This window comes from Toxotes jaculatrix, chromosome 18 (assembly GCF_017976425.1).
Source record: "Toxotes jaculatrix isolate fToxJac2 chromosome 18, fToxJac2.pri, whole genome shotgun sequence".
In the NCBI taxonomy this organism is placed as follows: Eukaryota; Metazoa; Chordata; class Actinopteri; family Toxotidae; genus Toxotes; species Toxotes jaculatrix.
Window position 1 is genome coordinate 10,775,854 of NC_054411.1, and position 275,505 is coordinate 11,051,358.

Here is a 275,505-nt window from a genome sequence, read left to right on the forward strand (position 1 = left end):
TAATTTTACAGGTTAAGGTTTTATGCACAAATCCTGTAGTCGTTTTTTGAAACATTATACATTATTATACACTTTGACCAACTACAACATTAAAATACTGCTTACAGTGCATTAATAATTAGAATAATAATCCACAGTATAATGAATATAACATTTTAACATAATATTTTAATAATATCACTTGGAACAGTATTTCTTCTTCTACACCTGTCTGTAATAAGGGACTTCATGGTGTAGGATGTCTTTTGTATGCAGAAATGTAAAGTGGTGGATAAAGGTGCTCAGAACTTTTACTTAAGTAAAATTACAGTAGTATTAGCATCAAAATATGCTCATAGTAGCACAGGTAAAAGTACTTGTAGTGCAAACTGTATGTTACATTATTTGATTATAATTACTGATGTATAAGTATGTAAAGATCATTGTAATGTTGCAGATAGTAAAGGTAAAAGTAAATTATATAAATAATTAAGTCAAAAGTCGATTAAGTCAGTCTAAACTGCACCACAAATGTATTCCGAAATAATTCTGTGTAGTTTATTTCTATATTTTCCTGCAGCAGTACAGCTTCAAACGAGTAACCGGCAGCAATGAATTCTTGAAGGGTATAGCCAAATGTCACAGGAAAAATAAACTACGTCGAATAATCGATACTAATATTATAGATCTGTTTGTTGGGTATAATCTCACTTTTGCCTGGAGTCACGTGAGTGCTGAGCAGCGATCAGTGCTGCTGCGCGGCGGAGCAGGGATGGGATTAACAACTAGCGTCAAGTTACGCAAACATATTACAAGTATTTCCTGTTTTTGGTTCCAAAATAAAAGAAACCGCGTGGTGAACAAGGTGTCACCCATTTGAGTTAGCGAGACTGTTTTATTTTGAAGAGAAAAGTACCCCACATGCCGACTCCCTCTTGTTCGTGTGTTGGCCAACTTGACGCAGCCTTGTCAACTACTCTCCCGACACTAGTGGAGTGAAGGCGTATTTGGAGGGATAACGACAACGCACCCGGTCACTGTGGGCAAAAAGACACCACCGCTGCTGCTGCTGCTGCTACAGAGACACACCGCGCACTGACTGACTGACTGATTGACTGACGGGAACCGGAGCGCTGCCTCTCGACTGTGAGGCTTAAATGGCCACAACGTTTCCTAAAAAGAAGACGCTGCCTGTGAGACAACCTGTGTACCAAATGCGTCCTGGAAATTAGGTTTTACGCGCATTTGCCGTAAATTAAACGTTTTTCGCGCAGCGGAAGTTTCTGTAACCGATTTTTTTTTTGGGAGGGGGATCTTGATTTATCGGCTGCAGACATGGACGAGGACAACCAAGGTATGAATCAGTCAGTGCCTTTCAAATCGCTGATTTGTAGCTATTTCAGCACCAACTGTCAGGAGAAATGTGCCTCCTTAGTCTGCCGCCTGAGTGTTTCGCAATATAATAATAATAATAATGATCATAATAATAACAATAATGAAATGGATAGTGTCTTTGGCCTATAATTTCCGTCATTCTAGACTTGACACACAGTTAGTTTTATGCCAAACCACTGATCTCTCCCACATCAGCATTTTCTGGTGCTGACATGAAGACCCCCCTCACTCAGGCTATGTTATGATGGTTTCAAGAGGAGTTATGTGCTACCTGTGTTTAAGGCTGAAAGACTGACCTGCATTGAGGATGATGATGATTAAGAGGCAACAAGGTTATCAGACTTGAGTGGATAAGCACGCATGACTGACAAGGCATCAGTGTCATCAGTGCTGTAGCCAGGAGACTTGTGTTTATCTGAGCCTTTGTCAGCTGTAGGCTGGTGCCACTCTGGCCCAGCATATCCTCTCACGGTCAACCAAGCATAGCCACGACACATAGATTCATTTATTGACTCATGACAAAGGCTGGGCTTGTTTTTATAATGTGTTGGCACGGACGCATCAGTGCAACAAGAACCTGCAAGAGACTACATCCACCCACAGATCAGCACATGGGTGGGTTCAGAAACTTTTGAATGGAGAGCTCAGACTTGGGCACAACTTTAAAGAAGGAGCTAAAATGTCTTGAGGCTCAGATTTTAAGCCCCTACATCACTGATAGTTATGTTGTTTCTTCAGTGCAATAAATGAATGTGGAGCAACTTAAAATATTAAATTATGACACTATATCATTGAAGAGCTGCTATCTGTAACTCCAGACAACCTAAAGCCATGAACATCATTTTGTGTTTCTTTATGATAGTTTTGTGCCATTTTGCAACTCTTTGTGTTTGTTCTAAATCTCTTGTTGGTCATTTTGTGTGTCTTTGTGGTTGTTTGACTTTCCAATAAGAAATGGTTACAATCACTACATACAGAGGGTCTGGTCCAGGGGCCCTGGGCCTGTATCCAGTGGACCTGTTCATGATACTAACAAGCCAACTACTAAGACAACTACATCTGCTAGGCCGAGCACCTGGGCACCCGCTGGCCCAGCCCCTGGATCAGTAAATTCTGCAAAGCTTGTTAATTAACTGCACAAATTCACATCCTTAAAGTTCATTAGGATTTAACCCAGCAGGAGAGAAACCATCACTGCTGTTGTCTCACTTGTGTAAGCCAGCGGTGTTCGGTTCCACATGTTCACCGCTTGCAGAGCTGCAGGATGTGACTATTGGCTAGAGTATTGCATGCATGGCATAAAGCTGTCATTGTGCTGTGTGCGTGGCCGGCCTGGCCTCCAGCAGTGGCACACGTCAGCACAGCCCCACAGACAGACATATGGTGCCGTGATGCCAACCAGGGATAGCTGACAACAGCCAGGAGCACTGAAACACACACACACTTTGACTCACACACATTCATAGCTGCACGCTGACACACTGACACCTACTCAAATTAAATTTCTCCTTTTTCCCTTATGGCGCTGTTTGCAGTGAAGATAGATGGACAGATAGATCATGACCTAGAATGATAAGTGTGTGTATGTGCATGTGAGCAAGTGTGAGTGCGTGCGTGATTTATGCCACACTCTGTCTTCTCATCTGGAATAAATAGTGTCCTGTATGCCGCAGGAAAGAAAGGCTACGGAGCTCCTGTTTTTCCTTTTTTTTTTCTTTGTTTAGTTTTATGTTGTGAACATTATCTTCAAATTGCCTCTTTCTGTTAGAACAGGTTAGCACTTACACACACACATAGGCTCCCAGCAGAGTTTGGCGCTCTGGGGGTGGCAATACGAAGTAGGGGATGAGCGATCGTGCTGGTTGGGATTACAGGCATGAATCTAGTCAGCTTGATGTGGCGGACAGGTGGGTTCAGTAACTGACAGTCATTCCCTACAAAGGTACACGCACTCAGACATTGCCAGGCCACAGGTCGAGTGTGATGGAGGACAGAAAGTGGCGGGCAGAATGAAATACACAGGTGTTAGGGGGAGCACAGGCGGCGAGAAAGGTGTGAGGATGCAAAGAACGTGTGACCACAAAGAGAGAGCGTGAGACACAGTCGTAGTAGCAGCAATGGTGAGATGTCTGAGAGGGAATGAGAGACAGAGACAGGAGATGTGTGTGCGTGGAGGGGATAAGGGGGGAGGCGGAGTGAAGTGCCAGAGCAAAGTTGGAAAATGGCCAAAAAGGTATGGAATGCTGCCAGTGAACAACACAGAGGGAGAGTGGTGGTGGACTAGATAGTCTTACTGAATCAATTCTCCAGCGTATTACAGGAGTTTCGCTCAGTAAAAGTTCTTCTGTTCAGTCACAATCAACCCACTGAACAGCGGGTGGTCTGCTTACAGGCATTCATGGTCCCCAGAGGAAGAAGCCTTGTGACTTTGGTGATCACTGAGCTTTTCCTGCGTTTTTGTCTTGTTTCATTTTCACCTGCTTGAAATCTTCTCTATGTTGTCAAAAAGGGACTTAATTAAGTATTAGTATGCAAGTCTTTCTTTTTTTGCCTTCTTTCTGTTAGTGGATTCCTAATTTTCCATTATCTATTGTTGTTTTTTTCCCCCATATTGCTTTTCTGCAGCCTCATCCAGGAATGTAGGGACATTTGGCCTTACTGTACAAGGCTTAGAGAGAACGGGTCCATAGTAATCCATCTGACACGCATGGCAGTCAACAATACAATGCCTTCTGCCACAATACACGCTCAGTGGACAATGGGCCAACAAGAGTCCACAAAGCGTTGCTACAGTGAAGCCCGTCAGACAGAGCAGACTGAGCGTAGCTTACTGTAACACATTCTTGTTCTGCATGACTGACTCTGACACTCCATCAGATGTACACCTACAGTATTTCTGATTCCTCTTTGGTGTGGAGTGTAATTGTCAGTCGGTGAGTTGTATACACTCTGTTCAATACAGATTACATGAGTGATGCCCATATGGTATGAATCAGAGCATTTATACTAGACACCAGCTTCACAGCACGCATTGTGACAACCGGCGGGTTTGGATACAGACAGATCTATTTACACACTTTGAAAACCAGCCATTTAAACTTGGCAGTTCAGTGTGTGAGTGTGTGTGTCAGTGTGTGGTCTGTGGGGTTATGGCACACTGCAGCCCAACTCAGGCGAGCACAGGCGCACACGATGCGTTGAGCTTTGAGATCTCAGAGCCATTAGTCTGCCGGCCACAGGACAACGCCAACAGCTTCCTGCTATGTTCAGGATCTGTGTTTTTGTCTTTGGAGTAGATTTGCAGCTGCTGTCTTTTCCCCACAGCCCACACACTGTCAAGTGGCTAAGAGAGCAGCGTCATGGAGCATAGGAACAAATCATGCCTTAATAGTACACACCTCTTTGTGGTATCCAGACTGAATACCTTCGCTTTCTGATGGGACTTTTTTGAGAGGGGCCACCTGGTTCACCTATACTGCATATATCTACAGAAAATTGTGGCTCTCAGAAAACTGGTAGGCTGTGGATGTTTACTTCAAGCCTGAGGAGGCTCGGGCAGGTACTGAGGGTCTGTATGCAGCCTGTGTGACGGTGAAGAACCTGAGGGCCTTATAGGATGTCAGGGGCCGGCAGAGGGACGGTTCAATAGAGGCCCAGATCTCTATGAGTGAAGTAGTGAGTTCTGAGTTCTATATATAATTGTAGAATTCTGCATGGACCTAAAACTGAGACCTGAACCTGGTCGTGCCCATATCTTTAAAACCTGGCTCGCCTGAACCTGACCGGTACTGCCAAATTTGACAGCCAAACCTAACCTGAGACCTATTTTTGCATAATTTTACATTTTATTGATGGAAAATTAAATGATCCAACGATTTAAATATCAGATTGTTTATGTAAGTTATGTCATGTACAGATGCCAAACATTTGCTGGTCCCCGTTTTCTTAAATGTGAGGATTTGCTGCTTTTTTCTTTCTTCTTTTGAAAATTGGATATTTGATTTGGGTTTTGGACTTTTGGGTTCACCTTTGGCTGTGCAACAAGTAATTCATTCATAAATAAAGAAAGAGGTAACCTACTTAACTACCAGACTTTTGATAACAATTTTCAGAGCTGAATACAGGTACTACTGCTTAAAGGAATAGTTCAACATTTTTTCAACTCAGTTCAACATTTAGTCAACTCCCTTTAAAAGCATCACTTGTCCATTTTCACACTTTTTTCTCTTTTTTTTTTTTGAGTGATTAAATAAACAAGATGTTCATCTGTGTGTGTTTGTATGTTAAGCTTGTGTGTTGTTTTTTCCTGCATTTTAAGATAACGTATTAAAGGAAGAAATTCTCAGACTCATTCACTCCCACCATTGTGACTCATCTCTGTTAAAGAGTGTGTGTTTCCTCTGGTTGCTGTGCACTCTCACTACTCTCACTGCTCTCACACACTGGCGGTCACACACAAGAGGTCCAGCTCACCACGGCTCAGTAACTGCTTTGAGAGGTCGATGTAGAGATAGAGGAAACTTCTGGCTTCTGTATGTGGCTTGACGTTACTGTATAAGCTAAAGTCTGTCTGCGTATTTCATCTTTGACAAAAAAGGTCAGGGAACACAGAGGGCCCTTGTGTTTGGCCTCCCAGAATATCAGATAGCACATTTCCTTTACTCATGACATCCCCACGGTGGTTTAAGTTGGACTCTACGTATATTATACCAGACTGACCCATATGGAAGTCAGCTTTCTGGATTTGGATTGCTTCTGTGCATGATCTACTTGCATCAATAAGAGCTAAGTTTCAAGTGAACATGAGTCATGTGTATAAATCCTCTTGGACCTCCACTTTGTGTTTTTTCTGCCTTAAAAAAATACAGGTTTGAAGTTGTTTCATAAGTGGCTGCGACGCTGATGGCGAGACTTAATTTTTGTCTGGAGCAGAGGAGGAAAAGCACACATGCAGGGGCTTTTCAAGAAAGTATCCAGTTTCCTCTTCATCTAACAGACAGCGCTGTGCAGGTCTGCTGCTCGGCAGAGTCACAGATTGGGATCTGTCTTTACAGCATTAAGACCATCAAGGGGCTCGTGGACTGGGAGACGTGAGGCAAATCGAGCTATTTTTCTCCTCTTTGGAAAGAAAAATCAGAGCATGCCGAGGGTCCCAGGAGTCTGAAGCCATGTGCTGAAGTGAATTTCAGGCAGAGAACGTCCTGCTCCACTTGGGCCTTTGTGGGAGTCTGGGTTCAAGGCTTCTATTAAAGTGTGTGTGTGTGTGTGTGTGTGTGTGTGTGTGTGTGTGTGTGTGTGTGTGTGTGTGTGTGTGTGTGTGTGTGTGTGTGTGTGTGAGGGCGGGGGGGGGGGGGTCAGGTCTGTTGGAAAGAGACGAGAAGGCTGAGCAGAGTGGACAGGAAAAGGGAGGGTTGGAACAATTATGTAAGCGCACAAAGATTGTTTAACCTGCTGAAGATGCAGGAAAAAGGTGTATCCCCCTCTGACTGCCAGCACATCCAGTGTTTCTCATACTCTTCAATGGCCTGTAGTTTTCTGTCCTAAAATACAACGTGCAACTGTGAGTTTTTACACAGACGCACAGATTGCAGTATTTATTCAGTAGATGCTGCAAATGTCTTGGAGAAAAGTTCAACCATTTTATTATCACCCTGCAAATCTCCATCACACGACAAGCACATGACAACATAAAATAAAAGAGTGCCCCCCCCAGCCCAAAAAGGCTGATATGCTACAAAACATTTTCTCTAGTGCACATTTGTATTCAGCTCTGTAGTCTGTACTCTTGAACGTTCAGCTGTGATGGTTAAGGTAAGAGTAAGGGGCTAGAGAATGTGTTATATTGATGACAGGTCCCTGTGAATGTAGTAATATCGAGGGTGTGTGCGTAAGTCTGTGAAGAGCATGTGGCCAGCCTCCAGACTCTTACAGCCCTCTTGTCTCGCTCCTGGGGCTCGTGGCACTGCCACTCCAATGCCAGCCTAGCTTTTAAGAAAGGATTTGTAACACTCAGTGACTCACTCAGGGGGGTCACTGTGTCAGTAAACTACTACTGCACATTCTCAGTCTTTTCTTTCTTTTTTTTTTGCAAAATAAGCATGTTTCCAACCCCTACCCACGCTCCATTTTTTCTGTAAGATGCTGCTGCATCATGCAAAATTCATTCTTCTTTCATAGGGAGAGAGGATGAGCTGTGGCTGCACTACTGGTGCCGTGAAGAAGGCTGAGGTTGTTGCAGTCGTGTAGTCTTTCCTTCCACGTCTCCCGTCATCGGCTCTGTGCAGTTCAGAATGGCAGCTGTGCTCTGTCTGTCACTGAGAAATGCTACAAAGAGCACAGCGGGGTGGCCATGTGTCACACAGGCTCTCGAGCTACCTGTCAGTGTGTATATACACGTGTATGTGTGTGTGACGGTGTGTTGGTACAGTGAGTTGGTTTGTATATGTTTAGGATGAGAGAGGTGGAGATGGAGACATGCAGCAGTGGCACAGTTTCAGAGTGAGACTGATAGGGAAGCGGATGCTGCAGTCGCACAGTGTGTAGAGTCAGATGCTTAAAGTAGGTTAGTGGTGCAAGGCTCAGCCCAGCTGTGTATACCTCATCCTTCTGTACTTCCACTATTTCACTTGTGGAGGCATGTGAGTGTGTATATAAATGTGTGCGGATGTGACTGCGAGTGTGCGTATCTCTTTATATGGTGTGTATGCATGCTCACACAGAGGATTAGTGTGGGCTGCGAGCCCTCTCCATGCGTAGACAAATGGAGGAGATCAAGTTGGGGGGGATATGGATGACAGTTAGTGGATTATAGGTCAGGGGCTTCGGCTGCTTGCTGTCACTTCCCTACTGGAGTGCTGGAAAACACACATACACACACTCTTATACAGTACGTACTATATAAACAGGATTCAACCATGACAAAAAAAGGCAGCCCTGCAAAAAAAAAAAAGGAGAGTGGAAAAAGAGAGATGCCTTCCCTTGTGTTTTCTATTCCTGACACAGTCTGTCATGTGATTTATAGTGTGGTGTGTCACTAGGATTTTCTGCTCCTCACTCCTCATTTTTAGGGTCTTTTCCTTTGCTCTGACCCTTGAATTGTTCAGTTGTTTTCAGAGATAGGATGGCTATTGTTGCTTTAGTGAGGACTGTGAAATATAAAATGAATGGCTTTGACAGAGCAGGTCAGGGTGACAGGATCCAGAATAGTCCACAAGGGCATCCATAACCGTGTCATTCTACAGGGCACAATGATAGCTCAACACATGGCTGTACTTGAGGTGCTTCCACCCACTCCGTACTGCTGTAAACACACACACACTCACACACACACACAGACACTTTCTCTCCCTGTGCCCATTCTCACATGCACAACACATAACTCATGATGAATCAATGTCAGTGCTCCCATAGATGATTGATAATTTGGTGTGGCTTTGAGTGGGTCATGACCACTGTAGCCCTGAGGGTTTATCAGAAGGTGAGTGATTTACAGCAGCTCTCAGGCACAGGTTCTTTCACGCGTGCATTTAATCTCTTTGTTGACCTCTGTCATGTTGAATATCTGGCATCATCAGCTAGTACATGCACTACAGCTAACCTTGAAAAAAAGCTTATTTTTTTGTATTCTTTGTAGTTGTCCCTTGACAATGTAATGTGGCCAGAGGAACATGATGCAAATGCTCCGTCATTAATCTCTTCATAAATGGACCCAGTCGATACCTAAACTGAAGCAATAATGAGTAATTATTGTTCCTCCCTCAGGGAAATGTCAGTCAGTGATACTGAAAACATCAGCAGCTCTCATTTGTAGTTGTCATACATGCCTGCAAGCTGTCAGGAGGCCATACATGTGCTTAGTTTCATGGTAAAACACTGAATTTCCAGCACTTCTGACTCTCTGTTGGTGTCTTAAAGGAAGAGGAAACCAACCTGGTTTTCAGAGAGATGAGAACAGTTGATATTCAAATATATGACACGGAAAACCCTGTTAAATTTTTAGGCAATTGTATGTGAAGAGGAAGTACAGGATACTAATCCTGTATTCTGGCCAGCCATGTTGTGTCTGCCCAGTCGCTATTTTCATATCTGTTTCACGTCATATTTTCCTCTTGCACACTCCCTGTATGGCTTCTGTTCACTGGCTGTAAGTACAGGGTATTAAGTGAAGAATTTCATGTAATTCCTAATGAAATAATGAATAGACCTACTACCCACTTAAAAACCTTTTGGCAAAGTATTTATTATTAGAAGAATTTAGTAACAAGAGTGTTTTCAGGTTTTAATATTTCTTGCACTCATAATGAAGTCTTTCTTTTGCAAAAAACTTTGGTTAAGCTGTATTTCCACCTACTTTTATGGGGTAGTTAAAAGTAGAGGGAAATATTGTCTTTGTAGTTTATTGGTACCTTAAACCTACAACGGTTAGTTCATTAGTTAACACTTGCTTACTTACACATCCAGCAGATATAGAGCAACATTATCATTCATTGGGAGTCACGTTTCTGGTCACCTGGAAATGTAAATCCAATCTCTCGCTCTCTTGTAGCTCAGTTTTTGGCCTCCACCAGCTCCTACTAGGACCAGCTCATCAGTAACTGTGTCTGTTTGCCATTTGGTACTGAGCAGGTAAAGGTGATGAATTTCTGTAGGTTCATCAATTCCTTTCACATTCAAGGAACTATTGAATCATGTTCAAAAATATTGATTATAGCACTTAAAGGGGGTTGACGACTATGCCAAACTGATTGGCATGGTCCACTTGACTGACTCAAGCAAGTTAAAACAAATTCTAAAATAATTGGTTATTGACTCAGTATTGGTGCAGCGCCATTCATATTTCAGTGGGGAAAGTTCATCAAACATTGACCAAAGCGCTTTGGGATATAGGATGTGAACCCCCGATGTCAGGTGTCAAAGCCTTCAATTTGTACGCCCACCCTGACCCCCTCTGTACAGCTTCTGTATGGTAAGTAGGCTGGAAAAAATATTGCAGGTGAACACAATCCACACAGCTATTACATTTCCTCCAAACCATATTTGGCAAAACCATTTAGAAGAATATAAAGTTTTAGGAGACATGGATGAATGAATTTGACTATGTGATGCTACGGCCAAATGGGCTGTGCTATCAAGGTCATCCTAGTTATTTTTATCTGACTTCTGTAGGAGAAACAGAAGTCAGTCTTCTCCTCAGAGATGATGCAAGAGTCTGAACTGTTTACTTCTAATAAACTAGTGAGATTTAAGATAAGAGGCTAAAGAAAGAGCTCCTGTGCAGATTCACATAATCTGGAAATCCCTTTTACACAGAACCTGGGAAAGAGTGATGGTCTGACCTGAACCACCCACATATTTTGTGTAATAAAGAAATCCTGGCTCAGGTTTTAACTCTGTTATGAACTCTTTTTCTCTTTCCTCCTCCTCCTCATCCGCCTCTTCTCCTTCCTGCTGTCTTGGAACAACAAAAGTAGAAGTGCAGTCCTACTTGGCAGCTGGAGCATCCCTTCATCGTCCTGCCTCCTTCTCTTTTTCTCTATCATGTATCTGTGCACTACTTTTTTTTCCAGATTTAAGGCCTGAGCCCAACATAAACAGCCTGTGCTGCTGCCTCCTCCGTACTGTTAGTCTTTCAGTCACGTGCAAATTCTGCTTGTCTGCTCAGAGCATCCATATCAGACTGTGGGTGGAAGAACTATTTCCGGAGTGAAATAGGACTGTAGGGGTCAGACAGAGAACCTGCTAAAAGTTTCTGGACACCTTTTATGTGCTTTTATGTGCTGCACAGCTGAGTAGCCTGGTTTACTCCCAACCAGATGTATTTTAAAAATTAGGGCAACTGTTCGACATGCATGTGGTTAAAATGAAACTGCATTCTTTAAAAATGTATTTTGGAGAAATGAACACAATTATAAAACTTTGATTTTGAACCCTTTTGGTTTTGAACCTATCCATTACAGGAATTTTATAGTGTTGTAAATTGCGTTATGCAGCGGTCAGGCTGTCCTGTGATTAGTCTTGCATGCTGGAAGGGTAAAGGGACATGATGTGGAGAGTGCTGAGATTAGCTTTGCTGCCATCTCAACTGTCTGTTGAGATGGCAGCCTGTCTGTCTGTCTTTACACCTAGTGAACATAAAATTGTTCAGGGCTTAGTCTGGCCCCACACATGCAGGCTTCTTGTGATCAGAGAAGGTAGTGTTGTGTAACAGTTGAGTCCTTGATCTATTAGGAAAGGGCTTGTCTAGACAGTGTGAGATTATAAAGCACATTACTGTATGTAAAACAGGTTGAGACAAAACAAAGCTTTACTACCACTGTCAACCTACAGATCACATGGGTTAAATGGCATGGCTGTCAAGATCACCATCTTCCTTTCATATTTTGTTGCTCTCTCTTTGGGAGAATAACAAAAGTCTGAGCAGGATGGAGACTGTTTGATATGATAAGAAAAGGTCTCGGTTTCTGCAGTTGACAGATGGCAGACAGACTGATGGCCTGATCGTTTATTCGTTGCACAGCATGCCAAACAGTGTAAGAAATCAGTAAAAAAGTATTTTGTTGTAGAGGAAATGACGCGTGAGGTAAGATCAACAGTCATAATGAAAGACCATCTCCATTCGCAATCATGCTTGTAATTGATCAAAGATAAAAAAAAACAAAACAAGGGATCCTGCTGCCAAAATTACTAAACTAATTTGTCTGATGATTGTAACATATGATGGCCCAAAAATAAACCTATCAGAGGCTGTTTTTCAAATCCAAAGAAAAACAATTCTTAAAATTTCTTTAAGAGTGAAATTTGGCAAACACAGCTCTTGACTTCATGAATAAGTGACTGTGACTAGTGTGTTCTGTGAAGAGGCTGTCTTGCTTCAAGCGATTGTGCTATAGAGTCTTTGAAGCTTTCAAGATTCAAACAGCTGTGTTTGATGCAACCTCTGATTTCTGTTGTAATTTTCATAAAGGGAATGTTGTTGATGTCTCTTCTGAGATGAGAGCTAACAACAAGTGACTGTGGCAGACTTTGAAAACATTCAGTAATTTCTTTGAGGCAAACAAACAGCTAAACGAGGGCAATTTAAATGCATCTGACACCTTTCTGGGACACTGGCTGATAAGTTTATATACTAAAAAAACTTTAATACAAACATGAAATTTCAGATAGTTTTTAAAATATTTTTTCCACATTCATCAAGAATAAAGTATTGCTGTTTCATGCACTCCAGGTGTATTATATCAGATATTTAACACCTGTTGCATCCAAGGACAACACCATGGTTTTCACATCAGATGTGTTTACAAAGCTGAAAGACCTAGCAGTTTTAGTCCTTCCTGAAAAGATGTGGGAGGTTGTTGTCTCTATTTCTCCTGATGATGGCGAAACTTTTCAAACTGCTGGTGTTTTAAACACTACCAACATCTAGTTCTTTGGTTATTCTCAACATCTATTGGATGGATTGGCAATCTTAATAACTTTGGTGGGCTTTTCCTTTAGTGTAACCATGAAGTTCACACTTGCGGTTTTCAGCAAAATGTGTCCACAATTATGGGACAGAAAATTTGGTAGAGACATGCATGTTCACCTCAAGATGATTTTTAAACTCTTTAATGCCCCTTGGATTTTTTAATCTAGCATCATCGGGTCAAAATGTGTCTAATACCTTTTGTCATTTTTTTGACCAAATACCTGCAAATGACAAACAGTTATGGTTAGGGTTAGCCTCAGAGAGCTGCAAGCATGACTGTTAACTCATAAACTTGCTTTACTGATCTTTATTCCTCTGTAATTACCATTTTTCATTGACAGTGGAGCAAAAGACTTTAAGTGGCCTCTGGAAAAGTGGAATAGCAAGAGAATGGCGAGTCCAAGACTTTAATTTGGGAGTGAACTGAAACATGCCGTTGTTTGGTTTGGCTGGACGTGAAATTGTGGACTTTTGCTTTCCTGAAGATGTAAATCACAATTTTTTATACGTGTTTGAAATCAGCATGATTAAAGCCAGTATCATGAGGCGAATGGGGAAACCACCCAAATCTCGTTAGTCTTTATTAATGAGAAGGGAGAACTGAAGATAGTGACCACTATGAATAAGAAGATTTTGTCCCAACTGTGTTTCTTTCATACTAGAGGTGAAACAGCAAATGTCTTACTTGTATTAGTGGACATTCTTGAGTCACTTCTTTATGAAGTAAAATGGCACTGTCATAGATGCAAATCTAATGTTTGCAACAGTGAGGAAGAAACTTCAGGGTAATGTTGGTAGTAAAGTGGACAGTGTAGATTTGCTGCTTCTCCAGCCTCATAAAAGTGGCAGCTGATGCTCTTAAGGTGAGTGGACTGTATTTAAGACCTGTGCACTCTGTTGCACCTTCCTTACTGCTCATCTGATGTGAAATGCAGGCCAGAACCCCGTTGTCTCTATACATATCCAGAAATCTTCACAAAATAAAGATGGTTTGATAGTTAGATAGATTCCTTTATTAGGAGGGCAAATGTTTGGGTTTAGAGTTCTCCAGGTGAAATGTGGAAAGAAGTTGATGTCTATGTGAAAGAGAGGGAGTTGAAGCAGAAGAGCAGAGTGTAAGTGTTAAAAGAAAATGTGGGGAAATGGACAAAAAGAGGTGATGAGACAAGAGGAGGTGTCTAGAGAGCTGGTTGGACCAGAATGGGCGGTTGCAGTAGGAGGAATGTGGGCTATTTCCATACCAGTACTGTCATCTGTCAAGAGGCAGAAACTGTCAAAGAGGCTGTCAGTGTGTGTGTGTATGCTTGAAAGCTGTGAGTAGGAGTAACGCCGTGGGGAAAAACAATTACTACACACCTACCAGCCACAATTGCAGCTTACATGAGCGGGAAACAGGCTGCTAAAAACTGTGTAATTGTGAAGCTCTTACAGCAGGCAGCTACAGTACTGATACTTGCAGTACTTAGAGGACACAGATAGCTCTGCTGATGGCATGTCAGTCATCATAGGAACTGGAGACAAGAAGAGGAGAATGGGTATGTATTGTATTCAGGAAGTAGAGTTTATTTTGTGAAAGGATTGTGTTGGATCAGATGTGGATGTCTTATTTTCACCTACGGTACATCATGGTGTTGTATGGACAGAGTTTATACTCTGAAATGAATGTAAACACGAGTCCTTTAGGCGTTTATTTGTCAGTGTGTCATCGGCTCTGACACACTTACCCGCTTTCTTGCATCACTCTTAACTCAGCTGGGTTGCACATATTTGCAGCAGCCTCGCCACAATCTACTGTTGGCTGTGCTGTGAACTTGTGTAAGTGCTCCCTAATTAGCCCGTGGTGGGAACGGCTTCAACCTGTTTACGTGGTTGCTGTTGTTACGGGAAGACCAGCCCTGCGGTCCTAATCACAGCAGACATCCCCCTCCATTGTCCCACTGGAAGCCTGGTGAAAGTCAGGAAGTGTTTCACTCGCTCTGATGATTCTGTTTTGTTGAGCAACATTTTTAGCCAGGGTTTGAAAAGAAATGTGTCATTCGTTTGGTTTAATTAACAAGTTCTTAGATTCATTCATTTAGATTCATTAGCTTGGATGATGCTGATTTGACTGCATGTCTGCATGGAATAAAAATTGATTTGTCAAAGTTATTTTAATACCAGAAATCCTGGTGTGGTGTTTGCCTATTGTTTGTCTTCTGGTTTTGATTTCATAGAGCACTGGTTAGACACGATGAATTAAGCCAGATTCTTAAAGTTAAATTGGTTGTTTCCAACTAATTTTAGAATAAGGACTCCAGATTTGCTGTAATTTAACATTCAGGGAAACAATCTGGGTGTTTGGCAGGCAATGAGATGCACTGTAAACAGAAAAGATTAATCTTAAAGTGTTGTGAGCTTGTTTAAATGATGTTAACGTACTATTTTATGTGTTGTGGCTAAATCTGTAGTCTTGCCTGAGACAGACCATATTATCTTCATCTTCTCAGTGGTACATACCCAATTGATTTTAAATGCTAAGCTAACCCAACATTTGGACTTTTAGTCAGGGGATAGCAGGTGAGCTGAGCACAAATGTGAAACAAGCCTACGAACAGGCATGTGATTCATCATGAATAAAGGATGAAGTTTCCAATAATAAATGGATAACATAAATATTTACTGGAGCAATTTCTTTAACAGAAATTTCTCTGGATATCAATAATAAACTTTGTCTCTATTCTTCCTGTAAGTAGTACGAAGCTAGATGATTCTTTCCAAGAAACTTTCAAGAAAGTATTGGAAAATAACAGACCTGTAAAATAAAGTCTTAGCAAATCTGACACGAGTATGTTTTGAATGCATCACCAGTGAGAGCTTTCAAGTCAGAGCTCACAGCTGGATTCAAACGCGACAATTAGAACTTAATCAGAAACTGGTTAAGGACGGCTAAAAAAAAAAACACTCTTACAGGCAACATGCAAGATCTCTTTCTGGTTCCAAGACTCTCCAAGCTGACTGTTCAACAAACATCACCCAGTAAAATAGGGGGGGATCAGTATGCAAGTCCATCTTCTCTGCTGCCCTTGGTGCAAAGGACACTGGAAAGGCATGACTGTCAAAGGCGTTTAATCATTTAACTTTGTGATCTGCCAATTAAGGCCAGTCGGTCACATGAATCTGATCCCAATCTGTTCCATATCTCCACTAGCGTCAGACAGTCAACTGTCTCAGGACTGAGGTCTTCCTGCCTAGATACCCATACTAACTGGAATGAGGAGCACAGCAGTAATGTATTATTCAAAACCCTGAGTGGTTTTCAGCTATCAGTTGATTGGATGTATGTGTAAATACAGCTCGAACAGCAGCTCTAACATGTGGGTCAGCGCTGTTCCTGACGCCAAAAAATATGAATTCATAGTTAATAGTTATTAATTGTTATTAACAAATATTAAATCACATTTGTATATTTGAGCTGTACTTGGTGTACACATACGTCCAGTTGATAGCTTAAATGGGCTTATTTACAGTAAGCGAGACTGGGATCACTGGCTCCAACAAAGACCATCATTGAGGTTATATAAGTGTAAGAGCGCATCATGAGTGGACGTGAAACACAGCCTCTGTTATTAGTGGCATGAATAATTTGCTTGTGATCTCTGTTTTCCTTTTTATGACCCCTGTGACTGTCTAGAGCAGGGCAAGTAATAAGTTAGATTTATTATGGAGTCATAAGATTTTGCCACAAATGATAGCTAATTATAGTGTATACCAACTGTGACCAGATCTGACAATGACCTAAATTGTATGAGATGAAAGAATGATTTGGTGATTCGCCTACTTTGTGAAAGTCTTTCACGTTTCAGACACGCTGTCACAGTGTTTTAACAAGGAAGAAAGTCACACCCGGCTGTGATCAGATCTTAGGCAGATCTCATATGATGCACAGAGTTTTTCACACAAAAGGATGGTGGTGTTTTGCAGGTGTGCAACCTGTCGCCTGCAGCTTCTTATCTCACGGCTCAGCGTGGCTTTTCCCTCGTCTTCTGTTCCCTCCTTGAAATATTAAAAACTGATCCCCTTGCCCTTTTACCAAAAACTGCCAAAAATTATTAGGTCTCCTTTTACAGGCGCATGGGCAAAAACCCTGGCAACAAATACACTGCATTTTTCTGTGGCAGCTTCACGATAAACTACAACATAGAGGCCATTGCGGAATGTAAATACACCGCTCTGACCTTTTCCCTGACCCCTGAAGATCATGTTGACCCGGCTAGTTACAGTTCTGCAGGAGTAGAGAGATAAAAGTGATGAAGTTAGATTTGAAAGGGGAAGACACAAACTCAGTGATCTCTTTGAAAAAAAATGTGTCTGTCTGAAAAAACTTTGGCACCGTGGCAGTTACTCATCCATGAATGCTTGAAGACCAGTGGGGGAAAAAGCCTTTATCGTGATTTATTGATTATAACTGGACCAGCAGCTCCCTAAGTCATCATATGAAAAGGCTGAGTGGTGTTGCATTGGTAACATGTGTGGCTGTGCCTGGGGTTAAGCATGGAGAGTTTGTATCACGTAATATGGATTTTTTTTTTTCAGAAAGGCTGCTCTCTATGGAAATTCACATAAACATATACTCTCAGATTCTCAGACTTTCATGTATAATGCATGAGATGTCCAGTCTCGGCTGTACAGTAGTAGCTGCCCTCACAATGAAATCAGATTACTCTGCGTTTTCCACATTGCTGCAGAAAATACACAGCGGGGGAATTGTTATCCAAAACAGATTCTGTCTCCTCAGACAATTTGTCCCATTCTCCGGTCCAGCCAAGCTCTTTCATCCAGAGTAGGAGGGATGGAGGAGTGTTTTGCGCATTACAGACGTAGGTTGCCTGCAGGGTCTCTTTGCTCCACAATTACTGCTTTATGAGGCTGCTTAACTGAAGCCAGGAAAAGAGAGCAAAAGAGGCAAAGAGTGTGAAGATGTCTGGTGGGCTGGTATCTGTTCCTACACCACTCTCAAGTCTTATCCTTTCTTTGCTCTTTGGCATTGAGATCATCCCTTTGTGTCCTTGTTTTATGCCTCAGTGCTTGCTACAGAGACTGACCAGAGACATAATGTTTTCAGTTTGTGGTTGACCATCATACGTTTGTCTGTTCATCCTTCCCATTCTTGTGAACATGATATATCAGGAACTCCTTGAGGGAATTTCCTCAAATTTAGCACAAATATTCACTGGGACTCGAGGGTGAACTGATTTGAATTTTATGGTCAGAGGTCACTATGAATATCTTTCAGGGCATGCAGAAGTTACAATGTCACAACCGGGCAGCCATGAACACGAGGGAAGAGAGCACCCAAATGCAAAAACCCCAGGACAGGCGATGAGTAACCTACAAGTCTTTTAATAAGCTGAAATTGACTGGAACAGTCCAGGGCCAGAGAACAAAACTTAAACAACTAAAAATCATCCATGAGGGAGGGAAAAAGGCTGGAAACATAAAACACAAAGAACACTCCAAAAGCCCTTATTAGTAATCAAAAGGCAACCAAGGTAAAGTGAGGGGCAAAACGCAAGGCTAAGGTACAGGAACGAACACAGGGAATGAACATGGGGAACCAACACAGGTAGAGACACAGGTGCACTCAGGTACAGACAAAGGCAAACTGGACCCAGGGCAACAACAAGACTTATATATATGAGGTAATAGGCAACAGGTGAAACCAATTAGGTCGGGACAGACAATCACAAATGGAGGGAAACCAGACAAAGACAGGAAATCAACAAGATCTGATACACAAGGGACAAAACTTCACAATAAAACAAGAACAAAACAAAAGGGTTGAGAAAACAGTCTCCTTAGGGGCTGTCGCAGCCGGCTTTTCAATCTGCCTTCAAGTGTTTGGAACAGCTATAAACACTTTTGATTTCCAACATGGCTGGACAGCACATTGTACAACCTAGTTCTGATAAGGTATAACCCAGCCCTTAGGCTATCAGTCTTCTCATCTAACTCTTCTTCAGACAGCAAATAAGCACATTTCCAAAGCTGAATGAAGAAAAGCTCTAAAACAGCTTCCAGATGGACTTTATAGTGGGATTGTTTTATCAGCAACAGTTTCCAAGGTCCAACATAAATCTTTAAAACCTTTAAATCGTTTTTTTTTTTCACCTTTCACTGGAATGACAAAAGAATAGTATGTGTCTACTGACTTACAAACAAATCCAAAGTTGGGAAAGATGATTTTAAAAAAAAGAATAAAAAGAAAAGAAAACACACAATGAAAGTAATGCCTTTTGCAGACATCCAATTCATCCACCCACACACTCCCATCCATCCCTCTTGCCACTTGCCAAGTAATTACAAAAATGTAGCTTTACCGTTTAACAATATAACACTTACAGTTACACAGTTTACAGAAAATATAGGATTTAATTAAATCAGTTGCTGCTGTGTTAATGGCAGCCTTTCCATGCCATTAAGAGCATTTACAATTGACATTTTACATCACGAAGAAACTGTGAAATAAGCACACCTTGACACACTGTTTTTTTATACTGGCTATGTGGGGGTGTCCATCTTGAAATTGCAGTCATGCCAGTAAAAACACCTACTTTTAATATCTTGACAAATTAAGGGTGAGTCATCATTCAGCCTCACAGTGCTTGGCAGACATGGTATCGATACCCCATCAGTATCTATTCCACTTGATTGCACCTTTGTATGATCATTTAAAAAAGTTGTTTTCTCTTTTTGAGTTTGATATGTATATATTTTTATTTTTCACACACTGACTCCTTTCTCTCTTTTCTTTAATTCTTTATTTCTTCTTGTAATTACTCTTAGTCTGTAGATCATCTTTCTCTCACCCACACTGATGCTCCCACGGTTTAAAAAAGCCATCTACACCCATCTGGATCCCTGCTCTCTTGACTCGTCTGCCTGTGATGACACGAGCTCCATGCCCTCAGACCGTATTAACCTAATAGTCCATGCTGCTTCTGTCACTTTGTCTCGTAGAGCAAGACGGGGGAGAGGGATTGATTCAGACAGTGTGTGAGAGAGTGATACAGCAGATAGATAAAGATGAGAAGAAATAACTTTACTTTTCTGTTTCCATTATTTACAGTCGGGGGAGAGAAAATTATGTCTGAATTGCAAAGCTGCTTAGTGGTATGATTCAGTTGGGGGATTTGGATCTGCTCTCACCCCCACTTCAAGCACTGGGGTGGAGGCGGACAAAGAGAGAGATAGAGGGGGAGTGTGCTCATGTGTGTGTGTGTGTGAGAGAGAGACAGTGTAGGAGAAGCACAATCTGGTATAGCTCCATGTGAAAATGACCTACTTCCTGTCAGCTCGCTCTCAAATGGATTGCTGTTTTCTGATGTGTGGAGGAAAGAGGGGGAGGTCCTCCGAGGGGTCTGAGGGAAGGTTGACGTGGCATGGGTAAATGAAGGATAAGTAGGTGGCTCTGGGGACCCTCTGTGTAAAATAAAATAAATGTGGGTGAAGCGTAAGTTTTGTATGCACATACAGTGTATAGTGTGTACTCACCTGTGTATACAGTGTTTGTGAGCTCATGCAGTAAAACATACATGTTGCATGATGTGCCGCCCTCTCTCTCTCTCTCTGTGCAGTGTTAATTACCCCAAATGAGGGCTCGACGAGAGCTGACTATCAGAAAGCCAATATTTGAGGGGGCAGGCTTCGCCAGATGTTCAGTGGTTTCTTGTGTGTGTGTGTGTGTGTCAGACACACAGGATGTTATTTATGGAAGTCATCTGCTTTTCAACAAGGAAGTTTCTGTGGTTATAATTTGGTCTGAAAGAAAATTCTCATGAGAAGCCTCTTTCTCATTTGTGGCTTTTGTGTAATCTGCTTTCTAACACCTGCTGTATATTTTATGCACATAACACTGTGCACTCTCAGTGGATACTTTATTAGGACACACCTGTATAATCTAATGCACTCCAATACAACTGTTCTGCCATAAAATCTACTTTTATGATACCTACAATGGTCTTTTTTGTTTTTTTTTGAGGTCATAGTTAGGGACAGCGTTTCCTCTTGTATGTATACAAGCAACTTCACCTCCAAATTTTTGGAAATTTTTTTTTTCTCTTCTTACCTTGTAAGAAGAGAAGTTAGCTATATTCTTCTCCTCAGTGATGTATAAGCTGCCGTATTCCACAGGTTAAACTAGATATGCAAAGGATGTAGAATAAAAGGCCTCAGGATTCCCTGTCTCCTTGTAACGTACTGTATTTAAGCTTAGGTTTCAAAATGAAATGGCACCTCTGTCTGTCTGTCTGTGTATTAATTTAGGTCATGAGTAATGTCTTTGGAATGGATTCATTGAACAGGTATGCACTGTCAAGCTTAATCCCTGTGACTCTGACTGGCTGGTCGGAAGGTGAATTAATTTAATCCATCCTCCCAACCCTGCTCCTCTCTCTCTCTCTCTCTCTCTCTCTCTCTCTCTCTCTCTCTCTCTCTCTCTCTCTCTCTCTCTCTCTCTCACGTTCTTTCTTTCATTTTCCCTTCTCTCTGTATTTTCCAGTACCTGAGGACCTGTCTTTGGAGGAAAGAGATGAGCTGTCAAACATACGACGCAGGAAAAAAGAACTTCTGGATGATATTGAAGTGAGTAACAATCCACTAATGATATTTTAGTTGTTATTCTGGGCAAACTGTAAATCAATACAACAAGTGTTTTGTGGTTCTGGTGTAATTCTGAACATATTTGCTTTTAACATTAATTTGGTTAATCTGGTTCTCTGAGTAATTTCTTTTTCAGAAAGTTAGAATATTGTAATATGTCTAAATTACTCCTAATAAGCGTTTCAAAGTGTAGCTGTAAGGAAACCGTCAGTATGCTCTTTGTTATTAATTCTCAAGTAGCCATCAAATTAGGATCCTCCTAGGCATTATTTACTTGTTACTTCAGAGCTGCAGCTGGATCCACATTGTCCTCCCTTGTCTGTCTTTTTATTAGAAGTAATAACGCAAATTCTAGTAAATCAAATAAGGGACCGAGTCATTTTGCTACTTTCTTCTCTGCAGCGGCTGAAGTTTGAGATTGCGGAGGTAATGACTGAGATCGAGCAGCTAACCTGTGTGGGGGAGAGGTGAGTTTCTTTAGGTTTCACTGCCTTTAAATTTCTCTCTGTGCTGTCTTTTTTCTGTGTCCGTTAAGAAAAAAGCTAAATATAAAATTTTAGGCAAAGATATTTAGTTTTCAAATATTTGGTGTTTTTTGATTTATAAATGACTTAAACAATTAATGCATTATCTAAATTGTTGTTGATTTTGTCAACTGACAAATCAATTAATCGACTCGTTTCAGGTCTAGTTCATTCTTTATTTTTCCTCCTCAGACGTATGGTTGCTTCCGCTGTGAGCCTCACACCTGTCGTTTTGTGTCCAGCGTTTGTGTGTGTGCATGTGTGTGTGTGTTAATCCCCTTTTGTTTGAGGAGTGAAGCGAACGTTAGCCAAACAGTCCGTATTCAGAGGCTTTCATACGATTGGTTGATGAGGTGGAGTGAGACTGTGTGTCAGGCTTTGTGTGTGTGTGTGTCTCAGGTGCAGCTGGCAAAGGGGCTCGGGCTATTTTGGGCACACAGGAAGCTCAGGGAGCAGGCACAGACACACAGAGGTGGAGATTTCCCTGTGGGGCACATGCAAAATGTGTTTTGAAGTGAGAGTTACATTAAAATGGGTTAAAATCAAGTGCTCATGCAGACCAGTTGATACAAAATCACGATTGCTCACGCTTAAGGTATTTCCAGTTTTTTCAGTTTAATCCCACTGTACACTCATTACAAAGTAGTAAATAAACAAAGTCATGCCTCATACAGGGCAAACCCATCATAAACTGACCTATTGAACAAACAGCGGCAGCCTGGGGACAACACCACACCCTTAACTGTGATGTGATGGATGTCCCTTTTTTTTTTTTTTACTGCAGCAAAACCACGCAAAGAAACAAACAGATCGCCATGGGGAGGAAGAAGTTCAACATGGACCCTAAAAAGGTCAGGCCATGTCCTGAACTGATCATTTCCCAGAATATGTAAAACTGTGGCTGTTGAATTGTGCTTTTATGATTTGACTGGGGCATTAAAATATCTGCAATTTGTGTTTTTAAACAGGGAATTCAGTTTCTTTTGGAGAATGATCTTCTCCAGAACACCCCAGAAGACATTGCACAGTTCCTCTACAAAGGCGAGGGGCTCAACAAAACAGTCATCGGGGACTACTTAGGAGAACGGTGAGCTCTCCAGTTTTCCCTCTCTTATCCTTCCACCTTTCCTTTTTCCCCTCCCCATCTCTATGTCAGATGTGCAATGCATGTGCTCAGACGTGGGCACAAAGCCCCAGGAAATTGGTGGTCTGGATTTATGGAGCAGATCAGCGATGGGAGACAGTCCCAGTAAAATAACGGGCATGTGGTTCTTATCGAAGGAAAATCAATGGGGACTGGACTGTCAAAACAACTGGGATTTCATGCTGCCTGGCTCAACTGACACAGTGGCTGTCTGTCTGAAACTGGTACTGTGACATGGCTACAGGATTTTAGTTTCCAACCTGACTCCCAAAAAATGTGAATTTCCTGCAGGGTATTTCCATTTGATTTGTCTTTTTCCGTTGGGAAAGGGTGTAAATAGTTAAACGTGTGGCCTGTGTCCCTCCTTTCCTCCAGGGATGACTTTAACATCAAGGTCCTCCAGGCGTTTGTGGAGCTTCATGAGTTTGCGGACCTCAACCTTGTACAAGCCTTAAGGTGAGCTAACAACAAAAACAGCACTGTGTGGACATGTTCCTGCAGGTACTGCTGAGAACATGAAACACAGTCCAGAACGTCCAGTTTGAGTAGTGCAAGTGTGACAGTCATGTTAGTGTGAACACAGCTTTAGGCTAGAACTTGCAAAGATACATGCAAACATGTCTGTGAGTCTATGTAGAGGAGGGTGTTATGGCAAAGGGCAGGTTACAGAGACTGGCTGACAATCCAGTCTGCACACCTCCTAAATTTCAACGATCTGTTATGCAAACCTGCATGTCATGCCATTGGTTTGTTCTTCTCTTAATATAAAAACACCAGCCTAGGCATGTAGTAGGGTTTGTAATTTACAATGAATATCTATATACTGTAACATGCATTTGCATCATTTTTTCACGTCTTTACATTTGTTCCCTCTCTTTCTGCTGTTGCAGGCAGTTCCTGTGGAGTTTCAGACTTCCTGGCGAAGCCCAGAAGATTGATCGTATGATGGAGGCGTTTGCCTCCAGGTACTGCCAATGCAATCCCGGCGTCTTCCAGTCCACAGGTACTACACAGACACACACACACACTCTACACACATTTACTGCAGCAGATGAATGAGTCAGACTGAGCCAGACAGTCCAGGACAGATAATGTGGGCCAGCCAGGCCACCTCAGCCTCAGATCAATGCTGCTGACTGTCTGTCTTCCCTCATTAGACAGCTGGACCTGTTTGGGCTGTATAAATCTTTTGCATGTGGCCACAACTCTGGAGAATATGAACATAGTCTGACTATATAGAGACCCACTTTCAGTGAATCATTCTGAGGTTTATTCTCGTATTCTCAGTCTGAACCTGACGGGACCAACAGTCCATTTTCTTCTCCACTTTCCACAGCTTGCCCACTAATCACTCTGTAATCAGTATTCGTGTCTCCACCGGTGTTAATGAAATTGATCACCGGTCAATAGCACACGTTAGCGTAGTCTTGACCTGTCGCGCATTTTCTGCTGTTCCTGTGTTAACCGAGCGCAGGTCGAGGACACAGGTGACAGCACGGGTCATGAATATTGATGTGGTGCAGTAGAGTCACACCCAGACTAAGTTATGGGTCATCCCTCAGAGCTGGTGCTCAGGGTCATAAATTACAGTGAAGAGGATGTTGAATGGGGCAGTTAGTGTGTGGATGGATGAGGTGGAGGATGGTTCCCAGGAGTTATGATGTGGAGTCACATGAGCGGTGGATCATGGATTTTGTGTGTGTATGTGTGTGTATGTGTGTGTGTGTTCATTACTGCAGGAACACTCTGACTTGAATACAACATGGCCTTGGAGTGTGCTTGTGGAGTGTGCATGTGTTTGTGTGTGTGTATCCCAGAATTTGGGGCTTTTTGTTGATTAAATTCTGTTTTTTATTAGACAGAGTCCTAAATTTGGTGGTGAGAAAATCTGTTAATCAATTGCTGTCTAATTAATCCCAAATCGCTGGTACTGTCATATCAATACCATCATTGACAGCCTCTGCTTGTTTGGAAAAAATATGCTCTCACATTTTGGATTTCATTTGGATTTGAGGAGGAAATTTCATTGTTTAGAATTTTCTTTTTTAATTCTGTAAAAGTTCTTACACGCACACAGATATGGGCCTGTCCTGTATTTTATGATTCTCAGTTACATCCTGTGTAATTACCTCCACAGACACCTGCTATGTCCTTTCGTTTGCCATCATTATGCTGAACACCAGCCTGCACAATCCCAACGTCAGAGACAAGCCCCCCGTGGAGCGCTTCATCTCCATGAACAGAGGGATCAATGAGGGGGGAGATCTCCCAGAGGAGCTACTCAGGGTGAGAGCTTTGACTTTATTAGTTCGTTAGGTTTGATAAATGTATCCGATGAAGTGTAGGTTTCAAACATTGTGTTGGTAAAACATATGTAAATGCCACATTGACAATTAAAAGTGTAAAGGATGGCTGTTTTTATGATTTAGCCCATGAAAGAGACACCAATTTTTCTTCTCTACGCAACCCAGGGAGACGCGCTTCTTTAATTGAGACATTGCAGCTCAGTAGAATGAGATCTGCCCTCTGATGCTGATGCTAATGATCTTTCGTGATCTCTCAAAGGCATAAAAACAAGTTGATCAACCCGCATACTGTAGGCTGACATCTGTACCAAAGTGCCCTTGGCTTCATTTAAAAACTTTGTTAAAGACTCTCCCAGCTCCCGGAGTTGTTGAGGTGTGATTCATTGTCTCTCACTTTCCGACACTGAAATAGAACCTGTCAATGCCGTGTTTAATGCACCGTTAATCTGAGGACAGGATTGGATGTTTGGAAATGGAGGGAGAAGCGTGTGCGCTCATCTGGAGTTGTGTTAATGTGAAACAATTCCTTTTCTGTTCAACAGTGCTTTCCCTCTTTTATTTCTCTTTCTGCAGAATCTATACGACAGCATCAAGAGCGAACCCTTTAAGATCCCAGAGGATGATGGGAATGACCTGACGCACACGTTCTTCAACCCAGACAGAGAGGGCTGGCTGCTCAAATTAGGTTAGTGTGTGTCTCTGCACATTCCCCTGCAGAGGGAATGCAAGACATCCTGTGTGACTTTATTTGGTTACTCGTGCATTTTTCCCTCTACAACTGTGGCTTTATTCTCACAGCCAAGCGAGGACTTAAATTGCAGGGGAGAGTTTAAGGACAGTGGTCACTCATGCTCTGTCTCACACACATTGGTTCTGTTTCATAAAGGAATGACACACGCCTGATTTTCACTCCCACAGTTATCCATAAATGGATATGGATGCGCCCTTAATCACATCTGTCTGTATTAATGCCTGTCTGCTCCATCAGTCTTTAAACATGTTAATAAAAGAGAACAACAAAAAAGACCAAAGAGACTTTAACTGACTATTTGCCAAAACATCTGTCATTACACATAACTAAATCACATATAGATGAGCAGGTTTAGATAAAAGATGAATAGACATAAGTTTCATTTCCACACACGACTTGCCCCGGCAAACCATGTGTATGCGTTGTCTTTAGTATTTGCATTGCATTGCAGAAACACACACCTGAATCATTTCTTCTGTGTGAGCTTGTGTGTGTGGGCATGTGTGTGAAGGGGATTTGTAGTGTATGCTTTCCCAGTGAGGTAATACAGTTATTGGTCTTGTTTCTGCTCTGTTTTACCACATGTTTCTGTTTGTTTACACGTGTTTTTGATTTGGACCTTGCTCCACTGCTCCGTTGTTCACACCACATAAAAGACATTTTTTCCTGCTGCTCCAACAGTCTTTACCAACGCAGCATCTCAGTCTCAGTCATCTTTTGATTTAATTATTTATTAGGTTTTTTTTATGATTCAGCATAAAGCTGTTTAGTATACTGGATACTGTTTGTCAAAGGTTAACGGGCAAATTCACCGGAGGTGATTAATTTTATTGCTACGTTTACACACACATGCACACAAACACCCACCTGGCTTTGACCTGCACATTCCTCTAACTCTGTGTAATGTCTCTGTAGTCTCATCAAACCACTGAGTACGAATGCAAATAGCCCCATTGTGGCTCACAGACCTAACATGATTACATTTTAGTACGGTTCTTCCCTGGAGCCATTTCCCGCACCAGTTCTCACTATAATATTTCTAATTTGACTCTCTAAAAATAAACCCTGGAGGATGTGATGGAATAAATGCCTTTTTTTAGCAAATCTCTCTCTATGTTGAGCGGAAATTTGGCCAAGCTAATTCAATAGCCAGAGTCTATTGAAATGTAAGGAAACCCGGAGCTTTCGTAATTATGTGTGGCCCATATAGGCCCATGTGAGGCGCCAGGAAAACAGGAAGGAAATGCTGCAGTGAAAAGTGTTGTGACCGTAAGGGATGCTTAGTATAGAGAGGAACTAATCAGGAGTGTCAGGTCAAAGCACACACATATACACACAGACAAGTGAGAAGTCATCAGAAATTGCTTGTGCATGTTCATGTGCACGTCTTGTTTTATTTTCCAGTTTTCATTTATGTTTGGGCTCTGCATGTGCATAGTTGTACTTGTGTAAGCATTGAAGTGTGCATTCCTCACAGCCTGCACACACACACACACACACACACACACACACACACACACACACACACACACACACACACGTCTCACACCAGGAGAGCTTCCTCAGTGTCCCCGCTTTACATCTGTGAAGCAAGAAGTGTTTTCCTCCAACACGAGGCTCTGCAGTCACTGCCAGAGGCTGAATTCTGCTTCAAACCAACATGTTGGACATTTGAGCTCGTGCTGCCTTTGCTTTTTTTTGGGGGGGGGATGCAGTTTGCACAAGTTAACACGTGAGGTGGTGAACTTGCTGTGGGGTTTGGTGTGTGTGTCAGTTTTTGTGCTTATTTATGTGTGCATGTGCATGTGTTTCTTCAAGGGTGCTTTAAGTGCCACATTAGGTTCATATCAAGAACAGTTTGCGCCCCTCTCCTGAGAGCCAATGAGGTTTTATCCCATTGCCTTTAACAGGGAAGAAGAGGCACCATCCATAATTATTTATCAGGTCTATGAGTAGGGAGAGATAGTGGTGATTGTAATCACATTTTGGGCTTACTTCAGTTTCATTTTGACTAGCTCACCTGCATTTTTCAGAAAGTGAATTTCTCTTTACTTTTCTCTTTGTTTACATTTGAACCACAGCAGTAGCAATACAGCACATTAAACCACAATATCAAGTTTAGCTCAACTGTAAATGATATGATGAAATGATCTGATCTGATCTGATCTAATCTTGGTGTTGTGAAATACAAGAACACAGTATATCATTAATTTCAAACTTACTTTACGTTTGGCACTGAAAACTAGATGGACTCATACACCTAAAATCAGACAAAGAAACTGGCTGCATGTACTGAATTGTGTCTAATTGTCACATGATGTTATCATGTGGTTGATGACTAGCAGCCTTTCTTACATAGGAAATTAAATTACAGCTGTAAACAAACAGATCTCTAGATAATGTATTATGGGTTCTGACTTCGCAGCAAATATTCATACAGCACAACTATATAAAAGCACTGTAATTTTTAAAGTAGACAAGAGTAAAAAAAAAAAAAAACACGGTGGATGTGGGTGGGCGTCATTAATGGGTGTAACATCCCTGCTATTTTTCCTGATGGGAGACAGCCGGTCTGTCACTGTGGCCTTTGTGTCACTTCCTTTCTCCTCTTTCTCTTCCTGTCAGGGGGCCGAGTGAAAACCTGGAAGAGAAGGTGGTTCATTCTGACGGACAACTGCCTCTACTACTTTGAATACACAACAGTGAGTCTCATACCGAGATGATGTTTGACGATGAAGTGTATCTTTGCAAGTATGTCTGCTGGTTTCAGTGTGTGCAGTGAGCTCCTCAGCCAATAAACAGAATGAAAAAATAGTCCCTGTTTATTTTAATGTAATTTACAAATACAGTCATTGAATATCATTTGAATGGGAATCCATCTGGAAGGAGAGTGAGGACTTTGGCGATGTCATAACAAACTCTGACAAATAAAAGTTTTTGTTTGAGGGTGATACAAAAACAAAATTAGAGTATAGACCTTAAATATGTAATAGTCTGTATAGTTTTATGTACTTTTTTATTTGCACTTCCCAGCAAAAGAAATTAAACTGTGCTGAACAGATGTTACTTAACACAGTAACAAAGTAAAACCCCAAGAAACCTTGGGTCGGCCCCAAATGCTTATTCATCTTATTTGATTCCAAATGATTGTGAGAGCCCATATGTGTGCGCTTGAGTTTGTCCATCTTTGCCTCTTACTGTAAATCTACACTTATTTGTGCACCCTCATAGATTTTTATCAGTGCCTCTGTGTCCCTGATAGCTGCTACATCAGCACTGTCCTCTCCCTACCCTGGTATTATCCTTGAGGACAGTATCATTATGTCTTGTCCTCTGGTCTGACCGCGCCACACACACTATCTGCTTTGTTAAAGAGCAGTGAGGATGAGAGGAGGGACAAGGAACCAAGGTTGATTTCCATGCAATTGCAAAACATGTCACAGTGGATTTTATCCTCTCTACTGTCTCTCTTTCTAAATGTTTCCTCCCCTTCTCTCTTTTCTTGTTCCTCCCTCTTCCCTCTTCCTGCCTATTTCTATGCCTTTTCTACATCTCTGATCTATTGAATATTCTTTCTCGTTTGCTTGTTTTTCACTTTCTTATCAATCCTGTATTGAAAGTTGTATGTTTTTCGTCTTCTCATGTTTCTCGTTCTCATCCCTCTCTCCTTTAGGACAAGGAGCCTCGTGGGATTATCCCGCTGGAGAATCTCAGCATCAGGGAGGTGGAGGAGCCCAGGAAACCTGTGAGTGTTGCTTCATTTGGGACCTCACTCTCAGATCATATGTCAAGAATCTTTCCCCCCCACGGTTACTGTGTTTTTTACATGTTCCCTTTGTAAATACATTTCTTGGTCGAGGCTAATTATCTGACAGCTGCACATCACTGCTCTTTGTCCCTTTTCTAGAACTGTTTTGAGCTCTACAACCCCAATCACAAGGGCCAGGTGATCAAAGCCTGCAAGACAGAGGCGGATGGGCGTGTTGTTGAGGGCAACCATGTGGTGTACAGGATATCAGCACCCACGCCGGAGGAGAAGGAGGAGTGGATTAAGTCCATCAAGTAAGACTCTGCTCGATAATAAAGGCGCGTTTCTACACTGAAAAATTTTTTTTGTTGAATTTACTCAATTTTAATGTTGAAAGTGGTTGCACGCAATACATTCATCTAAATCTAGACATGTTTTTTAAGTTGGCTGTACTTAATATTTTGGAGTAATTTCAAATAAATTATGTAAGTAGTTTCAACAGAAAAATTCTGAGTATTTGTTACTCTGATTTCCTTAGTAATTCTAACTAAGCCCATGTTTCATTTACTTAAATTCATTATGTAATTAATATGTTGTGGTTAGGTAATTTGTTGTTGTGCTTTAAATTAAATTGTTTCATTCAACATATGTAAAATATTTTGATTCAATTCATAATTTTATTTAAAACAATCAAAATGCATATGTAGATGTGGGGGTGGCCGAGAAACCCTGTATACAACAATGAGTTGTGGCAGTGTGGAACAATTCCCAATTCCATTTTATTTGAAAACAAAATGGAGTCTTGTTCAAAAACTCCACAGTAAAAAATGCACATTGGGCCAACCAGAAAGATAAAAGTAAGCAAAAAAGGGAGGGGGGATTCTCAAGAGCACTTCTCAAGAAGAATCAAAATAATACAGAACAAAAGAATTTGCTCTAAACTGCCTTTCTGGTTGTACCCTTAAAGTTTGGGCCCATGGCAGGAGCTATAATCTGGAGCTGTGTTCAGGAGCTGTGCTTCTCTCCTTTAGGCTCCGGCCACCACAGCCTCCTCACTTTTATACTGGTGGACTGCACCAAGAAATCAATATCAATTATCTCTTCCAGCACACTTACAATAATCCCAATACTAAATAACATATTATCAAATAGAAGTTCAGTTAAACTTACTTTAAAAACACATTTTTTTTTAAACAAGATACTTATAAAGGTAATTTCACCACAAAAGACAAAACACCCCTCCCACTCTACCACACTTGGTTTCTTCCCCTGTGAACCCCCCTATTTAACCAAATGGACCGCTCCAGCTCAGGTTTGGCTGTTCCTGGTCTGACAGGAGAAGAAGTGCAACAAAGGAGACAGGTCAACAAAATTTAAATTCAGTAAATCAAATACACAATCACAGTGTGACTTCTCTCCTTCACCCCCTCCTCCAAATGTTCATACCACACACATCACCACCAGCACTTCACACCAGGATCAACATTCTGATAAAGTCTACCTGAGAAAGAGCACATGTAAGGCACATGTGTAGCACATGTGCCTTACTTGAGTGCACGGGGTCTCCCTGTGACAGTAGCATAAAACAATTTAATTATTTTGATTCTTCTTGAGAAGTGCTCTTGAGAATTTTTTAAATTAAATTAAAACATGGGTTTAGTTAGAATTACCAAGGAAATACAAAAAAGTAACAAATACTCAGAATTTTCGTGCCGAAAGTGCTTATATAATTTATTTGAAATTATTAGTACAGTCAACTTAAAAAATATGTCTAGATTTAGATGAATGTATTGCATGCAACCACTTTCAACATTAAAATTGAGTAAATTCAATGAAACATTTTTTTCAGTGTACATCAAACAAAACGTGGACAAGAAGAACAAGGCTGATGCAGAAGAGACCCAGAAAATATACTGAAATGGGTTTTAAACACATTTAAATCTATACTGAGAGTGTGACTATGATGACAGTAATACAGACAACAAAGGTGTTTTTTTTTCCATCACATACCATACATAGCTCTCACAGTAATAATAACGTTGCTGTTAGTGACCTAAATGTTGGATGCTCTGTATTCGGCTGCATAGAAGATGGTGCAATGTCAAAGAGAGTTGGCTCAGCAGAACAGTACACTTGTATACTGTAATATAGTGCAGTGCCCCCTCCTCCTCCCCCCTCTTTCAAAGAGTATTCCCTGGGGAAATGATGTGGGATTAGTCACCGCTTATGGCACCCCAGGGGTGAGCCAGTAAACCCAGCAAACCTATCCAGGAGAGGCAGCTCCAAACTGGGATGATGCATTCGCAGCCACAGAGGCTAACAAGCCACAGCTTGCGCTTCACCAGAGGGGTCCAAGAGGACTCTGGGTCTGGGGAGATAAAAGGCTTTTTATGGAAATGATGATTTGCCCCCTCTTCTTTTGTGGAGATGATCAGTGAAGAACCGTTGTATCTGCTCATCTCGAGTCAGAAACACACAGACCCAGATGATGCTGGACCAACTGGGTCACTGGAGAAAGTGTGCTGTTTTCTCTGAATGGTTGAATTAATGCAATGTATTTTTTAAATACTTTCCATTCCATTAAATATATTAGGTTTTTACATATTTTTAAGGACAGAAATGGAGGAAATGAAATATCATATTAGTCACGGCAGCCTTGCCTGGATTTGATCACTACACAGTGGAGTTTTTGTTTCATGAAATTGGGTTGTTGAAAATGACAATAAGCAGTATGAAAGAGGGGGATAGTCATCGTATACAGACTCATTCTTTAGCGCGTGGCGTTGTAAAGGGAATCAGAGATATCCGCAGTGGGGGATTGAGCCTCTTCTTGCTTTGTGCTGGTGCTAACAGGATTTAGCAGCCGTGAAACTGGGCACCTCAGTAGCGCCCAAATGGCTGCCTGAGTCACTCGCTCTCATTGTACGCTGCCTTTCCATCGCTCTAAAAAAAAAACACAGGAGCGGCGAATGCAGAAGAGTCAGTAATCTTAAGCACCATTGTTCGCCCTACTTCAGACCGATAAACCTGCAGAATAGCGAGAGGGAGAGCGCGTGATTGTGTGTTTTACTACGAATTTGGCAGAGTTCTGGAGGAGAGGATCGGTGAAAGGTTCGATCAGACCAGAGCACCAAGAAAAAACTTGGGGAGGGAGGGGGGGTGTCCTCTTCAGAAACCATGGAAACCGAACTAGGTCATTGCACAAACTTTTTTCTTTTTTTTTTGATCTAGTTAAGGCAGGGGTTTGTATAAATGTGCCTACATTTCCATATCAAAGATACTGGAGACCCTCCTCTCATGTGGCGTTATTATTTATTTCATTGCTGTTCTTTGACTGGCTTCTTCTCCAGGGCCAGCATTAGCAGAGACCCTTTCTACGACATGCTCGCCACCAGGAAGAGACGCATTGCTAACAAGAAGTGAAGAGGGACAATCTTCTCAACCTCCAGCCCCCCGCCCATCTTTTGCTCCTTCTGTTCATGAACACATCAACCACACACTGCAAAGCTGGTTCACCACAGACGTGACTGCCAACCTCAGAAAAGACTTTGACCCCGAGGACAAACCTTGGTTTCTCTCCTGGACTGTCCACAAGTCTGTGCACTTGTTGGGGAGACATCACACACTACTGAGGGGAAAGCAGAGCTCCAGGAAACTCAGATATGTGGACTTGACTCTTGCATGGAGCAACACATGAGCGACCAACCAATCAGTTTGTTTCTCCTCCATCTCATACACAGCCCCCTACCTCCCCCTCTCATGGTCATAACATGTTTCTGTGTCTCCCTAAAGCACAACTGCCATGTTTCAGGTGCACATGCATGCATGTGGGTTATTATAGACCAATATGTTTGTGTCTGTGCGTGCGTGTGTGTGTGTGTATGCAGCAGTGTGCATGTTATCAGTGCACACAGCTTCTGCAGTGTGGGTGCATAAGCGATACAAGTGTTCCCTCCACTGTGCTTTATGAAAAAGTTGTAGTAATTCAAAATCAGAGTTCAGATGTGTGGTCAGCTACATGGGGCACGACTGTCGAGATGTAAGGAAGGAGGGAGGAAGACGCAGACGGACGGAGAGGAGAGGTGTTTTGGAGGCGAATCAGTGCAGTATAGCCTCACCTGAACCATGTCGTCATCTCACTCTGGTGCTGAATTCTTCTCTCCAGGTGCCATGGCTGAAGCCCTGCTCAGAGTAACCTCAGAAAATAGCGCTGGCTTACATTTAGGTTCCTAATGAAGCATTATAGTCTTGAGTCAGCTGGGCTGATTTCGTTTTTTCTTTGTGTGTGTGGAGCAGAGAGTTTAGAACTGTGCATACTTTTTTATTTTAGTTGAGTAGTAAAGGCTCTTTTGCCGATGCTTGAGATGAAACTTAGTCTTCGGACTATGAAGTTGTAATCCTTGAGATTTTCAGTCCTGGTCTACACCCGTGTTCACTTGGGGTGACAGCGAGTGTGGTTTAATACTATAGCAAACACTCGCTGAGCATCTGCTTATCTACTTTATCTGTTTACATTGCAACCGCATAAACTTGCCTTTTAACAAACAAATTAGATCTGATTTTATACTACATGTGGCTCACATGGTGGAGTCCACACAACAGCATGAGTAACTGGAGTAGGTTACCTTGCTGAGAAGTGAGCTGATCATTATTGTTCCACTACACTCTTGCAAAAATTAAAAAAGATCCGCTGACAATAAAAAAAAAATTTGGTAACCAATCACTGTCAGCACTAATCTCTGTGACGAATACAATACGTGTTCACACTTGTGAATGTGAAGCAGCAGCAGTAGGGGACGTTGGATTTACATCGGCAGTAACTTAATATACCTGTGAGTTAAAATTAAAACCAGCAAAGGTACAGTCACATTGCATTTCCACTCAACAAAATATCTCTCGGGTAATGAATAAATATTGATCCGAGCAATCACAGACTATAAACACTATGAGAGCAACTGTTTGTAGTCTGATTGTGTAAAATAATAAGTTCTCTATTCCCACACACAGTGCATCAGTGTTTCTAGTTTGGCCGATTGTGTATTTCCACGTGGTCAGAGATGAACTCTGACCTGCAAATTTGCTGGAGCCTGACAAAGATCTGCACCAAAACAAGAAACACATGCATGAATTAGTCTGGCATATGGGCTTCAATAGAAGTTAATTGGAAATGGAGCGAACATTCATAGGATGGTGGTACAATGTGACCATACCTTGACAATGGGTTACAGAAATCTGTTGTTTCTTGTGAATCCCCTGTGCCTGTGAGGGCAATTCAAATCCAGTGGAATGGCAGAGTCCACCACTACCAATGAGCACTAATATTTTGAGAGGTAGCTTCAGAATGTAAATACTTGCAATTGCCGACCATAAATAACACCAAAATGGTGTTTGATTTCCTGAAAATCTTAAGGATTGTAACTTTAAAAGCACTTTCATTTGTGAAAGTCTTTTCAGTCTAATGGGTAAGCTTTATTTATGGCTGTGCAATGGCCCTATAGGGTACCAGTCTGATTAAGCTTTTTTTTTTTTTTTGGTTTGTTTCTTTCTTGTCTATGGCCTATGTCAGTGAAGGTCAGTGTATTATTGTGATCCTGTTTGCATTTGGTTTGTAATCCTAAAGATACTAGCTTGCTTTTGTGTTCCTCTCTAAAAATATCTAAATATAATAACCACCTATCATTTTGTATTTATTTTCATTTGTGAAATGGTTTCAGTACTACCTGTAAATGTTAAACAACGTATCCTTAAGTTATGTTTGTATATATAATGTATAGGTTTCTGGTCTCTTTGTTGTAGTATGCACACTCTGTGTAACATTGCTTGAGCCGAGTGGCAGAAATTTGCATCAGCTGAAGTTTGGGGTCTTCTTTACAAAAAGCCTTAAACATTATCATAAGAAAATATATAATAATGGTGACGAGGAGAATATTGGTCAGTAACTGTGACGATTGCTGTTAAAAAGCCATGCCTGATGAGTGAGGAAGATGGTTGTATTTATGATGATGATGATGACGGTGATAAAGATTTCAGTGAAAATGTTTGAATTTAATAATGATGATTCTAGTAAAGTGATATTAGTGATGATGATGATGATAATATCATTGATGATGATGTCAAAAACTATAAACACCAGTAGTTTTCTATGTGATTGTAAAATAAAATGAAAGCCTTGTGGTCAGGGCAGAATATTATCTTCTACCGCCCTGTGTGGGCTTATAGTTACATTAACTTTTATATTCTCTGTAAAAGCTATTGGTCACGTTGTACATTACGTGTATCTACATAAAGTATACATAAAGCTTACAGCGGATGTACCATTCATTATTCATACTGGTCTCTACATATTTGCATAAGTAGTTAGCTATCATTAATGAATTATGGAGACTGTGACAGGCTTTTTGAACACATATCATGTCGTCCTTCATCATACAGACACATAGTATATAAGTCTACCTGGTCAAATACATGGTAAAGTAACAGGAAGTGAAGTAGAGCAGAAAAGGTAAAGGAAAACAGTTTGGGTCCCTGAGAGTAATCTGACTCATGAGAGAGGAGCTGGAGCTAGACTGGCTAAGGAGAGAGCACCCTCTGCTGGCTATTGTGACAAGTATCTGCAAGGAATAAAGTAAGGGCTATGGCAGTGGTAAAAAAAAAAACTTAAGCAACTTTTATATTTTTCTGATTAATACCAGATCACTTAAATGTATGTAACATTTATGTCTGGAAGGTCATGACAATAATTTGCATTTGAGGATGTAGGCTATACAATGAGCATGTGGCCAGACATGTCTGAGATCAACAGTTTATTAGAAAAGCAGTGAATCCTTCTCATTTATAAACAACGCAAACACATCACTGAATCAATTAAATGTATACATATACATTTGAATTCTCTGAAGTTTAAGACTTGTCACTTTAAATAAAATAAAATACTGCCTCCCAGTGGGTGAATGTAGCATCACAGTTGTAAAATCACTATGTGGGGGACAGGGAAAAAAAAGTGTGGTTTCAGACATTTAATTTACAGATGAATTCTCCAGCAGACACTGTACCTAACAATTTGTATGCTATAGCACAGTGTAGGTATGTCATGAACACCACTCAGAATAACAGCACTTGATATGCTCCAGCATCTTTACATCAACTCCACTCAACCAATAATTCATATAATGTCCAACAACTGTACACACATATATATAGATATATAGATGTATTTTTAAGAAATTCTCTATAAAATAATTCTGTATGAGCTTAGCTGGTTCAGTCTGGATGTATTAGCATATCTGGGTCTTTTGCACATGAAAATTATATTTTCATCATGATTAACTTTAGTGACCACCATGGAGAAACTCTCCTCTAGTCTGTCAGGAGGGTGGTGGGAGACTTCAGCAGGGTGGATGTTTGTTGAAAGAACACCATAACCATGTACTGACCCCCCCTCCAAAGCCTTAGACTATGCCTCCAGCTATAGTAAATGTAGCTATATAGCTCCAGCTATAGTTCTGCTGCAACAACAAATTCCCTATTCCCTAAAAAAAGAAACAACCAGTTCTTAGGCCACAAACCTGCAATTTTTTTCCTCCTTTAAAAAAAAAAAAAAAAAAAAAACTCACAATTTATACCCAAGTTGTATATTTTCCTTTTCTTCTCACCTGGCCTTTTGACTCTGTGTGATCTTCCACGACCCTTAAGTGACCTTTAGGTGGCCTCTGGTGTGATGGCAGACGCCTCAACAGGGTGAAGAGGAGACCTGATCATAGTCGGGGCATTTGAGGAGAGCAGGGTAGCTGGCGCTCATCTGGAGTGAAGCTTCACTGGAGATGTCTGAGGGACTTCGTCCACGTGACCAAGCCTCTGGGTGGAGGAACTGGCCTGAGTGGTCGGAGCAGTTGCTGAGACGAGGGCGGTAGAAACTGGGGTGGCGAGGCTGGTAGATCTCCTCTGCTGTGTAGCGCTTCATGAACAGGTACACAGACATGACTCCTGCACTCTGTGGTGAAGAAGGACCCAGTATATTGAAATAAAGTCAGCTTAGCAAAATGCAAAGAAAATATCATTTGATTATTTCTATCTGATTGTCATTTTATTTTGAAAGTATTCACTGGAAGTTTTAGTGTAAAATCATTTCTGTATCTCCAGCGCTTAGACTCCTCACCACACAAATAACTGTTACTAAAACATCTTTGTCAGTTATATTATGATTAATAAGGATCTCACTGATGTTGTTTGTAACAAGACTAGCAACCTAACTATGAGCTGCACATAAAAATTATACAGATGTCAACGGTAACAATTTTATTTTGTGTTGCAGTTCCACACTATGGCCACAAGAGGGAATTGAATACCCATGACTCTAAATGTAGTCTGGTCAGCTGAACTTCCACCAAGTGTCAAAAAGTTCTAAAGTTAAACCTTGATTAACGTTGGATTAATGTCTGCTTATTGTGCCTTTACCTGTTGGTTGAAAAAAAAAAAACTAAACATAAAAAACAGTTATGTTAATCTCTTGTGGACTAAGTGTAAAACAGGATGCACATCTTTAACTGTAAAAGAAATTTTGTTATTCAAATATCAGAAGCTTCTGCTCCATCGAAAATATATATTTTTTTCTTTGGGGGGGGCGGTGTTGCTGAAATAAAGTATTTTCAACAATCAACTCAAACTTGTTTGCTCACTGGATTGAGTCTAGGGCTGCAAGTAATTATTTTCATCACTGATTATTTTTCTGAGTCCTGTTTTAATTCCCTAGAGCTCAAGGTGACATCTTCAAAGGTCTTGTTTTGTCTGATCAACAAACCCAAAGATATTCAGTTTACTATTATGTGAAGAGACAGAAAAGCATTCAATTCTCACACTTGAGAAGCTGCAATCAGCAATTATTTGGCATTTTTGCAATTTTTTGATTTTCAAATAGCTGTTTAACTGTCTGCCTATCAGCTAAAAGATTGTCTAATTGTTGCAGCTCTAATTGAGTCTGTTATTTTTAGTTGATAGTAAATTTTAGTTCTGGAAGATGTTAAGTGAAACATTTTGAGCCTTTACTGCAGCAGTACCAAACAGCTGCCATTCAATGGTGTGTTGCTCACCTCAGTTAGCAGGAAGGAGATGGCAGCAAAAGCAAAGGACCAGCCGTACTTATAGGTAAAATAGGCCTCGCTGCTTTTAGTCCTGTTCAGCATTTCATCATTTATACTGGAAATATAGAGTACCAGGCCCACCACCAGAGCCAGGCCTGAGACACAGGGAGAAGAGAGGAAAAAAAGATCTGGGTTTGACAAAAACAGAAGAAGAGAGAAGACAAAAACATGTTTGGAGATAAGAGCGGGAGGGCGATCATTGTACCTGAGAGGATGAAGAAGATTCCAGAGACAAAGGCCAGGATGGTGCGGTGTGGCCGAATGTGCCCGATGTTGCTGAGGACAAAACCGATGAACAGAAAGAAAAGGCTGACCAGAGGGAACGGAGTGGCTGAGCGGATCATCTCTGAAGAGGAGGACACAGCAGAGAGTGAAAGCCGTTAACTGTTTAACCCTGAGATATGTCACAAAAATGTCAATGTGATGTTTCTGGTCACATTTCAGCAGAATAAAATGACTACATACAATTCATAAAAAGGCTCAAAGATAAGGGTGCAAAACTGAAGTAGGAAGATGATGGACAGATGAGCTTTGTAACATTTAATTTAATCTCAAAGTGAAGCTGTTTTAATTTGTCATTCGTCATGTCAAGAAAAGTCTTTATTTAAATCTCCTGAAGTCTGTTCAATCTAGTGAAGGCGGTCAAACGGTGAATCTTGAAATAAAGATCAAACGTAGACACTTGATCGTCGTCTGTGGATTGACCCTTCAGTAAAGCTTTGACATTGAGTGACACTGAAGGACTTGTGAGGCGATTTGTTTGTGAAGAGGCAATAAGTATTCTGTAGAGCAGCAGGGCAGAGACACGGAGGCTCGGATGACTCAGACTTATCTGTCTGGCTGCACTCAGATGATACATAGATTTCTGAGCACAACCTTATTGGAATGATAAGATTTTGGATAAAAATACCTCTGCTGTTTAAGCAGCTGTTACTCACTGAGCACGTTTACTGTGGACTCTGACGTCAGCTGGACGTTCATGGGCATGATGTACTCAATGGTAAAGCACCGACCAGACTCTTCACCTGAAGAACAAAGAGTCGGAAATGTAGGGACAAATTTAGAGACAAGGTGAAGAAAATATTAAGGATAGAAACATGAAGAAACACGAAAAAACCCAGAGGAATCACAGAGCGAGAGTTGTGCAGCTTCCCTTTTCATCTCTGTCCACAACACAGTTTATTTCCCTATATTTTGTCATTCAAACAAGCCAAAACAGGAACACAGAGAGTTCAAAATGCCTGCCAAAAAGGTAGACAGTGGGTCATTACTGGGCAGATGAAAGTGGCACAATAGACGAAGCAGCAGGTCACACTGGATAAAGGCCAGGTGTGTGCACTTTGAAGCTGACGAGGGAATTGGGAGCAGGTGTCGGGGTCAGGCAGTGGTAAAAGGTGGGAACTCAGTGAGGTACAAGAGATAATAGTGACTCACAGACTGACAGTAGGAAAGGTCTGTCGCCATGACAATAAACACTTATCACTGTTTGTGTACATAAGCCAGAATTCAGCATGTCAAAAAAAAAAAAAAAGATTATCATGTCAATAAAAGAGATGTAAAGAAACAGCTTTGGAAGGTTTGATGCTTTGTGAAGTGCTTATTTGGTTTTTTATTTTTTTTTGCTGAGGGTTAGATGAGAAGATTGATACCACTTGTATGTAACTTACATTATGTAGCCGCAGGCAAATAAACATATTTCCCAAAATGTCAAATTATTTCTTGGAATGAGGATGTGGATTAATATTTCTTTGGAAGCTTTGAGCTTTCAAAGGCTCTTTTACTATGATTTTTAAAAATTCTAGATAGTACTTTTGACAGATTTCCCCCCACAAATAGAAAATAATGTGTTTTTTTACCCTATATATTAACATATATTTGATGTAAAGTGTGTTTCCTCTATTTGAAATGAGCCTGGATTCACAGACATATTGAGGGTGGATTTCCCTCTTGATGCCTAATCTCCTTATATTTAGTCATCAACTTCTGTTAACATAAGTGTGAGTTACATCACGTCCTGCAAATAAAGCTACACAGCTGTTATTATCACTTCATCATCCCACAAGCACACTGCCGCATACAGACAGCAGCTGGCATCATTCACCAGCTAACGTACAATGACGTGACATCTGTCTCTGAAGACTTGTAGGTGCAAGTGTATGTCTGTGTGTGTGTGTGTGTGTGTGTGTGTGTGTGTGTGTGTGTGGTGTGACTGTATGTGTGTGTATAATTATACTGCAGGACTGATTGTTCTTGGAATGCATCTTGTTTTACAGTGTGTGATTGCAGCAGGGAAGAATTACAGACTCATTTTCTATCTTTCTGCTGCTCTTTCTCTCACTCTGCCTCTTGTATCCCACACTTACAGCCTCACACACACACACACACACACACACACACACACACACACACACACACACACACACACACACACACACACACACACACACACACACACACACACACACAATGTTGAAGTAATTGTGAATGTCATTCTGTGTGAATGTCAAATCTGGCTGATGATATGTCAGTCTGTGACAGCATCAGCTCCCTGCCGCTGCCACATTTAGATGCTGCACAAAACAAACGAAGGTCTTTGAATATGATCACTCCACTGTAAAAATTTAACACCACTGTCTGAGCCACAATCCTGACTAACACATGATTATATGATTAGCTGTCAAACTGCAGGACCACTGAGAAATAAATCCCAAATCTTACATACCGGCCAGGAAGCAGACTCTCCAGAGGCCCGAGTGCAGCGAGGTCTTGATGTCTGTGCTCTGGTTCAGAGGCACGATGACGCCCTCCTCCAGGTACAACCAGTAGTCGGTGCTGACTGCCACTCCCAGCAGCCCCAGGCCACTGATTGCAAAGACGCTGCTCAGCAACGTCAGGGCCTTCCTGCTGCACGCGCTCATGGCCACAGTGGGGGGAGCTTCCTGCAATCTGTGGTTAAAATAAAGAGAAGTCCCAGGAACAGTCTGGAGGAGGAAAGGGAAAAGGAGGTAGACAAAAAATGAAAGGAAGCTGAACATAGAGACTCAAAATGTTCAATAAACACATACTTAAGATATAAAATAAATAAGTATTTCAATGTATAAAGTCATAAATGTGTAAAACTGAACATGAAACTATAAAATACTATATAAACAGTATGCTGTGCCAAACTCAGTTTGCTACTTTCTATTTATCCTGCTTCTTTTCACAATAATATGCTGGTCATTTATATCATTCCAGCAATTTTTATTTCAAGATGTCCTTTTCTCTCTTCGCTCTTCAAATTAGCATGAGAAACTCTCAGGGTTGTGCACATTCATTATATAAACAAAACCTCAACAATGTCAGAGTGTTTTACGCAATCATCTCACCACGGAGACTCTCAGGGCCTCAGGTGTGTTTATGTGTGTGTGTGCAGGTGCTTTGTGAGCTCGACTGAGGAAAAGGGAGAAGAGGGGAGGTATGTCAGGGAGAGGATGACGAGGGACTGAGCTCCATCTCCTGTCCACAAAACGTTTCCGAGTGCTTTCCGATATTTAGGAAGTCAGATCTTCTCGTCATGATGAGCAGCTTATGAAATGTCAGAGCAGCCAGGTAACTAGACAAATCAATAATGTCTTTGCTTGGTTGTCTCACAGGTAAATCCAATCCAAATAATTCTATGTTTGACTGAATTACAAACTGCTCTGCATGTCTTATTTTCAGTTTAGGTTTTTGACTCAGACAAAGAATGGCCAACTGTCCGTGTAAATTTGTTTGAGTGTTTTGTCTTGTTTTTTTTTTAATCTTCGACCTTCTCTGAAATGTCCAACCAGCTATGAAAAAGAAAAATGAAGCTTGAGTCAATAATAAATCCATTTGAGTCTCCAGACTGAGCAGCATCAAACAAGTTGCTGCACCACTACAGTGAATACAAATGCTCACATTATTAGAAATCCAAGACTGGGTTTTTGACATTTTATAGCCTTGAATCCAGCAGCCTTGAAGAAAAGATTGGACATTCATAAAAGCATTCATGAGTCAGAGTGTGGATTCGGGAGACTGATCACATAGTAAGACATCTGCTGCAGTGACAGGGTGATGATTTAGATCCCAATCGGGACACATGTGAATGATCTATAGACTGTGACAGTGGGAGAAACCAGCTAGAGGACAGATTGTAGGGGAGAGGCTCACTGGGAGCTGATGATTGGCTCATTTTGTAAGAGCTGAACTATAATTAATTAGGGTTAGTTCTAGTTCTGTTTCTTGTGGGTTTTATTGTGCATTTGTGCACCTGAAAATGGGCATTTTTTTTTCTCTACCAACATGTATCCCAAACAGGATGAAGTCTTTCTCTATTGCTCTTTTAACAACTTGCATTTAACCTGCTTGGAAGTGGTGGAAGGGGGTAGAATATTGCTCACATCTTCTAAAAAAAATCAGCTTGCCCCTTGTCCAGGAAGATCACCTCTCTGACTTTGAAGACATCTGTATGTCCAAGACGTGTCAAAACTCAAACTTTGTTTTCATGTTTAGTTCCTTGTTATCAGTCATTAGTCATTTAGCGGTATTATTTTTTTGGACTCAAACTGGGAATATTGGTCACTGTCTTGAACCTCCAGGCCACCAGGGTGACCCCTCCATCAGTTTTATTATTATAACTGAACACTAAAAATCACGTGATGATTTCATGTAATCCTGGAAATGTTCAAAAATGTGCAGATGGCTGCAGCTCTCAGTCATCACAATCAAGTAAATGTTAATGTAGAAACCCAGTGAGCACTGATGCGCAGGTAAAAAGACAAACTGGGCTATCACATGACTTTAAACACAGGTATCAATGTAATTAAACGGTCATGACTTAGTCTTGTCTCATACAAATCACCACAGCAGATACCCACATTATATACAGGGTCCAGGAGCTGCTGTGAACACACGATGTTTATAGTAAAGAGGGGAACTGCGACCAAATAAAAAGCTTTTCAATCTCAACGAGCATCATCCTGATCAGGGATTATGTGAAACCCATCCAGGAAAATAGAAGATGGACTTTAAAAAAAAATAAATAAATAAAAAAAAAAAAAAAAAAAAAAAAAAAAAAAATATATATATATATATATATATATATATATATATATATATATATATATATATAACATGCAAATAAACTCATTCAAACACTTAATTTCAAAATAAGGACACTGGCTCCACCACAAGCTGTTTTTTCTTCACCTGTTCGTTACGTGTCCTGCCTCAGCTCAGCGCCGCGTTGCCTTGCACCTGCAGCAAAGATCGTGCTGAAAGTTGTGGATGTAATAATCTCCTGCCCGCGGTGAGAGAAAGACTGTTTGTCTGGTAAGAGTCGATCTGGAGGCTGCAATGAGCGTCAGCCACAGATTCCCCGCAAACAAAATACTGTAAAGTGAAGTCCAAGACGTGAGGTCGGTTCCACGCTCCAGCGGAACAAACAGAGTCAGACGCCTGGTCCCGCTCTGCTGCCTGATTGCAAATACTGAGAGAGAGAGAGAGAGAGAGAGAGAGAGAGAGAGAGGGAGGGATGGCGTGTGTGTGTGTGTGTGTGCGTGTGTGTGTGTGTGTGTGAGAATGAGTGAGTGAAGTGTTTCAGGACCAAGGACAGCTCCACTCAGCTCTGACAGGAACTGAGACAGCTGCCTGTTGAGGTGATGGACTTCACTTATGCAGGAGACAGAAAATACAAGACATAGGCTACCTGTGGGCCACACACACACACACACACACACACACACACGCACACGCACTGAACGCTTGTACTGTGTGAGTGTGAGTATTTTGTTCTAAAAGCAACATAAACATGAGAGAGAGGCACCTAGAGGGCACCTTCACAGGATTTATTTTCGAGACTGCAAAAGATCTGGGTGCTTTTTTTTCCCAATAGGGCACACTGCAGGGAAGAATCCATTTGGCTGGTGTGTATTGTAATGTAGCATTTCTTGCTTTGTCTGAAATTTACTAAGAAAGACCCCCTACGATCAGTGGTGGAGGTAGAACAGATCATTTACTTAGGTAAAAGTGCCAATACAAGGATGTAAAAAAAACTCCATTACGAGTAAAAGAAGTAAAAGTATTATCAGAAAAAATGACTTAAAATGATGAGAAGTAAATCAATATGTTTGTAGATAAGCAGCCTTTGATTTGCTGTAGCTGGTCATGGTGCAGCTGGTTTGTCTTCTTTATGTACAGTTGTACATAAAAATGACAAATGCATTAATGTCTGATCATTTGGAAAGCAACGCATATAACGGTTACTTTACACTGAACACTTCCTCCCAAAATAGAACAGAGCAGATGAGTATTTTTCATACTTTATTTATACACAGTATCCGTCATACCACAATGAACAGAGGAACAAGAAGAATCAGGTTAACAAAAGCAGGGGCAGTGTAGGGAAACGCATACAAACATCCCTGTGGCTCTAATTGTAGCCTTTAGTGGTGCTGTACCCTGATCGGCCTAACGTTTCATTATCTCTGTCATGGGTCCAAAGGTTAATGTTTTTTTTATTATTATTTTTTTCTCTCTTCTGATACAGATTCTCAATGTGAGACATGTAAACATTCAGTTTTCTCTTAACCTTTAAAATAAATCTCATTTTGGTCCAGACGCGACAGCAGTGCAGTCTATATGTTAAATAAGTAATTCAGACGTTAAGAGCTGTGGTACAGCAGATAGCTTTTCTAAATTTGGCAGTTTTACAAAACCTCACTGTTGTAGCTTTGTGTGCCGCAGTAGTAGCTTCTCAAAAAGAAAAGAAAAAAAAACAAACAAAAAAAACAAAAACTGCTGGACAAATCTGACTGGAAACAAAAAGACTCAGTTTGGCACCATGAAACAAAAAAAGCCAACAGAAACATTTCACACATATTTGTCTGTTTAAAATTCAGCTTTTTAGCCAAACAGGTTGGGCTACATGACAGCGAGTGGGAAGAGACGATGAGCAGAAAAGCGAACGATGCTCGTTGGACTGGTTTGTCTCACTCTGTGCAACAAGATGGGGAAAACTCCATGCTCCACAGCGGGGATCTCTGTATCATGCAGGGGTCTTTCTCATGCTTAGATCAGGCCTCGCCTGAGGCATGCACACGATATATAAAGAAAAGACGTTTTTTTCTGAAATCCTCACACCATTAACTTGGTTTTGAATTCAGTTTGTTACAGAAGGAGTCAGCCCTGAGACGACCAAGGCAAGAGGGCATTCAACCGTTTCACGCACAGGAGGTGCTGCATATTCTCTATATGACACTGAGTAGTAGAAAACAATGGATAAATAGTGGAAATACATATAACAAGGTTTGCTGATACCAAAGCTACCAAAGATTCAGCCAAACGTTATATATCTCTTCTTAGGAGTAATCTAAACATAGAAATGTTCAAACGGTCTACGGTAATAAAAGCACATTCAGTTCATAGTATAAAATCTGCAAGTAACTTCTCTTTTTGAAACATCTCGTTTGAAACATATTTACAAAAAAAAAAGAAAAAAGAAAAGGTTGACATACAATAGGACGTAAAAGTTAAGCCGAACATAAAACAGGAACAAAACCTTTCGCCTTAACAATTAGAAACTTCTTCTTCAGAATGAGACTCTGCAAAACATACAACAATTATATATTAACATAGTTTATATCATAATACTAAACTTTACAATGATACCAGACGTGTACTGCATCCTATAGTCTACTGCTCATACAGAGTCAGAAAATAAGCATGCAACAGAGATCTGCTTTGTGCATATGGAAATAGCATCTTTATACTTTAAAATACTGTCTCTTTGATCCACAGTTTTCTGACCCTATATCCTGCATTCACCCACCATAGGCAACATCCACAGCATTGAAAAGGCCTAGACAGCTTGTAACTGTAAGCAGAATGTGCTTCTGTTTCTCCATGTTGAGTTGGATCTACCGTAGTTCCACGTCCTACAAAACGACAGATATAAACAGTCCCTGTGTATGGGACATATTGTGTTGACACTGTTGGGAAGGCCAGGGGGGCTGGGGGGAGACATTACAAGGACTTGAAGAACTGCAATAGAAATGTTTTTTTTCCACTTCTACTTTGGCACTCATGTAACAGTATAATACCTCTTTTTTTTTGGAGTATATATAAATATAATATACACACTTAGCAGTTCAGAAGTAGATAAAGCCGGGACAGAGCAGAAAAATATGTTCTGTTCTTGTCGTGCATTGCAGCTTGTTGCGTAGTCAGATGGGGAACATAAGTGGGATGAGAAGGATCTTGCATGTTTAATACATAATGGGATAGTGACTGATACTGAGACACGTTCATACACGAGAAAAAGGGCTGCAGCTTTTTGAGAAACACAGATATAGATTCAGAATAAAGAACGCATCGTGAGATGTTTGGGGAAATGATGCAGAAGTATCAGTGCCGTGTAGTTTTTCGCTCACTTCAGATTGTACTTAACATCGTTTTAACACTTAGCTCCCCTCTCCTCAGTCGTTTCTGTACACAGATATTGATAACTAGTAGACAGAACACTTTAGAGGATGGTATGAGTCTGTTGACAGCGGGATGTTTGTTGGAGTTTGGAAGGGTTCTGTATTCAGTGACAGTCCACGCTTTTTCACTTTCTGCACCCTCCTCATACCACGCTGTGCAGGGATGGATGGATGAACTGAGGGTTGATGTAGGAGAAGCCGGCAAACTCGCTCTGGTCGATGTTGGCGATGACCAGCTGGTCGGGAGGGGTCAGCACGGGCTGGGTACGCGTGAAAAACTTGTCGAAGTTTTCTGCCCCTTTGCCGCACTGAAAGAGATTAAAAGACTGTTAGATGTGTGAAAGGATCGATCGTTATTTTGATCTCTGGACTTTAAAAGACCAGAAAAAGAAGTTTGGTTAACAGTAACAGGATTGTGGGTTCATGATTAAAAGGCTTTTCCTCATGAGTCTTTTATTAGAAAGCTTCCCCGTGGTCCCAGGGGGAAGGTGGTGCAGGAAAATGTCAAAGCCTGATGTGTAGCTGGGCAGAAGTTGTAACTAGATTAGAAGCTAACCGTAAGCATCCACAGTGGAGGTCATCAGCATCAGCGTGCAGCTTCACTCGGGGCTATCATGTGTCTCATCCGGCTGAATATGAATATATATATATATATATTTGGGTGTGTGTGTGTGTGTGTGTGTGTGTGTGTGTGTGTGTATGTGTATATATATGGTTATTGCTGTGCACTACCACAGTCATGACACTTTTACAAGCAAAATAGACAAATTCCTTCAGAATGGTTATCACACAACAAAAACAAATCTGTAATTTACCGTGGATATCAGCACCTGTTGTTAGCAACGCATTTTCTCAGGAAACATATCAGCAAGTCAGGCATTTGCAGCTGCTCTGTAGTATTACAGAAGCCAAGCCGTAAACCTTTTTGTTTTGCAAGTCCCTTCGGTGCTATTAATGACGCAGTGTATGAGCTCACAACTGTGAGACACCACACAAAGCCCCCTGAATGGATGGATCCACTTTTAGCAAATGTTTTTTTCCCCTCTCTGTGAGTGGAGACAGATACATCCGCTGTGTAACCCTGCATTTACTGTGGCCCTTGTGTGGAAGTAAAGGGAACTCTGCTCTTAGAGAGCTATTTTTAATCCTCGGTGGCAGCGCTTGTGTTGCTTCGGGTGCTGCGGACAGCGAGAGGATGGAGGATGCGGGGGTCTGCAAACAGAGAAGGAGCGTTTGTGGTGACAGGAGGAGGTTTAGGTGTCGGGAGGGAGGGAGGGGCAGGTGTCAGTGGTAGAGGGGCGGGTGGCTACAGCTGGGATCCAGCCTCAAGCTCCGCTGGGCACATATAGGCCATTATGCTGGGTAAAAATGAATGGGAACACAGACATTCAATGTGCAGCCCTTGATGTATATGCACTTAAAGACTCTCTGAGGAAGTATCTGAATTGTTCGACAGTGATTCATTCAAGAATGAGACTGCTCTTATTTTTTCTGGTGATTTTCCATTTTTACACACACTCTGAATGACAGAAGGCAGGAATAAAAAAAAAAAAGAAAGAAATAAAACACACTTCTGGATGTTTTATGGTCATTTTCTGATATTGTTGTGCCCATTATTTTCTGTGATCATCTATCATCTCTTTCTGCATTTGGAAATACTTACCTGTTTTATATATTTCATGAACTGCACATATGAACCTGAATGACGTAAACAGCGTGGTGAATGAATAATACTCTACTGCAGCCTGCTCTCTTATTTTCTTCTTGTTCCTAGCATTAACATGAATGTATTGCTGCCAATGACTCTTACAAAAAACATTCATATAATAAAAAGCAGCGAAGGATGAAAGGCTTTTTTTTGACTCCCCCAGGAGTCGAACCTGCCACTTAGGACCCATGTGGTATGAGCCCTAACCACGTGGCTATCGGTCCTTGGTGCTCTTTTCTTGAATAATCTTGCTGTTAAATAACATTGCTGCCTTCGCAGAACTGTGCACACACTCACCACTTTGGGTTTAAATGGCGGTTGGATCTCTCTGTTGGCCAGGCGCTCCCAGTCGATGCGTCTGAAGAAGGCTTGCTCTCTGATGTCCCTCTCCCCCTCTGGGCCACAGCCCAGACGCTTTGACGGGTGTTTGGTCATCAGCTGGTGACAAACACAAGAAGGATTAGAAGATGTGACAGGGGCAGTTTGGTGCTAGAGGGAAAGAAAAGGTAAAAAATAGTGGTGAGAAAGAGAAAGAGTAAAACGCTGTCCTTGAAGCAAGCATATATATAAACGGTCCACTCTTTAATGCGTTATATTTTATTATCACGCCAGCAAAGTTAAGCAGAATCAGACCGACACTCCTACTGTGGCCACTCAACCAGCTTTAAAATAGTTGCAGGAAATTGCGCTGCCTTTTCTTGGCTCAATTTTTTTTCCATTCAGCAGCCACTTTTAATTTCAACCATCATTTTTTTTTGTAAATGAGATCTGAAGCAAACAATGAGGAGGGGTCAGGATAATCTCTTCTGTCACCAGCTCTGAGGTGGAGTATGTTATTAAAGACTTGATTGGACTGGGCCTGAATCTTAATTGAATCTTCTCTGGCGGCAACCATGACGCCGCTTCAGTGCAACGATGTCAGAAAAGTGATGCCCAGGTGTGACCAGAGACGGTGGTTGCTAAGTAAAGGACCATTTCTGAAAGCCATGGAGATCTGTGACTCGACTGTACCGACTGTGCTGAGGGAAAAACTAATTTCAAAATGACTTGAGAGATGATTAAACAGAAAACTAAAGCCACCTTTAGTGTCACAAAAATCTAACAATACAGCTAAAATGGATGCTATCACACCTACGACAAACAAAAATCTGAACCATCATATTACTGGTTTAGCAAGTTTTCTCCAAGCAAGAACCCACTGAGTGTTTGACCTCTCTCTCTCACAAGTCCCCAAACAATATTAAGGTGCAATGCTAAATCATCATGCCCCTTTAATTTCCAACAGTTCAGGCAATCATTAGTTTCATTTCTGTATTAAAGTATGAGAGCCACCTGTCAAACAGCTGCCTTTTTAATTGCCAAATTCCCTGTTATCCTTTTCACAGACTTCATGTTTCCAGCTTTAATTACTTTGATGAACAACAATAACAGCATGGCATCTGATGGCAATGCTTTTCAGTAGCTGACACCTAACTCTTGCATGTCAAAGCTTTTCAAAACAGGCACTGCTCTCTCTCTCTCTCTCTCTCTCTCTCTCTCTCTCTGACAAGGCAGCATAAACTTAACTTAGACAAAAATATAAAATGACTGATGGATTATGGAAGAAGTATCTGCATCTACATCAGAATTTAACTGAAAGCTGAGGTACAAATTGCTTTTTAAAATACGGTATTGTCCTTTAAACATGACTCACTCCCTTGCAGATGGACACAGCTTCTTTCGACATGGACTTGGGGTAGGACACATTGTGCTCCATGATGGACTGGAAGAGCTCATCCTCATCTTCTCCATCAAATGGAGGCTGAAGAGGACAAACACAGAGTCACAGAGCTTTGAGCGATTTCTGTACAAATGACATTTGCATTCATTGTCTTACAGCTGAAAAATGAACAACTAATCCTGTTGTATTTATTATTTTGTGCGTGTTTATGTGCGTGATCTATCATCAGTAGGAAACATATCTCACTAAACTGTTGCCTGGAAACTGGAAATCTTAACAAAACCAACTTTTCTCTTACTGTATGTGCCATTATTCAGTTTTTTTTGTCCCAAGGACAAAGCATGCTTTGTTGTTTTTCTCCTTTAAAATTAAATCAGCACAAAACCTGGAAAATGTAGTAAAAGCCAAACTCTCTATTACTGACTTCCTTCCTAAAATGGCTAGTCTCTGTCATTACCATGGGCAGGCTCCTTCATTTCTCAAAGAGCTGATAGTACCATATTATCCCAACAGATTGCTTCGTTCCCAGAATGCAGGTTTGCTTATGGTTCCCAAAATCTCTAAAAGTAGAATGGGAGGCCGAGCCTTTAGCTATCAGGCCACTCTCCTGCGGAACCAACTGCCAGTTTGGGTTCGGGAAGCAGACACCCTCTCTAATTTTAAAATTAAGCTTAAAACCTTTTTGTTTGACAAAGCTTAAAATGAGTTGTAGTTACAGTCCTAGTTATTTATTAAACTTATAGTTAGTCACAATTATCTCTATAGACACTGTTACAGTTAAGGATATAGCCCTTAGTAGGGCTGGCTCAGGCAACTGAACCATCCCCTAGTTATGCTGCTACAGGCCTAGGCTGCTGGGGGACATCCCATGATCTACTGCGCACTTCTTCTTCTTTCTCTCCTCAGACCCACTCTCAAATTTATTAGCCTTTATTCCATGTCATTAACTCTGTGTCCTCTCTGTCCCGTAGTCCTGTGTTTGTTTCTCTCTGGTCTCTCTGTCTCTCTACCTTTCTGCAGGTATCTCTGGCTCCAGAGCTGCATGTTCTGTGGTCCTGGCTCCACCCACCTGCTGCTGTTTATTGTTTACAATGATCCATTTCTAACACGTTTAATGTTCCATTCTGCTACAGATAAATATTGGATTAATATTCTTTGCAGGCTGTAATGTAAATAATTACCAGTCATGACAGCTTTTTGCCTCTGTGCTCTGTTTCCTATCATAACTGTAATCTGCTGAGCACACATTATCCACTAACTGTTCACTAACTGTAATGTAAATGCTGACCCTCTAACATCGTCCATTGTCTGTATTATGCTGCATGTCCTTCTCCCCCTCTCCTCCATTCCTAGCTGTCCTATCTTCCTCCTTTTCCTCCTTTCACCCAGCCCGGCCATCGGCAGGAGGGTCCCCCATCTGAGCCAGGTTCTGCTCAAGGTTTCTTCCTGTTAAAAGGGAGTTTTTCCTTGCCACTGTCGCCTTAAGTGCTTGCTCTGGGGTCAGGCATTGGGTCTCTGTAAAGCGCTTTGAGACAATTTTGATTGTGGAAGGCACTATATAAATAAAAGTGAATTGAATTGAATTGAAATTGAATTGAACATAGCTGCAGCTAGAAATTATTATTTTGCAATTAATCGATTAATCATTTGGTCTAAAATATCAGAGAACAGAGAAGAGCTTAAGATGACATCTACAAATTCCTTGTTTCATCCGACCAACAGTCTAAAATTCAATTTACAGTGACACAAAAAAGAGTTTTTTCTTGATAAATGACTTAAATCAGTCATTGAAATGGTTGTTGTTACAGCACAGTTTGAAGGTATACACACCACTAAATGTATGCCGCTAACTGGGGGATCATATAAAAACCATTATAGACCAGAACTGGTGCAGTAAACGTGAACATATTACCTGTCCTGCCAGCATCTCATACAGAAGAACTCCATAAGCCCACCAGTCAACTGATTTTCCATAGGGCTGATAAGCTATAATCTGACAGAGACAAAAAGTAAAAAAACTTGGAATTATCACAGATACACACAGACTACCATTTTCAGGAATGCAGGAAAGTGTAATTATTAACAGCTTCAGTGATAAAAGAAGAAGCTTTATCTCCGCTGCTCCAACCTGTCTCCATCCCCTCAATAGTGTTTGATTACTGGCAGGTAAAGATGAATGCTGCAGCGTCACACACGGCCCCAAAAGTGCAACAGAACAGACATCATAGTCGCACTGAAAGTAGCATTTCTCTCATCTAAACTCTAACCAATTCAACCACCATTAAATACAGTCAGCTATTTTGAGCTGCCATAACAAAGGCGCTTTCTCCTACCATCCAATTTGCCATCCTACACCTCCCTCCCACACACAGTCTACGCACAGACACACTCACACTCACACACACACACACACACACACACACACACACACAGACACACACACACACACACACACACACACACACACACACCATAATAATCAAGCAGAGGGCTAAAATCACAGCTGCACTCGCTTTTAACGGAGAGCAAGCAGCAATTTATACAGTTCACAAAGTTACAATCTGTGGTTCAGCTTTCATGAAAAAAAAAAAAATACACCCACATCCACACATCTTCTGCAAGTGTTTACAACATAGTCAATCAGAAAATATGACGATGTCTGCATCCTGTCAGAGGTTACTTCTTGGGATTAAAATTATAGGCCATAAATGGAAAATGTAAGAGGTTTCAGAAAGGCAAAGAGATGGCTCTGTAAGTCATTATAAAGTCATTAATGTCTTGGAAAAAAAATGCCTGTTGAGTAGCCGTGACTTATTAACACCATGAGGGATGGAAAGCCTGGGAGGTCCTGAAAACGGTTCCTATGAGAAACCAGGAGTAAGGGCTTCCCTCACCTCCCACCTGTGAGACACCGACACTCCCCCATGAGTCAGTACAGGGAAATGGGAGTGGACAGAAACAATCCCATTTCTCTGCACTGACTCATGTTCTTTACCTTACAATGAGAAAAAACTTAAAATCAGACTTATTTCATCCCAATATGAGCCTGTTTGGTTGTCTAACTTAGGCTACTTGGCTAGTTGGTTGTTTTTCTTTTTTATTTTTTTTTAATAACATTACTACTCCAGCTAGGGCATGCTAACAATTGCAACTTAGAGCAGATAAAGCTTGTAGTTGAGAAGAAAGGTCCCAAAAAAAAAATGCTGAATGATCCTTTGGTTTTTATTGAACTGTCCTTGTTGTTTCCCCAACACAGATATCTCACCTCCGGTGCAATGTAGTCCGGAGTGCCGCAGAAGGTGCGTGTGGTCATGCCCTCATACATGTTCTCCTTACACATGCCAAAGTCCGCTATCTTGATGTGACCCTCGGAGTCCAGCATCACGTTGTCAAGCTTCAGATCCCTGCAGCCGAGACAGGTTGAGAGCATTTACGTCTTTTTTTCTGTGTTGTTGTCATTCGCTGGGTAACAAACCAAAATTTGTTGGCTTGGAATCAATTTTCCTTTATCCTGCTTCCTCTCTGCCTTTTGCTCTTACACTTCTGCCTGTTTCATGTCGCAATTCTTCATTTTCTTCCCCTCAGTCACCACTTCAGTTGCCAAAAAACAAGGCTGGTGGGATCTGAGTTCGTAGTGTAAGGACCGAAGAGGAACAGGGTGACCTTAGTCTCGGTCAAGCACTTCATTCTGTTCTTTCTCTTTTTGCTTTTTGCATCAGGGTGATTAGTATGGATTTAAATTCTACTTTCTAAGAGCATCCAAGCTCTGCAGTTTAATCACAGACAAACCAGCAAGGTTAAATCTACAAATTCGTTTTTAATCTCTTTCTCTTACTCATGTTCTCTCTCCGAACCTGCTTACTTCTCCTCCCCTCTTCTTTCTCATTCTTTACATCTTTCCATTATCTCCTGATTCTCTTGTTTTTTGTCCACTTTTCTCTGCCCATCCATCTCTGTGTCCACACCACTTTATCATGTCTAGCTTTATCAAGTCCCCTGTGGCTCTGCATATCCTCACCTTCACCTTGTCTACCTTGTTTTTCTCCAATTTTCACCTCTTACGCTGCCTCAAAACTGTTTTCTGTGGGTTTCTTTTTTTCATATTTCTTCTGTCTCAGTTTTCAGTGACTCACACTCTGGTCCTTTGAATTTCAATACAAAGTCTTCACTTCAAGGAAACATCAAGTCTCTGTTCTTACCTTGTCTATCTTTTAAAGTAACCTCTATACTGATACATTCTTCTCTGCAATTGCTTGAAATAGAGTTTTATGCAATTCCATGTAATAAAACATGTTCATCTAAAAATCTGAGACGAATGTGATGCCTCATTAGTGTAAACCTGGCTTCCCCCCCGAGTCACTCACCTGTAGATGATTCCCTTTCGGTGCAGGAAAAACAAACCGACGGCAATCTCTGCGGCGTAAAACCTGCAAAATTCAAAAAAAGAAAGACATCTTCACAAAAGAAATTCATTCGTCACTGAATGATTCTACTGATTACAAGAAAAGCAATACCCTCACACGAGCCCTAAATATTAAATATTAATAAATCTTGTGACTTGGTGGACTGTTCATATCTGGATGGGGACCTTTGTTGCATGTCATTCCCCATCTCTCCTCTCCTTTAATTTCCTGTCGTCTCTCAACTACTGTCATCTAATAAGGGGATCAAATATCATTTATGGAATACCATAAATGTATGCACAAAAAATATCTTAAGTAATATATAGTATGAACTTGACGTGGCTATAAGGCATTTAATCTGCCTGCAGCATATCTTCATTATCCTTAAAACATTCAGTATGTCTCTGTGCGAACTATAGTGTCCTTACACTGCCTGTGGCTCCTTGAACTTGCCCATACGTTGGATATGATACATGAGGTCTCCTCCATTAATGTACTCCATCACAAAGTACAGCCGATCCTGCAAAAGAAAAAAAAAAAGGTTAGTCCAAAGAGCAGCTCTAAATAGATGACACCACAAAGAAAAGTACAGTAGACTTCAAAAAGAGCACTGCATTATGCCGAATGATCTTCAGGAAAAAAAATAGCACGTAAATACTAGACAATTACCCTGCGGAAAACCGTGAGAGTGGTGCAGTGTGCTGTGCCCCATGACGAAAAAACTAATATTCTGGAGAATAAAATACAAGCACACCGAGTCTGATTGAGCCGCATGTTTTGATGTATAATTTGAAAGGTGTGGGGCGAGTTAGCCACCGAAAATCAACACGGAAGAAGAAGAAGAAAACTGGCAATAACAACAGTGTGCTGTGCATAGCACAGCACCACTAAATCAGAATGAGAATCAGAAACACTTTATCGCCAGGTATGTTACAAAGATTTTGACATGGAGTTGTTGGTGCAAACAGAAGACTTGGACTGACATGTCCCATAACAAACGCAGCAAAACATACTAAATAAAAAAGAAAGAATGTAAAAAAAATAAAGTACTGAGAGAAGGAAAAAAGCAGAGCATAGCGGTCAATAGTGTGTGCATCATCTGTGTGTGTCTGGTTGTGTCTGTGTGCGTCTGTGTGTGTTTGTGTGAGTCTGTGTGTGTCTGTGTGAGTCTGTGTGTGTCTGTGTGCGTCTGTGTGTGTTTGTGTGTGTCTGTGTGAGTCTGTGTGTGTCTGTGTGCGTCTGTGTCAATAGTGTGTGCATCTATGTGTGTCTGTGTGAGTGTGTGTGTGTGTCAATAGTGTGTCTGTGTCAGCAGTGTGCAGTGCTTTGCACAGCACACTGTTGACCCCTATAGCTTTGCTATATTGGTCAATAGGGGTCAAATTTTTTGTTGCGAAAAATTAATAGAAGAAGAAAACTGGCAACTGGCAACTGGCATTGCATAGCACTGCACCACTAATAATGTGGACATTATATTCAGACACGATCTTGTCTAATAGTCTATAGTCGTATATCTTGCAGTAAGACATGGTTCACTTTCAGAAACATTAAAATGCCAAACATGATGCAGTCTTTCAGTATAGCAGCTTGGTCAGGTTATATACCTGTATTATAAGTCAGGAAGCTTTGATCAGTAAATGTAGTTTTTATTGAAGACTCCTTGAGTCACCCTGTCTACGCACAGAGTTGACGTCATACTGGAGACTTCGTATTCAAGGGTGGTCTCAGCTCAGTATCAATTTTCCCTGCAGGGGCACCGGCAAAAAAGTGCGAATAAATGTAAGTAGGAACGGCAAATACAGATGTAGTGATAGACAGACAAACACAAAAGGACACTCACATCAGTTTAAAATGCCAGGGATTATAGATAGATGTCTGATGAAAGAGTGATGAGGGAACACAATGGCACCCTTTAAATAAAGTAAAAAGACATTTTTTTGTGCATGTGTGCGTCCACGCATTTCGGCAGCATGTAGGAAGTATGCCTTAGAAATCGTTTTTTACACACCACAGTCTGGAAGCAGGAGTGGAGCTGTGTGAGAAAGGGTGGTTTGTCTCTCTGGGCCAAGACTCTCTTCTCCACCATCGTACATTCAACATCATCATCCTGGATCACAACATCTTTCTTCAGGATCTTGATGGCGTACAGCTCCTCTGTTGACTTCATCTCTGCCAACATTACCTACAGTCGTACAGAGACACCAAGGTCAAAATCAACTGAAGAGATTCTGAATTTTAATACACCAGACAAATGCTGGCATGGAAGAACTATCGGGCATATCAGCGTTACAATCATTGTATTTACATATTTACTGTGTTCGTGGCTCTCACCTTGCCAAAGCTGCCTTTGCCCAGCAGGGCCAGGAAGTTGAAGTCATTGAGTCGGACTCGGTCCATGTTACCTGAAGGCAGGCTGAACCGCCGGTGGTCTGAAGGTGTAATCACTTTCTTGCCGTGGCCCAGCTTGGCTTTCTGTGGTTTACAACACACACACACACATACAGTAAAATGGCATTGAAATAAAGAGAGAGTACATTCAATATTTTGTTTACTGCTGTGGGTTCTCACATAGTGAGAAGTTTCAAACGTAGCTTGAGCTTGAGCTTAGTCAGTCGCCATGCTGGTAACAGCTGTTCTGGAGTCAGAGACACGTAAACAACTGGTAATGTAATGACCACAATATTAAAATGTAATAAAAATATCTCTCTAAATGGGTTGAAAATGCAAGGATGAGGTGCAACATGTATTTTCTAATCAGAAATAACGGTACTGTGTTAATTAAAGTTATCTCCTGGATTAAGCCTATTTTGAAGCAATTATTGGTTAAATATTATAAATTGACATTACTATTACATTTTCAGTCCCATTCAAGATATTTTTACTGAGGTTTGCATGCTGGCCATTACATTCTAATACATAATGATACGTTCTGTAATTGTTTAGCAGTTATTACATTATTATTTGCTTCAAGGTGTAACGATGGACTCACTATCATCCCTCACCGTCATCACAGGCAACTGGTTAGCTACATATCAGCAATACAGGCTTCTCTGTTGAGTCTCTATTTCTATGCAGGAACATAGTGATCTTTTTTTTCCACTGACATGCCACTTTCTTTGCTGTATTCAGACATTCAGCAGGATCTCACTACTGGTGCATTTTGGGGAAATTGTGAGGTGGGCAGTCAACATGGGAGTGCCAGTGTTGCAAGGTTCCCCGTTGTTATAATGACTGGTCTGCCAAGTGTCTTTGAACAAAAAGGGCAATTAGGACCCTGCCAGCTCCCATCATGGCTCCAGCAGTTGTCTGTTTCTGTCAGATAGAGCGGAGAAAACAGGCGGCCGGTGGGGCACAGAGAGGTTGTTGCCAGGCCAACCATTTCTCTGCTCTTGACTGGCAATAAACATAATGACTGTCACACATTCATTTGACTCAGGTGAAGTGACTCGACATGTTCACATGGTAGGGTTGATTAACCGCAGATTAACATTAGTACTAACTAGGTGTGTCAGTTAATTGAGTTCAAGAGGAGGCAGCTGGAAAAAAAATCAGCAGGTTCCAGACACACAGATGTGGCGTGAACTGAGTGTCACAACAAGGTGACAAATTCGAACTTGTGGTTCCAAACTCGTGGTTCAAGATCCAGCAAAGGATCCCAGCAATAAATCTGAGAGGCCCCAAAAATATGAAAAGGAAAAAAGAAAGTCTTACTTTTTTCTGGCTTTTTGCTTATTTTTCATGATAAATCCTGGATATTTTCACCTTTTCATCTTTATATGTCTAGACATCATATGTCATTACTTCACTGTTGTTGCTTTTATCATGCAGAAAAGTCAGCAGGAAACATTTCAATTATGTGTTGATCCTGTGTTCACTTTGCGTACTGTAGCTTGCAATAGTTGCTCTATCATCACCCTTAACACTTCAGAGACATCCAGTGGTCCTTTTTAAACATGGACCAACTTCACGTTATACAAACAGTTCACAAAACCACTTCAACCTGCTTCAACACAAACAAAAGCTGAAATATTTCTGTCAAAAAGGCCACCCAAGAGTTGTGTTCAAACACATTCAGTGCAGACACACATCAGTCTTAAAATAAATATAACACTGCCACCGTGTGGAGAGATATGGCATGCACACCGAGAACCTGTGTGTGCATTAATTCATTCATACAGTTACCGTGAACAAGTGAGTCCATGCTTCATGTCCTAACAGCCTTCTATAGTCCAGAACAGACTAGTAGAGGGCGGGTTGTGGACCACACTGGCAGCCAATGGGAGAGCAGGAGGGAAGCTCTCTTGTCCAGTGGCACCACCAGATGTCTGAATGGTCCACAAATTTACTAACAATAATGCTGTTTTGGTGTTTGTGTGTAAGATAGGGAGTACATATCTTGAAGTTTATATATGTAGCACTGTTTGAATTTTATATTTATATTAATAGTGAATGGCTGCAAATGTCATATATTTCTAGATGTGACCATTGCAGCAGAATTGTATGTTTAGACATAATTTTACTGTATGTGTGTGATTAAGATGTGAAAGACCGAGACGGACAACAGGAGAAAGTATTGAGCTGGTTCAGTTATATGCTGTTGAGCGGAGCCTTTTGTTAGTAAATCTGATTAATTTGTGGAAGCTCTGGCAGAGATCCACAAACAATCCTTATACAGTGGGTAAAGTGAGTGTGATACAAGCAGGGAGTGAAAGAAATAGAGATGGAGCAGGCAGAAGAGCTACCTTGAGATAGTGGATATTTAACTGGCAGGCCTAGAAGAAAGAAGAAACTCAATTATTAGAGTGGTCAAAAGGTTAGTTGATGTTTGGATGAGTGTCTTGCTGTAAAAGGAAAAAAAGAAAAGAAAATACAACACGTGGAGAAATGGTGAGCCATTGTTTAGATCTGTTTCGATCACCTGTAGACAAACAAGAACAAATGGATCACGACTAGAACACAGAATAAATCCCTTTCTGTCACATCTGGCGGCATATCTGCAGCTCGCACCAGTTTCCACGGCAACTGCACAGTTGTGTGAAGACGGCAGCCTCGGAGGAAAGCCAAGGTCAGTGTTGTACAGTATGACGAGAGGCGGAAAATTAAAAACAAGCCTCAGTGTCTTGAGAACTGCTGTAAGTAGATGACATTTACTCTCAGTATTAAAACGCCTGTATGCACACATGGAGCTGCACTTTAATAAAACTGGACCCGCTCCTTTTTCTTTACTGAGATCCCACGTTTTTCCACTTGTTTACATTGCGCTGGTTAATATAGCAGCCACCCTCTACCTGACTGTTATTACTATGGGAGTGAAGAGCTTATGAGTTTTATTTTAGGTGTGGACTCTGGAATGTGTTGCAGTAAATTTGTGTTGTAATAGAAACCTGCAGAAACCTGGACAGAAACCTGCAGTTAACAGACTGGCCACTAGAGAGTGAGCGTTAGTTGCCATAAATGTTTCCTTAGAATTGATTAAAGGACCATTGCAGAGTTTTTGCATGCTGATTTACAAGAAATCATGTAAACAAATAAACAACTTGCAAAGCAGTGATTCCATCACAATAAACCTCATGTTTGCTTCATCGTAGCAAAAAAACAAACAAACAAAAAACCAATAAAGGGAAGAAATCAGAAATAATATGGAGGTTAAGGTCCAGTTAACTGTAGCACATAAGTATTCCTGATGTGTGTACGGTTTTATAAAAAGTGGTCTGAATTAGATAACAAAGTCAGATATATATCATGTTGTTTTGAGTAATGCACCTATGGGTAACATATTGCATGTAAAGACAAAAACAAACGTGCGTTGGTCCTGTTCAAGACACAGGTCACCCAGTGTAACACTGTGGCTCACTGTAGACTTTTTCAAAAAACAGTATGTGTTAATAATAAGTAAAAGATCAAACTCTGCCACGTGCCTTTAGCTTACCTTGTCAATGTAGCAGCTGCAGACACATGTGCTCTACTGGAAACAGCTTACACTGGAGTCCAACGAGGCCAAGGAATTACAGTAAGAGCCTTAAAGCTGCTCTTTTGACATCCATGAAAACCCCTGCTGGTCTTCATTTAGACAGTCACCGACATTATTCCTCTGTCTGTATGACTACTGAAACGTGTTTCCTAAGTCATGTCCAACTCTAAACATGAAGCAATGCACAAGATTTAATGTTAGGCCATTTTCATCTATTTGCAGGTCGAACCTAGAAGTGACTCTACAGTGAAAGTGACAATTCTGATCAATTATTTAAGCAATAACCTTTTTTAAGACCTTCAAATAAGCGCTCATGTCTGAAATTAGAAATAAATAAATAAATTAGAGGTGAGTTTTAAGAGTATTATGAATAATTATGTGAAACTGTACTCGCACTTCTTTCATATGGCTCTCTGGGACTTGTTGTTTTCTCTGCCTGTATTACTGGTGCGGTCTGTGTTGTACTTTTTACCACTTTTTATGGAACTGTGAGCTCGTACTGTACCATATATGAGATTTTCCTTAAAAATCAAGAGTATTCACTTTAATGCCAGGAGAAAGTGATCTCCCTCTCCGGCACACAGGGTGAAAAGCACAAGCGGGAACAGGACAGGGTTACCATGGTGACTGGCAAGAGGAACACATTTTGTGTGAAAAAGGAAATCTACTTACGCTCTTATTGAACGTTACCAATTCACAATCTGACTCAACCCCTCTCACTGCTGCTCACCTCAAACTTCTGTCGGAGCTCCAGGTTGACGTCATCCACCTCGGGGATGGGAACATTGTAGTACTCTCCCTCCTCCTGGTTCAGCAACTTGTACCTGAGGGACACAAAATGATAGAGAAAAGTGAGCTGATTGTTATTTCCTTTCCTCATAGGGATGTAAATCGATGCTTTTCCAGTTTACTATTAATCCATTAGCCATGCATTTCTTCCTCTGTCCACCCACACAGCTATAAATCTTTGTAATTCTGCACCACTTCAATCATAAGTAGCCGCTGATTCCCCATCTCTGAGTGTCTGCTCTCTGTCAGCAGTGCCAGCTTGACTCCACTTCCTCTCTAATGTACACATCCTCTGGCCACTTGTCTAATGACCTGGGATATACAGTTACAATACGCAGATCAACACGCATAGACAAACTGTAGTGGTTTTTCCAAGCCGCCTGTGCCAGGCGTTCTTACGCACAGGTATTTCCTGGAGCTTCTGACTGTAATTGCAGCAGCAGTCGATCAGGCTCAGTTTAGGCTAGGTTGCGGCAGGTATGCTAACATGGACGAGTGACTGTAACATCTCTATGAGTGTGTGTTTGTCAGGGTGAGACAAAGCAGGAAGACAAAGACAGAGAGGTGAGGAAATGACGCCAGCAGGTGCAGTTTGTCAGAGTGAATGGAGCTGGCTTCAGCCACCAGTCTTTGAGACTGTTTCAGGCGTGACACGCTGCTGTTTTGAAGTGAAGTTGGTCACAGTCGCTGGGGTCAGTGTAAGTATCAAGTTAACAAGTTGGCGGACAAGTTTGAGAAATGACCTGCAAGGAAACAGGCTCTCTCCCTGTATTCAAAACAAAGCAGTGGAATTTCTTTGCCCTTAAAAACTTTGATTTATTCACTGTAATTCCTGTTGTTGAAAGAATCTGACCTTTAAAGAGCTGTAGTTATGATATGATCAGAACTGCTTACACTGCATGTTCCCTAGGTCAGATCTAAACTCAGAACAACGGTGGAACAATTTACAACAATGCAATCCACAGTACATTTTTTATTATTATTTTATTTCTGTTTTGTATTATTGTTCTTTTCTGCTTTTACTACATTCTGCTGTATATTATAGTTCCTCTGCATCCTGTATTATTTCTGTATTCCTGTACTCAGGTTTCCTTTAAAAAAAAAGGGCCAATCTCAATCTCAATGAGACTTGACCTGATTAAATAAAGGTTATATAACCATTAATAGCAGGGCTGAGATCAACTCACTTTACATGCTACCAGAATATTAAAGGAAAGTTTTTTTTTTTTCCACAAACTGAGTCTGGACGTGTGGATGTGTCAGCTTTGTCACACCAGCTCACGTTCAGCAGGATCTGAAACTTTTAAACGTCCACTTTCTGAACTGTCGAGATGAATGGAAACGAATGGGACACAGAGGAACAACTGACCATCCACACGTGGGAGCTTTGATAAGCTCGGACACTCCAAACGACATTGAGCCCATGAAGTCATTCCTGGTGGTCCGGTCCCAGTCCCACACCTCAATGGACAGACGGCGGTCCTTATCTGATGCTTTCAGTTTACTGAGCACACACACATAGAGCGGGAAAAATTGACAACGTGTGTGGAAGAGACTACAAGAAGAAAATTCCTTCTTCTTTTAAATTTGTTAACTATAAATACAAATTATTTCTGTTATTTGAATTGAATATACACATAGGCACAACAGCAGACACACACACAGACACACAGACTTGACTCACAAGGTGAAGGACTCGTTCCAACAGGGGTTAAGAGAGGAACGGATGGTCCTGGTCTTCTGTTTGGTCTCGTTCTTTGGGTCTGGGATGAGCTTGAGTTTAACATACGGGTCTGATAAACCATTCGGATCCATAGGAATCAGGTTCCTGGCTTCACCCACTAGAAGAATAGAAGAAGACACAGACACAGAAGAACACTGAAAAAAAACGATCTTGACCCCTAGTTCCTTCCACACGTGGTTTGAGTGAAATAGGAATGATGGCTATCGGCTGTGTGCTCTGATACGTTAATGTTCGCTAACTTAGCTTAACTTAAATGTGACTAACTTCAAATGAATCATACACTGAAAAAAGTGTTTTGTTGAATTTACTCAATTTTAATGTTGAAAGTGGTTGCATGCAATACAGTCATCTAAATCTAGACATATTTTTTAAGTTGACTGTACTTAATATTTGAGTAATTTCAAATAAATTATATAAGCTGCAGCACAAAAATTCTGAATATTTGTTACTGATTTCCTTTGCAATTCTAACTAAACCCATGTTTAATTTACTTAAATTCATTATGTAATTCATATGTTGTGGTTAAAAAATATGTCTAGATTTAGATGAGTGTATTGCGTGCAGCCACTTTCAATATAATATTAAAATTGAGTAAATTCAACAAAACACTTTTTTCAGTGAAGACGTGCATGCGTGTGTGTGTGTGTGTGTGTGTGTTTGAGTCCTCAGCCAGATTCAGAGACTCCGTGACTCCACATTGACTCAGGGGTTAAGATGGACAGAGATGGAAGAGTGGTGAGTCATTGCAAGTCACTCCAAGGCCAAACAAAAATGATCTGAGCTGCAGGCCCACCAAAATTAACTCTCTGTACTACACATGTGGACTTAATTTTACGCTACTTGCTAATTACTAATCTTACACAAGTTTTTCTGCAGTAAGATCTTTTATCCATACTACTGAAAAATGAAAACAAAGGATGCCTGAGAAGTATAGTGGGAACAACAAGTCTAAGTCATACTTCAGATCATCAGCAGTGAGGCTTGGTCAGGTTTGTTGTCTTGTTTACAGATATCTATAGATTTCAATCATAATTATACCAATTTTATTTAGGTAAAATTCAGCTTTAGACATAATGTTTAGACATAATTTAACACATGAGGGTTAGGGTTAGGGGTTAAGGTTAGGATTAGTCTGGTTACCTGTTTTCTTGATAGAAGAAAAGGCAGTGTAGAAAAATGTGTTTTTCTTTATGTTTCTCAAAAGTACAGTTTTGGCGTTGAGCCTAAACTCAGGTGTTGTGTCAGTATCTCAAAATATCAAATAACACATGACTCTAGTCAGCAGTGAATGACATTTATATGGCGATTTGCCATCAAGCATGAACGATCACCTGTATGGTCCTTTAATGCAAAAAGGGGGAAAGAGAAACATACAGTGACAGAGAAGATACAAAAAAAAGATAGATAGGTAGGTAGATAGATAGATAGAAAGATATATAATCAGTCCCCAGTTACTCAGCTCATGGCTCAACAAGTCGGGCACCACATACGCTGATAGCAGGTGCTGCGAAGCAAAACATACTGTCAAAATTCACTTGAAGTTGACAGTGTGAAACAACACCAACAGGATTATAACACTGGTGGGTGTTGGGGCGCACGCACACGTAAAATCGACAAAAACAAGAAAAACTGAAAAGAATAACTCGACTAAAAGTGTGTTTCACACGCTCTGTTTTAAATCAAGTAAATAAGACAGGTGATAACCAGGGACGGGAGTGAATAGGTCTCTCAGAGTGTGCTCTCTCATGGTTAGGCAATAGGTGAGCAGATAATGTGAGGGAGGAGTGACATTTCCTTGTGTCATAACTGACAAATGGATAAGGAAAAAAAAAACCTGTAACATAGCAACAAGAGTAGGGGGACAGGGTGGCGTGAGCATGCCACCTTCACCATGGCGACAACATCTACTGTAAGTGGCCAATGGGCCGACTCCGCCACTGCCCCACTTAGCAGCATTGTGTGAACACACTAACAAATGGCAGCTATAGGACAGTCACATACAGCATGAATTAAACAATGCGTAATAACTGAGGAGAGACATGAAGGATCTCTCCAGTGTTTGTAGCTGTCAAAGACAAAACAAAGACTGTGAAGACACTAGCAAACAACAAAACTATAACAGATGGAGAGAAGAAACAGGATCACACTGATCCTCTAAAACTGTGTTTATCAGCTCCAGCCTCCCCACTCTGTATATTTAAATGTAATCAGACACTGCAGGAGAAATAGGCTGCAGAGCTGAATGTTTCAAAGAGTCAGTGTGAACTTTCACACAAGGACACATTTGCTGAGATTCTTCATTAAAACAGCGGTAATGTATTTTAGCTCTGAAGCACAAGATATTCCAGGGCTGAATACAAAGCATGCAGAAACTTCAGAGAAATGTCATGTGGAGTCACCGCAGCTCTTTCTTTGTGAAATTTAACCAGATTTATTTTTACATTTAGCTGTTTTTCATCACTAGGTGTGACAATAAGGTTTGTAAGGCAACATGCCTAAGGGGATTAAGGGATTGAGAGTTTTGTAGTTTAAGAAAAAATTAAACAGCAACTATTTTGATCATCGAAGGGAAAAATAATTAAATTTTATTCAAGTTATTTTAATAATAGTGCTAATAAAAAACAAACTAAAGGGCAGTCAACAATCTGTGAGCAGGAAAAGAATATAACAGGGTTTTTACAGTCATAACATGACATTAAAATCACAAAGGACAATACAACAAATTGCTCACAGCTATATTATAACTTTTTACGTAAACGTCACATTTTCTTTTCATGCCCTTCCAGTTTCATGCAGTAGAGGGCAGTGTAGGTCTCTCATTCAGATTTGCATATGTGGGGAGAAGAAATTCAGTGTCAGAAGCTTTTACCTTGTTCATGAATGTGTTGCTTCAGCCTCATAGTTCACTCAGTATCCAAAACAAATTCTCAGCTTATCCCTCCTCCTGTCTTTTTGTCTCTCTCTTTCTGTCTCACGCTCGCCCACAAGCCCACACACACACACATGCACTGATAATGTTACACAAAGTCACACACACACACACACACACACACACAATGAAGTACAAGCAGCAGAGGGAAAATCTCAGCATCCCACGTTCTCATCTAAATCCTCCCCTCTGCTGGCTGTGGCAGCATTATAGGCATCAGTCGCTTCCATGGCAACGCTGGCGCCAAACAACGCCAAAGCAACTTCAACAAGCCTGAAAACACACTAATGAGGCAACACACACACACAGAGGCATCTAAAGAAACATGTATAGAACAGACGACAGTGAACAGATAATGTATGTCACTGAAGTGTGTATGCAAGTTACAGACATAGTCAGTTTATATGTGCACTATATGTGTTCTCTCTCTCTCTCTCACGCACGCACACACACACATGTGTGTATACACACATACAGACATACAATGAAAGATCATCATCATCATCATCAGTGATCAAGGACCATCTCTGCTGTCTGTTGTTGCTTAGATACAAGAGCTGCTTGCCTTCTGTATCCTCCCCTCTCTTCACTCCTTATGAGGTAGTTACCAATAAAATTAGACTGTGTGTGTGTGTGTGCGTGCGTGCGCGTGCGTGCGTGTGCGTGTGTGCGTTTTCCTGCTCATGTGTGTTTTGCCTTAATCACTTTAAAACTGACAATACAGACAGAAAACGCAGACACTCATTATGTTTCTGTTTACTGAACCAGAGATTTCACTGATTCACTAACACTGAAACAAGGCTGTTGTTTATATTATGCACACATGCATCACAGAAGATGCTAGAATACAAACCATGCATCCACCCTGCGCTCTGCTAAGCACCCTGCACATGGAAGTGAGATGTTCTGCTTTTCCACAATTATTAAAAAAAAAACACAACTATAAAGTGCAATGACACTTTTAGAGCCTGGATCTTTTGTAGTTTAGAGATAATGAAAGACAAAGTTCAAGTCCTTTCTTCTCCAAAACAATTATTTATTGTCTTACATCTCAGGTAATTTCTCTAAAGTGCACTTAATGTTACCAGGAAAAACTGAACACATAGCTTCTCTCCAGCAGCAAGTCTGAACTTAAGCTCAAGTCTGCACACTTTAAGCTGCCAAAGACTGCAACAAATATTCTGTTAACCATTTCCAGTGATATTCTTAAATATACCATGAAACAGTCAAAGGACATGAAACACACACAAAAATATCCACGCCTCATCTCCTGTATCTGAACTGAACGCCGGCTTAATAAAAATATGCCACAGCTAAAAATGACATATCATTTGGATCCCGGAGAGGGTGTGTGCGTGGCAGCGGTGGGCCGACAGTGTAATCTCCCGAAAAGGCTTTGAAATTCAAATGTGTTGTTGCATAACAATGCCATGTGCAACCAATGAATGCCTGATAATCTGGGGGGAAAGCTGCATGGCCAAACGGGAGCTGGATGGATTCCTGCTGCGCGGTGTCAGGGATCTGAATCCAGACGTCACACACACACAGTGGAGGGAGCACGAGAACTAAAATGAACCTAAGAGTTCTATTTCTGGTTGTGGTCGTTCAAAGGAAGTGTAATTAGGAAATTCAACAGAGGCCGGGCTTCAGAAAGAAATGATACTCTTCAGTGAGACATGAGTAGTGCTTTGGGTTTCTGTAAAAATCCACCCACTCTCCACTTCCCTAAAACAAATTCATTGAGCATTTACTGATTTACTGTGAGAAAGGGTTTAAGTAAATTCTTTAAAGGTTTGAAGCATAATAAGATCAGCTACACTGACAGCCAAAAGCAGAAAAATATACCGAAATTACAGCTTATCAAACCAATGAATTTCTTCTTGTACTGGTATCATTTTTACTAAATCCCTTCCTCTGAATATGCGTGGCCTGTCCAGCTTTGTACTCACTGAACGGTGAGCATGGGGCTGTAGTAATGTGGATGGTGCTTTCCTGATTTTTTCCCACCCTCTTCAAAACCATTAACACCACAGCAAAGGTGAAAGAAACAGGTTAAACAGTGTGTTTGGCTGCTAACTAGCTTACCACCTACAGTAGTAACTCTGCATTACTTTCAAAACTGGGGATATTTTATGCTGCATTATTTTGTGGGGTTACAGGTTATGTTTACACTCCAGCAGCTCCAGCTAACGTTACCTGAGATAGCATTTTGTTCACCACACACATTGGTTAGCCCTCATCCTAAAAGCCTTTTCTTTTCCAAAGTTAAAAGTGAAACTCACTCTTTGAAAATACACAGATAATACACAGATTAACAAATCTTGTTTGCACAGGTGAACAAATCTTTATAGTGTGTCATAAAACATTTATTAGCTTTTAACACACTTGCACAAATCATGTGCAGGTGACTTTAAAACTGTTAGAAATTATATTTTGATGAAATGATAGTTTGCTTTAGAAAAATTAAGTTTTAAGTTTTCTAGAGCTTTCAGCATCAAATCATGCTCTTTGTCATGGAGAGTGAAAAACTATTTGATATATAAATAATTAATAATACAATAAATATAAATAATAGAGATTTCGTAGTTATATAAAATTGTCACTGCATTATATCACATAGTATCATTCAATAAATGTTTATACTTCAGAGGAAGTGTTATAGGTGTTGACAAATATATTAATGAACACTATAGTATTATTGTGTTAAAAACAAATATACTGAATATAAATGATAAAGGAAGCTTAAATAAAGTATTACTGATGTATGTGATAAAACAAGACTTAATCACTATTTGTGATTCTCATTTTCTTTCAGACACACCCACAGACAAAACACATGGTCCAATTAGATGTAGATGCACATAGATACTTTATAGTAACTGTATTCCTCATACTGGTGAAAAGGCTCTTAGTATAAAAAGCCTGATATTGGATATTATTGTTTGCACCACAGGCTTGACGGTGCTATGAGTTGCGTCAGTGGAGGGAAAAAAAGCATTCTTGTTCAACCGTGCTTTAAACCTGAGGCGAGCATGTCAGCAGTAGGAAATCTCACCGCTGTGTGCTCACTTTGGCCTTATCCTCGTGTGTCCTGTGTGTGTGTGCGTGTGTGTAGAAAGGTCATGGAGGGACATTTGCATGTTTGCCTTTCCTTAAAACCCCACAATAAACGTCTGCTCATGCCCATGGGTTATGTATGTCACTTTTGCTAGAAGAGACGGTGATCAGAGAGAGGAATGAGAGAAGGATGAAGGAGGTAATCAGTGGGAAAAAAGAAAGCAAGCACAGGCTAAAAGGGAGGAAAAGAAAGAGAAAGATATACTATCCAGACAAGGTAGAGGAAAAGAAAAAGAGGCCGAGGCTGCAGAGGAAAGGAATGACACATTAGAGCCAGAAGGGAAAAGGACAAGTCAGTCAACTAAGCAATGATTGCAGCTGGTTGAGAAAGAGAGGATGAAACAAAAGAGGGCAGATGTTGATGTCTTATTGAGGAAGAAAGAAAAAAGGAAATAACAGGAGTGAATGGACAAGAACTCAGCAGGTATAGACAGAAAATGGATGACCAGAGGGAGGAAGACACGCTGACATCTCGAAGGAACAGGTAGGAGAAGATAACAGGAAATGTCAATATTGGAAGAGGGAATGGAGAGCAGAGAGAGAGAGAGAGAGAGGGAGAGAGAGAGAGAGAGAGAGAGAGAGAGAGAGCCTGGGAGATGTGTCTGTTTTCTTGGCTGGAAAGATTTAATCAAGTTCACATCGGTGCGGTGAACCACAAAGGCCCGCCACTTGTCTGTGGGAGCCAGAGGGGAGCCGGAGAACAAGCTGAAGCTTCACTGTTCAGACTGCTGCCATTAGAGAGGAGAAGGGAAAAAAATAGAAAGACCAAAACAAAGCACAGCAGAACATACATTTCCTCTGCCCTCTCTCCCTCCTGTATTGTTCTCAGTATTGATCTCTATCTTCTTTTCTCTGTCAATCACAGCTGACCTTTGTCTCAACGGTTCCATCAATTTCATTCTTTTCCTTTTCTGTTCTTTTAATTTTACCTTTATCCTTGGAATTTAATGAACTAATGAATGCTAGAGTTGCTTTGTGTCTGCTGGAGATGTAAATAAGCAACTGTTTCCAAACGCGTTTGCCTTAACAATGTAATACAATTGACACACTGGCCATCACTCTGGCATCTGCTACTTTCAGCATGCATAGTAAAAACTCTGGCAGCACTTTCAGCACAGAAGAATCATACAAGGTGGAGGATCTCCACCAGAGACTTAGACATCCTTGAGTTTTTGAGCAGCAATAATATGCAAACCAGAATCAATGAGATTATTTGTTTATAGAGCAAAAAAATAAAGAAAATAGTGAGTAGGTAGCTGTGGAGTTGGCGGTTCGATCCCCCACACCTCCTGTCTACACTGTGAAGTGTCCTTGGGCAAGACAATGACACCCCAGGCCAGCACTGTGCAGCCATTTTTATGAAGATCAGATGATCCACAATTGCCAACAACTCTGAAAACAGATTTGTCATTTAAGTTGTTTATCAAGAAAAAAAAAAAGTTGAATCCAGTTTCTCGAATGTGAGCATTTGCTGCTATTCTCTATTTTATATCATTTTAAATTGCATGAATTGGAGCAATTTAAAGACGCCACCTTGGGCTCTGGGAAATCACACTGAAATCATCAGTCTATAGGATAGTAAATCATCACTTGTTGCAGCTCTGATACACAGCACGACGACACAGAAGTACAGAGTTTGTGTTTTTTCTTAAATATCAGGCGTCACATATGCCAGTGGCAGGTGCTGCAGAGCATACTGTCATACGTTCCTTGAAGCTGACACAGTGTGAAGCAGCAGCAACACTTTCATAAACACTGGAACACTGGTGGGTGTTTTGGTGCGTGTGTACGCATCATTTCGAGGACAACACGAGGGGGAGAGAGAGAGAGAGAGAGAGAGAGAGAGAGAGAGAGAGAGAGAGAGAGAGAGAGAGAGAGAGAGAGAGAGAGAGAGAAAGCACATCAACTCTCTGTGAATACAAGCCAATTCAGGTTCAGCTCTGTCCAACAGAGGTAACCATGTCGACGAGGCCGCCGCTGTCGCCACTGTCATCATCACCTCATGATGCTGCTCATCACCATCACTCACCGCCGTCAAATTCATAGACAGACTCAAAAAATAAGGACATTAAGCAGAACATATAACTGTCCTTGTGCCTCAGTAGTTCGGTCAACAGACAACAGACAACAGACAAAAGAGCTGGATGTTGTGAGTGGCAGTGCAAATAAAAAGACCCAAACATAATAAACTGAAAAGCAATGCAAGAAGAGCAAACAAATGATTTGGGTCTACTGTGCACAGCTCTCGCTCTCTCTCGCGCTCTCTCTCTCACTCCCTACATCTTTCCATCAAGATGATAAACAAACTAGTACACTTTTCTTTTTTTCTTTTTTTATGAGAGCAATATATTTCCAAGTCAATCACATCTGCCACTCCTGCTGTAGCTGCAGGTTATTCATGGTTAATCCCCACTGAGTTGGAAGCATTTTATTGGCCTCAGCAATCGTATTCCCTGACCAGCACTGTCTCGCCAATGTCCTGCGTATGTGTGTGTGTGTGTGAGTGTGAGTGTGTGCGTGCGTGTGTGACAGAGAGAGAGAGAGAGGTTGTGGAAGTGACCCAGCAGTCATTTCTCTCACTGCCAGAGGGGTTTTAACACCAGAGAGTTCTCCACTCCAGGTGCTGCTCTTGACTGACAGGATAATTTGAAGGTGTTGAAAATACACACACATGCGACACAGGTTATGAAGGCAGTTATGGCTTCATTTTTACGCTGACACATTTGGATACAATATGGTTTTTGAAACTGTCTGTTGTTTTTTCGCAAAGAAGGTTTGATTTCCCATTGTTTCAGGTAAAAGGACAGAGGCCAGTTATCTCAGAAATCAACTGATTGATCATTTTAATCTTGAATTTCCTAAAAACCAAAGAACCAAAAACCTATCTAGCTAGATTTTCTCCTTTCACTTATATCTGCTAACAGTGTGGAGTGAAAGAATCCCAACTAATGATCACAGTTGATTACAGTCAACCAACATTAAAGCACTGACAAGAGAGTTAAACCCTGTACTGACACAGAAATAAACCCCCATAAAAAAACCCCATCCTTTCATTGTTACTGAGTAAAAGTGGTGTCTGACTACAGGCAGAATAAAAACACATTTTTTTTCCCTGAATAGTTCACTAACGAAAGGCTATGCCACTCATAGTAGCTCAAAATTATACATATGAATAAACCCAGAGATTTCTTTCAGTGGTCTGAAAATTAACCACTCAAGTCACAACAGGGAGCCGCTCGCTCACGACACTCTGAAGCCGAGCAGCCTGAAGTACAACATGCAGCCGCAGAGATACACACTGCTTGAGCTTTGAAACCAACCTGTGACGTGTAGCCTGTCCAGGCTGACCTCGATCTTGAGGAAGAGACGACCTCGACGCTCTGTGTGGTCCGTCCCACACAGGCTTGGCACGTTGACCACACACTGCTTGTGCACGTTCATGTCGCAGGCTGGAAAGAGACAGAGAACAGTGTGAAAAGAGTGCTGAATTTATATGTAGAGGACTGATTTTTTTAGGCCTGGAGTAGTGTTTGTGTCCCTTTGAAACTCCTCATGTTAGTATAGTGAAATACCCCTCAGGTTAGGACAGGTTAGGATAAGTGTGGTCGATTGCACATTTTGCTGGATTTACCAAGGTTCATGCCCTTTTGTGTGGAAAATTTTCTGCCCTTGAAGAAAATGTACAAAGAGTAGGTGTGACTTGAACTGACAGTTATTCTACAGAAGTCTCAGTGACAGCTGACACAGAGTGAGTGCACAGCAAAAATAAAACAGGGAGCTGTGCTGAATTACTATGGCTAAGAAAAGGTAGAATAAAAGATAAAATAAATAAAAACAGATTCTTAGAGAGGACAGGGAGTTGTGGTTCTGCACTCACTAAACCTTAACTTGAACCTTATATTCAATGAACTGCAAAGTTTCACCTCCACTTTCATCTGTATAAATCTTGAATAGAATTTTTTATTTCTAACATTGTACTGAAGTAAAATCTATACTGGGGTTAGCTGCAATTGTTTTTTTAGCCATGTTACTGGCAGGGCTCCAGGGATGGGAATGCTTCTTTCCAGGCTGAACTACAGTATTTCAACAACTATTGGATGCATTGGCATGGTTTTGTATTCATTCATGTCTCTTTCAGGTGGGTTAAAGCTTTTCTCAAAGCTGCTGTCCAGCACTTAAACATCAATAATCACCACGTTAACTTAGAGATGCTATAATCATTGTAAGCAGGTTAGGTTCAATGTCCAGTGGACTAGCAGCCTCCACAGTGTCACACTGGTTTGGATATTGTGGAAAAATGAGCTGAACTATGGTACAAAAAGGGAGGAAAGTGTTGTTCTTTCAGCACGTGTGGAGCCACACTGCAGGGAAGTTAGAGGAAACAATGAAATGATAATGGAAGGGTAATTTCTCTGTTCTCCTCAGTAAAGATCCAGTTTGTCTGGAAGCAAGAGGGTTTATGGGAAATGTGGTCTTAATTTTGATAAATGTTGATAAACATTACTGGATAACAATAAAGAGGCTAGTTAGCTTTTCATTTTAAAAAATTCTTTCATTTTGCTTGTGACTGTTTGGTGTACTCACTCTCTCACTCTCTCTCTCTCTTTTACACACACACACACACACACACACACATCGACAAAGCCAAACAGATGAGGGACCAGAGGGGAGAGTGAACATTTGTTCGCCTATTCCCCCTCGTTTCCTCCTCTGTCCCTTACTGCCCTCTAACTTTCTGTCTAACGTCCCCTCCCTCTCCTCCCCTCTGTATTTTCTGCCCTCCTCCTTCCTCTTTCTGTCCTCTTCCATCCAACCATCCATCTCTCCCGCTCTCTCCCCCTCTTCCTCCCTCCACTTGGCGGGCTTGTCAAGCTGACATGCTGGGAGGAGACAAGGAGAGACGAGAGATGGGGAAGCGGCTCGTAATAGCGATGGCCTCCCCGCATCAATTTGTTCTGGTGTGCTCCCATTACCATCTGCGATGAGGCCGCCACCAGAGACCCACAGATGGATAGACAGAGTAAGAGGAGGAGAGAGGGAGGGCGAGTGATGGATGGAGAAGATGTGGAATCAGGAGGGGAGAGGGGACAGAGAAGGTACAGTGAGGGATACAACAGAGGAGGACACGGCAGAAAAAATGTAAAGGGAAATAAAAATGATGATGTAGAGGGGAAAGGGAAAGGGGGGAAAGGTGGGAGTAAAGGGAAAATAATGGGTATAGCACAGAGGGAAGAAAGAGAACAGGTGGGAGGAAAAGGAGAATTAAAATGAGGAAACTCCAGTGCAGGATGGGGTCATACAGGCAAAGGAGGGAAGGGCTGATAGAGGAGTGTGGGTGGAAAGAATGGGAGCGCAGAGAGGACTCAGCAGGTGAATTCTGCCTGGGCCTCAGATGTGGCTGAGTGTAGTACAGTACCAGTCTATTCCCATCTGTTCTCATTAGGGCCGGCTCTAGGACGGAAACCAGCACAGCATATTCGACACACACACACATGCACACAGAGAGGGTGTGTACTCACTGTCACATTTCATCCCTTGGTGAATAAGCCCGTAGAGCAGTGAACCACAGTGGTCACAGAAGGTGGGACTGCCGTACGTGTGAATCTTGAACTTGTGTTTGCTTCTGGGATCCTGGGCAATGAAGGGAGACAGGAAGAAAAACCATTACATAATCACTGGACTGATGATTTTAATCCAAATTTAAACAAACAAACAAACCCAAGTCAGTTATGGTAGCACAAATACAGACAATAACAACAGGACTAAAGGTGCCAGATGTATTTGTAGAATAGCTCATTTGCTCATCTTTTCTGAAGCAAGACAAGAAGTCTTCCATTTTTTCCTCACGAGACACTTCTTTTCTTTCTCAGGAAAAGGCTTCTAACAGGCAAAAAGTAAGGCATAATTTGGCATTAAAAAGAACCTCTATTCGTTCAAATTTTACTTTACAAAAATAATTGGAATAAAAATGGTCCAAGAGTCCAGCAACATTTTTGTTAGGGAATACAAATGGATCTTTCTTGCAACATCTGTTTATCACTCTACTGCTTAATGTCTCCCTCTGTAATTAATGGAATTAATGATTTTAAAGAGCCTTAAAATCTGGCTCTTTTTTGCCTCATTAAGACACTAAACAGCACTTCACTTTAATTTCCATGTAGGGTAGCTGAGTTTTAGCTGATGATAAGGAAAAGAAAGAAAGAAAGAAAGAAAGAAAGAAAGAAAGAAAGAAAGAAAAAGAAAGAAATATCCAGATGGAAAGGATATGTCAGGTCCTTATCAGTGCGTGGGAACGTGTAAGGTTCAAGTGTTTTCGCGCTTGGTGTCAGTTCTCTCCATCTTCTTATCCTGGAAGCCTTCCCAGCATCCTCCCCATTTAAATCTTCAGATGTTGTTAAGGCACATTCAACACTGTACAGTGATCCTGTAGTGCCAGGAGCTGTTGCCCAGAACATCTGGCAGTGAGACTGAGTAAAAATTGAGCTAATGAGCAAATGGGGATTGATGCTCTGCTAGGTTTCCAAGAAAACAGGCAGGACAGTAGAAACTGGGTGATGTTATAAAAAGTCTTGTGATGTCTTCCGCAACACATATGCATGTATGGCTGGAGCATTTGTAGTGGGATCTGTTATTCTGCACAGTCAAATTTCTCTTACTGGAAATCGATTCATATGTTTTCCATTCCATATTGTGATAGCTGAGGTTAGCTAATTTCTACAATCACTACAAAACAAACATAGCTGTAATTAAAGCCCTGCAAATGAGGGTGGATAAACCCCCACAAGCGTCGCCTCCATCATGCTGAAATGTGTCAGAATGGCTGCATGTGTAATTATACAGGCCACTGACTGAGTAAGTGGGCCCACATCGTTGGAAAGTGCCCTTTTTCCACAAACACAAACACGCTAAATCAAACTGATGAAAGAAGAAGAAGGAGGAGATCGTGAAAGAGACTCTGCAACTGTGAGATGTGGAGGGAAAGTCTGTGTCTGAAGGAGGAGTGAGATGCTGGGTGGTTAGAGTGTGATTGGCAGGGGAAGCAATCAGTGGCGTGAGAGTCCCGGAGAAGTCTAATTAGCATGTTCTCCTTTTAGAAAGCTTGCCTATTTTTGCTCCTCTTCTCCGGCCTTTCTTTAGGGCTTTTTTTTTTGTTTTGAAAAAAATACAAAAATAAAAACAAAAATCAGATGCCCCTTGTGTTCTGACTGAGTATCTCCTGGGTCTCCCTCCTTCTGCAACCCATAACCCATGTTCGAATCCATACTGCGTGAACACTCATTCTGTTCAGCTTTTCAATTGTGGAAACATGGAATTTCTCTTAAAATAGGCTTTCTATCTGAACAACCAGGGACTTAGGCAGCAACAGAGGAGATAGTATCTCCCCACTCTCCATTTCTTCCTCTTTCTTTGACTTCATCAGCCTTCTTCCTCACTCCCTTCACCTCCAAATCTCTGGACAGCGAGCCCAAGATGTTTTACCCTAAAGTGTTTCAAGAGACTCAAGATAAAGGAGACAAGTTGAACCCTTTCTTTGCTTTGATTGTGTATCAAACACTTCAACTTTGTTGAAGTTGTTTGGTCAAGTGAACACACAGTTGTAGATGTTTTTGATATGTTCCAGCAGAGCCAGAGGGCCAGCGTTGCATGGTGCCTATACTGAGCGGGAGGCCTAACAGCGGTTATGATGCCATTGTCAATTTTTTTTTTTCATTTATGAAAGCTTATTAAGAATGACTGAACCCTTTGACACTGAAACAAATTGTTCACAACAGCTTCTTCACACTGAGGCCATGGCTTAGGGGCCTCTTGGACCCCTGGGCCTGGTATAAGTGTTCAGCGATCCATCCATGGGTGAAATGAATGGTTTCTGAGAGAGGACTGAAGGAAACTCATCCTTGCTTTTTTTCTTGCCACTTCACTTATACATACATACAAACACCACAGAGCTTTCCATTTATAAATGTGTTAGAAAAAGCATGAATACCTGACTCACATTCAAACATGTGAGGCCCAAAGGAGTTTAGTCACGGAGCCAAAGCACTGCCAAATACATGTTCAAATTTATAGCGATTCTCGCAAAACACATTAAATACAAACATCGTAAAGTGGAGTGTGGTAGAAGCTGAATTTCCAACCAGCTTGATAAGTCATCATTTCAGTCTGTATCTATCAAACATCCCCTCGGCCATTTAAATATTGCACATCATGCAGCGCTGGGCAAGGACCCTAGTGCACAAACTGTCGACAATAACAGACAGAGCTGCTGAGGCGAAACCAGGAGGGAAGTCGGTTGCAGTGAGGCGAGATGATACTACTGCTGAATTCCTCGGAGCGTAACGAGGGCCACATCAAGCAGAAGAAGAGGAAGACGTCGGTGATGGGAGCAGAGTGGCAATGAGTCAAACATGGGTCTTGCTAATTATAGTCAGGCATTGACAGGCACATTGCCACTGGAGGTAACAATATCTAATTACTAATTGGATATAATCACCATAAAAAGTGAAGGGGAGAGCAAAGAGGCTGATGTGATTCATGTCTGGGGTTAATTGGTTAACAGGCGACCCTTCAGAGCTGCCTTCACATATGCTCCATACAAATTGGGTTGATGATTACAAAGTGTAATTTGTGGTATAATCTCCCCTTATGATGTTTCGTAAGCAAAGGCATTTTTCAGTCTGTTATCATCGTTCTTGTTTGATTTGATATGATTATTATGAGAGGCATCCCGCCCACTGAAGTGTCCCTAGGCAGCAGCGTTGCATCTCTCCAGAGCCGATTGAAAAGGAAAAAGAAAGGAGAATTTCCCCACAGGGTCCAGTGAAATGCCACTTTAATCTGGAATCACACACACTTCCCTTAAAGCTTCCCTGTGGATTTTTCTCATAAATAAAGAAAAGTTTTGTTTACACTCAGCCGATAAACTTGACCATAGTCCGCTACTTTATCCAGGGCTAGATAAAGAATTTATAAACTTAGAGATACAGAAGAAATCAGAATAAACATACAAACAGGCTGGATAACAGATTTACTAAGTGATATGATTCAGTGAAGCTTCATGAAGGATTTTTCTACTTGTTGTTTTACCAAACTGTCAGTGGAACAATTTGTGAACAACACAAACACTCACTGGGCAATAGCAAAATGGTCCCCAGACATCACTGTGAGGAATTAAATCGTTCAAAAACAACAGCAAACAGAAAAACACTGAAACTACAATTAAATTAAAAGACCAGAATCATACCGTGAGTGTGTGCGTGTGTGCATATGTGTGTGTGTGTGCGAGGGATGAGGGGCTTGGGGGAATAAAGTGAACAACTGTACAGTTGCTATGGTGATATTTGGTTAGAGAAAATTCAGTGATAGATTGAGTCAGCGGAGAGAAAGCAAACAGAGAAGGAGGAAAAGTGGCGAGTAAATCACTCTGTGGCTTAATAAAATCAAGCGTGTGCATGTTTCTGCAGGCATGTGCATGAAAGACAACATCGCTACAAATACTAAGTGAGTCCAGATAGAAGTAAACTAGTGAAGTGAACAACATGAGTGATCTTGGAGCCAGACAAACGATGAAATGATCCCTTTCCTCAAGGCTGAAGCTCAGCTGCTCGGCTGAAAAAGAGAAACCCATGCAGGGAAGTTTTTAGCTGAGAGGATTCTCAGTTATTCTCTCCTGGTGGCATGGACCCAAAACAACTCGTGTTGTCAGGCCAGTACAAACACACACTGCCTACAGCCTTTACTGAACAGGCAACAGTCTGACCTGTAGTGGTGAAGGGCACACACTGCATACTGCACTCAATGGCAGTTTGAAATGAGTGTGTGTGTCTGTATGTATGTGTGTGTGACAAGCAAAGAGATCTGTAAAGAAAAATAAAGAAAAGAAAGATGGACAGCAACAGATCTAGAGACAAACAGGAGCCACGTGGACAGAACAGGAGATGGATGTCAGAGACAAGGCTCGGCAGTGTGTGTGTCTGTGGGTGTGCGGGTGGGTGGCATCGAAGTAACACCAAATCTCCAGGCCAAGAGTTGACACTTTGCACACTCAGCCAGCCAGCCACCGTGGGCCTCACCGAACAGGCGCGTGTCCACAACGTGGAGACAAACTGTCACTTACACAATTAAACAGAGGGAGGACTGACAGCTTCACCTAATAAACCTTCTGGCATCACTGTGTATGTGATGTTTTGCCGATAGAAAGAAAAAAAAACATCTTGAGGTACATATTTCTAATGTGTAACAACTTAACAAGGTCCTACAACTGTGTGACTAACCCCTCATGTCCACTAGATACGGATATACTGTGTCTTTGTTGTGGTTCAAATATCCACTGGGAGCGTTTCAGAAATGATCTTCTCAGAGTCTGTTCTTCAGCAGAGTCGTTTAGGAATGCAGCTAATGATTATTTTCATTTTTGATTAGTCTGCTGGTTTTCTTCTTGATTAACAAGATTAATCATTTTGATTATAAAATGCTGGACAGGAATGAAAAACGCCCTTAATAGCATGCTAGAGTCCAAAGTGATGTTGTCACATTTTATTCTTACATTAGTTATTGTATTTTCTGAATAGTGCATATTAGCCACAGTAAAAACCTTCCTTCTCCAGCTTCTGTAAAGCCAGTCAGTAAGAAATTAATTAAATCAATAAATATGAATCTCCTGTCAATTTTTACTAAATGTAGATACTTCTTTGCAGAAGTGAATTTCATGTGTCAGGGATGAGCAAGAAAACATCGGGCCTGTTTCACAAAAGGAATGAAATAGTCCTAGGGTGCTCTCGCATGCTAACATATGGTCTGCAAGCATGATGTTTGTTTGTACTAATGAAACGTGTCAAGATGAAAATGAACGGAAATTAACTCATGTTGCAAACTGCAGCTCGCATGTTGGTGAAGAGCGCCCCAGGCCTGTAATGATAGTAGAGTAATAGCAAAAAGTTGGGCTCAGGGCACAAGTGAGACTCTCCAGTCGCAACAAAATGCAAAGGATCACACAAGATGGAGCTGAAACAAGACTTTGAGATGAAACTGAACAAAAGGCAGTGGAAAACATAAATGATTATAGCCTGGACTTCAAGTAGTTCACTCTATGTGTAGAATTATAACTGAGTGCCACTTTATTATGATTAAGAAAATCCACTTATGTCACTTAGACAAATTATAATTTGCCTACAATCTCTCTCTACCTCTTCCTCTCTCACATACACTCAGACGCACACAAACACACACTCAAGTACACACTCAAGTACACACTGAGCTATTCAAATACAGACCCTGACAGCCACCCGGGTGGAGATTGGCTTCACGCGATCAATCGTGTCACTTGTGGGAACTAAACTGTCTTCTGACACTGATAAAAACAACAATGAGGCAGTGACTCAGTGGAAGAGAGAAGAAGAGGGACGACAGAGGAGGGAAAGAGCTGACATGAGATATATCAACAGCAGAAAACAGCGGAAGACAAGACACGATGAATGTGAGGAATAAGGGCAAAGCTTAGAGAAGGGACAAGGCAGACAGCTGGGAACTACTGCCGATTGAAACAGCACAATGATCAGCTCATTACCACATCATCTCTTCTATCATCTCCCTGCTGATTTTTCACACACCGGAAAAGACTATGACTGTTTGCTGTCTTTAGGTCATCTGCGTCTTCACACGATGGCTGTAAAGAGAGAAAATGGCACCTGTATTGACTATGGATCACTGATTTAATTAGCAGGATGACATCTCTCTCTCTCTCTCTCTCTCTCTCTCTTTCTCTCTCTCTCCACCTGCAGCTGCCTGTCAGTGTTTAATGGGCCGTCGCCCTCAGACTATCCAGTTGTAGCCTCATTATGTAGAAGACAGATTTATAGCCTGTAAATCAGGCAGCAAATACAAACAAGGAACTTTAAACACTGATATTAAAAGAGAAGTCATATGAAACAAGTGCTAGCCTTGAGGTTGCTTCATGCACATTAAGGCTAATACTGTGCTCACTGATGTTATATGAAGTGATGGTGTGTGTATGTGTGTGTGTGTGTGTGTGTGTGTGTGTGTGTGTGTGTGTGTGTGTGTTGGTCTGCCTCTGGCCTGCCTGCTCTTCTCTTGGCAGTAAATGCATGTCTTATATATCTGTCATTTGTTGTGTGCCTTGTTGTTGTGCCTCTGATCGTACGCCTCTCTAGTCTCGTTAGTGAATTAAACATCAAAATGCATTACACGCCACTCACATACATGCATATATGTACTGCAACATGCACTCACACACACACACACACACACATACACACACACAAGGGATATGAATGAGCTCATTAATGAGAAATGGTGCAGAGAGCAATCTCCAAGCGAGCTCACTGGATTAAGGGATACTGTGATTTTTGATGATGAGATGTGTAGTTGATTATGGATATGATGCTGTTCCATATGTACCAGTTATGAGAAGATGAGTACTTCTCTTGACTATTTTAGAGAGTGATAAGGGTTATGGCGTGGCTTGAAATACGCAGTATTATACAACAACTACAAACAAACAGAACCATCATAGTGAGAGGACGCACACCACTGGTCAAAAACGTACTCACATCCTTTCCTGAAGTTCTGTAGCACAACAATAAATATGCAATAAAAATACTCCACTATATGTAAGACTCCTGCATTCAAAATCCTATTTAAGTATTATCAGCAAAATATTTGTATGTATTTTGGTATTCGTTGCATTTCTGGATCTAGGGTGTGGTTCCCTTAAGGGTGCACTTTCTCCTTCAGCAGTGCCCTTCAGGGCCACCATATTCAACAGTTATTTTAATGAGAAGTATACAGGGAAAATGTCTCTGGTATAAGTCACAGAGATCTAATAAGGGGCCCTATTCAGACGATATTTAAGAGGTTTCAAGCCCAAAAGATTGGGATATGCTTTTAAACATTTTGCAATGTAGTGTATTTTATATATTTTTCATATGTTTTTATGTAAAATCTCTGAAATCTAATTGGTAACCAGCTGCAGTGGTACAGTATTTTCCTCTGAAAGTAAGCCAGTATAAGTACACAGTAGCATAAAATGCTAAAATATTTTCCACCACTGACAAACACACAGCATACACAGTGAAATCAAACCGAGCAGACACAGGTGTCAGGTCCTTAATCCTTCCCTGCTGCGCTCTAATTAACAGTGGAGGAGCGATCCAGTGTTCAGATGCATTTACACTGCACCTCTGAACACCACACGCCCTTTCATCAGAACCCAACTTTCATCATCAAACACAGCATTTAATTAGACTGACTAGGATATGAGGCTTGCTTTTATATGCATGTGTGTGGGCCCCCCCTCTCTGACATGAGCTGCAGCTGAACCTTTGTTGTATTCACACAGAGGCCAAGCGGGTGCTTTCAGCCTGCGAGAGTATCATCACTTCCTGGGTGCTCCGCCATCTGACTGGAGGTCTCTGTGGCTGCAGTTGTTGGCCACCATTAGGAGACACCAGCGGTGATAGCTCCATCTCTGCTCGGTGGTAATTGAGCTAAACGGTTGTGAGAGAGGCTGAGCTGTTCAGTGGATAGTTGACTTTGTCGAGAGGTGGTGGAGAATCCCACTTAGAGTAACAGGAATCTGGGCTTCGCACTGTGCCTATACCAAGCCAACACAAATGGCTACATACAGAATGTAAACACATGCAACTACTGCTCTTTACTGCACATAAAGAGCGACCTCTTGTATAAGACCCAGGAGCTAAACTTTTAAGCTTCAGAAAACAGAGTAGAATAGAAGTTTCTTGTCTTCTGTAAATAGTAACATCTGTTATAAGTTAGTTTCTTTTGTATGTGGTTGCGGTGTGTTGGGAGATGCTATACATTTCTAAACTACATACACTACATAATCTACAGTAACTGATTTCCTCCTTTAATTCCAACAGACATGAGTCAGAATTCCTTCAGCCACTGGAGGGCGCTGTCACTTGGACATGAACAAATGTTACTTTTGAGTATTTGCTGAAACAATAGATAATTCCTTCTTCCTGGGAAGTCAATCTCTTTTCACTGGACAGTATCTTGTTTATTGAAAGCTCCTGTTTTCATTACATTACAATAATATGTGAGCTGTGCTGGAGAAATGGACTTTACTGTTACCCGTTCCATCCTTGGACTGGCACAATAAATCTGGATAAGGGAAGTGCAGCCTCATATGGTGCCTTTGAGCCAGGCCTTTAACCACTTATCCCCCATCTGCTCCAGCGCTCTAGCTCAGAGCAATCAGATTAGACTGTGGCTGTACTGGGCAGCTTCCAGGTGTGAAGAAGAGAGCATTGCTCTCAGTGAAAATTACCTGGATAAATAAAGGTAAAGAGATGAGTTTCTATCGAAGGTGCCTGCATGTCTTAGCAATCCTGCAGAAGATCAGTGTCATTCCTGCTTTTTCTGTCTCATCACAGACACGTCCAATTAGGAAAACATCGCAGTCAGGAATTAACTAAATATAAAATACCACATTATGCACAAAAGGGACAAAAACAAGAAGACCTTTACCGAAGAGGTAGAGCTAAAAATAACGACTGAAGAAGCAGACATGCAGAGAATAATTGCTGGCTAAGAATATCTTTAGCGTTCTCTCTCACTTTTCCTGTTTGCTGCCGACATTTCCGTCTCGTTTCAGCGGTGAATAATTATACCCGCTGTTTCACTGCGCTTACAAAATCTGATTTTCACATGATGCAGTTTTAAAAGGATGCAAGTCAACTATTACCATGCTGTCATAAAAGTTTAAGAAAAAAAAAAAAAGGGAAACCACAAAAACTTTTCAGGTCATCTATCACCTGCCTCCCCACAGTCCCCATTTTACCCCCAGTTTCCCCTGTGTGGTTATTAAAGCTTTGACGTGAGAACCAGGCAACTGGCTGTTAACATACCTGCACGTTAATCACTGCGACATCACCACGGAAACCAAGGAGGACAGGCCCCAGGTGGCCATCTCTTTCTCTCTCTTTCTCTCTCTGACACGCACACACACATACAAACAGGACAAGGAGGTGTACTTTCATAACTACAGCTGTTACACATGCATGTGTGTGACAAACCATATATTACATGTTCCTACACTAAACTGGGGGACTTAAAGTGCTGATATTCTGCACATAGACCAGAGCTAAAAAAGACCAAAAACATTATTTACTCTGCTGTAACTAAACATAAACTGAATTTAGGGAAATGTTACTCTTACTTGTTTGTGATGAACTGAACAGTAATATAAGCATGTGTGTGCCTCGCCTTTAGCATAAAAACATCATTAAGCTCCCAATGCTTTACACATCCTTCAAATTACAATCAGCACCCACAGGATTTGATAATAATCACCTCATTGATAAATCCCTCAGTTGATGAGAACCAGGAGTGCAGCTTTACACAAGTGCTTATAGGCCGTGTGACGTCAACAAGCAAACAAACCCAGAAAATTGCAGAATGCACATCCAGCCTATGGAGCACATAAGAGAGACAGATAGCTAAAGCCCATAGCAGCATGGGACATAATTACACACGATAATCCTCTGTGGCCATCTGTGATAATAATGTGTCTGGAGGATGTATGGGATGACAAAATGCTGTTTCATAGATCAAGTTTGTCTAATTACATTTTGTGTAATCATTTGTGCCTTGATCGTAGCAATAAGTACTCTATAATATAATCACTACACTTACAATGCCAACATGATATGTTTTTGACGTAAGGAGTCAATATTAAACCCCAAGAAATGTTTGTGCAGAGAGTAGTGATATTGAAGGACAGACTCCATAAATGTTTATAACTGTGAGAGCAAGAGTGAAGCTTTAAACCAAAACGAAATTTATCTTTGGTGTTTGTTCTGACTTGTGTGCTTATTTGGTTAAAATGACCAAAAAAAGAAGAAATATTTTGTTTGTTTTTCTGCAGTGACAGCAGCACCAATGTTAGTGTTCTCCAGAGTGCATGATTAAAGTATTGGTGCAATTTCTGTATATTTGCGGTCTGCAAATGGTTCTTAATAACAATTTTTAAACAAGCACACAGGCAGTTCACCAGCTAGGGGTGGGGGGCAGTTGTTAGCCGTTGCTACGTTTCACCTCTGATTTAAACATTCCTTATGTTCTACTTCAACAGTGTACTCCCTGCTTCTCGTAAAAATCTACATCTGCTCGTATAAGTGAAGACTTTTAACATTTAATGTAAACGTATCCAAAAGACTGGGTGGGTTCTAGACTCTGGTTGGGCAACTTCTTGTCAGTCAAATCTGGCAACACGTCCTCTCTTCCCTCTCATAAGTCTGAAACTTGCAGGCGGGTTGTCATTTACATATTTAACTTGTGTGATTAGACACCAATTTCTTCTTTTGTCCATACAGCCCATGTAATTTATTTCCAGAGTGATGTTTCCACAAATCTTTTTCAACTGTAGCTCACTATAATTATATCATACTGAATAGGGAGGCAGTTGACAAGTTGACAAGTGGAATACAAACCTAACAGCATGATTCAAGAGTTCCCAAATGCTGAATGTTGTTAAGAGACAGATTTTTAAATTGTGAATGCTACAAGACCAACTCCATGTGGGAGTTTTCCCCCCTATTGTTGTATCAGGTTTATACAGGACTATGATATGCTCCGGGCAATGTCGCACCACCATGTCTCCTTGCAACGCCAGGCCCCCAAACATCAGCCCAAATATGCCCAAATGTCCACTGGTAACATTAATGAGGCTGTTAGCAGAAAGCTTAACTGTAGATTCAATATATTATATATTTCCTTACACACAAAGTGAGCAGAATCCAAATTTCAGTTTGACTTTAAGGTGTGTGTGTTATCTAAATACGTAAACAGATGTTCTGGTGTCCTCTGTCCTTCTGCTAAACGCCTCTGTGTGCGTGTACATATTGTGATGTCATGTGTCCTAAACCCTCTGACATTCAACTGTGTGTGTGTGCTTGCGTCTATCTTGCGTGCACTAACGTGTGTGTGGATTATGTCAGATGCCCTGTAGCTGGCAGAGAGACCGCTTTGGCCCCTGATGTTTCTGTCCAGCATCCAAATAGCAGACGATTACCGCTGTGCCACTTGATCGTTTGTGTGTGCGTGTATGTGTGTGTGGATGCAAACGTGTGTCCTTTACTATTTACGTCTCTGCAATTACATAAGCAACACAGCTGCTCTCTGCTTCTTTGTCTTTCCTCAGTACAAGTGCTGAATATACAGCTCTCCTCCTGCCACCAGCACAAGCTACACCGAGTTTACGAATTTACGCCTTCTATCCAACCACAAACCCCCTCAGCTGTACTGTAGCAGTTGTTGACTGAAAGCTTTCAGTTCATCTAAGAGATACGCAGCATTAAGATGAAGCGAAAAGATCAACAGCTGGCCTGTCAGTGGGCTGCTAATCCATGAGGTGTTAGTGATATGGGAACATCCTGGTATGGCTTATCCATACACTGAGGGAAATATCACTGATGATGAGATGTGTGGGTCTTAGATAAGATGAACCTCTGACCTATGGCTGTAAAATTCACTAGAGCTAAACATATATTGCTTCAGAGTGGCAATCCCTAAGCTTTAATTGTATTTTTAATCCTCCTGCATCGAGTGTGTCTGTGAATGTACACGTGACTGGTCACAGCCATAAATGGACTAAAAGTCCAATGTGCATACTGATAAGATGGAAAATCAGTATTTTAAAAGCTTAGAAAACTACATCAACTATTTTTGGAAAGAAGAAGTAATATCCAAAATGAAAAAAAAATGGAGGAGAAATTCCTCTTGTAGAGGACATGTTTTTTGTCTGCCATTTGGATTTACTGTTATTTGTTTAGACGATGACAAACAAGTACAATATCTGTGCTGAGTTTTCCTTAGGGCTCTAGCCCTAACCAATGTAATTATAATGATATTATTCATTATTTGCCTTTGTAAGTAATAATAGCAATGGGACTAAGGCAGTACAAGTGCTAAATAAATAAATAAATAAATATAAAATACTTCACATAACTTTCTCAAACTCTCCACACAAAAAAGTTAACATGTTAAAGTGCAAATGTGCCACACACTGACGAGAAAGTCACTATACAAATTCAAAATACAAATATGTCATTTCCTGAGGAGAACATGCTGAAAATCGCATGCATGAAATCTGCTTACTTTATCTGAAGACCAATTCATGCAATGACAATAAAAAGTCATTTCAAAAATCATAATCACAACATAATCTATCATTTTGCTGCCCTACTCTGCCCTGGCCTTTTATCCCCAAGAGGCTTAATGCATAGGGATATTAGACTAAAATCCTATATATATGTTTTTTTTTCCTCTGCCGCTGTCAAATCATAGTGAAGATTCCCATTAAGAATATGTACACAGTCTCGTTTGGCTGTACAACCCTGGAATGAGATGCATGAGGTGATAACCTGTCGTGACATTTACATGATAAAAAATAATGAGGACATAAGAATGTGGTAGAAATACATATCCTTACATGTGACACATGACACATAATCAACCCACTCAAGACACAAATGTTCAATTACACAGTGTGAATGTACGATGATTTCACACATCAGTTTTAATATGCTGCGGCTGAACTGATTGATCATTTGATAAGGCGGCAGCAATGTCGGTGGCGCCTCTGCTGGCTTGATTGCGTTCAAAACATTTAGAGAATATTAGAGGTTTGGGGGTTTGGGCTGATCTATTCTTGTCAGGCTGGGCGTCTCAGACAGGGCTGACTAATGATCTGACGGCCTTGGCCACGGCAGGAGGGATCAGTGACAGCTTAATGAGGCCACAGGGCTTCTGTGCTTACAGAGATAGAGGGAGAAGGAGGAGGGTGCCGTGGTGGGAGACACTGACAGGAAAAAGGAAGTCAAAAATGAGCAGAAAAGAAAACCCAGACAAGAGTAAAAGAGTATAGAGGAGAAAAGACAAAGCAAAGCAGAGGAACAAAAAAGAGAGAGATAAATGAGAGTGCAGGGAGCATGCAGTTAAAATTAATGGATGGTGTAAGGTGTCCCACTGATGTCCTCCCACTCCTGACACGCCTGAGAATCACTGTATATGTGTGTGTGTGTGCTTGTGGAGCATCCCCAACTGCTCGGTGCGTTTAATTATCAAAAAGTGACAACTCTAGCGGGAGTTTTTTTGCCTCTTATTTATCCTCCTCCTCCTCTTCCTGTGTTGGTGTGAGATGAGTCACCCGCAGTAACAGTTAGGAAGGGCCGTCCCTCCTGTCGTCGCTGCTGGAGATGGGAGCACTACAGGGTGCGAGGTAGTTAGGCCTGTATCAGCACGTTCACACCAAGTGACAGTCAGAGGAAGTTGGCAACCAACAGAACAAGTGGGAAGAGGATTTAAAAACGGAAGAGGGGTTAGGAGAGTGAGGATGGGTGAGTGATGGAAACATTAATTGATCAGATGTATTGTTCGTTTGTTTTTAAGTTTAGCTCATTCCCTTAAAATTATTATTATGCTACTGCTAAACAGGAAAGAAAAGGGGCTCTTGGGTTGGGCTGCTGTTTCCATAACCTGTGTTGTTGGATCTCTGGTAATTAGCGACTCATTTCAGGGCCATTATTTATCTTATAGTCTCACAGTAGTACTCAATTTTCAAAACTGTTCTTGAAAGTGTATTCAGAGAAATCTGACAGGTAACAAGCCGTTTGTGTTGATGGATTACCAAACTGAAGACTGAGAAAGAAAAATGACTGCTAACCATTAGCTGTTGACAATTTATCATAGTTGGTATTTTAAAATAATCAGGAGTCAGAGGGGAGAGGAGCAGTGATGTGCATGGACCTGTACCTTCTTCTTCAAGTATTTCCCTGTTCTGTTGGCACATTGTGTAGCACAGCAAATGCCACAGAGTCCACTAATTTTCTGCAGATGGAAAAGCAACAGTACAGGTCATGTAAATGTGGTCGACTCAGTTATTTCTTTCTCTAAAATGGTGCAAGTCAGTAACTGTGTATGGGAGATGTGTCACTGTTCTCTACCTGAGACTTCAAAGTAGGACGCCGACTGTGGCTGTTCTCTGGGGAGACAATCTTGAGTCATAGCGTCATATAACCCCCCCCTACCCAAATATCCTCTGGCAAAATACGGAAGGTGCACACAGAGGAGAGCTGAAGTGCACACACATTCCTGCAAACATAAATGTACACACGCATGTACCACTAACTACCTAAATACACCCAGGGGACTCAGCCACAGGCCCTGAGACATTTTTTTCCTTAAATAGAGCATTACGTAATCTGCAAGTGCTTCATGAACCAGTGAGTGAGGACACGGGGGGAAAAAGGGTGAGGAAGTAAGACGGGGAGTGGGGGAGAGAGACCTGTGAGGTGACATTCCCAGTGGAGCAGCACAAACTGAGGTGTCTTTGTTAGAGAGACAGAGGCAGACAGAGACCTCAGTGTGGCACCTCACCACTGGCGCCTCATGGAGACAACTGATTACACTGTTTAGGCTGTACATTTACCTGAGAAACATGGCTGCTTTTACAGCATTGGCCATTGGGTCGAATGCTTAAAGCAACTATGTTTACATTTACACTTCTTGTGGCAGAATAAACCATGATATTTGTCTTTCAGAAGCAAAGACAGATGTACTCTGTTAGCCTAATCTGTTGGATAAAACAATGCAGGTTTTATCTTGGGTGAAAATGATGGTATTTTAAATTTAACCAAAATTTTAATCGGTCAAATTTATTTAAAAATAGTCATGAAACTCTTTAGTGTGGGCGTGCTGGGAGGAGTTGGTCGAGGTGAATGATGCATCAATGAGCAAAAGCCTTCTACAGTAAACATGTCAACAGGTTGTGATTCACTTTCACAGAAGCAAAGCTGGTATGTGACACCTCTTAGCCGGGTTTGAATATCATCATTCACATGGGAAAGCAACGTGTATTTTTGGACTGAAATGCAGCAAAAACCTGCTACATCCATTCCTCCTCCTCCCACCTCCCCAACTCTCCTGTGGTCCCTCCCCGGTGGTGACATTAAACACTGAGATGCCTCTGCCTCCAGTCTGAGGAATAGGTCAGCTCCCTCGCTGCCGTCTGCCCGCAAACACGCACTGTTTACCAGCCTGTCTGTGATTATACACACACACACACACAAATGCAGGGGCAGGCGTGAGTATATGCAGAGGCTCGCACATGTACCAACACACATATATGATGTATGCACACACTTTGTGCACTGTAGGTTTATATATTATTCATAAAACTCTCATCAGATAAATTCAATTGAATGACTTGATTATCCTGAAGTGGTAAATAATAAATAATAAATAATAATAATCTTGCTATCTACGGGTCCAGAAGATACTAAGCAAAACCATCTTAAAACCTCAGCCTGCTGCAACTTAAAACAACCGCAGTGAGAGTGGTGTGATCCAAAACAATAAAGCTGTGGGCCGTAAAGCCAAAACAATGAGCTGAAAGATGCTAAAAAGTCCCATAGAGTTGAGGGGAACTGCAGAGTCAGGTCATAATTCTCTGTGGTTTTATCACTACAGGTGACCCATTTCACGTTGCACAGATCCATGTTCTTCACTCTTAATATAAAAATATGGAGTAAAGCAGCAGCTTTAAGCATCTGTTAGTGAATATATTGTTTCTTGCGCTGGACTGAAATGTTCGGTGAAAAGAGAAGCGCTCAGCGTGGACGTGCTGTTGCTGACCAAATACTTTTCACACACACATAAACGCCACAGACTGTAGGCGGAGAAAGATTAAGACAGGACACACCTGCACTGTATGAGTGTATGTGTGTGTGAAAAGTATTTGGTGTGTGTGTGTGTGTGTTTGTTACAAAGAGTGTTGAGAAGTGCATTTATGACAGCAAAGCAAGTCTTATGTCCCTGGTCAGTCTTTGCTGTAGCATTTGTGATGACTGAACGACAATGAAAGCAAACTGCAGAAGTTGCAGGAAAGAAGTGATGAAATTGAAGAAAATATGAAGAATGGGGGCACAGGGAAGGGAAGGGGGGAGGGAGGGAGCAATGATAATCATGACTCCACTGCTATACTTTTGCAGATTTTACAGAATTACACATACCTGACCTGACTGTTATCATTATTAGCAAATCAAACCAAAAATGAGTCATAATCTTCTCATTTATTACTGAGTCAGGCAACAAAGTGAGTCTCACTATCAATTCTGGATTCATTAAAAACAAAAAGAGCAAGAGACACAGCCGCTGCAGTGGCATTTAAATGAGAAGTGAATACATGCTAATGTTAAATCCACTTCTGTTATCCATAATCTCCATGCACTCCAAGGCATTGTTATGCACATTAATCATCAACGACAAAACCCAATTTAAGCTTTATGAAATTATGCTCAGCAGTGAGGTGTTGTTCATGAGAAGCCATTAAGTTCTTAAATCAGGTTAGGCTCTGTGGTGCGCTTCCTCATCTCAAACACTTCCCAACAGGCCCCTCCCGAGTCTTTCACCTGCTGAGGATGCATGTTTTATGACTATTCATTTTCTACACATCACCTCAGTGGGAAGCAGGATCTGGCACCATCATTAGTCTGTCTGCGCTAAATGAGCTTCCATTCATTCAGCAATTACATCCAGAGATGAGTGCCTGTGTGTCTGGAATGATTAAAGATAAAATAAGTGAAGATGTGAAGACGTGAAGACGTGAAGCGCAACATAAAAGATTCTGTTGTCGTCTCATGGAGAGTTGGATAAGGATTTCAAGTCAGGTTAGAGGACTTTTTATCGAGCGGAAGGAGCGCAGACTAGCGAGCACATAAAATAATCAGTTATAAATGAGGAAAGTCAAAGCTCTAACTGGTATGAGCCACTTAAAAAGTTTCCCAAAAGTGAGATCTGAAAAAATGGACTAAGCTCTTGAGGCAAACAGTTAGCTCAACTTAAAAGATCTCAGAATAGTTTAGTGTGAGGAGTGCAGTGGGTCATAATAACAACAGAGCATGCCGGCCCGAGAGAGGTAAACATGTCAGGGAGGCTAAACTCCTCGAGAGTCCACCTTTCTTAGCAACTCCTCTCTTCAGTAACACTGCGGCAACAAGCTCTGGCTCAGACTGACATTTCTGGGGCAGCTATCAGCGTCTGTGTGTGTCTGAAAGAGCAAGAGAGACAGTGAGTGTACCTGAACGAGTGATGTTCCTCAAGACACTAACACATTACATTGATACAAGATTTTGGCTAAAACAAGCTGACTTGAAGAGACAGGAAACAAAGCGATCATGATTATTAATAATGTGCTGAAGTCTTGATTGATTTGAAAGCCAGGAACCTTTTATATGCCTTAGCCACTGCATGTAATTTGGTACTGTTGCAAGTTGAACAACAAATGAATACATCCACCCATTTTCTCCAGCAGGGTAGTCTTCCCAAACCATGTCCTCTACCTCTTTCAGGGGGATCTTGAGGTGTTCCCCAACCAGATGGGGTATGTAATCGCTCCATTATGTTCTCGGTCTGTCCCAGGGTGTCCTCCCCAATAGGACATACCCAGAATACTTCCCCAGAAGGCATCCACGGGACATATTAATTAGACCCCCAAACCACCTCAACTGACTCCTTTTTAGTACCTTTTATGATGTTTAAGCTCTTCACCCAGTCTCTAAGGGTGAGCAGAGACAACCCTACAATCCACAATCTCCTTCTTTGTGTCTATACCAAAAGCCCATGACCGTAGCGTAGGTGAGGATTGGCACATAAATCCGCCAGAAAAACAAAAGCCGGTGCAGCGCCCAGATTACTGCCAAAGCCACACAAATCTGCCTGTCAATCTCACCCTCAGCCAGAAATTTACCAACTGACCAACTCAATATTACCTTTGAAAGCAGTCCTCTAAAGAATGACACTTGCAAAAGTATATTCTACCTCATCGCACTTTTGTTTGGCAGATAACCTCAACTAAATTATGATTTGTGGTCATACAGTCCTGCTCCACGCTGTAGGGACAAGTTACAATCGACAATCTAATGTAATAAAATGCCACAGCTTTTACATCAAAACACGATCAAACACAAATGACTGACACAAGTGATGAATAGCTGATGTCAGACAACAATGAAGAAGTGTTGTTGTTGTCTGAGTTTGCACCACAGAAGAAGAAAGAGAGGACCAAATCAAGTTCTGAAGGTCCAAATGCTCCTAAAAAAAAAGTGAGGATGCACTTGGCAAAGAGAAGGGCAAGTCGCCCACGCACACAAACACACACACATGCCATACGGCCCAGCAGGAGGTAAACACACATGCAGGACTTGGAGAACACACCAGCACTGGCAATCACAGCGCAACTCACACGTGTACATGTACATGGACAGAAGTGTGATTATGCGCTGTATTGATGCATCATCATAATACCGTCTTTACAGTAACTGCGTGTGTGTGTGTGTAGATTTTAAGACCACTCAGTCTCTTCATGCTCAGGCTCTCTGGCTACACTCATTATGCTGCATCTCCATTGTGCCCTGATTACTGCTCCTCCTCTTGTTTATCACAGCCTAGCAGGGAATGGCCTTTTGACACACACAACATACTACAAACCACACTTTCCTCCTCATCTCTCATGCATCTGATGCATCTTCACCCATTTTCTCCTCCATCTTCCCTTCGGGCAAAAAAGCCCTCCAGCTCCCAGACTTCTCTCTTTGCTCCACTTTTCCTTCCTGTGGGTTCATGCTAGGGGAAGTGACAATGTTGTAGATCTTCCCCTTCTACTCTCCCATTTTCCCATCTTTGCTCAACTTCTATTTGTTAGTTACTACTTCAAGTTTCCTACCGTCCCTCCCCCGAAAGATTTCTTCTCCTCTGACCACCCTCTCCCTTCTTTTCCGTCCTCATTACTGACTCCTCCACCCACTTTCTGCACTTCTTTTAAAGACCAGGACCTCAGGTGCAGCGGCTCTCTGTTCTTTTCCCATGGAGAAGATTCACTAAATTCCTCTTAATTTAATAAAACTTTGAAGGGAGCTCAGAGCCCACACCTCATATTCCCAACCTGGCCCTTAGCTTAATGCCTCAATTTCTCTCTTTAACTCTCTTTACACATGCTCTCGTTATCGTTTTCCTGCCCATGAATTTCTCTCTTTTTCCTGCAAGCCTTTCTTTTGCAGCCACACTTCCCTCCCATCTAAAAATGTCAGAAGAAGCACGTTTCAGCCCACTTCAATTTCCCCTTATTAAAAGCAGAAAATGAATTCTCATCCATGCATGACCCACTCCCATTAATTAACATTTCACGAGTAAGTTGGACATAATTGGCATGTTGATAAGCAAGATGAATGGCTCTATCAATGTTGAGATAGCATCTGTTTATCTTCGAGATATGATCAAACCATAATTAAGCTCCATAACTTAACGTGCCGGTCACACTAAGTTGGAAAAACTCAGGAACTATTTCTACATTAGCTCCATGACTCTTTAACCTAAACATGATTTGAAACCAAGCGTCCCGTGTGTAACGTAGCGGCAGTGTGGGCTTAAAATGAGCCCGAAGGTTTAATCATGGCAAAGTCCACTGATATTACGTTGCATTCTGCTTCGCTGATAATTTTTCATAATTTCTTAACTTTATTACCACTGGAACCGTCTGACCCAACTGTTATGCTGAAAGTCTCAAGTAACTCTTCTCCATCTTAATTGCTTCACACTCATTTCTTGTGCTCCTTTCTCTTGCTCCTTTTCCTCTCCAGGTCTTTGGGGTTTATTTAGGGAGAAGGCTTCTGTCATTGTCGGCCTGCGAGTGGATTTTAATGAGCTGCGCTGTTAATAAGCAAAAGGGAGATCCGCTCATCACGCATGCTGCGGAGTGTGCACAAATATATATGTGAACACAAACACACACACACACAATGGTATTACATAATCACTCTATTAAACATGTTTTCTTCAGGAAAGCACACAGAGGAGGGTGTAGGAGAGAGCTGGTGCTGTTTCATGCAGCTGTTAGGGCCATATTCTCTGTTTTATCTAGATTAACTGACGTATACTGGTACACAGAGAGCAAGAGTTTGCTTTGAAGTAACAGCGTGGCTTCAGTGATCAAACCCATCTTATGTGTAAGACTGTAGGGAAATGCTGCATTTCAAAATCTGCAATGATACACTTTCAGTTACACCTTGCTAAAACAAATGCAGTCTAACACTACTGCGTAATAAAGCCTCTCTTCATGAAGGTTATAATGTTCAGTGTTTATTGAAACTGTTTTAGAGAAGTTTTGATTCAACTGTATGATCATTTTGCTGTTGAATGTTATTGTATTACACAGAGCTGTTTCTGCTGTTTAGCCTTCCCTCATTGTGCTCTCCACAGTGCTCTCACAACACAGCATATGCACAATAATGGTGAGGGGGGCACACCCAAAAGCTGTTTCTCAGTGATAATGTAAATACATAACACTCTTTGCTTTCACTGTGTGTATCCTTGAGGCCTAACAAATTGTTGAATGCACTTCCTTCCTCATGAAACATTTACAAATACAGTTTTTTATGACTTTACCGTTGGCTCTGGGTAATTATGATTCTTTGGTATTTTCAGGCATTTGTACAGTCAAGTAATTGATTAATTTAAAAAAATGGACACATCACGTAAAGCTTATAAATATTGCCAGTGGCAGACCTTCCAGTAATCTAGTCTGAGGTAAGTATAATAAGCCAGCGTAGACAACAAAATTCCAGCTGTGAGAAGCAAATTGCCACTTTATTGGCCCACTGGCTCAGACCTTTTAAATTGTGCCCCACCCACTGCTGTGCAGGGCCGGGCGCTGCTGTAACAGAAGCAGGCATTTGCAGAAGTCAGCTGGCGGCTGCGCTACAGTACAGATGCCCCACTGAGTGTGTTTAGGTAAGGTGGCCATTTTCAGTCACGGGTAGAGCTGGATGATAGATAATAAGGGAAGAGAGACCCAAGGCGAGGAGAAGCAGACTGTGAGTGAGAGCCAACAGAGTGTTTTCCTTCCCTCTGCAGCACAGCCTGGGGACAGTCATGCAAACAGTGTTCTTCACACTCCAGCATTTAGAAGAGCTGCATTTAGGCAACGTGTGATGTTTTCATTTGCACACCCTATCAACAACACTAAAAAGAGATCGTCTGACACCGAGTGCATTACATCCCCGTGCACTCACACTCAAGCACAGGAAGAGGTGTAAACATGGCTGCGATAACAATAACAGGAGGTATTTACTGTAGAAGATGAGTTCAACGTGTTTCCAGTGTAATTATGTATTGGTGCTCTCGTGTTTATATGACATTCTCACATAAAAAGCCAGAGAGAATTAAGAGCCACAAATAACTTGTGAGTAGAAAAAACCTACCATACATTTTCTGTTGTTTAACATCCCGATGTGGCAGTAAAGGACAACATATCTGTTGAGAGCCATAAGTTTACTGTTTTCTGCCTTGGGAACAACAGGTGCATAACAGTGTGTCCCCAACAAGACCTAAAATTCATTAACTAACTAACTAACTAACTAACACACTGGCTTACGTAACCAGGCATGAGACCAATAACTGCAGATTGCAACTTGATATCCGTAATTAAATCAGCAGCTTATGTAATTGCTCATATTTTCCAGCTGTTCGGACATCTGAGACTTTAAAGCTTATTGATTTCTGATAATTAAAGAATGGGTTTTCATGTGCTTCATATCACATCACATGTTAAGGTTAACTAAGTGCAATACTGTAAAATATATGACTGCCTTAACCTGACTGTTATTTCTAATAATATATGAATTTGTTGCATTTACATTTACTAATTTGGCAGATATTTTTGGCCAAAGCAGTGTGTGAATGAGGTAAAATCGTAGCCACGATCAAGAAGCAGCCACTGAGAATTTGTTTCAAATTCCTAATAATAGATACAGTAATAATGAAATATTTATGACCTCCATAGTCACTGCATTTTTCTCTATAGAAAACTCAAACATTAGTATTACGGCTGAAAAATGGAAATAAATCTGCTCTTAGCCGCAACAGTGACACTTGATGACTGAATAACAACCTGAGTGAATCCAATAGTTGTAAAGTTAAAAAAACAACAAAAAAACATCTTTCCTCTTATTGAGATCAATGTGTGTGAAATTACCAGATGCTGTGTCAGTCTGGGACATCTGCTCAGCCTAAAGTAATGTTGCTTACTGCTTAACAGTCAGACAGATTGTGATTTCTGACTGAAGAGCAGCCCCATGTCCACAGCCCCTAAGTGTAGTGGTCTTACGTAATCATAACGTCTGTAATCTAAAGAGCCGATCTGTTCCTCTGGGTTAACGACACACAGACAGGCGTTCGTCTTCTAAGCTGACCTCTCGGACTTACAGTGCATATTGTACAGTTACTTCGTCATCTCTGGCCGCCCCCGGTTTGCAGTGTGTTAACGCGCTGAGCGAGGCTTGACTCTCTAAGCTGTAATCAGCTCTCTGTCCACCTCAGCATTACCATGCAGAGAGATTTGATGTTGTGTAAGCCGCTATAGCAGCCGTGTTAGTGTGCTTGCTCTCCCAGCTGTTGCTGCAGGTTAGAGCTGAGCTGCTGGGAGGGTAATGGCTCGAGACTGGCAGGCTGATGGTGCAAGACGCCACTGAAGTGTGAGATGCTAGTTTGCTAACCAGGCGAGGCGCTTGCTAAATCCATGATGTTTGTGTGTTCTGAAAGTGAGGTGAAGTTTTTTAGTCAAACAAAGCCTGGACTATATAAAAATCAACCATGGGACGATTTTAAATTGTAGGTGACCAAATAAGAAAAATAAGAGTCCTAGGAACTGCACTTGATGCCCAGCAACTGCATCAGGACAGAGGTTGCAACCTTTAAGGGTAAAAAAAAACACAAAAACAAAGAAATGCTCAATCCTCACAGCTGTCAACAGCAGGACGAGGAGAAGGAAGGAACAAGGGATTTGCCATGTTTCAGCTCACCACCTGTCAATGTGTCAAAGTCATGCAGAAACATGCAGAAACTCATCTCTTTTTCATCTGAATCACTGTGATGCTTTGACTCTCTCTTTCTCACTCTCTCCTTCTATACAGGTTGACAGTAGACAGACGACAGCTGACAGGTACTGGCACCAGATGGTAAACCAGCCAGCCACCCTGTTTTTCTACAAAAATAAGTGGAACATCAACAAAATACGAGCGCCCCTGGGGAATAGGGCGTGCTGCAGAGTGTTTGTGTCCACATAACCATGTCATCAGATTTCATATATTTAGTGTAAAGGTGTCTAAGGAAGAGCAGCAGGGAAATACTAGGGAATTTAATGTGGTCAATGATGGCAGCAAGTACAACAGGAAAAGTATATGAGTTTTATGGGTAACTTTTTGTTCGCAGAGGCTGGCAGAGGAGCTAGAATTTGCACAGATAATGTGATGCACTGTCCAAATAATAAGAACTTGTAATAATAAGTTGAGGGAAAAAAATGATTGTTAGATAAAACTAAATCAGTGCCACAGTGTGCCTCCCACCCAAGCCACTGTCTTTTCAGAGCCACACAGCCATATGTGCTGCTGGTTAATTAGCTGAAGCCACCCGCACACATGCACACCTATCCACACATATACACGCACACACAAGCTTCTCAGTGTGCTGTTATCGAGCTCATCTGTTAGAATTTATAATTCAGTTTTGGGACAAGGGAGATGTCCTAATGTCACTTTCTGACCACGTAGAGATAAACCTGTTACTCAGACTTGAACAGAGCCTCTGGTGACAACTCACTCATGGACAAACTGAATCTGAAATACAGATGACCTCATTTGGACAAAGCTGATAGTTAATTACTCAACTGGAAACAGTTCAGGCTGGTTGGTTTTTTGCTGGCAGTTTATTTCTACATTATGCCTTCTGTGTCGATGGAAAGAAAACATTCCCTCTAATTAGTAACTATTAATTCCCATGATCCATAAAGCTAAGCTTTCATTTAATGACAAAAAATAGCTTTATCCTAAGATTTTCTTTCCAGGATGAAACAACAATTTTTTTTTTTTTACACATGTACTTAGACTTATGCATGTGTAAGAAGATGTCCAATCTAAGAAATGAACCTTTGTACTTTCAGTCTAGAGATGTAACGTTGCTACTCAGCTGTCTTTTCCATGCATGTCACTGCTTACGTTCCTCTGCCCGTTTTCTCTGCAATATCCTCATTTTCATAGGAGTCAGTGGCTAATGATGCCTCTCACTCTGCTCATCACACCAATTAAGCCAACAGTGTAGGTTTCACCAGTCAGCGTGTCAACAGGCTGATGACTGCTGCAACGAGGAACAGAGGGATGGAGGGTGGTTGTACTTGGTTAATGTACAGCAGATAAATTATGTTCATGGTAAAGTGAGCTACATACATTAGATCGAGAAGCTGAACGCGTAAGCGCACTTCAAGCTGTGTACAGCACACAGCGGTGGTTGTGATTAAAAGGTGACTTAGTATCAGGCTGAAAAGCAGCGTTTCACCTGTTGTGATGCACCTTTAACCACACCCATCAGTGATGTCACTGTGTACAGACCACAACATGCAGTACACTTCTACATCACTGCAGCAGGTCATGAAATTTAACCATCAAAGCGCAGCAAAACACAAGATGTTCACCTGGAGATAAATTGTTCCTAATTTTTTTTAAGGCCTTTAATAATGAATTACATTCTGTTTTGAACTAACTGCCAGTATACCCTTGTGGCCAATAGGAGATGGTACTACAAGAAAAACTGTGGACTTGTATGTTAGACACAGCTACATGGTGTAGTGTCATTGATTAAATATTAATATTGCTATGAAATTTAGCGCAAACAGCCTATCAGGGACTCCGATTGTGGACAAACACATTAAGATCTCTGCTTATGAGTGAAACTTGTTGTTGTTTTCTGTCCAGCCGCAGCATGAATGATTCACCAACACCTATTCCTCCCCCCCTTCCCTCCCTCCCTCTCACCATCACTCCATCTACACTCCTCCATCTCTGCCCCTCAGCTTCTGAATCAGTGTGGTGTCATGACTCTATGAATCTGGCACGGGGCTCGGACACACACACACACACACACACACACACACACACACACACACACACACACACACACACACACACACACATACACACACACTTTGCCCCTTGGCACTGTGGGTTGAGAGTGACCCTTATGCCAGCCTTGGTGCATGAATGGCGTCATCTGTCCGGCAGATGCTTTGATCCACTCACAGAACGTCATGGAGAAGAGAGAGAGAGATGTTCGCATTAGCATCTGAGTGAAAAGTGCTTGCTCGCTCTCTCCCTCTACCTCCCGCCTCTCTTTCTGTTTCTCATTCAACACATTGTGAGGCGTGGGTGGTAAATAGTGCTGTATTATCAGTCAAGGATCACTCTGGAACCAGTGAATGAAGGTGACTCATCCATAGAGAAACAATATGGGTTTCACAAACAAGTTTACATGAGCATAATAGGCCTAGATCTTTGACCAGATCAAGTTCTTCTCTCTTTTTTTTCCTTTTTGGTGATATTACTTCATTTCAGTGACAGATCTGGTGTGTGACGGTGGAGATTATGCTTTACATGGGTATATTGCTGTTACTCTCCTTGGCAAATCCTCTTTCCAACCATCTGTCTTTTGCCCTGTTCATTAACAACGCTCCTGCAGAGCATTTGCATGTTTCATGTATTTTAAATGGCTTTTTTCTATCTAGTGCCATATTTTTGCTTTACTGGACCTCTGACATTTATTTTTTTTAACATATTTTTAGGAAATTGGTGTGTTGTGGACATTTATTGTGTACAATAAATTTTCCCACACTCAGTACTGCTAACGTTTTTTTTTTTTTTGTCCTGATTCAAGGCTTACTATACACACATTATCTAAACTAAAGAGACCTCTTGGATGAGAGGTGAAATGTCTTCAAGTACCTACAACCAAGTCCACCTGAACTCGATTCAACTCTTCGTGGATAACCATGACCTGGATGACTGAGAATCTTCATGGACAAATCAAGTCTCTTCAGTATTAATGCATTAACCCATTCATCCCATGTGCACCTGTCAAAGCAGCCGAGGTGAAAACGCTAACAAATATGCTTGGGAAAAGGTCAGACTGTCAATCCCAGTAGTCGAATGTGTTGGAAAATCTGTCTGTTGGTTAATCAAAAAATTGACTAAGGGTGCAACGACTGTCCTTAGCCAGACATGAGCAGGTGGTTGAGTGAGCAGTTCATTGAGCCACACCTTAAAAAATGCTGGCTTATATTTTGGGGGCATAAATAAAGATTATCAACATTTAAAGTAAAATAATAATAATAATTGTGACAACAAACTAAGGATGTTTCTTTCCTCAATAAAAGCCAAATCTGTTTTATTACAAAGTGAGAAAGTTCAGCAAACTTGTGGTCTTTAGTTGCAGAACTTTTTCAGGGCTCTCACTATACCTGTGTTGACCAAATGTCCAGTTGATCGTTCACTCATGTCATGAAATTATGTTTTTTAGAAAAACTGTTTCATATATTATAATGACGCAACAATCACTCTACACATGCTTTACAGCACATATCAGATCCATCTGGATGAATCTGATGTGTGTGACGGCATCATAGGAAAGTTGACTGTTCTCACTATACTGTATGGAAAATATTTTAATTGAGAAACGTATGAAAAACTGACCAAATTAAAGGGAAAAAAAGAGCTGCTTGTGTTTGAGCTAGTCCCATATCATTATTTGGAATTCAAAGAGGTCCATCCCCGATGGGCTCCCTATTCACTCTGTGCCAAAGCCAGTCAGTAGATAATGAGCACAAAAACAGGCAGAACACAATTCACAATGGGCACTTGAAGCCAAAAATGCAGGTGTGTATTTGTGTGTGTGAAAGAGAGAGAGAGAGAGAGAGAGAGAGAGAGAGAGAGAGAGAGAGAGAGAGAGAGAGAAAGGAGAGGAAGAGAAAGACGGACAGAAATAGTTGGGCAGGAAGATAGACAGAGCTGAGGAGAAGTATGGTTGAATAACAAAAAGGAAACCCAGGAGCGATAACAAAAATGAACAATGGGTCTCGGAAGGTGAGAGACAAGACTAATGAGTCTTTAAAAAGACAGAAAGATGAAGAGAGGACAATACAGAGCAATCGCTTTGGTAAAAGTTGATAAAACACCACGTATAAACAAAAAGTGCACTCTTGATTGCCTGGTGTGCTACAAAAGCTTCACTAAACTGCATTGATTTCTATCCTTTTTAAACTACTTTAATGACTTCTGATGTCATTTAATGAGGAGAAGCCGGAAATCACAGCGAGGAGGTGCAGAACAAACCGAGTATCGTCATTGCAGTTAATAAAGTGTATCAGACCAAGGAGACTTTAAAAACAGAGATTTTGATGTTCTCGCTCATGTAAACTTGAGAGAATATTGGTGTGGGTGTGCGTCTGCGTCTTAATTGGCTTAGCAAGGGAACATTCATTAGCAGGTCTTTCAGTCTGGCGAGGCTGAAGCGCAAGAATACAGTGTCTAATTGGCTTTTTATGTTTGCAGCTGTACAATGAAGATGCAGAAAGTACTACTGGTGGGACGGTGTGAGGGCTTCTCCTCTGCCTGTGTGTGTGTGTGTGTGCACAGTACGTTAGTAGTATGAAGCTTGTTGCTGTGCTTAACCTCCACCTCTTATCTAACCAAGGACAGAGCTTCGTTGCTGCCCAGAGGGAAGAGGAGATCGAGGTTCAACTGTTACAGCAGGGTCACACGTGCATTCTAAACTGTGCCCCAAGAAACCACAAAGGTCGGACTCCAGCCCTGATAAAACGTCACACCTGATGTGTGGATGCAAACAATTGCAGATACAGCACAACAGAGTAAATGCTTCATGTGTGATATACTGCTGATAGATGGTTGACTTTTACAGGCTGATACAGAAAAATCAATATGGTGATATATTGCACTGCCCCCTCTCATAACAATATTGTTGATAAAACTGTTTAAAGTGTTCAGTCTAAATGAATTTCCCAGCAAGACAATGAGAAAGATCCTATAATTTTTTTTAAATATAATGACTGGACCAAATTTAAATTTAAAAACACTGACAGGACAACCAAACTAAATTACTACACATCCTATAAGATCACTATAAGTCTCATTGACATAAAGCACAGGAGTGACACAACAAATATGTCTGTTGTGCCACCTGTATGGATATAAGTAACAGCCACAAAGATTTGAATCTTATAAGCACCTGAAATCCAAAACTGTGAAACTGAATCACTTAATTGCAACAAAACATTTTAATTTGAAGGCCATCTATCTAAATTTGTTCAGTCTGCATTTGGTGCAGTCTCTTTGAATCTTTTTTTTTTTTTTTTAATTTCTAATCCCAAATCATAAAATTTGTGGTCCAAAACAGTTTTCTCAGTTTCACAATTCCAGTGAAAGCTTCAGAGGCAATCTGCTGTCTCCAACTTTTATTGCCAGTCTGTTTAGCTCGCTGCACATTACACTGTAGCTGTGCACCTACGCACATAGTGAGGGCAGAAGTTTCAGAAACAGCTTTTCTGCTTTTAGCTCAGCCTTTTGGCATTTTTTTCATGTCAGTTTAACATTTGAATGATGCTCATACTGACAAAAAAAGCTCCGCTTCTGCAGTTCTTTAAAACTTTTCTCATCAGTTGGCAAAAGGTCTGTGAAACTTACACCACTTTAAAACAGACACCTTTACAAATAGCATCCTGTCCTGTGTTGTAATATATTCATTCAGTATATCACAAAACTGTTGTTATTGTGTGTATTGTTTTGTATGTTAATGGATGCACCCAGGTCATGTGTGAATTATTAACTTACGTCTGTGTCAGGGCCCTTGTCGGCTCCAGGACAGGAGAAGCTGACGAACTCATGGCAGCGTTTGTGAACCACAAAACAACACACTAAGAGGAGAGAGAGAAAGAGAGAGTGTTACATTAAAAATTTAAGACACAATATTGTGAACTATTTGTTTGTTTCATTTTTACATGTACATGCAAATCTACCAAATCTGCCTCTTAAGGGAAAAATACAAACACACAAGACAGAGATACACGCAAGAATTATGTCCTTCTTCTGTCTAGTGTCTTATGCAAGTTTTCTGACAAATGGAGAAGCTGCATGTAAGTTCTCATCAATCAACTTCAAAATGAGTTTCACAGGCCTCTCCCGTATGGACGCGCAAACAAATGCAAACAGACAAACAGACTCACATGCATGTGTGCGCCCACACTCACACCCACACAAAAAATGTCACTATGTGATCTTGTGTTCTGCTGCCGTCGGCTCTTTACAATCTGCTGGGTTGGTGGCGATTGCATCATTGTCTCCCACTGAACTGGGATCCGCCTCTACCAAAGTGTCACTCGGCGTGACACGGCTGACATGACACCTGATGCTGCTCTCACGTCAGCGACCGTGGCATTTACATTTGGATGCCGCCGCAGATTTGGAGGGAAAAGCAAAAGCGTGGACATCTGTGACAGCTAGAACACAAGCTGACTCTCTCTCTCTCTCTGACTCTCACTCTGTGTTCCCAACTGTTTTTCCCTGCCATTATTTTAAATTCCTTTTTCTTTCTTCTTTTTCATTCTCACACAATCTGTCTGCTTCGCTCATTGTCAAGCTGCCTGCTTTTTCATGTGCACTTTCGTGCTCTCCCACCATCGTATTTGTGTGGTTTTTGTCTCTAACTCTGCCAGCTAAATCGCAGTTGCCAGACAATCTGATGGCCACTGGTTAAACAAGAGAAACGAGTTTACTGAGAAGTCCAAGAAACAGCAGGGGCCTTGACTGTCCATTCAAAAGGCTGTACCGTATCATGTTGCTCAGTCAATTAGGTTTATTTCAGATAGCAAGATATACAGATAGACAGACAGATCTGTATTTTCAGCATACCGACTGTTTCCATCATCAGCCCTAATACTCATACATCATTTCTCTCTGTGTATATGTGTATCAGAGTTGGATATTCCTTTGTGCCGTGCTGAGGCAGTGGCAGCTTACAGTACAAATTCGTCTCTTTGAGTAATAAAGAGGAAACGAGGCAGAGAGAGAGAGAGACAAGGAGAAGAGGGGGGATAAAAAGCTCAGCAAAATAGTAGCCCACACTGATTTATTTGTGCTATGACGTTGTCATGTGTGCCATTTGTCATTTCCATAATGTACAGTATGCAAAAACAGGCTGGGTTCTGTGCACAGGTGTAAATGCAGATGGCGGGAATTTCTAGGACCCAGTCTGTGGGGAATTTTCAGCCACGCTTGCTGCGAGGCTCAGTGTTGGTCTGTTGATTAGTCCACCTGTTTGGTCCAGACGGAAATAGCTCAGCATTTATTACATGGACTTCCATGAAATTTTGTGCAGACATTTTGTGGCTCCCTGAGGATGATTTGTCCCCTAACCTTGGTCTTGATGGATCATACATGTATAGTCATACATGTATAGTCATATAGTAAATCGGGGATTTATCTTATCTGTTGGGTCAAATCCTGGTCATAATAGTTTACATTGACCAGCTACTGGTTCTGGTTGTGTTGGTTGGTTGTGTTCCAATAGTTTAATATATTATGATGTCGTATTTGCACCAAGGAGTTTGTAATAAATAGTTGTTAAAGTCAGAGCAGACTACAGCTGTTATTTAGATGTGTCAGATACATTCAGTATTTCATCAATGTTTCATAATCTGCTGCTGTTCTCACTTTCAGGTTGGATCTGTTACAGCCTCAGCAGCTCACAAAAATGATTACAGATTTATGATTTACAGATGTTGTAAGCTAAAACTATGTAAATTCAGTGAACCCTTACCCAAGCAGCCAGCACAACAAATCTCAGGGTCTGAAGCAAGGGAATGAAACCAGCGATGAAATCATACTTTATTTACTGAAAGTTTCTCTAAAAGGCTGATCTTCTATCTGTGACTGCTGGGTATATTAGCAATTGTTTTGGTATTGACCTCAGAACATTCATTCCCACTTCACATCTACTCCCTACTGGCCCACAAGTCAAACCGTCAGTCCCCCTGTCCCACATGCTGCCCACTCTGCTGTCAGTGACATTAAAACATTTGCTTACATGTAAATGAGGAGTACAAAACACATGAAATCTGCCCTGCCGTGTGTATTTCCATCTTCTGTGCTGTAGCTCTGCAACACACACTTCTACTCAGCAGGATTAACTCAGAGAGCCCCCATCAGGTTTCTCTTTTCCTCTCCACAGCCTAGCGTATGTGAATCACGGGTGTAATGACGTTCGTACTACTTTCTCTTCCTCCATCCATCAGTGCTGCTCACACCCTCAGTCACACACCCACTCGTCCATTGGCGCGTATGTTTAGTGCTGATCTCAGACCAGTATGAGTTTCTGTTGGTGCTGCATTGTGGAGCTAAGCAGACTTCACACTGATCTCAGTTCAGAGGTGAAGAAGGGCTGCTAATCTATGTATAGTGGAAAGGATCAGTTGTGTGTGTGTGTATGCGAGTGTGTCAGGCAAGCTTACCCAGACTTACACAAGACACAGTGTTTCACTGTGACTGTAATCCTTGGCGTTGACTTTCACACACACACACACACACACACACACACACACACAGTGATACGCACATTAATCTAAAAGCTGTCTTAAGGAAGAAGGAGCCAATGTGCTGCAATGGCTGAAACACAGAGGCACTCTGGGAGTAACATGCACCCCACCAATCAGGATGAGAGCTCTGACGACACCTCATGCACCTTACATCTACATCTGCTCGGCATTGGCTGAATCAACAAAAATGTGAATTTCTCATGACAAAAAAAGTAGAAATACATACAAATAGACCTGAAAGAGAACTTAATTAAGAGGCCTTTTTTTTTTTTTTTTGAGATTTTAATACCACTGTAATAAATCTTTTGTATGACTCAAGCGCAGGGATCTGACTGAGAAACTCAATTGTAAAAAGTGTCATTGTCTCCAGATGGTTTAGTCCTCTCGGGGGGAGCTGTGTGAAGCAGCAGGAGCAGAGGTGACACAGTGACATACTGTATCGTCAGGGATATTATGATTAATTACTATGGGCTTTGTTTCACCAGGCTAATTGCATAAGCACATAGATAAGGGGCTTTGGTATTACAAAGCAGCTTACACAACACAAACGCTTTCTTGCGAGTGTGTGTGTGTGTGTGTGTGCAGACGGTTGAAAGCGCATTACACACTACGTTTGTACGCATAATTTGAGTGTCTGCCTCCATAGGTGGGCATTTTGAGGCAGGTTTTCACACATACGATATGGTGGCATTCTTACACCTCTCCATCCACATCTGTATCTCCCCACCACTGATCCTTTAAAGTGTGGATTTAGCCCTGGTTAATCTGGTGAAATTGGTTGTCTATTGAACCACTGTTAATAGAATTATGCTGTGCTGTTGCCCAGAAGAAAAGGCTTGCAGTGGAGATAAGGGAGAGAGGGCAGGACACCTGTAGCGCCGGACCAGCTCAATACCCTCCAGACACATTCAATTGATCCGGGCCCCCAGAGTGCATCCGAACACAAAGGGAACTGAGGCTTTGATCTGAGATCCACAGGAGGAAAAGAGGGAAGAGTGCGAGAGAACGGATGAATAGGCGGAGAGGGAGGGAATAAATCCACGGGGGTCTAGGGTTCCTACGACTGTAGAGATGGATGTTCCAAAGGGAATCAGAAATGTCTTTATCTCCTCAAACAACTATTGTGCTCTCGCATCTACATACTTTTTAGTGCCACAATATTGTTGAGGTGAGGTTAGGTGACAGTTTTGTTTGAAGGGAAATAACACAAATAGTCTGGAAATTATGCATAAATTATTCATCGCACCTCTCTTTTTGCCATTATATAAACGCAGACAAAGACGAAGTTGCTCGCAACCTAACAGCTCATCATGTAAAATGCTGTGTTACCGCCTTATTATGGGTCTGTGGTCTTTCCGCAAATTGTAATTTCAGGCAAAAAATGACAGAGGTGGAGAGGAGAAGAGAGGAGAGGAGAGAGAGGAGAGGAGAGGAGAGGAGAGGGAGGAGTATTGTCCTCTCCTGGTTATTTTTAGGCTCGATTCTGGCCAGGGCTGGAACAGCATGTACAGAACCCCACCGAGGTGGAGAAGAAAAGGGAAGACATTTCCTCTACACCTGGCCAACGGACACTATAAATACACAGGCGGCGGTGCACTGATACACACATCCATGCGCAAACACACTGACATATCACAGGCCAGCGTGCATATGAGAGAACAGTGAATGATGAATGAAAAGCTATTCCTGTCACAAGCCTGTGTGAGTGCTGAATGAGAGAGAGGTGGAAAAAGCTGAAACATAGCCATAGAAAGAATCAAACAACAGGCCAATGGGAAGTGCTGTAGCCTACATACAGCGGAGAGAGGCACCCCTGGCCTGTGTCAAGTTCTCGTCAAATTTTGATAGAGTTCAAAGGTCAAAGAGAAACTAAATCCGTCTGTTGTTTACCGTCCAGATCATTTCCATTAGCCTTCTGCTCTCAAACTGAGACACACACGATTTAATCTGGACTTAAAACAGCAAATTAGTCCTGGCCATAAGCCACATTTAGTGCTGACTGAACAACCTTTAGGGAAATACAAATTGTTTTACAAACAAAAAGCAGCACATTTCATTTCTGTACACCACTTGTTTATGTCCATACTGTGAGCAGATATGATATTTGTGTGTATAAAAACGTATCAGTCCACACCATCCATGTCAGTATGACCACAGAGGCATAAACAATATTTCATACATATTTTATATCTCTTCCAGAAGTTTCTAACTTCAGTAGCATGACCTATGAACTCCTGCCACTGCAGAGAGTGACAGATCTGAGATTCCCAGAGCCCCAGGTCACGTGACCCATAACCACCAGCTCTCTCTTGAGACTGCCAGAGATGGATGGCCAGTAACCACAGATGGCCTGACACACTGACAGTGAAGACAGTCAGAGAGGCCCAGCGGTGAATAAGCCTGCATTTCTTTAAGCATAATCTTTCAGGGTCATTTACATGCTTCTCCAATATTACTTACTTACTTACTTACTTACTTACTGTCTACGGGTGCATAGAATTTACATTGGTTGATGAAATCTTCATGTTTCCATTATCTCCATTACAATAAAATACATAATAATATCTTAGATAATTTCAGAATATAGGTCGATATTGTGTTAAATACACTCTAAGTTTTTTGGTAAAGGTGGTGCAGAATGTGAAGCAAGGCAGGTCACTTTCAAATTCCCATTGCAGGAAAATCCCTATCCAAGTCACATCAGATCCATTCACAGTTACAAAGTGTTGCAACGCTGTAGCAGACCAAATTGCCTCAGTATATCACAATATAAGTCTCTGTCCTTTTTCCACCACCCTTGGGAAATGTATATGGGATATATACCGGCAAGCAGAGTTTACCTGCAGAGGGAGGAAACAAACAGAGCCACAGCTACAACAAAGGCATGGAAACTCAATTTCAGCACATACATTCAATTACGCATGGTGTAGGCACATAAAGGACAAAGACATACCATACACCCACACAGAATTAACTGTGAAAATATGACCTTGAAAGCAACAATAAAGCTGTTCACAAAGACCACTGATGGACTAAATTATTTAAAAAAAAGAGGAAAGAGAATAAGAGATGGGAATGACAGAGAAAATAGGGCGAAGATGAAGAGATAGGAAGAAATAAGACATGATGAGAACAGAAAAGGGCAGAATTCTCTTCCTCTTTGTGTCTCTTTAAGGGCAGCACACAAAATTAGTAAAACTTCCTAAGAATTCTGTTTGTATCTAGCAATTATCTCCATCACCATAATATCCTGCTATGTGAATATGCATGAGTTTGTGCGTATTTGATTGTTTATATACTGTATGTGCATATGTAAGGAATTATGCAATTTCTGCATGGGAGCAGGGAATTGCAGAGAACAGAGAGAAGAACACCTCGGGGGAGATTCAGCGCAGTAGGGATGCTGCTCAGTTTTTAACAAAGCAAAACAAAACAATGATGGAAAACTCTACTGATGTACTGTGTGTTCATATACAGTTACAGAGCAGAAAATACCTCATAGCATCTGATAGGATGATAGAAAGTGAGTTAAAGGTGAATTAAGCTGTGTCAGTTTGCATCACGGGGCTTACATGTTGTCAAAAACCCCACCCCCTCAGTCTCCTCCTACACAGCGCTGCAGGTTGGAAGGTGATGGCAGCTTTCACCTTGGCTCCCTGTCTTCTGAGATCTGTGTTTGATTATGTATGTCTGGATAGTTTGTTACGGCAGACACAGACAACAGAGGTGATGCTGTTTTTTTCTTTCTTTTTTTTGCATGTTGTTTGTATTTCTCTCTGTCTCACCACAGAAACAACACACAGCTACACACAAGGCCTGTAAAAACTCTAATACACATCAGGATTGTGCAAAATATGCTAACAGAATGGCTTTATGGATGGCAATGTAGGTCGGATGTTTCAGCCTGAATCACTGTGGTTCAGTTGAAAATATTTCAGTGGCTATTAAAATTGATTGCCATGAACTTTGTGCGGACCTTCGTGGTCCCACGAGGATGAAGTGTAATAACTCTTTTTCACCAGGTCCAAATTTTATTTTATCCAATAATTTTATTTATGAACAAATTCCTGCAAAGCCTTGCTTATATAATAATAAGTCTCCAAACTTTCAGCTTCATGTTTAGCTGCCTTACATTTCTTACATTAAATATGCAGAAAAATGGGCATATATGCATGTCAGTCAGGCGCATATATGAATACAATCATTATCGGTAATGATGCACACGGACACACATGGATGTACACATTCAGGCCGTACCCACACAAATGCACACGCACTCTTTGCAGCACTAATAGTGTTTGTATTAAGAAATAGCCACAGGGGGACTGGATCAATTATTCCAAACTACAGGTGGGAGTGTTTGGCTGCCAGACATCTCTGAGTCACACAGGGGAAATAGTGATACTGTCTCATGAATTAAATATGACTCCGAACATAGACGCAGACACACACACAAATACACAAGCTTAAGCACATACGTCCATATGTGTGGATACACGTTTATGCTTTTGAGCACACAATTTCTGTCGTGTATTTGTACCCACAGTCACATGCTTATAAATGCACACAGGTCATCATTTTTAACATGCAGACATACAAACATACACATTTAAACACATGCATTCACTGCTTTTGATTTATCACTGGCAGACAAGCAGCAAGTGCACACACAGTGTACACTTGCTACATCTGGTTCTCTTGTCTCTTCATCTTTTCAGTTACACACCCAGACACACACATAAACACGCATACACACACACACACACACACACGTCCAGCCAGTGATGTATCACCTGCAGTGGTCTGGCTCAGAGCCCCCTGTGTCCGTGTATCAGGTATCACAGTGGTAGCAATGTACTGAGTCTGGCTAGCTGTGGTCCAAACAGAGGCAGCACACAGACGGGACCAAATGAGGCTGTAAAAAGGACTGACTATCAATGGAAGGTGTGAGCGAGTGCACACATTTAAAAAAGCAAAGCACAAACCTGAACATGCGTACACGCACAAACACAGTCAGTCGCCAGAGGTAATGGCTTTCTTTACCATGACTCTGGCTTCTTTGTGCACGTCCTACACACAGAGAGTGGTCAGGCAAAAGGCAAAGGTCACGGCCAAGTCCAAGTCTGATGCCGGGGGACAGGCTGATACCACACATCAACATCAGAGCATCTTCCACTCCTGCGGCACTGCATGTCCTAGACTAATTTGTTTGGGACCAGTGAAGTCAAGGCTAAATTTGTCTCAGGACATTTTGAAACATAAATAACGCACTTTTTTTTTACCCCCCCTTTTTTCTCATTTCAGTCAGTTTCAATAAATTCTCTCACAGGTCTTGCTTTTCATCTTTTCTCAGTCTCTCCTCTTTCACTTTTGCGCTCAGATACAGAAAGAAAGAGAAGCCAAAAAGAAATGTTCTATAAAACCGTGACCTTGATCAAAGCACACTTCGGTGGTAGAAAAAAATGTTTTAATACAAAAACATGCTTTAAATATCACACAATTATGAAGCAGTGTTGTCAAAGGCACATTCTTGACACTATTCAGTAAAACCCATTTACAAACGTTATATAACACTGTGAATTATATAAGATAAAAACTACTGAGTTCTATTCTCCACTACTGCCCATAGGTTATCTGAAGCTACAGGCAGACATGCTACTAAAAGACTATAATGTCAGCTTCTGATACAATATGGCAGCTAACTGTGATTGTACACTTGCCACTAAAAAGTGCAGACTTTGATGTTGTGTCTTGACTTTCGTCTGGCCTTGTACTGTTCCTTGTACTCTCTTCACATCAAAGCATCGAGCAGAGATGCCTTTTACTTCTTCTACAATCCTGAATCACTTTTTTGCATTTATTCCCACAGCAGCTACATGCTGATGAGCTTCACAAACTTTGATGCGCAAAATTCACACTTCTGGGGCTTTTCTTTGCATCAGACTGAAATGGTTTTGTTGTCATGAATCTTTGTTACAACTGATCTTACAATAAGCTCCTGAAAACTTGGCTCAAAATTGTTGGTACAGAGAAAAACGTTTCTGTGTACCATTAAAGCCCCACTGCAGATTTTTAAAGAAGCAATAACACATTCTTTCTCCTTCAAATGAAAAATTGATTTTGCTAACAATGAAAAAAGCACAGTTTTCCTATTCAGCACTCTCAGAGGTTTTGATGGAGCAGCCTAACTTCATCTCGTATGACCAATAGCTTCTAATGGCTAAAGTTAGACTTTATTAACTGACATTACTGCATCAGTGAGGTGACTTTAATACTCTACCTGTGTTAGTGTGCTGGAAAATGAAGCCACATTTAATGCACTATTAACCTGCAACTGCAACTTGGGGCCCCAGCAGGCCAGCGGGTTCAAAACCCAGAACATTCTTGCCGTGAAGCAAAAGTGCTAACCACTGCACCACCATGCATCACCCCCTTTCAAAATGCTGTATCACCTTTTTCCAACTACACTCTGTCCACTTCAAACCACAGACAACGCGGCACAAACAGAAATGCCTCGTGAAATAACACACACAAAAAAAAAAACAGGTTCAAAATCTGGCTGAAATTTGTGTCTTCAGTTTGGATCCCATCGCTCATAATAAGTCAGTGAAAATATTTTTAAGGGCCTTAAGTGTTTCTGTTAGCATGGCTAGCCCAAACCAAGAACCTAAAACTGTCACAAGAGCAAAGAAACAATGGCAGGATTTCAGAATCCTCTGACAACTGACATGAAAGAGCAAACTTTAGACTAAAAGGGTCACTTTGGTTCACTCTCATTATAACTGCTCAGTTGTTTCAGTGTGTATATCATAGTAGAGTTCTTTTCAGATGGAACTAAAATAATAGATTAGGTCAGATTAAAGCCTTGTTTCATATTCATTCTGAACTTCAACATGAATATTACAACTGGTAGCACTAAAAAATATCAAAGATCCTCTGCTGATCAGAGACTACTGCAGCAGATTTGATGCATGAGTCAGATGTACAAACATGACACCTGAATCAAATATGTTTTGCAAGTAGCAAAATGGCAAAAGACTTCAGATTTAATAACAACTTCACCTGACAATTTTTTTCCAGCGGTGCCTTATTTGAGTTGCATGAATCATAGTGAATTTATGTATGAATCATATTTCTAACCCTGTGAAGGGAGACTCACACGTCTAACTCGTGTCAGATGAACAAACATGGTGCCTAAATTAAGATGAATCATTGCAGCCTTTTGCGAGCATGAAACACCAGGTAGTAACTCGTGAAATAACAACACTGACAAATTAATCTTACAGTATTATAGCTGCTGTACACACACAGGTAATGTAGCTCACGGTTAAAGATAGAAGACATAGTGGAGACACTGCTGATTTTCTATTAGGAATCTGAGATTGGTATATTAAAGCATAAAATCAGATAAGACAGCAGTTTGACAATAACAGTGAAGAAAAGAGCAGGCAAGATAAATAATATATAGGAAGAGGGTGACAGGAATGCTAAGGAAGGAAAGGAAAATGTACAAATGTAAAAATTATGAAAGATGGCAAGGGGAAATAAAGTAGAATTCAACTGACTCTGAGTTTGTATAATCTGATTGTCAGTCAGTAGGCAGAGTACAGCACAGAGTAGTTAGACATTTCCATCTTCTCATTTTGCTGAGCTGATGAGCTGATCCTGGGTCAACTGGGGCCAGTTTACTGCAAAGCAGCCAAGTAGACAAGAGCAGACAGGACAACTGCCACGATGAAGCCTGCTCTCTGCCATAACCACACAAATACACACAAAAACTCACACACACACACAAGCACACACACACAAAAAGAAAGAGAGAAAGAGATACATGCACATGCTGTATGCACACATCCACACACAAACACATGCCCTCATCCAGATGCAAATGTGCAGATGCTGGGAGAAAACTCACAGACGGACACTTACACATGCAGACACACCCTTTCTCAAAGATGCAGAGACCTGAAAACACACACAAGCGTGCACACTCACACACAGACTGGCACAGCCTCTCATTCTCTGTCCCTCTCTTAAGCCATCCAGAAATGTATTTTTGTAGCACAAAAACTGCAGAGCCCCAGAGAAACACAGTCATGCTGCATTGAGGTCAAGAGGCTTGAGCCAGAAAACCTTGCCATTGTAAGTCGCGAAGCAGTCAGTAAACTGTAGTGTTGCTTCAGCACCTTTATTGCTAAATAGTGGTACTCAGCTGAGAAAGGGAACATGACTCTTCTCATCACTAGGCGTCTCGATGCTTGGCTAATTGGCCTAGTTAATCCACACGCCTGCATCCAAGCCTGTGTAGAGCGATTAGTCAGGCTGTCGAGTGCATGGCACGTACCATTTGGAGCTGAATAAGGGAGAAAAAAACGAAAGGCAGCAGCTGTGGCGAAATGGCATTCTGTGCTTTCTGCAAGATGGTCTCAATTAGCACCTGCTACCTCCCATGCCACCCATGATTTCTTATTCTTTCCTCTTTGACTTTTTTTTTTCTGTTCAGTTTATACAACAATGATCTGACGTTTTCAGCCCTGCTACAGAGAGGCCTTACGAACAGGCAGTGTCAGCTAGGTCAGTCATACTTTATTACTGCTAGAAGGGTTTTTTGACACTTTTTAGTTTGTTTGCGTAGCCATGCATAACAAAATACATGCATATACACCCATCCATAAAACCTCTGGTCCACATGAGTGATTGATGATGTGTTTCTAAATTAGTGAAAGGCAGAAGTCACGAAGAAACTTCAAAGGGAGACAAAGCAATCTATACCTACTGCATACACTGACTAATGTTTACTATGTACACGATCTATCTCTGTCATGCGCGTATGAGATTGCAAAAATTTACTAGTTAACATTAAAGACATAGTACAGCTATGCCTTCTGGGATTGCTAATAGTTTTGCAGGTATTTAGACATAAACCTAAGTACTTGAAAAATTGGACCATCACCAATCTGGACCAGAATGGTGGACCAACTGACACTGAAATTCTGACACTGCCATCTCTATAGCCATGCTGCTAGCACGGCCAAGATGTAGAGAACTCTCTTAGCTTTAGGGACAAAGATTTACATAATTGTATCAGCATAAGTTTTAGGGCAAGGTTGCAGGCTACAAGGACCTCATCAGTGCATATATGTCACTCAGAGCCTGACATAATAAATGCACGCTTCATAGACAGAAGGACAGTAGTTTCAATTGGTTCTTTGGAGCCATAGCAAAACTTCCCAGCCAGTAATCACAAAAATAAGCTTTACCTAAACAAAGCATGAACTGGAACCAAATAAGAGACAATAAAACCCTCTAGAGAATGTATGATAAGTGGTTTTGAGCCTCGCACCCTTCTCTTCATTTTAACTACTCTCTACAGTGGGTTGATTTAGCTGGCCCTTTGAATACGTGTGTGGTTAACCTCACTTTCAGATACAATTACGCCCACCTCTCTCTCTCCTCTGTCTGCCACTGTGTTTCTTACCAGCTCTCTGTTGCTCCACATGAAGAGCTGCTCTTACAGATGGAGGCCTAATTTTTCACTCAACAGCTTCCACCGCCACACTGTTCCAGCGGGATCTGCTCTGTCCATGCAGACGGCTGGGTTCAAAGAGCTGTTGACATAGTCTGAACTGACTTGTCAAGGCTACCGTGTCTGCCTGACATTCAGTTTGCATTACAGAGCCTGCAAGGGTGCCGCAGTGATAATGTGCTTTTGTAATATCTGCTAGATGGAAAGCGTGTGAAAGACATAGCAGCCGTTCACCACATAGTTGAGTGTGTGTGTACAGTATGTGAGTAGGTGTGAGCAGTCCTGGTGTCTCTTGCCATATGGGGTGTGGTTGATGTATGGCTTACTATTCTTGCTCTGCAAAAAGATATATTGGTCCTTTTTCACCAGCAACAGCAACAGCGACTGCAGAATCTGTTAATACACAAAACATGTGCATATACATGGGCAAGACCATGACAACCAAGACAATTACCTCTTTGTTTAGGAATACGTTTCAAACTCTACAACTCTATGCAGCAAGGAAGAGCATTATTTGGATGACACATGCATCAAACTATGCTTGTTGTCGCTTGCTGTTTTTGTAATCTTTTGTAATAATGTGTGTGACAGCACCAGATATACATTTATTGGTACAGCTGTTGTTACCTTGGTGGTTGTTGTAAAATAAAACCTTATTTTCCTAGTGAAAATCTGTCCAGTATTTGATACCTTGCACATCGATGAAAAGTACATCGTGAAAGGAGACTGATGACAGGCCATATTAATATCAACAACACAACAACATAGGTCAACACAGACTATGGCAGTAAACTGAGCTTCACCTCCTCTTTCAGAAGGCACGGCAACAAGAGTCCTCATCATCTTAACGGCACGTAACAACTGAGTGCTGTTCATTCAGCATTAGCATTTCCTCCCTCTGGCTTGAATACTAAACGAGCAGGGAGATTTCTTGGGCAGTCCTTTTAACATTTTGCAAATTCATCATGTTTGTATTTTCTCGTTCTAGATACAAAGTGAAAAAAAATATGGAGCAGTCATTGTCGACTGGAAAAAAAAAAGATGTGTTACATTAATGTTTGAAGAAAACCTAAACATATTAGAAGTGAGTGTTGGCTTTTTTAGTCATTAGTTATTCCCAAGCTTTAATTCAACTACTAGCCAAGTTTTGCTGGCCATACTCCTGTTTTCATAAAATCATTAAAATCCTCAATCTACACTGTTGCCACAATGCTGGCACTCAAATATAACAGTTGGTAAGAAACAATGCAACCCCCTCAAACCCACACATATCCTTCTTATACTTAAGGACAGTGAAGATAACAGTTTTTATAATTAAATGTTTTAATTCATTTAGTTATAAATAAGACTAATTGATAGATTTTTGACTGTATTTCAGTCCAATCAAGCATTATTTTGGCTTTCATTCAGTATTCCGTTTCTCTTTTTGTGGTGTTTAATAATGTGGAGAGGCTGTTTACAAGAAAGACATAAGAGTTAAAAAAGGGAAGTTATAATATTGCCAATAGAGACACAAACTCTTGCACACAAACAAAAGAGAGAGCACAAAATCTAAGAAATGCTCTCCCTTGTAATTTCATCAGTGGCACCCCTGAGACGATAAACGCAGATCAAAAGGATAAAATTCCTTCCATTCTGCCAAACAGATGCCAAAAAAAACATGGTAGCAAAGCACTGATTCTCCCCTGTGGTGCCTGTTGCTATATTTGCCCTGAGCGGAGCAAGGAGGCTGGGAAAGACGAGGAGGAGACACAACCACGACACCTTCAATTAGAGACTCGGACTTGACAGCCTCCGTCTCCTGTCCTCCCTCCCCTCCTCTCCTCACTTGCCCCAGCAGAAAGCACGAGGTGAGGATACTGCAGATGGAGTTTTAGTTCATGTGCACAAATATGCATACATGCAATTAAGAGAAACAGATAATAATGGAGGGAGAGGTTTGCATATGATGCGATCAGAGAAGCGGCTGCATCTGCAGTAACTCCTGCTTTGACGCAAGCTTTTAACAATGTGTGAAAGAGCGTTCATACTATCCAGCAGCTCCTAGCACATTAACAGCCTGTCAGAACACAGGCATGTGATATCATACATAACTATTGCTCATACAAGTCTCCATTATTAAAGATGAGTGAAAAATATTAACAATGTCATGAACAAGACAGCTGAAGAAGAACCAAGAACACATTTTGTTTGTAGGGTGTTTTCCCTATAGATTGAAAGAGAGAGTGCAATACCTAACTGGGTTTTTAGGTTTTATTTAGCTTCTGTGAGTAATAATGAGCAGAAAAAGACATAAGATTAAGGTTTTCCAACTTCGTATCAGTTCAGCTAAGAGCCTTAAAACCTTTTTTCCTCAAGCCCACAGTTTCACAACTGCTCTCTGCCTTTGTAAGAAACACACTATGCTCATTTAAATTTCCACACACTATCTGTGCAGTGTTTACTCTAACCTTATATGTAGGATATATATATACAAATTTGCGTATTTTAATTTGTTTACGGCATGGAATCTGTTTCTGGTGGTAAATATGTAGACAGATGGACAGTCAGGTAAAAAGGGAGCGAGGTGTGAGGATGACTAAGAGCCACGCTGCAGTCTCTTACTGGGTGACCCTCAAACTGCACAACACACTCACATACACACACGCATGCTTACAGCACCACAGGAGCAGGAAGAGGGAACACACGCTTCAGAAAACTGGCACACACATTTTCTAACCCTCTGCCTCTCGCTCACACTCCCTGTCCCCCTGCATCTTTGTCCTTGCACAGAAATAGCAGAAATGTTACAGTGAGGCTGGGGAAGTCCCATGTGTCCATCTTAGCCACACTCTCCCTGCTTTTCTTCTATTACATGTCGTTTAAATACATTTTTCTGCACCTTTCTCATCTCTTATTTCAGGATGGCTTTACTTTTCAGACTACAGTTTAAGTATTTTGCTGACATCTTTTCCTATTGTGTCTATAATGAGAATATTAATAAACACAACAGTTGCTTAATCCATTTGTTGATCGACAAAAAAAAAAAAAAAATCAGCAATCATTTGAATAATCATTTTAGTTGATTGTTTAGCAAAAATGCCTCATATTTTCTAGTTCCAGCTCACATGTAAGCATTTTATACTGTTCTTGTCAAATGTAATAGTAACCTTTGGGTTTTTGAACTGTTGGTTGAATAAAACAGGCAATTTAAATACACCACCAAGGACTGCTGTAAATTACAACCGGCTTTTTAAAAAATTTATTTTACAGTTTTTCTCATGATTAGTCCAACAAAAAAGTTGGACTAATCAATGGAGATAATCTATAATTGCAGCCCTCAAAAACAACGATCATGGAGAAGGAAAACTGCTACATCCAGTGATTCCTACCTTGGTTTAAATATTGAACAAATGTACTATGGTTCTTGCAACAGTCTGCTCAGCACTGAAGAATACGCATGATCACATGATATTATGGTCATTGATTTTCATCCTGCAATGACCTTTTCCAGGATAGACAACACAGATTATTGTAACCTTTAGTAAAAAGGCAATGTGAGTCCTCTCACAGAGAAGAGCAACAAAGAAAAACTAGATTCCATCATATTTTTTGTTCTTTTTTCTTGAACCCTAAAGCACCATATCTGAGGAAACTCCAGTCTCACGCTCTTTGCTGGGTATATAAGAGACATACCCAGCAAAGTCAAAATCCTCCTGAGTGCACATTGTGCTCACCTTATGTGGGTCAAGACTGATATCTCTGACTTAAACCGTTCCCAAAATAGCCGTGGGTGTAATCACCACTGAATTCATTAAGCACAGCTGGAGTGGTGAGACACATAGAGGTGAGCACTCCTGCTCTAAATTCCCATGAGAGGAGTCTTTCCATCCAAAGGAGACAGTGAAAGTAGACATCGAAAGTGCTGCAAGCTCCTCACACAAATACACACTTTGTTAATCCATTCAGCTTGAGTTTGAGACTCAAAGTCTCAAAGTGATACTAAGCATATGGTATGTTGTCATGGCAACAGATGGTTTAGGCAGATAAAAGGTATAGACCAGTGATGGGGTTACATGGCTGATGCTTGAATGTAGGTCTTCTGTTATGTGCTGATGGTGTCTTTTATATAAATCACCAGTGCACCATCTATTATGGATGAAGGTTCAACATGCTGCCATCTTTTGCTGAGATAAAGCAAAGGCTATAGCTTCTCTCTAAAAAAAAAAAAAAACCTCGCTGCACAGTTTTCACTACGAGCTTGCACTTTGTCAGTCTGTACCTGGGTCAAATAATCCAAGACGAGTGCAAAGGCAGACTGTTAGGCATGAGCATAAACCAATCTACCCAAAAAAATTAATTATACAAAAACATGCTGACACCATACTGGGATGAAAAAGTCATTTTGTGACAGATGCTCTAACAGTGTGGTAGAAAGTTATCAGCATATTTGTGGCAATACTCAGAGCCAGCTGTTTATTGCATCTTGTCAGGAATCTCTTCTGTCTCTCCTCTTGGTGCCATTTTTGGAAAGCACAAAGATTAAATCAGAGTGCTGTGACTGCTCCTGTCACTCTTTGTTGTTGTTCATGCACATGGCACAGACAAATGCAGCCACAAGTTGTTTTTTTCAGAATAATATCACAAAAATACCCTTCTAGTATCTCCATCACTCTCTCTCCACTAAGATTTCTTCCTCTGAGCCCTCTCCAACTGCTCTTTTGCCTTTGTTTGTTAAAACAGAGATTATGAGGGAACAGCGTGTGTCATCTTATTACGCTGCATTGTGTCTCAGCAAAAACACACAGGCAGCTCCCTGACAATTAACTACCCACTCTCTGCTGAGTAATGCCGCAGAGCCTCCAAAAAGACCCCTTTTTAATGTCACCAGATGACATTGTGTTATGCAAGCAAAACATTTTGACATGATCTGCTGAGACAGTCTGTTAAAATGAAAATATTGCACTTGTGGCGGTCACTGCTGCACTGAAAACGGGGGCAGAGTCTGTCGTGAATTGGATATGAAATGGTCTCCTCCCTGTTTTTGTGCTTAAGGGTGCGATCGCCAAGTGCTGTTGGTCTGGGATCTCAGATTTTTTTTTTCTGTCGATCAACTTCATTCATATCTTGATTTACACTGTCTTATAATGTTCCACCCAGACAGGCTCACAAATGCATTGTCACAGCGATGCATTTATTTGTGTAAATGGAAGCTGAGAAAGGTGATGCCAAGCTCCCATGTTGAATCATCATTTAAAGCTTATTTGGAAACAAGGGGTGTTTTGTGTTATGGGTTTTTTAAAGGGAAGTGCTCGCCGGGGGTATACTAGTTGGCAGAGATTTGGCACATCACAAGCAGAGCGAGGGCCAACCACCGTTACCATGGTAACCTTGGCACACCATGCTGGCATATCAGGAAAGAAATTACAGTAGCTATTGGAGATGAGTTAAAAATGTATAGACAACTTATGCTGTTAGTCCAAGTGATTTGTGACATTTACGGCAGAAGACAGACAATGAAGCAAAACTACCAGAAAAGTGTCCAAAGACGGATTCATAAACTACTATCAGCAGAATTTACTACCTAACTTCCAAAAATAACACTAGATTCAAATTGCAGCTGCTTCACATTAAAAGTGATCCACTTGCATGCTCGAGGTGGCTTTTACTCTGAAGCACTCATAGGAAACGGAATGTGTTTGTCTACATGTGCCTACAAAATAAGACAAAAATTATTTACAGCCTTTTGCGGTGGGCAACTAGTCTGTGTAACATTTACCATGTGTTTATGCTTTAACACAGGCTACCTCTAAATCCAACAATATAAATCATCACTTGCAGATTTCCGTTCATCCTCTGTCCCAGTCCTCTCTCCTCCTCATCAGCCCCTCTTCACAGTGAGGAGTTATAAATGAGAGCTCTTTGTCTAGCACCCAGACTGTGGCAATCCCCTTATGTTGACACATAAGAAGGTCTTGTGTAGCTCTGTCTTTAGGGGTGCTAAATGGCACACAGATCTAAATGCCTTTTGGGCACGGGCTGTTAAGGTTGCACAATTCAATTTGACAAGCCCCCAGTGCAGACAAAGAACAACGAGAGTCAATATTTCTTGACAGTGTGTGACTTTGGCGGCCTTTGAAGCACACAGACAGGGCTGAGAAATTACTGAAATTGAAAACAGACTCAGTATTCAGTAATCTACATTGAACAGAACAGTACAGAGAGCAGATTCTGTTAAAAGAGCATTGACAATTTCTAAAATGTCTTAATAGAAACCATTGCACTCTGTGATTGCTAAATACTTCTAATACTATTTGGCTGAATATGAAATACTCGCTGCAGTGGCATGATCAACAGAAAAAGGACTAAGGGGCTGCAATCACCAACAGTGGATGCTCTCTGATAACATAAAACACACATCAAAACTGCCCAGAAGAGCTGTTACCATGATAACAAAATGGAAATGGCCCACTTTGTTGATACAGTAGTCTTGAGTGAGGAGTGGAGAGAAAGAGAGACAGAGAGAATGAGAGAGAAGGAGGAAGGGGGGGGCAACAGAGAGACCCAACCCTCAATAGTAAAAAAGGGGCATTTTGAATGTGGAGCAGAGACAAGCAGAGGCAGAGATACACATAATTATCCCAACCAGCTAAGCCTCCAATCTTGGTGTAATTAATGCCATTCAGCTGGGAGAGGGTTTAAAAATTGACGATGTATCAAGGAATGTTTCAGTGGTTTCTTCACATTCAACAAGTCTGTTTGAATGAGTCTCAAGCAGATGCTTCTTACGCTCAGCGCTAAGCTTGACAACTTTCAAGAAATATTGCGAATAAAGTTTGACAGGAAACTGGATGGACTGCTGCCGGATTTTGATGTCAATAAAGGGAGCTGAAAGTTATTTTAGATATGTTCAGTCACCATCTCATTTTATCATTTGATGTGAAAAAAGATGTTTCAATCATGCGACTTATAATTCAAAATACATTACAGGATTTATTTGTTGGGAGTATGATATGATGTAGCATGTAAGTTTGTTATTCTTCCAGGCGGTGATCCTTACGCTGGTCGTAAAATACAATTTACTTTTGGAATAATATTTAAACTGCCGTTCAAATATTTCAAGGTATGAAACTGAGTGTGACTTCTATTTTTAGTATTTCTTTCCTTCCACGGATGAGTTTTTCAGCAGTGAGAGAGTAAAGCTTATAATAAACAAGATTCACTTTCTTGCACATATAAGTGATAAAATTTTAAAAAAGACCTACGGTTTTTAATTTAATGGATTCTCTAAATCATGCAATTTCGTGGCAGAGTGAATAGTCAAGTGCAGCAGAACAACACCCACAATGTTGAAGAGGAGATAAATAATTTCTTTTTAAATCCATAGTGATGCAACAAGGATTAGATCAACCAAAGCAAAAATTAATGAATTAACATATCTAGGTCATCTTTACAGGCAAAGCAGAGTGGACCCTTCAAATCTCAGCAGTATCGCTTGAGAGGAGCAGCACTATGTCTCAGCCTGCCATTGTTTAAGATGTTTATTGTTTGGGGCTCCGCATTAGGAGTTGCACAGCTCTCGCGCTCACCCCCACACTTCTGCTCCTTGATTGGTTAATGATGTCCATTGATCCATTCTGAGCAGAGGAAGTGGCTGACTCTACCACCTACGCTGCCATTAGGGCTCAGTGACGGTCTCTCGTTGGAGGCATGTGTCAGCCCTCGTCATGCTAACTGACACATACATGAAGTCACCCACAGGGGTAACAAATGTCCCAGAGAGCGGTGGAGCAGCCTACACCCAACGCCTCATCGGCACTCATGATAAAGATCTCATCATTATCACTTGAGGAGAAGCAAACAGTCACTGGGTTGGAAATGAGAGTAGGCAAATTGGCTGCATTTTGCATGCAAATGTATTTCAAACACAACAAACTGGGCTGGTCTCGGTTATGGAGATGTCACCATTGAAGCAAAAAGCAGACTTTATAACATGGAGATTAGCAATATAGCAGAGTGAGCAGACCATCCTGCAAACATCTACCACTGAAATATCTGATCTCACAGTACTGATCTCTGTGAGAGGCTCAACACTTAAAACTTATTCTTTGTGAAGCGTCTGTGACTTCAAAGTAATTTATTAATGTCCTTACCTCACAAAACTATCAGGATTTTAAATACACAGGAAATGATAAACATATTTTCCATGGAGGCCAATAGTCCACTACAGATGATTTTATAATAATATACCAAGAGACAATGTGAAAAGAAGGTGACTATGTGAAAGGGGTGAAAGAGTTTGTTGTGATAAACCTACAGAGAATTATCACCTGAATCTGCAGCTTCCCTCGGATTTACGAAGCATTAGAGTTCCAGCTAATCGTTTAGTTGTCCATCCGCAACTTTACTGTATTGGTTCACTCTCACTGCCACTATACCATAATTTACAGCGGCACCAAAAAAGCTCTGAAAACTCACTCTACACGATCTGCTCTGCACCAAACTGCAGACAAACAGTTAGCATAGCATAAACATAGTGGAGCATTTACACGACTGAAAATGGATGATAATGGATGTTGCTCCATAACAGCTGGATGTGTAAATAAGCAAATGTTTCTTAGTAAGTTTGTCATACTAACTTAAATGGTGACAGTATATTAATATAGTCTTCACAGTTTGTTTGCCCTCTGGTGGCCAAAAAGAGAAAAAAAAATCAGTATTGCAATTTTAAGCAAATGCGATCCAAGTGCAGTTATAAACAATAAGACAATAAGAATTTGAGACATGGCTACTCAGATGTAACTTGGCCACAGTTTATAATTGGTCATCAAGTAGACATAATATCCACCACTGTTCTTACTCTGCTCTCTTTCATCTGCTCTGAGGAGTCACGCTGTTTGCTTTATCTTTGCCAAAGCTGTGAAGCAAGAAGCCAGACTGTGTAAAAGGCCTCTTTGACTTCATCATCTCTCTCACCCTAACACTTCCACCCATGCAACTGCAAATCCTCCTGTGTTTATTTAGTCTTGTACTCATGTGTTCACCTTTGCCTTCTTCTCGGCTTCTTTCCACCCTCTCTACATGGTTGCATCTTCTTTCTCTTCTTCTACTTCTACTTGCCTCTCCCTCCATCTCTCACCTTTTGTCTAGTGTCTAGACGTAGCGATCTCTTCCCCGCGACGGGCTCTCAACTCTCCAGATGACACAGTCATTTCCACAGATGCCCAACTTCAAAGGCTAAGGAGGGAGGGGAGGCGAGGGAGAGAGCAGAGCAACCACTGTGGTGGTGAGTGATCTAGCACTTTAACTCTCACTCCCTCTTGCACCACTGGTTTTAATGAGATGATGTGACGTTTGGTGAAAAGTTCAGGGAGTAGGCAACACTATTTAACACTATGACATTTGGGTGGCAATACTATTCTAGCGGATATTAAGTAGTACAGGCGATTGACTATAGATATAGGTATTAGGGCTGCAACTAAGAATTATTTTCATTACTGATTAATCTGTCAATATTTACTCAATTCATATGTTGCTACAAGTGTTTTTTTTTACACAATAAATTTACAAGTCACAAAAAAACACAATGGAGAGAAAAAATACAAGCTGCACAGCGAGAGGGAGAGAAAGGAGGGGTTGTGACGTCCAAGTGTAGTGTATAGTGGTAATATGTGTGTAGTGTGTGTAGGATATAACTCAGCATGTCCATATGACAGGATGTATCACTGTTGCAGACTCTCCATAGTGGACCACGTCACAGCCAATGACAGAACCAAGCACTTCTTTAAAATGTACATTAATAACACAATCCACTGTATCGTGCAATGAATTGTAAGGTAGAATAATGAGGGTTTTTTTTTAATTATACTGAGGTGAGTCACATCTTGTAGAGTTCCTATGGTGACCGGAATAAATAGGTTACAGTGAATCTACAACAAATCTCTGGTTATTCAAGAATTTTCCAGTAAATGTGAGGGTGTTGAACAAAATGGCATTATGTGCAATCTTGGTTTTTAAGTAGTTCAGTCATCTGTAATTCTGTAACATGAGTCCTACATCCCCAACCAGGCAGAACCAGGCATTAGGCTTAACAATGAGAAGGTAAACCAGTCATCACCCTGGGAACTGCAGTCCTCCACCCACACACAGACACTTTAGTAATAAAGACATTTCCTCTGTCATGGCACTCCTTTGGGGCGGCACTCTACCGCTCGCCGTTGTGCAGTTGGAGGTGGGTGATCACAGGAGAATAAAGCAAAAAAAATCTTGCTTTTCAATGCACAGCAGAAAGCTCTAGGCAGCCCTTAATCTGCCCACGTCTAAGAACCCACAAACTGATATCAACCATGCAGGGAAATGGATAAAGACGAATGATCACAGGAGCGACACTTTATCCCCTTTTTAATAACTCTTAGAAGCCAAATGTTCTGTCGGTGAACTGCCCCTCATACATGCAGCCACCTTTAGTGGCATAGACACGAGTGTATCACAATGACTGTCGGTGTCACAGAGGCACTTGACATTCTTGTCTCAGAATTGACATTCCTGTCTCAGAAAAGCAGTTTTTAGAGGTTGAGTTCTTGGTCTTTATACATGAACAACAAGCAGATGAAATATATGCCTTGATTTAGAGTCTAATATTATTAAAAATCTGAGTTAAAGTCTCTCTGCCTGTCTTAGGGTCCCATGGAATAACAATTCACTATCCCATGTCTCCATAGTGTTATCAACAATTACAAAAGTCATAAATAGATCCCATGAAGAAAAAGAGAGGGCTGTACATCATGGCCTCTGGGGATTATCCCACTATATGGTTCTCAAAAAAAAAAAAAGCATTGCTTATGCACACTCCACAAGAGCACCATCTACATCCAAGAACATGCATCTGTCAGCCCACTTAATGATATATTCAAACTCTACTGACAAGAAAATGCCAGTGCTGCAAGTAAACGGCTCAGGCCCTGCACACATACGTACACACCCAATCAGAAAATGACGAATGTGAAATATACTGTCATTTAGAAAGCCGGTGCATGAAATTTAATTTCTAAGCAATGCAATCACTTTTGCACACACATGCAGAAAACACAGAGACATGCACAACGTACAGTAGGCACGAGCACAACATATCCAGTCATGTTCCCATCTCCTATGACCTGAAGGAACTATGACTTTATAAGTCTGGAGTTTAAGCTCTGGTTAAAACATATAACAGGCATACATGTCCACATTGTTCAGGAAAACAGTTAAAGCCACAGATCTTCTCACTGCAGAATCACTCTGTAACATAACCCTTCAGCATGACAAAGAACACAGATACTTGTTGTTTTGGTGCAAATATACCAAGACAGGTAATGCTTACTACAAACACGTCTACCAGGTTCACAACCTTTACCCTCAGTTGCATTGTCATGTAAATTGTCATTCAGTGGAACTGTAATTTTTGTTATAGCCCGAGCCATCCAATGCGTCCCACAAATTCCTCTATAAAGGTTGCCTCTCATATGACATTTTGATAGGGTGATTGTGCAAACTAGAGATTGCCACAATCTAAATGCATAGGTCCAGGCCCCTCATGACACTATATATATTTCCTCATTTATTTCATATTATGTTTTTTCCTTTCCATTTTGTGTACAAGTGCCTTACTGGTGATCTAACCTTTTTTTGACCTCTCCTACCGTTTTCATCCTTGTCTCCATCTCTCCTTGCCCTTTCCTTTGCCATTCTTCCCCTTTAGCTGACACAGTATCAGATGACTAGAGAGAAATGTTACACTAGCAAAGACGGTGGCAACAGTGTGTTGATCTCAGGGCATACAGTATGTGGCACCCTGACTCCACTAAGTGAAAGTCTACTATGGCCTTTTGAAGGTTTAAATGTGCAATGTGAAAAATTGCTATGTCAAAAAAAGGTGTTCAATGTTCTTCAACAAAAAAATCAACAAAATCTGAAAATATTTTAGCATAAACACAGATTATGTTCACAAGAATGGCTGTCACACTGAAACAATGGGTGGTTGTTGTCCAGCTGCCACACCTGTTAACGATTTGGCCACTAATTGCTCCGTGAGCAGCTGCTGCTAATGGCTTTCGTTAAGTAAGACCTGGAGTGCTGATGTGAAAGAGGCACAGAGGGATCTATAATAAGGCCAGAGGTTACGCTCAACTCCAGTTAGTCCTTCTAATCTGCTTGTCTCAAACCATAGCTTCTGAGGAGTACACTGCGCTGTTTCTCAACAAACGGCCATGGCTCTTGGATGCCTTTTATTGTATGTTTGATTGATGTTGTGAGTTTCTGAGTGCTACATTTGTTTCACTTACCTTTTAAAACAGAGACTTTAATTAGATGTTTGTTTTACTGGCCTCTCTTGCAGGGTTTCATGGATTTGTTTTTTGCTGTTTGACAGCAGTGCTGGATCACCAGCTATAAAAGGTAATGACTTTATTCTTACTTGCCACATTGATTGTTGCCTCAGAAATATACATTTTGTTTTATCCTAATTGTTAATTCTACAGGGTTTGGATATCCATACATGACAGATTCACGTAACTTAGATGATGATGATGGACAAGATGTGTTGACCTCTCCAACCTCTGATGAGAATAACTGGCAGGCTTCAAATAGCCATCTCACTGACCCTGTATACACAGGCTACAAGAAGCCTTCAGTTGCACAGCATCCAGTTTTGGTCCCAACTCATCAAAAGCTGCCTAACACACCTAGAGTTCCTGAAGTAGAGAGACTTGTTAATGGTGACCCAAGAGACTGGGGCCTGGAAAATGCTGACAAACCACTTATCTTTCCTTTAAAACCTAACTACCAGCTAAGTGATCCAGCAAAGCCACAGCCATGGCCTATGCAACCTCGGTCAGCACCACATAATGTTGTTTCTTCAGACAGTATAGATGCCTCTCCAAGCACTGGTGGTGCTGCTGATTATGCTAGTACAACTGTTGACTTTGAGCTTGACCCATCTGACACCTCTCACTCTGCAAAGTCTCCTAGTTTTGACTCTTGGCAGCCTGAACCCGTTAGCAGTGGATATGGTGTGGCTGACTCAGGACTTGGTTCCCCAAAACAGGACTTTAACACTGGCTCCAATGCAAATGGAGATGACTCGAGTAACATCCCCCGTCTTGTCTTTGAGGAAGTCTTTCAATATCCCTCTGAAAATACAGAGCCATCTCCAAGTTATGATCCTTCATTCCCAAGTTCCCCGACTAATGTAGAATCTCAACCTGTCTATGCATCAGCGAAGGGACGCTCATTCTCTGGAGGAGAGAACCTTGACTTTGGTCAAACAAGTTACCAGCCACGTAAGAAGACCCCCTCTTGGGTTGCACAAAAACCAGTTGCCGACACCCAAGCAGTGGTCTCCCAGAGAGTGAGTGAACCGATCCCTCCTCCTCCTCCACCCTCAAGCTACATTATCCAGTCCAGAAATGGGTACCAGAGGGGCAGGTATCTCCTCGCCAAATCCAGCTACTTGCCAGAGTTTCCTCCTCCAATGCCTGTGAGCTCAACGGGTATCAAAAGGCCTGCAACAAGTCAACCAGCTTCCCCAAAGGGTGTGAAGGACCCGCAAAGGTATGTCCAGTGCTTCAAACTGAAGTCTCAGTTCTTCTGAACAAACATCCTTCAAAGAAGTTATGCCTAATTGTTGTTTATCTTCCAGAACCAAATGGTAACCAGCAAAAATTATCCAAGTAACAGGTAAATGTTTCAATTAATCTTAATGTTTCAAAGTAACTGTCCTATGATTAACCTCTACTTTCTTACTTGCAGAACGATGTGCTCTCTGGAGAAAATTAAATATTTCAAACTTGAACCATTTCCTGTGTATGCTCTTTCAAGTGTATTAGATCTGTAACCTCATACAGTATTTCCTCATGCAGTCACTTGAAACCTAATTGCAAATGCTTAAACAGGTTAAACCAGAGTGAACTGCACTAGAAAACTGAATGAGGGGAAAAACTGCGTAATGAACAAAGTGCGACTTTTCTGCTTTTAGAGTGAAGCATGGAGCTTTAAACAGATGTGTTGAGCTGGGCTTTTGTCTGTTCAAACAAATGCTGTCAGGCTGCACTGGTGTCTTTATATGCCCCTGATTCTGTCATTAACAAGTGCACTAATAGACACAGGCAAGTGGTTTACCTTGGCATTGAAATCCTTGTTTCCCAAATCCCCTGCAACAAAAAAGGCATGTATTAAACAAATGGAGTTGGTTTATTCTGTAACAGCAATGCAAAGGTATCAGTAAACGGAATCACATCTTGAACTTAATGTAAACATGAAACTTACAGAAGCATAAAACAATTGAGGAAAGCAGTGAATGAAAACTATTAAATCATGTTGCCGTTAAAAACTAATTAGAAAGTGAGTGAAAGGTTGTCTGTATCAGCTGTCTGAACAGACGGGTGAACATGAGGGACGCTTACCATATGAAGTCTGTACAATGGCTGCAGAACGTCGGCTGCTTGAAAAACCTCGCAGTAAATTTGTGGTTTTTCACTTCGTGCACATTTTTCTGCCGCAAAGCACCTTTGCGGGCGAATCGGTTCCCAACCCCAGCTGAGTCGTTATAATGTAAAAGATGGTCAGCCATAATGGGAAAAGAAAACAAAAAAAAAACTACACAGCCACGACTTTGTAATGTCCCGACCGATTTCTGTGAGGTTCCTGTCTCTTCACAGCTCCTGACAAGTGGTGCTGCTTCAGCTGGAGCGCTCTTGGCAGACCGCACACCTCCCCTCTGCCTGGACCACAGCTGAGCGCTTCTTTTTCATTCACAGTGACGTCGGCGAAGTCTGCCTTTACGTACTGTGGGAAATTTGCACTTTAATTTCAGCTCACAGTAAATGACAACAGTTTTTTGCAGGAGATTTTTTAATACCTAAATACATGGAAGTTGCTCTCTGTGTGTACCAGGCCCTAGCAATTTTGTTAGTGGCACAGGTACTGTATAGAAAATTACCTTTAATATTAAAGATGTAAAGTGAAAGAGAGGCAATATCTGCGTGTTTCTTACGCTTAAATATGCACCCAACATTTAAAAGATGCTCAAACCTACACGATGCAAAAGGAAAAAAATGTGGCAAGACACCTTTCAGTCATCACAATGCTCTGTTGAATGCTTCCAGAAACATCTTTTGTAAGACACTGAATTTGTGATTGAATATGTCTATTGCATTAGAAGCAGTTTGGAGACCTTTGTTTTCACTATAGGCTGTTCTGCTTTTGTGCATGTTTGAGAATTTAATTGTTTCTTCACCTGCAAAGTTAGATTAGTTGGAAACTTGATAGGTCTACTGCAGTGTTTATTTATTATTGGTCAAATCAACTGGTTTTAATTCAGTTTTCCTTCGACTACAGCAAAACAAAGCAGTTTTTTTTAACTATATTGTAATTTCACTATAGTGCTCACTTTCTTGTTACACATGACCAATTGAACCAGAAGCATTGGGGGGGAAAGGAAACCATACGGGGAGCACTTGAAGGCGACATCGGACAAACTGCAGGTGTGCGCCATCCTGTGGACTTAAACTACGTTGCAGGTTTTGATCAAGGCGAGAATCGTGCCGGGTATCAGAGAGAAAACACAATAGTTTCTCATTCTTCACTCAGATTCTACATTGAGGCAGCTATCTTCAATGTTTCATTGTATTTTTTTTATCCTGAATGTTGCTTGCTGAAAGGTAAAGACATCTTGACACATGAACAACTGAACAAAATAGCTGGATACACAGTAGATTCATAAAGTACTTTACTTTTTGTACACCCGTTAATTTCTAGACATGTCCCATGAGTAATTCAAGCAAACAGGATGCACTGGATCACAGTTAGGAGTGCCAGGGTCTTAATACTTTTATTTGATTTAATCTAAAGCTCAGTAGAGTGTGCTGAAAAGGTGTGCAGTGTCCATGGCAACATGGAGACGCTGCGTCGCCAGGGAAAACGGATATGATGTAAGGGAGGACGCCGAAGTTTTTGAACCGTTTTGAGCGGTGAAGTCGGTGCAGAAGGTTAGTCGCTTTTTAGTCCATATATATTATATGTTCAGCAACACTTTGTCTTTTTTTCGCACGTCATTCGTCTGTTTATTAAAGCCGGCAACAGGCATTAGTGATCCTCGAGCGTTTGTGGTCTGCTATAGCTCTGCTAGCGTTAGTTGCGACATGTTTGCTAATGTTTGTGCTAGTATCAGTCACTTAAATAATATCTCTAGTCTGTTAACACTGCTAGTTATAGTTATTAGGTAGTCGTCATGTCATGTTATGTCATGCCAACATTACGTTACACGATGCTACCATGTTTCATTTAATAAGCCTTTTGCACTGAGTGAGCAAGTCAGCTAAAGCATTCGTTATAGCTGGCCAATGTAGGAAAGTTTGTTAACAGATTAATTTATTTCTTGTTATTAGCCTTGACAACAATTTGTGCGTCTCTCAGGACACCATGAGCAAACGTGAGGACTCATGGGAGAGGCTAGACACTGAGTTTGACTATTTTCTTCTGGACATGAAGCCATATGTCCTTAAACACCCCAACAAGACAGGTGAGGTTTATTTTCATAGCTGTTCACTTCACTGAACATAGTTAAACTTCACTGATGTTACAAACTTAATTGCAGGTCTTTTTTGTGCATTTGGTGCTGTTACGAGAACATGGATCATGCTAAGCAAACAAATGTGATACGTTTAATTATCTGTAAGAAATTTTTCCTTGTCCCTCTCTCTTTCAATGTTATCAGAGCGCCAGCGATGCGCCATCTGGATAAAGAAGCTGTGTGATCCGGCCACATGTGGTTCGGGTCTGATAGGTCGCAAGAACCGCAATATGTATGCCCGTTTGCTCCTTCACATGCTCAAAAGAGGGGTCCTGGAGGGGCCATTTACCAGCAAACCAGAGCCTGGTAGCCTCAAAACGCTCCCCACCTATATGGTAAGAATAGCTGCTTCATCAAATCATAGGTGTAGCTGTATTGCCATCTAGTAGTGAAACAGCTTTCTGGTTTCAAAAAAACTTGCATCTCCTGTTTTTGAATTTTAATTTCTAGTCCATCTACTTTGACGAGCCACTGGTTGGTCCATCTGTGGAGCACAGCAATGCAGGTCTGCCTGACTGGGTGGCAGGAGAGCTGGGTGGCTATGCTGATGACAGTTTGACTATCGGCCTTCGTAAAGAGAGAATCAGTTCAACACCTGTTGCAACTTATCACAGGTACTTTCCCACTGTACACCATCTGCATCAAATATACACAGGTACAGCTTGAAAATGACCCAAGATAAAACATAAGAATGACAATCTGTCATCTGGCTTTATTGTGTTCATAGATTTAATTCTGTTTGCAAGGTACTGCAATTTAATGTGTGCAAAATCAAATGCTAAATTGCAGCTAGCCTCCATTATCACCAGCATGTGATAATGGAGACTTATATGGATCTCAGCTTTATAGATTTGATAATTGTTACACACTGATGCAAGACAATCCATGTTCTATATGGCCAAAAGACCCCTGGTAGGACACCTGGGTCTATTCTGTTGGCAGTGGAGTGGTGGTGGAGGCCACTGAAGTTCACTGAACTAATTGTCATGTTCAAGAGGCAAGTTTGAGATTACATTTTCTTTGTGACATGGTGCATTATCATGCTGGAAATCGCCAGTAGATGATGGGTAGATTGTGGCCATAAAGGCAAGCACACGGTTAGCAACAATACTCAAGACAGGCGGTGGCATTCAAACAACGATTGATTGTTATTAAGGGGCCAAGAAACCATTACACCATCACCAACTGGTTGGATTGTTAACAAAAGGCAGGTTGGGTTTATGGATTCAAGCAACCAAATTCTGACCCTACCATCTGCAGCCTCAGCAGAAATCCAGATTCATCAGACCAGGCTACGTTTCTCCAGTCGTTAATTGTCCAGTTTTGGTGAGCCTGTGTCCACTGCAGCATTGAACTTATGTTCTTGGCTGACAGGAGGGGAACCCAGCAGCCGGTAGCCCATCAGCTGCAAGGTTTGACGGGTTGTGCATTCTGAGACTTTTTCTTGTTGGTGCTTAACACGGCTCTTTATATATCTAGCTAACATCTGAAACTGCTGCCTCTCAAGGTGATTGAGCTTTTCTGAATCTGTGAGGAACACGATCTAAATATCAAATAATAAACTGAAACTAATTTCTGATTTGTAATATCGCCTTCCTAAGTGGAAGCATAATATACTCTCATTTATTCCTAAAAGAGTTCATGTGTGCTTGTCTAAATGTTGGTGAGAGGTTCTGGCACCCCTCTCTGCTGAAATGCATCACATTTTAAGTGATGCATTAAAAAATGGGCATTCTGTTATGGTGTTATGTTCCTACACAATTAGAGATTATTGAAAAGAGAGCTCTCCCCTTCTTCCAACTTGTGACTGACAAACAAATGGTCAGATATAGAAGGTACTGCAAATAACACATAAGATATTTATCTCAGCATTCTGTTTTAAAGTTCTTTATCAGTCAGAAAACATTGATCTTGGCTGTGAAGCTGGGTACACACAGCTTTCGTGACTGATCGCCTATCGTATTTGCTCAGCAGCGTTATCTGAAAACCTGAAGACATTGCCAAGTTCTTGCATCAGTCTGCATGAGCTGCCCATTCTGACTTTTCAAAGAGAAATACTTCAAAACAGCATGAGAGGATCAGGAACCTCTGGAATTCTCTATCCATCTTTCTGTTCCTCTCGTCTTCACACTTTCCCAGTTGTTGAACCTGAGGTCGAACCCCCACAGAGGAGAGAGGAAAGCAGAGAATAAAGTTTGGTAGCTCATTAGCTTGCTCTCTCTTTCTGAAATTGCGCAGCTTCTTTTCTTGTATGAACATCAGCTAAATGCCTAAAACTTAAATATGTGTATTTTGGATTTAGAATTGTTCTGCTTGATTAAAAGGTCTGCGAGCATGTGTGTACACATACACGCACACACGTGTGTGTGTGTGAGGTCTTTCAACAAGCCTCACTAAAGGATCAGTCATCCTAGAATGCTCAGGGATATTTCCTCTGACTGCAGGCAGTTCAGGAGCTTGACAAAGTGATGTGAGCATGGCTGGGGGTTTTTCATCACAATTAACAAGGAAAGGCAAATCAGAGCCTAGTGGCTTGATATGCTCATTAGCATAATAAAAAGAGAGCACTGTAAGTGTAGTAAAAAGAGTTTAATATCCACTGTAGCACTGTGTAAGAAGAAGTACTGGCCCTTTGCTGTCATATTTCATAATGCTGTCATAATTCAGCTTTTACTGTCAGGGGTTGTAGAATATTTGATTCCTAGATAATGATCATGAAGACTTGTCTAAATATTTGCCACAGTTAAATCTGCATTATCTATCCCGTCTCCCGCTAGTAGAACATATTTCAATTCTGTGTTTTGAGTTTATACATTCACACTGAAAAAAATGACAAGATTTAAAGCATTTTAAATGTCAGTATGTGTAGTTAATCACTTCTGGAGGCAATGGACACTATTGTATTATAATACACAGTAGTAGCAGTTACACATAGATGTAGATTATTTTAAAGAGACATATTAATCATCATGTTTGTATGACTAAAAAAACTTTGTTTACATATTACATTCTGTAGCTTACACTGCAAATGGCTATATGGCTACCTTGTATAAGAAACAGCCCTTCCTTCTCTCTGCTATAGAGGGTGTGGATAGAGAGGTTTTATGGGGAGCAGACTGCTGAGTACCATAGTGTCTGATTGGGATAAGACCATGAAAGACGCTCAGATCACAGGCTAATGTCCTGATGGAGAAAATTATTCAGGCCAAGAGTCCTTTTATGTGTCTCTCTCATTTAGATAAGATTAAATGGAAGGAACTCGTCTGACTCCCTCCCTATGATGTGGCAACGTTTGATCTCTGTCTCACTCACCATTAGTCAGGTGATGGGCAGGGTTTCTTTTAGCTTGTGAGGCTGTTAGATCCAATTCAAGTTTCAACATCTGATGGCACAGTTGGGATGATTTTCTGATGTTTTGAGGAGTTACTTTTGTTTCACGCAGAAGTGGATGCGTTGTAATATGTTTGTGTGTGTTAACAGGCACGTCTTCCAGCCTCATTAGACCAAACTGCCTCGAGTAAATTACACCATGCATTCCACTACTCCTGTGCTGTTCCTCATTTAGCCACAAGATGGAGCCACTACTTTGTCTATAGCACTCATTGAGGCAGAGGAATGCTGTGGGAAAGCAGATGAAGTCAGTGAGGGTCAAGGATCATACAAAACAGCTTTGGTGATTAGTCTACATGTCCACTCCATCTTCTTATATGTCAATTAGAGTTCAAAGGAGAGAGATAATGATAAAGACATGAGGGGGGAAATGGATTGTGTGGGTTGGTTTTGACATGTTAACTTGGTAATCAGTACTGTTAGGGTCAGGTTCACTGCTAAAGTTTAGTTGAAGTGCATGTGGTTTAGGCTTTATCTCTTTGTATGTGGCTGTGCTCTCTGTTTTCTATACTATAAGCTCTCATAGCCTCTCTTTTAGGCCTCTTTTTCTCTTTTCTCTGTTCTTATTTTTCTTCTTGTCTGTCTCTGACTTCTGCCTTCCATCTGTGTTTTTCACCCACATGTGAAAACTTTTAACCCCCCCCCTTCCACTCTTCTTCCCCTGTTTTTTTTTTCCCCTCTGAGTAAGTGCGACAATAACATTGTCCTTGCAGTTGCAGGAGCCAGCCGTTGATGTTGGTGTAAACGCCCCACGTCTCTCCCTCATAGGCCAGAATGTTTCCACTGATCTTCCAGCCTCCAGGTGCTGTGGGGTTATGTTGGAGGGTGTGCGGGGGCAGAGGGATGTTTGTGTCCCAAGGTCAGACTGCTTTCCTGAGAGTGCCCGAGGCTGAGACCTGGGCCCTCTGGCTATGCACCTGGAGGTCAGTCTTGGGTATGGATGTCAGGCTGCTTTAATCAACCAAGCTGCAGCTTCTGAGGCTCTACATGGTGTTCTCATTTTCTTCTGTGTGTGTGCGCGTGTGTGTAGCTCTGGCCGGACTTGCCACTGCTTTGATCTCTGGGCCTCAGACTCCAGACACATCTGATTCAATTATCCTCATCCACCTGTTGACTTAGAGGCCCAAGATTGTGAAGCTTTGGCCCCTTTATCCAAGTTTCACAGCTGCATGTGTTTGTGCATGTGCATGCTGGTGTGCGTGTCTCTGTGTGCATGCACAGGAGAACACAAACCTTGAAGTCTGCAGGCTTTGGAACTTTTGATTGTAATTAATTTTACATTAGTGAAACTATATTAAATCTCTAACAGTGTTGCTGTGATCAGTATTGGTCTTCCAGTGACATATAAATAATTTTACTTACTGAAGGACGTCTGTCACTCCCGAGCCAATGTATTGATGCCTCAACTGTTGCAAGACTTTACTGCCCTCCCATTGTAACTGATGTGAAAACTAGTGCATCAGTGCTTTGGTGGTGCTCATGTCAATTCATGCATTTATAACACATAATTTACAACACAGGGCATCCCACTGAGAGACTTCCACAACCGTACATGTACAGAAGCACAATGTAATTATTCAGTTTGGTTATACGGGGCTCCAGAACTGAATTAAACATCTAACTTAGATCCCTGATCCATGACACACACAGCACATACACTCAAGGAAATGATTGCACACAACCACATAAATGTTGTGGAAAATGTCATAGCGTCTATGCGTGTATGTTTAGGGAACCATTCAGTCCATTACAATCAATGGTGATGCAATATCTAAGCATCTGAGGAGAATAATTAAATTTTGCAGAATTTCAGGGGCACAGATAGGAGACTGGTTGTTGCAACATTCATTAAATTTATCAGTCTTAAATAGTACCTAGAGCCATTGCAGCCAACAATCCACATGATACTATCAAGAACCAGACAAAGAAATAACTGAGCCACACTTATAAATATTAGTTATATATAAATAGTGACAAGGTAGAATAACGTGCTTCCACAGATATCCTCCTGTTTTATATTCAGCAGTCTTTCTGGAGACCTCACAGCAATAGCCCATTCCTCCATGAGATAACACTGCCTGTAACAAATGAGGTTCAAAATTTTCAATACCAGGAATGCTAAACAAATTACATGGGAGGAAAAGAGCGCCGATAGGCTTCAAACTGAAAGTGTGAAACAGTGCCCTCTAGAACATAATGTTACATCGCTATTGGATGACTGATATTTTTTCTTCGTTGTTGTTCTACATCTTCCTGTCTTCTCTAACATCTTCATTTAATTAGCATTGGTGGGCCATTAGTGGCTTGTGTTCCTGGTCTTAATGAGATTGTGAGCTCAGCTATGCCTTTAAGTGTGTGTCTCTGTGTGTGTGGTTGTGAACGTGTGTCAGAGATAAAAAGGGGAAGTGAGAATGAGAAGTGTGTGTGTGCAAGTGTGCCAATGAATATAAGTAGTTTCCCTGTTAAGCTGCTTTTTAAACCATGATGGACGTGATGAGGGACAGTGATTGAGGTGTATGATTATAAAAAGATTGAACAAGCCATAGACTGGTGCCATGTGGGCTGTGCATGAAAACAGACTGATGTATAGCAGAGATGTTTATTGTTCAGATGGGATGAAATGCAGACCACAAACCATGCAACCAGTGCCAGATGTTGATCTGTGCAAATAGCAAGGCACTCTGCCTACGCAAGCACATTCATATGCAAACAGAAAGACAAGAGAAGACTCCAGAGATGTGCACACACACATCCTATAGGTTAACTTATCACACATTTCTTTCTGTTCTTCTCTCACTATACCTCTGTCAGGAGAAGGCTGTATGAGGAGAAGACCCCACCACGACCCACAGCCTCCAGTCCACTCAAACCTTCACCCAGACATGACGCCAGAAGGGTTAGTTCAACACTGCACTTCACACTGTCAGCCGCACCTCTGGACTTCCCTGGCATATTTGTCTTAAGATTCAACAAGTAGGGTTTTTTTAGATTTCTACATCACTGCAAGGTAGCTGTGATGACACATTGAAATATTAAGAGCAAACCTGCTGGTGCCAGTAAAAATAGTAGCCACAGTGTTTTTGCTTTCTTCTTTAATGCGGACCAATTTGGAAATTCCTGGTCTAATTTCCCCATGAAGTCGGAGGAAATTCCCAGAACTCATAAGTTATTGGTTCAAGGAACAGAAATGTGGCTAATTTGACAGAAACGTACACTCAGCTGCCAGTTTATTAGATACATCTAAGCAAATGCAGTCGAATGCAACAGCACTGCAAAAAAAAAATAAAAAAACACGAAGGTTATAACGTTCCGATTTTGTTGAAACTGTTTTAGAGCGGTGTTGATTCAACTGTATGCGTGTTGGTGCTGTTCAGTTCTTTTGCATTACTGAATTTTTTTGTGTGAGTCTTTGCTGATATAGTCCAAAATGTACTAACTGAATTGTATGTTTTAGCACCGATGTCATAGTACTGTACTGAACTACATTATATTGAGTGGTGTTTCTAATACTCTCACTATAATCTCTCAAAATAATGCAATCCAGTATAACATCACCTTTAGCTGTGACGTCAATAAAAAACATACAATTGAATTTACAGATTTCCAACATTGTCAACAAAAACAAAACTCCACGTTTCATAGAGACAGAGGATTTGGCAGAGCTGTTGTATTTGTTTGCATTAGATTGCACAGGTCTACATAATAAAGTAGCCACAGAGTGTTTATGTTCATGGTACAAGTCAATGTACAATTCCTTGGCACAACTGCGAGTACATCTGTGACCAAAACCATTTGAGGCCATTCATACTTATCAGTGTTCAACACAATGTGTTGAATTCCTGGTGTGATACAGAGACTGTGACACGCAGCTTTGAACTGCCAGTGACCCGCATACTTAGCATTCCTAGATATTGAAATGAAACGTTTACTCTGTTTGTTCGAGTGTGAGGCTCTGGGACCTTAATGCCTTTTTAATCAGAAGGGGCATTTAATCCTGAGCTATTCCATTGAGCCATTTCTCTGTGTCAGTGCAGTTCCACAGAGGTACACCCTAGGTCCACACTCCACCAGATCCTAATCAAATTCAACAACTCTCCTTTCCCTATCACTCTCTCAACTTTATTTGATATTTCCCCTATTTCAGCCTTGCTGCCCAACCTCAACTTGAGTAAACTGATCTTGTATCAACAGAACCCCTGGAAGCATTTGAATTATACTGTATAAAACAAATCCGGAGGCCCGTTGTAACAAAAGGCCGGGGAAAACAAGAATGACAGGCAGTGTAGCTGCATATGCCCCTCTTGTGGAATTTACTGCGTGACGGAAATGATGTGGAACTGCCAAACATCTGGAGTGCTGTATGTGAGAGGGAGGAGAGTGAGGGAGAAAAGGGTGGTTAGATGGAGATAACGAGGGAGTAGAACGCTGTTTGTATGGGAGGAGAACACATGTGGGTGTACTGTATATCTGTTAGCTTTTAAAGAACCTTTTTGTTGTTGCTGAGACAAGAATTATATTGTGTCAAAATAATAACCTCCATCACTGTCTGTTGTTCTCTTCCACAGGCCAAACTGCCAATCAACGCTGTCAGAAATCATTTAAATTCCCTCCTCTAATTTATAACACCCCTCCCTTAACTTCCATTTTGTTTCTGCTGTTTATGCATTCTTTCCCTCCCCCTGTTTCCTCATCAGGTGGAGGGGGGGCTGAAGGCAGATATGTCTCCCGATGACAGTGACCTGGAGGCTCGTCTCAACAGCTGGAACCTGGGGGTGAGTCCAGGGGCATGCCTTGAGCTTCTTGGTTACATACAGCTGTCAACATGCTGCAGCTTATCTACAGTGACAGTGACTCTGAATGTATGAGCTCATGAGGAAATCTAAATCCAAATGATAGCCGAAATGATGCTGAGTTCGTTGTATTGCTTACACACTGCGGAACAAATGGTAAAAAAAAAATCCCTTTCACCTATGTCCTCTTGAAACCACTTCCTTTAGGCACCTCAGTGCTATTGTAGGACGTGAGGGTAGGATGAGGAGTGGAAGAAGGGTTGTGTAAACTGAGCATTTGAAGATGTGTGCATCTCTCTTATCTTTTCTGTCTGGAGTGCACCAGGCCAGGGCTTGATAAGCACTCTGCCCTCATGTTTTTTTATTCCCTATCTCCTCACCTGCATGACCCTGAGTCTCTCTTTTTCTTTTTCGTTTTCTTGTCACCTTTGTCATTGCTCCCACATTACTTACACACTGATGTTTTTCACAGAGCAGCCCCTCTCTTTCTATTTTCCCTTCTCTTTCTCTGTTTCTCTCTGCTCTGCCGTTCAGTCTTTCGCCCTCTTTCTGTCCATCCAGCTTTCCCTGACTCTGTCCACGCTGCTCTCCCTCTCTCTTTCAATACTTGGGTAATCTGAGGTCTCTATCAGCAGACGTGAAGCCGTGCACTGCTCCGCTCTGCACTCCTCTGTGTTGAGACGCTGATAAGATGCATTGCTTGGCAACGCTCCCCCAAGCCTGCATCTTTCAACTCAACAGATGTTCCTTCACACACACACACACACACACACACACACACACACACACACACACACACACACACACACACACACACACACACACACACACACACACAAACCCCCTTTAAGTTTATAGAAGTTTCATAGATGCACTGCTTCAAAGCGCCAAGCTCCTACGAAATTTCAGCACAACTGAGCGTCGCTCTATCCAGCACCATCTTTAGCTTTGCTTTAGATGTTCTGAGGCAGTCCATATCGGTTTGTTCATTTCACCTCTAATGTAATGAAGCTGCAGTAGTCAGCATGGTGGCCATACTGGACTGTAAACAGCAGATTGCTTGAGACTCAGATTGGACTTCCTTTACGATACACAAAGCCTGAGTCAGCTGGACTATCATTTGTTTCATCTTTCAGTTGGTCTGTGGCTTGTGTGTTGGAGTTAGAGTAGAGTCAGGCACAGTGTACGCTGACCTGCCTGTAAAGAACAAAAAACATGCGTTGTGTAAAAACTTGACCTATTTTTTTTCACACAATAAAGAATTTAATGGTAGTCCCAGCCGCCTGGCCGTCCATTGTCTGTAGATAGATGGGTGTGCTTACGGCTTGCTCAACTCTGGTCCGAAACTAGGAAGCCATCAATCACAGTATGTTTGTTTGGCCGGAGAGCCCGGCCTTGTGATGTGGAGTGTCGTTCCTCTTCTGTGTCCATCCATCCATCCACGTCAGGTTCCAATGACACAGGATGCCGTGCCAGCTGTGAGGCTGGGCAAACATTCGCTCACAGGAGCATGGTGTGTGTGGGCATGCAGCAAATGAACGCACACACAGAGAAGGGCATGAGCATACACGTGTGCAGCAAACCCAAGTTTAGTATCACACTGTGCCAGCATTACACCACAGCATTTAGTCTACATGTCTTCCTTGCCCTGTGGGCTGTGCTCAATCAAATCTGATGACTGGCTGTCTGTGGGTATAAAAAGAAATCCCATTCTTGTTTTCAGCCTGGGCACTAGTTTAGAAGGATATGGATTGATTCATTCATTTGGCCAGTGCCAAATTTAAGTAGCAATTCATCACACATCATGGCACTCACTACTGGTGTAGCTCTGCACTGACTGTGCTGAGGGGTCTGTTCTTGTGCGAGTGTCTTGTGTCTTTCTGTCTGATTGTAGTCAAGCCGGATGTCTCCTTTTGTTGAGGGGTTACAATATGTCAGATAATAAAACGTCTGACCTGTTTTTACCTGCATCACGCAGACTTAGTCAGGAGGTAGACCTGCTTTCATCTATTTCACCTGTCACTGGCTCACCCTGAAGCAACAGATTGTGACTGTAACTATTCTAGTCCCAAGCTCTGAGGTTCTTTCAGGTTCTGTTCTCTCATCTCTCATTCATTCTGGATTGGCTTCGTATGGTTTGTGCCACCTCACAACATTAAATCCTTTTTTTTTTTTTTAAACCACTGAATGAGTCCCACACTACCCTCCTCTCCCTCCTCTTCTTCTTCCTCCTCCTCATCCTCTTCCTCTTTGTTGTCCTCCTTCATCCCCATGTTGAAGAGATTAGCAAAAGAACTGTTTACTGGGCGTCATTGCTGTCGTCTCCAAAGTCAGCTCTACTTGAGCTTTGAAAGGCCATGATCTTGCTGCTAGTTGGCAGCCCCTACAGACAGCCCCAGTGCATAAGAGAGAAATGCTATATGATACTTAGTTCACAGGAAAGTAATGGGGTCATAAACAAACGTCAAATAGTGGAAGGAAAATAGCAGGTTGTCAACACAGATTTGTTTTGCACTTTGGTTACAGTTAGTGAGCTGTATTGATGTAATGCTGTAGTGTCACTTAGACCGTGACCCTTTAACTTTCAGGTGGTTTAGCGGCTCGCTCTCTTTTCCGTCTTTTGTGTTTCACATTATAATCAAAGAACATGGCGTGTCAGTGTTTGGCAAGGATGTGTACACATTTGTCTCCGTCTGATGGTAAACGGACCAGCGATAGCTTACAGATTAGTGGTCCTGAGTGTTGACAAAAGGACTGTGTCAGGACAGCAAAGAATGGCTGAGAGCGGAAACAGAGCCGGCCACACACACAATGCCTTGAAGTACCCTGACGCATTCTGTCTTTCTAAACAGACAAGAGTTGACGGAAGAGAATCAAGCCACAGCACCGGGCTTTTGATGTGCTCCCCACATTGTTTATGTCAAACTGAGGGTTGATGTTAGATTCTGGTAGTAGTAAGGCTTTGTTAGGAGAGGAAGAAGAGAAAGAGAGGTCTAAAGTTTTTCTGTTGACTCTTTCAGATTGAAAACCCCAGGTATTTGCGAGAGAAACCCATTCCCTTGTCTCCGGTAAGTTGGCCGGGGGTCCCTTGTGGTTTATGTATTGTTACATAGACAAAAGTGTTGACTTTGAACTTTGCAGTCACCCTGTCAACTAATCTCTTTCCCCTTTATCTCTGTAGATTTTCAAGTCGAGCATTGGAAGGAACAGCACCATGGCTGACGATCAGGGCCCACCGTGTGTACAGAGCAAGGAGGTATGCACCTAAGAGCAAATCCCAACTGTACCTGAAAGCTTCTTTGTATGATAAATATCAGAATTCTTTTATTATTCTGATACCATCTCTTTGGCAGTACATGATATTTAAGAGACTGCCCTTCATATCCATTCCAGTAAGCCCAGATCCCTGCTACTCCCTCTTCAGTGATGCTCAGTATTTCTGTAGAAGCAAGTGTTGAACACATACAAAGGTTGAAGATCCGTTGACTGCATTATGACATTAGACACCCCCACAGCCATGTACAAACATCCTTGTGCATAGTTTGTATTGTTGAAATGGCCGAGGCGAGCGTTCCTCATAGGAGACAAAAATAATGCCAGCTCGCAGTGATGACAGTTTTTTCCTTATGTGGAATTAAGCTGAAAATCCCATTCTGAAAGCATGCTTTGAAGTCTCCTCTGCCCCTCCCCTCCTCTCCAGAACCACCACTCATTCCCCCCACCATCCGCCTTTACTCGCACTGTTAAATATAAAACTGAGCATGACTTGGCTGTAATAGCCAGCTTTTCATGTCTGTTTGGGGGAAAGTGCTTCAAGTGAGTTAGATCGGCTTCACCGGGAGAGGGCAGAGAATGGAGGAAGAAAGGATGGAAAGAAAGGGAAAGGAAGAGACACATACTCACATGATGGACAAGAATGGTCTTGCATATTGACCTGTCATAACAAAGCTCAACTAGTCACTGCTAAAAGAGGATTTGCATGCATGGGCACACACTCTTGGACACGTCCACCCAGTCAGGCGGTCTACCTGTGGGCTGATATTGAATGTAGCAACACCAATACGAAAACATTAAAGCAATGTCCCATGCTGTTTGATCCTGCCTCAGACTAGCTGACTGGCTCCATACAGCTGTGTGTGGTGGGAATATAAATTTATCACATCTCAGAAGACCATATTTAACTCCCATACCAACTTTACTTTGATAAACACAGTTACCAGTTTATTAGGTACACCGTACAATCTACAAGAATACAAAGCTGATATAATAAAGCTGATATGGTTCAGTTTATGTTAACACTGAGTCAGAGGCTTGCTGACTACTAGCCACGGCAGCATCTGGGTAGTATTGTTTTTACCTCGTGAGTTTCACCAGAGGAGAGTTTGAGTGCTGTGGCTGGTATGACTCTTTGTCTGTGGACAGATTTTGTCTACACACTTACAGGTGTGTAGTTGTGGTTCAACCTAATAATGTAGTAATGACTACTCAGTACTCATAGGTCAAAATATCAGTCTTGAGTTCAACTCTATGGTCATTTATTAGGCTCTGTTCGTTGTATTTTTGTATTTGATTGCATTATATCAATGTGTAATTCGGTTCCCCTCCTGTAAGTAGTATGGTGGTAAGTATAACTTGAGTCTGACACTAATATGAGTGTGTGTGTGTCTGTGTGTGTGTGTTTGATCTGTATGTAGTGTAGGTGGCCTTGAACCAGAGCATAAATTTTTAGGAGGGAAGCTGTAGGAAAATGTACTCTTCTGTCATTTCCACTGAGACCACAATGGTCTCAATATGGGAACCAGTTCAGGAAAGTGGCATAGAAATCCTGGGAGGGACACACCGGGAAACGAGAGGAAATTGTGCATAACTAGAGTTTCTTCTCGATGGTGCCTAAATTTGTACTGCTTGCCCACTGTAGCCAATCTGATGCACTTCTACTTCATACAGAGGCTGGTTTGTCAGTAGAATGGAAATAGAACTTTAGGGAAAAAGAAAATGTGAGCATATAAGATAGATTAGACTATAGAAAGACTATTGAAAAATATAATGTGTGTATTGGGGCCTTACCTTTTTTTCCTCCAAGGCTTGTAGAGGTCATTAACAGCCTTAACAGCACTGTTAAACATATCGCCATAAATTGTAAACATTTGGTGATCCCTTGATTTTCCATATCGCCACCATAAGAGCAAAATCCAGTACTTTGGTGTATGACCAAACCCCTGCAATCCCTTTTTTGTGCCAATACGCTAAACTAAAATGGTTGCGACAGTAAACATTTTACCTTCATGCTGACATTGTTAAAATGCCTGTTAGCATTCCAGTGTTGGAGTTCAGCTCAAAGCCCCACTGTGCCTAAGTACAGCTTCACAGAGCTGCTAGCATGGCTATAGATTCTTGGTCTTCTTTTTTCTGTTTAGCAGGAAGCTTCGGGTTCAGGGCATGTTTTTCTGCCTTGCTATGCCGAACCTTCTCTTGAACTCTGCTGCATTGTCCCAATACATCTCTGACTCCCACTGTAAGGTTCTGGGAATTCCCTTTTGACTGTACCCTTTCCCCTGCAAAATGAGAATCCTAATAGGTCTGTGGTTTATGACTTGCTATTGAAAAGCCCCCTTTTCCTTTGAGTTTTTATAATTTAAGATGTCCTCACTGATCATGTGTTTTGAGTCACCATTAGCAATTAAAAAAGCGTTAGGTGGATTTCAGGAACTCTGAACCCCACAGGATGCGGCTTTGACCACATGCACACCCACACACAGTATTTCCCTATGGAAGTAATCCAAGTCTCCAACCCCACCTTAACCATATCATCCTCAATAGCCACATTAAGCTTTCCTATAGAGCCACAGAAGGCTGGTCCAACCCTGCTATTGCGTGGCTGTCTAGGCCCAGTCAAGGAAATCAGAGTGACATCACTTCCCTTTAATCCCCAAAGCCTAGTTGAAAATTTACCCAGGTTTAAAGCGTTATACACGCCACATGTCATTAAGCTGGCGGCAGCTTAGCCAACATCTCAGTTTTCGCACCAAGCTCATCCTCACGCTAAGCTACCGACAGCATTGATAAAAATGCTGACTTCTCTTTTCCTATGGAACAATGAGTGGCAGCTGAGAAACTTCACCGCAAGCTGCCATTTCCTTGAGTCACTTAGCTTATACAGTGTGTTTGCTTATGGGTAAGTTGTGGAAAATGTCTCTCAGGAGCAGCAAAGTCCTGCTAATCCTTTAGCACACCCTAGCAGTGCTCAGCATTATGAGGGCTGGGTCTTTATTTGGAAATTCAATTAAATGGAGACTGATGAGTCAGGCTTAGCCATATGCCCGAGTCATGTGATTGCAAAAGATGGTGACAGACGATTAAAGCACTCCATCTTTCTTTTAGAGTTTGTGTGCGAGTTCAGACTATCCTCTTGGTACCTGACCCGAGGGACTGTTGGCAGCAGGCACAGCATGGTAGATGAATGTGTTAGTGTCAAGCAGTCACACTCTAATGGTCACAAGCCCCCGACTGGGGATCAGACCCTTTGCTTTCCGATGCCATAATGATGCAGTCTCTCTAATTTGTGTATCCTTTGGGATGGAGTTTGAGCTCTCAGCCTGTGATTTAGAGGGCCATAGCCTGTCTTATCTGATCGCTTTTCAAAGCTAAAAAAGAGCAAGCTAGTGAGCCTTAGTAGTTTAAAGGGGACCAGTTCTGTAGTTTGGCTTTCAAGATGGTGCTTCAGGCCGGGAGACACAAGGGACCAACAGTGTTCAGTGATGATAAAGTTACTATTTCAAGCGTTTCTGCCTTATGTCTTTGATTCTTATGTACTTGATGTATTCATATTGGCAATTTCTGGTAATAACCTGTTACTAATAACCTGTTGCTTACTCTGTATTTAGGACTACCTTTGTTTGAAACTATGAGAGTATTTTTCTCATGTGTCAGAGATTCAATTTTAGCCAAAGTTTTTATCCAACCTTACTATCTGGACAGACTACAGTAAATTAACTTCTAGTCACAGTGTGGAAATAGCATCTAGCTGCTCCTCAGTAGATAGCAGAATGCTCCACACCAACTATCCTAGAGCATCTGTGTTTACTGAGGATGAAAGACACACCAGGACATTGTACATCTCAGGCAAGACGAAGGAGATTCACAAGCACAACCTTGCTTTGTGGAACCCGAACAGTTAGCAGACGATTTGCGAACACATCCCCCTGAGGAAAAAGGCCTTGACCCTGCGCCAGTTTCGAGAGCAGAAAAAGAAACTGTTTCCGTCTTCTCCCCTCAGTCTCTTTCTCATACCCCCTCCCTCCCTCCTCCTTCTTCCCTCCCTCCCACCCTCTCATCCTTTCAAGAGCAAAGTGTCAAAAAACATGGCATCTTACAGCGCTCGCTACAACTCTGAAGAAGAGAAGAGGGGAAAAAAGCTGTACCACCCAGTCGGGCTGATTGAAGACATCTCAGAAGCCTTAGGTGTACGACATTCCTCCTCCTCCTTTCTTCACTGACGCCTTTATAAACAAGTTTCAAACACCCCTGATCTAGTTTGACAAACTTTCTCCAAAGAGCATTTGAAGAGAGGATGAGAAAATGACACCCCCACGTGTGCCTTCTTTTTTTTTTTTTTTTTTTTTTTTTTTTTTTAATTTTTTATCTATTTATTTTTTTATTTTTTGGGGTGCCGGCAGAATCGGGTCTCCACGTACTCTTCTGCTTTTCAATCACTGCCAGTGCCATCTCTCTCCTTCTATCTTTCTCTTTTGCTTTTTCCTTTCTACTCTGACAGGTCTCCTGTGGTCCCCTCAATTGCACAAGAAATGGCAGTAAATCAAGAAAAAAGACAAAGAATAAAGAGACGGAATACTTAACAGAGCTTTGTCAAGGATTCAGTGTGTAAATGTAGCTCAAGTGCAATAATGAAGAGAGGCATCTAGAAGACAGTATACAAACACGTTAACAAAATCTAAGCTCTGATCCTGAATGATTCCACCATGTCAATCCCAAAGCATGGATACACACTTTTTGCTCTAACATTCAGTATGATGCTGATATCTTTATTGTATTGGATCAATATTTATTCACTTCAGCCCTACTGTAATTAGATCATATTTTTATTTGGGACATCATCATAGTTGCTTCTCTTTGATTTATGACAAGAGAAGATCTAATGTGGTTTGACTGTGCCAAGTAAAGTCGTGGGAATTTTCTACTTAATTGTTTTGATGACTAGAACAAACAAGAGCTAGCCTCAGGACGTGGTTAACCACTGACATGTTCACACACACAACCACACTTTCAAAGAAAGAACATTGTCACCGTGCTCCAGGGTTGATTAAAACACCAGAACAGACAGTGACTAAACATGAGTCGCGACATCAAAGCAAATGGCCAGTCGTCTTCCTGTCAAAGGTTCCCTTTGTATTTTTGAAAGAGTCACCAGAAATAGAAAAAGATTTTAAGAAACATGTGAAAACAAGTAAAGAATGAAGTTGCAAAATCTAGCAGCAAATTGAAAAATTCTAATCTGTCATTTAGTATTATTGTCTTTCTGCGGATAAATGCTGTCATGCAATGCCTTACAAGACCAGGCCTTATTTGTGAATAATATTGTAAGTTATGAGGATTATTTTCCAGTAATCACAAATGACTCATTTTCTATAGAAAAGACCATAGGCGATGGAAAAATAGATTGTAATTTTCTTGCTCAAAATAGAAGACTTCAGGAAGCCCTCTAGCTCAAGGAGATCTGCTTCAACATGCACACAACATCACTGAACTTTTGATCCTCTGAAAACAGTGGGTTGAAATCAAAATAGCCACTCACCCCCTGTTTACCTGCAATGTGTCTGCGCAAGTACATGTACACAAGCACACAGGCTTTCACTTTGTTGTTCTTCCTATGAACTGACTGAAGATTTTATCATAAACAGACACACACACAGGGTTGACTACATCTCAGCTTCACACTTGTTTTTGAAGCTCTGTGCATGGATAAATGTTTTTAAATGTTAATGTGCTTTATTTCATCATCAGCTGCAAGACGGGACACAGTGTATCTTCTTTCATCTAGATTTATATTATCTTTGTTATCCTGTCACTCTATATGATTTTTTTCAAAGCATATCTCTAAAAATAATTCCACAGAGCTCAATGTTTAACTTCCTAGAACATAATATGTTGCTCATATTGCCTTGTAATAAATAAGACATCATTCCTCGAACAGACTTCATTTCATACCTGAGAAGAAAAACTGAATCACTAAAGAATTAAAAGTAGTTCATGGTGTTACACATATGACATTTGGTTTTCTGTGTGTTTCCAGATTGAGATGAAGATTAAAGTACTGGAGTCCAAGCACCAGGAGGAGAAACTAAAGATGCAGCAGAGACATGATGCAGATGTTGAGAAAGTAAGAATCCACACTGAAAGGTGATAAACACTGCCATCACCACCTACCGTGGTGGATGGATATCTCACTATTTCTGACAATAGTGTGTAGAGTTTGCAAAAAGGTAAATGTCCAGTTGTACTTGTAAAGTGATGAACATGGACAACTTTTTAAGAGCTAAATATTGATATGTCACATTTGAATATGAAATCATACTCTTGTGATCACAAATGCCCAGAAACAAGACAATGTGAGAGCTTATCTCACATTAATTCACTTAACATCAAGTAGCACTTTATAGCCTGTGGTGCATGTAGAGCACTGATTTGACCTTTGCATGTTTGCATTGCTTCTGGAGAAGGATGTCCAGGCAGAGTCTGCATGGTCCTGTTCAGAACAACTACTTCTTTTCTTTGGTTGCATTTGCCAAGAAATTTTACTTTGCTTTTCAGTCACTTCATCTCAAGCAAGGCAAGTATATAGAACCTAAACTAGGCTGGTCCCGGAGTGATGTTCACTGTATGACAGAGTCTTTATAGTTACCAGTTTATATTAAGAAATAACACATAAAAGGAGTTATGAATGAGTTGAGAATGTCTTCTGGGTAAACTGGACAGGAAGGTCTTTTAACTTGAGTGCTCATGAAAACTAGTTAATCTGGGTTACAATACCCATCATTGACTCTTGATTCCATTTGGTGGCTAATGAAAAGGAAAGGGAACGAGTCTGTCCTCTTCTCATCGCCCCATCGCACAAATAATCATCCCTTCAAAGCTCTTTGTCAGCTGGTGAAAATAGCAGTAAAGCTGGTTTATTTCACACTAGGTGCCCATCAGTTAGGCTTCAGATCAAGCACCTGGGATCTGTCACGTCCTCGGTATGACTTTCCTTTGCTGCCACAGAAGCTTTTAATAAAACAGAAAAAACACTCCAATTTTCTTTCCACTTTAAGATGCCCATGGCTTCTTTGTGTTTGACAAGAGACAGGATGACAGCTAGCTCTCTCTCCCTCTCTCTCTCTCTCTTTAATTACATACAGATTGCGAGTTATGTCCAATTTAATTTCCTCAGAATTTTACCCAGTATTCCCTCTAATGGCTTCAAAGGGGAGTGATTCTGGGGCGCACTCTAACGAGCCTGATGGAAGGTGGGCAAGCTAAGATTTCGTTTTAATTAGTGTCCTTATGAATAATGTATAGGCCTCCTGAAAGGCTACTGGTCATTGTCCCCCTGCTTGAAATGGAGAGGGTAATGAGAGAACAGGCCAGAGTGTTGTACGCTAACGGTTTTGGATCAGCAGTGTGTGTAGTTCTGAAACATTTAATAACCTCAGGTGAAGAAACACATCTATATGTTCGTTTTCTTAACATGCAAATGATCTGAGATTAACAGCAGACCACACCAGGAAACATTAGAGGGTCACCTTTAATTGTGTTTTGTTTGGGATCAAATTAAGTGTTGTTAAATTTGTTTCTGTTTCTCTCCATGAACAGAACGTGTACTCATGTTCCAACTACAGATTTTGTAGGTGTGTTTTCTTCCCCAGTTCAGTCCTCTTTACTCTATTAAGTGATGGTATTGGTTAAAGCCGTGGACATCCAAGCTGGATTCCCCCTGCATTAGGATGGCTTATAAAAGCCTGAAATGGACACTCTAAAAGCTGTCATTTCCCACCATCTAGTGCACTCTCCCTGGTTCTGACATTGTGTCACTGCCTTGTTTGGTGGACCCCTAAAAAGACAACAGTCTCTCTGGGGTGTTGAAATGGCAAAAATTGGGCATCCCTAAATGTTTTGTGAACCTTGCTCCAGCCGACCCATCCTTCTTTCATCTCCCCCATCCCATTCACACAGAGGATGACAGGCTTGGCGACTAAGTGCACTTGGCAGAACAAAATACTAGAGAGATGAAGTCTTGCTGGCTTTGGGACAGTTTTTTGGAAAAATTTCTCAGCCAGAAAATTGTAGCATCATCTATTGTTTGAGTGGTTTGTTTATTCTGTCTTGTTAATTTGATGGGAAATATCAGTACCATTATGAGTTACGCTTAAAAACAGGATTAAATTTATATTTTAAGTACATGATTTAATTCCACTGTGAGAGTAGAATTGGGAAAGGTGATGCTAGGACAGTTGACTACACACATCTTTCCTATGCGGTGAACAAAAGTCTGGGTTGTAGTGCAATTTTACAGTAAACTGCGTGGGAAGAAAACCACCTTTGTGAATTTGTTTTGAAACGGTTTGAAAATGTGCTTTCTGCCACACTGGGCAGCAGACACATCCTTCCTTCCATAATATACACATACACTATTTGTGAATTATGCAGCTGAGCCAAAACACCTTCTTCCTCGACATGGAGAGTGCTAGACCGTCAATTTATACTGGAGCTCCAAATTCTCCATGGTCTCATTTAACTAATTGCACACAGATGGCAGCAGCAAGCAGATGCAGTTGCCTCACCACACCTCTGCACAGGTGGTTCACTCAGTCATCATTTCGCTCAGTTAATCCCACAGTTTCTTTAGGATTAGATATGCATGAGGAAAATGTAGTCTTGTCAGGTCATACAGTGAATTATGCATACAAAATGTTTCATGTCCTTATAAATAACCCAGTCTTTAATTTTTTGATTATATTTATTTGAGATAAACTAGTTCACATGATCGAAGGGGGTAATTTAAAAGATTAAAAAACCTGCATTTTGTGTTTGTCAGGTTGGGCTGTTTTATTTGTTGTTAGTACTATTTCTGTCTGTTTTAATTGACACTCAATTTAAATCTACTCAGTGAAGTTTTCTTGTAAATAAATGAATGTTTACATTCTGTATACCTTTCCTCAAAGCTGTGAATCCGGCATTGTTTACTTTTAAGTTTACTTCCTAGTAGACTTTTTCTTCAAGTGGTTAAATATTTCGTGTAAAACTCAGTTGTTAGCTTTTGGTTGATAGCCATGATAGTTACTGGTGAGAGTAAAAAGCTTTAAGAAAGAAACTTTAATAAGAACCATCATAATATATGCAAAGTATCAATTTTCTCAGTGGTAAAAACACTGAATCTTCTCCAGTATGTGTTTAAAAACAATCTCACACTCCTTCCTTAGATTCTGAACCGAAAGAATGGTGAGATTGAGGAGATGAAGAGCATGTACCGGGCCAAGCAAAAGGAATCGGATGAGATGATCCGTAAGCTGGAGAAGAAAGGTGAGAGGTCACAAGAATTCAGGGTTAACTGGGAGGATGTTTATACTAGTGTCTCTGAACACTCAGAGTAAAAAGCCCAAAAAGATGCAGTTCCACAAGAGACTGCAGTGGTGTAGAGTGATGTTCTCCAGCTGTGCTGCTCAATCCAAAGTTTAATCACATAATGTGAGCTTTTTTCTTCATGCTTAATTTTCTCCTCCCTGTTCCTCTCCTACTCCTGTCCTCTCTGCTCTTTCATCTGTCTCAAAAAGATTTTGATGAGAAACATATACACTTGGCAAAGAGAGACGCGCTACTGGCCATTAGATAGAAGCAATGTCTTTACTGACATTGATTTACTGACAGCACAACAATGAGCATGAGTATATGTGTCTGAATGTGTGGACATCTACGTACATACCCTGAGGCAGGGCCTGACTGCTCTGTGCGTATGTGTGTGTGCTCTCCCACAGTTCAAAGTCTGCTGCGGGAATCCCAGGTCATCTGCGAGAGCAAAGAGAAGCAGATTGCTGAGCTGAAGAAGATGTCGGATCAGAGCGCCGACTCCCTGAAAAACGAGTGGGAGAAGAAGGTATGAGGAAAAGTTGAAGGGCTAGGATATTCTGCAGCCCGACCCCCTGTAAGAAGCCCTGAGCCACAGGAAGACTGTTTGATAGCATGAGACCAGCACCACTTCACTGCAAGCAGCCAGACCCTGCTGTACTGTTATATATATATAAAAAATCCTTATTCTTTCATGCTGTGCTGAAAGCATTAATTTTTTAGTGCTTAAAAATTAATGCTCTCTGTCCTGGGTAAATTGTGTTTTCACTCTTGATAGCACTAGCTTATCTCGCTGCTGGGGTTCAGTAAGATCCTAATAAAATTTCCACTGATCTCTTCAGGGTCACTTAGTGTGTGATGAGCAACCTTGTGAAACAGTTTTCCTCAAATGTAATTAAAAAACCTACGCAGCCATATAAATGACATTTATTCCCCTTGAGTAGGTGATATGTAACACGTCTAAAGAAATTGATTCCATGAAAAGAACTGATAATAGAAACACAAGTAGCAAGCAGAGCACCATGGAAACACAGAAGAGAAAAGATCTATGACTGAAATGGTGTCATCCTCTGCCTTTCCAGCTGCATGCTGCTGTGACAGAGATGGAGCAGGAGAAGATTGAATTGCAGAAGAAACACACCGAGAACATCCAAGAGCTGCTGGAGGACACCAACCTTAGACTGGCCAGGATGGAGACTGAGTATAATGCTCGATCACAGGCTACTGTGAGTACAGGAACAGGCGTGTGTGTCTGTGTGTGTGTGTAGTATGTTTACTCTAGTACTCTACTTAAGTACAGTTTTGCAGTACCATTTTATGCTTTCACTTTTACTTCACTACTTTTCTGAGGGGATATTGTACTTTTTTCTCCACTACATTTTTCTGACAGCTACAATTGCTAGTTATTTTTTTAATTAAGATTTTACAGTGAAAAAACCATATGATGAGTTTATAAAATGCAATGCATGGTTAAAGATTTAACCAGTGGTGTCCAACCTTTTTGATTTGTGACCTCTCATAAAAAAGCAACGTCTGCTTAGGGGACATTGCCATGTTTCAGATGCCCATCAGTTGTTAGCGCTTACACCAAAAGGGAATAAATACATAATGAAAAGGTTTAGATTTAATTTAGATATTGATCTTTGTGAGTTAAACTTTCATTTTGTCGCCACATCACATTATTTAAAGGCACTGAAAACCTTTCACATGGGAGACTCCAAATGGCATCATTTAATTTTAATTTTAACTCTACTCTGACTTTGTGTGACATGATTTGACTTTGGTTTGTTATAATCATGTTAATTTAATCTGTTTGTGATCCTCACTTTATACTAAAGGGAGTGCAGCTTTTGGAGATTTATCCTTTACAGCAGCAGGAGATTCAAGTGTTCCGACACTTCGTGTGGGCAGGTTATTTTCTGTACCCAACACCAGACTTTCACTGGAACAAACATGATTCTGGGTGACAAGATGGGTGTATTTTTTTTGCATAAAACCTTTGCCTTGTTTAGCTCTAAGTGTATACGTCTGTCATATCTCTAATTATAAAATAGTGGCCACTTTATGCCTCAAATGAAAGGAGGCAAGAATGACTCTCATATCTTATATGTGTCACGCTTACAAGGATCTTTGATCCAAGTGTGTATTAAAACATACTCATGGCAGTGGTCATGCTTGAAGATGTACTTGCACACATACATACACACACCTCCCACAGCCACTTTTTCTGTTTCTTTGATGTCATATGAAAGTACTTTGGTTTTAAGTGGGATCACGCACATTTCATTAGTGGGGATCATCAACACCAGAGGCCCGTTGAATGCAGTATTTCAGAAATAGTATTGTTATCAGTATCAGCATTCATGGGCTGTCATACGCATCACACATATACACATATTGCTCCTGGCCTTAATCTGTCAGCAGGCTCATATTTAAAAGGCATCAAACACTGGACAGTGCGGGGCTGGTGGTAAGGCCCCTATTTTAATAATTAAAGACAGACGAGGCCCCAGAGAATGAAAAGAACCCTCTGTCGTTTTAAATTAGCTGCTGTCCTGCCGTGAGTTTGGGCTGACCTACTCACACACCTAGGATAGGATGTTCAAAAAGACTTTATCTCAGGTGAGTTATTATAGCACTCGTGGCATGATTGCTGTCTCTGAGCTTTATGCTTTAGGGTCAAGGTTGTCTTGTGTTTTTAATGTGTCTTTCTCTGTTTACTTGTTATTTATAGGAGTAAAGAAATGTTAAGATATCAGCCAGAAGACCTGAGTGTATCCAGTGCACAGACATTTTGTGCTTGTAAATTACTGAGTCCTACACAGTTTTGAATGTGTAGCCATGAGCATCCAGTTTGTACAGTAAATGACACTATGGGCTCATCTGTTTTAGGCCTCTACTACTCCTGTACTCACTATGGGGGGGGGGTGGGGGGTGGAAATGCCAATAAAAGTTCATACCCAGGACACAATGTGAAAAGTTCACTCAGTACACATGTAACGCATGCAAGCCAAGACAAACCCAGATTGATGATTCATGCTCATTCAAATACAGCACACTGGATCAGGTTTAATAACAGTGAAACGAAGAATGTTCATCTTCCCATCGCTACCTAGTTGGATTTTTATCCAGAGCAGATCAGAGATCTCACAAGGGGCTTTCAGATATGTCAGATGATGTTATTTTTGGACCTTACCTATGCACAGGGCAGAACAGATAGAATAACCGAGTAGGTGTTTGAAAATAAAGACGAGCCGGTATCTGCCTCGGTTTTGCACCAGCCAAATGACTGTAGTTCATGCATGTCCATATCCATATGAATGATAATGGAGATGTTGTGTAGTTGTTAGTGATGCTCTAGTAGCAATATCTTTCTCATTTGTACTGCTGATATTTCGCTGATTGTTTAGACAGTATTTTGTTATCGTTTGTTTCAAGGAGTTTGTCACATATCTGTAATAATAGCACCAGAATAGTTAATAACACTTAAATTACTTAAGTCTGCAATGCCTTATACAAATACGTAATCATATTTAACATTTAAAAATATCTCTTGGAAAAACAGGGCTTTTCATGTGCTTTTTTGGGTTTGTGAAAGTTCCTCTTTTGCTGTGTTATGGGCAGTGTTGAACTTGTTGACCATTTCATACTCCCACATTGAGCAATCACTCTTATCTAACCACTGAAAAGATGCAGGGTTTCAGATGATGCATTGGTCTCTGCAGGTTTAGTGTTTCTAACTGTCACTGTGCAACATACTGCAAGTTTCAGGCTTAAACTGACCCAGTAACAAGTTTAGAGTTGCCATCAATGAATGGGCCACATTGCCCACAATACACACACGACATAGCATTCCATTCGTACCACAGCCAAAGGTACTGCGTTAGCCACCGTACTTTTTTGTATGTTTTTTTTAAGTAATCAGCTTTGGATTACTAGTACTTCATCTTTGGAACACAGTAACACCTAAATGAATTGTGATGTGCGTTTCATCTTCAGTGCGCATGTGATGGAAGTGCAGGCAGTGAGAGACCGACGGAGCCAATGAAGAAGAAAACATACTACTTTCAGCCACAATGGCTAACACAGTACTCGTGCCGGAGGGGCACCAAAACAACCTAATGATCATCATGCACTTGCACGGGAATGCAAACACGAAAAACTTTAACTTAAGCACACTCTCAAAATATGGTCGCAGTCGGTCCACTGTGTATTCTGTCTTCATTTCTTGTGGCTTATGCGAGACTTTTTCCTCCACTTACTGCTGTCTCTCTAACACTAGTGTTTGAAAGACAACATGCATGCATGCACACAGCCTGACAAGCCTGACAATCCTCAGGAGATGAGTGATGCAGGCCTCCAGTCACTGGCCTTAGTTCTGACACTCAAACTGTAAAAGGTCATCACTCACTCTGTATGAATTTTTTGTTACAAAAATTCCTTTTTTTTTTTTTCCTCCATCTTCAAAGACTTTATCACTTCTAAATCTCTGAAGGGGAACAGAGCTCATAATGTGGCGTGTGTAGTCTGCGCTTAACACCTAGTAATTCTCTTCCAAATTACCTAATTAGGGGACATCATTTGCTCCCACTGAGTGTGTCCAGGTGTACCCAGTCCAGCTTCAGTATGGAGAGGTGCTTCTTCTCATCTCCTGCCAGAAAGCTAAGTGTCAGCACGCGCCCTAGCACAACAGGGGCCCCTTGTTCCTTTTCTCAGTGCCCTACACTGCTAACACAAAGACAAAAAACTCTCTCACCAGCCTTGCTGGGTGCTGCTGCTCTCATACTTTTTCAAACACACTGCTCCCTCCTTCCTCTCCCATCATTCCACCTTCTGTCATCGCCAGACTCTGTCATCATCTAGATCTACTAGCACGCTCCATCTTTAATCAGTGCCCCGTCATCGCCTCTATCAGCCTGCCCACACTGCATTCCATGTTGTCATATGCACACTCACACACACACACACACACACACTTGCACATGCTGGGGGACAGTATGCAGAGAGGGGACATTTCATCGACACGGTTCCGGAAGAAGCTGTCTGCATCAGTTGGACTTTGATCTTTTTTTTTTATTGAAAATCAGAAACCTCAAACAACAACACTGAAATAACTCTCTCCTAAGCTTGGCAGTAATGGAATTTATTAGTGTATGGTGGAGTAAAATTTATTCAGTTCATTCAGGCTTTTGGAAAGTGAGTCCATAAGTTCCAAGAATGCGGTTGGGTTTTCTTGTGCATAACCATCCATACACTGTAACGTCCCCAGTTTGAGTCTGGCTGGGGACCTTTGTAGCATGTGTTTTCCCATCTCTCTCCTCCTGCTTTCCTGCTATCTCCCTGCTGTCAACTATAAATAAAAGCACAAAAATATCTTAAATCTTTCTCCTTAAATTAAACCTTCATCATTTTCTACCTCAAAACATTTGCATAGCCCATCTTTCCGGAAACCATTTTTAAGTTTACTGTGCCGTTATTGCCACATTGCTGCCTTTTACAGAACATTGCCACCAACAACTCCTAAAATTTGGAATGTTGTGAAACCAATACAACAACTGATTTCCATACTGTACTATACTACTATACTACATACTACAAAGTAGGGTACCATGGTTTCCAAATGGGAGAATTACGTTTTAAGACTGTATTGCCATGATGACTAGATGAACAATACGGACAGAAATAATTTAACTTGATCGTTCCCTGTGTAGCAGTGAAAGGGCTTCTGCTGGTTTGACCTTTGGTGCAGTTTGTATAGAGAAGATATTTTTAGTTTTTGATGACTTACAGCTTTCTGTGTACCCATGTGATCCAGGAGCAAACGGTGCGTGAGCTGGAGCTACGGGTGAAACAGCAGTCAGTGGAGGTGGAAAAGGGCAACGCACTGCGTCAGAAGGTGACACAGGAGAAGGCCCAGTTGGAGATACACATTGCATCAATCAGCACTGAACTTCAGGAGGCCAACAGAAGGTCTGGAACTGTCTGACATGTCAAATGAGAGAGCAATAAAATTGGGAAGAAATGTACAGTGGTGAAGAGGATACAAATGTTCTTACCTGTACACATATACTGTTAATTTGGAGAGCTAATCAAATCTGCGTGCAGACATCCCATTACTAGCTGGTTAAAATGCACTTAATTTTAACAAAGCTGCTTGAGAACTTGTTTTCAAATAACATGTTCCTATCAGAGGTGAAGGTAACACAAAGGGAAGATAAAGTGACTCATTTAATTATTTAACTGGGAAGTTGGAACAGGTCAGTGTCTGAATCAAGCTCTTAACTGTCCTCAGGACCACAGTGCTGCAAAAGGAGAAGGAGCAGCAGGGTGAGCAGTACGAGCAGACCGTGAAGAAGCTCCAAGCCAAACATGAGACTGACCTGAGCCACTTACATCAGGAACATGCTCTGTCTGCTGCTAAGGTCCACATTACCCCATCTCCTCCACTCATCTCTCACTACCTGCTTGCTAAATCTGTTGTTAAGTACAAAATACAAAACCTTTTACCAAATTTAGCCTTTTTTTTTTTTTTTTTCTTCTCTGTTTCCCTCGTCCAGGCCTCTGAGGTTATAGAAGACTTGGAGAAAACTGTAGCTCATCTCAAACAGCAGCTGCAGGACAGTGAACATCGAAGACACCAGCAAGTCAGGGTATGTTGTGGTTGGTGGAGGTGTGAGTGTATTTTTATGTGCATATGTGTACACGCCTTGGTGTTTGCATGTATAACTCATCTGTACACTAACAGTATGCATCTCTTCTGTTGTGACTGCAGTAAAACCAGTGTGTCTGAGTTAGGCTTTCACACAATACATTGTTTATGTGCAAACGTGTCACAGTATTTAATATTATCTCACTTGTTCTTTCTTTCAGGATCAAGAGATGAAGTTTCAACAAGAAAAAGATGAACTACAGATCAACTGTGAGAGAAAGGTAGTGTGTAACTAGCGCCTTCAGAAAAACCGATCCACTGAGCTCCATAGCTTCTGTCGTGGCATTAAAACAGCCCTGGACAAAGTGATTACGGTCAAGCAGAGATCAAAGCACGGAGTCACATGTTCCTTTTGGTTCCCCTTACTTTTAGATTTTATGTCTGGTCTCGTAAAGTTAGAGCTGTGATTAACAGGTAGATGTAAGATTGGACAAAGAGATGAAGGAGGATGGGAATTTTATAATTTAGCTGAAGAGTTATCAAGCAAAGAAAGTTGAGAATGGGTGTCGTAAGCAAATCCAAATAAACTTACTGAGTCACTCTGCAAAAGAGGACGTTTAAAAGGGACATTTTTCTGTCTGAAGCGTGCACTGTCAGTGTACCCAGGCCTACACTTAATTGCACCCAGTTCTTTACTTTTGAGGGACCCTCTTCAAAGCCATAGTGCATAGTCATAAACCATAGAGTACAGAGTCCATTGTTAATGATTTGAGTTGGTCCAGACCAGGCCAGACTTCTTGGTTGAAGATCAGATTTAAAGACTGTACTGCACCTGGGTCATCTTCAAAGTGCCACAATTCCATTGTGTGTGTTGGTGGCAGACTGGCATACCCAGAGACGGGCCCCTTTGTCTCATACATCTGCAAGAACTTAACAGGCCTCTGTGCACTTTCAGGGTCAGGGAGAATTGAAATTAAACTTCTCTAAAAGAAAGTTTGGTTTTGAAGTCTTTGTGTTTTCTTCAAACATAGTCTGTTTTTTATATATTTTTTTATTCCGTCCTTGTAATCAACCTGCATCTTTTTCCACCTTTCATTTTTTCTTTTTTCTTTCTACAAGATGACATGAGATGAAAACAGCGAAAGAACGAGGAGTCAGTTGTTCATTTTCCTTTCTGTTTCTGCTGGAAACATTCCTCTTTCCACGTTAGTAGATCTCTAAATGAGACACATGAAGGAGGCCAGAGTATGGTATCTGGACATATGGCTGCCATAGATCCAGAGTGAGAGGCCCTCTGTGCAGGCAGATAGGCTCAGATGGTACTTTTGATGGGGTGATAGAGAGAAGAGACGAGACCAGATGAACAAGGTCACAGACGGGAGAGTTTTGTTGAGTGGTGTTTGATGGCGTCTGCTGTTGCACTCACTTAAACTTCTCTCTCTCCCCCTCTCTCCCTCTCTCCCTCCCTCCCTCCCTCCCTCGTTTACTCTCCCTTTCTCTCTCTCACACACTCTTTCAGCTTTTAGCAATCCACAGCGAGGTGGAGAAGGAGAAATCAGAGGCTAAGAGGAAGATAGCCAAACTAGAAGATGCACTCAGGTACAGTGAGAAGGGCCAATCCAAAAGTGTTATTTGTTCCATGAACTGTATTAAATTCAAGTGTTATCATGTCAGTGCAAAATCTGAATTAGTATTCAGATTTATTTAGTGCTGATCGTAAAGTTTAAACCCCAAGACACTGTAAATTAGAACACTGCTTTAGACTGTGGAGACTTAAACTATCGGTCTAATCCAATCCTGCTGCTGCACTTTTATTAACGTCTCCTCCTTGATATTATCTTTGGTATGAAGAATTGCAGCGGTGTTGTTTTTTTTCCCCAAAAAACAAGATGCTTTCACCAACAGCTTTCTGATGGCTTGCATTTTGGAAACACCGCCCAATGTTAGGGTTCATAGTCCTAGTCTGAATACAAATATCTTCACTGATATACACCATATATTCTGACTTATCTCATAATTTACACATTAATCAAATGAATGAGCTCAAAACAAAATCTGTTTCTGTAAAATCTGACTGTGTGTGTGTGTGTGTGTGGTCCTTAACTCCTGGCCAAGTGTTGAACACAACGATATAAGGCACACCATCAGCTTGTCAGCCAGTGTGAGTGTGTGTGTGTGTTTTGCAGATGTGTGCAGTTGACATAGATAGTAGCAAGCTGGACCAATGGATCCTACAGATAGAACAGACTGGTAGACAGTCAGACACGAGGTGTGTGTGTGTGTGTGTGTGTGTGTGTGTGTGTGTGTGTGTGTGTGTGTGTGTGTGTGTGTGTGTGTGTGTGTGTGTGTGTGTGTGTGTGTGTGTGTGTGTGTGTGTTAGCGTGCAAATGCGATACTGCACAAACCTGATCATAAACTAATAATATCAAAACATAAACACAGTGATAGTGCCCAGGGTTGTTTGACAGGTATGTGGACAAATTTTCTACTTTATTAGTGTTTGTACTGAAATTTACCCCCTTTGGTCAGGAAATTTCCAACATATATCATGTTAGTGAAGCATGATATTTATTTTACAATTATTAGTTTCACACATTTTAGCCTTGACTTGGTGGCTTCAAACTGTGTTAGAGAGTTGTTTATGTCTACTGACTTAAGTCTTTGATCATAAGAGCAGTGTGTATGAATTCTGATTTAAGGTGGAGTTTGGCTTTAATAAGCCAATCCTTGCACGCTCTCTTTGATCTTTTTTATAACTCTGAGTAGCACTGTTAGATTTGAGAGACTGGAAACTGTGAGGAGAAGTCTTACAGATCAGAGCTTCAAATGTAACAGGCATTTGTGTTGTCTGGAAGAAAACTACCAAACCTAATCCTACTATAAATCAAATGGTCCCTACAATAATAAACTGAGAGACAAATGAGAAAAATGCTACTAGCTTTTGACAGACATAATGTTACACTTAATGTGAGACAGGATAATGAAAGTCATACAGGAAAAACATGGGTTATGGTAGGAATATTTAAAAATTTAAGAATAATACAGTGAAGTTTTAAATTGGAAAAAAAAAAAAAGCTGCATGAGCAATTGGCCAAATGACTGTGTAATGTAAAAGGCTTTGCTCTTAGTGTTAAACCCTCAGACAATTATCACCCAACTGCAGTTCTCATCTCCACAGATCTTTTTAACTCCTTTCAGCGCTTAGTTTAGTTTTGCAGCCCACAATTTTACTGTTTTGGTTAAGTTTCACCCCTCTCATCAGTCCCTTTTCTAGTCTCAGCGAGAAACTGAAGGGCTGACAGACAAAATTAGTGGTGAGTTAGGTGAAAATAGTGGAGCATTTAGCTTTTTAAACCCCTACTGGATTATTACAGGAATATTATACAGGGAAATAAAATTATTGACAAAAGAATTAATCAAAGTAATAATCCAAATAATAATAATTCTGCCTGTTTGTGAACTCATATTTTGCACTTTGGATATTTATGAATACCCTCACCATTTAGCTCTAGCACTCCCATCCCTCCAGAACTATGCAAACACACTCTGCTGACAGCCTAGACTTCTGCAGACTCAAGCCAATCAGCCAACCAACCAGTCAGTACATTCCACCGGGTAATTAATCCCATACAGAACCGCATTACTTGGTCACAAGCAGATTACAGTTTCCCTGGTGAAACTGGAGTGTGTTCTGCACAATTGAACACATTCTACAACCTCATCTTCACTTCCAGCCATACACAACCAAGGCTAGTCACAGTGCCATCACCCCCCTTGAGAGATTTTCAATTGTTTGTCACAATATAATAGCAACGCAGACACAGTGGATTGAAAAGAATGAGTTGAGCATGGCTGTATTTGCTTTTTGTTGTGTCCTCATCAATTGCCCAAGGCTCTTAGTGTTTTAGTGGCCTGTGAAAACAAGGATAAATCTTTATTGTGTGGAAGAATTTGTAATAAGCTGTAGAACATGGTTACTATTACTGTTCACTTGCGTTTCTGTCAATGTTAAACAACATAAAAAGAAACTTTGCAGCTTGGTTGTGTTTAGTATTCAGCATAAAGATCGCAAAGGGACATTGATGGTTGTGCCTCCTTATTGTTTGTGCTTGTCATTGTCAGCCCGGTAACAGAGGACAAGCTTAAACACAGCAGACAGATCCATTTGTGCATAAATTATCCTTGTTGTTAGTATCAGTAACGAGCCAGTCATTCCCTCGTTTAGTGTTAAACACTGAGAAACGGCAAGTGGCCCATTGGGCTCTTAGCTAATTAAGTACTCAGCCCCCCCCCCCCCCCCCCCCCCCCACACACACACACACTAAGCAGTCTGATGTCTGCTACCTGCCTGCTGCCGTGGCAACACTGACGGCCTTTAAAGGCGATCCAGGAGAACTTCAAAGTCAAAGCAAGACCGCACGCAGGGATGTGTGTATGTTTGTGCGTGTGTGTGTGAAGATGGGAGGATGGATAATAACATTAAACAAGTAGAACTCCTCAACATACCTTCCGTGTGCCAGATACTGTGTGGTATGTGCGCTCTGTTCTGATATGTATTTTGTGTGTGCGTGTTGATGTATACAATTTACTGTTAAACACTTATCAACATAGACCTATTAATAACAGTTTACATGTACTGTATATTTTATTTCCTCTGTGTGAGGGTTGCACAACAACTGATGATGAAAGAGTTGGCAGTTCTGATTATCATTGTTTATATGAAGCATATATAGCTGTTATCCACACCCGTTCTTTTCACGGTTTACACCCACTCTTTCTTTCCAGCATAAAAAGAAAATCACCCTGTCCTGCCATGCAAATAAGCACTGCTGCGTCAATTTCAGTTCCAGGTCTGTGTTACTATAGCAACAACAACAGAAAGCACTACAAAGCTGTACAGAGAACAAGTTTCTCTCCTCTTCTTTCATCCCATCGTGCCTCAGATCATTACAGGGCATTAGCATAGAGATGGAGAGATGCACTACAGAGGGGGGAGAAAAAAGAGAGAGGGAGCTCATCTGGGGAACAGCTTGCCTGCTTTTGCAACAATGACCTCCAAATCACAATTTAAAAACATCAGAAAACCACCTGACCATGGCTAAAGTAGGGAAAAAGAAAAACAGACGGTCTATTTCTAGATTACGGTATTTATCTCTCGGTGAAGAGCCTGTCATATTTTTTTTCCACGTTGTCGTCCATACCATTCCATTCCTCCTTCCTGCAGCTTGGCACTCAACTGGCTTTATCAAAACCATGTGTCTGCTAAGGTGTGGTGCAGGGTTGTAGAGACTCTGACTGTGTCTCAGTGGTAACTTCTTCTCAGTTTGATCGTTTACAGTCTGAAGTGGCAGAAGCAGCATCTGCTGTAGGCAGCTGGAGGGAAAGTGTGCTCGCCCCTATGAGTGGCTACACACTGGCTGTGGCTGTGGCAGTGCCTGGACAAACCAGTGCACACACTCACACTGTCATTATCGGGATGTGTCATGGTGTGTAGAATTTACACTAACTGTTGTACTCTCTCAATAATCTCCTTCATTTATAAAGTTTCTTGCTTTACTCCTATTTTTTTCCTTGAGAAGTAAAACCACACATTATTAACTAAACCTGTGTGTTTCTTTGTGTGTCATTGTTTGTCTCTTTCGTAGTGTTTGTGCATGCATGGCCACACGCTCACATGCCCTCTACTCTTAAAGGTGTAGGATGCATCCAGCATGTTGTTTCATGTTACTTCATGTGTGTGTAGACATGCATACCTTATATGTGTGTGTGACTTTGAAGTGGTCTTATCTTTCTCAGCATTCCTCTCCCATGACAGGAGGGATGTAGGGAAACGGGGTGGTGGTCCAGAGAGGGACTAGAGGTAGCTGAGCAGAGGCTACACAGCCTGCAACCCCAGCTAGTGCTGAGGTGCAGGAGCAGGTGGAGGTATGGATCCTGAATATTGAAAAGCTTCACCATGGCTCAATATTTACTCCCATGGCAACTGCACCGAAAGGAGAGGATGGAGATGGGTTAAGCGCCAGTTCAATACCACAGGCTTGACAAAAGTTAAATTGTAAAGAGCTCTTTAACTGGGTTCCATAGTCAGGGTTTTCTGAGGGAAAGGACAATTAAAGTCTCAGATACTCCTGCAACATGCTTTATCGTCACCAGTGTCTTGCATCTACACTGACTTATAGACATGATCTTAGCATAAAAAGCCATTTATAGGTTTTATATTATTCCTAAGTATAGTTAAATGCTAAAAAGAAAAGCAAGAACCTAAAAAAATCAACAAGAACAGCCATTTGTTTTAGTTTTAAGGTTCAAAATGAGTAGGAGTGTAAAAATTTACCAGCTTGTATCATTGCAGTAATGTGTGATACTGTAAAGAAAATCTCGCCAGTGTTTCTTTTATCTTTTCAAATTTTGAATTAAATGGATAGATAATGAAACAGATAATGAGTTTCTGCTCTGGGGGAAAAAAAAGAATAGCGATCCAGGCATTTAGTCATTCAGATAATGTAGAGATAATATGTCATATCTGATCATTGCAGTATCTTGTATCACTATAATATTGTCTTTGATTGACATTACAGCATGACACATCATGCTGTAATGAAGTTAAACATCTTGCCATGCCTACATGATTGTCACACATTACTAAATCTGACACTGTCAGAGTAAGGTAGCTTACTTTCAGTCAGATTTAGCTGTTTTCACTGTTTCATTAAAAACCTCCCAGCTTCATTTTCCCATTGTATAGTGTTCAAGATATGTAAATACAGTATGATTACTTTAGGGACTCATGCCTAGTTGATTTAGCTTGTTATTCTGTGGCCTGCATAATTCATGAAGCTAAATAGTATCTAAATGCGCAGCAAAGGTAAGAAAACCCCTGTTTCAATCTGTCCAATCCTCTAATAGAAAATATAGTTTACTACACACATTGTTGGCTCGAGATTGAAGCTGTAGTTTGAGTTGTATTTATACAAACAATAGATATCATCTGCATATCAACATGTCTGAACTATACTGAAGCAGCAAATCGTTGAGTAGAAATATTAAATAACTCACTAATTTTTCCGGGAGTGAAAGTAACCGAATTCAAGAGAAGTACAAACCTGTACAGTGTTAGGGTGTTTAGTTGGCTTTATCTGGCTAACTAGCGTGACGAAAAGTCACCGGTTTCATCCCCCATCATTGGAGCACATAAGCTTCATAGGAGACAGTTTATAAAGATTACTTGAAATGTCCACCATTGTTTGAGCAAGACACTAAGCTCTTTTCCCTCTGCAGTGTCCTCTCGTTTTTGACTAACACTATATTATACTGCTGAAAATAAATCTTTGGGGCTGGTATAAATGCTCAAAAATTAAGATAAAAGGTTGTAAAAGTGAAGCTTGATTTGAGAATCCATGATTGTGTAACACTAACTTATTTTAACTTATTTTTAAAGAAGCTGCTAGCAATATTAGCTCAAGAGGAAACTGTTCCCTGCAAGTACCCAGATGACTGCTGTGTACTGATGTTGCCTTTGGTGAAAGATACGAATAATGACGCCTCATTCTTTATGTGTATGTGGCCATTTGGTTTCATATCTTGTTGTGAAATGCTGTGTATAAACAGGCCACATTTGTAGGCAGTTTTAAAGCCATCAAGCTCAATGATTTTCTGTTTTCTACTCTTCTCTTTTCAACTCTCTCTCTCTCTCTGTCTTTAATATTTTCTTGCCCTTGTGCTGTCTCTCTTTTGTGTTCACTTATTTGTGGTCTGTCTCTTATTCTGTGTCTGTTTCTGTCTTTTTTCTCTCCCTTTCTCTTTCTCTGGGGATGCGGATGAAAACCGAGCCTGTTTTATTTTTTCTTCAGAGGGCGCTGAATATTTCAGTTTTGCATTTTCTCTCTTTTTATGTGCTCCCTCTTTTTTCCAGGCCCCTTTGATGTGTCTGTGGATTCGTTATCATTCCGTTTGGATGAGCTCACAGACGCAGATGCGCGGGCACTCGCATGCACTTGCGCACACACCACGTGTACACACACGCTCACACTCTGTCTTTTTATACTAGAGACCAGAGGCATCCACATGCAAGTGTGCATTCTAGTCTGTTTGTCAGTCTTCTCCCTGCGCTGCTCCACCCACATCACTGCCCATACAATTCTTAAATACTCTACTTGCATGAAAAGAATATTTGCATAAGCAATTAGAGTTGCTTCTGTGTGCATTGACTTTAATGTGTACTCTTGTATTAACTTTATGTGAATGTTTATTTACAGTAAGTTCGTTGTCTCTGTATATCCAGCATATGGTACACACTCACACACATGCGGCACGTGGCATTGTGTGGTCAGGGTAGTCCGGAAAATGCCGGCATCCCTGCACCCCTCCTTTTCTGCCAGGCGGCTGGATGGCGGAAGCTCCTTCACCCTCTCTAGCACAAACACTCCTCTCTCCATGCCTCCCTCTCTTCCTCCCCTTTAAACAGCCATTTAGGACTGAGGGATGAGAGGACTTCCTCTTTAGAGAAGGCACATCTTTAATTTGAGCCTCCTCTCCTTCCACTTTTCTGACCAGAGATCCATTTAAAGCCAACCGGCCGCCCTGGCGCTGGCACCCCTCTCCTTCCTTTCCCTCTCTGTTTCTCCCTGCCAGGCCTCCCTGACTCTTTTTCTCTGTCCTCTCATCTCACCCTCATCGCTCTGTTATTGATGGTGACACACTGTCTACCGCTCGAGTGACCACACGCATTCAGACACACACAGAAACACACACTCACAAACACAGTTATTTTCCCAGGAAACACTGAAGGTGCCATGTGTTTACCTGCTCTCCTCAGCTTTAGAGCATAATATGTTTCAATCTGTCACGTACTTGAAGTTAGCTGCAGTGAATTTTTTCGGTGTATCCTCAGAGGTATAGGCCCAGCAGCCAACTTAGTCATAGTTCATTCCTTGAGTAGAGTTGTCAGTCACACACAGAGTTTGGGATTGTGGCTCATGAACAAAGGCCCTCATACTCGCACGTGCGTACACACACACACGCTCACGCATGCACACGCCTTCTGTCGTCTCTCAAGCGAGACACACACCCAATTCAATTCTGCTCTGCTTTGGAAGTTTAAAAAACTTGCTATTTCTGTGACATCCTCTTTTCCATCTTCCTCTCTCTCTTTCCTCTTTCTGTCTTTTTCCATCGTCTCCACATATCCTTTGTGTCTGTCTGAGCCCGGAAGGCAGTCATGCAACCAGACTGATTAATAATTACAGAGTACACAAAATTGGGAGAGAGAAAAAAAAACAATTTCTTTGTCGTTTGATGTCCGACATAAGAGAGACCAAAATTACAAAGAGACAGAACACTATAAAGAGGAGAGAAAGCTTGCACATTCCTTTTTCAATCCTCAGCTTCTGTTCTTTGCTTTTTTATTGCCTCCTTTTGCTGTTTTTATCTCCCCTGTCTTTCTGTGTTTCTGTTTTTCCATTTAATGTTCTGTCCTTATAAACACTTAAAGTTATAGCTTTGACTATGGGAAGCGATTAATCATTCAACAAAAAATGTGAACTTTGTCAATGTGTGTGCAGGCAGTGAGTATAGTTTTTTTCTGTTTCCTTAAGATGTGTGTGTTTCTGTAGGTGTGTGCACACAGTTGCATGTTCATAGTGCTACTTGCTACATACACACACTCACACACACTTGACAGTCCTCCTGCTTTGTGAAATACAGATAAATGTGTGGAGAACAGCGTTTTAGTCCTCCCTCATCACCCGTTTTGTGCCTGCTGTAATTAAGTAGTAGTTGTACTTCTTAATGGTTTAAAGTCTCACCCAATAGACAAAAATTAATATGTCGTTCTGCTTGTCTGTCCATGGGGAATAATTACACATACACTGAATATTATTTACAAGGTGCAGGAGAAAAGCGCGCTGACATTCAGTCACACATACACACAGTACTCTACATACTTCACACTATATTAAAAATAAAATTGTCATCTTGGTTCATTAATCAGGAGAAGGGTCTTGGAAGGTTTCAGTAGTTGATGCTGGGAGTTGTGTCTTCACTGCCTAAAAAAGTGCTGCCTGTTGTGTTGAAGTTCGGAGTTGCACATTCGGTGGGAACTTTTGTGAAAGTCTCAGCAGTGCATGCACTCCTGTTTTCAGTGAGCTGCACCCTTAACATTATTACCATGTATTATACATGAGTAGCGGGGACAGGCGTGCCAAAGTTCATCTTATTTTAAGGAATTTTAATTATTATTATGATTAATTATTATTATGATTATTTTACATCTAAAAACATGTATTTGTCATCTAGCAACCCCAGTTTCTTAATGTCATACTCAGTGCATTTTTAATCATTTTTAAGTATTTATCACAAGACATTGTATATTCATTTTAGAGGTATTTTTCTCTCTTTCTTCTTTTTAACATTTTAAAACACGTTTTGTATTGTGAGTTTCTGAGCTACAATTTGTAAATCTTTTCAATGAAATTAAGTTTGGGACATTACAGCGTTATCACTGTCTTACTGTATAGTTTGCTACCTGTAAATTCTCAGGTGACTTACAAAAATAACACCTTCATACGTTTCCTTCACTCCTAGCTCTGTCTTTCTTTCTACCCTCTATTCATCCAACCCCCGACACACACTCCTGTCCCCACACACCCTCTGTGGGTAGGGCTTGACAGCTGCTTGGTATTGCTGTATATGATGTGGTGGCTGGGCCTCCTGGCTGGGCTCTGACAGTTCTCAGTATGAGGCTGTCCCTCTCAGTATGCCTGTCAATCCACTCCGCTTGCAACTCTGTGACCTGACATTTGCCAGCAATAGCTGCAGCAAGCCTACATGGAAGACACACACACACACACACTCACTCACACACTCACACAAAGTTGAAAGTGTGTGAAGTGAGTGGATAGCTACTGTAGAACTGTATGCTAAAAATGACTTTCCTACATTCTCTGCACTATATAATAAAACCAAACTGACAAAAATAGTTCATGGTCATATAAAATCTGCAAAGATTTCATTCAGCATGTGAAGAGATTGTCTTTTTTTTCGGTGCAGTATCAAGAGGTAGCACCACCACAAGTACAAGTCTTGTGTGTGCAGATAGAACAGATGCTTTCTTTTTGACATATATTTCTACAGCCATCTTCTATTTTCTCTCTTACTTTTCTTCCTTCCTGAAATCACTTTATAACTACTGTTTTAAAAAGTTCTGTAAAAGTAAAGTTCACTTACTTTCTTTCTTAACAAAAGCTTTTCTGGATTCCTGGCCTGCAATTGCATTTCTATGACTACATATACTCATTTCTGTGTGTGTGTTTGGTTTGAAGGGAGATGGAGAGCCAGTTGGACAGAGCCAGGGAGAGCCAAAGGCAGCAGATCCAGCAGGCAGATATGGCACTGGAGCAGTTCAAGAAACAGGTGGAGCTCAGCTCTGAGAAGGCCTATGCTGACATGAAACTCCAGGTCTGATATACACACACACACGTACATGCATGAAAGCATAAAAAGCATCACACACTGAATGTACAATGCAAGTTAGTTAATACTAATCTGTATCCATGCACACCTGTTTTCTGTTACACATGTACATTCTGGACATCCAGTCAGTTTCTGTTTTCTGTTACTGTATGTGTCAAGAATAGATGTATTAGCACAGACACACATACACACTTTGACCCTAACCCCCTTTCATGCTTGCTTTACCACAAAGGGAGTGAGCTGTTTGGCAGTAACCAAGACAATGCAGACACACACACAAACACACGCACTTTTTGTTCTTGCAGAAACACAGCCTGACCACAGATGCAGTAGGGCGCCACGCTGGCTGTGCTTGAATTCCTTGTGTCTATGTCTTTCTTTCTCCATCGCTCTCCCTCTCCTTCACTCCGGCTGTCTAATGATTCGCACAATTAGGCCGAATGCATCCTATCGTGGGTCTTTTTCTGGCACCTTTTAACTGCCCGTATACTGAAAAATCTATATGTAAGAGCCAAGAACATAATCATCCCCAGGCCATTTTCACTCAATTACTCATTCCAAATGAATGAATTGATTTATAATCCTTCTCATTAAGCAGCTGCATTCATTTCTCCACGATCTCACACTGACCTCGCTTCCTTTCGGTGGGCATGACGTGGGCTGGTCAGGTTTCGATGGAGAACAGGTCATACGCATTACGCAGCCAGACTCATTAGTACGTCAGGCCATCTTCACGATTAGCCCTCCACACTACGTGGGCTGCTGCTTATTAGAATAGTTCTCCAATCAATATGCACTTAGCTGTAAACTTTTGATGCCATCTTAAAAGTCAGTTTGGCTATAGGCGTTTTTGTTAAGCATTTTATGGCTATACTGTGTGTTGTGTTGTGTTGTGTTGGGTTGACAAAGCAGCATTGACTGTGGGCCTGAATGTTTTACAGGGATGCATGTTAGGGAGATTAGCGAGTTTTAGGCACTGATTAGTGAAGTTTTTCAGCTAATCAGTATGTAGGGGGCACACGTAGTGTAAGAAAATTAGAGTTTGTGTGGGAGTCAAATTTATGCATGGATGTTTGTGGGCACACAGATCATTCTTTATTTCCCCAGACTAAGTTCTGAAATGGTTAGATATGTAATAGAAGATAAATTGTGATGCCTGCTGTTGAACTCCATACAAGGCACCTAAAAAACTGAGATGTCCTTTGCCATTCAAGGGAAAAAAACACTGTATTAAAGGTTGCAGAAGCTTGGACTCCCTTAGCAAAAAAAGCTTTTTGAATTGCCACTGTTTGCCAGTTCAAAAAAATTATATTTTCTATAAGCTCAATAGCCAAAAAGTGGCCTGCACATACGGCACTTTGTGAGCATTCAGGGCATGCTTTCTTTGGTTTGTAGCCACTACAATGAACACATTTTAATTTTTGTATTCGCAGACAGACAACCTAGGTTTACTTTCTTCTTTGTTCCTGCTTCTTGAATGCAGAGCTACTTTTTTTTTTTCAGCAAGTGATATCTTCGTTTTTCAATGCTTGGAAAATGTCTGTATTGCTGTATTTTTCCTCTTCTTCCTCCTACACTTTTGTCCTGTTCTCATCCTTCCATCCTCTTGCTCGCTCCTTCTTTCCCCATTGAGCCCCTGGCATCCCAATCTCCAATCTGACTTTATCCTCAGCCCACATCAAAGCCACTGGAGAGGAGAGCAGTCTCTTCTGCATCCCTGTCATCCTCTCTCCTTCTTTTCCTCTCTCCTACTTCTCTCCACCACTCTTGTGCATTGCTCCATCACTTTCTCCTGCTAAGGCTTTAATGTTACAGAAAGTACTTCAAAAGAAGCTTTTACTCTCTTTTTTCATCCGTCCATCTTTCCTCTCATCATATTCTCCCTCCCTCTGTCTGTAGATGGTGTTATATCTAAATGGATTATCTGTATCATTCCCTTCCTCTGTCTATCTTTCCCTCATTTTAAAATCAGCATCCCACTTTTAGACTGCACTTAAAGGAAAGAGTATGCCCTATTTTGGTTAGAAGAAAAAAAAAAAAGAAGCACCACCAGCATACGGAATCAAATCTCTCTTGCATGCATAGTTCAATGAAGGCTTCAGCATTTTAAATGGATTAATCAAAACACATTTAGCATTTCCTGAGCGTTACACACAGCATAGCCCAGATACAGAGGCGTTTCAGTAAATTACATTTCCAATTGTTGTTGATTATTGTCACCTGAACAGAAAACATGAAAGCGGTAGGCTGCAAGGAAGCTAAGTTAAGATAAATAGCAGAAATATTGTCAAATACCTCTTTTCCAGAAAAACAAGTCCACAAGGAGCCAGAAGCTCATGACTCTCTTCTATACTCTCTTTGAAATGCAGTTATTTTCCTTCACCTATAAATATGTAAATTATTTTGAACTACTGGTATTACATATTTAATGTTTAATTTGAATTATCATTACAATAAGATCACACATAATGTGTTGACTATATTTCTTCCCCAGTGACACTTCATTAATTTCAATCAAAATAAAAATGTTACAGCAACATCACCCTGCTGCAGATGCATGTTTTTTGCAAGTGCATTAGAATCCATCAACTAAAACTAATAGTGAAAACACTGAAAAGAATCTTGAACGACACATTGAGTAATTTCTCTTCTCTTGTCTAGTTTACAGCAACATAAATGTATTCCAGATTGTGAACCCAGCCGAAACGGTTTACACAAGCGTGTTGTACTGTATGTATTTGAATGCTGATTTGTTTTCAGTCAGTCAGCATAATAGTAGTTTTTTTTTCCACTCTCATTCCCTCAGATGGAGAAGGTAGAGGAGGACCTGATCCGCTCCAAGTCCCTCAGGGAGAGCCAGGCCAAAGAGTTCTCCCAGCAACTTGATGCACTCAGACACAAATATGAGCAGCAGGTCTGTATGAGTCTGTAACTTTATATTCATCTGTGTACAGCATGCTTTATCTACCTGTATCTGCATGTGTGAATAGTTTTGTTGCTTCCTTGCTGCTGAAGTATCCAGGGGGAAGAATTCTCCTCTTGTTTCCATCTTCATCATCATCACATTGTTATCTTTTCTTGATTATCATTGAACACTTGGCCCATTGGAGCCAAGGGGACTGACTTCCATTTGGAATCGTCTTGTTATTCCTCCCCATCTGTTCTGCCTGATTAATTTCTCATGATAAGGGACACGCTTTAGATTAAGCTTAGATTGCGGCTCAATAAATATTTTAAACATTACCAACTGAAAACTAATGCAATCTGCATAGCAGACGCACAGTCGCCTTATCATCGCATCTCCGTCACTCTTCTTCGATTAGGAGTCTAGAAACCATTTTCACAACTCATTGAAATCTAGCTTGCTGATAGGAAGACGTCTCTTATAGAGCATCGGATTCTATTAAGACATGGATATTATCTGAGGCAGCCAGTGCCATTGTAGGATACAGGGAGTGTAGTTTATATTTCACTTAAACCTCATTGGCCTGCCAGCAGGATTTGTATCTTTTGCTGTGCGCTTTAACAATATGATTGAATACTTTAGCCATAAAGGGTGAGTAATTTGATTAAATCTAATCTTACCTCTTTAGACAATGCTATAGTTTTCCCGCAGTGTTATCTTCAGTGACCCTTTTGTGTTTCTCTGTGCAACAATAATTGATTAATATTCAGACTAATGATTTGTTATCTTCTGAATCCCCTAATTCATACTTTAGTTGTATATAAGATACAAAATAAAATTTAAAATGGCTTCAACAAAATAAACACAATCATGCAGCTCTGCATAGCAAATAATTGCACAATGGGATAAAAGATGTATGCTGTAAAATAATAAATAGATCATGAATTCTTTAATTCTTCCTTTAAATGATGTTTAAAGAAAAAAAAAGGAAGTTCCATCTACTCATATCCATATGATACAGTATGACCATGTGGCACCACATAAGCCTTGAGAGCATACAAGACTAACTGGTGTATCATCTCTATTTCCCATCTGTATCCACAACATGATTGATTTCCAGGCAGCAAACTAGCTCTCTGCCTGTCTGGTAATAAGCATGCTAACACTCATTTCCAGGCCAGATGGAGTTTACACTGCGTGTAATTTACTGTAGATTGTTGTAAGTGGAGGATATAAGGCCAGTGTTATTTCCAGCAAACACTGGAGACACTCCTCTCTGTTACTGATTTGCTCTACAGTATGGTTGAACAGCTGTGCTTGTAATTATGACATTTATGGAGGAAAAAAAAACATTTTAAATACCGTACATTTTAAAATGACTTTAAATGGGATGTATGAAGTATTCATTCTATCGAAATTTTTTTTAAAGAATGGTTAAAAACAAATCTGAGGAAGGTGGGAAATACAAAGTTTCACTTCTTGCTGCAAGGGTACATTGTCATAGAAATCAGACAACACTGGTTAAACCGTTAAACAGACTGTATTTATATCCAATTTTTATCCCTATGAAATGATTCAGTAACTGAGCATTTATCAGTGTTTTGAGTGCCAACAACAGTATGCTGTTCTGAGGAATCACACAGTTTTCTATTTCATGTGAAAAACAGGTAAGCAATCAAAGCTTTGCAGAAAATATTCAAGTGACGATTATCATCTGCTGCTACTCATAGTGGGGGTGCAGTTGACAGTTGAAGACAACTACACAGGGTTAGCAGCACATCAGAAAGCTTTTGTCTTAAAGATAAAAACATAAAGATAAAGAGCCTGTCTTTGTGATGGTGCCGATATGAGTGGTGGTGACATTAGCTACACAGTTAGAAGGGCAGACAAAGAGAGTAAATGTGTCTCAGTATGCACTTAAAGATGTGAGATTTTTTTACTCTGAGGACCATTTTTTTATGTTGTGTGTACATTCTGTATACTGTGTTTTCACACACAAGTGTGATCACAAGTACTTTCCATGGACCTGTTCTTCCATACTTGTGTGCATGTGTGCGTTATGCCTCCACTCTAAAGACACTGGTGTCACAAGATTGCAGGGGTCAAGTTTGTTCATTCAGATGCTCACAAAAGAACATTCCCTCAAGGGCAGCTTCAGTGAGACTTTAAAAAGGGAACTATGTATGAAGGAGTTGTTTTCCAGCTGACCCTCGTGGCAGCTGGACGTCATGGTGGTTTGACAGAGCTCTGCCTCTTGACGTTGGAGTGACGTAGTGAGGTCAAATGGCTGATTTGGAGTCTTGACCTTGAGAGTTAAGGGAAATGTTCAGCAGCCTCACTCTTCAGATGTTAGATTGGGACAATAGATAATAAAGGAGCTGAGAAGATAGAAATGCAAGTGTACATGCCGTACACACAGACAGACACGCACTCATATCCACACCCAGCGCCACTCACTGGCCATCTTTGGTCCAACCGTACAGTGAGGAATAAGAGGTTGTCTTTCTTCCACCTCCCTCTCTCTCCTCCCAAACTCCCCTGCTGAGACTAGACAGGGCCTCTGTTCCACTCTCTTCTACACCCTCCTCTTCCCTCCTCCTTTCCAAACATTTCAGATCCCCCCCCCCCCGGGGGGCTGAAAGAAACCCATTACCTCACTGTCCTGTCTCAATGCACGCAATGCACACACACACAACCATGTCAACCTAGGTTGACAGGAGTCGTGCTGTGCAGTAAAACCAGCCCACTCTGTATCTGTGGCACCAAGCTGTGCTGTAACCGACTCAGTCTTCCCTCATAAGCGCCACGCCGGTCTCTTTAAGAACCGCAGCACCCAGCATCCTCCACTGCACGCTGGCGCTGCGTGATGTCACAACCAGGCTCCATGCTGGGTCTGCTCTCTGTCATCTCCTCTCCGTCTTTCTCTTACGATGTTTTCCTCACAATGGATCTATCTTTCCCATTTCTTCATCTTCGTTTCACCTCAGATCCCCACTTTCCTCCAAAACCCCCTTGGCCCAAGAATCTAAACAGGAGCGATCAGGAAGCCAGGATGTCCTCCCACAATTTCTGTTACCGAATGTCCTGCTGGGGAGTTCTCGAAGCAATTGCTTGCTTATCAGTCTGTCAGCTGTAATGTGTGTAAATGAATCTGACTGTATGAGTCTGACTATCCCTGTGGGACAACGTATCCTTGCTGTGGACCTGATTTGTATCTATTATGTCCTGGAGTGGAAAATGAAGGCGGTGCAAATTTGTGGAATGTACCGTAGACAAAATCAGCATTGCCAGTGGCGGCATGTGGAAGATGTTGCTAACATTCTGCATAGTGTTTGTCTAATGGAGCTTTGTTGTGTTCTGTCATGTATTGGAAAAATGGCATGTGTGTGAGGTATCTTGTGGGTGTACCGTATGTGTGTGTGTGTTTGTGTGTCTGCCATGCCACCAACTGAGCCACAGAGATAAAATACATTTTTATCCAGCTATAAATCCTCCAGTTGCCCTTTTTAGAGGGCATTTAGCAAAGCTTTCCCAAAAGCTGAAGGGTAAATTCTTGGCTGCCAAAATGAAGTGTCTATTGTGGCTTTCCCCTCAGTGCTGGGGACAGAATCCGGCTTCCTGTAGATAGCCCCTCATTCATCACCTGCTCTGAATAGCACACAACGTCCGAAGATAGGGCCGTGGATAGAACAGGCACCGGGCATAGAGGCTGTGGATCTCCACTTCTCTGGCAGGCCAGGTAGGGTGCCGTCAAGCACAATGTGCAAGGGATTAGCTTCAAAGCAGGGAGGCGAATGGGCCCCAGGCCCCTGCTGTCCTTTCAAGGCTCCGGCTGGGGCTGCGCGGCAGGATGGTGTGGGGGTCATTGGTCCCCCCGCCATGGGGGAGTGGGAACGGAACAGAGCCTGGGAAAGGCTTGGGGGCTTGGGGCTGGGAGCTTCGCTGGCAAGACTCACCTCTCAGCAGGTGACCCATACTGGGATACAGACTTGCTTCAACTGACAGGGTGATTAAGCCCTGAAAAATTGGGGCTTTACGTCCCATTGGAAGTGTTTTATTTTCTCCTACTGTATTGTGTTTAGTTGTTTGCAACTCATGTGAGACTGAAGTCTACTGTACGTTTATACCGTAACAAAGCCATCATGTTGATTGGTCCATACAGGTCCTTCCTATGCTGTGACTACTGATGTCCTTCTCTAGCAGCATAGAACCCAATGATAGCAGGCTAGTAATTGCTGCTGGAGAATAATCCATTTCTGTGAAAACATGGAAACTGATATTGATTAATGAATGGATCTGAAGCTGGTTCAATTAACCCTGAGAATACAGTTACAGGTTAAAGCAGTATCAGGAATGTTTTAGCATCTTCTCATTTCTCCTCAAAGTATCTGCTGTCCTCACATCCCGCTCCAGTTTTTTTTTTTTTCCTAAGTTTGGGTTTATAATGATCATCATAGTCAAAGCCTAAGCCGATTTTCACATGCTGTCAGGCGCATAGCATGGGGCATTGGGTAGTTACTGCAGCCAGATGGCTAACCCCTGCCAGCTTGCATGCATAGCCCAAACTAGCTGCTCTTTTATATGCCGATCGCAGAATACAGCGAGGGGGACAGATTTAAAGAGAGAGAGGAGTGGGACGTAGAGGGCCAGTCTGTACAATTGGCAGGAGAGGTGGGAGGGCGGGGGGAGCAAGCCAGATGTAAACACATCACATCATGTTGTCTTCTGACAACGTGAGGAAGCGGAGAAACTTTTCTCGCTTTTTTTCCCGCCTTCCTACCAGTTTCACCAAATTGGCTGGGCACATGGGTGCTCTGGGTGGAGGGAAGCGGTAGAAGGAATAGGACGAAGAAAGGATGGATAGATAGGTGGATGGACAAGTTGTCATGACGACAGGACTGCTCTGAGTGTGTGTTGGCTGATGAAGTCTCTCTTTGCCTGCTTGTCCAATCAGATGGCTGAGCAGCGCTTGCAGCACGAGCAGGAGAGGACGCGGCTACAGCAGCAGCACAGCGCGGAAAAGGACAGCCTGGTCCAGGAGCGCCAGCGGGAGGTGAGCAGCCTGGAGAGGCAGGCCAGGGCCGCCTTGCAACAGCACCAACAGCACACCCAGGAGTGGAGGAAGCGCGATGCCCAGGTAGGGGGTCTCTACTGATCCACGTTCGCACACACACACATGCTGACCCACCGCTCTCCCGTGGACAACCATTTTGTATTTTGCCCATTGACGTTTTCCTGGGGTTTCAAAAGCACAGCGGGTTAAGACACTTTTTACTTGAAGCTAGACAGATATTGAAATAGGATGGAAATAATTTTATAGATTGCGTACATGAGAATTAAAATATTGGTATTTGAATAAAAATTATTTTTGTTTGGGTGAGAACAACAGTACATTTAAGAAAAAGTAAAAAAAAAAAGAAATGAATGAAAAACTTTACTGTTTTTTTAATTTTTTTTTTTTTTAATCGCAGCAGAGTTTCGTGATAGAAGTGTAAAGACTTGAAATCTGGAAACCACAGGTATCCAGATGAAGCAGAAGAAATTTGTTCCGTTGAGCGCCGAGCTTTTATTCCAAAACCCTGGGTTGAATTTCTCTTTTATTTTCCGCTTTATGGTTGTGGACCAGCGTCAAGCGTCCTGTACTCCCACCGAAGTGTATCTCTGCGTGGCATTCTTTTCTCACCGCAGGTATCCATTTCCCTCCGGAAAACAGTGGTTATTCCCTTATTACAGCATGGACGGCCACAATGAGTGTCTGACATTTGGGTCTATATTAATGGACATCCCTGACACTGAGAAGCAATTCTGTTTCCATTTAGCCAAACCAGCAGCAGGTCTTCATCTCATATCCTTCGCTCTGTCTTCGCCTCTCTCCAGCCTGGGCTAGCTTGGGGCTCTGTGGGAAACCAATTGACAAACCAGCCCCCAACTGGGGATGTGTTTGACTCTTCAGGCTTTCTGATTAAATGGACATTGTCAGCATGCAGAGAATTTTGTTTATTTGCCATTAGCTGGAGATGGTGATTCAGACAGACGTGTAATATTTGAGGACAAAATGTTCTCACGCCAAATGTGGGCACAAATGATGCCAGACACCTAATGAATGGCAAAGAAATCGAGCTTAACGTTAACTAATTTATATTTTATTTTGTTATTTAAGAGATAATTTACATTTACCGTTAACGACAACTTTTTTTTCAAAGTTGTTCTTCCTTGTAAAATTTGAATAATTTTAGAAGACTTAAGAGACTCTGAATTTGTCAAATTGCAATCATTTTGTCTTCTGTGTTTGTTTTTTTTGTTTATGTTTACATTTTAGTTGTTAACAGTGAAACTGAATTCAAAATGACCACTTCTGTTTAGCTCAGATGTCAAAATATTCTGGGTCTGTGGCATATTAAAGTAATTATTTTATAGACAGCTCTTATACCACCATACCAGTATAATACTGTACTGGTTCACAGCAGTCTAAAATGTTTTTATAAAGCTAGCAACATAACATGAGGGAAAGGTGTTTTTTCTTTTTTATTCCTGCTCTAATGTTCCCTTTTCTAATATTTTTTTGGGAGATGTCTTTCGCAGCACCAATGGCACCAGCTAGTGTGTTATTTGGTTTTCTGGAGATGCCGTCACAACGGGACATTTCTGCTGATAACATGCCGTCCTAGTCATGTCAAAATGACGCGTAGTTTGACAAATCTCAGGATCTCAAGAGGTGACAGAAAACAAACTTCCCCAGTACTCATCTCATATTCTTAATTCCTGTTTGCTTGTGCAGCATTTTGAGAAGCGATCAGACGCCTGCCTAATGTCAGACGTTGAAGCGACAGAAATCAAGATTTTCACTCAGGCCTTGGAAAGATGGAGGACAGGATTGTGGGGTTTCTGAACCCGCTGGGGATGCGAGTTGGGTTGATTTCCTGTGTGAGCGCTGTTCCATGGATGTGCTATTAAAATGACAAGAAGCTGACACACCACCAGCCGATATGTATTAAAGATGAGCTTTTTTACATTGAGCGAAGCCACTTATTATTAAACGCTTTTGCATTACCAAGGTTGTTTACCCCTTGAGAGCTCCTTCCCTCCCTTCACTGGTATGATTTTAAACACATAAAACTACTGGTGAAGATGTGATTTGACACATACAGAAAACAGAGACCACTCCCTGTCCATCACATGCTACAAGTTTGTTTCTTCTTTCATTTCTCTTTTGCTTCTGGGAGTCTCAGGACTTTTCCCCAGCCCATCAAACAACACACTCCCACCACATGGATCAGATGGACAATGGATATTATCATCAAGTGACATGTCAGTAACAGGCAACCCAAAAATGTGCCGTGGCGACTGAATCCAGGCCTCATTATTTCTGCCTCTCTCCTCTGTGCACTTTCTCGTAGTCTTCCTGGAAACAGTGGAAGGACAGTTGCAGCTAGGAAGCTGGCTAAAGGATCAGCAAATGTCAGTCACACACTCTCAGGATGAGTAATACCCACTCATCCCCTTGATGTGGTGGGACAGTAATAAATAGCATTCCAGTCTCTTGCCTTGTGTTTGAGAAGGAAAACCAATGAGTCGTAGCAGCGGCTGGAGGGAAGAGCTAAAAAACGTACACAGGGACACATTGTCCTCGTCCCACTAAAGTTTGTTATCCAAGAAAGTCTGACTTCACCCACTGTGCAGCTGCTGCACGGTATAAAAGCTATGTGACCCATCTGTTGTATACACAAGACTTCTTTCAGGATGATTACATTCACACGTTAAGTCATCTTTCCTTTCCTCTACTGATTGAGCCTTATATGTTACACGTTATAAAATCTCTAATGAATTAAATTAAGCAGCTGGGTTCAATGGCTGGTGTGTAGTCGGCTTCCCACTGACTCAGGGGATTAACTCACAGTTCCCAGCCTTGTGGACCTGAATCTTGCCGTTCTCTTAGAAGAATAAACTATTCCTTAAACCGTTTCTAAAAACACCACAGCGTGAAAGGAAGCTTTCAGTTGGCTGTCTGTACAGAATGATGAAATATCTTGCTGGTGAAACATGTTTGCCCATGGCAGGTTCTGTGTTGTTCTGTTAGCTGTTGATCAATGCCCCCCAGAGGACGAAGGAGTTTCATGGACTGTTTTGGGTATCCATCACTAGTATACCTTCAAAGACGCCCAAATCCTGGTGTAGTGTTTTTGCCTCCTTTCTAGAAATATTGTGAAGAAAAGCTGTACAATGTGTGCACATCCACCTGTGTGCACCACTGTCATGTTTAACATAGTATGGGCAAACCATATTTCACAGAAAAGTCGCACTAGACAAGAAAGTTTCCCCTAATAATTCCACAATTTTCAACTTACTTAGAAACTTTTGTAGGATTTTGTCATTATTTATATTTTCTACAAAATTAATCTTCTTTTTCTGATCTTCTAAAAAGTATTTTTGGAGAAAGTAAAGATTCATTCTTTTATATGTTAAAACAAATATATATCACTGTTGCTATTATTCTTAATGCACTCCATTTTGTGTCTGTGAGTCTTTTCAATTGTTAAACATTAGTAAGAGTTTCACTTCAGAAACTAGGGCCAGCATTATAAATTAATATGAAGCCTTTTTTTTTTTTGCAAACAACAGAATTTGTTGGTTCAGTGCAAAACCCATCATTCATATTTTTTCCACCAGCACCTCCTCAAAAGCCATTTTGTGAGTTTTATTTTCTCAAATAATTATGTCTTTTTCTAAAGGAACGTACACACCATCTGGACTTCAAACAGCATAGGAAAGAGCGAGAGTCTTGTGAGGTCTTTCTCCTGGGCCGTGGTCGACTAAATAATGATGCTGTCAATTTTTCAAAGCATTTCAATCCTAAGTACGTGATTAAGACGAGTCAAATGAAGAGGGTGATGACAGACTAAGTCAAAGCCAAGAGGATGTCTGATGAAGAGAACAAGGCAGAGAGCTAGACCAGTTTGGACATTGATTGTCTCAGTGCTTGTGTATAATGTCTCTGAGATCTGTTATTGTCAAGTGAGTCGTGTCTTGTTACTCAGTAATCTCCAGTAGCTGATGAGTATCCCACTGAGCTGGCATGTCACTGTGATTCTTTAAATGATTTCATCACGTCTTCCCATATACATTTGAGTATTTATGTTAGAACTCCGCTGAGTTTTTTGTATATTTTTTTTTCATCCAGAACGATTGATCATGAGCGAAGTCCTCAGAGCGTACTGATGCTCTGTGATGTATTGAGTGTTACAGCATTCTCTCTTTCAAACCCTGAAGCCATTTAGTATGTGCATACATCACATCTTGGATTTCAGCCAGATGAATTTTTATCTAGTTGACAACAGTGAAACTTTCATTACGACACTCTTACCTGCCTACCTCTTACGTTTACTTTGCTTAGTTCAGTCAAATATCACACAGCAATGCATATGTATTGTATAAATTTTATTTAAAACAAATACAATTGTTTTTCTTTTGAGGGAGAAACTGTCAGGTTATTTTATTGGTCATTATTTGTCAGTTATATTGCTAAAACAATGTCAGTGCTTTGTAATTATGTACGTAATGTGCTTCAACATTTACTTACATGCAGCATGGCTGCTTATTCCTCGTTTTCAACACAGCAGAGTACAACCAGTAAATGTAGTGAACAGATAATGGAGAAAAATATGTTAGAGCAAGCAATACTTCATCCTTGTGGGAAATAAGCTTATTTGCTTTCTTGTCAAGAGTTAGAAGAAAAGACTGATGCCACTCTCATGTCTATACATTAATAATGGACCTAGAGGCAAGAGGTATTTAGCTTCATTTAACATAAAGAATGAAAGCTTCACATAAATTGGGTTTATACCAAAGGTTAACAGAGTTAAAGCTAAACGTTTCCCACCTGTGCACCTTGTTACAACCTTAATTGGTGGAAGCTAGGGGTTTCAGTTATGTAACAGCAAGCAACCAAAGAACTGAGGGAGAGTCAGTATCGGTGGCATCAAGCGTCAATTTATTCAACACTTAGATCTTGAAACAAAACAGAAAAGGTGGGGGAGATGTGGACCAGAGGTTGTGCCAAAGAAAACCAAAAGAGTTACAATAAAACTAGGCCTAGATTACAAACTACTCTAAGAAAACAAAGGAAACAAAAGACCTGGCTGAGCTAGCTAAAAAGGTAAAGAAAACAAAATACAGGGGGGTGGCACCAACCAATAACCTAGTGTCTTTAAACAAGGAAATTCCTGTGTGCTGCAAAAAATGTACAGGGTCCCCCAGACTCACCTGTCCACAATCAACCTCCACACTTACTGAACCGCCGTATGCCACCAGAGGAAAAGAGAGAGAGAGAGAGCCATTGTTGTGCCCTCCTTTTATCAGTTGGCCTCGCGTGCTGATTGGTCAGGCCAGACCATTTGAATCTTCACCTGGAGCACTGTGAAGCAGGGCAGGGGAGGAGAAAGAGAAGAAAAAAAACACACAGGCCATCCAGGCACGTAACAACCTGCTTATGTCAAACTGCTAAAGTCGTCATTACAAGAAGAACACAGGTGTAACTAATATGATTAAATTATGGCTTTGTTCCATTTAGGTGTGCCTGTGAGCCAAAACTCACATTACCAGTGTCCTGGTAGAGTGGGATGTGCAGATGGAATACAGCTGTTATAAATGCCCTTAGTTACACCTAAGATTTACTGTCACATCTGACAAAATACTTTTTAATACATGACATAAATCTACAGCAATTTTTTCCCTAATTAATACACCAGTTGAATGATTAATCTATAAAGACTCAGATGATGTTGAAGATAACTGATTAAACACTTTTCAGTCGTTTATTTTTTGTTCAATCAAGTTAATCAAAGATAAGAAATCACTCTGAAACAAAGACCCCTCTGTTTTTAATTATGTAAACACTCTTTATCAAAACAAAACGTAATTCATTTCTTCATTCAAAGAAGGCTTGCGTGTCAAACAGCAGTGAAAAGGAGTGGCAGCTGTGCTGTGGCTGTAATCAAACAATGGTAGAACACCTCCAGTTTTATTACCAGCACATCCTGGCTGTTCCATCCCAAAAGCATGTTGTATAAACAACTGTCATAAAGCAATTTGAAGGGACAGTAAGACATGGACAGTAACACATGGGTTAAAATGTTATCAGGAAACATAAAAAGCACCCTGGACTTATTGAGGAAGAGTATTTATTTCTGTTTTTAACCTCTGTCACACACTATTTTAAGAATGTCTGGAGCGTAAATGCAGCGTAGAACTTTACATCTGCACTTGACTTTGCGACATTTTATCTTGACTGAACATATAAAGCCTGTTAGCCAGCGCCCCCATCCTTCTCCACTCTTCCGTTGTGCCAGTCTTTTGTCTTCTTAGCTGACACGGTGTGACCCAGTATATTTCATTTGACACTCCTATTGTCACCAAGAGCTGCTTCTTCACAAAGATCCACTTCAGCATGCCAATGTGTGGCCTGTTGAAGCGCCTGCGCTCACTTATTTCCAAATGAAACATGCTCTTTTGGCCTCTTAAGTTTCTGAAATGTCATTGCCAATGGCTCTGTTCTGGAAGATTATACTCTAACTTATTAAAAGATTTTTTTGAAGACAGATCATCCACATTTGTTAAAGAGAGAATTATACATTAAAGTCTCTTGAGGGCTCAGATCTAATAGCTGCTTGCCCTTGAAGGCACAAGCAGAGCGGTGAGACTGGTAATATTGAGTGACAGGGGAGTGGGACATAGAAATCGAGGATTGCGTGTGTTTGTTTGTGTTTTTTTTACCGCATTCTCTCTGAATGTGCTGGCTGCCAGTATGTGTGTGTGACAGCTAGACCACGTGTGTCTGTGTTTGAATGTGTGCGCACAAGTGGATCTGTCTGTGTGTGCCAGTGTAGCAGGGGGTATAACACAGAGCCACAGCATCTGCATGTTTTTGTGACACTCCTTTGAAGTCTCTTTGATTCTCCCCAGTGCCCTCTAAAAAAAGACACTTTAGACACTTTCTGTCTGATTGCCTTAACATGGCATTGTCCTGGATGCCCAGGCTTTTTAGGAAAGGGAGGGCGGCAGGAGGCAGAGCACACATTGTAAGAAAGAAAGTAAACAAAGTCAAGTAATGAGGATGTGCAGTAGCTGCAGAGTGAGGAAGGAAAGTGTGAAACGCTGCCACTGCAACACATGCGTTTAGCTAATTTCTTATTGTAAACTGTAGGGAATTATCATGTTGTACTGATACATGCAATACATTTGGTCCTCTTTATGTACTACAAAGAGGTTATTGTAGAACAGTGAACTTACTACTACTGTAACAAAAATGACCCATGTCACATTATAAATGCACATATCGTATGGCCTCTTACTGAATCCTGTATTTTAAAATTATGTGGAACAATCTTCATTATACCAGCTAAGTGATGCAGTTTTGACACAACAGTAAGCTTATCTTATCCTTTTGACATTTCCCAACCTCTTGAGATGTAACTTCATTGCATGTGTCAGGCTAGTCTTACTTCTGGTGTTTCAGAGGCCGTGGGGTTGTACTTATTACCATTCTTGCTAAGTAATGTTGACTTTCACTGGCAGCACTATTAAAGGGCTCTTCTGGGCACATTCAAGGCTGAGCAGTTCAGAAAGCAAGGTCAAGAGAGGGGTCAGGCCATCGCAGCAGCCCCCACACATCCGCACAGAGGATACCAGAAACATTTAAACATGTTTGTGAAACTTTCTTACGCTTTGTTAAACTGTAGAGGAACTCCTTCACACTAAGATACAGTGTCTCAATCTCTCTGCAGCCGTCTTTCTGTTTACTCAAATCTTCATACCTGTCATTCTACAGTGTATTAACATTTACTAACTCCTCTCCTTGTGTTGTCATTATGCAGTGTTAATGTATAGGTGTTGATGGCAAGTAAGGATGTAATCTGGAGATATTTGTTTCTGTATTTTCACCCTAGAGGACACAGAAGCTCTTTCTGTTTCTCTTTGTCTCACACATATTTGTCCCAGCCTGTGATCCAGCCAGACCATTGACAAGGCATTAAATACTTATATGACTTTGACCAGTCAGAAGACAGTTTACGTTATGTAGTACATCTACCACCAACATGTTTCTGTCAGCCAATAATGCAGAGCATTAGTTAATATCACTAACTAAATCCACTACACATCTCTGTATCTGTCTCTTTCCAGACAATTTCAGATTTGGAAGCCCAGTTGTCAAGTCTACGCGAGGAACTCCAGGGGGCCCACACCCAGCATAAGCAACAGCTGGCAGAGCTGGCATTGCTCCGTGAGGAGGAAAAGCAAAGGGCTTTCCTGGATAAGGAGGCATCCCTGTCCCGGCTCCGCTCTGACATGGAACGCATCCGCAGCGACCTTGAGAGAAGCCACCAGCAGGAGAGGGACGCTGCTCTGGAAAAGGTGGGTAAAGGACAGGGGGAGGAAAGATGACATATGGTCAGTTTCCGATAGCATGCTGTCCTCATAAATTGCGTTACAAATTGCATTATGTTACCTTTATGGATAAGTACCTGTTTAAAATAAGGTAAAAAAAGTGACACCTTCATTGATTCACTAGCAGAAGCTAACATAAAATAGAAAGAACATTCAAGCCTGAAATAGCCAGTAAAAGCTGAATTAGGGAGAGAAAGACAGGCCAAAGTAGAGAGGTTGTATTAACTGCTGCTTACAGAAAGTGTTGACAGAGGTGGTTGTCCAAGAGAACTCTGAAGAGAGGGCATGAGGTGGCTAGGTCAGCTTTACACCTTAGTCAGGTTAGGTTTTTAGAGACCTGCGACAGATCTCAGACTGTTTCTTTTAGATCTAGATGGTGTTTTCTTGTATTGTTTTAGCAACATTTCCATGCTCAAGCTTAAGATTATTTTTTATGTATCGCTTTCCTCCTCTCCCACTGTTATTCTGTCTTTCCCTGTTTATGTCTCCTTCTCAAATAGACCTTTGTCAGACAACAATGTTGTCTGTATTGTTTTGTTTTTTTCTTTTCTTTTTTATCAGTGTTGACAGTAAAAACAGATTGTGTTTGTGTGTCTGTGTGTGTGGGACTGGGACTAGTTATACAATGCTTTTATCCAAAGCCTTTAAAAATTCGCCTCTCATTCACCAATTCGCACACACACACTCCCACACCGGTGGCAGCAAGCTACCAGGCAATGCAATGGCCTGACCATCAGGAGCAATTGGAGTTTAGTGTCTTACTAAAGAACACTTAGACATGTGGACAGGAGGAGCCGAGGATCAAACCGCCACCTGCGATTAGTGCTCTACCTGCTGAGCCACAGCCGCCCCCATGGGAGGAAGACTTGCCTGGGTTTGCCACTGTAGCAAAGATCTGCCACTGTGTCCTGCCAGTACAGATCAGACATCTTAATGTTCTCAGTGGCATGAATAGACCCACGGTGCTTTAAGACTTATTGAGATGCTCTGTCCTAAACACAAAATAAAACCCAGCACATTACAGTTAGAGCACTTTTCTACATCCTAGATCCTTAAACAGTAAGTTCAATATGGTAATGTGCAGTACTTTTGAAGAAATACATTTCTTAATTGATTAATTAATTAATTATTTAAGACATCTTTTTGTTGACCCTTCTACCATAATGGGATGGAGTGTTTTGAAATGTACACTATAGACTCAATTTATGGGTCAGTCATGCAGGAGAATCCACAGTATTTCAGTCGAGACATTATCTAGCTTTGCATTTTGCTTTCTAGGTGAACCAGGATGTACTTCAATTAGAACGTCTGAGGTCCCCTCTTTCTCTCTTTCTCTATTTCTGTGTGATGTTTGTTCCCCTCACCACTACGGAAACTGGACCCACAGCTGGGAAATCACCCATAATCTTGTGCTGGTCTAGCAGGAAGCTGACCTAAGGTGGTGTTGATCAGAACCTAATCCCTCGGCAGGGCCCATCAAAGAACGCATTTTTCATTAGACACCATCCCGCGCCAGCTGCACAGCATTAGCCCCGGAATGCAGTTACCTCCAAAGCACCCAGGCGGCCATTTTGGCTCCATATGGCACACAGAACCAGGGGTACTGAGGGGAGAGAGATCCGAAGAAAAGAGTGTGCTTATTACAGGGTAATCCTCATTTGAAGAAATCACGCTATTTTCCTATCTGTCCCTTTTTGGATTTGAAGGCTGTTCTGCAGCTAAAAGTTATTTTATCTTTTTGGCACACTTTAGGTCCTCCCTCTCTCTTCCCTCTCTTTGTACAAAAATGACCCACAGTTGTTGGGGAATCTGGAGTGGATTCAAAGCAGTGAGGCTGAATGTTGAACTTAGACGAATAACACTATCAGCAATGTGCTAGTTTCACTTTTTCATGAAAAAGATTAATGATTTCTCTGTCCTTTTTTGTCAGCTGAAAGTGCATGCTTCTAAAAAAAAACTCACCAAAGGTTGAACGTCTTACTTTTCCCCTTTTTTCTACTTTCAAATCTGTCTCCAAGTTTGACTTCGGAGTGGGCAGGGAAAAGTTTCACTACTTCATTGCGTTCAGTTTTTTTTTTCCCCTCACATGGGATTGAAGTCAGCCAGGCCTCAGATCCATATTGACTCGTTCGCCCTGTTTTGTAAGCTGAAAATTTCTCATTCTTTTGATGCAGACAGAAATGCTGTCCTCTGCAGTCCACCATGCTCTTGGAAGCAGAGCCTGGGCAGGCCAGCTTTTCATTTTTTTTTTTGAACACATCTCCCAGATCCTGGAAAAAAGGCCAGAGAAATCCATTAAATCCATGAATGGATTCTCATCAAAGACGCATGCGTTTAAGGGAGAGACAGAGAGGGAGAGAGAGGGATATGGGGGGGATGTTTTGGGAGTAGACAGTCGGAGCTGTTGGAATGAAATAATGAGAAACAGAATATCAGAGGAGATAAGATCAGACGTTAAGATAGTTCCATACATTTGAGCTTCACCAAAAAGAAAAGAGGAGAGAAGGAAAAGTGATGGAGGTAGGCTGAGGAGAAGGTGTGGGTGGGGGAGGGTTAGTCTGGTTGCTATTGAAGTTTATCTTTGTAAGTGTGCGTGCGTGTGTGTGCGTGTGTGTGTGTGTGTGTGTGTGTGTTTTCATGGGTGAGAATGAATGCACACAACCCCAGACCTCCCAATCTCTATGCTCCACTGAGGGGCCTGTGAAGCTGCCTCTGTGCCTGATAAAGATGCCTCATCTCTGGGCTACAGTTAGCACAAATCCTGCCTCTCACTCACACCACCTCCTTATCTAACTTTCTTATTCACCTCCACACCCCCACCGTCCATCTGTCTTTCCCCACGTCCTCCCCTCTGCCTTCAAGTTGTGGCAAAGCCCAGAACATTAGAGCTTTCTATAAAGAGCTGGCCTTACCAGAAATCAGGGCTAGGCTTTGAGGAAGTGTGGGAACACTGTTTCTTAACACACGTGCATATGCACACACATGTTTGCACACGCACACTTCTGTATGCTCACTAGCATATTAAACACAGGTCCTAAAAATTAAAGTTTGGTTAGCGGAGAAAAGGTCTTTGTGTTGAACCTCTTCACCTCACACAGCTGTATCTTACTCACTCCCTCCTTGTCACTGCTAAAGATCTGAGATCATGTGCGACAAAAGATCAGGAGGTCTGAATAACGTCTGGAACATTGAATTCATATTTACTCTTAGTCTGGAGAGCACGGCTCTTTGAACTGCTAGAGGAGATTAGATGTGCAAAGTTTGTCTGATATGGTTGTGTGGGCCTGGGTGTTTGTGTTTGAGTGTGTGTGAGTGTATGAGAGAGAGTGCATACTTTTATGTACTTGGTATGTTTACATAACTAATAAGTACCCTCTTTCTTGTGGCTTTAATTGCGGTGTAAATGTGACCATGCTTGTGCATAAAAAGTGCAAATTCACAAAAAGGACAGAGGACGGGGTGAGGTCCACACTTTCTGATGATTCCTCAGGCAAGTAGTAAAATAGGAATTTGTGTGTATTTGTAGTACGTGTGTGTGTATGTGCATGCGCATGCCTACTCTCACTTTGGATCAAAGGGACAGGGCATTTCATCAAACCCTAACCAAGTGTGACAAAACCACCTGGAGGCGAACATCAGCCAATGAGAAATTAGCTTTTTGGCATGCAGTAGCCAATCACTGCTCCCTATGTGACAGAACCAGTGTCCCCCTGGTCATGCCCCATGTGACGCCCTAGACATGAAAGTCACGACAATGCTCCTCTCACACACACGCACACACACATACATGTTGAGCATTAGAACGCTCAGGTTTGAAGGGCCTCTGTCTCTCAGTCTGTCTCTGTTTTTCCTCAGGTATTTCTCTTTGTGGTAGTAGAGGTTTTCCTCTAAAAGTTAGGTTGGCTCAGACAGTGAATGAGATTATGTCCCCAAGCTGGAGATGGAGCTTTCTTTTGTGTGTCTCCGCTCATTATGACATGACACTGCAGCTGTAAAGGGCTTTCAGATGACAATGACCGCCAAAGGTACTGTAGGAGCTGAAGTTCTTTGACATCACTGGCGGCAAACAACTTCTTTAAGAATAGAAATTAACAACAAAATATAATAGCTAATGTGGCTAATGTGTTTTTTTCTGACACTTTTTTCTGTCAATACATCTGATCCGTTGTTTGTTTGGGTAAGATCAGTTTGTTGGCGATTTTTTGGGAACATTGCTGGCCTTCTCTAGATCTAACATCTTGAATCCAGATATTCCCTATGCAACTTCATTCAGTTTGTCAGTATGTCTAACATGATCATTTTTGAACAGATTTTGTCTCACTGCCTACATTTGATTTTATCAGTGAGAAATAAGAAACAAGATTTTTTTTTTTCTTTTTTTTTTAAGAGACCATCATGGGTTGCTTAAAAATAAAAATCTTGTTTGTGCTCCGTAGTGCAGCTGGAGAAGAAGATTGCAGCTGCTGTTTGGTACCTCAGCTCGGGCACAGACTTCAAAACCTCATTTAAGTTGTTTGGCACAAGAAAATCATCTGTATATAACTTTTTGTTTGTTGTGCTATGCACAGAGCTGAATAGGCAGTCTTTTTATGTGGCTGGAGATGCATCTACTTTCACACTGTTTTCCATGTGTGGACACATGTGTCTCTGACCATGCTTAAATGTGGTTTGACTGATTGGATGTTAATGCATTTTCAGCATGTTCTTGTTGCATTCACATCCATATTTAGGACTGTGCACTTGTGAACAGACCACCCAAGGCGTTTTTAGAGCAAAACATGCACAGCTGATTTTCTAAATGTTCACAGAAGTTATAACTCCAGCACAGTGCCAACCTTGGCTTGCTTCGTGCTTTTTCCTCCTTCAGATGTTTGTGTGGAGCTTACCTGTGTACATTTGTCCATTAGTTTTCATTGAGGCAAAGAGAATGTCCACAAGGTCTGACAAGGTCAATAGAACTGTTATAAAATGAAGGAAAGAATAGGTTTTGTCCTCCTATGGTGACATAGAAATATTAATATTAGAATATTAGAGTGCATAAAGTGAAACCAAGGAGATGTTCTAGTACATCCATTAGCAGTTTTATTAAACAGTTACCATCCATATCAAACCATTCACACAAGCTTCAATCCCCAACCCTGTGAGACATTTACTTTCAGACTCAGTTAGCGTACTGTTCTCTCTCTCAGCCAGAAGATGGTGGTACGAGGTTGTTGTCATTGTTGTTGTCATAGCCACGTCTTGTTCTTCTCCTTTGCCCGCTGTCACTGCTGACTTATTAGGTTGGTCCTCTGCCATTTGGAGATACACCAAATCACATTATTCAGTCGGTCATGGATTAGACGAGGAGGAGAGAAACACAGGCTGAGGGATGATCAAAGAGGGCCCACATTCACCTCACACTGACAGACTAACTGGGAGACAAAGAGATGGGGGAGGCAGAGCGAGGAATCTGATTTAAGGGGAGAAAGAGGTAAAGTTTAGAATATTTAGTGCAGGGCAGTCAGATTATTCGATCTGTGTGTCTGTATTTGGCTTCGTCTGCTGTTAGTGGATGTTTACATCATAGCAGCTGCACAAACACACATTAAAGCGTTTTAATGCACTAGAGATTGTGTTCTTGTGTTTGTGTATGAACATATGTTGTGTGTTTGTGTGCGCGTACGCATGCTCATACCTATGTGAGCTCAGTGCACCATCGGGCCCGGCGGCGCAGAGAGAGAGAGTGAGTGAGTCACCCAGCACATGAAAGAGTCAAAGTAAAGGATCTGCCGTCCCAAAAAAAACATCACACAGCTCCCTTGCTCACTTTTTGAAGTCATCCAAGAGGAGGGAGGGAAGCGACACACTTTCTCAATCGCATTAAAACATGGCGTCAGGCAGCTCCCATCTTGTTGCACGCTATAGATTATACTTTGGTTTGAAGTGGAGTTTTAAGTGGGACATCGCAATACCGGGCCCTGTTTTTGGGGTTAAGTTCCTAAATCAAAATCAACCTACATCTGAGCATCAGGTAGATGTATCGATCGGGGGGGGGGGGGGGGGGGCGGAGGCGTAAATAGACAGGAAGTGAGGTCTACCCAGGCAGAAAACTAGAAAAACAGATTGTTGTCACCTGGTCAAACACAGTTAAATGACCAAATGAAAAAAAAACTTTAAGTTTCCTTAAGTTAGGACCTTCGTCCAAGAAATAGTTTACTCAAATCTGTGCACACAAAAAGCACGACTGAGGCACTTTTCTGTGGTCTGTCCACCTGATTATGCTAAAGCAATCTGTGGTTCTACAAGCAGCTTCATCCATTAAGCATTCAGAACCTCAAACAAACTTTTTTTTTCTAGACCTTATGATGTGGGTTAAATGTTAAGCCCACTCACACTGATGGTAATGGATGTAATTGGTTTTCTGATACCAAGCACTGGCTGGTTGAGTGTGTAATCACTGAACATTTGGTATTTTGTGTGTGTGTGTCTATGTGTTTGATGTATGTTTATCTGTGTACGCTTGTCTGTGTGCCCATGATGCATTATTTCTGTACTGTGTGTGATGCGGCTCTGACAGTGAGCAGCAGGGATGAAGAGAATCACTACTGACAGGCAGTGATGGCAAACTGTGAAATGGAAATAAAGCCTCTTGTCATTACAGCACCAACTCTCTCTCGCGTGCACACAGATACACAGGCGAGCGCAGCAAGACAGCAATGATTACAGACAAACGAGCAAATAACATCTCCCAGCTCTCCCTCACTGGCAGATTGAACTCAAATTGTTATGAGAGACATGCGTGGTGAACAGAGAATCATTTTGAATGCTTACAAATACTGCTGCCACTAAAACTGAAGGCTTTGGAGAGCAATGGAGAAAAGCATCTCTTTGAAATCAATTTATTTATTTTTTTATTTTTATTTTTTTATTTTTTTTGAGAAATGAACCCCGCAAATCAGCTCCCTAGAGTGTCATATTTGTCATATTCCGTGCAGGGTGAAACTACCAAACACCAGTAAAAGAAAACATTCTGTGATTCATTGTCGCCTTAATAACGTCCCTGTCCTTTACCTAATCACCTGTCAATGGGTAGTCACATTGTGTCCTACTATGTCTCCTTCTATGTGTGGAGTGACATCATCCTTTCGTCAGCAGCTTTTGAGTGTAGTTTTATTTCTTCTGTCAAGAGTTCAGCTTTAGGACGATGCTGAAAACCATAATTGCTCTAAAGCAATGTGAGATGATTGGAAACATATCGGAGAAAAATGCCACATGGAGGCAATATCCTGTCCAAGACTGTAGGTTTCACAGAACAGAGTCTAGATTCTGATCTAGATTCTGAAAAAACTTTTTTTTTCTTTTTCAACTGCTGAAAACAGACACACCGACATTAACACACACACAGAAGTTGTCATGTGTTGGCAGCATTACTCTACTGAGAAATGTTTACTTTGGTTTCTTCCTCCTTTAGCAGTAATACAATGGTCCATTCCAAACAATGGAACTGCACACCTTGAGCAAATTCCACTTCCAAACAGCTATAGATCAAACTGTGGATGTGTGTTTGGCCTTCATGTATCCTGTTTGTCCATTATCTGTATTTGAATAAGTGTGACTTGTGTGCATATCTTTGTGTGTGTGTGTGTGTGTGTGAGAGAGAGAGAGAGAGAGGGAGAGAGAAAGAGAGGGAGTAAGTTGTCACCCTGCTTTCTGCCACTCCTGTCAGTCCTTTTTTAAGTGTGCGCGTGTATGTGTTTGGCCTGGTTCCCACTGCAGATTATTAATTAAGTTCTGGTAAGCGGTGCATGCCTTGCCTTCAGATCCACTTCCACTCTCTTTAACACACACATGCAAACACACGCACACACACACATACACACACACACTTCAAAGCAGCTGCACTCCACACCGCTAGGATTAAGAGGCGATTGAAGAGCCTGATACAGCCTCAAAGTGCCTTCAGCACGAAAATGCCTTTGGCAGGGCACAGGTAGTCTCTTTGAAAGTGCTTACACACACATACACACGCACACACTCACACAGACACACACATATGGCTGGGCTTTTAATTTAGCTCTGATTTTCCCTTTGTATTTGTCACAGTCCTGTTGGGCTATTTTTCCTTGCATGTACTATCCATATCGTCATCTATTTCCAGCCATTTTTAGTGTGTGTTAAGATGGTTGAGCTGTATAATGTATGATGTTGTATAATGCTTCCTGCTCCATTCCCCGGAGTGACTGTCGATAAAAGGAATAGGCTAGTAGCAAACTCTTTATGTTTTTATGAAGCATCTGAGCATGTTTGCATGTCAGTATGGCCATATGTTTTCATGAATACTCTCACATGTGAACTCACGCACATATACAGATAGCAGATAGAGTCACACATGCCTCATTACCCCACAGTCAGTAACAGAGATGAGGCTGATATTACACTTTCGTTTTCACTATAAAACCACATCCGTTTTATAAGTACAAATTACAAAGATAATGACATCAAATAAAAGAAGTATGGTGCATCTGATAGCGACATGTTTTGTTCAGGGCAGGTGTTTTTTCTAGGAGAATAAACCTGCTGACAAATTATCAGTGGACAGGAAGTAGAGGTACAGCTGAAAATGCCAAGCACTAACTATCCCAGTGTCACTGCAGCTAAGATGTTGCCAAGACAGAGCAGTCCTGCAGCAGTAAAGGGAGACAACAAATGCGTCAGCTGTAAAGAAAAAACATAGAAGGACTCCGTTTGCGCCCCTCTCCCACACACAGTTCTTTCTCTTGCGTTTTCTACACCCTTCTTTGTCTTCCCCTCTCTCATCAGCTGCTATAGGGCCCCTAGGGACGAGCGGGCCGCCACTCAAAGAGTCCTGGCGCAGGAAGACAGGCCCGTATCCTTGGTGATGGCTCTGTGTTTCCGTGGTGACAGGTGTGTCCGCTCAGAGCGGACAGCGGTGTTTGTCAGGAAGTGTTTGGATGGGGTGCAGAGTCCAAACGAAGCTCAGGTGTTGATGGCTGCGAGGGGTGAATTCAATGAAACAGTGTTTGTTAGTGAGTTGTCTGTCTGTCAGTGGCTGTCAGAACAAGTATGTGTGTGTGAGAGAGTGTGTGGGCATGGGTGTGTGTGTTTTGTGTCATGGGTCTGTATGTGGGTTTTAATGTATAAGTCAGGTTTATTGCATCTAAGTCATTTTTAAAAGAAATTTCTGCATAGCTTTATTTATAGTTATCTTTGTATATCCAACATGAACAGGAAGTTTATAAGGTTTATGAGTTTCTTACAGATGTAAGATGAGATAAAACATGTTAAATTCATGGGGAAATTGATTGGGTTATGAACAAAGAATAACTGGCATACAGTGATGCAAAAAAGAAGAGTGTTGTGAGGTTATAGACAGTAAATAAGCAGATTTATTTATGACAATAAATGCTGATTTATGCATTATGTTAGTGTTCAAAATAATAGCAGAAGAATCTCAACAATATGCATATACTGATTTACTGTATACTTTCAGACTAGAGTATTAAACTTGAGTTGATCCACATCCCCTGTAAAGACTTGACTGCCTTTCAAATTATGACCTACTGCATATCCCCAATTAATTTGAGCCTTAGTCTTTCTACAGTGCTTTTACAGACCTTGTCACTATCCGTACAGGCAGCTATTGACATCGCCATCGAATTCCAGCACCTCACACCTAATTATCTCACTCCACCGTTCAGCCTCTCATTGAAACTGTGCCATCACTACACAGCTAGCTGAAAGGAGACAGATCTTGTATTAGACTCTCGCAGTCTTTTCTTCCAGCTGGCTAGCTTCCCATAGAGAAACAACGGAAAACAAAGAGACGAGCAGCGCTCAATAAACTCCTAACAACAATCTCCATTCACTCCTGTTCTGTCTCCACTGTGTTGTGTCTCCCAGCTTCTCCCGATCACCTCTCTTTTTTTTGCTCCCTATAGCTAATTGGCAGCAAAGTTTTAATTCCCACCCGCCCCCCTTCTTGTTAAGTGATGAATTGTTGGCAGGGGATCAAAGAGGAGTGGTGCCCACTGTGCACCATGCCCATCACTACCTGCTGGCACACATGAGCATAGGGACTGGCGCTGTGCCAAGGGGCCACAGGCCTTCACCACAGGGACACACTGCCAAGAGGCAGAGGTCAACGTGTGTGTGTGTGTGTGTGTGTGTGTGTGTGTGTGTGTGTGTGTGTGTGTGTGTGTGTGTGTGTGTGTGTGTGTGTGTGTGTGTGAGTGTGTGTGTGTGTGTGTGTGTGTGTGTGTGTGTGTGTGTGTGTGTGTGTGTGTGTGTGTGTGTGTGTGTGTGTGTGTGTGAAAGCATGGGTAGGTTGGGAGGGTGGTGTGACTCTGTGCACTTCCTAACAGAGGATTCAATTTCACAACTCTCTCTCATTGTGTGTCTCTGTCCGTCTGTCTGCATATCTCTTTCTCACACTCTCCTCTCTCTTCTTGTTGCAGACCAACAGCAGGTTGAAGCAGATTGAGAAGGAGTACAGTCAGAAGCTCACCAAGTCTGCCCAGGTAATCAGTTTTCTCTCCTACCTTTTTCCCCCCTCTTTCATTTTATATTCCTCTTTTTTCACCAAGCAGTTTGAAAATATGGACAAATGTACTGATGGGAGAGGTGAAGAAGTACACATGAAAAACACACACACACACACACTCACTCTTGAACACCTAGAAAGCCACCCTGCCCTTTGCCCTTAAGCAGATATGCACAAATGTACAAGTGCACAAGAAGGTGCATACACACATCCCATGTCTGAAAGACACAGGAGCTTGTGTTACAGTAAGAACATCTGAAGCTCAGTTGTCTGGCTCTTCTTATTACTTTTCTTATTCTCTCTGTCTATAGGTGACTGCTTGAAAAACTCTTGAACAGAGTTGTGTGAAGTCAGGACAGGTTTTTAGACTTCATACTAAAGGACAGTTCCTCTCCGTTTTTGCCCTTAAAGCTGCACTAATCAATATCAATCAAATACCTATGTATGATGTAAAAGAGATTGCCCATAGTCAAGTAGAAGGATAGAAATATTAGACTTACATTCACAATGTGGCCAGGAACATGACTGTCAAAGTTGCTTAGTGTCTCCTGAATGTCATGGCAGCTGCTAACATTTAGCTAATATATCAATATTGTGTTTACAGCTTGTTCAGCTGCCCCCAAACTGCCAAAAATCAATTAATCCTACTTTAAAATACACATATTCCTTGATCTACCTTGCACTGGCCACTTTGTATTGCCCACTGGTACTACAATAGTTTGTAGTTGTAGTTTCTCACACTTGCTTTTTTATAGTTGTCCCCTGTCCGTTCACCTCCTAAAGTAATGAACACTCCATTCTCCCTTCCCTGCCTCCAATTCTTCTTCCTGTCATAGCATCACCTGGCCATACTTTGGAAATCCTTCTAATTGAACACCATATGTTTAACATTACTGCTTGTCTCCTCAGACTGGGCCCATTTAAAACTGAGATAATTCTTCTCTCCAACCAGGAATATAACTTCCTGGGACACACTCTGTCATTCAGCAAAATGTCTCAGAAAGTTGAGGGCAGCTTTTACCGCACCAGTTTAAAAGATCCAAAACACCCTAAGTAGTGTTTACACTATAAAAGAAAAGAGTTGTCTTCTTGATTATGTAGCAGGCTAAAATATCACAATCATTTGGCCATAATTGCACCTCGTTACCCAAAGAGGAGATTCAAAGAGGGGGTTTTGTTGTTTTTCTTTCTTTCTTCTCCTCTTTAAATCCTCCCATTTTCTGTTGGCTGGCAAAGGCACAGAGTTGAAAGCGGGGTTGACAAGCAGATGTTGTGAGAAAACGGTAGCTTATTAGGTTACACAATGCTCGACTTCAAAAGAAGTCGGATACTGTGCGAAAGTTCAGCCATGTTTGCTCGCTTTGGCAGTGCGGTACGCCACCACACACGCAGCAACAAGTGATTAATCCTCCTCATCCTGTTTTAGGGACACGTAGCTGGCACAGGTTCAACAAACAACACTCTCTCTGTCATTAAAGAAACGTCTCTCTGTACACAAATCAGCACCTGTGTTGAGTTGTGTTGTTAGACAGAGGGTTATCCTGAAGGTGTGGGGTTTTGTGCAAACATATTGATATGCGTGATTAATGCAGGCTATTTGTCGTGGGCTTGGGCGGCTTTGTTTTAAAAGGTAAAGGTGGAACGGAGGGATTTTTGTTGCCTACCCCTTGGGGCAACTCAGTCAAATGTAAACAAGAGGCCTTTGAACCTCAAAGGCTAACCCCAGTTGTTAACCCCTCAGTGTCTGACAGGGGGCATCGCTCTTCAGCTCAACTGCATGGCTAATAGCCCAATTAAAAACATACCACGCCATACATTATCCTGAGGGGACTCAGACGCACCACGTAAGGATATATGTTTACGTGCATGCACACACACATCCCTCTCGCACATTATATCTTTGCTTTTGTCTCTTTTTCGTTGCTTCTCTGATACTCACACACACACACACATGCACAGGCACTCCTAATTAGTGTCTCTCCAATCCAATCCTGTGTGTTAAGCGTCTAGCTGTGAGTACTCCTCCTGGGTGACCTGTGAACTGAACAGGGCTGCTCTCTTCCCCCACTTAATGATCAGGCTATAGTGGGTGGTAGCTGTGGTACTGGTGGGAGATCATTACTTTATCCCTGTCCATCCACCGTGGGAGTAGGTAGGAGGTGGAGGGAATTTACCATGGGAGGCACAGTGCATGAGAAGTGTTGTGTTCTGGAAAAAAAGGTTGAAGTTCGCTCTATATGCAAATATACCTCATTTATTTCAGCACAATACTGGTTGTTAAGTTCCACAAACAGTGTTCACAAGTGACCTCTTAGGCATGTATTAACCAAATAGGATCTGTTACAGTATTTATTCCTTTTGATACATTCTCGCTCCTAAAAAAATACTTGAAAATAGTAATGTATCTCCTTCACTGTTTAGACTTCAGGTTATCTTTATTAATCAGTGTTAAAGCTGATATAATCAATACTTTTAAATAACAGTGGATTGAAGAACCACATGTAATGTTAAAGGGGGTCAAACGTAGTGATGAACCCAGAAAGAATCATTTCTTGACTCTACAGCCCTCCTCAGTTTTAATCTTTATGGGACACTTCACTGTTTATCAGTACTTTGTTTTGGTTTTGACGTCTCACAACTGTATATGTATATGTATATGTATGTATGTATACATATATGTGTGTGCGTGTGTGTGTGTGAAAAGAAAAAAAGCTCTAATAACAAGCTTTCCAGCACCAAACAGCTGGTATGTAGTTGATTAATCTGCAGCTGAGTTTCTCAATGAAAAATGGTGAAAAAGGATTATGTTTTCACCTCACCTTTTAAATGACTGACAAAAAATCTGAGGTGTGCATAGTAAATCAGAGGTCTTGAGCCAGACTTCACTAATTCAACATCAACGACCAGGTTTGCAACCTTGGAAGGGTTTTTTTTTTTTTTAATGTAACAAGAAGAGCATTTCCTCCTCAATGGTGGCCATCTTTATGGCTCAGTTATTTCGCCTTCCTGTATACAAGCAGGTGAAATGAACACCAGACCTGGTTTCTCAGCTTTTTTTTTTTTTTAGCTTTTTTTTTCTTACCTCAGGTTCATAGAGAGGTAAGCCTGCCTTTAGCCCAAAACAGAAATGCTAGCAGGCTGGGAAAATAGACAAGTCTCACCAGACCAATTACAGACTTAAAAAGGCCTGGCTGGCTATCAGACAGAGAAAAAGGTGCTGTGGTGTATATTTACAGGAATAACAAGACAGACAGCTGAGTTGAGTAGTTGAGAGTGCCGCCGTCGCCCTGTGGCTGAAGACCAGCAGATTCAGGGAATCCATACTGCAAAGTAATTATTACACCAGAAATGATGTTCCCATAATAATGTGCCATTTGTTGCTTTCATGTGGCTTTCCCACTGATAAAATAAGCCTAATCTCCCTCTCATATCTCTCTCTCTCTCTGTCTATCTATCTATCTATCTATCTATCTATCTATCTATCTATCTATCTATCTATCTATCTATCTATCTATCTATCTCTCTATCTGTGGTCGACCCGCACCACTCTAACTCCCATACTCCCACATGATGTGCAGATTCCAGCAGGGCTAGTCCTCCAGAGTTTGAACATGGTAAACAATTATCTGTCTAGCCCAAAGCTAGCAGCAGCATTGCCCCCCAAACCCCCACCCTGCCAAACCTCTGTCTTTTTCTCTTTCCCCTTCTTCTCCCTCTCTCTTTTACTGTCTCTCATCTTTCCTCTGCCTTTCCCTGACAGTGGCTTAAATAGAATGTTAATTTTGACTGGAGGATTTCAAAGCTGAGGCAGCTCCTTTTCATCTTGGTGTGCACCGCAAGTTCACCAACACAAAGTCACTCTGCTCTTCAAGAAGGAAGTTGTTTTTTCCCTCCTATCTGTTTTTCTTTTCCTTTTTTTTTTTACCTCCCTTCTCTCTTTCTCTTTCTCTGCTTTCTGTGTCTTCTGTCTCATCTAAAAAAAAAAAAAAAAACAAGACATGAGACTTTGGAAAAAGTAGTGTTAAGAAGGTTGTTACTGCCATCCAAATCCACGACAGATATAATATTCACTTGCCATCTGATGCAGGTCACTTTGTGAGACCAGTGAAATGAAGCAAATCAGCATTGTTTAACTTTTTTTATTCTGTTTTTCATTTTACATCTTGCAGCAGGTTTTCTCTCCACATTGTTTTACTGTGCCAGTTGTTTCGAACATAAGCACAGAATAAATACATTGAAGAATTAAAATGGAACATTTGTTTTCTTCTCACCCATAGCTAATTGCGGAACTACAGACATCTGCGTTCGATGCAAAGGAGGAGGCTGTTCGACTGCAGCAGGCAGTGGACAGGCAGTTAGCAGAGGCCAATGCTCGATGGGATGAAGAGAGGAGGACGATAACTCACCATGCCGATCAGGCCAACAAGGTCAGTGCTGGACACTTAAGAGATCAGTCACTTCATGATTGCATCTACCAGCAGTGATGATATGAGAAACTAAATTAGTATGCTGCATTCTTTCCATTTTATATAGACTAAGTAAGTGTATAGGGTGTTGCAAAATCTTTCTCCTCTACACATAAAATGAAGCTGTTGGAGTCCAGAGCAGTAGTACTGCATTTTCAGTGTCAGGGAAAGGAAGGGAGGGGCAACTCAATCTGGAGACATGTGAATGAAAACCTTTTTTTTTTTTTCATATTGGATAAAATGTTGGAAAAGAGTATGACCCATTTTGGTCTGTATCGATTTGGAGTTGTCTTAAAGTGAGATATTAGCCAGCTGGAAGAAAGAAGAGCAGAGAGCGGCTGCTCCTGCAAAATATCTTGTCCATCATGTATCATTCAACAACTTTAGGGGCTGTTTGTGTAAATTTGAACACATCGGCTAGAAACACACAGACTTTTTAACTAGCTCCCATGAAATTTTATACAGTCAAAGTTGTTCGATTAAGGTATTATTTGCAGTAAACCAACGCCCCCCCAAATCTGAGTTTACACGAGTGCTGTAGCAAGTTAGCAAGTTAATCAGAGTATTACTATTGTACTATTGTAAATATACCAACTGACTCTAATGGAGGGGACTGTACCTTTTGCAGCATCTGCACTGCACTAGTCGTGAGGTAGAGGTGGCAACTGTTTAATCTGTTTCTCTTATCTTCCTGACTTCCTTATCTCCTTGCAGTCTTATATACTTCCTGTCCTTTATCATTGGTCTCTGCTGTGTTCATCCAAAACCTTTGGACTTAAAGAATGGTTGAGGGAGGGGGAGTGTGTCAGTAAACTACAGCCTTGTCTGGATTTGACTTTTATAGAGTAGACACGGGTCGCTTTTCTTTTGTTAAAGCATGGTCACAGTTTGTATGCATGTGCTCTGTCATTTTTATGGCTAGTTGCAAACTCCATAGTGTCTTTAAGTGGCTTGTGTGCTCTGTGTCTAGCTGAACCTTGTAAATCTGTCTACTGCACTCCACTTCTTAAGTCAGAGCCTCTCTATATCATTACCGTCATTTTCTTTCACCGGTGAAATTTTTTACTCTCATTTCTTTTTACATATCCTAATTAAACTTGAAATTTAGAGATTACACATGAAAAATGTGATGTAAAATGTCCAGTTTGACATGTGCCTCTGTTTAATAAGTGTGACACTAGATTAGAGGTCAGTCATTCATGTCACAGGATCTTTGAGTCTGCCTTTCTGCCTGAGCAACCACACTGGGACATAGTGGCAGTTGATTGGGTGTGGCTCACTAAATAAAGAGTTGTTGTGTCTGGGATCAGGACATGTTTCCCAACTCAACCTTGTCTGTTTGTGGTTGCAGCTGCCTCATATAGTAAGGAGGCAGGTCTGTGGCCCTCCCTTTACATCTCCTCTCCTTCCAGGCTCTGGTAACACAAGCCCCTGAGTTTTCTGCTAAAGCAGACAGTTTGCTTTGAAATGGCTGTCCCGAGCCCTGTCCCACACCTAGAATGAAATATTGTGTCCTCATGTTCAATACATGATTTACAATATGGACTGATGGTAGCTCAGAGGTGCAAATCATTCTGTTCAGGTCCTTCACAAAATCATTTTTCTGGCCCAGGCAGAGTTTATAGTCAACTCCAGATCTTTTCAGGGTCCCTGTCTCACTTTTCATTCATTAACCGACACATTCACTCTGGCACTGTGCTTGGATTATTATAAACAAAGCCTCACAAAGTCATTTTTAGTGGGACTACGCATGTGCAAAAAGCACTGTAGAAGATGAGCACCTGACTTTTTCATGCTTAAGTGACACAAAGATCAACAAAAATCAACTGATATTCAGTCATGAGCAATTTATTGAATTCCTTTTTATTCATGTTTCACTGAAGAGAGGTGTTACCTATTCACACAATACACAATAATTCATCCCTTGTTTACTAAAATGTCCATGAAATTGTTGTCACTATGTTATCATTCTCCATGGGCTTCTTGATTGTCACTTTAAGGGAGACTCTGTGACACTGTTGCCGGCTACACTTGCTCATATTGTAGCTTTGTTGCTTGTCATCTAACTTTACCATGACACAACACACACACACACGCTGTCTCCCCTGTCGGAGGCTGTGTTACAAGACACAGGCCTTGGCATATGTGTTGGGAGCAGACAAAAGCTTAGTGTTTCCATTATCTGTGTCCTCATTATTATGATCCCCGCTGTATTAACCACCCGCTAATGAGACTCCAATTAGTGGTTGAATTGCTTATTAAAGGCCAGACATGAGGGGAAGAAGAGAATCAGTGGGGGAGAAGAAGGTAAGATTGGTCAAACAGCAAATAAAGAGATAGAAAATAAAGGAAGAAAATGGAGTTGGTGTAAACTTGAAAGAAAAAGGAGAGGGGGAGGGTGAGATGGTAAACAGTGAAGGGGAAGAAAGGGAGAGGCAACGAAAGGATGGAGGAAGTGTGAGGACTAAGATGGTAAACAGAAGGACAAGGAAAGAAAGGGGGAGAGTGAGAAAAGACAGAAAGAAAGAAAGAAAGAAATGGCGGAGAGCTGTCAGTGGGCCATCAGAGGGAGTGTGTCGCCTGCTGACATTGTTTCCATGCTGCTCACTTCAAAGGGCTCGGATTATGAAGAGAGCGAGGGGCTTCAGACAATGGGAGGGGAAGAAAATAACATCAAAGTTAGCCGCGCATTTGAATTGGGATAATCCCAAAACAGTTGTTCTGAATGCATGCTGCACCAGATCAGATGTCCCTTTTTTTTTCTTTGCCAGTCCCGTTCTGCCGTTTCTAGCCTGAATTTAGCTCCCTCTGTGGCTCTACTGTACTTGTGACTTCTTAAATGTGGGTGTTAACTGCAGAGACCTTTGTATCTCGTAAACCCCTTTTTTTAGAACAACGGTAGTACAGTTAAGTATGCTCATTATCTGGGTTTTTTGTATAAGTGACGTTTAGGTGGAGGAGTATTTTTGTGTGTTGTGTGTGGGAGTGTGTTAAATGTAGGCAAGAGCGCTTGAGTGTGTTGTCACAAACAGGGATATTGGCTTTGCATTTGGTGCTGCTCTACTCAGTTTGAATAGCAAATAAACTAAATATCAATGCGTGTGTTGCAGAAATGAAGTGCACATTCTCATTACCAGGAAACCATGGTGCAGATTAATGAGCGGACAGACTAGTGAGGCACCAAGCATCCCTGTTTTTGACCTTCTGATGTGAACTTAGAGCTCCGTTTGTTTTTGTTGTTTTTTTATATTAACACTGGAACATTGTTACTGCATGTAATGTGGAAAAAACTGTGCAGCTTTTAGCCACTTTTAGGTCATTGTTTGGTACATCGGTTTATAAAGAAAGAAAGAAGCTGTGGTTTTATAAATTCCCCCTCCACTATTTCACCTTACTTCCTGCCTTTGTTTCCTATGAATGATCTCTCAAATAGTGTTGTGGTCAGAGTTGGTGGTTGGCCATTATTTCTGATCCAGTTATATTTAGGTTACCAATTATCTCATAACAGTAGGGAAGGCAGGAGTGGGCAGTTTTAATGCACTGGAACCAGGCCTGTGTCAAAGGACTGTGGAAGGTGAAAGCAAGATGAAAGTGTCGTATTTGCTTTCATCTGTCCAGTCTATTCATATCAGGTAAGGGGAATGGGAACCAATATAGAGGAAGTCAGTGTAGCGCACTGGGACATAGCCAGCGTTTGTGTTAGACGAGTATTCACTTCCTGATGTCATCTGTTTCCCTACATGTGGTATCTCGATGAAGTGTCTCCATTTTTTATGGATGGGTTTTTTTCTTTTTCTTTGATGAGACACAGGGGTTTGAGGTGAATTGTGAAGTTTAAAAGTGAGGTTATTGGGATTACTTGCATGCATGAAGTGTGTTTGTGTGGCCATGTGCACAGGCAGTGTTTGTCTGTGTGTGTGCATGTGAGTATGCGAGGCTGTACGAATGAGTGTGCGAGTGCACTTGCCTGAAATGTGCAGCTGCCAAATCTGACAGACCTCAAGCCCACATTAGCCTGCCAAGAGAAAGGTACAAAGACACACACACACACACTCTCACACTCACACATGCACTGTCTCTTCTCTCTCTCTCTCTCTCTCTCTCTCTCTCTCTCTCTCTCTCTCTCTCTCTCTCTCTCTCTCTCTCTCTCTCTCCAACTCTGTATCTTCGAACTCTTTCTGTCTCAAACTCCGTCTGTCTCCACACACACATACACGAGCACACATGCTCACCTCGCCCTGCCAAAAGGGAGAGGTGGCTGGTGAATAAACAATGGCACTCCGCCCATAGTGTCACCCGCCTGGGCTTTGATCAGCACCGCTGTTCCTGCTCCCCACAGCAGTGCTTCCTGTCTTTCTGCCTGCCGAGTGTTGCCACGCGCGTACATGCATGTGCACTTGCACACACACACAGACACCTTTAACATATTGTTCATGTCTTATTCTTATACATAGGCCTACATACACTATCTCTCTCTCCTATTTTCTCCTCACAAAGTATTTATCTGTATCTTTCTGTCCCTCAAACTCGCACACAAACATAGCTTTGAGTTAGTGCCCTTGTCTCTACATCTTCCAGTAGTGTTGCTTTCTCTGACATACACCCACATTCAGAAAGTATTCAGACCCCTTCACTTTTTTCACCTTTTATTGCGCCTTATGCTAAAGTTGTTTAAATTCATTTTTCCCACACATAATACCCCATAATGACAAAGCAAAAACTGAATTTTAGACATTTTTTGCAAATTTGTTAAAAAAGAAAAACTGAAACATCATATTGACTTAAGTATTCATAGAGCTTTTACTCTGTATTCTGTAGTTGAAACACCTTTGGCAGCGATTACAGCCCCGAGTCTTTTTGAGTATGACTCGACAAGCTTGGCACACGTGGATTTGTGGATTTTCTGCCATTCTTCTCTGCAGATCCTTTCAAACTCTGTCAGGTTGGATGGGAAAGCCATATTCAAGTCTCTGAAAAGATGTTCAATCAGGTTCGAGTCAGGGTTCTCGCTTGGGCCACTCAAGGACATTCACAGAGTTGTCCCTAAGACACAGCGCAGGAGTGTCTTGGCTTTTGCCTCACACTGATGAGAGGTTTCCGTCTGACCAGCCTCCCATAAAGCCCAGATCAGTGGAGAGCTGCAGTGATGTTTGTCCTTTAGGAAGTTTCACCCATCACCACACAGGATCTCTGGCGCTTAGCCAGAGTGATCATCAGGTTCTTGGTCACCTCTCTCACCAAGGCCCTTCTCCCTGTGTTGCTCAGTGTGGAAAGGCGACCAGTGCTAGGAAGAGTCCTGGCTTCTCCAGACCTCTTCCATTTAAGAATTATGGAGGCCACTTTTTTGTAGCCATATCTGTGCCTTGACACAATCCTGTCTCTGAGCTCTGCAGGCAGTTCTTTCGAAATCATGGCTGAATTTTTATTCTGATATGCATTGTCAACTGTGAGATCTTACATAGACAGATGTGTGCCAAATTCCAAATCATGTCCAATCAGTTGAATTTACCATCAGTGGACTCCAATGACTGAATACTTATGTCAATGTAATTTTTTCCTTTGTGTAGATTGAGGGAAAAATGAACTGGGATCTGAATATTTTCTGAATGCACTGTATACCCTGCGTTTTCATACACATGCACACAGACACGGACAGAGGAGCACACCTTTGATCCAGGCCCATCCTGCAGCAACTGCTAGTGCTAGTCAAAGAGAAGGTCTTCTTGCAGTGTCCCCTGGGTGAAGTGACAGCAGACACATTACATAATGCAACAGTGACCATTGTCTCTCTCTGTTTGAGGATGAGAGTGAATACATGAGGTGCACTGTTCTTTGTACACCAGACAATGTGGGGTGTACATTTCTTTGTCCATGTGATCCTGGTGCCTTTCTTTTATGCATGCATACCAGTAACGAGGGACAAGTTTCCTGTGCACACACACACACACACAGCCACACGAACGTGCACACATTCAATGGGGCTAGTTGTAGCAGCTGCAGTTTGTCTGTGGTTCTGTAGTTATATATGCATTAGTTTCTGAGGGGGTTGAAAGGATGACTTTGCCTGTGGGAAGGAATGGCAGCAGTGGATCAAGAACAGGTGTGCTGGATACTCTCTGTTGTACAGGCAAAGAGCTTGTATTTGTGTGTGTGTGTCTGTGTGTATGTTCGTGCATGCATTCGCCTTCTCTGTGTCTCCGTGTGTCCACGTCCTTCAACACATGTCCATGTTCTTTGTGTCAACCTTGAACTACGCATTTGTTTGCTGAAGTTTGTTAAGCCGTCTGTTTCTTTCACTTTCTTTTTATTCTGTACTACTCTCACAATTTTTTAAAGGTGTATTAGAAATTTTTAGAAATATTAGTATTGAATTAAATTGGATGGGTATTACTACCTATCTCACTGTGAATCTACACCTTAGTCTGTAGCTCTGTGCAGAGTTTTATGCCTTTTAGCCAAATCTTTGGTTTGCCTGTCCAATAAACCAACATGAAGGCCCGATGCCTTCATGTCCACACAAACGTGTGCACGTGCATCTCTACATGTGTGCACTGTGTTGGCTGATTGATGACTTTCCCGGCAGATTCCCAGCAGTGTTTGATCCACATATCAGAGGAGGTGGAAGTAGGAGAGAGATAACATTCCAGGATGCTAGGAGGGAACGTGGGAAGTAGAACAGCTCATAGAGGACATACTCCACTCAAGGACAACAAACGGAAATTACTCATTAAACCACAGGCCTAATACTGAGTACAAAGAAACCATAATGGCTTAACGTCTTGTGCTTGCCTGTTTAAAGAATCCCATGTACAGTTAAAGCTGCGTGATCACCAGGGGGCAGAAATACTAAAATACACAATTTCACAGAAACACAACTCCACATTGGCAGTTGCCTTATCAAGTTGATAGGGCTTAGGTGTAATCTTTCTATTATTTAATACTGGGATTAATGAGAGCAATGAGACTAAACCGTATAGTCTATGTAAAAGCTTGAGAACCAAAACAATGAGTGTAAACAGATCAAATCTGCATAGAGTTGTAGGTTTGGGCAGTAATGCTCAATATGTTTCAGCCATATGTTTTGGCTATTTCAAATTATGCTGTACATTAGGCTGTAATGCAGTGGTCAGCAGGCAACAGGATGGATTTGGTCATTTGGTAGAATAATCTCAGCTAAATGTTTATAAGACTCGTACTGTTGTCTGCTCATATCTGCAGCAACTTGTGTGAAAGTTTTTCTAAACATGCAATCCTGAATGAAAACAGTGATCTATGTTTTATAACACTTTGCCAAGAGTTCTTAGGCTACAATTGTATTCGTAACTTTGCTAAACTTAACATCAATTAAATGTTATACTATTTGATAAACAGAATATATGTATGTAAGCCCACACACAAACACATGCACAAGGCATATGGTGCATATTACAGAGTTGTTTCCTATTCTCTTTCTACTGTAGCTCACAGCAGCTGAAAGAGACAGAGACGGAAAGATAGAGAACAGTGTGTTCCCCCTGTGGGCATAGCTCGGTTGCAACATGTCTTCATTACCACGGCAATTGTCTTACTATTTTCATCAGTACAAGGAAAGGTGCCTCCATAACTGTACCGTCAAATAACTGTTCTGTTTGCCATTCAGGAGAGTTACACCACTGCTGCCATCGCACTATCTTCCCATTTCAGTTCAAAATCAACTCTGGGAAAAGTGCTGAAAAGCATCAAAGTACTGAAAGCAAGTCAGTTCATACCAATATCAGTGATATCTTTCAGAGGGGCTGTCCTGGTCGACTTGCTAAAGCACGTCTTTTTATTCCTACACACAGACGGATGGACAGCAAAGCAAAAGCAAAAGTTTCTCTTCTCTAACACCTCAGGAGGGAGACCTCTCTCCTCCTCCTCCTCCTCCTACAGCTTCTCTCTTACACTCACTTCTTTACCTTTCCCACAATCCTTTGATAAAACTGCAGATAAAAGAGAGTCTGTGCTCATCTCTCTGCCCATCCATCTCTCCTTGAGGTTACCACCTCCTTTATTATTTACTATTAGATCAGTAGACATACATACTCACACCGCCTTGTTCTACTAAAGCTGGTGTGTGTGTGGGCGCAGTCCACATACCGTGTCTTTGCTTATGTATGTCTGTGTGCTTCGTGCCCCTTGTGTATGTATCTGTTCTTACCCTTTTGCTTGTCAGAGAGTGTGTGTTTGTGTGTGTGTGTCCTTGGCTGGAGGCGGTGCAGTGTGAGGTTTTTTCTGCTGTCTGAAGTCGTCCAGCCTCAGTGTCATTAGAGGATCTCTTTAATCCAGACTTTGGGAGAAACTTCTGACAGCACGCTGCAAATAGAAGGCCCCGCCGCACATGAAGAGCAGCTCGGCTCCTAACAAAACACCAAGTTTAAAGAGGCCCCTGGCCTTTTTTCCTCCTCCCACTATTCCCTCCCTTCTTTCTTCTTTGCTTTTTTTCCTGCCCTCTGTTGCTTTTACTTCACCCTAGGGAAACATGCTTGCCTTATCTGAGCAGGAGGACCACCCAGGAAAGATGACTCAGGCATTGGTGTGTCTGCGTGCCTGTGTGCATATGTTTGTGTGCATACAACGCTGGAATTGCACACTCATTTGACTGAATGTAGCACTCACATTTTTAGAACTTTTGCTGTTAATATTAATGCATGCCTACACCTGCATGGATCGCTCTGAGCGGTGTGTTTGTTGGTGCTTGCGTGCACGTGTGCCTTGCTAATCCTTTGAGCCAAACTCTGGAATGAAAGGCAGAGGCACATTGCTGATGGAGAGGTGGGAAAGGCCTTGAAGCTCCCGACTGTGGGACTGTGCAACAGAGGTACACCGCTGCCCCTATCTCTTTGCTCCGGTCATGTGTTTTTCTCCTTCATGTCCCTCACCTCCTCCTCACTATCTTGCTGTTGCTCATTCTCACCTTTTTGAACTCTCTCTTCTTTATTTCTCTGTTCCTGATAATGTCACATTTCTGTCTTATCTTCCCAGGCCGTTGGCTTTGCATTTTGTGTACTTTTTTCTCCTTCATGCACCTTTCTCTTTCATTCTCCACACACCCTCCCTCCATCTGTCCCTAAGGAAATCTGATTTCCCCCTCTTCCTGGCCCATTCACAATGATCCCAGTCTGCATGGTTGATAAAGACCATATCGCCCTGAGCATCTGGAGACACTTTAGCTAGATCCTCTATACACGGTCATTCACGCACCTTTGCACACTCCGTACTATAGAAACAGCCAGCATTTTGTGTGTTCTTGAGTGTTTATGTGTGACAGACAGGAAGTTAGACTTGAGGGATCAGTGGTAAAATGGCAAGGGACCACAGCCAGAGCACCTGGGAGGGACAAGTCCTCTTCAGAGTTTTTTTATGAAATTGTTTGTGCAAGTGTCCTCGCTTAATATTTACTTATGACTAATGACTTGAGGAAAAACGGCTATGATTAACAATATAAATGTACAAATTCACTATTGTTTGAGATGTTTGCTCGCACAAACTGTAAAGCGGAAGGACTGTGCAGCTCTGAATACTGTGAAATATGACCATCATATCAGACAGTGATAGTGACTAAATATTTCCACAGTCCTTTCTGACTCACACAAAGCTTTTGTTCATCAGCAGAATCATCCCATATATTTCTATTAATGAACTGACATGTGCTGAACTTCTACCCTCAAAGTCATTTTGAGCACATCAGATACAGAACCCACATGAAAGAAGAACACGTCACCAAACGCCTTACTTCCCAGAAGACCTGGTCTAGAAATGCTGTGTCACAATGCAGTGAATCGGAAGCGGGTTCATAAAGTCGAAGTTGGTTTGTCAGGGTCTCTCATCTTCTTCATCAGCCATGGTGCTTCCTGAGAGGATAGATATAAGTGAGGTTAGAGTAACAGTGAGTAATCACTGGAAATACGTACTAGATAATCCACTGACATACAGCAAGAGATACACTTTATTATTACAGTAGTGCATTGTGTGTGCTAAATTCGACTGCCCAGTCATTTTTATTAACATATAACCACTAAAGAAATTTGTCTCCGAAGACTTTACGGTCTATTATTAGACCTCTGATTCAGACAAAGAAAAGGGGAAAACCATACTCTCTGTGCCTTGACCACTACAATCTGAAAAGTTGTGTAAGTTGTCAGCTTCTCTAAAAATGCTTTTCTAGTGTTGTTGAGTCTTTGATTCACCAATAAACAAAATGAAATGATGAAATCGAAGGCAATGGGTTGCACTGGATGGATGTGGGCTGAAATGGGATCGTGCCTAAGAAATAACCTGATTAATAGGATCAGCACACTGGAGACCAGCTGCCTTTCATGCTGCTGAGCTGAAACTGACCTCACCATGATACAAAATTATGGCAGTCTAATAATGTGTGTTGCTCTAGAAATCCATCAGTCAGTGGCCTAAATGAGACACTGTAAAGGCAAAATAAATTTACCTGTTTGGAATTATTAAAAGAAAATGATTACATGTAAAAAAAAAAATGAGAGAAAAAAACAGAGTAAGGTAAATTTTCCATCAATTCCAGCTACTGTGAGCTCTACTGTATCTACAACAAAGGTCTCAACTGTTTGGTTTTTTTTTTGTCTGTGCGTGTTGCCCCTTCCTTCCTTTTTAGTCAGAAACTCTCAGAGTTTCTACCCTGAAGTTCATCCTGGCCCTGAAGCCTAACACTCTGTGTGTGATTTATGTCAGTGGAGTGGGTTGTAGATCAGGCGGTCATGCCTATCACCTGGACTGGGTTTCCCTCAGCTCTGAGAATCGACAAGGCAACACCTGGCCTGCTCAATCAACTCCACTGGGGAGAGACACTGAGGATATTGATGCTAGCCAGTGCCCCTCACACTTGTTGGAGGGTGTGTGTGTGTGCGTGCACGTGTGTGCGCGTTTGTGCGCACGCATGCACAAGCATAAATACATGTCTGTGCTTCTGTGATAAGGTGTGTATGTGTGCGCATGCATGCATACTTGCATGTGTGTACATATCACTCTCATGCAGACTAATCAAAGACAAAGTGTCCACATGTGCACTCAAAACATCTGGTTCTGTGTCACATGCAGGAACTGCGCATTTCTTTCCACTGCTATCACTTACGGGCAGAAAGGGAAAAAAAAACGCCCTATACACACGCATACAGTTTTCTTTCTTTCCTTTTTTCTTTCATTCTTTTTTTTTTCTTTCTCGCCGGAATCTTAGAAAGCAAAACAGATTAAATTCTTTATTGGCACCCTGAGGGGAAATTTGATCAACTAAGGTAGTGGACCACATATGAGAGAGGTCCTTATCCAGTAAATGATACATTATATCTTTCGTACTTCCTTCAAAGAAATAATTATCCTTTAAGGAATGCAGCTTTACAAAAGCCTAGAAAGTTTGCTAATTCCCTGAGTCAGAAAGTCACTCTTTTTGTGTGTCCTTGTCTAAAAGTGAGTTTGTGCTTAATGAGGGAAGTTTCCCAGTAATTACTGTCATGACTTTATTATTAGCCTTTTAACACATGAGAACTAATCACAGGCTGCATCTCTCCTCACTCTCCCCCTGTCCTCCCTTCTGCCTACCTTTCTGTGTCTTGAATACTTTCTCATCTCTCTTGTTTCCTCTCTTGCACTCTTTGGATCAGTCTATCATTCAGAGTCAGCCTGTGTCACTTCCCTGCGCAAATGAAACTGTAGATTAGTGTATAACGCTTTGCGTCAGTCACACGTTGCACCACAAGGATCTCGAGTTGCTTTTCTTTTTCCGTCAGTCAGCCGACAACACTGACTGTTTCTCCCTTCCCCCAGGCTCTGCAGGAAAAGGTGGAGAGTCTGCAGAGGCAGCTGCACTGCTCAGAGAAGAAGCTGCTTAGCAAAGAGCTTGAGACTGAAGAGAAGGTAATACAGTCACTTTTTTTTTCTCCATCTCTCACAATGTCTCTTTCATACTTGTCAGGCATGTGCAAGAGAGGCAGGCTGTCTCTCACTCAGACCCATTTGCTCCTCACCATTAGCGTTGCGTCACTCTCTGTGCCCAACGTGAACTTTCTTCAGCCTGCTGCCCTCAGCCTTTTTGTCACACACATCCATTTAACTACTTCCTCTTAATAATGACGTCCTTTTTTGGGCTCTTGAATCCCTCAACTGACCACAGCCATCTATACTCCTCCATCACCTGGCGTCCCAAGACCCTCATCCCTCAGTTGCCATCCTTAGTAGACCCTCCAGGGGGCCACAAAAGACAAACAAAATTGATTGTTCACCTCCTTCCCTGCCCTCCCCTCCTCAGCCTTCCATCTCTCATTCTCCTGTTCAGAGCCAGAGATATGCTCCGTCGCACATTTCCAAAATTCCTTGAGATTTGGCTTCAAGAGCCAGCGCCTAGGGCCAGGAATGCCACCACCGCCTGTGTTCAGAGGGAAGCCTCTGTGTGCACACACACACACTCCCCATGGCTCTCCAGAATGCCCTGTAATCAGGCTCTGTTTTGACCTTGACACACACAGAGAAGAAAGCACTAATGACTACACTCACACAGGAGGCTCTTCTTTGTACCCTGGTATGTACACCAAAGGCATTCATTCTCTTGTGTCCCCCTCTGATCCGCCTACTGACCCTTGTACACACTTCACACACTTGTCACACACCTCGGTGTCTGGCCGTCGTAAATCTGTAGGTAGGGGTCAGTGGTTTTTAGGAGCTGCTGGTCACTGACCCAGTCCTAGAGGCGCTGCACATTGTTGCCCACGACTCAGGCAGAGCTGACCCCTGAACCTGAATGATCAGATCATTTTGTTGGGGTAAGGTGTGTGTATTTGGTCACGTTATTCACTGTGTTGAAGGCGTAATGAACTGATTTATTGGTGAAAGAAGATTTTGACAATCTTTGGAAATCCTTAACAACTACTGAAGCAGATCATTTTCATATGTTATATCCTCCTCTTGTGTTTAAGCAAGTGACAAGAAAAAAGTCAGGATTTTTCAAGATCATTTTCAGCCTGCTGCACATTACTCTGGATACTCTGTCTGTAGTGAAAGGTGCTTAATATCCAAATGTGAAGCCATGAAGTATGTTTACCACTAGGTGATGTTGATTCAGTCAAATGGCCCTCTGCACATACTGTAATTTCAAGTTTTTAAGTTTCATAACATTTTGTTTAAAGACAGAAAGACTGTAAACATCATCTTTATTAATAGTTTTTCTGTTGATTATTTATGCCTTTATGAAGCACATTGCAACACTCCAAACCCACCAGTAATAGAGGTGTGGAGAGCTCAGTCTTGTGTGGTTGAAATTTTTTGATTCTGTCATCAGTAAGAAACATGAATTTTGGTACGGATACGAAAAATGCAACATTCTGATTTAAACCAGGCAATATGTTGGAGCAAACAATGAGTAAACAAGACTGAGAATCTGACTAAGCATTTGGTACCAATTTTAGGTACTTGACAGTTCTTGATTCTCTGCCGCAAACACATTTCACTAATTTATCGCAGATTGTTTTGCTGTGACAGAGCTGGCAGTGAAGACACAAACAGGAAGTGAGCCATAGTAGAATAAGAATGAAGGAATCTCGGCACATCAGCCAACTCGAAGCTAAAAACCAGTGCCTGAAGAGACAGGACAACTGAGACCGGATCTGAAATGATGAGATCTGAAGCACACTGCTAAAGTAAGAGCTTTTTAATTAGGTGCAGCAGCATTTCATCGTACAGCATCAGAGTAAGAAGAGGCAGTGGCAGTGTGGATGCTTAAATTGCCTGCACCCAGCTAACAGCTGTCTCTCATAGGATGGACTGGTCCTGGGTGTAACTTGAGTATAGCCACCTCCATATTAACATAACTCATATCAGTATACATCATAAAACTTTCATTGCAATTATCAAACCTCATAGAAACGTCCTCACTGAAAATGTGTGCAATGAATTCTGCTCTTTTTCTTGGCCACCGGAGATTACTGCTTTTACAGTATATTTGAGTGTCGTTTCGGTAGTATGGTATATAATGAGAGTTTATTTTTTAATCTGTGTTGTACCTGTTCAGTTGTTTTAGTGTCCCGATTGCTGAAAAGTTTGAAATTTGCAAAATAATGTAACTAATACTAGCAACAAAAGTCTACCCATGAAATAGAACCACTGAATGTATTATTATGAAATCATTACATGATGGAGTAATATCTTTATGTTTTCTATATATCTGCGCTGAATTTTAGCACTTTCTCAAGAGAAGTTCCAAGGAAGTTAAAATTTCAAGAAATATTTATGACATTTATGTTTGTTTTTTTTTATCAAGACCAAATAACTTCTAGATGTGATAGAACTATGTTAATACTTCACAGAATGAAAATTGTGTTGCAAGAAAGTCAAAACCAGTCGTGATATTCATTTTTGAAGGAAATGATTTTTCATTCAGTAAAAAATAATTTATTAATTTGAGTACTGTAAAACATTCAGCAACAGCTATTTACATGAATACATGCTGAAAATTATCCTTAAGGTTTTTTGGATCCTTAGTACAAATTTCAACCCAATCCAGTGAAAAATAAGCATTTAGTGATTCTCAGAATACACATACAGCAAATCGCAAAAATGATTAAATTTGGCTCAAAGGGCCAGACCTCAAAAGTTCATGACTAAGAGGTATTCAGAGTAGAGCTTCAAATATTTTTTTTACATTATTTATTTATTTGTTTGTTTTATAAGATCCATGACATGAACTGAGGAAAGCTGTGAATGCTGGGTAAGCTGACGTGAAATGATCCATTAGTGTACATCATATGGGCATTTGCTCTGCTGTGTGCACACCGCCTCATGTGTGCATTGTGTTTATTTTTTGTTTATGATAATAAACCTTTGGGCCTCCACTCTCTCTCCTCACACTGATACTGCCCAAGTTTATCTGCCAAGACGTGTCTTTGTAATCTGATCCCTCACATGCTAAAACAGCCTTTCTGCCCAGACTTCACACAGATGTTGCTTTCCTTACACTAGCGAGGCCCTCGCAGGCTCCCCCACTCTAAAATGGCGGATCAGCAGCTCGCTGTGTGGTTTAGTTCTTCTTGAAGAGAGGAGCAGAATGTTGAAGAGTACAGCTCTTTGTATAAATACATAATGATACAGTGGGCACGGTGAACTGTACAAGTTTCAAAGATGTATCCTCCTGTAACATGGGAGCTTGGTAAAATAGAAAATAAATAATTTCTGTGTCTGTTTTCAGTATTGATGCAGACATAAAAATGCAGAGGAGATGAACTTAAGATCTGTAGGCTCAGTCATTTTCCTGTGTGCTGTTTTTGTTGAGTTACATTACATCAGCAGCTACCAATCCATCCCGCACTTCTCTCACAACTTCACTAAGATCTGTAGCCACTTCTAATCTCCTCCTGCCTTTTTCCCTTTTTTCTTTCCTTTTTTTTTTTGAAGCAGTTTCTTTTTTCCCTCTCGCAGCAAAGCGTTTTTGAATTCAAATCGCTCCTTGGTGAACTCTCTGAGTGCCAGCTCAGTGGATGTGGAGGTGCAAACTTTGTGAGTGGCGTCATTTTTGATGTACCCCCTTGTTCCTGACAAGGTTTTTGTCACTTTGGAACAAGGGGGTATATCAAAAAATGTCTTTCCAGCAGCTACTCATCCCCCAACCCCACAACCCGTCCCACGCATACGTGTACACACACACACACACACACACACACACCCCAACTTCATTAGCATACATCAAGCTTCCGAACGACGTGACAAACTTCATTTGAACGTTGAAAGTGTTGAGGGCTTGTTCCTTTCTGCTGGCAGCTGTCAAAAACCACGCCATGTGACAGTACCAAACGCAAGGGAAAGTCAAAACCACAATCTAAAGACTATATATAGATGAAATGTTGTCATTTTAAGATGACTGGGAGGGGAAAACGACTGCCGCTCCTCACAGTCTTCAAAACTAGAGAATCACGCTTCATCAGGAACAAACAAAATCTCATTTTAAAAAGAGCTGTGGAGATGAAACCTGATTTTCTCCAGAAAGTCAAAGTCCCTTTTCATTGCTTTGGGACATGGTGGCACATTTTTTCTTCCCTGTGTTTCCCTCCCTCTCTTTTCTTTCCCTCTCACTCTCATCTGGAGTCCGTCAATGACCAAAACCTCATGGAAGGTTTGATCAACAGTATTGTTCAAAGGCATCCAACATCTGTGATAATAGTGAGGAGCCTTTTTTCAGATGTCATCACATGCCTCCTGCCACCTGTCAGAAAAACAAACATGCCTTTGGTGTAAAAAGATGTTGAAAGAAAAGAAAAATGTGTATTTGCGTGGAGAAAAATAGAGATGTAAGAGGAGGGACTTTGGAAGAGGAGAGAGGATGCAAAGCTGAAGGAACAGTGTCTCTCAGGGAACGAGTCAGACATCTTTGGGGAGTTTGAGAGATGCTCCTGTTTTGAATTTTAACTGCAGTGAGAGACATAGTGAAGTCAGAAATTTTAATTGGTACTTTATCTGTCCTTGTCTGCTTTTTTTTCCTGTGTCTGTTAGGCTAGCATACCGTTTCCACAACAGAGGTGTTGTTACACAAAAAGGCTGCTGCTTCCACCCACACACATTGCATAGTAAACTATGGCTAAGCTTTAGTTAGACAAGCTGTGGAAAGATGTGATTGCGAATGCTTTGGTCTGCTGCTCTGCAGCAAGAGCAGGAATCTATCATACTCCTTCGAGTTAATGTAGATATCCAGTATCCATATATTTATGTATATGCATAAATATATACTGTGTAGTACTTATATATGGTACAATGATACAGAATCAATGCTAATTTTAATGATAAGAACAATACAACTTTAAAAAACAATAAGTGATATATTACTATACTTTTCTGTCTGTTACCGAAGCTGCCAGACCAGCCGATCAGTGCAGTTGTCCGTGAAATAGTTTGGACATATGCACAACTTTACTGTATCACATAATACATTAGCTATAGCTTGGGTTTCCCTCAGATGTTCGTGGCTTGTCCAGTTTCATCAGCCTTACAATTGCATGTACAGTATCCAGTCGTCCCCGTTGCTCTCTGTGAGTCCCGGTGAATACGCCGCTGTAGCCTTGCCCATTCTAATGTATGGGAAGGAAAATGGAGACAGCATTGCCACAAAGGAGCTTGTAATTTAGGCAGAGCGGATCTCTCATTGCTGCGGTGACTGCACCATACATGAACCAAGAATGCAAAACTAAGGAGCTTGGCTTTTGAAGAATCTAAGACTTATATTCAGAGTGGTTGGTAAGGGATGTGTTTATTCAACCATTGTTTATTGCTTTGGTCTGAGGTAGTGGAGTATGTTTTGTCTTGGCCAGCCATTTTGTTATGACTACAGAAGCTGCTATAGATAGAGATAGACATTTCGAAAATCTGCAGTCCCGTAGATTCAGCTCATTTTTTAACTCCTGGACATTCAAATTAAAGCTTCTGAAAAGCTTTTTCTTTTGCCACTTGTTTGAAAAAGTCACTCTCAAATTATCCTTGACTTCATTCTCACACAGCGAGAAAAAGACATATTTCTGTAAACCGGTGGACTCTCGGCCCAGTGTTATTGGCCTGATGCTTTAAAATGAATAGGGCAGAAGGAGCCTGAAAAATTGGCAAAGTTGTGCCAGACTAATCTACTGCACACTGAGCTGCTTCATGTTGGGATCATTTATACTGGGGGTTGCTTTGAAGTGCTTCCCAATCCCTTTCATTGTGCCCGGGAAGATTAATTAGCCAAAGCCAGAACAATCAGTTAAATCCACAACGGGAAAATTATTTTAGGAAAACCTATCTTTTTCCCCTCCCCCTCACCTCATTCACGGTCCCTTCACTTGAAAGACTGGACTGATGAGAGGTTGGGAGCGTGGGGATATTCTTAATGTTAGCGGGACTTTGGCTCTGTCAAAGACATTATGGTCGGTTAAAATGCTCAGACTCTCCCCTGGTTACACCTTGAAGTATGTGGGTGAAAACTGTTGCTTTTCACAGCCCCCGTTGATTCCTCGAGGTCTGTTAAACTATTCATCAAGCTCAGAATTAATTGATTCAGCAACTCTTTTCAAAATGCCGTAAATGCTTTTACAATACTGTAAAAGCTCTGTTTGTGCATGTATGCATGTGTGTGTGTGTGTGTGCATTCATTCATGTGTGTTTGTGGGTGAAAGGGGGGGCCTGCGCTAACCAAACCCTTTTCAACTTCTATAATCAGACTCTGGTTTAGTGGAGTGTAATTTAGCCCCAGACAGACTTCCTCCAGTCCTCCCCAGTGGAGCTAGCAAGCTAGCTCGCTATCGAGCTGCTGCTGCATTTGATGTGTTCTGCGCTCCACCGCGGCCCTGTCCTCTTCTAAACCCAGCTGTGTCGAGCCCATAAAGGCATTGTGTCAGTTCTGGCTGTAGTCATTAGCAGCCAGTAGGGGGTGTTGTGTGGAGTGAGTCATGCCGGTCTGCAGACCCCCTGTGGAGATGTGAAGGAGCTGTGAAGAGCGAGGGAATACTCTGAGCCATGAATAAAGAGGGGATACCCACTGTCTGTGTGTGAGTGTCTGAGTGTGTGTGTGTGTGTGCGCGTGCCTCATCCAAGGGAGCTTTTTTGGTCGCCATGTCTGGAAGTGTATGCGAATATGCAAGTGTGTATGTGAATGGGAAGCAGACACTTCTTCAGAAATGATATCAACAGATTACTGATAATATAACAGCACCTAATTTAACTGATTATTAATAATTTGCTTGAAAATTAACCTCTTTCTCATTTGAATAGTCAGATTGACTTAGCATCAGGTAAAATGTATTTTTAATCCAAATAGGCAAAAAATGTTTCATGTGTCTGCAGGTGTTTGTATCCATGTATGGATATTACAAATATATAAATTAGATGTGTAATCTGGATTCATTCATTTTATTTGGTTAGTTGTTCTTCTAGGTCAGCTGACACTGTTTGGTTCTCCCCCCTCTCTGTCTCCTCAGGTGACTGTGGTGCGTCAGGAGTACGAGGAGAGGATCAAAGGTCTGATGCCAGCTGAACTCCGACAGGAACTGGAGGACACCATAACCTCTCTGAAAGCTCAGGTGAGAACTGACTGCTTGCCAGATACAGATCAAATATAGAAACGCATATAGAATGCTCTTCTTCACCTGTTCATCCTCCATTTATTCATATCACTTTACCCACTGGACAATAAGGCAGTGGGGTGAAGTCATGAGTATGCATACTATTCTACCTTCAGTACCAACTACCAGGTTTAAGTGCTGTGACAGGTTGCTCTTGTCCTACAGGAGTGTCAGTGAGCAAGATGCTGAATCCATGCCTGCTCTAGCTCTGCTGCTTTGTAAAAAAAAAAAAACTGGTCTCTGACCCTACAGTCAAGCAGAAATTGAAAATAAATTTAAAGCATAAATATTATTACAAGAGCCCGTAATACTGGATGATGTAGATCAGGCAGATGATCACAGTAAGAGTTTGTGGTCATGTCAAGCGCATTATTATAGTATTCCGCTATCCTTACTCTTTTTTTGTTGTTGTTTTTCACTTCCCCCTGCAATTAAGAGCTTTTATTTTTTTCAACATTTTTATATAGTAAATAAAAGTGGGGTTTTTGTAAAGATGAGTAGATTTAGCAGCACAAGATTTTGTGAAATGGGCTCATCCTGGATCCCTGCCATATTCAAATAGATCTCTCAAGATCCTGTTTCAGTGCACAGACCACAGCTGTGTGGTGGAATATGTTTATAAGATGTGGTTTGTGATCAAAGCGGCCTATACTCTCATTGACAGTGTCTCGGGTTTTGGGTTTAAAGTGCGACTGATAAGTAAATAAATCTGATTGGCACTTTCATACATAATATGTCAAGCATGTTCATTTTTCGTGCACTGCAGCCTGGCATTCCTTCCAGCTGATGCCACTGAGATACTCACTCAGCAAATCGGAAAGTAATGTCGCCCCGCAGCCCCGCCCCCACACTCAATACACATCCTTTTTCCCGTCTAATCCATAGTTGTATTGGCCATCGGGCACGCCGGGACAAATCCTGGTGCGCCGCCGCATCAGTGGGCTGGTGGACCATTTGCGGTGTGCATGGGAGCATGCTGCATGCGTGTTCTGGGACTGGGATCCCTGGCAAATCAGAGTTCCTCCCACCCCCCAACACCAGATCTTAGGGCTCCCCTACCTATCAAATCCTACTTTAACCTCTGATTATTTTTCCATAGGGGAAAGAGGAGGGAATGCGACCTCTTTTTGAAGGGCTTTTGCATCTACTTCACCACTGTGAAGTGCCAAATGAAATGCTAGAACTTTCCTGAGGTCTCCCCCAAAGAAAGGAATGTACCCTCGGCTCCAGTACGGTAGTCCCAGAACAATACAGATTCTTTTGGAGCCGTGATTATTCTGCCAGGCTCTAGATGCCGTGTAAATGTAGATGGGGTTTATTTTCACTTCAGCCAAAGACACTTCATAAATAAACTCAATCTTTGTAGCCAAACAAAAGAATGGCGCGGCCTCCTCTCGCAGCATCCTAACCTCAACTAACCTGGCTCATAATCTCCCCTCTGTCCCTGTGTGCCTTAACCCCTCTGCCCTAATCTCCTGACCCCCAACCCCTGTTGAACTGACCCCTGGACTCAACAACCAAGCCTTTCTTCCATCTTCCTCTACTTAGCTAACCCCCTCCACCCAAAAGCACAACTGACCTAAAGCCATGGTTCCTTCTCCACCTCACAGTTCTTAATTCTGATGCACTAATTTCCTGCTTCTCTCATTCTCCTCACAGTAATCAGAGTGAATACATTTTGAAGATTTACTCTGTGCCAAATTTTGCATTGTGTGTCTGTGTTGCAGATTAACTTCCTTCAGAAGAGAGCATCTTTGCTACAGGAAGACCTGGATGCCTGTCGCAGCAGGAGGTTAGCATGATTGTTTAGATTGTATAGAAACATGTGCACACCATGCCTGTAAATAGGTCATGTGGAAGTTTGTACTTCTGTACGGTGCATATATGTGTATACCTCAATGCCTTGCCAGGGTGCACCTCTTACAGTGAGTGTAGATAAGTACAAACATCCAGTATCACTAATAAGCTTACAGTGTACTCTGTGTTACACATGTTTAATGGTGCAGATGAAGTCTTGTCCTTGGCTATGACAGCTTCCAGTCCTGCTGGCTTTGATTTTCCTCCCATCCATCATAGTGTAAGAGCCATTTATGTCTTTATGAAAAGCATCTATACATATGCAGTGATAAGAGGCTTAGTCAAACATTGCCGCCGCTCACATCTCTGCAAACATCTCCCAGGACTGTCAGTCACACACATCACAGTAAATAACCACTTATTTCACCGTACCTCGCAACTTAAAGTGACTGAGATCCTGAGAATCTCAAAGGAGCAGTCAATCAGAAAGAGTTGGTGTAAATTTGTTTCCATGAAGGCTTTCTTTAGAATCGATGCACAAGCAATATTATGTTGGTTTAATGGTTTAACACAGGAATAACCCAACCTTTTCTATACAGGTAACTATGGGAGAACCTCAGCCTGACCCTACGCCGGGACATGAAGGATAAGACATCCAATCAGATGTGAGCATTATTGACTGTATTTTACAGTAGTATTTTACACACCTCTCATGCCACTGGACCAGTCATCTTTCATCGCCATGTGCAGTTTCTTCCCATGGTTTTAACATATTAGCTATTTATTGATTGTCAGATTTTAGTTTTTGCTTTGTCTTGTTGAAAGAGAAGTATTTTTGTGTCCTCAGCTGGTGACATTGTTCAGTTTAACATTTTTTTGATACCATGAACTTGATATTGTTATTGATATTTAATCGACATTTAATATCATTTGCCATATCCACTCCAAAATGCGTTATTTTAATAAAAGACTTTGCATCATTTTATGTTGTCATGCTTTTTTTTTTCATTTTGAGCATGTTTTCATCTTCCCAGAATACCTCATAATTAATCCCTTAATTAAGGGAAGTCATGCTGTTGCCCTTGTTTTTATATGACCACAACATGCATGTTAACCAAGATTAGCTGTGTAACTTAACACTAAAGTCAAAGACCTTGAATTCCCATCTCCCCCCCATCACTATTTAGCATCGCCTCTCTGCTCAAGCCCCCATTTGAACTGCTAATAGTAGTTGGGGGTTTGTGGTTGGTTCAGATAAAGAGCTCTGCGAGTAGATCGTTTGAACCTCCGGCCAAACACTACAGTCCTTGGGCCCGCTGTTTCTGCCTTTGCCACAACTTTGTGTTTTACCAGCGGCTCCACTCAAACCCAAGATGAATCGATCAGACACTGGAGTTCATGAAATGGCTGCTGCACACTCAGGCAATTTATTAGGTACACCTAGTTAAAACTAATACAGTCTAACACAACAGTCGCAATAAATCCTCCATTCTTGAAGGTGTCAATGCTCAGTTTTAGTTGAAACTGTGTTGAAGAGGTGTTGATTCGACTGTATTAGCGTTTTAGAGGATGTAGTCTGTGGTGCTGTTGAAGTACATTGCCTTATGTTGACAGGTGTTCCGATTATTTTGTCCACCTCATTTACATCTATGAGGGTAGGCTAGACAACCGACTGTGGTTCCTCCAGTGTCTCCAGAGTGTGGAGGTTTTATGATGATAATAGCATTTGCTGGACCAAGAATGAGCTTCATAATGAGCCCCTATCCACTGGTATTTTTGTGTGTCTCTGGTAGGTGAGGAATGCACGGGCTTGAATACTGATCATTTCCAAAAAAACTACATTTTATTCCTGGAAAACAGTTTGGAGCTTGTTATTAAATTCCTAAAAATCAGATTTGATTTCAAAGAGGTCCCAACACTTATTTGCATTGGAATTGCTTTCTTTTTACACCCGCAGTTCACGCACTTCCATGTGTTCCCATTGTCCGTGACCTGTTTTACTGTCTCCAAACGAAACACTATACCCCTCACTGTATTTATTTGATGTGCTGATTCTGCTGCCTGGGCAGACAGAGAGAGCGAGGGAGAAGAAACAAAAAAAGAGAGACGAAAGGAGAGAGGACTGTCAGACGGACATCTGAGAAAGAGGAATTTAGTCTTTCAGCACAAAGCCTTTGTAAAGTCTGTTGTTTCTGGCAGAAGTTGGCAGAGGATTCATAACTATTGCAACATAGCATCATACTTGCATTTTTTGCATGTACTGTATGTGTGACTACATTCTTATGTCAGCAATGGCCTCAAATAAGCTTCAAGCTAATTAGAACATACCATTTAATCCGACCTGATTTCTCAGTTGCATCTTTCATTCAAGTTATGTCTGGAATCTGTCTTTGAAAAAGACTGCTGTCAAATATATGTCAGGACAGGCCACTTTAAATGTATGCTTTTACTCCCATCCATATGATTCATTTCGTCTCCCCCCTTCTTTATGACAGCAGGCTTTTTACCTCACCTTCAAGTATGGCCTTCTGAAACAGCTATGAACATTTTAGCCCTTAACAGAAACTGCTGGATGCAGCCCCACACAATTCCACCACCGGAAAGGAGGTTTCAGACACTATTAGATGATCCACCAAACACTTAGTTTAAAGCACACTAAGTCCTAAAGAGCAGCTTCACATGGAGCGGCTGATTCTGTGGAACTAAAGGTTATCGTGTCCTGTTTAGCAGGCCCACGTTTTGCTCGTTTACACCGAAACAGGCTCCAGCCATAACCTCTCCTTTAATCTGTGTTATTACTCTGACATAGTTTCACTCTAATTGATTGTCTACTACCAAAATAACCTCCATAATTGAGCTTGTGTAAATACAAGCCATGAATGTCATTTCCACACGGCCGACACGGCCCCATTAAGGATCAAAGCCCTCGCTTCCTCTCAGTTATCTCCACATCAGACAGTGGCCTGTTGTGTGACAACAGTAAAGGGCAGTCAGGGAGCTCTCAAGGTTTCCCTCCACATTCTAACCGCGCGTCAGTGCTGGAGGCCAACGTATGGCGCTTGTTCGTGTGAAGTTTGTTTTAATGTTTCATCGGCTAATGAGTAGTTTCTGTGACTTGGGTGCACAAAGGTCCCTGTAAAATCCAGTGCACTCAAGATAAAAACTGTTGCATGACACTAAATCATTCTCTTTAAGTCTCTGTGCAGCCAGTTTTTGAGAATCTTATTTCTGGAGGATACCAGTGATGTTTTTTGAGGAGATTAATTCAAAGACCAGGAGTAATTTCTAATGAACTGTAGAAAAGGGTGATTCGAGGTCACTCACTGCCTCTCTTCCCCTTCTTTTACGAGATTTACACATGTGACGTGTGCGTGCGCCGTACTCTGAGCGCTTATGACAGGCCTCTGGGATTGACTGTACATCAGCATGTGATTGACAAAGTCATTGTACATGTGTGTTTGCGTGTGCATGAGCCGTGTGTCACTGGATCTTTTTATAGAGCTGTATTCTGAGTCAGACCCTAGGAGGCCTGTGTTTGGCTGCTGTACGCTGCTTGCATAAATAAACCTGTTTATTGCCAACACTTCTCACACATTTCTCACACACACACACATACACATACACAACACACTCAACGCATTTCACTTAGGCTATTTATTCTGTCTTCCATCATGTTTTCTGCCTCCTCTGTCTTTGTCTCTCTCCTAGCTTGTATCATTCTCTCTTTGTTGATACGGTATTTATGGCAGTGATTTTTCCTTTTTTCCCCGGCCCTGTCACTCAAACGCAACAAGAGCTGTGAAAAGGATATGCAGCTGTGTGATTCGAGAACAAGTAGGTTAGAGGCTATACAGCCTTAGTGAAGAAGGCACAGCAGGTTGTGTCTGTTTTGTGATTGTGGCATGAATCTGCCGCCTGGGCTGATAGAGTGGGTTGAGCAGAGGGACAGAAGGCCGTGCAGTCAAGACAGTGTGGGAGGTTTGTCGGTATCGCACGCCCTTTGTCTCTGTCTGGGTATTTGGTATCTCTGTCTCGCACTGTCTTTTTATCTCTAACAGCCTCTTTCCTTATTTTACAAAAATCCTTGCACCTAAAATGATAATGGGTAAGAAGAAAATGGCCACATCTGCGCTAATCCAGATAAAATTGAAAATGCATCTTTTCTCTCCTCAGTGGCCTTCCATCTGCACCACTGTTTTCAGTCACAGAAACTAAACTTTCAAAAAAATAAAACATTCCCTAAAATGGATCATTTAAAATAGATTTATTACATTGGAAAGAGTTATGATACGGTGAGGTGTGTTCAAAATGGACCGTAACAGTTGTGAGTGTTTTTGCAGTTTTTCTAGTCTCTCCCAAATTTTTTTTGGCTCAATTATTCTACTCTTTGAACCACAGAGAACTAATTTACATCTATTCATGTCCACTCATCTCTTTGAATTGGCTATTTAAGCAGTTTTGCCATCTCTAAAAATTAATTTTGCAATCAGGCTACATGCACCAAAATATTATTTTAAAAAACTGCTGAAATTAACATTACGTTACATTCTAACATTACGGTCTAAATGCTGTTTCAAAACCTCCTACACACTGCCACATATGCAAATATTAAATCCCTTTAGTTTCATTATTTTTCTGTCTAAAACAGTCAAATTTTAGTTTCTATATTTGTTCTAAAAATATTAGAATCAAGCTTAAAAAGTCAACGTGTGCAATTTTGTCCTGACATTTCACTGTCACAGAATCTCAACAGTTTACTTGTCAGGAAAATCTTTACCCACTGGCATAAACAAACAACACTTTAAAGATGGTGTGAAGCCGCCGGCTCAGATGTCCTGCACTCGTACAACTGAAAAGTGAGATTCATATTTTTACTGTTCAATGCCCAGCATGTGCCGTGTAAGCAGCATTTTCAGACTGTCTGCATTCTTGTGGACATGGTGCTCATCTGAATGTGATAAACATTATTGAAAATCTTCTTGTCAAGCGAGACGGTGTTTGAGCCGTCTGCCCTCATCAGAGCACGTCTCTGTTGCCATGGCGCTCACCCTGTTGATACATCACACCCCTCTAATGGAGGAACAGGAAACGGGGTAAGAGATAAAATCTGGCATCTGTTGAATGGACGAGCAAGTTAATCACCTTACCAGCCTGGGAGCCCTGCGCTCTCGAGTCAGGAAAGAGGAAGATGGGGTTAAAGTGATGGATTAAGGATGAGTGAGGGAGCCCAGGGTTCAGGTTAAGACTGACTCAGAGACGGATAGCTGTCCTGTCAAGCATGGCAGAGCAGTGGCGTCCGGCCTGTGAAGTGTCTGCATGGTGCTCCGGTGTGAGCGGCAGAGGAAATGAAAGTCATTACTGTCAGTGTGGAGTGAGCTTCATGGCCCAAACGGGATTAGACAGTGCATCCGACATTGTTTCTATACATTGGTAGACTTAAAAGTCAAGCGCAAAATGGGATTAAAACGAGGGAAAAAAACCAATAAATAACTTTCAACAACCCCCCTCTCTCCTTTTGCTTCTCTTTTATTTCCCCTCTGCCTTCTTGTGCTACCAATTCCCTTCCTATTTCATGTCTCATTCTTTCTTCGTAGTCTTTTCTCTTTCACCTGTCTCGCTCCCTGTTCCACTCTCTCTGATGCATGTCTCTTTCCCTTCCTCCGTCTTTCACACACTCATCCCCATCATCAAAATGCACAGGTAGGCGCCGACTCCCACTCGTACTTTATATTGTCTGTTTTGCAAAAAAAAACAAAAAAAAACACATCCTTCTGGGGCCAACTGGCACTTGAAATCCAACTTCATTCCCCTCAAACTGAACCCTTTTCAAAAACAAACCCCCCCACCACTGGCACTCTTTTTTTTCTCCTCTTCCTCTTTCAAAACAGTCCCATAACAAACTGGCAAATTGTTGCCCTTCCTTAACTTTTAAGGGTATTATGCACCATGTCCAACTTCAAAGCCTGTCTTAACTCCACACTTTAATTGTATCTTCCCCAGCTCTCTGCGTGCCATTTGATTCTGCTGACAACAGCACTTCTCCCTCCGTTCTCCTCCATCCTCTTCTTCCACTCTTTGGTCCTCGCTTGTGTTGTGTTGTGACCCCCTGTGCTCCCCCCACCAACACACACAGCCTCTCTCATCAGCTCCTCGCTCCCTTCAGAGGCCATTGTCCCCCTGTTGTCACCTACTTTGAAGAGGTAGCCTCCATTTCCTCTCTTGGCAGTCGGTTGTTGCCCGGGGTGTGTACACACCAAACAAACTTGAAACAGTAACCCCCTGTCCTACATTGGCTGTCTCCTGCTCTCTTTATCTGTGCTCTCTCTCTCTCTCTCTCTCTCTCTCTCTCTCTCTCTCTCTCTCCCTCTCCCTGTCTGTGTGAGCTAACTTCCTCCTCATGGCCCTGGTTGATAATTGCCATAAGCTTCCCTCTTGGTTTCATTTTCCATTGTCCTCCCCCAAATTCTTGGCTCTGGCTTGAGATAAAGGGATGAGTACTTCAAAGGGGTCTGCAAAGAGTTTAACCCCAAGCCGAAAGGAACGGCACACAATACTGTAATTGAGAGCAGTTACTGATCACAGAGCTGCAGCGCAGAGAGGACAGCACCGGCAGACACACGCGCGCACACACACACACTCTGAGTGTTTATGACTGCAACTGAGGTGGCCAGTTGCAGTTACGACAGGCCAAGGTTGCTCAGGAGGCCATATAACCAAGTTGTAAAAACTTCTCTTAAGTTTTTAAATAAGAGGTGTTTTTCATCAAACGGGACTTTAGATACCATTTTTAAAAATAAGTTGCTTTGTGTATGTAATGCACTACCAAAAAAAAAAACCAAAGAAGCAGCCAACATTAAAGAATTGATTGGGCCCACAGGTGATTTATGAGCACCCTTCCTTCTCTATTTATAGTCCTCTTTGTAGTCAGGCTGAATTTGACCTGTCCCTGTAATAATATCTTCCCAAACAGAGAGACAGTTACATCCCATAACCTCTCCCCCTCTGAAGCCCCTCTTTCAAGGGTCTTTTTATAGGGCCAGGAGCCAAGGACACCCCAGGTCTCAGGCCAGTCACAGACCTGGGGGTCAGCTCCTGAGGGGCAGCAGGGAAGACCTGAGCTATGGGGACCTCCCATGAACTACAGAGGGGGTTGACAAGACAGGACATGATGGCCCAACTGGCCTCTGGTACTGGCAGGGGGTCCACACCATCGCCATGGTGATGGTTTCCACCCTGGTGTGTTTACTGTCAAGAGTTCAGCCTGGGCCCACCAAAGTTAACAAAGGCTGACATTGTCTGGGTAGGTTTCAGTATATTATCCAGATGACCTGTGTACCTACAGAAAGACCCAGGTTCTGCACATGAGCTTTTAGGAGATAAGAAATTGGGTTTGTAGAGACTTGTCTTAACTCCTGAGTCATTGGTTCCAGATGTCAGATATACTGTTCACCAGTGGTTCCCAGCTTTTTTTTTGTCAGACATGCCCACACAGCCCTGTGTACTGCCCCTTCATTGACACTGTTTGTTTCAACCATTTCTCCATTACTTTTTGCTGTTTCAACTTCTCTGATCACTTGCTAACTAGTTTCCACTCATTCTCAACCACAACTTTCGGGTGTTGCAGCCACCCCCCTGCTGAGTGGATATTTAGTTTTTATTCAAAATTGTAATTTCCATGTTTCCAATTTAGTTGAGCTACTTCACAATCTCTCCACATACCCCCAAGCAGCTGCAGAAGTACCCCCTGGGGTACTGCTACCCCTGGCTGGGAATCTGTTCTGCTCATTTTTATTTTATTTTATTTTATTTTTTTTTTTTTTGCAGAGACAGTAAGTTTGATGTGGACACACTGGGGATGTGAGCGCACAGAATTTGAAGGCGATAAAGTGGCCTTTGAATGATGAGTAATCCCTTAGTCATCATGGCCTCTTCAAGAGCAATTTCCTCTTTTATTAACCTTGATGGGAAGCGAGGCATCAAGGGAGAAAGTTTCACAGCACCTTCAGCAAACAGGCTGATCAAAGTGTTTTCCGTCTTTGTACTGTACTTTTTGAATTCATGTCCACCGAGACAACGAGGACACACAGACACCTACTGTCTCTCTTTCAAGAATATAGCCAGTCATCTTGTACAAAGGGTCCCCTGTGGTGGCTCATTTGAACACTAAAGACCCATCCAAAACACTATTGACTCTGTTCTATAAACACTACCAGCATCGCTGACTGTAGCCAGTCCAGTGCAAAAGGAGGAAACGTAGTGTCCAAAATGTCCACTGCTATGTGTGTCCTCTCAGTCAGACCAGTGAATGGATGTATATTGAGTGTCTGGGCTGCTTATGAGTTTTACACTCCTTTTCATGTTACCTCATGCTGCATTTAAGGGGTATTCACAAAGCAGAGAGCTGTACAGTAAAAGCTGCAGAGGGGAGCAATTCTTTTGTCACTTTTATGATATAATAACATCCTTTACAGAACTTATCCTCGGTGAACAGATGTTTCAATCTGGTGTGTATGCATGTGCCCTCATTGCCACTGGTAGGAGCTGTGGAGTGATAACACCACTGTGATTTGATTTCCTGTTGCAACGTGCTGTAATCTAAATGAGGACAGAGGGTGGATAAAGTGACTGTCCGTTATTTAAAATACATGTTTTCAAGTCTGATGTTGGGGAAAAAAAAAGTTGTCCTGCAGAAGTTTCCTTTTAGCAAGTCTCTGAATCCTGCTGCAGGGACACTGATCTGTGCCTCTTTCCTCTCCAAAGAGAGGTCTTTGGGAGATTAGAGTCATAGTTTGGTTTTTCTGCTGGGTCATTGTCTTCTTGTAATGTGACCAAAAAATTCATATGAGGATATAAACTATGCTATTTGATACACGCCGGTGCATGCATTGTGCCATCCCCGGGACTCCAGTGGGTTAATCTCGAAAACTATGCGGGTCTTGAAAACGAAAAGATCCCTGCGTCTTTAAAGTTTATGTAGCAACAGAGGGATTGTAGCGATAATGCTATTAGGGCGGCAGATCAGTTACTTCTGACGCTCCAAAGCCTCGGGGAGTTGGCTCAAGATTGCTTGTCTTTGATAAGGTCCTCAATGTAGCTGCAACTTCGTGAGCTGGGAAAAGATTGGTAATACGTGGCCCGAAAAAAAAAACCCAAAAAACTCGCATGACAGGAAACAAACCGAGTTACATTTAAAATATGTTTCATCCAGAGTGACTGCAACGTAGCTGGGGATATTCGCCATTTATTTTTCCTTTTTTTTTCGGAGGCACCGGGCTGCAATTGTTTTTTATGCAGCTGTCGGGACCCGGCAGTCGGTTCCTCACTTTGAAGTGCGCTGCTCCAGCCTCTCGGTTCAGTTGGTGTTGGAGTCGCCTACAGGAGAGACCTACCGTGCGGCATGGCAGCCTGAAACCATAGGGAGGAGAAAGGGAGGAGGGAGGAAAAACGGTATTTTTTCTTCCTCTCCGACTGCATTTTTCTCTCCGTAAACCGACTCAAACCTGAACGGACTGTATGTGGACGCGTTGTGGAGACGAGCACTGTGGATTATACGCGCTTTTTTTGTGTGTGTGCGGATAAAAAAAAATAAAATTAAAAACCAAACACAACAGGAGTTTAATTTGAGAAGAGAACTCGTGGATCGATGGTAAGTTACAAGAGTGTGTGTATGTGTGTGCCTCCTCAAACTGGCCCCCATTGGAGTTCCCTTTGATGTGCTGTTGACTCGCCTTTGAAGTAATGTTCTGGGGAAAATGAACCGTTTTTGTCACGTTTAAAGACCCAAAAAAGGAAAAATGCGTGGAATTGTTTCTGTATCATTCACTTGATTTTCTTTTCCCATAGCCTATTGCTTAATTTCTTACTTTAAAGTAAGAAGTTTCTAAGAAGTGCTGGTTTCTTTTTTGTGGAATTCCTCCCCCCACAAGATCTGAGACTTTGGTGTTGGACGTTAAAGAGGGGTTGGCATTTTTTTTTTCGCCTTAAATGTAGCATTGAAATAAAGTTTGAAGGACTCCAGACGGCGTGACGGTATTAACACGAGTGGGGTTGTAATGTACACGGTGTCATGGAACACAATTTTGAGTCGTGGCTTAGCCTAAGGTATAGGAATAGGAAGGTTTTGAGCTGTAGCTGTGTCCGGATGTGTGTGTGTGTGTGTGTGTACGTGTGATATATTTTTTTCTTCTACTATGTCTGACAAGTTTAAACACCGGAGCAGTGTAACCGAGTGTTAGTGATACGAAGTGACATCTGCAATGTTGCACATCAGCCGCTGATACGCTGTAACACTGATGCTTTGCGGTGCAGCGGCGAGTCTGTAGCAAACTGCTCGTAATCCCTGCGATAATGGAAAAGCAGATATCTGGGTGTTTGAAACATTTGAGCATGTTAAAGCCCCGCGAGTAGTAACGCCAAACACACGCACACACACACAAACAGCAGCAGCAGCAGGCAGTTAACTCCATTAACTATTTTGGTCACGTTTTTCGATCTCTTCGAGTTTGTCCCACATCAGTGTCCTACAGGTACTCACTGACAGGCTCGAGTTCATGTTTAGTCGCTTGTGATGAGACGTAGAGACGTGGAAGTGACTGCTTGGACATTGTTTGGGGGCGAGGATGTGAGAAAGACATGTGTTTGCTTTCTGCAGCAGGCAACCAGGCTATAACCCTGACACCAGCCGTGATGGATCCGGAAGCGTTAATAAAGCCGTGTCCGTGCGTAATGCTGTGGCATTCTGGAGGATGAATGACTTATTGATGCTGTTCAGTTCGCAACCCCGTTTGACATGCATGTACTGTAATTACTGCTTCCCGTGTTACCGAGAAGCAAGACGATGTAAATTCAAGTGAAGACCTTGTTAAAGGTGCTTTTTTTTCCCCTGCTCGGTAGCGCTTGTGCGAAATCACTGTTAAATTCTTGTTAATTTGCGTCTTAGCCAATAGCGGCTCGGCAGAAATCACATTCCAGGTTGAGATATGAAGGACTGCTGTTTATGTAATGCTGCTGCAGCGGTTTCTCAGATTTCTCTGTGAACTAGCCTGTCTTTTCTGTAAAAGTCAGCGAGGGGCTGAAAAGACTCTTTCTGCGTCTCTGCCTCTTTGAAGTTGGGGCGGATCTGGTTTTGATTAGATCAATACTTTGTGTTTCAGAGAGAAGACGGGCAGCCAGAGAGAGGCTCCCCCGCTGACATAAGAGAGTGAGGAGATTACAGTAGAGGCTCAGAGGAGGCGAACAACACACAGGCTCTCTCCTGCTGCCTTCAGAGCCATGAGCCGGGCGCTTATGGACCATATCGCCAGTAGTTTCCGAGAAGATGCTCCTCGACCCCCGGTGCCTGGGGAGGAGGGCGAGGCGCCCTGCTACCCCGGCAAAGTCGCAATGATGAAAACCTCGGAACCCCCCAAATCGGTTCTGCTCGGCTCTCCGGGCTCCTCGGCGAGGAGAAACGAGGATGGTCTTGGGGAGCCAGAGGGGAGTGCCTCCCCGGATTCGCCGCTTTCCCGGTGGACAAAGTCTTTGCACTCTCTCCTCGGGGACCAGGACGGTGCTCTTCTTTTTAGGACATTCCTGGAGCGAGAGAAATGTGTCGATACTTTAGACTTTTGGTTCGCCTGCAATGGCTTCAGGCAAATGGACCTCAAGGATACCAAAACGCAGAGAGTCGCCAAAGCAATTTACAAGCGCTACATTGAAAACAACAGCATTGTCGCCAAACAGCTCAAACCCGCGACTAAAACCTTCATACGGGATAATATCAAGAAGCAACACATTGACTCTGCCATGTTCGACCAGGCGCAGACCGAGATCCAGACCAACATGGAGGAGAACGCGTACCAGATGTTTCTGACCTCTGACATTTTCCTCGAGTACGTGAGGACTGGGGGAGAAAACCCGAATCACGTCAACTCTAACGGGCTGGGCGACCTGAAAGTTGTATGTGGATACCTGCCCACGCTCAATGAAGAGGAGGAGTGGAGTTGTGATTTCAAAGCCAAAGCGCTGGTTGGACTGTCAGCGAAGGCGGATAGGCTCCCCGTGTCCCTGAGGGCGATGGAGGTGATGGAGAGGGGATACAGGTATGGCTGCAACCACCTTCAAACTGTATTATTTACACATGTGCTTTAATAATATAGGCTATAAAATATATACGTTTTTCTCATGTGGAAAACACGTTTTTCCCCACTTCACTCCAGTGTTTCTGTTAAGTTAGTAGAAAAATCAGTCTGTCTTTCACTCCCTGGCTCTCTCTGGCCCCTCTCACCATCTCCAGCAGCAGCCCTCTGCTGGTGCTGGCTTGGATTTCCGGGGCTTTGAAATAGTTCCGCAGAATGAGGGATCGTCTTCCACGGGAAAAGTTCACAGAGCACGGCTGGCTCTGGCCCCAGCCAGCAAATAATAGATGATGACATTGCTATGCTATGCCTCCTCCTGTACCACCACACAAGCCTGTCCTCAAGCCTTTGGCAGAGTAGATAAATCTACGGCAGATCTATAGATGGCGCTTTGGAATAGATGCTGTGTAGCTTCCCATCTCTCTGTGTCCACTTGAAAGAGTAAAATCAAAGTTCAGATTGATAATACTTCTCAAACAAATGTAAGTTGTCCTGAAGGATTTTATAAGCCTATAAAATGGAAGTGATCATAAAAAAACAGTTATAATTGTGATACAGGTGGCATTTCTGAGACTGGGAGTGCCAACATTGGAGCATCATGTTTGATGTTGCTAATATAGCACTAAATCACAAGTTGCACTAAGATCTTAACTTTTATAAGGGGCATGTCAGGCTAAGAAAACAGATTGCTTGCTTCTCTGGACAACAGGTTTGATGGTTTGTGTGTGTGTAGGTAGGGATGGTGATTTCTTTCTTTTGGTGTGATGCTTGTTGGCCAAACTGCTGGAATAGCCCTGGTGCCTTTTCTCTTCCATCCCATTGTCACCCTGCAGATTCAAAACATGTGGAACTCATTTCTCCCTTTTCCGCTTCCTTCTCTTCACGTCTTCTCATCTCAGGTTCTCTTAAAAAAAAAAAAAAAAAAAAAAAAAACACCCTGAATGGCAGCAGCTACAGTACAAAATCGCCCCCCCCCCCCCACCCCCAACTCTACACAACCTTCTCCCCACCCCAACCCTCTCACTCTCTTCTTCCCTCTATTCTTGTTTGCGTCAATTCTCCTCTGATTCCCTCCTTTGCTGCTTTCCCCCGCCTTCTCCACTTTTATCTTTTTTCCTTTTGAAAACTCAGGGATGGGAACTACGAGGCATGCTTTTGGAACGAAAGTGAGGGGAAAGAGAGCGGAAAGGAAGGACAGAGGAGAAGAGAGAGAGAGAGGGGAGTAGTGGGAGGGGAGGGGGTGCACCTCATGAAAGAAAGGGAGGGAGGAGAATGTATAAATGAGGGGGTGAGAGAGAGGCAGGGAGGGAAGAATGCAAGGCCAGCTGTGTTAAATACCTGACTCTTTGCAAGCCCCTCTGAAGGTCAGCCTGGAGCTGGGGGCCTACTGCTTTAGTCATGCTGGGTCTCTCCCCCCGCTCATGAAGACCCCCTTTTTTTCCTCTCCCCTTTCTTTCCTTCTCTGACACACTCTCATGCTTCCGCTCTATACTTCTTTCTTTTTTTTTTCTTTTGGTCACTCCCCCCTTTTCTCCTCCTCCTGTACCATGGCAAGAATGCATACACAGCGGGAGATGTATGCCGAGGAAAGAGTGAGTGTGAATGAGAGAAGTGGAAAGAGAGAAATTGTGGGCTATTTAAAAAGGCATAAATAGGGCACAAGGAGAAAACCAAAGTTTTCCCAGGGCAGATGAACTTGTATTTTGAGGGAGGAGGTTGCCTGATCCCAGACTAGCTAGACATATTCATTCATTACAGTCCGTAAATCCTTCATTCAGTAACCTCTCTTCTTAGTTCTCTTTATACAACCTGCCTTCATCTTAGATTCTCAACATAAGTGAAATACACACAACTCACTCCACAGGAAGTAGAAACTAAATGTCACCCACCTGTTGGATGCCGTTTCATAGTGCTGCATTAGTATTAATCTGATCTCTGCTTGTGTAACCTCCCCAGATCATACAAGAGAGGAGACTCACTCAACCCCTGCTATGTGGGCTCTTTTGCCCCTGTCAGCAGCACCAATGACAGTGAGGTGTCCAGTGACGCTTTGACCGACGACGCCATGTCTGTGACTGACAGCAGTGTGTAAGTAGATATTAACCAAACATGTGTGTGTTGGGGGGGGCGGGGGGCTTTCAGGAACTTCAGATGTCTGTTTGGAGTCTTAGCCAAACTGGAAGAATTGGTTTCTATAGTTGTTCAAATTGTGTCAAATGGCAATCACTACTTCAGAGACCCTGTCCAAACTTTACAAAATCAGCAACTATTTGAATAACCTGAAATGTGCTGATGTTTGGCTTTTTGGCTCGGCAGTTGATGATTGGTCAGTTATCAAAATTGTTGTCAATTACCCACCCATGAATCGACGAATAGTTTCAGCAGAAAAATAGTGCTTAATGGTCCTGTCCACATGTGGCTTGCACTTATCTGCGTACATGCTCGGGGCCTCGTTCCTCTGAAGTATTACTTGGCGTAATCACATGTATCTCAAGTGACAAGGTACGATGAAGTCATTGCATGGTGCACAGCTCAAGGCCAGGAGTGCTCAGGTCAGCTGCTTTTGGACAGCAAGCAGAGAAATCTTGGTACAAGTTCTTCTTTACCTCATCTCACATGGGAGGCATCAAGGCCTACATGGATGATGTCAGTGAAACTGCAATCTAAAGATGACCAAGCTAAAGATACTTAAAGCCTGAGACATTGATGTTTAGTGCACCCAGTGGGCTGGGTTACACATAAATATGGCAGCTATAGAGAGTTTTCTTTCCCTTTTTTTTTTTTTAACAACAGGGAGCCCTCTGCTCTGGCATATCTCTTGACAGCCCAGCTTCAAAGCAGCCGAGGCCCATATAGTCCTATTCTGCTGTACTTTGACCCAGTGCAATGACAAAGCCCTGGCCGCAGTGACACCCTCCACCCCCCCCACCTCGCTTATTTCCTGCCAGCTCTGGCCTTGATCAGAATATCTGCTTCTCTTTAGGTCAGTTAAAAGGACCCATAAACATTTGAATCTCATTTACAGATAAAGGAAAGAATAGAAAAAGGAAAAAGCAACGGGGGAGGAGGTGGTTGGGTGGGAAGAGAAAGAGAGTGGTGGAGGGGGGATTTTTGCTTATATCTTATTTATGGATTTGCTTGGACGCTGGGGAATGCAGCTGCGCAGACTTCAAACATTACCTTATCTTACAAACCAGCCTTTTGATGTGCGGAGATCAGAGGCTGGCTGCGGCAGTGCTTGCCAAATGAAGATTGGGAGGGGTGGGGGGGGGTGGTGGGTTTGCTTATGCGCATGACTGTGGCATTTCAAAGCAAAAGTGGAAAAGTGCTCCTCAGTTAGGCTAGGTCACCAGGAAACTGCTGTTTAGCATGGGAGAAAAGACACTGTTTTACACTGTCAAGTCCTTCGGTTTGAAGCTTGAGCTTTGCTGTTTGTTGTTTGATTTAATTTTTTAGCCAGTCAGCCGTTCAGTCCCTCAGATAGATTTAACCAGGTTAGCTGCACCCAGGGGTCCTGTCCTGAAGTAACTCTTTGAATAAGTATAATGAGTCGCTAATGCTAACAGTGTCCTCAGCTCAACATAACAGTCAGCTGGGGAATAATAATGCTGACAGTAAAGCAGAGTGCACTGTGTGCATGTGTGTGCTTGTGCATGTGCTTGTGTGTGTGTGTGTATGTGTGTGTGTGTGTGTGTGTGCATGTGTGTGCGTGCGTGCGTGTGTGTAGTGTTGAAAGGAACTGGCCAGCAGGGTGTCCAATGCTGTGCTGAAGCCAGAGCTGGAAATGAGTGTCATTTCTAGGGCAAACAAAACCTCCTACCAGCCCACTCAGAACCATGTAACCCGATCTGCTCCGACACACATACAAGGCCGGAAATACTGGCATGATTTACCTCTGAGTATCTTCTTTGTCCACAGATTAAGCCTGAAAGATGAAAAACAAAATGAATAGGAGAATTAATAAATTAGATTTCTTCGTGCTTGAACTGTGTTTGATCTACCCACTTAGCTAACAAGCTTCTTCCTGAATGGCTGTTTGGTCTTTAATGATGTATCTGATTAGGTAATTGACCTTTGTGATCTGTCTGTACACCCCCAGAGATGGCATCCCTCCCTATAAACTGGGCTCCAAGAAACAGCTACAGAGAGAGATGCAACGCAACATGAGGATGAACAGCCAAGTCTCTCTTCCTGCTTTCCCTGTAAGTACACAAACACACGCACATAACCACACATGCTCAGAAGTCTTTTGAACCTGGGTCCCACAGTCTAATTTCCATACCACCCTCTGTTCCGGGTCTCTCTTGGTTCTATGAATAGTACCGCACAAACTGTATTCGACATTCTCAATTCAACAACACCAGCAAAGATCTGAAGAGTAACGTCAAAGACCCAGCCTCCCACTCACACGCGCGCACGCACACAAACACACGAGTAACCGCACATACACACATACAAACACGAGCCCCCTCGCTACCTTTGGTGTCACCTACACCCCCATTAGGGTTCCTTGAAGTCTGCGGGAAACAGGGAGGTCTCTAAGCTGTTTATCGCCGCAGCGCTCGGAACACACCAGGGTTTTTCTTCCCTACTGATGCTGTAAATATGGAGAATAGGGAGAGATGAGGAAGATCTCTGCTGCTTTATCCCGAGGGCTCTGAAATCAGCCAAGTTCCCCAACAAAAACACAAAGATACTCAGACACATTCACACGCGCATACACGCACACGCAGCGCTTTGATCCAAGGATGAATGGAGCAAACGCACAGGGAAGTGACAACTTCCAACAGAGCTGGCCCCCTTTTTTCCAACGCAGCCCCCTACACGTACACACACACACACACAGGCATACACACACACACACTCAGCCAGTCCCCCTCCCCTAAAAGTGAGGGATCTAAGGGAAGAGTTTGAGCATGTCAGTAGGTCAGAGGGGAGTTAGTTTAAGGCTAAGTAGAAACTAAAGGTTGAGAGACGGATTGGGAAAGGTCCGAAATCAAGGTGGGGGGTGGGGGGGGCATCTTGCAGAACTGGCAGTAACAGAAGTAGCTTGTTAAAATAAACTTGACGTAACCCCCTTTTTTCCAACATTAAAAGACATGCAGCAAAAGTTACTTGTATTAGGAAAAGATTCACAGCTTGGTTTTTGCCACTCTTTTCCCACTGCCCCCTTTTTGCTTTATTTTCACTTTTATTCTTGTTTTTGTTTCCCGTCTGATTTTTGGCGATGGCTGCCATTCCCATGGTGCACCAGCCCCAGGCTCCATCAGACGGCTCCTCTTTCTCTCAGTCTTTTCTCTCCTTCATCCCTACTACAAAGGGATGGGAGAAACAAAAAAGAAAAATCAAGAAAACCCCAGTGCAAAAATGCAAATAATTTAAGATGTGTGTGCACACATACACACACACTTTCACACTGTCACCACTGTACCTCAAAGGTGCCCAGTGTGTGACAAGGTGAGGTGGGGGGGAATAAATTACCTCAACCTTTCTGATCTCCCATCCTTTTTGGCACCTTTATCTCTCTCCTCCAATCCTTCCCTCTCTTCATTTTCTCTTTCTCTCCCCTCCTGTGAGCACACATCTCTGCATCTCAACTTCTCCCATTTTTTTTAATCCCTCATCCTTTCCTCCCTGTAGTTCTCTTCCACCCCCTGTCGATATGTGGTTTTTATTCCTAGATGTAAAGCCACTGCTTCCCATCTATCTATTCCTCCATCCCTCCCTCCACCACCCTACTCTCCCCCCACTGAGTGTTTGATATTTGGTGAGGAAGTCTTTGAAGTGAGCTGACTTTAAAGAGGCCTGCTGATGATGACAGAGGGAACCAGCAGAGGCCTAGCCCAGCGTGACCATACACCAGGCCTGCCACCCCTTTAAACAGCCCCGTAGCCCTGGGTGTCTATGATAGTGCCCTGATCAGTACCACCAGTGGTGGGGCAGGCTCTGGTGGAGAACAATGCATAAATGTAGATAGATGAAGCGAGAGGAGCCTGAATGTCTTTGTAGAAGTGGGCTGGGGCTTGGTTGTGGAGGGATAATGGGTATGATACAACAACTAATGTATGTCTTTCTCCCCAAAGCGTACTCGTTGTCCTCCCAAGGAGATGGTCCCAATGGAGCCGGCAGAGTTTGCAGCTCAGCTCATCTCCCGCCTGGAGAGCCTGAAGCGAGAGCAGGACACCATCAACTCAGTGGAAGAGAGGCTGCAGCAGATTCAGGAGGTGTGTGAAATTGGGTCTTAGCGGAAAAGTGAATTGTTAATTGTTGTTGTTGTTTTTTGTTTTTTTTTCCCTCATTTTATGACCTTGTATGCCTTGTTTGTTTTTTCCAGGAGGAGGAAAGAGAAGATGCAGAGATCATGGGAAGTGCTCCCCAGCTCTCCCCCCACCCCTTAACCCTCCTCTCTGGCTCCTCTGAAGAGGACCCCCAGGCCATCCTGGACGAACACCTCTCTCGTGTCCTGAAGACCCCCGGCTGCCAGTCCCCCGCTGTCATCCGGCATTCACCTCGCTCCAGCTCCCCAGAGCACAGGCCCTTCACCCGGGCAGGCTTTGGAATCAAGGCCCTGGTGAGGACTGGGCCCTCCACGTCTTCTGTCTCTAGTCCTGACCAAGGCGCGTTCACTCTGGCCTTGGGCCCCAGCAGGACCCTCGTAAGCAGGCAGAGCACAAAACACATCCACCATCACTACATCCACCATCATGCCAGTCCCAAGACTAAGGAGCAGATTGAAAGAGAGGCAGCCCTCAGGGTGCATGGCCTGTGCTCCAGCAGTGGGGAGCGCCAGCCATGCCAGCCCTGTCAGCCTTACCAGCGCAGCCGCAGCCTGGGCAGAGAAACGTGTGGGGCTGTTTCAACAGACAACAGCATGGGGTCAGTTCCGAGCACTTTGTGTCCCTTTTTATTTCCTGTTCTCTCTTGTTGATTAAATAAACAATGCTAATGCTCTTCCTCTTTTCTTCCCAGGCGTTCCAGCTCTCTATCCAGGCGTGTGTGTCGTTCAGGGGCTGAGGATGGAGTAGCAGAGAGGTGTATGGAGGACTGTGGGGTGTTACAGCTGCCCAGCGATACAACAGACCCCACCCAAAATGTGTTGCAGTGGATCTTGGAAAGTAAACAACGAGGCAGGCACAAGTCTCACAGGTGAGCAGAGGCTTGTACCTGGAGATCTTGGGTGTTTGCATAAGTTTTAAGTATTATCTTAGCCTAAAATGTCCCAGTTTATGTCCCACTATTGCACAATATTGATGTTTGTTGTCTTATGACCTTTTGTCCTCTCAGTACCCAGAGCACCAAGAAGTCCTTTGGAGGCTCCTCCACCCAGACGCACACATGGGGTGGTGGAGGAAGCTGTGGCCACCTACTTAGCCACCAGCCAGCCCAGCCATTCATCCAAGACCCTGCCATGCCTCCCCTGCCCCCTCCCAACACTTTGGCCCAGCTGGAGGAGGCCTGCCGCAGACTGGAGGAGGTCTCCACCAAGACCACCAAGCAAAGGTACAGAGAGAGAAAGAGAGAGTACTTGTTCTTAGCTGTGGTCTACTTTCATACTTGCTTATGATTTCTGGCCATCCCAGATCTGATGTCTCACTTCATCACTGAAGGAAATACCTGTTAGTGTTATTGATCATAGCAATAAAGTTTCTTTCATATTTCCTCCCAGGCATTCAATGTCCAGTCTCCAGCGAGAGAAGAGCCATCTAGTGCCTGTCCAGGGTGGGGGGTCCGTCCCTCTGTCTCTAGCCAATCCCATCTCTGCTGGCCTCCTCACGACCAGCCCCGGTCTCCAATCAGAAGAGTACGATGCCTCTAGCGTCCTGCCCTCCCTCTCCTCTCCTCCTCTCTGCTCCTCTTCCTCCTCTTCTCAGCCATAGCCTCCACCTTGCAGTGTACTTCTACCGTTTTAACTCTTCCTTCTTGTCACCTGTAGGGAGACATACGAGTAGTCATGTGCAAACCCACATATAACACACATGTACACGCCCACATACAGTCACTCAAAAGAGAAGGTGACCCCCTTTTGCAAAGCTTATTTTAAGCTTTGTACACACAGGCCTGGCTCTGCCTCTGTGTTTGCATGAATCTTGTGTATTTGTGCCGTGTGGGGGGAGTGTGTAGTCACTGCACCACCTGACTGAGACATCCCTTTCATATATATATGTATCATTTTTATTGGCTGTCCTTCAGTGAGCTGGCAGTCGACTGGGGTGAGCTGAGCCTAGCAAAAAGAGAGCTCCTCTGAAGTGGGCCTACAAAGCCTTGGACATAGCTGAAGGGGAATTGTTAATACTGTGCCCCTTCTCCATGTACACACAACACACAAGCACACACTGGTGGCACTGGGTCACTCACTCACTAGTGTTATTCTTCAGTCAAGCTGCTGTTACTGTATTTCTAGTAGCGTCTTCTGTTCTCTGTAGCTGCAAGTTGTAGATTGTTGGTTAGGGACCCTTGGAAGCTTTGCTCTGTTTCTGATTTCTCTTTTGATCATTGTGTTGTTAAGTGTCACGAGGGTGTCCACTCTGTCTCACACATCCTTTCTGTCTCCCTTTGTCTACTTTCAGGATGAAGGAGTGTAAGAAGGGTTTAGGAAGCCATGGGGTGTCCAGCGGAGAGACGGTGGTGACGTATTTCTTCTGCGGCGAGGAGATCCCCTACCGGAGGACCATGAAGAGCCACAGTCTCACCCTGGGCCACTTCAAGGAACAGCTCCGCAAGAAGGGCAACTACAGGTGGGTAGAGGGAAATTTGGATCATTGATTAAAGTTTTACAAGTGCTATTTCAGCGACGTAATGTGAACTTTTGCCATCTGTGCTTCTGTGATATTTTGATTTCCGGCAGTAAAATGATATCAGCTTATTGGCCTTGAAGAGCGACTTTGTTGAAGTTGACTGTTGTCTTCTGGTGTATCAGCGCAAACAGACAGTGAACGGGTCACAACCTGAAACTGAAAATTTAGAGAGGGAGCAGTATGGCTGACTTTGCGATCTGTGATCATTAGTGTCATCTCATACTAACGTGGTGACATTTTCATCAACCCAAATTGTCACAGTCTAACAGGGCAGCACTAAACAAAACCCCAAACTGAAGCGAGCATGTCTAATGTCGCTGTCTGCACCAGTGGTAAATTTATATCTTTTGAATTTTGGTCAGTGTCTGTGACCTCAAAGACCTTAAATATATGATACTTTCTCTTGACTTTGATTGTGCTTCATACATGTCTGTGTGCAGCGCTGTTATCAGTGTTTGTTTCGATGTGTGTGTGCAGACAGTTTCAGGCCTCTGTGGTTTGTGTGTGTGTGTGTGTTGAGGGGGGTGCAATGAAAAGGAAAGGACAAGAGGGAGGGTGGGTGGTGCGGGGGTTAGTGGGAGAGTTTGAACTGCAGCGATTTGGGTCCCATCTGGTATTGATTTCCATGCTAAGGCACACTTAATACACATGGCTTTGAAGCCCAGGCCCCTTTCATTTCAACCAACAAAGACTCACACAAATGGCCAGCGTGCAAATTCTTCACTGATGCTATCAGGGGCTCTCTCTCTCTTTTTTTTTTTTTTTTTTTTTTTTTACTGTGTGTGTGTGTATACATGTGTGCACGCATGAATGTGCTTGCGTTGAACACGCACAATGTTTACACATGTTGTAATCATTTTATGGATATTTTTGAAAGGCAGATTGTTAAATGCCAGATCCGCTTGTTTCCCGTACTACAGGGCCTTGACTGAGGCCGTACCACTTCGATGTGTGTTTGCAGAGAGAGATTTTACTTTGATTGCCCCGTTCCAGTGAGCATTAAAGGGAAAAGATCAAACACTTATTGTTTGGGCTGCCACGGTCTCCAGGATAAGCATGGGTTGAGTATTGTGTTAATAATTGCAGGTATCAAACTATGATTTCTGGGCGAAATAAGCAAAGGAACCCCTGGAAACGTCTTCCTGTCCAGATGTGTGCCGCGTTTTTGGAATCAACAAATGTGACAAGCACTTAGCTCCGAGTTCTTCACATCTGTCTGTTCGCCTCTCTCACCCCCCACCCGTCTTCTTCTCTCTCTGGCTCGCTGTCTCAGTTCCTGTGTCATACCATCCACATTTTTTGGAAAGAGAGCTGCGCGGCGCTTTAATAGCAGCCAGAGAATGTGTGGAGTTGGGTCATTTCAACATGGCAGAGGTTCAACAAAGAACAGTACTGCTGGGCCCTGCCAGACGATATTGGTGCCAGATGTCAGTGCAAACGGAGAGAGAAGGGGAGAAGGGGGGAAAAAACAGATCTAGCCACATAAAACATGTTCCAGTGGAAATTCAGGCTCTTTCTGTCTCTGTCTGTCTTTCTCAGCAAAAAAAGATCATGGCTCTTTGAAGATTTCTTTTTTTTTTTTTTTGAAAGAGTAGGACGGCTCAACTTTTTCTTTTTTCCTTTCTCCTGCAGATAGGAAAGAAGGATACAGTTATTAGACTCGTCTCGTGCTCTTTTCATGTCGTTTTATTTATCTACTTTCTCTTATTTACTCTCTTCAGTTTTCTCAGTGAGACCTCATGTATTCCGTTTAGTTGAAGCCTTCCTGTATTTCAGATGTAGCTGCTTTTTATTAGTGACCACCCTCGTGCTGACTGGAGCACGTACGCTCACAGGCACCTTTTGCAAGGATGTTTTTTTTTAAGACTATAGCTCTCGTTTTTATAAGTATTGCATGTTCGGCTTTGTCAGCCTCCCGTCTCGTTTAAAACAAAATGCTCGCAAACACACACAAACATTCCAGTCACCCCACACATGGAGCAAATTGAGGCTTTTTTCCATTACATACTTAATGAGCGAATTCTGAGACCCCCCCTAACAAACCCACCCCTGCTGGTTTCTCTTCCTCTAAAATGAGGATGGGGGGGTTGCATCATTAATGGCCCAGTGAAGTCATGGCTGACGAGAAGCCCCTCCTTATTTTTTTTTTCTTCTACAACTCACACAGAGAGAGTTGTCAGTCGGCTGCCCTTCCTATAGCTCTCAGCGAGAGCTCATGCTATCAACTGGGGTAAAGAAGGACACAGTGTACCGCTTGCTCTGTCTCCTCCTCCTCTACCTTGTCTCTGTTCTTTTCTTTGTCCCTGTAATAATGAAACAGGGATGAGGAGCGAGTGAAAGCCCGGGCATATGTGTCTTCTAATGTGTGCGCAAGCGGGTGTGTAGGAGTCGGGGGGTAATGACAGGCAGACTTGCAGGCACCCAAAATTTCAGCCTTTGTCAAAGGACCCCTTCATTTGCACGCGGGCCTAATTGGCCCCTGTTAGCCGGGGCAAAACTCACAACAACGTGATGGAGAAAAAGGAAAAGGGAGAAGTAAAAGAGAGAAGGAGTGGAGGGAGGGATGAAAAGAGCGAGCCTCTTATTTTAGACCAAGACTTTTTAGCAGCAGGTTCCACCCCACCCTGAGAAGTCGGCCTATAGGCCCAGCAGGCTCGGTTGATTGTATACTGTGTGGCTTTTCGGTGCACGGCGGAAACGAAGTTTGATGTCTAAAAAGGTCGCCTTAATATAGTTTGAATCACTCTTGCTGTTTATGAAAAGTACAGGCTTTTGGTATTAACTCTCTCATGTCTCTGTGTTGCAGGTACTACTTCAAGAAAGCCAGTGATGAGTTTGAGTGTGGTGCGGTGTTTGAGGAAGTGTCAGACGACAGCTCCTTGCTGCCCACCTACGAGGGCAAGATCCTGGGCAAGGTGGAGAGGATGGAGTGAGACCGTGCTGCCCGTGTTGTGGAATAAATCCTGTATGGGTCATATGCTCACACACACACACACAAAGTGTGTGTCTTTTAAGCTAAGACTGTAGGACTGGAGATGTTGTTGAAGGAATGTCGTTGAGGTCTGGGGGCACGTGGACTTGATGAAAAATGGAGAAGAAAGAGGAAGGAGGACAAGTTAAGCGCTACTGCAGGACTATCATATGAAGAGCTTGCCTTGAAGTGAAGAAAATAATGGACTGTGTTGCTGGACTGAAACATCTCCATGTTTCCAGAAGAGGAAACTCTAGAAACTCTAGGTGAATGACCACTTGTCAAAGGAATGGGGCCGTGGGTTTAAATCTGAGACTGACACCCTACCTGACCCTGCCTCTGCAAGCGTCTGCCCGCGGGCACTCGCTAGCACATCGCTAATATGTATATGCAGATATACATGTACATTGCATTGTATTGTGATGCTCGTGTTGCTGTGTAAAGATTTATATTGCTATTTATTGGAGTTATCCCTGCCCCACCCCTATTATTCTTCCATGGACAAGCTGCTTGGAGATGGAGAAACATCTCCAGTTTCCACATCTGTGATTTTTTTTTTTCCCCCCTCCTTCTGAACATCAGTTCTCAAGCAAAGGAAATGATTGCATTTTCAGCCCATTATATTGAACTGTGTAAAACTTCAAAAATACCTCCTCAGAAACTCCACTCCTGCTCCTGGAGATTTAGTGGGACATCTCTGATCTCTTGGCTGGAGAGCTTACTGCTGAAGCTTTGAGAATGGCTCTCTGTCACTTAAAGTTTGATAATATATTTACTACTACAGTGCTATTTGTGGTTGTGTGTCCCCCCCCCCCCCCCCCCCCCCCCCCCCCCCATCTGCTCTGAAGGACCCTGAGTGTACTATGAAAATGCTATTAATGTTTTAATTCCCAACTCTGGGTCTCTGCCCAGCTAGCCTTGATCTGTCGCGTCTTAGTGCCTTGGTTTCAGTGGCGCAGGCATCGCACAAATAGCCTACGTATTTTACTAAGAGGAAACTGCCCTGAACAGGTCCTCGAGTCCCCAAAATGTGTTTACACCAATAGTAATATCTACCAACAAAAAGCTCTATGATGTGCTCCCCAACGTGCTTACTTATGTGTATGTGTGACTGAGATTCTTTTGACTAGGATTACTCTGTGTGTATTTGAAGCCTGCACTATGAGCTGCAGATGATAGCGATGGTGGTGATATACACTATGTCCATAGTGTTTTAATTGAGTACAGAAGCTGTGCCTACATGGATTCTTGCCGTGTTTTACCCAGTTTTCAGGGTCCTATTACTCCCTTGGTTTTTCAAGGGGCCTTATGTTGAAAAGATATTTTTATGCCTTTTAGTATCCGTTTCATCATGTTTATGTTTTATAATATTTTTCATGGCTTCCTTGGCTCCACTTGTAAACTGTAAATTATGCGTTCTATAGAGCTCAGTTGAAAAGATGCCTCGGTACTTTAATTATTGTAATTATGAAGAGATGTAGCCTTTATTAAAATGTTCTATTTTTCAAATTAGCAAATGGCTTCCTGTGTTTTTGTATGTCTTTTGTGATTGGGTGTTCTATGGGTTTTCCTAGCTCTAATTGGAATGTTGTGATGGTGCTGCGTGTGTGTGTGTGTGTGTGTGTGTGTAACAAGCTTCACTACACACACCCCGCTGTGGAGAGTGCAACTCACTGGATCCAGTGAGAAATCTCTGCCAGATTTGCATCCATTATCAGCTCTTAATTTCCAACAGGGAGTAAATTAAAACATGCAGCATTAATTTGGCCACCAGAGCATCCGTGTGTTTTAGCGTAAGGAGGAGAGAGGGAGAGTATCTAAGTGTGTGTTAATGAGACATTTGGCAAATATGTGCCATAAGTACATTTCACCCAGCTATTTACATGGTAAACCGTTTGGCCTCCTGTGGCACTTTATGATCTGTGTGTGAGTGGAATGTGGTCTTTTGCTCAGACCCCCCTACCTTACTGATCTTCTCCATCGCCATTCCCCCACCCACTGTCTTTGATCAGCGGACTCCAACATCCTGGCCCCAATCACCAGAACCAAGCACCGAACCTTGGGGGACCGAGCCTTCGCCACTGCTGCCCCGACCCTCTGGAACTCTCTCCCTCAACAAATCAGAAACTCAGATTTACTACAGACCTTCAAATCACAGCTCGAAACCCACCTGTTTAAACTGACATTCCCTTGAACCATTTCATTTCTCCACTTCTTGTCATTTTTGTTATTGTTATAGTTACCATTATTATTACTGTTGTTTCCACTGTTCAGCATCTTTGACTGTCCAGAAAGTGCTATATAAATTTGATGTATTACTAATAGATGATAACAGACTGAAAGTTACAGGTATAAAACTATCAGGGAGTCTGAGGAGTAAAATAATTTAAGATTGAATTATGTCTTTAAAGGAATAGGTTCAGAGTATGAAACAGTTACTTGTTAAAGCCATCGGCTCTATTTTAGCTTTGTTTTCCTTTTTTCATTGAATTTGTTGACAATAGAAAACAATAGAACATCACCACCTCATAAAATGAATTCTGTCCAGACTTTCCTCAGCGCAGGATCAGCTGAGACCCACAGTTGTGTAAGGTGTAAAGACAGCTATCCCGGATCATGGTAGTACAACAAGGTTACCTTACATAATTTCAATATGTAATAGCTTATAGCTTCACACACATGCACACTGGTATCTTGACACACATTTTACACACCACGTTCCTCTGCCACCCGCTCTCCTTTGAAGTTTCATTGGCTAAGAGTGTTCCTTATGCCGCCTTTCATATTGAAAGGGCATCATGATATTGTTAAAATACCATTTTCAGTCCTTTCATCAGCAAAGGTCAGTGCATACACTTGAAGGCCATCCTTTGGACTCTTTAGAACTAAGAGGCTCTCACTCAGCGGCGCTCCACTGTCAGAAAGCCTTGTGAACCAATCTTTGTATAGAGGGCTATTTTAGATGGGGTCATCTTTTTGAAGAGTGCACTGGGTTTTGGTGGACTCCAGACTGCTATTCAAACACGTAGGTGCTTTTTTTTTTTTTATAAGCAGGTAGGTATGAAGATTTAGGGGCATTTAAAGGTTGCTCAAAAGTGCTTTGTACAAAGAAGAGTTTGTGTATATTTGTATGATTTCAGACTTTTGATAAGATTACAGAACATAACTAGTTCTTCATTCACATTTTGAAGCCGAACTGTTGAAGATCATCAGTGAATCTTCTAATACAAAGTAGAGACAGTATATGTCAAGGAAAAACATCTTCACAGGTCAGTACTGTCATGACTAGCCCCTAAGGGGGGGCTGCTTTTTGGAACTCTTTGGTGGACTTTTGGACATTTTCAGTTTCAGTTTAGTTTTATTTTGGAAAGTTTAGTTCTTGTGTATCATGCCTCGTTCTACTTATTGTCTTAGTCTGTAGATTATGTTATGTTTTTGTCTGGTGTCTATATTGTCTTGTGGGTTCCTGTTTTATTTTGAAATCATTGCCCTTGTGTATCTTATCTTGTTTTACTTCCTGTCTTTGTCTTGTTTCCCTCCTTTTTGATTGTCTGCCCCGCCCTAATTGGTTTCACCTGTTGCCCCTTACCTTGTGTATTTAAGTCTCGTCGTTTCCCTGTGTTCTTGTCAGTTTGTTTTTGTCTCATGCTTCTGTCTCTTCCCTTTGCCACATTTCCTTTGCCTTGTCTCGTTCCTCGTCTTGCCTCTCGTCATCGTATCCCCAGTCAGGTTGTGTATTTATTTGTTACTTTGTTTCTTGTTTGGTTTTAGCTCCTTGTTCGGTCTTTCTCCTTGCTAAGAGTGATTTTGCGTTTGCATTTTGTATTTTTGTTTTTGTACCTTTTTCCCCTTTATGGGTGATCCTTGTTTGAACCTTTGTTAAAATAAAAACTATTATTATTTTTGATTAGGTCTGTGGGGTCGTGCGTTTGGGTCCAAGTCCTTGCCTCCCAAGCCGTGACAAGTACTGGCCTGGTTCCAGACCTCTGAATCACCACCCAAAGCTTTTTCAGATTTTCAGGTAAAGTCAGCACCTCGACATCACCACACACATCACAGGGTGTTTTGTAGTTTCATGTCACATCCATACATACATATATTCTTGCCCTCAGGGGGTACTGACAGCTATCTGGGCCACTAACTGTTCTCCACTGTAAGAAATCAGCTGTGACTATAATGAACTGGCACAACTTTGTTCCAATCTGCCACCGCATCCCCCTCATGTCCACATTTCTGCCAGCTATTGTTTCCCACGGCGATATCCAAAGTCTGCTACCTGTCCCGCCCACATGAAGCGAGATCAAAGGCTCTGACTGTGAACAACGGCACACAGGAACCTAAACAGGAAGTGGAACCAGGATCACACAGATGCCCTCCGATTGGCGGAGGCAAGGCTTTGACGTCCGTGTGCAGTCACTTTCCAAAATGGGTTGTTAAGGTACAAAAGACGTGACCTTGACCCCCTTCAAAGAAAATCCATTACAAAGCGATGGTGATGCCTTTTCTCAGTAGGTATAAACAGTCTGAAATATGAGTAAGGATTTTATCTCAAACATAAAAAAGACATGGCAACATGGATTAGAACAGTGTAGGTGAATGTAGAGTCTAAAACATCACAACGGAGCACAGCTGAGCATGGATGCCCTGGGGAAAAAAAAAAAAACTCTACTGACTGTCTGTCACCGCGAACCTCAACCTCATTTAAATACACTCAAATCATTCCACCATAGACGGATATGAGAGAGTGAGACCCCCAATTTTGGGTCCTGAACCCCTTCATTTGGAACCTGGATCAGCCATGCGAGTTGTTCCACACAGGCATCAACCCAGACAGCCATGGGACTGTGGTCAACCAGGGGGCCTCGTCTGGATCCTGGCCAGGCGCCACTGCGGTAGCTGATCCCCCTACCATGTGACCAGTCATGTGACTTCATACAGCCTGATACGCTGCTCTGAACCAATGACAAGCTCCAAAGCCTTTGCTCTCTACAAATGTCAAAATTTGCTGACATGCTTAGATGACAGCTGCTTGGCAAAGAAGAACCAGAACCTATCCATCAAAAAGAAATTAACAGGGCTATTATTGTAGCTTATAGACTGTTCAATTTTACTGAAAGAGCGGAATATAGGAATCATAGAATATGCATTATAGCTGAGTGAGGTAATATAGAACAGCAATGGAGAAGATACCACATCTCTATAAGCCTGGAACAATACATTGGATTGCTCCTGTTTTTAGGAAACAAGCGCCTGGTAACTTAATGATCAACATATGTGACCAAAACATTTGAAGGCTGAAACGAATCTTCCAAAGTTGTTTTTTTTTTTTCCAACAGTACTGACAGAAAAAAAGGCATTATATTTCCCTCCCTAATCACATGGCAAGAATCTGAAGAGATTATATATCTCACAAATGCTCTGGGAAATGAAGAAGACAGGAGTTTGACGTTGAGGGCCAGAAACCCAATCTGCCACCAGTGTAGCGCGGCAGTATCGGATGCTGTGCTGCTAAAAGGGCACTGAGGACATGAGGTATGATAGCTGGCCACGCCGCGCCGGGGGAGCCTGTGTGCATCCTCCCTGCAGCTGAAGGAAAAGCATCTTTTGTAAAGAGAGTAAGCGCTATTGTCCTCCTTTGGTGTTTATGTTTGTCTTAAATTTCACCTAGTGCAAGGCTCAGCCCCACCAAGCCACAGGATAGGCATTGTTCTGGGCCCGTGCAGGAATGGTAGCCTGCAGTCACCTTCTTTCTGACTGTCGCCATTGTCCCACCACCAACCCCCCAAACTTCTTTGTTTTTGCTCCCCGCCACAGACAGCTCAGATTGTTGCCTGATGTTGCTTCCTCTCGTCCCATTGTTTCCATGTCTCCTCTTATGTATGACTCTTCTCCTCCTTGTAGGTCGATGTGTGTGTCGGTTGGTTGAGTGGTTGGGGGGGGGGGGGGGGGGGGGGGGTTGATGGGGGGTTAGGGTACACAGAGTGCATGTGAAGTTTTATGGCTAACCACATGTGTTTTTGAATCTTTGAGCTTCCACGTTTTTTCCCAGGGTGAGGGGTTGGGGAGAGTCTGTAGCATGAGGATGGGGCGGAGAGAGGGAAGTCGAGAGAGAGAATTAAAGAACCAGGGCTCCGACATGTGGTTCTTGTTTGGGGCGCTGCATGCAGAGATGGCGGGTCTGGCTTTTCTTTGCTCCAACCTGCATCTACAATCTAAACATCCCAGTGATTATTAAACAATATGGATGCTCTCATGCCCCTTCAATGTGAACCAGAAACCGATAAACACAGCAGGATCACAACAAATCAGCCACACATTCCTCTTTATTCTCAAATCAGACAGTCAAAAGGCTGAAGTACCAACAGAATTCAAGGATAGACATTCTCATAAGACAAACCTGTCAAATATTTTTCCTTTGCAATATTGAATATCTCAGATGTCCTGGATGAGGTTTCTTGTTCTTTCATTGTAACTATGTGGGAGCATATTAGAGAAATGCCTTTGGGCTCTGTGAATTCACTACAGTATGTAGTAAAGTTAGACTGTGAAACACGTGAACACCAAACCGCAGCCCGCCTTCAGTCTGTTGGATACAAGAAACACCCACATAACTCCAAAGCCCACTGGGTAATGAGCTGTTTTACATGTGCGCACACCCCCGAAACTCTTCAAGGCCAAAATGCAAGGGCGATGATTTGATGTGATAGAATCTTTGCCAAAATTACCCGTAACCGTGATTTTATGAGTACATAATTAAAGTTAGTTGTAAAGAATTATGTAATTTGGTGCTGATTATAGGGAGAAGTCAGACAGTGGTCACTCCTCCAATTAATTTACCAGTTTCCAACACTTAATGAAAAATAAATTAATATTTACTCTGGTTTAAATGGAGGAGAATTTTCAAGGAAATTCAAGTTCCCTGTACAATTTGTAGTAAATTACATCATTCTTTCCAGGAAATTTCCTGGGAAACTATTAAGAAATTGCAGCCACACAAAATATGCAATTTTCATTTGATTTGTCATCTTTAATTGTGGCTCTTGAACAATTACTTTGTGTTTTTGTCCAACATTTTGTGTCAGCTACAGGATAGTTCACACTCCTCGCTCTTGCTGGTCTGCCTGGGAAAGGAAAGGAACAGACCTGGCTTCACATCACACACACCCTGTATCAGCATACGTGTGAGCATGCATGTGAGTGCATTTGCCTGCAAGGGAGTGAGTATTCTAGTGCGTGACTGGGAGAACGCACAAGGAGACTAGAATTGTTTCAAAGCAGAGAATTAGAAAGGATAACGGGGAATGTGTGAGAAAGCAGGGGAGAAAAAAAAATCAAGGAGAGGGTGTGAGTCAGAAAAAAAATGCTGCATAATTGCAATGAAAGGAGTCATGAGGAGTGCGACTGAGGATGAAGGCTCCACAGGTGCAGAAGAAGAGAAGCGAAAGAGGGTAATCGATTAAATTCAGAGAGAGACAGAGAAACCTTGTGTCTGGTAGACAAAACTTTTCAGGGCAAAGAGGGCAGGGGGAGTCATCAGAACTAGGAATGAGGCAGGGGAGGGACGAGAAGGCTGTGATCCAGATGAAAAGCAAAAAAAAAAAAAAAAAAAAAGCCAAATGTGGAAAAAGAGCTGCAGTGCTTGCTCGTCCCTGGCTGGGCGTGGGTCAGAGCCGGAGTAAACAAACCCACAGCTTAGCAGCACGTTTGATCTGTTCAACTGCGAAACACTGAGTGGAGTAAACAGAAAAATTAGCCAGGGTCAGCTACAGAGGAGGGCTGTGGAGGGGGTATATGTGTGTGTGTGTGTGTCTGTGTGTGTGTGTGCTGGGCAGGGGGGTGGGTCGAAACACACCAAAACAAGTTAGCTGTTCCAACCCAAAAGCAAACAGAAGGGAGTTCTCACCATCATCTATGATGACCGCTTTTCAGCACCTTAAACTCAGCCTGTCATCGCTTATTTTGAGTTTGGACGAAACACGGCGCCTTCTAACAAAGTGGGCTTCTGAATCAGAGAAGGATGTTATTCTACCAGGGGAATGAGTCAAACTGATTCCTGTAAATAAATTATATATGTTTCTTCTACCCTGTGTTTATGGGGACTGTCCTCACCCGTAAAACAGCAACATTAGTCATTTGTTCAAACAGCTTAGCATTACCTTTATGTCAAAGCAGCATAGTGGGAAGTCGTAGGACCGTTTCAAAAATAGATTTAAAACTGAAACTGGCGAAAGCATGAGACTCTAAAGCAAACCAAGCAGATCCTCCCATCCCCCTTCTCCCTGCTCCGTTTCGCTTCGTCCAGCCCGTTACCTACATCCTTGTCATGTTCGATGCCTCTGCTAATGCAGGAATCGGGAACTTGCTAGCCTGTGAGTCAGCCACAGTGTTGTCTTCCAGCAGCTAATAGTACTGGAATAGTAGAACAGAAGTATGTTCACGTACTGATTGACAGCCTTGAGCTCCCCTGGCTTTGGTCTTCTCTGATTGGTTAGAAAGGGCGAGGCTTGCTCATAAACTTTAGAAGGGAATATCTCTGCCCTGCTGCCAGGCTGTTCTATGAGTCGATAAGACTTTGACAGCACTTCTCCACATTAAAATATATTTTGGAGCAAAAACTATTAGAAAAAAAATGACATGCTGTAGCTTTAAGGTATCAATAGGCTTCACCTAAAGTGCATATGAAATGGTTTAAGAATGTCTGAGGCCCCATCACTTTTGGACGGCCTGTCTACAACAATTTATAAATCCAACAAGAAGCTCACTTATCACTTGTCGTCCCCCATTTTTTATGTTTGTTACTTCATGTCAGAATGATGAAGCAAATGATGAAGAGAAAGAATCCATCATTAAAATAATGCAGACATTCTGTGAGGATTCATTTCTCACGATGCTTTGATACCATGATCATTTTCACAATAATTTAAACATGCGATAACCTAAAGTTAAAAGCCGATGAGCAAAATCTGTCAAATGCGCAACGCTCAGTTTATCAGCCTGCTGACACTGAACATCAGAGGCACAGCGTTACTTTGGTGGACCCTGGCTACCTTTGAACACTCGTTACTTGGCTGAAAAAGAAGCACGTCAGGCGGAAGAATCTTAACGACACGCCTTTGCCTGTTTTTCCAACCTTGAAGAAGTTAAAATTAGTCTTTTAAAAGGCAGAATTCAAAGCTGGGAGCATGAAAAGGGGGGCAGAATGAAATGTCGGCACTGCAGTGTTAAAAGGGAGATGAGAGATCCTAGTGTCTGACTTTGGTGTGACTTCAAAAGGCTGTGTTTAAAGCGGCAGGCCTTAATGCTGGCCTGATAGCAGAACTGTCATGTCTGTGTGACCTCCCACAGCTGGCCAGCCAGGGACACAGGACTCATGCCGGGTGTGTGTGTGTGTGTGTGTGTGTGTGTGTGTGTGTGTGTGTGTGTGTGTGTGTGTGTGTGTGTGTGTGTGTGTGTGTGTGTGTGTGTGTGTGTGTGTGGTGATTTCTTGATGTGTGCATATGAGCTTGTTTTCTTTTTGTACATTTGTGTGTCAGCACTCTTGTGGCTCTTGCTGTGTGTCTTGATGTGATTGTCTGTGTGCCCTTTAATGTTTGTGTTTTGATGTCAGTGTATGTGTTTGCCTGAGCCATGACTTTGCGTGCGTGTGTGTGTGCACAGAGGTTGAAGATCTGAGGCAGGCTCTGCCCTCTCTCCCTATGCACAGGGGCCTTTTTCCTTCTTGTTAAGATTCAAACGCTGATAGGCTTTGTACTGCAGCCGTAGACTCTGCAGTCATTTCACCACTTTAGCTCCACTAGCTAAAATTGCCCTTGTGCTGCTTGCCACACTATCACTGCTGCCATTACAAACCATCACACCAGCCACATTAACTGCATAGCAGCAGGCGAAGGCGTGCGGCACCATTTATAAAAGCAGGGATTTGCCTTTGATGTAGGAAAATAGACAACTGGTCTGAACATGACGTCGCTCGGCTCAACTTTTTCCCTTTGGAGAAAGACAGTTCATCTAACGTTTAGTAAACAACTTCCAAAATGCATTACAGAATAGCATGTTCATTTAAACCCCATTAGCTATTTTGCCATTCAGTGTGGCAGCCCTGCTGCCTCTGGGGTTTGATTGCTGTTTTGTTCTGTTTTCTTTCTCTCTGTCTTTCTGTGTGCATGTTGGTGTGGGTGCGTGTGTCTTCTGTGTGGGTGTGCGGATTCCTGGGTGGCTCCTCCCTACTCCCTCCTCCTCATCAGGATGATTCCACTCACCTGTGCTCAATCTGGTGGCAATCTATTTCCCCCTCGAGTACAAGAGGCTCGGCTTCCCTGTCAACCTTAACCAGATCGCTCTGTCATCTCCCTGACCCCACCGGTTTTCCCCTTCCAGCGCTCGACGTTTCTCATCTGCTTTTGGGTCCAGGCCTAGACTATTTGACTTTCCCTAACAAAGCAACAGCATGTTAACACATTAGCATTTAGCTCTAAGCACCTGTATCTGAGTATGGTCTCACAGAGCTGCTTGTTAACAAAAAAAAGTTCAGGAAATGATTACAATCATGGATTCCTGACATATTAATGAATCTGAGTTTGTTTTTTTAATAACTGTTATCGTCTTGCACAGGCTTGTCAGTTTATTTTTTTTCTCTCTCTCCGTCCCTCATGTTCGTCTCTCCTTATCTGTTGGAGCTAGGAGGCGAGAGAGGCCGAGCAGTCTCTTTCCTGCTCTTTAAAGTCCAACAGGCAGGATACTGCTGAGAGCCGCCTCTCTTCTCCTGCACTTGTTTGTTCTCATTTCATCTCTCTCTACCTTCTCTCAGGAGAGAGCTCAGACCAGAGCAGATGTTGTGAAAAGACCACTACATACACACAGCTTTGACACACCCTCATGTCCTTGCACCTTTATTTTCCACGTACAGAGTGGAGCCCATCAGGGATCAATAAGGGTTTTCTGATTCAGATTTCTCTGCATATGCATCCTGCCATGTCCATATCCTTGATTCCTTTTTTTGAACTTAACTGGTGAAGGGGTGTGTGTGTGCTTATCGGTTGATCAAATAAAAAGTTTCCAGTGGTCTCCTCCCGGCTCCTGACTGCGTGTCCGCTCGGCTGACAGCAGGAGAGCGAGGGAAACATCGGGGAGACGCTCCTGTCACACCCCGATCTGCGCTTTGATGAATCACATCAAACGATGTCCATATCTAAACGTCATCCTCAAAGGAAAAACTGAGGGAGGTGTGTGTATGCGTGTGGAAGATACACCAAAAAAAAAAAAGCTAATAAAAACACATAAAAACAGTCTTCTTTGTTTTGTGAGGCCGAGCTGTTGATAAGGTTTACTTATTTAAAAGTGCCAGATGCGAGGATTGCATTTTACTTTAAAGCTCTGTGCGCACGGGATTGTGTGTTTTGTTGAGATGCAAGTTGCCAGGGAGAGATAATAGACTTCTAAAGGGATATTAAGTCTTGGAAGTCTCTTGCCAGGCTATTCATGGGCAGAGATTTAGCCACTATCCTCACTATTGTGATGAATTTGCATCTCAGACACTGGAGCAACTGTTGTGCAGTTTAGGGTTTATTCCGAGCCTTCATGTGCTTGCGAGGAGTCTGTGATGATAGCGCACCACAGAGAGCAAAACGGAAACATCAAATGCTGATAGACTGATAATGTTACCTGACTGGATTTGAATTTGATCTACTCTTCCTCTCATTCGTATTCTACTTCCTGTTTCCTTGTAGCTGCTGCTGTTATTATCGGAATTGTTGCTTTTGTCGATTACGTTTAACTTCTCTCTTTTTTTTTCTCTTCTCTTATTTTCCTCCATTGTTTTGTCCTCTGGCTCCTGTTGGCATCATGTTAAAACTACAGCTGCCAATAAAGAGGCTTTTTCCTGTGATGAAGATTTAATGGGCTTGTCACATGGCGCAAATGGCATATGTTTGCCCCCGCTGCTGCTTTCTCAATATTTAGCCAGAGAGAAGGTAGGAGGCATGCATTTATTCATCATTTCCTAGAGGTTCTAGTGCTGGTGTCATGAGCAAATGAACAAATATAGTTTGGCACCTACTTGGAAATGTTTCAGGGTTGTTTTTGTGTGCGCTGCTCAGCTTTTGAGCATATATCCTCCACTCAAGGCGATGTGGCTCTTCTTTTCCTTCTTAGTGTCTTTCTTCTTTGCTGCCGAGTTGTCTCACTTTTTTTCTTTTGTGCTGGGCTTTTCTCAAAGTCCAGCCTGTTTCATGCTCATTGTGCCCAAAGAATGGAGAGGCATGTATTTGTTTTAGATGGCTCCACCACTTCCAAAAAAAAAAAAAGAAAAAAAGTGGGTTTAAGAATTAAGTGCGCGCAGATCAGCCGATCTCAACCAAGTCTTTTTATCACAACTTTTTTTTTGGAGGCCACTCAGAGGTCTCAGTTTAATTGGAACGTAGAGCACTTTTTTAAACAAAATGGGCCTCATCCTGTCTTTACGTCTGCTAGAAGAGGCTTTAATAGCTTGGTTCCAAGGAAGAGAGGAGGGGGAGTCATAGGGAGATGTGAGACTTTATGTCTTTACTCATCTCCTTCAAACAAGGAGAGAAAGAAAGATGCCACTGCTAGTGCACAATTTTTTAAACTAGTGTGTGTTGCGACATGTAGTTAAAGTATATATTTATGCGTCCATGTGTCTGGCTGCCTGCATGTACATACTTTCTTTCACTTGCCTCTATTTGTGCCACTCTCCCGTCTCAGCTCTCTGTGTCGTTCTGATGAAAGTGATCAGGCATCCTGTGCCAGCACGGGGCCCGGCCCGCTGATTAAAAATGCTAATGTCTCCTGCCGCGTCTTTGATGCGAGACCCAGGCACACAAAGCCAGCCAAGGTTACCAAGGGCCTGTGTAATCCTTTATTCGGGGCCCGACGCTGGGAGACACCCAACTGAGAGCCCTGACAGTCACAATCAATCATGTCAGGGATGCGTCACACAGGTCTGCTGACCCCCTGCAACACGCTCTGCTTTAATTAGCTAATGTATGAGATGTTTACATCTCTCTCTCTCTCTCTCTCTCTCTCTCACACACACACACACACACACACACACACACACACACACACACACACACACACACACACACACACACACACACACACACACACACACACACACACACACACACACACACATTATATCCTCCTGCTTTTTGAGTGGTTTCAGATTGGTATCAAGCTGTGGATCTCTCAAGCTGTCTAATGTGTGGTACTTAATTACTGTAACATAAATGTTTAGCGTGGTTCAGATAGTGTTTAAGCGTGTGTGTGTGTGTGTGAGAGAGAGAGAGAGAGAGAGAGAGAGAGCAGAAGTCCTTGCTTCTGATCACTTTTTTCTCCTGACAGCAAAGCGGGAGAGAGAGAAAGAAAGCAAGAAGGACGGAAAAAGAGAGAGAGAGGAAGAGTGTGAGAGTGTGCGTGGAGGGGGTGGACGAGAGCAGAGGATTGAGATCGGGGTTGTTTTGAAGTTTGCTTGACATCATGTTAACAAAGCTTGCCTAATCCCTAGATGGAAGGCTGGGCAAGAGCTGTGATGATGGTGTGTGTTTGTGTGTGTATGTGTGTGTCTGTGTTTGGGACGCATGCTAAGGTCTCGTCTAACTTTGAACAACAACACGGCAACGCAAGGCTATGGCTCCCCATCCATGCTCACATCCATAAACATTCAGAGCAGCATGAAGCTTTAGCTGCCGACTGAAGAGAATAATAATCACGCTGCTGCAAAACTTTAGACTTTATTTGGATTTAAAACAGAGCAAAAGGTTTTTCCTTTGTATTGTTTCTGGGTTAGGGTTTTACATGTGACAGCAAAGACTGATCAGTAAATTACGCATTGTGGGTTTTTAAGGCCAGACAAAGTTGATATTAATTACAGAGACAGAGACATATTACAGCCAGTTTTTATTGTCCTGTGCCAAAGCTTTTAAAATTATGCACTGACAGTGAATGTTAGTACTGGACGTAAATCCTGCTCTCCAGATTTGTCCAGTATGAGTGTAATTCTAATGTATGGAAATATATGTGTAAGTAATGTAAATACAAAGTGAAAGGTTGTGTTGGTGTCTAGTCAGACATTTCTCAGGGAGGTGGTGGACACACTAGCAGAGTTTGGACTCCTTATTTACTGACCTTAGTATTTCCAAAATCCTGACTACAACCCCGGATATAAATATGGAGATACTGTGAAACAGAAATGCTGATATTATTTCACATATCAGCTCACATCAGTTACATTCTCTCTGCACAGTTTGAATATTATTTACACAGTTTCATGTCGTGTATTTACATACTTTAAGTGGCTGATATTAGAATTCAGTGCAGGCAGGCTGATGTAGAGCTTCCCTCAGGAGCAGAGTTACTTTGCTCTTTGTAACAAACTTCTGGATCCGCTGCACACACAGTAGGCTCGACTCCAAACAATACCTGAGCACACCTTCTTTTCCCGCTGTCACGCTCTGCTTTTATTTTGTATATTCTTGGCTTCCTCAGCCCTGAGCGCTTGGCACAAAGCTTCTGTGTGGCCTCATCATCATCCACTGTACTCAAAAATAGAGTGTTGCACTCACTTCAGAGCAGGGCAGAACTCGTGTTTGCTCTGAGTCCTGACAGCAGAGCAGTGTGGTTGGAGGGCGGCTCAAAGGAGACAGTGCAGACCGAGTGTGTGTGCGTGCACACGTCTGTGTGTTTTTTCTCAGCCTTGATGAGAGCAGGTGCCTGCTGGAATGAATGTGATTAGTTTCTGGGAGGGAGCACGGAGGCGATCGGTTTGGCATGAAACAACCTGTTACATCCCTTCTTCCCTCCCCCTCCCCTCCTCCTCCTCCTCCTTCACCTTCTCTGGTGCCACACGTCAAGGGGAGGCAGGAATGCAGGAAAGGGGAAACAACAGCAGAGAATGTCCTTCTCCCTGGAGCTATCTGGCAGAGTTGGATTACAAACTGAATACACACAACTGCACACACACTCTCTCTCTCTCTCTCTCTCTCTCTCACACACACACACACACACACACACACACACACACACACACACACACACACACACACACACACACACACACACACACACACACACACACACACCTCTTTGTAGTGAATCTACCTCTTGTCTCACCTTTGCCCATTCCTGGTGGCTGAAATGTGAGAATACACTGGCTCGAGGGCTTGGCTTAAGTTGGGGCCTTGGCACAACCTCCACCTTTAAAAGAAATCTGCAAATTCCTAAGCCTTTAAGGAAGTGCACGTTCTGCTCTCAGCTTTCTAAATTGTTGATAGAGGAAAGATGGATGTAATCAGCCAGACAGATGCTCAGCCAAGCAAACAGGAACGACAGAGCGGTGGATGCAGAAAAACAGGCAGCCAGATATGACAGAGAGAAAAGCCGGCCAGCTTGTCAGTCAGGCGGCTGATCAGTCAGGCAGCCAGACAAACATTTAGTCAGGCTGTCAGTCAACTAGCCAGTCAGCAGAGCCAGCAAGCCAGACACTCCAACTGGAAAACACAGAACTGAGAAGACAAGCAAAACCAGAGAGAGTGTCCGATGGCGGCTCCAACTTTGAGATGCCAAAGGAAGCGACACTCTGTCACCCAACACTTTAATTACCTGTATGTGTGTGTGTGTGTGTGTGTGTGTGTGTGTGTGTGTGTGTGTGTGTGTGTGTGTGTGTGTGTGTGTGTGTGTGTGTGTGTGTGTGTGTTGGTGTGTCTGCAGCAGTGCCAGACCTGTTTGGCCAGATAGGATGACTGTCACCTCTCATCTTCTCAAATTAGTCCCACCACCACCTCCCCCTTTGGGACAGTCTGTACCAAGTTTCAGCAGCACACTTTTCAACATGTTTGGGTATAGCTTGCATAGAGATATTTGGTCCTCCTTTTTCTCTGCAGGATTGTAAACATATCCTCTTTATCTTAAAATCCTTTCTTTTCCCGCAGCCTGTTTTGCACGTTTCGTATCTCACAGCGCCCGCTTTTGTTCATTCATGCGTAGCTATAATGTCTTAGTGTTACGTGAGGGAGTTATCTACCTTTATTATTTGTTTCACACACAGACATTAACTGGCAGGTTTCATTCCCTCCTCATTGGGGACTGTAAAATCACACACATACACACAACAATCACATTCTAAAAAGGAAAATATCACAACTTGTAGAAGGGAACACGTCACACGTATTTTTGTAGGTTTGTCCATCACTTCTATCAGTTATGACAGAGCTATGGAATAACATTGTGCTCGCCCTGTCAGCTGAAAGACCTCAAAGCATGGTGACTCTGGTAAAAACAAGTCTGACAGGGCAAGAAACACAAGCAGTCAGACGGTCATACGAGTTTTCCACAAACCCTCAGGTTAGCCAAAGCCACTTACTCCAGCATCAGTCTGCAGTCTGAGTTCCTAGTTCAACACAGACATGTCACACTTCTTATGCACACACAGTTTTCCTGACAGATTTGGCTTTGACGTTCACCTCATTTTAAAGAAGTTTTTAATTTTTTTTTTTACTGTTGTTTACAACCTGTCTGTTCATCTAAATTATCAAGTTTATTTTATTTTGTTTTCACAGTGTCGCCGTTTTCTCCAACCGACCATTGCTGCCCTCCTGACCCCTCATCTGCACATGCTGACTCAAGGTGTTCGCTTACCCTCCTCACTCTGCTGCCTTCCCCTCTGCCAAGTACCACTGATACGCACAAACACACACCTGCAGCCAACAATAGAGGCCTTATTCATGGTGGGCGCACTGCTGATCCAGCCGGCCTTCTATCAAGGACTGGGATCTGGACCACAGTGTTTTCTGAGAGTTACTTAAAAGTACACCAGTCAGAGCAGCACATGATGTTTTGGTTTTATCTGCGGCTTAAACAATGATCTCATCAGCCAAAACAGGGGCATTATCCAAAGAGTGTCATAGTTTTGTCATGTTAGCTGCGGAGAGGGTTTTCTCCACCACACTCCTCTGAAGAGAAAGGAAGACATTGGGCGAAAAAAGCTGAACTGAGCAGTCTATGATATAACCGTCTACTGTCATTATATTTTGGATACTAAGGCCAAATTTAACCACATCTAAATCCTGTGTTTTCTCCCTTCCGGTGCTGCTCGGCCTCAGACATAACACAGCGTCCCCACGGCCATGACATCACTGTCTAAATAACATGCTTGTTAGGAATCTCCCTTGATGTCTGTTGCTGCACAGAGGGATGAAAGCAAGCGAATGAAAGAGAGGGCAAAAGCCATCAGACGCTTCTTCAAGAGCAGCCTTTGGCTTCAAAGGCAAACCTCAGGCGCTGTGACAGAGAACAACAGCTGATGACGTCATGACGGGCACAGGACATTTAACCAAACCTACTCACTGCCCCAAAGCATTTCTCTGTGCACAAAAGCACAGGAAAAACAAAGATGCAGAAGAGGGTTCTGGTTTAATGAGGAAGAGAGAGAAAAACAGCGAGATCCAGAGAGCACAAGGGTTCATGGGGGTCGGCGTGTGTGTGTGCACACATCAGGGCAGAAGGCGAGATCAACAGGGAGCGTTCCCGTGTTTGGGATGGGAGGGAAAGATAAATAAGCAAGGATGACTGCACAAAGTGAGGCAAGGAGGAAATGGGAATGTTGAGATTCCAAAAGGAAAATCTCTCACAAACACACACAGAAACACACACGCACACACACAGGTTCAGATGGAACTAAGTGGTAAACAGACCCGTGCGTGTGTGCGTGCGTGCGTGTGTGCATGTGTCCATGTAACCATGGAACATGAGTTTTAGAAGTTTGTTATGGATTTGTTTTCAAAATGACAGGCTTTCACAACAACTCCCTTCCACTGCTGCGTGCCAGTAGAGAGTGTATGTTTTACATCATGACTCTCAGTCTGCTGCCTCGCAGTAAAAAAATATGCAAACAGCAAAAGATCTGGCCGTACTGTATATCTCTTCTTTCACAGGAATGCTTGGTTGTATGTGACAGTAAAATAAACTGTTTTTACTAATTCACAGAATCTGATGTTATCCTTAGGGTTATGTGTTGTTGAACCGTTCATTGCCTACGTATTTTGTTATGTACTCTTTTCCTCAATAGTTCCCAGAATGCCTTGTTTTTCTCATAACCGCTGAATGCAAAGTTACAAGGTCTTTTAAAAACGTTGCCTTAGGAGGCTTCTGAAGCAATCTGTGGTCTCTGTTCATTGATGGTGTTTGACTCTGGAACATGCTGCTTGCTGTCCACTGACACCTGTTCAATGATTTTGACACCTGGCTGTCTGCTTCCAGATGGTCTCCGAGGGCCATGAAATATGGCTGAAAGCTCCTGAAAAGGATAGAAAAATACTTTGTGATACGTGTAAAAACGTGAATATGTGAAAAAAAATGTAAACTAGGACCTGCAGAAAGCTTTTTTCCTTTAAACTGGGATCCAGGGAGTAAAGAGAGAATGTTGACACCACATAATAGTCTTAAAAATCCAAAGTATCCCAAACAAACTTCATCACTCCCCTGCCTGGCCTGTCCTCCCCTCTGATCTCGCTTCTCTTTCATCCCCCTCTGGTAAGGCCCCCTCTTCCTCTCTCTCCGTTGTCCCCATTCTCGCTCCTTTTCGTCTCCAGGCAACAAGGCAATGGAGGTCTCAGCAGAGAGAGAGAGAGAGCAAGACATAAACCGGTAGACAGAGAGATAGTGAGCTGCTCTTGAAACTTTGGAGACAGCTATGCCAGGAATGCAGGTGCCTGCTGTGAGGACAACAAAGTGAGGAGGACCTCCGTAGGAGCGCAGCGTGGGCAAGCAGCACGTCGGTGTGAGGGAACCCAGCCCACATTTCAACTCTGCTCGCCTGCTTCTCATGCAAAGCAGTTGTTCAAAGTTGAGTTTCAAAGATATGCTTGTCACTGTGTGAAGCTCCTCAAGATATTGCACGACAGTGAGGGAATAAATGAAATTTGTACTGATTATCCAGCTGACTGTCCAGCTTTATTAAAACACACCTGGAATATTTGTTTGAAATCGTACAGTAAGACAAGTATAGAGACTGCTTGCCACTGAAGCTTCCTGCAAATGACCTGACTACAGCTGACATGGCTGAGGCATATTTCTGTGACAAGGAATAGCAGGGTGGGCTGTGTTGTCCTGGGTGGCAGGGAAAAAGTAGAAACAGATTTTACCGCATGAAAAAAGAGACTGAAGAAGTCTTGACTTTCTCTTTCTTGTTCTGTCTTTTCCTCTCACTCTCTACCTCTCTCCACATTTCTCTTCAACTCTCTCCCTCTCCCTCTCTCTCTCTCTCTCTCTCTCCCAGTGTGTGTTTTATTCAGCAGAAACAGAGAAGCCACATCACAGGGAGACCAAGGTTTGAGAAGGAGGATGGAAGAGAAGAGAAGAGAAGAGAAGAGAAGAGAAGAGAAGAGAAGAGAAGAGAAGAGAAGAGAAGAGAAGAGAAGAGAAGAGAAGAGAAGAGAAGCGAAGAGAAGAGAAGAGAGTTTAAAACAAAGTGTAGGAGAGTAGGAGAACAAACAAAGAGTAGGAGAGAGCTGGAGAGAGTGTGTGTGATGTGGCTGAGTAAAAGGACACAGATGACAGGGAATACTTTAAACACAGATATAAAAGGCAGTTATTTGGTGGTGTTGTGTGTGGATATGCGTGTTCACATCGATCTGTGTGTCCGTGCTGGTGCGTGTAAGCGAGAGAGTGTAAGAAAGGTGTATTGACCTGTGTGTCATACTGTATATGTGAACACATGGCTGTATAGAGACACATGCATGAAAGCATCTCTGTTTCTGCACTTCTCTGGTTATGTCAGTGTATGTGTCAGAGTAATACACAAATGTGTGTAGCTGCGTGTCATGAGTGTGTAGTTTTGTGTGTGTGTGTGTGTGCGTGTGTGCGTGTGTGCGTGCGTGTGTGGGCAGCTGTCCATCTGCCTGGCGGAGTCCCGGGGGCCCTGCGGCCCTAGTAGCCATTGACTGATGTGATTTAGTGGTGCGGGTCAAAGGTCAAGAGTCCCTAGTCTCCATCTGCAGCTGAAGAAAAGGCCATCAGGAAGGGATTAGGTTGGAGTCAATGGTCCTTGTGACATGTCTGCCATCAGTTCACTTCACACACACACACACACACACACACACACACACCCACACACACACACACACACACACACACTATCTATCTATCTAACTAACTATCTTGCTATCAGTATTAATATGTGTGCACATGGGTACTAGCATTATAATGAGCTTTTGTGAGAGTCAGCTGACTATTCATACTAGCAAAATAGTCAGGCGGGAGTGATGCTACCTTTGGCTACCTCATTTGACCCTCTTGACTTGCAGATCTTAGCAATCTGTTGAGAGTATCTTGCAAAATGTGATGGATGTTTACTATGGACAGTCTGGGCTGCGATGTTAACACACACTTTTATTTTCTATTCCAAATAAACCTGACTAACTTGGAAGTATGTTTGAACGCTTGTTGCCCTCATCAATTACAATTTGGTGGATCCAGCATTTCCAATAGAAACAATGACCAGAGCTACAATAAGAAAGTGCTGCAACAAACCACTGTTTTCATTTAATGTTAGTTTTGTATCAGCGTTGCATGAAAAATAGCAGTAACGTGAACATTAGTGGTGCCGTTTTAGCGCTAGCAAGCTGTAAGCCATATTTCCCAGATGTCTTTAGCTCTGAATTCAATATGAATTCTTTTTTACTTGTACAGAGCTCGTTTAATATCCACATTTCAGTAGACAGCAGTGGAAACCTGAGGAAAGTGATATTTATGAGGAGCTGTTAGACAGACAGCCTGCCATGGCTGAAGACAAGCGTGTTTGATGAAACATGGCAGGAGCCAAATTCCAGTCAGCCCTCTAATTGAACCTACTGAAGGAGGACTGTGTTGTGGAAAAGTTCTCCAAAGTGGCTCAGAAGAAGAGCCCACTTTTCTGCAGGTGAAGGGAAAACTGGCAAGCCGGGGGAATAATGTTTATGTATTAGATTTCAAACACTTCCGTCCTGTGAGGAAATCCAGATGTAAAGGCATGTTCTTCTGCCTCAAGGATCTGTCTTCTTTTTCTACCTTTTTTTTCATTATTTTCTTCTTCTTCTTCTTGGTGTCTTGATGGAGTGACAGAGTTTGGCTCGCCATCATCACAACACGCAGAGGATGTTTGAGCTAAATATGCGAATGGGTCGCTACCCAATGTGTTGCTTGGCATTCTTTTAAAATTTATAATCTGGGCAAAGTGTGTTTTCTCACAGCCTCAGACACCTTTAAGTTTGTGTGGTGGAATATTAAAAAATACCTAGCATTAAAGGCTATATTAGTTAAAGGCGCTCCCTATAGACAAACCAATTTCTGGGCTATTTAAGTGCCTTTCAAGAAAATAGCCTGTCCTATGATGACGACGGAACTTTAATCTTCAAACAAACCTTATCCAGCTCTAGTGGTTTTTTCTCACCGCTCTTATCTTTTTATGAGCGTTGTCGGCAAAGTGAATTTCTATATATTCTTACTTTCTTTGTCAGCATATATAAACAAACCCAAGGCCTTCACAAATACCCACCTCCCTGCTTCCAAAAGTTCGATAAAGTCTCTTTCTTTCTTTCTTCCGCTCAGAGAGGAGAAAACGGGTTGTTAGCTCTTTGAGCCGGCTATCAGAAAATCCAGGGGAAATTACGCTGAGCGCAGCAGCCGTACAGCAAAGGGTGATTACAAATTCAAATGGATGCTTTTACATCAATGGAAGGCTTTGAAGACCTCTTAATGAGCAGATAGCTGGAGTTAAACATTTGTGGAAGTGCTGTCTTCGAAAGAGTAAAGGGCGGAGAGGGAGAGAAAGAGGAGAGGAGGCGAGAGGAGAGAAAGAGGGGGAGACGGGAAGGGTTTTTGATCCTGGCAGATATCTTCAGGGCAGTGCTGAGCAACTGTCTATCTCGGACCAGTGGTTGTCTTTTGAGAGCTTGCTGTTCAAGGCTCTGTTTGGATCCAGGGTTAGATGGAGCTCTCTGAACAAACTTGCACCAGGACAGCATCCCTGCTGCTGCGTAGTGATCAATGTCTGTCAGATTTGAAAGACTGGCATATGTGATGAAAGCTGGATTGAGATACAAAGAGGGAGAACGCAAGAACAAGAGAGCTGCAGAGAATCGAATGTACCGTAGAATCAAATATTGAAAGAGAAATAAGAGAAGGAGACAGGGCGAGAGCGGGCGAAAAAAAGGCAAAGATAAAGAAGTTTAAGAGAAGGGGTCGACGCTAAATAAAGTCAGGGGTCTTCTCAAAGAAAAAGGGGATGAAAAATAAAGGAGGATAACAATGAAAGCGAGATCGAAGAAGGAAAAGAGTTGAAAAGAGAGCAAAGCAAAGGATAAACAAACACAGGGAGGGAGAGAGAGACGAAAGTGTTGTTCCTCCATGTCAGCAAAGCAGTGGGAGTCTAGTGGAGCTTTGAACTTGGCCCCCATTAGAGGCCTGATGATGGTTTGAAGTGAACGGCTGAAACGAGCCGGAGCATTTTAGATGTTAATTTGTTTTTGTTGTGTGCACATATCCGTGTGTGTGTGCGCACACACATGTGGGTGTACTTTCTCATCCTTTTCAGGGCCTCTGAATCGTTCATAGTCACACCCAATTTAACACAGCAGGATAAAATGCTTCTTTTAGCTTTGTTGTTTTCTGCTTTTCTGCTTTTGTGTCATTTTCTTTTACCTTATTTTTTTGTTTGAGGGAAGAAGAAAAGGATTCATGGTTGTTACCGTTGAATTCAGCAGTTTTATTGAAAGCAAAAGTGAATCTGTGGAGATGTTATCTTCACGCGGTGCTCTTGTGATTTGAGATTTTTTTTGGTCTTTACCTCTCAGTCTCAGTCATCACTTTTGATTGTGCAAGAGATGTCAGAGTAGGCTGCGTTTTAAAACTCTGACTCATTGCACAAATCATCATTGTTCTCACATTCTTCTGTTAACTATCCGTTACCAATCGTTTCTCATGTGACACTGAAAAATTTGTAGATAATCGTGAGATGAACGGGCTTTGTGAAACAAATCACACACTGGCTCTGGATGCTAACGTTGCTTTTCAGGTACACGGATCCTCAGTAAGTATGCAAAGATGAGTTCAGTGACTTGACATTCAAATTGCTGTAATCACATGACATTAAATCAAGGGTGCATGGGGGGATGCTGGCTAAGATGGAGCCAAACAAGAGGGGGTCAGCTGACTTTTTTAATGGCCTCTTTGACCTCTGACCTCGGGCCGTATCTCCCATCAGGTCTGCAGCAGTCGGTCAGATCAGAGAGTCAGTCTGGCACCACCACCTCCAGGTTGACTCCTAGCCTTTGTCCCTGAGCTTCCCTTACCAGGGTGACAGGTTCTGGGGGACATGACTGGGGCTGAGTGGGGGGCTGGTTGTGTGTCTGGATGGGTCTGGTGTGTAAACACTGAGCGTCTGTGATCTAGTGACACATGAAAGGGGTCTGCCTGTGGGGTTGCCGGCCCATCGTCTATATGTCGACATCCCCCACCCACACATGCACACACACACACACACACACACACACACACACACACTGACACACATGCATACACTGACACAAGATTTATGTATTTATGCATTGCAACGGCACAGCTCAAAGGGCTATGACTGGAGGGGGTTGGGGGAGACTAGAAGGGGAGTGAGGCTGTTTGGTCTGCAGACAGAGACTGATGGGGGTGTGGGGGGGTTGAAAGGTGGCCTGTAGGTGACAGAGGGAGATTGAACGGCTGGAGGAAGAGAAGGTTTCAAGGGGTGGGAGACATCTGGAGAGCGATGATGTTACTACTTTAATTTGGACAGAAGTTCTAGTTGTGAAAGGTTCCTTTCATCATGTGGCATGTTTTGATCTCTTAACTATTTTATTAGCAGATTGTAGCCCGTAACCTTAGATTTTTCTGTACCACATCACAAAATGTTCAAATGTTTAAAATACAAACTGATCCCTGAATGTGTGAGAACAGAGCTGCTTGTTTAAAAGAAACTCAGTCGTGTTTGTGTGTAATCCTGTTGAAGCCACATCCTGCAGTAGTAAAAGCTCAACACTAGAGGGCAGAGAAATGGGCCTCCACAGAAGACACTCAGATTTTTTTTTTAATCTCCTGTTACTCAGAATGCATCCTCAGACTGCGTTGCATAGGGGTTAATTAAGGGATTATGTTGGTGGTGACATGGGTATTTTGACATTCACGTTGTTACATCTTGGAATATCAACAAAAACAAACCAACAAATCAGAAATGGGCCCGTGACCATGCATTTTAAGTCTGATGTGTCCTTCAACACATGAACCAGACCTAGTCTACCAGATGTTGTTCCAGAGGTGTGAGCCTTTCACACCACTATCTCTTTACCCCATCTTCTGATTTCTAAACATAGAGCTTTTCCTCTTAAGTTGAGGAATCATGTTTTTCTTTTTCTTTTTTCTTTTTTTTTTTTCCAAAAAAAGAATTATCATATTAAGGCTCTCTGTGGGGGCTTCAGCTATTTCCTTGACAATTTTAAATGATGCTCTGCAGCATCTGATCACACATTAGAAAAAATAACATTATGATACTGCTTCAAAGGCCCTATCTTGGTCCCTCGGGTCCTTCTCACCCTCTTTCTCACTTCATTTGATTGTCTGTTGTTCTAGTTTTGTTTTCTTTTCTTTCACCCAATTCTGGTTGCTGATAGTTTACTGTTTGAAGTTCTTTTGCATTCCCATTTTTTCCTTTATTTTCTGAGCTCAGAAACAATACAGTACAACAGCAGAGAGAGAGTTTGCTCAGCAGACCAACTGTAAGAGTTTCCGCTGTTTCTCCATTTAACATGCCCCCTTAAGTAAGGTCATTAATCAATGAAAACACACAAGATATGCTTAATTATAAATTAAATCCTGTCCACATTTGAGGCCTAATATGTATATTTAAAAGGCATGATCAATCAATAAAACCCTAGGAGGTGTCTATTTTAAACCATTGCTCATAAAATAATATTTTTCCAGTGTGTATTTACAGTTTTGGAATAAATGTTCCTTCCATTGAGTTTATAAAGCTAGTCTTCACTCAAATTCTTATAAAAAGAACCTCATACTCTGACCTCTAGACCTTTATTTCTTCCTTTTAATATCACACTATTGAGCATTTCTTCAGCTTCATCTTAAGATGATTTCAGACAATAGATCCCTGCTAAATTCAACTGAACTAATTCAAGGTGATCTCCTTGTGTTCGCCATGGCCTAACGGAGCCTTCAAACAGTCATATCAGATTATGTTTGCTCAAGATCACAGATGGTATTTTCATCATAAAAATGAACACAAGAATCATTTCAGCTCCGAGAACAGCCTTTCACTCTTTTCTTGACTGGCAAACAGCTAAGCCTTCAAGAGCAGAGAGAGAGGGAGAGAAAAGGAAAGAAATAAAGGAGGGATGTCTGGGTAACTTCAATAGCCTCTCTGTGTCCATCTAATATGGAGGGCTAGCATGCTGGGAGTTGGCCCTTTCCATTCAGACAGACCCCAAACTCATAAAGACCTCTTCTATGGCCCCCAACCTGAAACCCACCCACCAAAGCCCTCACTGGTATAGGCCCCTTCCATGGGAACTTGCAATCTGCAACGTAATCCCACTTTGGCCCCTGGAGAAGCCTTTCCAAACAAACCATGTGAGTCCTAATACCCTGGGCTTCACAAGTGGCTCCTGGCTAGGCCTGAGCTCCACCACCACCAACAACTTGGCCCTCCTTCTTCTTTTTTTCTCATTCTCTCGCTTTTATTCTTTCCACGGATAAACGACAAAAGAAAGGGATCTCCTTCTAATTGCTTCGAAGATTGAAAAGCTGAGAGGGGTTGTGGGCGGCTACAGGGGGAAATGAGACGGAGGCTCTGGAGGCAGCGGGGGACTGTCAGTCTGGCTTTGCCCGCCCTGGGTGTGCGGTAGCTGGGATAAAGGACCTGGCAGGACAGCCTCTGCTGCAGATCTGGACTGAGTGGATCAGAGTGGAGGCGGGCGACTCCCAGGGCCCAGCTTTACAACTCTGGCCAAACGAAGGACTATGAGAATGTGGAGGAGCTGAAGCAACTCTGCTGGAGGCCCTCTTCACACATGGGAAAGGACGTCTGGTCTTCACAACTGGGATTCAGAAACCATAGGCTGCTGAGAACAGTGTGTCCAAGCCAAGAAGGAGTATCTGACACAGAGAGGGCAGAAGTATAGTGTATTGGGAGTCATCCAAACCTTCTGCCCTGTATGAACAGTCCAGCCACTGTTGATCAGTAGGGTGGTTGATGATGAAGTGTGTGAACACACAGTTGGGGTGGTCCGTGACCTTTGGATCTGTTGCTATGACACGCAGAGCTGCTAATAACACTCTCTCACACACGCAGACACACACCTTGACCTCTGCAGAGAGCATTGCCACGATTCCACGCCTCTTTCTCTCATTTTGCCATCACCCAGCAGCAGCTCCTTTGAAGCTTGGCAGAGCAGTTTTGCTCAGCTGTCTGTTCGTGTGAAGCATCAATGGGACAAAAAAAAAAGAAAAAAGTAGATTTTTTTTCATGATGAAAATCTGGGTAATATTAGAAAGAATTTCTCTGCTTCAAAATTTGCCAAAACCAGATCATAAAAACACCACAAATCACACTTAGCAAAATAAAAAACAAAATATGAGGAAAAAAATAATAAATAATAAACATAATTTTGTTGGGGTCAGAGTAACTAACACATTATCAGATCGAATACAAAAGGGCCTGCTCCTCTGTGTGTGGAGAGACAGGAGATTCAAAGGCTTTTGGCCTGACTAGCTGCAGAAAGTTCCCTCAGTCTCCCTCCATGACCTCCTTTCATCCCTCCATCCCTCCGCCTTTCTTCT

The 275,505-nt window shown here is 42.1% G+C and overlaps 6 protein-coding genes across 10 annotated transcripts; 4 read left to right on the forward strand and 2 right to left on the reverse strand.

Moving 5' to 3' along the window:
• The first annotated feature begins 961 nt into the window (after positions 1 to 961).
• cyth3b (cytohesin 3b) lies at positions 962 to 36,251 on the forward strand. 2 transcript variants are annotated; one of them, XM_041062737.1, is made up of 13 exons: positions 962 to 1,333; positions 21,375 to 21,457; positions 21,878 to 21,942; positions 22,784 to 22,850; positions 22,968 to 23,086; positions 23,519 to 23,599; positions 24,034 to 24,146; positions 25,281 to 25,429; positions 26,023 to 26,134; positions 28,826 to 28,902; positions 29,874 to 29,945; positions 30,108 to 30,262; positions 33,299 to 36,251. In XM_041062737.1, the coding sequence occupies exons 1-13, from the start codon at positions 1,315 to 1,317 to the stop codon at positions 33,369 to 33,371; spliced, it is 1,185 nt and encodes a 394-aa protein (XP_040918671.1). In that variant the 5' UTR covers positions 962 to 1,314; the 3' UTR covers positions 33,372 to 36,251. The 2 variants fall into 2 exon arrangements, with proteins under 2 accessions (XP_040918671.1, XP_040918670.1); XM_041062736.1 differs by lacking the exon at positions 962 to 1,333 and adding an exon at positions 14,183 to 14,373.
• A 1,426-nt stretch (positions 36,252 to 37,677) lies between these two features.
• On the reverse strand, positions 37,678 to 42,003 carry LOC121198523 (voltage-dependent calcium channel gamma-5 subunit). Of its 2 annotated transcripts, none has more exons than XM_041062739.1 (5): positions 41,808 to 42,003; positions 40,024 to 40,110; positions 39,291 to 39,431; positions 39,035 to 39,180; positions 37,678 to 37,938 (listed from the first exon to the last, which is right to left on the reverse strand). In XM_041062739.1, exons 1-5 carry the CDS (start codon positions 42,001 to 42,003, stop codon positions 37,678 to 37,680), a joined length of 831 nt encoding a protein of 276 aa, XP_040918673.1. The 2 variants fall into 2 exon arrangements, with proteins under 2 accessions (XP_040918673.1, XP_040918672.1); XM_041062738.1 differs by having other exon boundaries at positions 40,024 to 40,155.
• Positions 42,004 to 47,711: 5,708 nt separating this feature from the next.
• Positions 47,712 to 131,581, reverse strand: prkcab (protein kinase C, alpha, b). Of its 3 annotated transcripts, XM_041062096.1 has the most exons (18): positions 131,415 to 131,581; positions 131,131 to 131,162; positions 104,710 to 104,792; positions 75,469 to 75,580; positions 73,270 to 73,398; positions 63,844 to 64,000; positions 63,529 to 63,663; positions 62,101 to 62,194; positions 60,142 to 60,171; positions 57,731 to 57,871; positions 57,408 to 57,581; positions 55,828 to 55,919; positions 55,361 to 55,423; positions 54,262 to 54,400; positions 52,909 to 52,989; positions 50,970 to 51,077; positions 49,574 to 49,714; positions 47,712 to 47,876 (listed from the first exon to the last, which is right to left on the reverse strand). In XM_041062096.1, exons 1-18 carry the CDS (start codon positions 131,579 to 131,581, stop codon positions 47,712 to 47,714), a joined length of 2,043 nt encoding a protein of 680 aa, XP_040918030.1. The 3 variants fall into 3 exon arrangements, with proteins under 3 accessions (XP_040918030.1, XP_040918031.1, XP_040918029.1); XM_041062097.1 differs by lacking the exon at positions 60,142 to 60,171; XM_041062095.1 differs by lacking the exon at positions 60,142 to 60,171 and having other exon boundaries at positions 57,731 to 57,867; positions 62,082 to 62,194.
• Positions 129,109 to 130,780, forward strand: LOC121198173 (DNA-directed RNA polymerase II subunit RPB1-like). Its single transcript, XM_041062098.1, has 4 exons — positions 129,109 to 129,244; positions 129,350 to 129,408; positions 129,492 to 130,563; positions 130,652 to 130,780. The coding sequence occupies exons 1-4, from the start codon at positions 129,222 to 129,224 to the stop codon at positions 130,662 to 130,664; spliced, it is 1,167 nt and encodes a 388-aa protein (XP_040918032.1). The 5' UTR covers positions 129,109 to 129,221; the 3' UTR covers positions 130,665 to 130,780.
• Positions 131,582 to 132,949: 1,368 nt separating the features above from the next.
• On the forward strand, positions 132,950 to 225,726 carry cep112 (centrosomal protein 112). Its single transcript, XM_041062754.1, has 27 exons — positions 132,950 to 132,998; positions 133,426 to 133,531; positions 133,727 to 133,917; positions 134,033 to 134,196; positions 139,784 to 139,868; positions 141,667 to 141,744; positions 144,783 to 144,830; positions 144,944 to 145,018; positions 151,073 to 151,159; positions 154,239 to 154,338; positions 154,791 to 154,909; positions 155,463 to 155,606; positions 160,196 to 160,350; positions 160,673 to 160,802; positions 160,938 to 161,030; positions 161,251 to 161,310; positions 162,549 to 162,628; positions 172,348 to 172,483; positions 175,305 to 175,412; positions 180,358 to 180,540; positions 188,580 to 188,810; positions 199,301 to 199,363; positions 203,664 to 203,813; positions 215,661 to 215,750; positions 222,818 to 222,919; positions 224,689 to 224,753; positions 225,358 to 225,726. The coding sequence occupies exons 2-27, from the start codon at positions 133,432 to 133,434 to the stop codon at positions 225,359 to 225,361; spliced, it is 2,841 nt and encodes a 946-aa protein (XP_040918688.1). The 5' UTR covers positions 132,950 to 132,998; positions 133,426 to 133,431; the 3' UTR covers positions 225,362 to 225,726.
• Positions 225,727 to 234,128: 8,402 nt separating this feature from the next.
• Positions 234,129 to 250,146, forward strand: LOC121198923 (axin-2-like). The gene is made up of 11 exons (XM_041063301.1): positions 234,129 to 234,404; positions 235,912 to 236,838; positions 238,831 to 238,962; positions 240,974 to 241,076; positions 242,958 to 243,098; positions 243,209 to 243,750; positions 243,844 to 244,020; positions 244,159 to 244,374; positions 244,541 to 244,675; positions 245,442 to 245,609; positions 248,476 to 250,146. The coding sequence occupies exons 2-11, from the start codon at positions 236,030 to 236,032 to the stop codon at positions 248,600 to 248,602; spliced, it is 2,550 nt and encodes an 849-aa protein (XP_040919235.1). The 5' UTR covers positions 234,129 to 234,404; positions 235,912 to 236,029; the 3' UTR covers positions 248,603 to 250,146.
• The last annotated feature ends 25,359 nt before the right edge of the window (positions 250,147 to 275,505 follow it).

Coding starts and splice junctions, on each gene's coding strand:
- cyth3b (XM_041062736.1), top strand. CDS start 14,331: ATGTCAGTCATCATAGGAACTGGAGACAAGAAGAGGAGAATGG. Junction 21,458..21,877: donor AACTTCTGGATGATATTGAA/GTGAGTAACAAT, acceptor TCTTCTCTGCAG/CGGCTGAAGTTTGAGATTGC. Junction 28,903..29,873: donor ACTACTTTGAATACACAACA/GTGAGTCTCATA, acceptor TCTCTCCTTTAG/GACAAGGAGCCTCGTGGGAT.
- LOC121198523 (XM_041062738.1), bottom strand. CDS start 42,003: ATGAGCGCGTGCAGCAGGAAGGCCCTGACGTTGCTGAGCAGCGTCTTT. Junction 39,432..40,023: donor GTCCACAGTAAACGTGCTCA/GTGAGTAACAGC, acceptor CCTCCTCTTCAG/AGATGATCCGCTCAGCCACT. Junction 39,181..39,290: donor AATCTTCTTCATCCTCTCAG/GTACAATGATCG, acceptor CCTGTGTCTCAG/GCCTGGCTCTGGTGGTGGGC.
- LOC121198173 (XM_041062098.1), top strand. CDS start 129,222: ATGGCTCTTGGATGCCTTTTATT. Junction 129,245..129,349: donor GCTCTTGGATGCCTTTTATT/GTATGTTTGATT, acceptor CCTCTCTTGCAG/GGTTTCATGGATTTGTTTTT. Junction 129,409..129,491: donor TGGATCACCAGCTATAAAAG/GTAATGACTTTA, acceptor TTAATTCTACAG/GGTTTGGATATCCATACATG.
- prkcab (XM_041062096.1), bottom strand. CDS start 131,581: ATGGCTGACCATCTTTTACATTATAACGACTCAGCTGGGGTTGGGAAC. Junction 73,399..75,468: donor CCAAGGGATGAAATGTGACA/GTGAGTACACAC, acceptor GTCTCTTTCCAG/CCTGCGACATGAACGTGCAC. Junction 55,424..55,827: donor TTCAAGGAGCCACAGGCAGT/GTAAGGACACTA, acceptor TGAATTTTGCAG/GTTTTACGCCGCAGAGATTG.
- cep112 (XM_041062754.1), top strand. CDS start 133,432: ATGAGCAAACGTGAGGACTCATGGGAGAGGCTAGACACTGAGTTTGAC. Junction 172,484..175,304: donor ATGCTGACATGAAACTCCAG/GTCTGATATACA, acceptor TCATTCCCTCAG/ATGGAGAAGGTAGAGGAGGA. Junction 222,920..224,688: donor TAACCTCTCTGAAAGCTCAG/GTGAGAACTGAC, acceptor TCTGTGTTGCAG/ATTAACTTCCTTCAGAAGAG.
- LOC121198923 (XM_041063301.1), top strand. CDS start 236,030: ATGAGCCGGGCGCTTATGGACCATATCGCCAGTAGTTTCCGAGAAGAT. Junction 241,077..242,957: donor TCTCTCTTCCTGCTTTCCCT/GTAAGTACACAA, acceptor TTCTCCCCAAAG/CGTACTCGTTGTCCTCCCAA. Junction 244,676..245,441: donor CCCGGTCTCCAATCAGAAGA/GTACGATGCCTC, acceptor GTCTACTTTCAG/GATGAAGGAGTGTAAGAAGG.